The 288358-nt window shown below is 36.8% G+C and overlaps 7 protein-coding genes and 1 long non-coding RNA gene across 13 annotated transcripts; 5 read left to right on the top strand and 3 right to left on the bottom strand.

Annotated features, from left to right (window-relative positions):
* Window positions 1-10916: 10916 nt before the first annotated feature.
* Window positions 10917-11450, bottom strand: LOC121389735 (dynein light chain Tctex-type 5-B-like). Its single transcript, XM_041521386.1, has one exon. It carries the CDS (start codon window positions 11448-11450, stop codon window positions 10917-10919), a length of 534 nt encoding a protein of 177 aa, XP_041377320.1.
* Window positions 11451-29424: 17974 nt separating this feature from the next.
* On the top strand, window positions 29425-46761 carry LOC121390648 (receptor-interacting serine/threonine-protein kinase 1-like). The gene is made up of 6 exons (XM_041522511.1): window positions 29425-29499; window positions 34269-34353; window positions 35808-35898; window positions 36020-36205; window positions 41449-41523; window positions 45223-46761. Exons 2-6 carry the CDS (start codon window positions 34327-34329, stop codon window positions 45414-45416), a joined length of 573 nt encoding a protein of 190 aa, XP_041378445.1. The 5' UTR covers window positions 29425-29499; window positions 34269-34326; the 3' UTR covers window positions 45417-46761.
* Window positions 46762-56540: 9779 nt separating this feature from the next.
* LOC121390007 lies at window positions 56541-81794 on the top strand. Of its 4 annotated transcripts, none has more exons than XM_041521702.1 (6): window positions 56541-56624; window positions 59792-59918; window positions 63944-64013; window positions 70134-70349; window positions 75966-76040; window positions 78465-81794. In XM_041521702.1, the coding sequence occupies exons 2-6, from the start codon at window positions 59850-59852 to the stop codon at window positions 78656-78658; spliced, it is 624 nt and encodes a 207-aa protein (XP_041377636.1). In that variant the 5' UTR covers window positions 56541-56624; window positions 59792-59849; the 3' UTR covers window positions 78659-81794. The 4 variants fall into 4 exon arrangements, with proteins under 4 accessions (XP_041377636.1, XP_041377633.1, XP_041377634.1 ...); XM_041521699.1 differs by having other exon boundaries at window positions 70131-70349; XM_041521700.1 differs by having other exon boundaries at window positions 56560-56640; window positions 70131-70349.
* A 26665-nt stretch (window positions 81795-108459) lies between these two features.
* Window positions 108460-161957, top strand: LOC121390361 (protein kinase C iota type-like). Of its 3 annotated transcripts, none has more exons than XM_041522156.1 (19): window positions 108460-108589; window positions 113386-113459; window positions 114245-114366; window positions 120162-120251; window positions 123013-123063; window positions 126666-126751; window positions 128693-128824; window positions 129111-129198; window positions 132689-132738; window positions 136936-136950; window positions 137697-137861; window positions 138430-138527; window positions 140094-140230; window positions 148042-148127; window positions 152547-152634; window positions 156374-156499; window positions 158567-158646; window positions 159837-160042; window positions 161696-161957. In XM_041522156.1, the coding sequence occupies exons 2-19, from the start codon at window positions 113404-113406 to the stop codon at window positions 161781-161783; spliced, it is 1764 nt and encodes a 587-aa protein (XP_041378090.1). In that variant the 5' UTR covers window positions 108460-108589; window positions 113386-113403; the 3' UTR covers window positions 161784-161957. The 3 variants fall into 3 exon arrangements, with proteins under 3 accessions (XP_041378090.1, XP_041378089.1, XP_041378091.1); XM_041522155.1 differs by lacking the exon at window positions 152547-152634 and adding an exon at window positions 150995-151082; XM_041522157.1 differs by lacking the exons at window positions 136936-136950; window positions 152547-152634 and adding an exon at window positions 150995-151082.
* A 13025-nt stretch (window positions 161958-174982) lies between these two features.
* Window positions 174983-238559, bottom strand: LOC121389878 (6-phosphogluconate dehydrogenase, decarboxylating-like). Its single transcript, XM_041521538.1, has 13 exons — window positions 238335-238559; window positions 229738-229813; window positions 220106-220285; window positions 215195-215260; window positions 208625-208743; window positions 205299-205365; window positions 201966-202100; window positions 199684-199809; window positions 195879-196073; window positions 189299-189432; window positions 185958-186057; window positions 179047-179169; window positions 174983-176487 (listed from the first exon to the last, which is right to left on the bottom strand). Exons 1-13 carry the CDS (start codon window positions 238346-238348, stop codon window positions 176368-176370), a joined length of 1455 nt encoding a protein of 484 aa, XP_041377472.1. The 5' UTR covers window positions 238349-238559; the 3' UTR covers window positions 174983-176367.
* Window positions 238560-251490: 12931 nt separating this feature from the next.
* On the top strand, window positions 251491-275332 carry LOC121390079 (39S ribosomal protein L20, mitochondrial-like). Its single transcript, XM_041521789.1, has 5 exons — window positions 251491-251719; window positions 265896-266006; window positions 270090-270167; window positions 272839-272904; window positions 274792-275332. The coding sequence occupies exons 1-5, from the start codon at window positions 251633-251635 to the stop codon at window positions 274918-274920; spliced, it is 471 nt and encodes a 156-aa protein (XP_041377723.1). The 5' UTR covers window positions 251491-251632; the 3' UTR covers window positions 274921-275332.
* LOC121390080 lies at window positions 256808-261676 on the top strand. Its single transcript, XR_005960159.1, has 3 exons — window positions 256808-257509; window positions 259482-259532; window positions 261559-261676. It is a non-coding gene; the product is annotated as an uncharacterized LOC121390080 (long non-coding RNA).
* A 9313-nt stretch (window positions 275333-284645) lies between the features above and the next one.
* Window positions 284646-285239, bottom strand: LOC121389734 (KRAB-A domain-containing protein 2-like). The gene has a single exon (XM_041521385.1). It carries the CDS (start codon window positions 285237-285239, stop codon window positions 284646-284648), a length of 594 nt encoding a protein of 197 aa, XP_041377319.1.
* Window positions 285240-288358: the final 3119 nt, after the last annotated feature.

Below are 288358 nucleotides of genomic sequence, written 5' to 3'. Positions count from 1 at the left end.
TTCGAGTGCAACATTTGTAAGAAGCAGTGTCGAACTCGACATGGTCTGCGACAACACAGAGGGAAGAAGCATGGCTCTGATATCACATCGTGTCTGTCAGACTACCAGCCACCATATACGTGCACTGTCTGCAGTGAAGACCAGTACGTCTACAGCAGATACAAACAACACATGATCGCTCATGGTGTCAGCAGTCCTTTCATGTGCAAAACATGCAGCAAGACATTCCATTCTAAAAATGGCCTTGCGCTTCACTTTACAAAGGTGCATCGGTCGCGAGACATATACTAAAACCCCTAACTAAAACATTCACGACAACTACACAGTGTGTCCCGTATGGCCAGGTGGCCTAAATACAGATGTGTAATGGACAATAGGTAAATGCTCATTATAAAAACGAGTGCCTTTTGAAGCAAACTGGACAACTTATTGGAGTTACTTTCTAACTGGAAGGTAGTCACTACATGTGACAGGGATATCTTGTTACTGAAATCTAGCCGTAAGCAAGATAGACCTACGGCCTGTTGTACATCCACCCCACTTACTTTAGGCGTGGTACGATATATCTGTGAGACTTGATTTTATAAATAAACTACACTATAACGATAATGTTATTTTATTTTATTTTAAAATCACACTAGTTCAAAAGTTGTAAGTATGGTATTATTTCACACAAGAATTTGCCTTCACAACGAAAAATAAATTAACCTGCTAAACCTTTTAAATAAGTTTTGTAATGCATGTGGATAATGGAAGTGCCGATTTTGTAATTTACTTCTTGTAATCAGTGGGAGAACCTTTGCAAATTAGTATTAATAATTTACTATGTACTTATGTTAATAAGGAGGTCACACGAATACACGGATTAGCTCCACTGGTTAATAACTATTACCTGTGGATCTAACAGCAGCCCGTTGGAGCTCATGTCTGTTGACCTTTTGTTCGACCAATCAAAACCTTACTTGCAGAATTATGCAGAAAACTTTCGGAATTATGCCGAGGGTATACAAAATCATTCGGGTGAATTACGAAGTATGCCAGAAACTAATTTCAATATAAAATTTTAATGTTGAACTTTCGTTTCAAGACGCAAAAGATATGATACTATAGCCATAAAATATATTCTAGTACACAATTCAGAGTTTATTAGGCCTACTCAGACCCGTAGCCAGCATGTTTAGCGAGGGGGATCGAAATTTGATGTAGACGGTTCATCAAACGCGAGCGCCGTAGGTGCAGAGCCGTAGACGTGGGAGGGGAGGGGTGTGTGTGTGTATATATATGTGTGTGTGTGTGTGTGTGTGTGTGTGTGTGTGTGTGAGTAGAGATATATATATATATAGAGATATAGATATAGAGATAGAGAGATATAGAGAGAGAGAGAGAGAGAGAGAGAGAGAGAGAGAGAGAGAGAGAGAGAGAGAGAGAGAGAGAGAGACCGACCCCCTTGCCAAACAATGTGATGACGCCGGTTACACTCGAAAATAATATACTAACGTTTGTTGCGAAATATATGTTAACAAGTTGCATCCAAGTTGTGGTATGCATGTAAAATGGCCTGGTCACAGAGCCATGACAAAAAAAAACACCCAAAAAAACAAAAACAAAAACGGGGTATTATTCCATTCGTATCAATGTATTTATAATAAATGATACATGGCAAAAATTGTAACAAATTATAGCCTACTGGAACACATTGACTGCTAATCAGCGGTTATTGGATGGCAAACGCACAGTTAAATCGACACTTGGTCACAGATGAAATCCGCTGTTGCCACATGGTTACTCTTTCCAAATAACAGCAAGGGCTCTTTGTGTGCACTTCCCATATCCTACAAACAGGATTGCCCCCGTTTTTTAAATGTTGAAATAGGCCAACAAGTTCGCCTATTGCTTAAGCGGCAGTCTATTTGAATTGGAATTCGGCTATATGAACCACAACCGTACCAGCCGAGGACTGCGTATTTAAACTTAATGCAAAATGATTATGATTATTATTTAATCCCGTTGCCATAGAAAAGAATCAACGTTCGGCCATACAGTGTTAAAATAACTACCATTATATTAAACACCAGTAATTTAAAATGTACTAAGACCTCAAACTTTCTTTTCATACAATCTAAAGGAAACGTCCATAAAATAAATAATATGGCGGTATATTTAGGACATACCGGTACACATTTTTTTTCTTTCTTTAAAAGATACTGAACTTCGACTTACATCTCGAAATCTGGACTTGTTTTGTCGAATGCTTAACTTATTATTTTGAAATGTCGGCATATTATCTCAAGATTTTAACTTATAATGTCAAGCTCTCGACCTGTTATCAGGACTATATGCCACTGAAGGTACATGTACGTACGCTTTGACAAGAGATAAGTATACAATTCGACAATATAGTTGGAGAGCTCAAGATAATAGGTTCAGCCCTCAATATCAATATAAGTCGAGATATCAACATAAGGCCCACTTTCCATTAAGATAATCTGCGCGCAGAAACCTGCATTTTCATATCTACAATTTTAATATTTGACGTTCTCAAAGTACTTTTAAACCACAAGTAAACATCGATCGACCTTTTTTCTGCGCATGCTGAATGCACACTCGTCTTATTATCTCGAGCTCTCGACTTATTATCTTGAGCGAATTACTGATTATCTCAAGCGCTCGACTTATTATCTCGACTGCTCGACTTATATTATTTCGAGCGTTTGACTGAGTGCTAAATTTATGATGTTAAACTCTTGACTTATTATCTTTAGTGCTCGATTTCTTATCTCTAGCGTTCGACTTATTATCTTTAACTCTCGACTTCTGTATCAGTACTGTACAGCCAAAAAGAGAATTGCAAAAGAAAACGACATACATGTTGACGAGAGTTAATATATTGAGCTCTTGACATAATACATTTGTAGCAGTCAGTATTTTGTGCGTGAAGCTTGGTTCAACAAAGTTCACAACACCAGCTACGGGTTAGGGCATCATCTTTTATTCATGTAAACATAATACACAAGACACACCCTGCAAGAATTAAAAACACAAACGTTAACAATATGGTAAAAGCAATACAAATATATCCCTATCGAGGTAAAACAAACATTCAGGCATATATTAATGAAACACATTGCAAATCATAGAAAACCGTCATTAATCATTAATTATCATTCTGATGATTATGAATCATCATCCTCTTTATCCTAAATACTGTCATCACGATTATTAATCATGTTAACATACATGTATATATATATATAATAATCATTTCGTGACCACCAATTATAATCATTGATTATAGCAAAGGGGAGATAATTTATAGTAAATAGGGTTATTTAAATGATTGTAATTATAATTATTATTTGACGTAATAAAGCTTTATCATTAATGAGTTTATGAAAGAAAGGATATAAATTACAAGAGTATATTTAAAATTACAAATATATAAATATTAGACTTAACCTGTAGCTTAACATACCATATGAATTACACGTAGGCATTGTGTTGATATATTCCATAACAACTGGGGAAACCTGCATAAAAATAAATTCATAATATCAATTGTTTAGTATATGGTTTCCATATATCTATTATACATTCAGAACTAAAACATTTAAACTAATTCATTCCAAAACCAATGCTTTGGTGTAGTTCGTCATAAAAACAATTGATTAAACGTAGCTAAATTATTAACTCAGATAAGCTAACAACTAAAACAGAAACTTCACTTAAATCATAAAATATATAGTTTTGACAGCAGAAAACAAAGATGGCTGACATTCATTATGTCACGCCCTGTAATCCATAATAATTAAAAGGCAGATTTATTATTAAATATTATATGTTGAATTATTCATTAATCATTACCAGGAATAGAAAATTAGGCATTTACTATTATTATTTAAGTTTATCTTCTATAACAAATTAATACTAACCTTTAAATTAAACTTCTACTATTTCTCTCTTATCTGAACTTGTTTCTTCAAATACTAAATAATTCTGTCCTGTCTTGTCAGTCCAAAGAAAGCATGCAGATACATGTGAGTGTTAATTATCCAATGGGAGAGAAAGAGACAAGGGTCAAAGTTTAAAGATAGCTTGGGTGTTTGTATTGTAGCTATGGCTACCAAAAGAGCTCACACTGACTGCACTGATGTGGTCACGCGTGGTTGACCAGCATACACGAACATATCACAGGTACAGGGCAATACTAGAAAAAGGTGATAAAATGTTAATTATAGTGATATGTTGTTCAACCTGTAGTTGTTACAGCCTGAAAATAAACATTAATGAAATACATACTAAATACCATACTTAAAGGTACATACTCCTCTAAGAACCTGAAATTAAACATTAATTACATAAAACCTATATGCTTAAAATACACGTGTACTACACATTGATAGCTTGAGATAATAAGTTGAGAGCTTAAGATCATAAGCTACATTTGTCCATTAGTAAGGAATCTTTATATGCACACTTTCACAGACAGGAAAACAAATACCACGGTCTTTGACCAGTTGTGGTGCACTGTTTGGAACGAGGAAAAAAAAAACAATCAGTTGAATGGATCCACCAAGGTGGTTCGATCCTGCGATGCAAGTACCTCAGGCGAGCACTCAGCCGACTGAGTTAAACCCCGTCCACGCCCAGCCAAAATAGAGAATTTGCAAAAGATGAAGACATACTTGATGATGAGAGTTAGAATGTTGAGCACTCAACATAATAAAGCAATAGCTCGAGGTAATGTTTCCAGGAGCAACAAGGGATATTTTATATGCACTTTGATAGGCTTTTGATATACCAGTCATGGGACACTGGTTGGGACGGGGAAAAACATTCAGAAAATGATCCACTGAGGAGATTCGTTCCTGTAATCAAATAACTCTACCGACATCTAGATTCCGCTCCCTAGAGATAATAAGCCGAGAGTTTGAGATAGTCCGTATTTCACCTAAAGGCCGTGGTATGTGCTTCCCTGTCTGTGGATAAATGCATATATAAAAGATCCCTTGTTGCATTAGAAAAAAATGTAACGGGTTTCCTCTGATGACTACATGTCAGAATTACCACATGTTTGAAATCCAATAGCTGATGATTAATTGGTGTGTTTTAGTGGTTTTGTTAAACAAAAAACAAAAACAAACTTGTATCTCACCAAACCGATCTCGACAATCCATTAAAACATGTTTTAGTTATAAAATAAATAATTTGTGATGTAAAATTGAAGATTGATTCAATTCTTTCTTTTTTTTAAATTAAACACCTGGCTCCGTATTCATAAACGTACTTAAGTCAATGTATGATACTTATCGACATACTTAAAGTATGTATGTAAGTATCATACTTTGACTTAAGTACGTTTATGAATACGGAGCCTGGAGTATATATATAGACAGATATAGAATTTGTATGCTCCCAAATAACGTTATAAAAGGCGAAGTGTGATTGGTCGATATTTAAATTATTATTTACAGACGAAATGTCACCTGGACATGGGAGTCCACGCAATGCTGTTAGATCTACTGGTAGACCAGTAGAGCTAATTTAATTCAGATTGGTGTACCACATACCCATAAAACATTTTTCTTTTCAAAACCATTCTTGGCAGCATTTCCAAACTCACGTTTTGGTGTGGTGACGTCTTGCGATGCCATCAGTCGGTAGAATCATCACTGCTATGTAGGTTAAAACTTTAAATAAATAATGGTGTGGTTTATCACATATTAAATGAGAAGTATTTATCTTTCTGAAAATGTAAAACCTTATGGTAACTTGATTCGTCTTGTCAGGAAGACATATGGGACGTTTACGGACCACGTCTTTTGACAGTATACTGAAGTTGTAAGCACTATCTCAGCTTGAAAGAAATAGGTTTGTATACAACCGTTTTATTAGCTACATATTGTAATTCTGCATTAAGATCAGTTTTGAGAAAAATATCTCTTTCACTTTTCACTAGTGTAACTGATGGGACAAACACATGTGACTGACGAGATGCTATCCCTACAAAACCATAAAACGTTTTTGTGATGCATATGGTTTGTCAATATTCTAGTGAGCCATTTTAAAAATGAACTGAACACTATGTTTGTTTCAAAAAGTGGAATCATTATACATTTCATTTATGTGCATGATTCGTCAGTGAACTAAATTTGAAAACTTTGTGAAAATTTAACTTTACCATGGAATTACCATTTGCAAGCACACTTTTCTTACTGGCAATCTAATATTAAACATTGTTGAACGAAACGCAATATGCATTTTTATATAGGGACCCAACATTTGGTGGCCGCCAATTTTTCTTTCTAAAACAATATCCCTTGTGATGCCAAGTTTGCAATCGACTGCAACTGGTCAACTGTCTTCATCATTAAATAGAACATTTTCCGTGTCACTGACAGACAATGATACTGTATTGCTTATTCCTTAGCTGGTCATGTATAGTATACGTTGATGTAAACCAGATAAGACTGGCATATATTATTTCCATATGATAATAATAATAGGCAAAGCCCGCATATGTGTATACAAAGTACATAGTCAAATATCTAGGTATTAGTCTGACGGCACGAATATGCTGTGTCTCGGTGTTGAACAGGACAAGACAAGCAAATATTACAAAATGTAGCAGTTGTGAAGTCAATATATTCAAACAAGTATTAGGCTGACATCAGAATTGTGTTACATACAAAATGTACTTCAGGAAAATGAACACAACGCATTATAATAAGCAGTGATGTTCTCGTATTGCTTCTGTATTATCGTAATACGAGTATAGTTAGAGTAAAGAAAATACTTGTATATCTCCTCACATCCAATGAAAGAACATATTCCAGTCATACCTGATATAAACCAGCACTTGCTATATATGACCAGCTAAAGCGTATGCATCTCTGTAATATGATGTCTGTATCCTGCTTATAACTGGTTACAGCACAGTGAGCTCTTTCTAGGGCCATGGGAAACACCAATGCATAATAATGAAGAAAGTTGAACAGTTTTAATATTCAAAACCTGGGAACACAGGAAATATTGTTTTAGGAATAAAAATGGTAGCTACCAGGTTTCTTGGGCCCTGTTCAGTAACACTGACTGCGCATTGTTAAACAATATTCAGTGAGACATTGTCTATAAGAAGAGTGTCTCTGCAAAGAAATGGCCACCAGCTGAAGACACAATGCCATGCAGTCTGCACTGATACTAGTTGACATAGCGATAAACACCATACCAATGAATGAGGATTCCACCAAGTTTGATTTCGAGAAAACTCTTAATGGGTAAGGTTTACCAATCATTGGCTATTGGATGTCAAACATTTGGTAATTGTAACATATAGTCTTATGAGAGGAAACCCGCTACATTTTCCATTAGTAGCAAGGGATCTTTTATATGCACCATCACACAGCCTTTAACATACCAGTCGTGGCGCACTGGCTAGAACCAGACATAGTCCAATGAGCCCACCGACTGGGATCGAATCCCAAACCGACCGCGCATCAGGCGAGCGCTTTACCACTGGGCTACGTCCGACTAGACAGTTAAGAAAGAATCTGATGACAGTAGTATGTACTATGTATTATGTACAACACATTGAGGTCAGTTAAGAAAGAATCTGATGACAGTAGTACGTACTATGTATTATGTACAACACATTGAGGTCAGTTAAGAGAGAATCTGATGACAGTAGTATGTACTATGTATTATGTACAACACATTGAGGTCAGTTAAGAAAGAATCTGATGACAGTAGTATGTACTATGTATTATGTACAACACATTTTTTGTACTGGAGTTTTACTAAACATTCATTCATTCATTCATTCATTCATTCAAACATACACATCCACTCATTAATTCATCCATACGTGTATTTATTTAGGCTATAGTGGTTAGGTGTTTCTGGATGCTGATAGGTGTATAATTACAACAACGCTTTTTAACTGGGGAACCACTGATCAATAGTATGACATTATTTCGGTGTCTTGATCTATTATTTCATACAATTATTTACAATTTGCAGTTATATTTTATTTTAATAATTTTAAAAACTAAACTTATCAACAATCTAAATCTAACATTTGACATACAATGAATGAATGTTTAACGACACCCCAGCACGAAAAATACATCGGCTATTGGGTGTCAAACTATGGTAAATGTAAACACGATGTGATGATCATCATCAATATACAAATTCAACAGTTAAATAAAAACACAGTGTAAAGAACTGTATAAAAATACAAATATCACAGATAGATACTGACTTTTACTCAAAATTTCAATTTGTTTTTCTAAGTCATGTTACAAATATGTTTAGATTTTCAAACTATAATTACCGTCCTTTTAGTCAGCCATTAGTCAACACAATATCTGACAGTATTAGAAACAGTTTTAATGCACTCATTGAACCCATACACATCTATTTTGACACCAAGATCACATGTCTAAGTGCTGTAGTTCTGAGATATACAGTTTTTATGACGACTGGCGGTCATTTTGAAAAACGGCCGCCATCTTGTTCGCAGCAACTTTAGAAAATGTCATCTTATATTTTCATGAACTCCACATCGTAGATAATTTCAGCGACAGTGACAAATGTTACACTTCCGGCCCCGGTTACTCAAAAACAAAGGCTCTTTTTTTAGCCTCTGCTGCAGGACTATACCCCTTATTAACATTGATATGTGGGGTAAGGCTAGAGGAAATGCTTTGGAAAACGTCGACAACCAAATGATTGCAAGCTACTGTCTAAAATGCACATTTCCCCCTAACTCTGATGCCACAGAGTTTTAGTTTCATTATTCTCGAGTCCAGACATGTTGTTAACCAGTACCAACGCTACACGAAAAAACCCGACGCCCCTTACCCCACATATCAATATCAAGGGTTGGAGGTGACTCGAGCTACTTTGTCTCAGAGCTTCCTGACAAAAGTGACGCTTATCGGACAATTGACCGATCAGTGACACTTCATCCCCTATCGTTATCAGTTCCACCAATCAGCTGACTCCATACGCTGTCAACAGTTCCAGTTAAGGAGGGGACAATTAAGGCATTTGGCCTGGTATGCATATTCAACGATACATAATGCACAATGTTGCTTAATATCAACAAGTATAATCGTATAGTCAGGGGCGTAGGCTAGGGGGGTTCGGGGGTTCGGACGGACCCCCCCCCCCCCGAAGCAAATCGTCCGTTTTCAGAACTAAAACATACAGGTTATACATATGGAGTTTCTGGTGGTGCAAAAACAAAACAGAAAAAGGTCCCCTTGGTTCATATTTGATATATAGTCCGTCCCAACCTCCTGCAGAAATGTTTTGTTGTTTTTGTAAATAATTTAAATTTGGTTTGACAAACGGCTCAGAAATAAATAACTTGTAGTAAATTTCATAGTATGAAAAAAAAATGCGTTCCCTGTAGGACGCACTATAAACATATTCTGTTATTTATTACAACTGTGTTACTGTCACACACAATTCATTAAAACTGCAGGTGTGTTTGTATGTTTAAATGAAATTATGATAATTAATTTGAGGCGAGATTGCAGCTTTGAACAATTTTATTTTTAAATTGCCATGCAAAAAAAGCAAAACAATCAGGGTGGGCTACAGCTCGCTAGATTCATCTTCTATATTTAACACATGGTCAGTTATAACAAAACGCAATTTCATCAACTTAACTTTTACCTGTATCATTCTTTATTTTTAAAGCATAGGTGGGGACATTTATGATGTCAGGGGCTGACATAAATCACAGCTGAAGATTCACAAACAACTGTGGTCATCGGCCATTCTTGCTGTAACCGGAACGCGCCGGAACCGGTTTGTGGTTAGGGGATGTAACTCTGCCTATTTTTTTCTCTCGAATTTCTAATAGAGGCTATACAAACTGGGTAGCAAGTAAGGTAAATTTTATATTGCATTGGAACCTGTATCAGTGTTAAGTACATCTACCCACTGAAATTAAATACTCACTTGTTGTTTGATATCATAAGTAATGCGTGTACACAAGTAATATGTTATATACAGATTATGTTTATACTAATTAAATCTTCCATTTCTAACCATATTGTATATAGGACTATGTAGCGATTAAACTTTAAAATACTGGGGTAACAATAATAAAACAAAACAAAACAGAACAGAAACAGAAACAGAACTTTATTACGCTCAGGCCGTTACACAACGGCATATGAGGAACATGATATATAAACTGTAGTGACAAGAGGGTTTACAGGAGACAGTAGAACAATGGTATTAATACAAATGCAATACAGTAATGGAGACAATAGTATAATACAAATACAATAGAATAATAAAGGCAATAATAAAATACAATAAGAACAAAGTAATGTAATGTCACATTATTGTAATTACTACCAAAATGTGCTAGTCAGACGCGCGCACATATATATGTATACTTGGGTAGTTATAGACTGTAAATAATTATAGGCCAGTGTTCTTTTAGGGTTTACTGCATTTATCAACAATTTCTTTTATTAATTTACATAATTTCTTGAGAACACCTATTTTGCTATTCGTCATTAGTTGTTTAAATTTCAACATACTTGGTTTATTATAATAATATGGCTTAAGCAAATGTTTACGGGAGTTAGTGAAATAAGTACATGTGAATAAATAGTGAAATTCGTCTCCAATGTCATTATTGTCACATAATTTGCACGTTCGATCTTCTACTGGGGTGTTGTTCCAGCGTCCTATTTCGATTGGCAAGTAGTGATTAGATGTTCTAAATTTGAGTAATATAGCCCAAAATGTGTGTGGTAATTTAACAAGATACGTGTTAAATCACTTTACTCTTTACAACAAACTTAAAACATGCAAACAGCGGTTATTTTCTTTTCTTTTCTTATTATTTTTGTTTGTTTATTATTTATTTACAATTATAATTATGCGTTTTACTCAAAATATAACCCATAAATCATGGCAATTGCAAAAAGCGAGGAATTTGTAAATTTAACGCTGACAAAACAGTCTGTGTCTTTATTCCACAGACACCGACTTCCGAACTGCATGCCAACCTTTTCTTTTAGACCACCAATGCTAACAATGGCTACTAGCTTATAATGGCTGATAGCCAGAGCTTTAATTCTTTCCATTATAATTCCTGCGAGAGTTTGGGATAGAACAATGCACGTGCTTGGGTCATAGGTCACGTCTTTTAAGTTGTTCATAAGTACTTCCTCCGTTACTGTCTCCAATTCTTTTACTTTCAATTTCTTGTCCCTTTTCCGTGATGGATTGCCTTGTTTACTTTTGTTGCCATAGCAAACCGGTTTCTGGGGCGACAGAGGGACAGGAGAGCACAACTGTGCAACAGGAGTACTTTGACCCAGCGGCAACAATCGGTGTTTTTGATTTTTCAATCCCTGCTTTTTCTTCATCGAGTGGTAGGGTCTTCCAACCTGTTTTGTTTTATCTATAACATTCATGTTTCAGTCAGTTAATATAAGAATACTAAGCGTACTTAGTAAGTTATTTTGTCCGGGTAAACTAGAACAAAACCTAGTCAAAGCAGAATTCCTTTGTAAAACGATTCTAGTTTGCGCGTATCTTAGAATGACTGTTCATATTTTCATAACATTTACAACAAAATATGCCACCATGGAACTATCGTGTGCACTGTAACAAATTTCACCACAGTTGACGGCTAATTTCAAGAATGCAGACAAGAACAATTCACAATTTTTAGTAATCCATAATATGTCTTTTCTCTAATCCTGGATACAGATCCTATAACATCACAGAGTTGTGTGTGTACTTTGTATAGCACCCGCGATACTGTCTCTCGCGGTCACTGTTTAACCACATACACACTTGGTCAATTAAACTTTACAAAGCAACCACACGATCACTTTTTATAGCACCCGCGATACTGTCTCTTGCGGTCACTGTTTAACCACATACACACTTGGTCAATTCAACTTTACAAAGCAACCACACGATCACTTTTTAACCAGATAAGATCACAGTCACTTTTTAATCAGGTTTGTCACAACACTATCATTTTAAAAAAATAAAAAAATCCGGATAACCACATAATCACTTTGTACGCTCAAGGTCTCCACAAGCGTGTATTCATAATTGTTCGTTAAAACGGATTTCAAATCGATGAAGCGGTACAGTACTGAACTGAAGAGATGCGAGTGGTGTACGAATCTGTGACGAACTGTATCTTGCTAGTGATGACTTCCTATCAAGAATCTCTGTGGTTCCTTCAGTCCACAGCAATACAGAACACGACCTTCTACGGCCAACCTTGACGCCGTATCGCCGAGACAAGCAAACATTCAGTGAAATGTTGCTTGTACTGAATTAGCTTATCGTGTAATCTATCTGTGTAATATTAAAACGACTTACGATAGGATTATCAAAAATACATAAGCTGGTACTTAGCAAGAGCAGTCCGTACTGTTACAATTCTTTATTAGTAACTACCAGTAGCAGCAGTGACACAAACAAACAATAACAATAAAACTTCTATAATAAAAGCAATCAAGTACTTTTGCATAGATTTAAGCTATTTTACAGTATTATTTCTTTGTCTCAGTACATAAGCCGCGCTTATGTAATGTTGGCTTTGCGTTTATAGCGTTTCATTTCCATGTCAACTTTCAGCACACCAGGTCGTCCAGCTAAACGTCGCATTGTGAAACTATTACTGAATGAATATGATAAACTTTAAAATATTATAATTCTTGAAGTATATTCAAGCAAACGTTAAAGCCTCTAAAAGTGTTTATTACTGGAAGATCAACTGTTGAAGAAACAACGAGTTGTAAGATAAATGGTATCTAACGGACACGAACGTATTATTCTATTTCTTACATATTTTAACATCTTTTTCGACTAAAAGTTATTTACAGCCCTTGTACTCACTCGTCACAGACACATGATTGTTAGGTTAACTATAGTATACGTCAAAGTGTAATCGATTTCGATCGTGCTATTTTTTCGTTGGATGTATGACATTGGTGACTTGGTCATCACCTAGGAGCAGCCAGTCGTATGTCTTGAAATTATTAACACACGTACATGTGTAAACAAGTATGTGTTATCAAAGATAACGAATAATGTTCTCACCAACGGGTGTGTAAGAATAAGGCTTATCAGGCCCCTCGGGGCATTTTTATTGGTGGGTGGGGGCAATGATCAGGGTCGTTATTAATGAAGGCACGAAGTGCCATGCCCGAGCGCGTCCAGCGACCGAGACGTTTAGAGTGGTCCGGGAACATGCTCCCCCGGGAAAATTAAAAAATTGGATGATGTTAAACGCTTTATTTTTGCATCTGAATCGCAAAATTAGCCCTTTTTAAACAACAATTTTAAAACTATGTCAATGATTATTTTGCATAGTATTTTAACCCAAGAATGTTTTCATTTAGATGGTCTTAAACGCATCACTAGTTATTTAAGATACAGTTGGTTTGACGGACTAATGTTATTACACTCCGTATAGTAATGGAAATCAAATCTTTGTAGAGCTGACTGAAAGCAATGACAAATTAATGAAAAATCAAATTAAAAGTTCCATTCTTGTGGTGTCCATAATTGTGCATTCCATTCCCTTCTATGTCTTAGATATGCCTCTAAAAGTTGTTTATGTGTGTTAAATAATACTGATGACATTTTAAAATCTAATTTTATTCCAGATTAGGCTATACCGTATTGCAGGCCCGTAGGCCACTTTTTTCTTCAGTTTTTATTTCGGGACTTTAAATGTCTCAGGTAATAAGCGGAAAACACGCCAGAATCGCTATAAAGGGGGTTAATATTTTTAAATTTTTCTTATGGGGCTTTAGGTACGAAATGACTAGTAACCTGTTTGTCTCTCTCTCTCTCTCTCTCTCTCTCTCTCTCTCTCTCTCTCTCTCTCTCTCTCTCTCTCTCTCTGTTACCGGCCTCGGTGGCGTCGTGGTTAGGCCATCGGTCTACAGGCTGGTAGGTACTGGGTTCGGATCCCAGTCGAGGCATGGGATTTTTAATCCAGATACCGACTCCAAACCCTGAGTGAGTGTTCCGCAAGGCTCAATGGGTAGGTGTAAACCACTTGCACCGACCAGTGATCCATAACTGGTTCAACAAAGGCCATGGTTTGTGCTATCCTGCCTGTGGGACGCGCAAATAAAAGATCCCTTGCTGATAATCGGAAAGAGTAGCCCATGTAGTGGCGACAGCGGGTTTTCGCTCAAACTCTGTGTGGTCCTTGATCATATGTCTGACGCCATATAACCGTAAATAAAATGTGTTCAGTGCGTCGTTAAATAAAACATTTCTTTCTCTGTCTGTGTGTTTGTCTCTCTCTCTCTGTCTGTGTGTTTGTCTCTCTCTCTGTCTCTCTCAAGTGTATACTAGATTTAGATCTACGTTGGTGTAAGTTAATAATTTATTTTATTGTTAAAACTGTATTATCTAATGTTAATAGCTAAATAATATGCTGGATTACAGATTGTAGGAATACACCCAATATACATATTGTATTGATCTGAATCGGAATTTCAAAATGTATGCCTACACTTGTACTGCATTTGTCAAATTGGGTATCAAGGTTTTTTTATTTATTAAACTTGGCAACAGGTAGGTTTTTGTTTTTTAATTTATCAAAAAAAAAAAATATATATATTACCACGGCGTTGAAGGGACATACAAAGAAAAAAATAATAAAATTTAAAACGTGCGCACGAGTTACTGAAACGTGCGCACGACTTATTAAAGCGTGCGCACGAGATATTAAATCGTGCGCACGAGTTATTAAAGCGTACGCACGAGTTATTAAAGCGTGCGCACAACTTGTTATTAAAGCTAGTATTGTACGCATTTTTGGTACACATGCACGTGCAGTATTAAAAAGATGAGCGATTGAATATTCCAGCAGGTACAGAGGCTGGATGATATGGCAAGAAGGTGCGATCTCATTCGAGGATACTTCAGTCTCGGTTTCACCTATGTAGATATGACATATGTTCTTGCTAAAAATCATGGCATTGTACTTTCGGTTCGCCATTTGAAGCGATTATTAAGAGACCTTTCACTCTTTGGAGAAAAGAATACAGTCAAATCGTCCTGCCGCAATCTTTTAACAGGAACTCTCCAAGTTTGTCCATTTCTCAATGGCGTCAAAGCTTGGGCGTAATCTTTAATAACTCATATGCACGTTTTAATAACTCGTGCACACGCTTTAATAACTAGTGCGCACGCTTTAAAAAAAAAAATTCTATGTCCCTTCAACGCCGTGGTAATATATATATATAAAAAAATTAAAAAAAAAAAAATATATATATATATATATATACATATACATATACATATACATATACATATATATATATATATAGATATATATATATATATTCCGATCTTATTTACTTTTGGTAAACCGTCTAAATTTACTTTAAAAAAATTTATACTTTAAATGTAATTATAGTGCAAGACACGAGGAATGCAACATACTATTATAGGTTACATACGGGATACATTAAAGTAGGTATAATTTTATTAGTAGTAGTCATATTGTACACACTTCGCACAACACTTGCGTACCTCTGGTGTCTGCTTAAGTATCCCTCAGCGCTCGTCTGTTATCAATTAGCGCACCAACAACACTCGGCTAATACCACAATTACGGGAAAAGGCAAAAGTTATTGTGACACACAAAAGACAAAGATAATTGATGATAAGTTTTTACTGCCGTGTATGAAACGTTATAACATGGAAAGAGAAATGTCTGAAGATATGGAAACGAGCAATAGTCCATGAAAAGGGCGCACCTGTCATATGTGTAACCGGATGTTTTAAATTGCATATCACATACACTACAATTTTAAAACAGTTTACATATATTTTATTCTTTCTAACTCTAATAGTGCAAAGCTGTTTCTTATTTTGTTTCTATTGTTTTCCCGTGTCTTTGGTATTGTCAGCTTGGGTTGTGTTCACCCTCAACTCAGTGTTCAGGCCAGGTATTCGTTCAGTAGTAAGCTCATCTATTGTTTCTTTTGTTACCTGGTGTTCTCTGTCATGTCATGTCATAGGGTTTTACGTGCACATTCAGAACAAGCTGTTGTAGCGCACGCCATGACAGGAAAGGTGGGTGTAAGGGGAGAGGAGGGACCGCCTGCACTGGCAGGTGCAAGGGAGCACCAGCAGTCCGATCAAATCGGTAGCAGGCGGGTGGGGGTGGTGGTGGTGCTATGGAATTTGAATGGAGCAGTTAAATGCCAAAGAGAAAAGGGGAAAATATCCGCCCGGTCCCCCCTTCCCCTAACCCTAACCCTAACCCTAACTCCAACCCTAACCCCAACCCTAGTCCTAACCCCAGCCATAACCCCAACCCTAACCCTAACCTTAACCCTAACCCTAACCCTAACCCTAACCCTAACCCTAACCCTAACCCTAACCCTAACCCTAACCCTAACCCTAACCCTAACCCTAACCCTAACCCTCAACCCTAACTAAAAATAATAATGGAGGGGACCGGGCGGATATTATACCCAATTTTGATTGAGGGAATTTGGCGCAATTTTGAACGGTCGGTCGAAAGGTAAATGGCCGAGCTAATATAGGTTTTGATATTAGTGAATCGAGAGTAGCTCGTTAATTTTAGACGTTTACGATGCTGTGGTGTCTCCCTAGGTTGCCCATAGGGCCATTATAAAGGGCCTGACCGCTTCTGGTCGAGGCATCACCAAGTACCAAGTTATTACCAGCAGCAAGTATTGGGGGTTTGGGTGGGGGTGGCCAATATTCTTTTGTTCAGCTTCCCCCGGGTGCATTGCAATTGTGTACTCGGAACGGTATTCTTTTGTCCGGTTCCTTATTAGAGTACGTGCTGGGCCATTAAATGGGGGCGGGTGCATTGTTATCATTAGTCAATGCACTCTGTGTGTGAATCCTAGTTTTGTGTTAAGGTTGTACCTATTGTCTTACGTCCCTATTCTAGTGAGTTCAACGGTCATTCATGACCACCCATCCCCCTCCGTCCTTGTATAGCATTGAATACAATGACGGAGGGGAAGTTAAACTAGCCTAGCTATCTAATTTGAAGGGTTAAACCCTTATAAGTGTAGGTATTGGTTTAAAAAGCCTAGTGCTTGGCATACTTAACTTTATTACCAATGCAATAGACGAAACTAACGGTGGCAAGTAGCAATTGTATACATATATGCACCAATCTAGGTACTTAGTTTGAAGAATTTTTATTCCCGCCCCCTAAATATAGGATTTTAGTAGGTTTACTTGGTTACTTGGTTTGTCTTCGGGCTATCTGGATAGTTGGGTATCGGTTTTCCTGCATGTCTTTGCTTCTGGAACCCTAGTTGACTTACCTTAGTTAGCTAGGATGGAATGCATCAGTAATAATAAAAAAAGCATGGTGCGGGTGCAAAGACAAATTCGTGCAGTTTATTTACAGTTAGGTGTAGTGGGGTTCTTGATCCGTGATTGGCTGGATTGGACCAATGAGAGTGCTGCAAAAAATAGGCGATAATTAGTGGTGTCCTATCTTGGTTGATTATCTAATGATGTTGATTGGCTGGTTAATTAGCCAATTGGGTTACTGCGACTTCGATCCTGTCTTAGTGAGAAAGAAAGAAAAAAAAAAAACAAAAAAAAAACGAAAAAAAAAAAAAAAAAAAAATAATGTGTCGTTAGCGGGTGGTGTATGCCAGTTGTCAATCACGAGCTTCAGAACATGAACATATTTACAGTAGAATAATATGGTTATCGTGGTTAGGTCTGGATGGCATTGGCATATCTAGTGGTTATTAATCACTCGCTACCGTCCCGCCGTTAATCCCCAGGTTGGAGTGCCTGGTCGAGTGCTTAAGGTCGCTCTTCCATCCAAGGGATGTACAGGCGGGTGGGCCAATCGCAACGCACCTTTCCATACTGAGTGTCGAATATCGATCCGGTTCACTTCTAACACACATTGTGTATTCTTTCTTCTGTCTTAATTGACGACTGCCGCTCACGAGCGCTCCCGAGGTGCCATTCGGTGATATCCGGAGAGCCGGGTCTTGCCGTGTGCTGCCTTGGGACATCGCCTTGCGCGGCACATCTTATTATTTCCTCCATCTTAATTATATGGAATCTTTCTCTCCACTTTCTTTCTTTTCTTGCTGGCCTCTGCTAGTACGTCTATCCTTTACTGTTATCTTTACTTAAATGAATATCTATTGGGTGCTGGGGCTATTGGCTGGGTGGGTTCGGGTTCTGACCAATTACAACCCGGTCCCTTAATAAATGTCTTCTATTTGGTCCGTGCTCTTAGCCGGCCAAAAAAAAGATAATCTGGACCTAGTGTGAGAGTGGTTGCATGAATGTTTGTTTTTTCGCCGTGGCTTGGCGGCGCATACACCTGGCAGTGTCTGTGCCGCCCGCCACAGGCGGAATATATGGCTGGGTGTGAATGTGTTTTAGTTTTTAATTATTTATGGTATATTGATTATATTTTTAATTAATTGTTATAATAAATGTAGTAATTAGTTGTTAAAAACCTTCCTTTTAGCATTTTAACTTAGTACTATTTTAACTTACATGTACCCGTTTTTTTTAAAAATCAAACAGGTTTCAAACGGTATTAATTTGATCGGTCAGTATTGTATATATACAAACAAAAAAACCTGACCGGTACTCGGTGCCACCCACTTAACGAATAAGTGGTTTCTTGGGTGACACCGAGGATTATATAGCAATGACATCTGTCATCCGTGTAGGTGACGCACCCCTTCGGGTGTAGAGCTCACGAATGCTTGAGGAGAACGGCGAGGACACCTCACCCCATGAACTGGATCAACCTACATGCTAATCAACATCAACAACGACAGCATATACGTTTCACCACTACACCAGACGGCGGCTCGCGGGCTTTTTCTTCATATATCATCATTCTCATACCATTCACTTCATCTAAGTATGGCCCACCCGGTGTTGTATGGATAACCTGGGGGGGGGGGGGGCGGGATGGGGGGGATGGGGGGGGGACGCCGTGGTAGGGTGCTTATTTGGGTGCGATAGGGCGTTGGCGGTTTGGACCGATAGGGATGCCTGTTAGGAGGCCTCCCCCCCCCCCCCCGGAACGCCCCCCCAGTAGTATCAGGGCCTGTATAGCCCCATGACGCCTGTATAGCCCCATGACCTACTTTCCGTGACCTTGACCTTGATGACGTCACGGGACCTCGTCCTGTATAGCCCATGACGCCTGTATAGCCCCATGACCTACTTTCCGTGACCTTGACCTTGATGACGTCACGGGACCTCGTCCTGTATAGCCCCATGACGCCTGTATAGCCCCATGACCTACTTTCCGTGACCTTGACCTTGATGACGTCACGGGACCTCGTCCTGTATAGCCCCATGACGCCTGTATATCCCATGACCTACTTTCCGTGACCTTGACCTTGATGACGTCACGGGACCTCGTCCTGTATAGCCCCATGACGCCTGTATAGCCCCATGACCTACTTTCCGTGACCTTGACCTTGATGACGTCACGGGACCTCGTCCTGTATAGCCCCATGACGCCTGTATAGCCCCATGACCTACTTTCCGTGACCTTGACCTTGATGACGTCACGTGACCTCGTCCTACTGGCCCATTTAGACTGGTCTTGACCTTGATGACGTCACGGACTACTGTACCGTGTGCAACGTCCTACTGACCCGGCCCTGACCTACTTAGACCGGCCCCTGACCTACTTAGCCCGGCCCCGACCCGTCGTACTTAGCAACGCCCGTGCTATCCTGTCTGTGGGATCCCTTGCTACTAATGGGAAACTGTAGCGGGTTTCCTCTCTAAAACTGTCCAAAAGTATGTTTCACATCCAATAGGCAATGATTCATAAATCGAGGTGCTCTAGTGGTGTCGTTAACCTACCACATCTAAGGACTCGGCCCGACGCCAGGTAGTGTGTTTAATTTTAGCGCACTGAATGATGAATGGTTATCACTGTTTACATCCGGGAAGCGGTGGTATCCTATTTTATTGTTGGTGGCAATACTGAACTAGAAGTTACATTCTTAAAGACGTGAAATAAGAAATGATTTAAATGGTGTAAAATAGAATTCTCGCTCTACCCTATCTGATAGCGCATTCACAAGATTATTATGAACTAACCTATTTCGTCACTTCATTCCGCGCTTCGCCGCTCGCACATATAACGGTTTAAATGACAGATGTTGTTAACATGCTTTTAATAGTCAAGTGCGAACGACTTCGCGTCCATCGCTGAGGGTACGTCGTTCGTATCTCATGTGGGGAAATTATATATTTCTATTATTTTTTAAACCCAAATAATAATTTATAGTTTGTTTTTATTTTACTTATTTACTTACTTATTTATTTGTTTATTTATTTATTATGTTACGATTTTTTTTCAAGCAGCCTCTAATAACCCTGTGGGGACGGGACGTAACTCAGTGTTCTCTTGATGTGCGGTAGGTCTGGGATCGATCCCCGTCGGTGGGCCCATTGGGCTATATCCAGCCAATGCTCCACAACTGGACAACGGTATGTACTATCCTGTCTGTGGGATGGTGTAGGATCCCTTGCTGGTAATAAAAAAAAAAGTAGTCCATGCAGTGGCGACAGCGGGTTTTCTCTCAAAAATCTGCGTGGTCCTTAACCATATGTCCGTATAACCGTAAATACAATGTGTTGAGTGCGTCGTTAAATAAAACATTTCTTTCTTTCTTGTATAACCATAAATAAAATATGTTGAGTAAATAAAACATTTCCTTCCTCGTAAAATAAAGATTAATTGAACACAAATATTTTATTTTGTTTTAGCCATAGGAAAAGAAAGACATATTTGTCTCGAAGAAAGGAATGTTTGTTAAGAAGAAAGGCATATGTGTTAAGGAGAAGAAAGGAATATTTGTTAAGGAGAAGAAAGGAATATTTGTTAAGGAGAAGAAAGGAATGTGTGTGTGTGTGTGTGTGTGTGTGTGTGTGAGAAAGATCCCCAGCCCATTGCTTTGAAGAAAGAACGCGTGACTGCAACTGAACGCTCCGACCTAAACTATGATCTTTTAACTACATTTTAAACACAAGTATTTCCCTAGAGTACAAGCCTTTTTACAGGGCTTTTTTAATTACCAAATAGGTAAATACAGTGGTCGATCTAGGATCGATCCCCGTCGGTGGCCCATTAAGCTATAGCCAACTAGTGTATTATGTCTGGTATATCAAAGATCGTGGTATGTTCTGTCTTGTACACACAGCTCTTGCTACTATAAAGTAGCGGTAGTAATATCCAATCACAAATCTAGTCATAGAGTAAAAAACACAAAAAACAAACGCAATGTTTTGGTTTTTCATTTATTTCTAAATTACAAATCACTGACACATATATAAAATGGACACACACTGGGTTACATCGAGAGGCCTTAAGGGCGACATGTGAATAATATGAGTGTTCATTTCTCTTCATCATCGTCGTCCTCCTCATCGTCGGTATCGTCGTCGTCTTGTTCATCCAAATATTCGCCGATCCATGAACGATACTGATTTAATTTAGAACGAATCTGTGGTCTCACATCTTTGTCTGGATTCACAAACTGTAAACATTTTCTAGTGTTGGGACCTTTGTCAAAGTAATGCATATAGGTCAGGAAGCGAGAGTACGTGTCTTTAAATAACTTCCATTGCAATGTCTTCATGTTTCTTTCAATGGCATCTTGGGACATGTTTTTTTCTTCGTAGCGTTTCCTCTTGCTTTGGAGATAGTCACGATTGATGTCGAATACACGTTCCACCATGAGACGAATGCCTTCGTTTTCCAGGTCGGGCGACGGCTCTTCTTCTTTTTCATTTCCCTCTTCGCACGTTTTCACGTGTCGCTGCAAGTCGCTTCCGTCTTTAAAGACCAGACCACACGTATCGCAAGACTGCATTCTCTTGACTTTTTTCAGATAGGGTTCTACCTCATCATCTTCTTCGTCGTCACTTTCGTAGGCGGGTATGCCTGGTAGTTTTCTCTTGAATGCGTTTCTTTGCATGATTTGCATGTAGACCTCTTTCTTCGTCGGTGGCTGCAACTCTTCTGAGACATTCGCCGTTACGTTCGTGCTTTTATACCATTCGGACGGCCCCGTCTCTAAACCATTAGGCCGAAGACGCCAATGTTCGGGCGTGGTCGGTTTCAAGTCCACCAAGAGATGTCCGTAGGGCCTGTGGGTAGCTTCCTCAAACTGATGCATGAAATGACGAGTATTTCCAGGATACATCTGCCGTGCCAAAGTCAGAACTTGCTGCTTGTCGATGGGGTTGTTGAACAGCGCTAGATAATGGCAGTTTCTTCTCTGTGTCGGGTCCTTGCTGTGATACAAGTTCTGGTTGATGGCAATCACAGAGAGGTTTCTGTGGTGACTTCCTTCTGTGAACAGGTCGGTGATGCGAGGGTCTTTTCCAGCTGTAGACATCAAGTCGTCCAACACGATGAGATTTCTGACTCTGGGATCCAAATAACGATCCTTTTCCAAATTCTCAGGTATGCCTTGAACAAATTTCACCCGAGCAACCATTTTGATCGTATCATAGAGGGGTTGCCATCGTTTGTAGAGCCAGATGATGCGCTGGGGAGGCGGCTGGATTTGACCATCCCTCAGCAGTTTGTACAACAAAACTGTCTTTCCACACGACGTGGGTCCCGACACGATCATGGTGAAGGGATGTAACAATCTTAGGGGCTGCTGCTGCAGCGGAGCAGGAGCTATAGGAGCCCTATGAGCAGGAGCTATAGGAGCCAGAGGAGCTATATGAGCTAGAGGAGCCAGAGGAGCTATAGGAGCCAGAGCAGGAGCTATAGGAGCCAGAGGAGCCAGAGGAGCTAGAGGAGCCAGAGGAGCTAGAGGAGCCAGAGGAGCTATAGGAGCCAGAGCAGGAGCTATAGGAGCCAGAGGAGCTATAGGAGCCAGAGGAGCTATAGGAGCCAGAGCAGGAGCTATAGGAGCCAGAGGAGCAGGAGCTATAGGAGCCAGAGGAGCAGGAGCTATAGGAGCCAGGGGAGCTATATGAGCTAGAGGAGCCAGAGGAGCTATAGGAGCCAGAGCAGGAGCTATAGGAGCCAGAGGAGCTATAGGAGCCCTAGGAGCCAGAGGAGCAGGAGCCGGAACTATAGGAGCCATAGGAGCCTGGAGTTGAGCTGAATGGAAGGTCTTCCAATGACGTAGCATATTTGATGGTTTTGAAAAAGTCTTTGGACATACGGGACACGATCTTTTGTTCATGACATGTTCCGGAATAAACCAATTCTGATTCATGATGTTGATTGTTGAAGTGTTCGACGTGAACTGACGATGTTGAAACTGCCATGCCCCCTTTTATAGCCTTCTCAGAAATGCTTGTGCCGTTTCGGGGCTTTCCAACCCGTACCACTTTGTTGTTGTTGTTGTTATTTCCGTTTCAGATCGGCTTTGGCTTGCTCTACCACTTGTTGTGTTGGGGAGACCATGACGACTTTGGGTGTCGGGGACTTGTTCTGTTCCTCTTTTTCTTTTTTCCACGTGGGATCGTAGAGTTCTAGACATCGATCCACACTGTACATGATCTGACTTTCCCCACCACGTTGAATTTCGAAGTGAGGTTGAAGTTTACCGTGTGCCTGCAGTTTATAGAAACGGGTCCACTTATCCACGTCGGGTACATATAACTTGTACTGGTCTGACATGTTGCTCCTCTGAAAGTTCTACCTCAAATGACGAGTTTTCCAAAAACTATTTTACTTATATACCTTATGACGCATAAAGATATGGTACAGGAATGTTTGAATGTGTGTGTGTGATACGTATGACCAGTGTCCCTCCTCCCAAGCACAAATCTCATCGTGCGAGCTCCCAAAAATAATCGTTACCAAAATATTACCCTTTACCAGTGTTACTACCATAGGGACACGTCCAGAGACACACTCATGGACCCAGGACATAAATAAGAAAGCAAAACCTGTTATTCACGGTTTTATTCACAACATACAACATGAAAACATAGCACACAAGTGTCTAAAACATTTAATGTATGAACAGGTTGTTCACATAAGGACATCTTGGAGAGAGTCTGTAATGTTCCATCACTGGGTCGTCTGTTTTCTTCCATCGGTAGGCACGTAGTCCACAACAGTAACAGACGACGGCATCGTGATCTCCCGTGTAGAAGAAACCGGCCTTGGCAAGTTCTTTTGGTTTTTGACGTAATTGTATGGGCCACCGAGCATACGTCAGCATCCGGGCATAGAAATGTCTCATTTCGGGACGATGACAGAACACGTAACGTCTCGAATAGCAATCTTCCTCATCCCAGACAGCATCTGTTTCACAGGCAGCATCCGTCTGATCTGTGGGTTCATCCACGAGTTCGCCATCTTCAATTCTATCCCCAATTTTGCGTGTAGCATCCGCTTGATCCACACAATGAGTACTCTTCTTCTCATCTTGTTTGCTAGTCACACATTTGATTGTATGTCTTTCTGAACATTTGCAGACCAAAACGTCGTCCTCGTCGCTACTGTTGCTACTAAGACTGATCGAATATCCCGATGCCATCTTCTTCGTTCCAGATAGAGTGCAACAAGCCACAAGAATATCAGAATCATAAAACACGTCTGTTCTCTAGTAAAACGAACGTATATCTGGTCGTTTTCGGCGAGCGGATGACAATGAAACCGTATCTAGCCTTTTTATACTCTTTCGTGTCAGTCTAAGTAGGTCAGGGGCCGGTCTAAGTAGGTCAGGGGCCGGCCTAAGTAGGACGTTGCACACGGTACAGTAGTCCGTGACGTCATCAAGGTCACGGTCAGTCTAAATGGGCCAGTAGGACGAGGTCACGGTCGTGACGTCATCAAGGTCAAGGTCACGGAAAGTAGGTCATGGGGCTATACAGGCGTCATGGGGCTATACAGGACGAGGTCCCGTGACGTCATCAAGGTCAAGGTCACGGAAAGTAGGTCATGGGGCTATACAGGCGTCATGGGGCTATACAGGCCCTGATACTACTCCCCCCACCCATGGAAATCCGGACTGACCGGAATGGGCCTCCCGCCTGTTGGAGCGCCGGATTGGACAGTGGCGCTGAGTTCCCCCCTTTGCGAATCCTTTATCCTCCAGGGCTAATTTTAAATTAAAAAAATATATATATATATATATATAAATAATATTATCAATTAAACAATTATAGTATATATTTCTTTCGAACTGCCCGACTGAAAATTTATTTATATTTTTGCACCTACTAATTACATAATAAAAGAATAGAATGATATAGGTTTTTTCATTTATGGTGCTACTATATTTAATATATTATATAATATATGTTAATGATAGACCCCAAATTGTTTTAGTTTTTTTATTCTTTTTTAAGTGGTCATACCACACTATTAAAAATTACCCCCTGCATTTTTCTCACACACTCTCCCCCCCCCCCCCCCCCCCCCCCGCCCCGGAGTCGGTCACTGGCGAAGTCAGAGGCTGAATCCGGGGTGGGTGTGCCTGAACCCTAGTGGATAGGGGCACGTAAAATGAGTTGCCAGTCCAGTCCAGGCGGGTGGAAACCGGCCTCGGTGGCGCAGTGGTTAAGCCATCGGACTACAGGCTGGTAGGTACAGGGTTCGCAGCCCGGTACCGGCTCCAACCAAAGCGAGTTCTTAAGGGATCAATGGGTAGGTGTAAGGCCACTACACCCTCTTCTCTCTCACTAACCACTAACAAACTAACAATTAACCCACTGTCCTGGACAGGCAGTCCAGATAGCTGAGGTGTGTGCCCAGGACAGCGTGCTTGAACCTTAATTGGATGTAAGTACGAAAATAACTTGAAATCAATCAAATCAGGCGGGTGGTTTTGAGTAATTGTTAATTTATATTGCTAACTTTATGCCAGCTAATTTGGTTGAGTAAATGTTTTTACTTTTGTCGTTTCACCGTTCTCCCCCCGGGTTGGAATACGTGGTCTGTTCCAGTGCGTAGGGTGGATGTTCCACCAAGGGGGTCACAGATGTCACGATTCAAGCATTGTCATATCTAGCGGTTATTAAATCATTCGCTACCATCCCGCCGTTGATCCCCGGGTTGGAGTGCTTGTTTGGTCGAGTGCTTAAGGTCGCTCTTCAGTCCGAGAGATGTACAGGCGGATGGTTTTGAGTAATTGTTAATTTATTGCTGAATTTGTGCCAGCTAATTTGGCTAGGTATATGCTTTTACTTTTGTCGCTTCACCATTCTCTCCCCGGGTTGGAATACGTGGTCTGTTCGAGTGCGTAGGGTGGATGTTCCATCCAGGGAGTCACGGGTGTCACGAGTTAAGCACCTTCCCTCCGTTGGTCCCCCGGTTTGGAGTGCATGTCGGTCGAGTGCAGAAGGTCGCTCTTCTCTCCGGGAGACGTACAGGCGGGTGGTTGCGATCATTTTCTAATTTTAGTTTTTAACTTTATGACTGTCAGGAGCCCGATGGGTGTGCTACGGTTTCCCATCCTGCCTGCGATCAGTCGGGTTGGTGGTCCGCGTCGACCGAACGCTGGCAAGGCGGACAGTACGTGGCACTTATAGTTTTGGTTTGGTGGACTGGACGAATTGATATACTGCTTTAAGGTTTTATGTTTTAGATATTTATCAGGGTTAAGTAAAAAGTTAGGTGTAATTGATTTATTATGGTTGGCTTCGGTTATTGATTCTATCATTAGTTTTCTCTGGCTGTTGTGTAGCGTGCAATTCAGGAGATAGTGTTTCATGTCTTCCCGGGTGCCACACTCACAGTCAGGGGTTTTATTGGTGAAAGAGCAGCTGTTGAGCTGCGAAGATTTACCTATGCGCAATTTAGTAATTATGGTGTTCTCTGGAGTCAGAGACTTTTAAACATTCAAGCAAGACAGGTGGTTTTCAGCATTGCAAGTTTTATAGTTGATCAAGTTCTGCACGGCACAGTTATTAACAGCACAGGTAAATACAAACATATATATTAAGATATAACTATGTGTTTTAAGTAGTAAAATAGATTAGTGTATGCATATTTTATGATAAGCCTTAAATTACAACTTAGCATGTGTAAGCAGTTGATTAAACTTATTCTATAGCGAACGAGTTAAAGTAGTGTTTAATAATGTTTATAATTATATAGGGATATTTGTCTTCTAAGACGAATATTTGATTAGGTTTGATAATACAAATAAGTAAATAACTAAATCAGTTATTAATCTACTTTATTATTAAGTGTATATATGAATATATTCTATGTGTATATTTTATGTGCTCCTTTTTATAAGTGGTATTTTGTTGACAGGTTATCAATGATGTAGCACAACCAGCATCATTATTCAAACGACCTGACCCACAGTCGGTAGGTTAAATATTTACTTATATGTGATATCGTGATTCTGTGTGTTATAGAATATACAGACAGGTATTTATATAGTTTTATGACGTGCTTAGCATATGCTTATAGCAATGATGTGATAATTAAATTAACCTTTGAATTATAATTATATTTGATTTGAGTCTCTGTGAATTGAAATGTTGGTGTTAAATGTACATTAGTAATACAATATTGTAGTAATTTGTACTTGGCAAATAGCGTTATGTATGGTAAAATAATATATGTTGTAACCTGGAAAATGTAACTGATTTTATGTCCTTTTGTTATTCCAGAGTCGTTATTTGTGTTGATGTATGTTTTACATGTACATCGGAACTTCACATCCCTCCAGGTGATCCCCGAATAAACACCGTAAACCCCAGCTGAAGTCTTCTGTGATATATATAGAACTTTCGGTAACATTGGAGCCGACGTAGGGACTGGGTGTGTTCTTAACACAAAAATACAATTATAACCCAGTCGGGACCCGTAACAGTTCAACTGCCCGTGGCCCACAGCTCCGGGACGTAGCTTCACTTGAGGGGGGAGTATGTAGTAGTGTTGGTATAAAGTGATCCTACTGGCAGTAGCTTATGGGAATTTCGATATTAGCTCAGTCGGTAGAGCACTGGACTCTCGTACTGAGAGACTGTGGTTCGAATCCCCTAAGTGGAGGTTGATTTTTATCTGTTACATATGCAAACGAGCCACATCACTAAAGTGGGTCCAGAACGAAGTTTACACAGGCATTGATACAGGTCTGGCACCGTCGTCTCATTGAGGCCACAAAACGCTGGAGAAAGGGATGGTACGGGCTGTGAGGGTTGCTGGCTGTAACCTGTTTCGCAGATGCGTGGTTCTGATCCATGTGTCTTGGCGACAGGTTGTCACGGGTGGTCGGCCGCTACGGGGACAATCCCTGACCTGGTTGTTTTGTTGATATTGTTAAATTGCGATAAGTGCCATATGGTGTTTCTGTGGACGTTGAATTGACGGGCGACGCCACGCTGCGAGGTCCCAGATTATGGTGTTTTTCTGACTTCTGGACTTCTGAAGGCTGCACAGAGTGGCAATGATTTGCGACTGAATATATGGCCTTTTATGGTGAACACTGGACAGCATTTCTCCCTAATACCCCATGTTTCTTGCAAAAAGCATGCAATCGCTGCAACAACTCCTTGGTTACATTTCTTTGAGCTGTTTCATTCACATTTTCTCTGGTTTACATCCATAAATCCATTCATAAATTTATTACTCGGGTGCATGTGCAGGGGGAAGGGTATTGGAGGTCGAAACCCTTACATGCCCAAGCTTTAAAAAAAATCGAAATGTATTTTCTGGGGGAGCATGGCCCTATATAAACTTCGCTCAACAGTCTATAACCCCAACTCCGCTGAAATCCCTACACACGCGCCTTGGAAACCCGCTACATGTGTTTTTAGCAAGGGATCGTTTATATGTATCATCCCACAGACAGGATATCACATACCATGGTCTTTTATATACCCGCCGATGGGGATCGATCTAGACTGACCGCGCATTTCCAAAAAACACCTTTTTAGGTCTAAGTAATGAATAAAAATAACATATAGTCTTGAAAATTGTTACGTAAATCGAACACAGTACCCTCTTCCTCTGCCCTTAGAGCGTTACGTAATTAGTAACACACCCTTACATGTAACGCGTATGCCAACAGCTGGCCACTGTCAAAATTTCAAGACAAATCCCCCACCCACCGACCCCTGGAAAGGTGTTGTACCATACCTCTATGGATATAAATATGTTTTGGAGATATGAGACGTCCCCTCAATCAAGACAGTTAAATTTGTTCAAAAATTGCAAAATCTCACGTAGGAGCCCGTCAAAAGTGTGCCACTTTCGAAATACTGGCTTTGTTTTTGACCTGGATAAGCCAGCGTAGTGAAGTCAATGCGGAGTGCGGCGTCATATATACACCAAAAGTAGGCCTATTTTCTGTTCTGCTTAAAGAATAAAAATTATTCCGGATACTGCCGCTTTAATTCGAATCACCTCGGCCGATTACGTATTTCCTCGGTATTTACCGTTTGATCCGTGGAGCAGTGCGCGAAAGCTGGGAAATCCCAGAACAAGATTGCGTGAGATTACTAATCTTTTTTCCCACACTTTCTGTAGGTTTTTTGTGTGCAATTTATATTTAGAATGTTTGAATACTTATGTATTGTATATACAGTAATATTTTAATTGAAATAATCGATATGTTTCCGTTTGTATTGATATATAATTTCTAATAATAACCGAGACCCATCAAGATAAACGTCTCTGGCAGAGACTGGCACGATATTGTTATCAAATTATGTAACTATGTTTATCGGAGGCCCAATAAATGTCAAAATGTTAAAAACGGACTGTAGATGTTCACCTTAGTGAACTAATAATAACCTATAGTCCGTCCCATAGGGAACGCCTTTTGTTTCCATACGATGAAATTTACTACAAATTATTTTATTTCTGAGCCGATTAATTTGTATATTGCAGACAAAAATACACTTTTACTTTTCTTCATAGGTCAAGCCAAACAGAAATTATTTACAGAAAACAGGGACGGGACTAATTTAGCAAATTTGAAACAAAAACAAATACTTAGTTCCACCATTGTTTCTAGAGTATATTGTATAAATTGAATTCAACAAACTGTGTTTGCATGTGTACACACTAATATCATATTATCTGCCATATCTTTGATTCGATTTAAAGTTGTTTCACCCTGAAACCGATTCAAACCCGGTGTTATTTCGCCCTTAGTCCCGTTCACCCAGGGTTGGTTCGCCCTAAATTTCACATCGTTGACATGGACCTGCAACTTGCATGGGTAAAGTAAATACACATCTGTTACATTCACAGGGACGGCACAGACTAATGGGGGGGGGGGGGGGGGGGGGGGCACAAACTCGATTTTTTCTTTATATATAGTATATATGGAGTAGGACGAAACAAAATGTGGGACAACCACCTCCCCTCCTGGTACCCCGGTTCCTACGAGCTTGTAACTATATTTTGAATGTGTGGGTTTTTAATATCTAGATAAACCTTTAAAAATTTTATGTGTTTTATAGTTTGTTTGTTTTGTTTAACACCACTAGAGCATATTGATTTAGTAATCATCGGCTATTCAGGGGCGAATTATGGGGGGTTTCCCAGTTGCATGGAAACCCCCCTTCAGCTAAAAAAAATAACCCCACCACATAGATCTAAACTGATGTCCACGTAAAATTTATAATTTCAAATTATAAACATTTACATATTATTTCAGAAACCCACCCCACCCTTACCTAAAGCATAATCCGCCCCTGGCTATTGGATGTCAAACATTTGGTAATTTTGACATATAGTCTTAGAGATGAAACTGCTACAGTTTTCCATTGGGAAGCAAGGGATCTTTTATATGCACTATCCCACAGATAGGATAGCACATACCATGGCCTTTGCTACAACGGAATGAGAATTTGTTTTATCTAGATAGATAAATTTGCTGAATGTGGTAACATTCAGACAGTCCTAAAAATGCACAAGGTTAAATTAAGCAAATAAATTAAGATTGAACTTAACCCACTCATTACAATGGGTTAACCAGGAGGGGACATGATAACCCCCTATCTCCGATCACGCCTCTTGCCCCCTCCCCGAATCACCTTTTATATTTGGCAGTTGCCCCAAAACACGACTTGTAGACAGTGTGGGTGCTCCCCCTTATAAAATCCTGGCTACACCTTTGACTCAATATTTATAAGGGTTTTTTTTATAAATAAGCACAACAAGCAAACATATAAACATATATGTTTTGATAAAACACTGAACAGTTTTGTTTTGAAAAGTTCTGGCTTTATTCTAATCCACTAAATGTTTCAGCTTCCGAAACGTGTGACTTTACTCATATTTATCTTGATGCTCACATGGGAAACTTTGCTGCTTAATGTTCAGCCAATTTAGTGCTCATTTGAAGGGTAGAAATAATATTAATAATAAAATGTTTGCTATTTGCATAACAACAACTTCTTTATAAACATCAATACACTTTAGAACCGAGTTGTGTAAGCCCATTAAAACTGATCTGCCAAATACAATACTTTTTTTCTTAAAACATTTTGGGGGGGGGCTATTAAAAAATTGCATGTGCGGGTCAAAGTGCTGACATGACTCACCCTGGCTTCTCAAATTCAACTAGCCCTCCATTGTAATTTAAATGCACAGTCAAAAAGCAATCCCAAGTGTATACCCTCTCATCCTGGTGTTTCTAATTCCACAAAATGCATTTTTTATATTTAAAAAAAAACGCACATATTTCTGAGAAGTTTGTTTTGTTTGACACCACTAGAGCACATTTATTTATTAATCATCGGTTATTGGATGTTAAATATCTGGTTATTTTGACATGTAGTCTTAGAAAACCCACTACATTTATCCATTAGTAGCAAGGGATCTTTTATATGCACTTTACCACAAATAGGATAGCACATATATATATATAGAGGTTATTACCAGAGTGTTTTTCGGTATCGTCAATATCATATATTAGGAATAAAAATTGTATTATGCAAGCCTCTGGCGAGCATAATACATTATTTTTATTCCTAATATATGATATTGACGATACCGAAATACAGGAGAGTAATAATCTCTTTATCATATAAGGTCAAGCTTAATACAATGTGTTTTTGTAAACTGTACACACAACTTTAATTCCAGTCCGCCATTACTAGATATTCAAATGACGTAAGAATATGTGTATTTTTGAATGGAAATGACGTCAAACTCGAATGACATCATTTTGGATGTCCTTACATCAAAATAAAGTTATGGCTATTGTTTTTTGTTTTCTGCATGCTGGACAGCTTTCAGTGTCAAATTGCCATTGAAATGTTTTTATTTGATGACTATGAATGCATACGTCAATCATGGAGTGTCACCCAAGTACGTTTGCTTAAATGTCAATAAACCTAGTGCTGAGACCTCGACTAATTTACATCTAATTTGCAAAGTTATCAAATTCTTAAAGTATGTGATCTGAAAAATACCACATACTTCGATTGCACTGAAAATGTAAGATTATCATATATATATATATATATATATATATATATATATATATATATATATATATATATATATATATATATATATATATATATATATCACTGCCTTTGATATACCAGTCATGGTGCACTGGCTGGAATGAGAAATGACCCAATGAGCACACTGACGGGGATAGATTCTAGACCGACCTTGCATCAAGCGAGCGCTTTACCACTGGGCTACGTCCCACCCCATGAATGCAGGGTTGAAAATTTAAAAAAAACAATGGTCGCCAGTAGGGCCAGTTGAAAACACATTTTACTGGCCCTTCTCAAATTCAACTAGCCCTCCATTGTAATTTAAATGCACAGTAAAAATCAAGACTAGAAATTCTTTGTTGAATAATAATCATGTGCTCACCGTATATAGTCTGTTTCCTTCAAAAGGAAACCGGTAAATTGGCATGCAACTTCATAATGAATACAGTTAAAATTCATATAAAACATGTTATCAAGTTTTAAACCCATACCAACTCAATATTTTTTTTAAAAAGATAAAGAAATCCAGTATAAATAAAAATAATTCTTTACAAATTACCATTAAATTATTATGATTAAATCTCATTTTTAATACAGGGGTGAAAACAAAAGCCGAGGTATACAGCTTGACTTGCATTGTCTCTGAAGTAAAAGCAAATAATGCAATACAAAGAGAATAAAGGTAGAACTGCGCGTGCTTTAGTATATAAACCTGGTCTCGGGGTGGCAGTCCTCTTTGTGGCGATGCAAGAAGGGGTACAATCTCCAGTATCGGATTTCCTCGGGAATGGACAAAGCACGCACACGTGTGCGTTTAATTTGGATATTGTAAATGCTACATTAGTAGGCTGCTAATAAAATAAATATCAAAAGAAAAATAAATCTGTAAAATAACCCCAAACATTTTACCAAAATATACAATGTACTTAGTTATTATATTACATAGCATAACGGTGTACGTATTGTTTGTTACAGTAATATTTGGACAGTTATGTCATTATGCAAGTCTTGCTGTCAAGACTTTAGATTGGATATGTTCTTATTAAATACAAATCGCTTAATTTAAAACAATATCGACAACGACAATCAGTTAACGGAACTGTAGTAAATTGTTATTTATCGCACTCAACACATTTTATTTACAACGACAATCAGACAGAACGGATCTTTTACCTTTGGAATAAGTCCTGGGTTGTAGTAAGTGGAACAGGTAGCATTGTTGGAGTCGGTTTGTCCCATGCCTATATCCGAACCCAGTACCTACACCAGCCTGTAGACGCCACCGAGGCCGGTACGTTAGTGTGAGTTAAAACTACAAGATAGATTTTGATTTTGTCCCAGAATAATTTAAGCTAATTAAATGTGATTCCTTTTTACCATAACATTGAATAACAATTGTCAAATAGTAGCTCTACTAGATAATTATGGCGTATCCAGTCCATTCTAATAAGCCGACGACTTCTAGATTTAAAAAATACATGCAGTGTCTTCAATACATTTTGAGCTCTATTTTCAGGAGACCCGGCCCAAAGCCACAAAAGCTGAATCTGGCGCTGTTAAAATATAGAGCATGTTCTATGTCTTCTGCTGCTGTAGTTCGCGCCAACACAGAGGCGATGTGTTTTGTCACATTCGATTCAGTTTCAGTGTCTTTGTTTTTTAACTGGTACCACACTTGCCAGACCCTAATATCGATGGTCATCTGACGGACTACCTTGGTAATATTCTTAGTCGCCCATAGCCAATAAAGGTCGCCACGGGCAACCGGGCGACTGCTAATTTTCAACCCTGTGAATGTTGTAAACCCAAGCTTTTTTTTGTTCCACCAGGATAAATGAATACAAGAGTAGGACCGAGTGGGTGCAGAATGCATTTGACTACCAGCTGATGAGCTGTTGCAGTATGAATCAAAAGGTATATAATGGATGTGACATTCGCGTTGTGATTCACCAAGCACGCTTCAAACATTGCTATACAATTCTAAAAAATTAAACTGTAGATGTTATTCAAGTTCAAATTGATTAGCAACTGCCTCTAATAAGAATTTTAAGAACAGAACATTCCCCGCATAAAGACATTTCTAATCAACAGCTACATTTTGTATTAGGTGTGTATATAATGTACTTAATTGTGACAAAAGCTATTAGAATATAAAATGTGACATTTAGTCTAAAGAATGACAAAATAAACTTGTTTACATATGGGTAAGTTACTGACTAACCAATTTGAATCATTTGTAAGCATTTTCCACTGATAGGATATCAAATTCATATACAACTGCCTTTGATATACCATTTGTGGAACACATGTATGTATATGTATGCAATGACAAAAATCCTAGTGGGTCTACCAAGGGAGAAAAATCCTATGGCCCATAACACCTTTAAATACATTATTTCATTTATTATGTAATAAACTGACATCTCATATTGTTTCAAATATCATTTTCATTTAATTCTGGCAAAAATAAGCCTCCCCTCTTTGAAATATGCTTATTTGAACGGGATGCAGATGATTCGTCCTCTGGACGTTCCGTCCACAGACGAATCATCCACTAAAAATTTGTCCACTATTGAACTTCAGACGATTCGTCCACAACCAAAAATTGTTCTTGGACAATTCATCCACTATAATTTTTGTAGTTAAATTTAGAACTTCCTCGACGGGTGCAGTCTCTGTGTATTTCCCTGCACCCACCTGGCATCCTCGTCCTCTGCTGCTAATAAAGCTGGTCTGACCTACGGCACTAATGACTGCGGGTAACTAGTAGGGGTGCATAGTAGGTGGTTACAATTAAGTGCCTCTTAACAATGCCAGAAGTAACTACTGAACACTCCTCGAAGTGGTCAGACTAAGCCCACAGCTAAAAGCTGATGGGGAATGGCATGTGTGTGGCACAGATAGCTACAAGAGACAAGCACCTGTCACGGTTGGAGAGACTAGGACTGGGATGTGGAGGTGGACACTGAAAGAAGTTGAAAGATAGGAGGAATTGCCAGATTGGGAAGAAATGAGATCGAATTCAAAAAGTAGAGAAAGGAAAGAGGGCAGTGGGATAAAAAAAAAAAAAAAAAATGTTTAAACTTGGCTGGAACTTGGTAGCGAAATGGAGATAATATTGTTGTTTATTGGTTGGTTACTTCGAATGACGTCACGTTATGGCATTTTTGACATAAATGACAAAATTTTGGTTTAGTTACTAGCTTTGTTTCTAAATAGTATGTCAGAATTATAGGTGTAATTGAAGAGTAATTTGAATAACAATATGTCTTAGTTCATCAAAATAAATCTAGACATACCACCAGGGTTACATCAATGTTTTCTTGATGAACTAGGTTTGTCTTAACAGTATTTATTTCTGTTTGCAGAATCAAGGACCAGTGTACTATGTACCTAATCTGACATTCTCCATGGATTTGAAATTGGATCCTGATGATGGTAGCAAGTCTAATAATTCAGGTTGGAAATATTTTTCTCTTTCTCTTTTTAATTACCAGAAAATATAGAAAGTTATCTAGATGTCATATTTTGTCAATTGAAATTTATTATGATTATAGGATAAAATTTCTTCTTCTTCCAGGAGGCACACCAATTATTCAGAATAATCTAGAAATAAAAGATTCCATCTTACAGATAGGATACAACAATCTGGTGCATATGCACTACCATGGCATAGTGGAGCCTGACTTGTCATCAGACAGTGATGAAGAGGAAGATGATTGTGATCAAGATAGTGACCAGCGTAAGGCAGCTGATGATTTAAAACGTGAGTCAAGACAGAGGGAGGATGTGAGTCAAGACTGAGGGATGATCTAGGTCTTTATTTTCGCAGGACCAATTTTCACAATTTAATGAAAATGAGTCAATTCGTGACAATTTATTGTCGCAAATCCCCCATTTCCCCAATAAAAAAAATAAATGAAGTACTCATATTAATAGTTTTGAACCTTATGAAAAGTAAAGTTTGTTTTATTTAACGACACCACTAGAGCACATTGATTTTTTTTTATCTTATTATCAGCTATTGGACGTCAAACATATGGTCATTCTGACACTGTTTTTTACAGGAAACCCGCTGTCGCCACATAGGCTACTCTTTTATGACAGGCAGCAAGGGATCTTTTATTTGCGCTTCCCACAGGCAGGATAGCACAAACCATGGCCTTTGTTGAACCAGTTATGGATCACTGGTCGGTGCAAATGGTTTACACCTACCCATTGAGCCTTGCGGAACACTCACTCACGGTTTGGAGTCGGTATCTGGATTAAAAATCCCATGCCTCGACTGGGATCCGAACCCAGTACCTACCAGCCTGTAGACCGATGGCCTAACCACGATGCCACCGAGGCCGGTAATATGAAGACAAGACATATTGTTTACAATTTAATACTGTAAACTTACATTACAGAGTGTGCACTTTTTGGTAATCTTCAAAACTGTTACGGCTTATACAAAGACAGTGGTGTGTCCTGGTACTGTTCTATGCATGGCCAAGCACATATAAAAGATCATTTGCTGGGGTTTTTAGGCATAGCCTATGCGGTGGCAGCAGATTTCCTTCTGTGTATGGTTTTAAACAATATAATGTCTGTCTTGACTTGCAGCTCACTTCATTAATATTAGTGCTGCGAAATGTTTTCCTGGTTCCCACTTACACAAAACCTTAAAGGCGCTCTGTCACGGATGGTTAACCTAATTAATGATCTAACAAAGTATTATCTGAAAATATACACATTTGATTTGTCACTAAAAGTACTTTATTTAACCATCTACATAACTACCATAACCCACTTATTACTGATATTTTATAAAAAAAAGAAAATTGAATTATGTCGACGGTACATAATACAGGAAAAAATAACGGCTATTTGGAATGAAGAGGAATGACGTATTATTTTTTTGGTCACGTGATGGGCAACCCCCAAATAACCGCAGTGTTAAAATGATTTGCCAAGCTCGTGTAACGAGAACACTTGACCATCCTCTGTGACGTAGGGTAAATCGAAAGAAAAACAATGAAGATAAATTATAAAAAAATTATATAAACATGTACTGAATGATAATAAGTGTATACATTAATTTATTTTAGCAATAGAAGCATTTTAAACAGCGACGATCCCGACTAGTTAGGCCTTTGCATGTACAGGTAAATTTGTTGTCTGTTGTACACGGAAAAATCTAAACGCCGCATTCATTTTTCACTTTGTCAGATTTATTATTTATAAAATATGCCATAACCTCATGAGTAATTACAGCTGGTTTGGGATAGGAATTATTACATTTTTAAAGAATACTGTGAACTAGGCAGTGTTTATATACAAAGTGGCTATATATACAACGGCCGTGTACATGTATATGGTCTCCACTAACGAGGGCTGCCTATAAACAGCAAAAATGCATATAGGCGATAAATAAGTATTTGATTGATCCATATTACCAAACCACTTGGAACAGGAGGAATACATACAAACAGGGGAATGGGGGTTGAATATGAATCTAGCAGACCCTTGTGTGTACGTTTTCCATAGACACCTACTCAGTGTTTATGCTGGAAAGAAAATTTTAGGTATGGTGCTATGAAATTAAATATTTACAATGTGTTTGCAGTCGATAGGGGGTATGGGAAATAAAATGGGTTAGGTGTAGGATTAGGGTTATAAAAATTATACAGTAATAATAAAGAGTCTTTAATTTTGTCAAACGGTTAACTTAAATTTTTTAAATCTGCAATAAAATTTGGGTATGGCGCCACACCCATTTTACCCTGCTACTATATATATGAATAGCGGGGGATTGTAACTGGAAGCAGTCGGAAGGAAATGTGTTATAAATCTGTTTTCGAACCATCAATGTGCCATTATTGTTACAGATATGTATAATAAATAACTATGATTCGGTAACACTACTAACAGTTTAGCTAGTTTCGCAGATCGGTGCGGTTAGTGACTTAAATATGGTGGCATTCTCAGTATTATTATTATTATTATTATTTTAAATTATATATTAGCCACGACCTGTATTACATATAGCAGGCCGTTTAATCGTAAACAACTGGAAGCAAATTGCTAGTGCGTCACCAAACACACTCAAAGTGGTGACCCATCACTATCCGTATAGTAACGGTATAGTTGAAAAACATCTCTATAATATTTTTAAATACCTGCAGATACCGTAATGTATATATGGGAGAGGGCACAAGCCATGTTTTTACGTTCGAAAACTGCAAATTAGATGCACATTAATGAGGTTAATGAGGTAAATTTTATTGACACGACATTGTAATCAATGTACTAGTAAACAAATAGACAAAGCTTCATTTTCTAGTAACACAGGACATTGTGTGTATTCAGCAAAAATGATTGTGTCACAATGTTTTTTTGTTTGTGCAGGCACATACCCATCTCCTTGCACAAGCAATTTTTTTTTTTGATACATTTTTCAGAGAACATGTCTCGACACCTCACCGTAAACTTCGCTCGCCTCCATGTATATCCCCCTCCCCATGCTAAAATCCCTGCACACGCATCTGCAGTGGTACTTGTACGGAGTTCCGTAAAAAAAAAAAAAAAAAAAAAAAAAAAAAAAAAAAAACTAAGTAAACAACAAAATAACCCTCGCCCCCCCCTCTCCTCCCCCCCTACAAAAATTAATAAAATAAAAATAAATAATAATCGCTTGCTTAAACAAATTTAGTTTTTCTGTTTTTTTCCCCCGATAATTGTCTGTGGGAGTGTGTCACCCCTTGTAAACGTTGCTCACCTCAGTCTAGACCCCTCTTGCTAAAATTCCTGCAGACACGCCAGCAGTGGTTCTGTGTACAATAACTCCATAAAAAAATAAACCAAAAAAATCACACAGTAATGAAAAAATTTAATAATAAAAAAAAAAAAAAAAAAAAAAAAAATAATGATAATAAACAAAAATTGTGAGTTTATGTTCCAACTATTTATTATTTATTTCAGCGTATTCGCCGTTTTTTGTTGTGGTTTTTTTTTGTCAAGAAATAATATATTTTAAATTATTTTAAAGTCTCTATGCACGGTGGTTGTGCACTGTATATAAAATTCAAAGGTATTTTACATGGCTGTCGTATATATAGCCTCATCAATACTCGGTTTTGGTGTATGTTTTAATCTCCTGATAAAAGAGTTCCAATTTAAAAAAATGAAGCTGCTCACAGGTTGTCATGGGAATCCCTGAGTCGTAGTTCAATTAAATATTTTCGGTGATACAATAGCGAGGTTTGGTATTCCAAATTAATGTAATTGTCATTTATAATCCATATTTAGAGAAATAAGGCCCACTAAATCTGTGATTGAGCGCCTTTAAGAATACCCCCACTCCAAATCAAAACTATTATCCTAATAAATAACCCTCCACACACAGAAGGAAACCTGCTGCCACCACATATAGTGTGGTAGACCTGTGGCCAAAATGTAATTGGTGAATACATATTTAAATTGGCGAAAGAAATTGAAGATTGGCAAATATTTTGGCAGGCCCATAGCCAGTGGGGGGGGGGGGGGTTGGTGACTTTTTTTTCAGTATTCGTCAATTTGTAAGCCTAAACTACCCCCCATCCCTCAATATCCTGGTTATGGGCCTGTTTGGCAAACAAAAATAGGAACCCAGGGCTATAGCCCTGTTTTATTTTATATTTTTGTGTAGTTCATCAAGATACACTTTGAGAATATTACATGTAATTACCTTGAGGTATGTAATGATCCATGGAAAACATTTTGTTTATTAAATTTTGATTAGTGACATTTTGTAAATCAATTAGCACTACTATTTAACATTTAACCAAACAAGAGAGTGTAACATTTTAGAATTCTGTAACTATCTCTGAAACTAGCATATCAACTTGCAACACATTACAGAAAAAAGTGTCTCAGATCCTCGTGATTTAATTTTGTTGGGGAAGGAGGGCAACCCCTGCAATTAAGAAAATGATCAAGGCAAAAACAAGGCAGTTTTACCATTAACATGTTTCCAAATCTGGATTGTGAGTAAATCTGAATCACGAGTTTATTATTTGTTTTGTTTGCCAATGACAATTTATCGAGTACAGCGTAATCAGTCCATAGTGAGTCCGTAGTAATGTACCAGTTAAATTTTCACCTTTTAATTATATTGCATCAAAGTGTCAGAATATACTTAATGCGATATAGAATTTAAATAGTTTTCTTTAATAACGGCATAATTTCTATTAGGAAATCTGACACCAAGACCAAATTCCCCCTGTGTCCCTCCCCCTCCCAAACCCAAGTAACTCAGTAAAGTTTGTGTTTTTTGGTTTAGGCCACTCGGCACCAGAAAAGGGTAGTACATGAATATTTTGTCAATATATATGACAGAGAAAATTTTATTAAACTATTGGCAAATATGCTTATCTACAAATAATTTATCATCAGGCTGACCATAACACTTTATGTATGTTGAACATTGTACGGAAAATAAAAATGTACTATACCATAGCCACGGTTCAATAGTGAATAAGCTTTCACCCCCCTACAATCCATTGGTCCCTGCAATGCATGTGTTATGAACAGTCAACAGAGTTCAATGACCTAGTTGGAATGGGTAATTTACATGTATTTTCGACCATGCCCAATTGTGCTGAGATTCAGATACTTAGCAATATCGGTGCAGTTACTGTTTTAATATTTACTTTAATCTGTTTTCAGTTCAAAAAGTATATTTCATTTTTAACAATAATGAAAAAATACATCTTGAAAAACAATTCCGATATAGTCCACAGCAAAACAAATGTCGCAGAGAATAAAAACGTCTGCGGTAGTCGGCATTTGCAGCGTTTGGGAGGGTTAGTAGTGACAAATGTTCATGTAGTCCGTTTCAGACAGTCTGTGTGGATTATGTATATTATGTTAATTGCCATGTATAAAAAGCAACCTTGTGACATGTTTATTACCTGTAGGCCTTTGTAGCAACAGATCATAAGACTTCAGTATACCTTATAATAATTTTTCTGTTTTCCATTATTTTAGAATCAACACGAACAATAACAGAAGAAGATCTTCGAAATTTGTCACACCAAATTGGGGGATCATGGAGGAGATTTTGTAAATATGTTTACTTTTACTGTTTTTCATGTACGACTGAAAATAAATATGATATAGTCAACTGTGCTAAGCAGTTACCCAAAGTGGTTTACGGTAATAGCAAGGTGCAAGGTCACTGCTCAATACAGTGGTTTACAGTAATAATAAGGTGTGAGGTGACTGCTCAATGCAGTGGTTTACAGTAATAATAATATGCAGGGTCATTGCTCAATGCAGTGGTTTATGGTAATAGTAAGGTGCTAGGTCACTGCGTAATGAAGTGGTTTACAATAATAGTAAGGTGCGAGATCACTGCTCAATGCAGTGGTTTACAGTAATAGTAAAGTGCGAGGTCACTGCTCAATGCAGTGGTTTACAGTAATAGTAAGGTGCGAGGTCACTGCTCAATGCAGTGGTTTACAGTAATAATATGCAGGGTCACTGCTCATTGCAGTAGTTTACGGTAATAGTAAGATGCGAGGTCACTGCTCAATACAGTGGTTTACAGTAATAATAATATGCAGGGTCACTGCTCAATGCAGTGGTTTACGGTAATAGTACAGTGCGAGGTCACTGCTCAGTGCAGTGGTTTACGGTAATAGTAAGGTGCGAGGTCACTGCTCAATGCAGTGGTTTACAGTAATAATAATATGCAGGGTCACTGCTCAATGCAGTGGTTTACGGTAATAGTACAGTGCGAGGTCACTGCTCAGTGCAGTGGTTTACGGTAATAGTAAGGTGCGAGGTCACTGCTCAATGCAGTGGTTTACAGTAATAATAATATGCAGGGCCACTGCTCAGTGCAGTGGTTTATGGTAATAGTAAGGTGCTAGGTCACTGCTCAATGCAGTGGTTTACAGTAATAGTACAGTGCGAGGTCACTGCTCAGTGCAGTGGTTTACGGTAATAGTAAGGTGCGAGGTCACTGCTCAATGCAGTGGTTTACAGTAATAATAATATGCAGGGCCACTGCTCAGTGCAGTGGTTTATGGTAATAGTAAGGTGCTAGGTCACTGCTCAATACAGTGGTTTACAGTAATAATATGCAGGGTCACTGCTCATTGCAGTAGTTTACGGTAATAGTAAGATGCGAGGTCACTGCTCAATACAGTGGTCTACAGTAATAATAATATGCAGGGTCACTGCTCAATGCAGTGGTTTACGGTAATAGTACAGTGCGAGGTCACTGCTCAGTGCAGTGGTTTACGGTAATAGTAAGGTGCGAGGTCACTGCTCAATGCAGTGGTTTACAGTAATAATAATATGCAGGGCCACTGCTCAGTGCAGTGGTTTATGGTAATAGTAAGGTGCTAGGTCACTGCTCAATGCAGTGGTTTACAGTAATAAACATGTACGAGGTGACTGCTCAATGCAGTGGTTTTCGGTAATAGTAAAGTGTGAGGTGACTGCTTATTATGGTAATAGTAAGGTGCTAGGTGGTTGCTCAATACAGTGGTTTACAGTAATAATATGCAGGGTCACTGCTCAGTGCAGTGGTTTACGGTAATAGTAAGATGTGAGGTCACTGCTCAATACAGTTGTTTACAGTAATAATAATATGCAGGGTCACTGCTCAATGCAGTGGTTTACGGTAATAGTAAGGTGCGAGGTCACTGCTCAATGCAGTGGTTTACACTAATAGTAGGGTGTGAGGTCACTGCTCATTGAAGTGGTTTACAATAATAGTAAGGTGCGAGGTCACTGCTCAATGCAGTGGTTTACAGTAATAGTAAAGTACGAGGTCACTGCTCAATGCAGTGGTTTACAGTAATAGTAAGGTACGAGGTCACTGCTCAATGCAGTGGTTTACAGTAATAGTAAGGTGCGAGATCACTGCTCAATACAGTGGTTTACAGTAATAGTAAAGTACGAGGTCACTGCTCAATGCAGTGGTTTACAGTAATAGTAAGGTGCGAGATCACTGCTCAATGAAGTGGTTTACAGTAATAGTAAGGTGCGAGGTCACTGCTCAATGCAGTGGTTTACAGTAATAGTAAAGTACGAGGTCACTGCTCAATGCAGTGGTTTACAGTAATAGTAAAGTACGAGGTCACTGCTCAATGCAGTGGTTTACAGTAATAGTAAAGTACGAGGTCACTGCTCAATGCAGTGGTTTACAGTAATAGTAAGGTGCGAGGTCACTGCTCAATGAAGTGGTTTACAATAATAGTAAGGTGCGAGATCACTGCTCAGTGCAATGGTTTACAGTAATAGTAAAGTACGAGGTCACTGCTCAATGCAGTGGTTTACAATAATAGTAAGGTGCGAGATCACTGCTCAATGCAGTGGTTTGCAGTAATAAACATGTACGAGGTGACTGCTCAATGCAGTGCTTTTCGGTAATAGTAATTTCGAGTTGACTGCTTATTATGGTAATAGTAAGGTGGTTGCTCAATACAGTGGTTTATGGTAATAGTAAGGTGCGAGGTGACTGCTCAATGCAGTGGTTTATGGTAATAGTACAGTGTGAGGTGGTTGCTCAATGCAGTGGTTTACCATAATAGTAAGGTGTGAGGTGGTTGCTCAATATAGTGGTTTACATTAATAGTAAGGTGTGAGGTGACTACTCAATACAGTAGTGTATGGTAATAGTACAGTGCGAGGTCACTGCTCAATACAGTGGTTTACGGTAATAGTAAGGTGTGAGGTGGTTGCTCAGTACAGCACGACTAATTTGGGTGAAGTTAAAGGTTGTTTTTTCAATGACACCACTATAGCATATTGATATATTAATATTTGGCTATTGAATGTAAACCTTTCTACCACTGTACGTCCCGCCTCCTATTTACAATAAAATACACAACAGTTTTACATCCCTCTCCAGGAAGTGATTCTTTCTCCTCGAACCAACAGGGGATTCCTACAGGTTAACCACTCGGCTACACACCAAGTTAACACTGCTACGTGGGATTTGCCCGAAACCGACCACAAATCAGGCAAGCGCTTTACCACTGGGCTACCTCTCGCCTGTAACTGTGGAAAGGCGCATGCCATATAAACGATTCCTTGAGCACTATTAGTTTAAAAAGTATGTGTATGAAGTACCAAATGTTTGACATCCATAAGCCGATAACTAATACTAGTATATCAATTTGATCTGAGTGCAAAACATAGCCGAGTGGTATAGCGCTCACTTGATGCATGGTCGGTGTGGGATCGATACCTGTCGGTGGGCCCATTTCTTGTTCCAGCCAGTGCACCATGACTGGTATATCAAAGGCTGTGGTATGTACTACCCTGTCTGTGGAATGGTGCATATAAAAGATCCCTTGCTGCTAATCGAAAAGAGTAGCCCATGAAGTAGCGACAGCGGGTTTCCTCTCTCAATATCTGTGTGGTCCTTAACAATATGTCTGACGCCATATAACCGTAAATACAATGTGTTGAGTGCGTCGTTAAATAAAACATTTTTTTTTTCTTCTCAATTTGCTCTAGTAGTTTCTGTAAACAAAACAAACATTTTAGGTCTGTTTGTTACAAACTGTAAGTCTTAGATCATTGAACTCGGTTTATAGTTGCATCTGTTCACATACATGTATGTTTATCTCAATGCAAAGGTTTATAAAATTATTAAGTTAATTGTTTTTAATTTAGTTTATTTTTTATTTTGTGAAAAACTAAATTCTCACATATTATTATTTTTTTTATTAACTGACTTAGTTTATCTTAGGCAAGACATTAAATTCCACAGAATTCTTGCATTGTGTTGTGTTTTTTCAGTGCGCAAGTTGGGTATTGACGATGCTGACATGGACCATGAATGTGAGAACTCTCGGAGTGGGGGGACTCCAGAAGTTATCTATCGGCTACTGCTTCGGTGGAAGAAAGACAGCGTGGACCCATCAGTCTCAACTATAGCATGTGCACTGGAGGAGTCCAACTTGAAACCTTTGTTAAAAAACTTGCAGCCATGAAATGACAAGTTAAGCCACATTTTGATGACAGGGACATGCTTTCACACACTAGTGTTTGCCCTTTTGACAACTTACTCATTGAGTTGATGAAGTCAGTTTCATCATTAGCAAGTCTAATGACACTTCAAGGGCAGATACAGGATTTTGTTAGGGAGGGATGCAACGTGAAAAGGGGCATGTGAAGAATTCCATTGTGCAGTAATATGCATCATCAATATGGTTATCTCCCCCAAAATGCCCAATCAGCTAAGAACTAAAATATTCGATAGTACTACTGAATAGACAAAATTGATTATATACATTGAGTATAACAGGATTTGGAGGGCACTTCAGGTTGGGGAGGATGGAGGGATGTTCCCCTGCAGCATCCCCCCTTAGATGTGTGCCTCAGGGTTGGGTGTAGCTCGGTGACAGCACTTGTCTGAGGTGTGACAGGTTGTACATGTAGGATTGATCGCCCTCGATCAACTCCCAACAACTAGTGTATCAACTGCCATGGTGTGTACCGTCTTATCTAGGAAAAAGTACATATAGAAGATCCCTTGCTGCACATTCGGTAGTATTACACTATGTGGTGGCAGCAGGTTTTCACCCTGTCTCTCGGCTATGATGTGATTCAGTATTATGGCAATGAAACTATGAACTATCAAAATATAGATAGTGTACCTTTATTGATGAATAAATTGCAATTAATACTTGGCAGTTGGGTGAAATTGGTAACCGATATGTCAGCCACAGAAGTAACCGCTTTACTTTCACAGGAAAAACAGTGTGTGTCTGGAAGGTAAAAACTGGCTGCACCTGCTCCTCAGAGTTATTTAAGGAGAGCGCAGGTACTGTTTTGTCAGTCGGTCAATTGGCTAAATCTGGTTGAGCTGGAGACCAGACGACTTGTGTCCTGACGGAGAGTTTTACTGTATATTCCTTTGGTTTGATTCATTCCTTTGCTTTTGATTCGTATGTACAGTAGAATATCTCATTGAGTCAAATACACTGCAAAGCTTGAACCAAAAAGTAAATCCTGAGTTACACTTGCACATTGTTGACCGAATGGTTAGGTCAAACTACCTGATGGGATGAACACTTTCTCGAGCACAGACAGGTTTCGAGCCAACAGGATTCCCTTTATATAGTGTGTATCCCTTTGGTTTGATTCCTATATATATATTTCTTTGCTTTGATTCTTAACAGTTGTAATAATGCTATTATATGTGTCAGAAATGCCAAATGTTTGACATCCAATAGCCGCAGGCGGGACGTAGCCCAGTGGTAAGGCACTCGCTTGATTTGTGGTTGGTCTAGGATCGATACCCATCGGTGTGCCCATTGTGCTATTTCTCATTCCAGCCAGTGCACCACGACTGGTATATCAAAAGCTGTGGTATGTGCTATCCTGTCTGTGGGATGGTGCATATAAAAGATCCCTTGCTACCAATAAAAAAATGTATCGGGTTTGCTCTCTATGACTGTGTCAAAATGACCATATGTTTTATATCCAATAGCCGATGATTAATAAATCAATGTGGTGTCATTAAACAAAACAAACTTCCAATGGCCAATGATTAATAAATCAATGTGCTCTAGTGGTGTTGTTAAACGAAACAAACTTTAACTTTGGATGTGTGAAAGTGTTGGTGACTTTTTCATTGCCATACATGTCGGTGTGCCCATTGGGCTATTTCCCACTCCAGCCAGTGCACCACAACTGGTATATCAAAGGCTGTGGTATGTGTTATCCTGTCTTTGAGATGGTGCATATAAATGATAATCGAAAAGAGTAGTCCATGAAGTGGTGACAGCGGGTTTCCTCTCTCAGTATCTGTGTAGTCCTTAACCATATGTCCAACGCCATATAACTGTAAATAAAATGTGTTGAGTGTGTCGTTAAATAAAACATTTCCTTCCTGCCATACATGTAAGTATCATTTTATATAATATGTAAATTTGTGGGATTAAAATATTTCTATTTTGTCCATTTGTTTGTTGATTGTGTGCACTTATTATTGTGACCTGTATTCCTAGACGAGTTAATTTGTTAGGTGCTTAGACGTCACACAACCAAGTGTTGAAATGACCATTTGTTTGTTACCAAATACCTGTTGTTTACAATGTGCTGAGGTGTTGTTAAACAAATGTTCCTTTTCTTTTTCATTTGAGCAAGAGAACTCAAATTTGACTCCATGTTTTCAAACTAAATATTCCAACTTGCAAATACTAATTCACTATAATTAAAAATGGTGTTAGTAATTCAGCAAATAAACATTGAGGTATGACATGTCTTTAAGACCAAGTCATTTAAATTTCACATTCCAGGCAGTGCACCACGACTGGTATATCAAAGAACATGGGTGCGCTATCCTGTCTGGGATGGTGCATATAAAAAGAGTCCTTGCTTAAAATGTTTTTTTTAACGACACCACTACAGCCTAAGCAAACAAAAACCATGCAACCTTTCATTAATAGACCTCCCCCCTCCACCACCACGTGTTCCAAGTTACCAGGCCCCAAGTTGCTTAACTTCGGTGATCCGGTTAGAACTGGTAGTTTTAACATGGTGTGGCCATAAACATCAACTGATCAAAAATAAATGTATGCGTATGTAGTTTTCCGGAAGTCTCCATATGTCATTTTTTACCTGCCTCGGTGGCGTCGTGGCAGGCCATCGGTCTACAGGCTGGTAGGTACTGGGTTCGGATCCCAGTCGAGGCATGGGATTTTTAATCCAGATACCGACTCCAAAACCCGAGTGAGTGCTCCGCAAGGCTCAATGGGTAGGTGTAAACCACTTGCACCGACCAGTGATCCATAACTGGTTCAACAAAGGCCATGGTTTGTGCTATCCTGCCTGTGGGAAGCGCAAATAAAAGATCCCTTGCTGCCAATCGGAAGAGTAGCCCATGTAGTGGCGACAGCGGGTTTCCTCTCAAAATCTGTGTGGTCCTTAACCATATGTCTGACGCCATATAACCGTAAATAAAAATGTGTTGAGTGCGTCGTTAAATAAAACACTTCTTTCTTTCTTTCTTTCCATATGTCATTAGTTTTTGTTTCATTTGTTGACAGGCATGTTGAGGTGATGGGATTATTACGTCAGTAATTGTCGCTTGGAAACAACAATATGTATATATGTGGCACGTGTGTGTGTACATGCTCATATATGTTGTTTAAAATATGCTGAGGTGTTAAACATCCCTTTCCGTATTTCTTTAGTGCACAGTAAATGTATGTCATAACGTTGCTTGGCTTCCACAAAGACCACCTTGTTCAATCAGATTACAATGTTTGAGAATGTCATGTAATCGCAATAGTAATCGGTGATTACTTTCATGCTTACTTATAATTTACGAAATCCCTTCAATATGTTTGGCATCAACTCCAGTAACAGTGTCTGTAGTTGGAACCGACCTAGGTGGTGTCGTGGTTAAGCCATCGGACATAAGGCTAGTAGGTACCGAGTTTGCAGCCTGGTACCGGATCCCACCCAGAGCGAGTTTTAACGACTACTACACCTTTTTTTTTACCCCTCTCACTAACCACTAACCCACTATCCTGGACAGACGGCCCGACAGCTGAGGTGTGTGCTTAAACGTTAACTGGATATAAGAGCGAAAATTTAAATGAAATTTAGTCAATCAGTGTAGACAATAGAACTGACCTCCCATTGTCTGCTACTCTAATAGTAAAACTACCATTTGCCGTAAAGTGAAAAATCCTGGTTTTTAGACACTAAGACACTTTTTTTTCTTTCTATTAAAGACATTTTTGATAATTTAAATTAGAAGTACTTACATTTTATTATTTAGAATATTAATTTGAGTACAGGAGAAGTGGTTCTGGTCATCCAGCTGTTTGTAATACCCCAATATGCATTTTTCATAATTTACAAAATGCACGTTCTTCTAAGTTATGGTTATCGATACAAGTTCTAGTTATTTTTAGACGGTATTTCCCTGTTTAAACATGTATACTTTACCTTCTCTTTGTTATAACTTATCCAACTGTGTGTTGCAGATTTGTAGATTAATTAAATGGGCTGAAACATGGGTCTGCGCCTTTAAAACGGGATCATCATGATGGGAATATCAAATGAATGAACCCCAGGGGGATGAAGCCACAAATTCACATAATGCTATCTATCTTCTTTACCATTCATTATTTATTTGTATGTAGTTTTTTCAATAGTACCCGGAAAGAATGGTTACGTCCATATTATTATATACGACCAAATATATATAAATTTAGAGAACTTATGAGCAGTAAAAGAATAAGCACACTAAAAAAATTAGCTAAATTCATGAATATAATTTTTCAAGTATTTAAACGCCCATAACAACGACAATACCCAAACAACAACCAAAATTACCATACATTAACCAGTAAATGAAACTAAAGGTCAACATACAACTATACTTGATATATTTTAAATCGTATTACATTATTTTATGTCTTATTGTTATTTCATGAAAATTTAATTTGTATTATTATTATTTATTTATTTTATTTATATCTATATATTGTAATATCAATAATTATAAAGTACACAGTTGTAACTGAAATTTTCTGAATAATTATATTTACAATATACCTCTACTTTGTTACATCGCAGAATGCATCTATATTGTTAATACACATATCTCTATGATGTAATATCATGTATTTATATTATTAATACACGCACCTTTATAATGTAATGTCATGTACTGTATTTGTATTTCTATTCATATATGTACCAAGCAATGTATTCTTATTATTTGTATCCTTGTTAACCATCTTGTCAAAATCAAAATATGTATGTTCCTCTTACGCCGTTGCATAACGGCCTGAGTGTAATAAAGTTCAGTTCTGTTCTGTTCTGTTCTGTTCTGCTATAAAACCACCTGAATGAAGTGTTCTAGTAGCAATAAATAGAAGTCGTTGCATCCTGCCCCAATTTTGTGTTTCACTGATGTTTGTTGCCACCATGCCTCTGATTATCGCAGCCCTGCCATAATTAATTTCGTAAAAAAAAAAAATATATATATATATATATATATATATATATATATATATATATATATATCTATACGTATATATATATATTTTGTTTATTATTTTTTTTAAATTTTTTTTGTAACATCGTTTCATTAGCCTGCTTGTGCAAATTTGTGAAAATGTAAACATGATTAGGCCTACTGGTCAATAGGCCTACATTCGCGGTTACAGCTCTATAGTCCGAAAGTCCAATGGTCCGAAGGTTTATATACCAAACTATAATCACGAAGAATGGTAAATGAACAGTGTCAGTGGCGGATCCGGGGTGGGGGGTGGGCGGGGTGGGGGGGGACCAGGGGGACACGTTCCCCCCAATTTTTTTAAGTGCCCTCAAAATGTTCAAGTGCCCATTTATAAAAATTGTTTTGCACGTCGAGCGTGTATGCGCAAGCTTACAGATGTGTCTGTGTTACCGAGTCTCAGTGGGGTTCACCACATTGTCGAACGCGAGTAATGAGCGCCTTAAAGTTGCGTGATCAATGTTGCACAATGTTAGCCTAATAGTTTTTGCTTTAAAATTGTATAGATTTTCAAAATTACTAATGAACAATTGTATGTATTTCTGCCCTACCTAGACTAATAGAATCTATCACCGCTGTGAGGTATAAATAAGGCATATTTGTCAGAAATATATTCAAGTAGTTGGTGGTGTAACAGAACATATATATATATATATATATATATATATATATATATATATATATATATATATATATATATATATATATTTATATATTATTGAGAGAAAACACAAAACATTTGCTTCTGATCAAACTATAGTATTTATGCACCTGTGTGCCAGTCATATATCCATTTCCGGGAAAAACCATTACCACGGTCCCAGGTCATTACTCAGACATTTTGATTATTGACTTCCATGCAGGTGTGAAGGGACCTGGAACGAGGTTCGTTTGCTAAGTTAGGATGTGCCGTAGGTTGCTGGATCGAATCCCAGTTCAGACAGTAAATTTTCTAACGCTATTATTAAGATGGCAGCGAGTGGCAGGCCATGGCCGTCAAGCCTACTGCTGGGGGGGGGGGGTCGGACGAACACCCCCCTCCCCCTCCCCTCGCTGAAGCAAATGGTCCGCTTTCAGTACTAAAACATACAGGTTTATAAATATGGGGTTTCGGGTGGTGCAAAAACAAAATAGAAAAATGTCCACTTGGTTCATATTCGAACCCCCCCCCCCCCCCCCCCCCCCACCCCCCCCACCCCCACCCCCACCGGTCCAGATCACGCTACGCCCCTGGATGGTTTACCGCAATTCCTCTCCAAAACTAATTTTTTTTAGACATTTATAAGTAACTTTTGAGCAAAACTGTCAAGAACCATTTTGAGTTTGTGATCTATTATACCGGTATTAAAGGTGCTATCTCAAAGTTGCATAATGACAGCTATTGCAAATCATGTTTTTATTAAATTTTGCTTTAACATTTAAAGACTACATCTGTATCTATATGCCCATAAATGATTATAGGAAATAATTTTACCTACTACTAGAAAATACATTTTTATTGAAGAATCTTTATCACAAACAGATGCTCACATATAGCTTCTGATATAACACATTTACAGGGGCGTAGCGTGATCTGGACCTGGGGGGTGGGGGGTGGGGGTGGGGGTCGAATATGAACCAAGTGGACCTTTTTCTATTTTGTTTTTGCACTACCCGAAATTCCATATTTATAAACCTGTATGTTTTAATACTGAAAGCGGACCATTTGCTTCGGGGGGGGGGGGGGGGGTGTTCGTCCGATATGCACGACGTAAATCTCTTTTAAACAGTAAACAACCTGGTCCCTTGTTGCGAATAATGTCTAGCAGCGATTCAACTGTTGGGTAGGTGAGACACACCTCTTCATCTAGGTACCAGTCTTTGTTTATGCCGTCATTGACTGCATAACCTTTCGGCCATCTGAGATCTAAAATAACTCATCGTTTTGCCCCATGATCCTTGTCGACTGTATTTAACGGGGACACTGTTACCTTAGCCTGTAGGGGGTTCAAGCTAAATGGTCCAATTGTAGCTCCCAGTGTTAGCTCAGTCCCCAAATAACTGTTTACTTCAACTGGGTAGTTCAAGGCACCTTTATGTGTCCTGCTCTCCGATTTTGGCATTTCTGTTGAATCATACCCTATTGGGAAACCAAACTGTAATAACTCTGCAACCACAGCATCGGTATACCCTAACAACTGTTGTTGAAGGTACTGTATGTTCCAGGCACTGTAAACAGGTAAACGGCAGCCTTCAAAATTATACACACCCGAACTGAATACAGTGTTATGATTGTTAATGGCGTCTAAGGTACCGTCATGTATGTTACCTGCTGTGGTGGTAGGCCGAAAGTAAGCTTTACGAGGTTCTAATGAAACTACATGAGCAGTTTGACGTGTGACGAAACTGTTTGTATCCTGGTACCTTTACCAGCACTATGTGACGAAACTTTGCGTGCAGTGGAAACTTCACTATTCAGACGAGACGAGAATGTGGGGACACTGGCAACTTTGCCAGTGGGACGAGACGAGAATGTGGGTGCACTGGCAACTTTGCCAGTGAGACGAGACGATATTGTGGGTATACTGTCAATTTCACTAGAGCAACACAACGATACCTGTACATTGTATGTACTGTCAACTTTATCACTGTGACACGACAAGACTTTGTCATCATTCGCCAGTCAAGCCTGTTTGCTCTTGCCAGCATGTTCTTGAAAGTGTGGACAGTCTTTGCTGGTTTCTGGGTGCTCCCATGTCTGTCTCGCAGAGAGCCAGCAAGTAGCACAAAAATGTCGCACCCACATCCTTTCTAATCCTACGACAGCATAGTGCTCTTTTTTGCTGAATTCGCATGCCCCTGTTTGGTATTTCTGACAGAACCATTGTTGCTTCCGGTAATTGTTGGTACCAGGCTCCTGTCTGCTACGATTGGTGTATGTCTGTTCATCAGTTCTTGTCTTCTGATGGAACATGTGTGTATCTAAATCAATGAAAGAGCTGCTCCAATTTTTCCGTCCCCTTTCAATCTCCATCAACACTGCCCCATGAAAATCTAACATTGATTTCCATGGGAATGTACATGCATAGTACATTAAGTCCTGTAAATGTTTCATACGAAATGGCAGATCTTGTGAGTTAACAGGCATTTGCGGCAAAATTGCCATATATCCGGCAACATTTGGACATAAAACGCTCTCATTTCAGTCAGAGACCAAGCTACGTAATTTTTTGGCAATTGCCGACCACCAAAAAGTAGTCAAAGATTTCTGCTCTAATACCACAACAGTCCTATATTTGACGTCAAATGCATTTACATCGACCATTTTCGAGTTTCTTGATTAAAAAAAAAAATCAGATATTAATCACTAATACACACACTACAGAAAGAAACCCGACAGCACCCACATTCAGCTACGCTTCTGCAAACTCCGGACAGCAGAATTCTAAGTTCGCCGACCTATATCGTGACGTTGCGTCACATGATCGCCCACTCAGCCATTCCGTCTTCCAGGGGCCGTCTCGTACAATAATACGACAAGTGCCCGACAATCACCAAAAAAGTTTGTTTTGTGTAACGACACCACTAGAGCACATTGATTCATTAATCATCGGCTATAGTTCCTAATTGTGACACAAGTTATGGCTCACATATTCACTTCTAGGAAATGGTGAAGAATTAAAACAATATGTATGTTTAATAGTGCAGACCACCATGTATGGATTTCACAGTCCCGTAGGAATCGGATGCCCAAAGTGAGATAGTGATTGATTTGACTTCATTTGGGTATGAACTAAACAGAAATCTTAGGTAACAATTTTTTAGACACCTGTAAGGCCCAAAATCCAAGATGACCGCCGTCACTCATGGACAATACAGAAAATGGCATATCTCTGGAACTACTTGACCAACTTCAATGATGTTAGACTCTATTGTATGGTCTTCAAACATGCCTGATAATCTGGAATATGTTTCAGGTCGATAGTAGGTAAAGGTCATTTTTGACTCTCAGTGCAGAAATATGCCTGTGTGTATTTATGAGATTGGGAAATTTCGCACAGAAATTAAACATATCTGGCAGCAATGGATGTTCAGATCCAGTACTTCATGACCTGTTCCGCTATGCTGGCCTGATGACTGTCCACCTTGCCCAAATGAACCAGCTTGAAAATGATGACCCGATAACATGGAAGGCACTAAAGGAGGGAAACTTCTGTGTGAAAAAGTCTGACTCGCCCTTCACTGCACTGTTTGTAGATCAAGCTCTTTAGCAGAAGATCAAGGAGTTGAAAGGGGTTGGTCATCTTGTGGGCATTACACAAGATGAGGTCTCACTTGATCATGTTATCATCACACTGCCACACATCACCTCTGTTGTCAATGATTGGCTGTGTAGATTCCCCCGCTTCTCAACTGCCTCCCACTCTTCAGGTCAGCATTATCAGCTGTCTGGCGACATCGCCCTACGCTCAACGAGGAATGCACTGAAGCTGAGGGATTCCAACCAGTTCCACTCCGAAGGTAACCCCTTCATCGTGGGTACACCACTGAAGAGCATCGTGTCATCAGTGCTGATATCGGAAGCTGCGAAGGAGGACATACTCCACCAGGATGCTTGCCGGGGACGAGTATGTCCCAGTCCGGTGTCTCTACAAACCAGCACCAGTTGCCGTCTTGGAACTGATCAAATGTGGTTGCAAGAAATCTTGCAAGGGTCACTGCTCATGCAATAAGAACAACCTCCTCTGCACTGCTCTCTGCAAATGCCACAATTCCGATTGCAGCAACCTTCCTGACTACAGGATGATAGCAGATGAAGATGAAGATGATGTATGACTGTTGCAGGAGGATGAACAAGGATGACACTATCAGAAGATTGTGTACCACTGATTTAACTCACTAAGTGTTCAACATGGTATGTTCCACGATAGATGTGTTGTATATGTATGTTTAAAGAATCAAACTTTAAAAAAAAAAACATTCGCCCAAATTTAATCTTATTCAATGTGTTGTCTGTGTATCTCCCTGTAGGTGTTTCAGGACAAAATTAAATAGGTTGCCTGACATACAGTGCAGTTCACTATTGGTAATTACTTCTATTTGCTTATTTGTATTCAGATTTTGACCTTGAAGCTGAACTTCTGTATATATATATATATATATATATATATATATATATATATATATATATATATATATATATATATATATATATATATATATATATATATATATATATATATATACATGTGCCTCCTTGGTGTTTGTACGTTTGTATTCTAGTATTATGCTGTAATTTAAAAAAAATGTAACATGACCTAATTGTTATAATTTGATTTTATTGAATGTTCATATGTTGACCTTTGTTTTGACTTTACTGCATGCCTTTGACCTCCAATCGACTTGAAACCAGTCAAAAATTACCTTTACCGTGACCTTCTTGCATGACCTTGACCTACTATCGACCTGAAACATATTCCAGATTATCAGGCATGTTTGAAAACCCTACAATAGAGTCTAACATCATCGAAGTTGGTCAAGTAGTTCCAGAGATATGCCATTTTCTGTATTTTCCATGAGTGACGGTGGCCATCTTGGATTTTGGGCCTTACAGGTGTCTATAAAAATTTGTTACCTAAGATGTCTGTTTAGTTCATACCCAAATGAACTCAAATCAATGACTATCTCACTTTGGGCATCCGATTCCTACGGAAAGTACATCCCAGTCTACACTATAATGGTAAGCCTTCTGGCTGTATTTTGCCCATGCTATTTTGTAATATTGTGCATTGACCTATTGGGACATGGGCATATAGCGTAAGAGACAGCTCGAGTGAATCGGTTAATGAACCACCTGTTCGGATCGGTATTACAGCCAGATGCGGTTATATAGCAAAAAACTGAGACGGAAATGTTCTCAATTTTGGAGTGAAAATAAATGCTTATATAATGTATGTTCGCAATGGTGTATGTTGTTAATGCCAACGAGAACCCGTTCTATTTGCAATCTTCATTTGAAGTTGGGCATTTTAACATGGGTTTGAATGGCAGATGACATCTGTGTAGTGAGACCATTTATTGCGGGTCTGTATTTGTTGAGGATCAGTCTAGTAAAAGGGACTTTCCGGTTTTGGAATTTTGGTAGACTATATATATCATACTAGGTGGACGAGTATCGGTGAGCATAAGCACAGGTACCCCCAAACAAAAACCCGTAATACGAATGCTATAGTTACATATATAACGTTACTATAATATATTTGACGTTGTTGTTTGGGGATACGTGTGGTCAAAACGAACAGAAACCGAAACGTAGCTTAGGCAGGTCAGTTTCCGTGGCCATTCCCATGGCGAGTTTCGAATTCACCATTGGATAGTTTTCCAATTACGAAAGTATATTGGGACTTCCAGTTTAAAGTTATTGTCATGTAATTAAGTAATAATTATAATTTACATTTTGTGCTCATTTTGTAAAACAATTGTAAAATTAATATCTGTTTGTAACTTTTGTTTACATTTTAAACTCAAGAGCTAACATCATAGTCTATGTTTTATCCGGAAATTCAAAATATGACAAAAACCGGGTTTTTGGTATATTTACAATCAAAAAACTTTTTCCCAATCAAAAAACCGCACTAAGAAAATAATTCTACCAAACTCTTATCCAATAAGTGTTTTTTTTTACTTTGTTGACAGTTTATCAATATCATGATTTACACCAAGCACAAATATTGTCAGGCCTAAAAATGCACATCTGTCCATTTCCGCCTTGCAGTAAATGGGTGGGGGTGGGTGGTGGGGGGTGTTGATAAAATGCGGAACGGAATGGAACACCTATTAAATGTGATTTTAGAGTTTATTGATACATCAAATGTGAGTAGACCTAACAGTGCTTGGTGTAAATCAGATATGATATTGATAAACTGTCAACAAAGTAAAAAAAACCCACTTATTGGATACAATTTTGGCAGAATTATTTTCTTAGTGATGCTTTTTGATTGGGAAAAACATTTTTGTTTGTAAATATGCCAAAACCCCGATTTTTTACATATTTTGGGTAACCCCGTTTATCCTTAGGTCACACACAGTCAAGCATTCATCGAAACAAGCTTCCCACCAAAACATAGCCTTTAATGATATAATTTAATAACATTTTAAAATAGTACATTCGTGTCACTAGGTACATTAGGTAACATTTTGTTCATTATAGCATTGCGATTCATTACGCAAGTTTTCGAGATTGCTACACAATTCTAAAACATTAATCAGTAGTTGCTAATCAATTTTCAATGGACTAGAAATCTTGCTAATCAAAATTTTGAAAACAAAATGTTTCCTGTGCACATAAGTCTGCACGGCACATAAGTCTTTGCTTGTAAATATGTTACATTATGACTGAAAACAAGTGTTGGGGTATGTTTGTAAACAATCAATGTTAATTTAATTAATAAAATAATTGTCAAACCAGTACAGTACATGCTGCTTGTCTCATTTACAATGTTTTAATAATATTCATACAAAGTATATATATTAACCTACTGTAGTCTAATCATGTCAGTAGTAGCTACAATGTCACAAGAAGTCACTGCATGGTATGTAACCAACTGAGCTGATGAGCAGAATGTTACGTGATAAATTACCCATAGCAACTAGTTTACTTCAACCGAAGGTAGCCAGAAATGTTCAGCCTGCTCTAAATGCTTGCCAGATGAAGCAAAAGCATTATTATGACTGTGAAATCAAGACAATGCCAGAGTTAGATGTTGGAGATTGTGTTAGAGTTAAGTTTGGCAAACAGTCATGTCAGTGGATAAAGGCTATAGTGACAGGAAAACACTCCACGCCTCAGTCTTACCTACTGACCACAGAGGATGGAGCAGTATATCGAAGAAACCGCTGGTTTATTAGAATGTCAAATGAACATCAAACCACTAAGAAATATACAGCCAGCACCAGATCCTGAACCCATAGATGATCGACCACAGCAGTACTTTCCTTCAAACTCAAAGATGAAAACTCCAAAGGACACTATTAACCCATTGAACTCTTCTCAAAATGGTGAATCTCTATGTATATCTCGACCTGCACATGCAGTGCGACACAGTACGCATGTCAATCAACTGCCAAGTCGATACAACGATTACAATTTGTAAAGAAATTGTAATAGTGACTTAAGTTTACAAGTATTTGGACAGTTTTGCAGTGGTGCGAAGTTAATAATTGACTTTTGGAAAGTCTGCATTTTCTGTAATAATTTCTGATATTAACTGACAAAGTCTAGAATTATTCAATAGTTTCAAAACATTATTCAATGCTTTTTTGGAAAGTACTTTTTTTAACTAATTGTGCTAGCAAGAAACAATATTGACTTTAACAAAGTCAAGAATTGTGTTTAAAATGCTACTCTGTGATTTTTGGAGTATACATTTTTCTATAATAATTGCTGACAAGAAACAATAATATTGTCTTTAACACAGTCATTATGCAACTTTGACATTGTAACTTTAACAAAATTTTGAATAATATTATTTGCTCATCAATAAACTTAAAAGGAACATCACAAATCATTTGTGTGTACACAGGCAATGGGTTGATCTGTTTCATGGATGTGCTGGATTTTGCATAAATCATTTTTCAGGCCTAAACATTTTGAGTGGGTCATGGAAAGTTATGGAAAACAATTTTATTTTTCACTTTTAAAATTGTATAACAAGAGGTAATTTACATTCACATCAAAACATAATGTTATTAGATTATGACTACAGAAAAATATTTGAAAATTGTAAAATGAGTTCTGGAAAAAGGCTTTTAAAAATCATGAAAAGTAGTGAAAATTATAAAGTGTGTAAGCCTTGTATTATGACACATTTGTTTTTGTAGAACATTTTGTAGACTACTATTGAAACTTTTGAGTTTTCTCATATTTTATTTCAGTCACATGTACATTTAATTTTTATCATGTTTACCATATGGAATTGAAAATCTTGGTTACCGGTAATTGGTATTGGTTTTAATTTATTTGTTCTTACTGATGTTAATTTATTAAAGCAAAGAAGTAATGACAAAAATCTGAATGGAAGAAAGGCAATTTTGGTTTAGTGTTGTAGAACATTGTATAAGATTGTATCAGATTGTTCCAACTTTGTTTTTGAAAAAGGGAAGATGTCATATAGATAGTAGTATCCGATAATGTTGTTGGTGCCATTATATGTGTCATTTATCACAAAGACACCTTATTCGTGATTTGTATTATATTCACTACTTGTGTTTTCGTTGCAGCTCTGCTGTTAACAAAAACAACAGATCATCCTTTTATCATGCATTCATTTGTATTGTATTTTTCAGATTTAAGTGAAAATGTTTAGAGCTAAATTGATGGTTGTATAGTGTCTTGTAAAGACACATGGCACAGTCGAGGAAAATCGCAAAACGTGGACGTCAGCCATTAAGTGTGGAGCAGGTTGTCGTTGGGGTAATTACATTGTCTTAAATTATTATTGTGAGAAACATCTACAAGTATGCATTAGCAGTGAAACCAGTAAATATTGTTAATCTTGGTAAACAACCAAGCTGGTCATTGTTGTAGAAATAACTAATACATTTTCCTCCCATCACAACCAGCAACCCCAGCAATTTAGAGAATATCAGCAGCAAAAAAAAATCGATGAGAGTTAAAAACTCCATGGCATTGCTGATTGCAATCTGTGGGCAATTGCAAGGTTCACCCACTGTTCCATGACTGGTGTATCAAAGGCCATGATATGTCTTTGTGAAAGTGCACATAACAGATCCATTGCTGTACTGATGGAAAAAAAGTAGTGGTTCACATGTGAGAATTATCAAATGTTTGACATCCAATAGCCATTAATATATCAATGTTTGATGTTGTTCAAACAAACTAAGTTTTAATATCAAAAGCCATCAATACTAATGGTTTTGTCAATAATTCCATTTTGGTTTGACATAAAAGGAAACGGAAATGTGTTTTGGAAATAACACAAATGTTCTATTTATGTACGTTTGTATGTAAAAATACATTTCAAGAACTAAATAAAAACACTAATCAAGAAATAAATAAAATAGCTGTACTTACCCATAGTGAAGAATGTGGTCTGCCTCAGTGAAGAATAAAATTAAGATTTATCAAATTGGTTTAACGTTGGTTAAACTGAACTTTTAACTTTCATCTCTTAATCAATATGTCCTTAATAGTTGGAGTGATTTATGGTTGAAAAGTGTAATATAAATAATTGTTTACAGAAACAGATACAGTACTGTTATTCTCCATACGTGTGTATTACAATGAGCATTACTGAACAAAAATCAAAACAGTTCTTTCCAATATAAAACAAGTCATGGAAATAGAGACAGACATAGGGAAGTGCCATTGCTTCAAAATTTGTCCAAAAAATTACTTGCCACAGGGCAAGTGCCAATCAGATATCCAATAGTCATGTATATTTTTCCACTTGCTCATACTTCTTACGACAACCAATTCTGATACTGTACTTGATATAATAACTGTGCTCAGTAATGTAATAATCCTGAAAGTAGCTGGTTTAATTGCAGTAATAAAGAATTTTGGCAAAAGGTTACAACACTTACCCAGGAAGTACTAAATTTATATGTTTGTTATGTAGTATCCACTGTTTATTGTATTTTTGTTTGTCTTCTCTACTTGTGGGGTGGGACGTAGCCCAGTGGTAAAGTATTCGCTTGATGCGCAGTCGGTCTAGGATAGATCCCCGTCGGTGGACCCATTGGGCTATTTCTTGTTCCAGCCAGTGCTCCACAACTGGTGTAACAAAGGCCATGGTATGTACTATCCTGTCTGTGAGATGACGCATATAAAAGATCCCCAGCTGCTAATCGAAAAGAGTAGCTCATGAAGTGGTGACAGCGGGTTTCCTCTCTCAATATCTGTGTGGTCCTTAACCATATGTCTGACGACATATAACCGTAAATAAAATGTGTTGAGTGCATCGTTAAATAAAACATTTCCTTCCTTCTCTACTTGTTGACTTAAACTTTGTTTTAAACTGTGTCCATTTGTTGATTTAAACTTTGTTATTTGTTAGGCAGTGTCTACTTGTTCATCCAAATATAATTATTTTGTCAATGTGTCTTAGTGACCACTTGTTGTATGGACGTGGTCATAGGTAGGTCTAATGTAATCTAACTTCACCTTAGACATTCATTTTACATAAACATAGATTTTATTTTACATTTGCAAAGAACTGGAAAACATTAAGTATGTTCTGCTACAAGGTTTATTACATCTGTAAAATATCCTACAACTTTTATAAGAATACAGTTCATAATATTTATGCTTTGTTTGAAAATCATTAAAATGATTACATGTACGAATTCAATGGAATGTTCAAGGCAGAAATTACCGATCTCAGTCGATAGTAAAAGGGGAATAACTCTAATTTGTTATCAAACTTTTCAACACAATTTCCGCTTTGGTATGTTAACGCACTGGCAAGAGTTCCGATTGTTCCAGCATATTGGGTTAGGGTTACCGTAGTTCTCCTGAGAGCTGTGTAACTGCTCGAATGATCAGAACCCTTTCCAAAGGATTTACCGAAATTTGTAACAAAATGAAAATAAGTTTTAGGTGTTATATTAGTCATTTGCCCAATATGAAAATTCCACTTGGCACGGGTGTCGGGCGATAGGATTTTTTATCCCCTGCTATATATCCAGTTATGGTTCAAGCACGTCTGTCCCGGGCACAATATCTGACTGGGTCTGGGAAGGGGGTGGGGGGGGGGGAGGGTAGAGTTAAAAATGGGGCAGAATTTTGAAAATGGCAATTAGTAAATAAAGTTAATAGCATTAAAAAAAAAATATATATATATAAAGTTACAAGTCAAAAAATAAAAAGAATTGACTGCTTGGCCGAATATTTATATAATTTGGAGCATTTTAGAAGTACAGTCCAAAAATAAATAAGATAAGAGAGGATCGGACTATTTAATAATATTAAAAAAAAGAAAGTAATTTCGACATCAAATTTCAAATAGAGGTCTAAAAGTTTAAAGTCCGATCTATATGTTCATGTGAGTTGCCTCGTTAAAGCTGTTAGGGTGCACAGCTTGTAGGGATGAGATGGGTTGCATCCTGTCAAAAAAACTGTCAAAACTCCTAGATTGACAGTCATTAGACGTTGAAGGTGTAGTGCTGTGCTGAAATACAGATTTTGAGAAGCCGGATCTGTCTGAACGAGAGAGTATCAGACTAGGGTATAGTCCAGTTGTCATGTGTTGGTATACTGGTGCGGATGGGCCCGACTCTGGTGGATACAATATAAGATGGTATCAATATATAAGTAAAGTCTAGAAAAGAGTAGTAGGGGCCGACCCCGCTTCCTATTTCTTCTTAGAGTGTGGCGGTCAATCTTTCAGTGCTGCTAGGACAGTCTCGGACATGTAGAGACTTAACATGACGTTCTGCAGAATGGCTGTCATACGAGTCACGAAAAAACTAGTCAACGTAAGTCGGCCGGAAAAATGACCTGGAATCTCGCTAAAAAAGAATCCAACCTGGTGGTGCAGGTCAACTTGCCCCAAAACCAACTCGTCCCACACTGTTTAGTCAACTCATATCAATTAATATACCAATATTTTAAACAATAGTGTGCATTAAATATTGTTGAATATACCCAGCAGTCAGAGTCAAAAACCCTTGCCTGATCATTCCTTTAGTTTAAGGAAATAAATGACAAACTCACAAACGTCTTTAAAATAGACTTGACAGTTCATTGTAATAGATTATTATTTATCCGATATTAGGATCTTTCCAAGATAAAAGCATGAAATAAATGGTCGTAATAATGGAGTTTCATTGTAATATTAATAAATAAAATGACACCAAAGTTGTAGATGTCCATTTTTAATTTCGTCACTATTATTTATGTACAGTAAAGTTTAGGGCAAGCTGTCCAAATATTGGGTCGAGTTGATCAAACACGGGTGAGTTGGTAGGGGGGCGAGTTGACCAGCGTTCGGTGCAGGCTGTCAAAAAGAGAAGCGTTTCAGTGGTCAATCAGTTCCAATGGCCGCATACATCCAAGTAGAAACTCCATTTCGCTGACAAAAACAAAACAAAATGAAAGATTCCCAAGTTGAGCACACGAAAGCATGTGCAGTATGCACAAGTAAAACAAACACGTCTTACCGCATCAAGCTCCAGACATGGTTATTAACCCATTTTCCACAGAGTTGTGGTCCTTGAACTTAGAAGATATGAAAATTTGTTATCCAGACCTTTTTTTTGCAATGCCTGAAGATAATGAGATGAACTTTTGTGTATATAGTTTTATTATGTTCTGTTACAGATAAGTTTACCTTTCATTGCGATTTACCCATTTTTCACAGAATTATTGCTCTTAAATTTAACAGATATAGAGGCTGGTAAATTTTTATGGGAACCAGTAAATTGTTTATTTAAAATTGTATTCTATTGTATACCCACTGAGTATATATTTTGCAGGCACAAGCTACAGTGAGCAGTGCACAACAACTTGTTGCAAGAGTTACTGCACCTTGTGTACGACAAAGAGGTATTTTTACTATATGTAATTATACTTAGGTGGCCAGCTGATCTAACATACCAGTTATGTTAATTAGATATTATTCATCCTGTGACAAATGGCATGGATGACTCCTCTCTTTAGGACTTTAAATTCAATGTTTAAGTAAAGTTACCGCTTGAGCTTATAGAAAAATAACAATGGCAGAGAGACTGAAGTTTGAAATGCGAGGTAGATAATCAGATCATGAGAGAGAGACTGTGTGAGTGACGCTTTGTCTTCTGTTTTTTGAATATTACAGTACATAAATAACCTAGTGTTGGCAATTGGTTGAAATTTCATTATCTATCATGGGTTGTAATCAATTTGCACTTTTGAATATACATTTGGTTACACTATTTAAGGATTGCCTGTTTGTTTTTTTAGGTTAGTTGGGTTATGATTTTAAAAAAAGGCATACGCAAACTGTTTGAATTGACGTTGTATTTCATATAATATATAATATAATATAATGTAATGAAATACAACAAAGTTATACTCTGTATAAATTAGCAGGCTAATTAGATTGGGAATGTCTACATGTAATACAAACATTACAGGTACTCCGATCATGTGATTTTAATTCCCAAGCTTTGTATTGAATGTAAATTTTGACAGAAGCATTCAAGATATCAAGAAACTGTTTTGATGTCATTGTTAAGGTCCTGCTTTTGCAGTTGGCAATAAATGGCCATGACATTGTAATTGTGTCATGTGACATTGTTTAGGCTGCCACTGGCTTTTTATCTGCAGTACCGGACATGCATCCCTCAGTTGATGGAGTTCACTTGAAGTGTTTTGGTTGTAGAATTAAAACTCCTCATTGGACCCACTTTCTTATTGGGTTGTTTTCTTATTCCAACCAGTGCGTGCATCAAAATTGGTATATCAAAGGCCGTGATATGTGCTGTCCTGCCTGTGGGAAGTTCACATAAAAGATCCCTTGCTGATAATGATAAAATGGTTTAAGTGAACAAACAAATTATTATCTGCACAGTGTGGACGCAAAGCCATATATCTTGTGAGTAACAAAACTGGACAGTACAATTCTCCATTACTTTGTATTACCATCGTGGACGAACGACCTTGCTGGTCAGTTTTTGACCATCTTACTGTTAACATGATAGAGTTGTCACTTAATATTAAATCCCCCACCTGAATTTGCTTTTGACTGTCTGCTTGAGAGCGAGCCAGGGTTTCTGCCAGAGGGTAAAACGGGTATGGTGCCATAGTACCATACCCAAACTGCCGTACTCTAAAAAGGTAGAAAAAGGCTAATAAAAAAGCTGCTGCAAACATGGATGTTTCATAATTTGAGAAACAGATATGTAAGAGATGTGAAATCATTTCAGACAAGATTTACACCCCTTCTGAACTCGACGCAAATCCTCAATTATTTTCTTAATTAAAAAAAATGATTTTGTTGTATCTTCCAACTGCCTTATTTTATGTTCATATAAAATGCCTGAAATATAGGCAGCCACTGACGATACTGACAATTGGGATGTAGCTATATGCAACAAAAGATCTTGCACCAGCAAAGGCCACCTTTCTACCAGTTTGTAAGTGCTTCGAAAATTGGCCAAATTTTCCAAAGCCACCGTGTATGTTTTTCTCGTTGTGTCTGCTAGGGCACCGTCTATCAGACCGTCAGCTGCTGTCTTCAGATTGCCCAGAGTTGGGGTGGGACCTTGGAAGGAAGTCAAGCTGCGTTGAGTGCCAGCTGCCTGAAGTTTGCCCGCTGCGAACGAGAAAGACAATCTGAGTTTGTTGCCTGGCCCCTGACCTATGGCAGCTGACCTACTTGAATTTCTAATTGGTCATTCAAGCCTGTCGCTACCACGACACTTGCCCAAGCCGTTGCTCCGCTTCCAGCTCGTTTCTTTTTACTGCCACCCTGTGCCCTGGAACCTGGAGGTGCTTTTCGCTTTGGAGGCATCAGGCTTTAAACTTTGCCGAAGATTCCACAGGACACTTTACAATTTTTCACAAAAGTTTGTTTCACCTTTTTAGCGTGCAAAATACAGAGGTGGGACCCAAAAGGGGGACTACTCCCAATAATTTATTAACAAATAAGACAATCTAGACATTACTCTCAACTAACAAAGCCCTAGTTGGATTTAATTAAACTGGATTATCTTATACAAGATTTCAATAATATGTATTAAAGGTACCCTTTGCTTGTTTACCAATTTGAAATATTGTCTGAAGTCTATGAATCATTGCTTTTGCAAACTTGAAATGGTTTCACTGACACATCGTTTAACTTCTTTAAGTTTCTCAGGATGTAAAGTATCCAAATAACATTTCATCCAGGTTTCACCAGCAACTGTGGATCTACATGCACTATCAAGAACAACTGAATTAATTGATTCACTGACCAAAACTTGCATTTTGTCAACCTTCTTGCCTGTGAACAAAACAGCTTCTTCTACTGCATGTTCTCGTAGGAGTCAGGACAATCTTTAGCAAAATGAAAAATTGACTCACATATTATGCACTTCATTGGATGTCCATCTGCACCACATGGATTCAAAACACATCTGTTTTTCTTTGTATTAACACCTCGATTCTTTTCATCACGCTGTATGTATCTGTATTCACCACCAAAACCTCTACCTCTGTAATAGCCACCATCTTTCTGAAATCCACCACGAAACGCTCCACGACCACGCTGATTATTTTGCCTTTGTGTATAAAACACTTCATTTACCTCCGCTACATAAACAGGTTCCACTTTAGTGCCAACTCCTGAATCACTTAAGAGACTGTCTCATTTGTTTAAACAAAGATGCCACATCGCTTTAGTCGACACCAGTAAGTACAACTTGTCGATCTTTGTGACACAAATCAGCTCCAATCCAGTAACTTAAACGCTAACACACACTCGGGTAAATTCATATCAAATTGTTTTGTTTTGTTGTACCACTTTTCAAACTCCATAATGATCATCTCCATAGAAATTTCGCCAGTTCTTTTATATCTATCAAACTCTGTATACGCTTCATATGCTGCCGCAAGTTCATCTTTTAAAAAATATTTTGTCCATAAAAGTGATAAAGTCGCTACGCCATCATCTGTGCACAGTTCATCAACGCCGAGTTCGCTAAACACTTTATCACGGATTGACCCTTCACTTTCCGGTAATGATAACGCTATCGCTGAATCTTGTTTCTTCTTTTCCAAACTTGTCATAGTCTGCCACACTTTAATTTCATCCGCCCATCTGCTGTACGGTTTTGATTCACAAAACATCAATGGCATTTTGTAACTTCCTGCCGCCATATTTGTCGAAAGTTTCAGAAGCCAAAACATCAGTCCAAACACAAAAGAAAAGTACAGCATTTCACTATGCCAGAAAAGCACATTTTTCACCATGTTTCGCTGAAAAGTCACACACTTTAGTTTTCTAACACAACCACGCTCCGTTACCATGTTACATATCCGTATACGCCATCGCTAATTGTTGTCACTAGACACAAAACGCCAACACGCTCGCTCATTGTAATAACGCACAAAACTAAGTGCGCTTTATTAATAACCAATCAGAATCGTACGTGTTTTAGTCTTGACAACAATTAGTCTTGATAAGAATGATTGTAAGCATTGTAAATTAGTCTCAGTAATTACTAACGTTAACATTTATGACTTTGCTTTAATCAGTCATCATAATCTTTTGACAGAAACAGTGGTTGCAGGATGAAAAATAAAACATTTGTCTTTGGCTTCTGGTTCATCTAAATTGTAACAAATATATAAATTTCAAAAGGGAATAATAAAATGAATAACATGGACATGTTCAGAGGGGTGGGTAGGGGGTAGACCCCCATCCCAGCTCAAGAAAATTATTATTAGTTTAATATGCATATACCTGCATTTGTCCTGATGAATTTTACTTGTAGAATGCAAGAAATTGCATTTTAGGACATCAGGTTTTTACAATTTTCCACGCCACACCCTCCAGTAATTTGGGTACTTGTACCCTCAATCTCAGCCAGCCAGTCTAGACCCTCCCTTAAAATATGTCCTGCATATGGGCCTCAACAATGAGACAACAGTTTATGTTTACATGTACATCTTGGATACGTAATGATTTCTTTTTGCAATTTTCAAGTATATACTGCATCCACTTTCTTATGCCAAAGAAATCAACAGGAATATGGCACAGATTGTTAATAACTCATATTCTTTCTTTAAAATCTGGTGGTTTTTGTCCTCAACATGTTAAGTCCTGTCTCATTTTTTGTTCTTGTTTGATTTCACTTTCTCTTGCTCCGTTTTTCGCTATTCTCTGTTCATTTTTATTTCCCTCTCCTACCTCTTTCTGTCTTCATTCAAATGTGCTTGATTCTCATTCATTTTCTAGGCTGCTGTCTTGGGAGGTATTTTACTAAAAACATCAGCAACAATTTGGGATGTTTTTCAGGAATACTTGAGTGGTAAACAATTTATCAAATGAAAGGACATTTTCTATTTAAAACTATTACAGGGACAATCTCATAGTTGCATAATACATTAAAAAAAAAAAAAAAAAAATATTCTTTTCAAATGTAAAGATTATTCCTTGAATTAAATTAAATGCCCATAAAATATTACAACAAAATAACTTCATTTACTAGAAGAAGAAAAAAATATATATTATTGGAAAATTCATTTCAGGTTAATTATGTGAAATTACATTTTGAATTTGAGTTGCTTTTCCACAATGACCAAGGATTGGCTGTTGTTTTGTTGAATAACTGATGCAAACTGTTTACGTACTTTACAATTTTACCCGAGAATTAATGGAAAAACACTATAGCCCCACAGTGTAATGTTGATTTTTCTGAGTTATTATGAAAAATTATGTATAAAATAAGACTAATTTGTAATTAAATGTTAAAATAGCAAAATAAGTGACTTACACCTACATGTATAAATTTGTGTTACCTGTAATTATTATTATTAAACATTAATCCATATGGTTTACAAGAAACAGTGCCATACATATTATATTATTCCAAGCTAATGAAACATATATCTACCTCTGACATCACAAGCTATACAATATATCTAATGAAACAATGTCTACACGCCTCTGATGTCCCAAATTATACAATATTTATCAATAAGGATATGGATTGATGCTTGTGAAATTGCTATTATCAGGGTATATTTATCTGTCCAGAAATATTTTATTTGAGTGAAATGGACATCTTTACAGTAACTTCTAAGTCATGCAGGTATTTGCAGTTCCTTGAAAACAATTATTTTCAATAGTTTTACACAGATGTGATAATAAAGAAATTATAAAACTTACAAGTGCAAAGGTCAAGAAAATTATGAAACTCATTGTTAAATTTGTCATAGCACTCACTCTAGTTTGGGGATTAACACATTTCACAATCTTACATTATGCCTCGAAGAAATGATACAATGGAAAATGATATGTGCTGATGTGTTGCACCAGTTACTGACTGGGGTGTTAATCAGTTACCAACAAAAACATTTTTCTTGATGTGCCTACTTAGATTATTATGTTGCTATGTGATGTACCCATGGCACAATTAAGAGAATATATTTTTAAATCATATACGTTAGCACTGTAGGACAGTATTATAAATATTCTTCAAATGGTAACTAACGCAAAAAGGTAAGGCTATAAGTTCAAGTTTTTATTTATAAAAATCTATTCCAAATTTATTAATTTGTGTTGTTTGGGAATTACAATTAAGATCTTACAAACAAAATGCAATATTTACCTTTATCATATTCATTCAAATTTAATCACATTTAAAAAACAACAACGTTTTAGTGCACTTTTCAGGAGCAAATAGCACAAATTAAAGATGGCCACCAGGTCACATGACACAGGTTTGAAACACAACCTGAGTATTTTATGGATTATTGATTATTAACACACAATTCTATGTGAAAAATATAGGCATAACAGGATATTTATGTTTCACTCCTATGGAATAATTTTTCTTGAAATTGCCCAGTGTATGTAGGTATAAAAGTAAACTGGATATATATTATGTAGTAGGTACAGGTACATTCATATATACATGCATGCAAGCAAGCACACAATAATGAATACATAATTATATAAAATTGTATATATTTCAGCAGGTCGCACACACAAGAGTGTGACTAAACCAGTTCCTGTACACAAGAGTGTAGAAGTAAACCTGTACAATTGTACCAATGTACAAGTGGGATATCATAACATGATGTGCATACAGAATGTGCAGCGTATTAAGGAGAGCAGTATGCACATGTTATCTGACACTGACGAGGATGAGCTCACTCAGCAGGACGATGTTGAGAAGGAATCACAGTTAACTAGTAAGTCCCATGCTGCTAGTCACTACAGGTAGGAATCACAGTTAACTAGTAAGTCCCATGCTGCTAGTCACTACAGGTAGGAATCACAGTTAACTAGTAAGTCCCATGCTGCTAGTCACTACAGGTAGCATCACAGTTAACAAGTAAGTCCCATGCTGCTAGTCACTACAGGTAGCATCACAGTTAACAAGTAAGTCCCATGCTGCTAGTCACTACAGTTAGCATCACAGTTAACAAGTAAGTCCCATGCTGCTAGTCACTACAGTTAGCATCACAGTTAACAAGTAAGTCCCATGCTGCTAGTCACTACAGTTAGCATCACAGTTAACAAGTAAGTCCCATGCTGCTAGTCACTACAGTTAGCATCACAGTTAACAAGTAAGTCCCATGCTGCTAGTCACTACAGTTAGCATCACAGTTAACAAGTAAGTCCCATGCTGCTAGTCACTACAGTTAGCATGTGTGCTAACTGGCTTTCCTCTCTTACATTCTAGACCTAGAGGTAATAATAAACCAAATAACTTCCGGCTGTGTTAAAGTTTGAGATGCACCAAACTTTTGATAGAGAAGTTAACACCACAAGTCCTGTGATTGGTGATAAATGTGAGTGTCTTGGTTGTAAAGAAAAATGGGTTAATCAGGGCAAAAAATGTATGCAATTTTATTTCATCTAGTACCACTATGTCAAGTAGCCTTGTGCTTCAAACTTGTTTGGGGTACCTGTAAAAAAAAGTACTCAAATTTGTTGTGGAACTAGGGTAGTCATAGATGCTACCCGTTATCTCTTAAATTAACAGCTTCATCGATCCACAGTGAGGGGTGGCAGTATTTATATCCATAGTGTTGATGTCCATTGATACACTGCAGGTAGAAGTTTTAGCCAGATGTTACTATTGTCATCTATGGGATTTGATTTGGTAGTATACACCATATAGGTACTGTTGCAATATTAGACATCAGATGGCCTTACTTTAAAATGTAAGGCCATCCATTAAGGGATTGAAACTGGCACAATAATAACATGTGAAGGCATTGCAGGCCTTGACCGTATGCTTTTTCAGTGGTAGCCGACCGGGCTACTGGGTTATAAAATCTAGTAGCTCAAAGTAAAAATTGGTAGCCAATAACTTTAATACATTTTTTAAAAAGGAAACAAAAAAGGAAAATCATTTATGTACATTTAAACATGTTGATTTACTGTGGGGTTTTTGTTTAATCATGAGCAATGTACTGTGAAATATACACTTATGAAAACACTACATTACAGCCTTTAATGAACAATAAAGACTTTTTGTTTAAATCATTAAACAGAATCTGGGGTTATTGCCAGTTTAACATTAAATAGCAGATAAGTAGATTTTTAGATGTACATGTCCAGTGGATAAGTGAAAAATTGTACTGTTTTTTTATCGCGGATTAATAATGTTTGGGTAGGTTTAGAACCTGAAAAAAGTAATATCCAGAAATATTCAGAACTACGACATTAATATGTGACACAATATCATATGTGGCATTAAATATGCAAATGATTTATTTTATTCTTGCCAAAATATGTTTGGAAGCAAACCTACCTTCCTGAAGTCGGAAATGGACAAATGAAAATAATTTTAAGCATATGGCCTCAAAGAAGGGGTAAATGTGATATAAAAAGATAAAATAAAATCTAACAACCACCACCCAAAAACTGACTAATTCTACCTACAGTAACTTGTATGGTATGATTACAGAAACGCACAATAGTATTTAAAAAAATTATTATAGTATATAGTTTTTTTAGGCCTAAGCTTACAAAATATTACTTAAACTGTTTTCACATGTAGAACTGTCTGCTATTAAAACATACGATTCTGAAGATCGATATTGCATATTTTAATACTTAAAATGGCTGTAACTATCTTCAATAGTTGTCAATTTTGAAGAATCTTAACAAAACTTGCCTTTATTCCACAACAATACACTTGTAAATTTATGCCGTATGCCAATTATCCCAGCTAAGGGATCGCCATTATGTGACCAGGTCAGATGTTATTTTGAGCGAGGTTATCACGCAAAGCTATAGTAAACGATGAGAGAGATTTAATTAAAAATAATTTGTAAGAAAGATTAAAATTTTTAACATTGAAAATATATTTATTTAACATAATAATAGATATTAATTTTGTAAACAATAATCTGGTAATTTGCATACATGTAGGTAGCCTAGAAGGAAATAAACCATGATTGAAATAAACCATAACTTTCCAGGATTTCCGTGACCCGTATGAACCCTGTATATCTGGCCACATCAAGTACATCAAATTATTTGTATTTGTCCGCTATGTTAAAAAAAAAATCATACCACTGGCAAATATACTCCTCTATTTCACTAAATCATATTGCGCAATCGCCACCCTTGGGTCAGACGAGAAGAGAAATTAAAGTGGCAATATCCGGAATATTTTTATTATTTAAGCATATAGAAAAAAAAATCCAATTACGTTTGGTTGCATATATGACGCCGCACTCTGCATTGGTTTCACTACAAAAACAAAGCCAGTATTTTGAAAGTGGGACACTTTTGACGGGCTCATACCGATCTCGGTTTTCATTGGCTTATCACAAGTATAGAATTCCCCAACAAGAGATCACATGAGATTTCGCAATTTTTGAACAAATTTAACTGTCTTGATTGAGGGGTCGTCTCATATCTCCAAAACATATTGACATCCATAGAGGTATGGTACAACGCCTTTCCAGGGGTCGGTGGGTGGGGGATCTGCCTTGAAATTTTGACAGTGGCCAGCTGTTGGCATACGCGTTAATGTAAGGGGGTGTTACTAATTGATTGTTCGATTTACATAACATTTTTCAAGACTATATGTTACTTTTATTCATTACTTAGACCTAAAAAGGAGTTTTTTGGAAATGTGCAGTCAGTCTAGGATCGATCCCCATCGGCAGGTATATAAAAGACCATGGTATGTGATATCCTGTCTGTGGGATGGTACATATAAACGATCCCTTGCTAAAAAAAAAATGTAGCGGGTTTCCAAGGCACGTGTGCAGGGATTTCAGCGGGGTTGGGGTTATAGACTGTGTTGAGCAAAGTTTATATGGGGCCATGCTCCCCCCAAAAATACATTAAAATTTTTTTTAAGCTTGGGCAAGTAAGGGTTTTGACCTCCAATACCCTCCCCCTGCACATGCACCCGATTCCTCTCTAAGATTATATGTCAAAATTACCATATGTTAGACATCCAACAGCAGATGGAAGGATATGTTTTATTTAACGACGCACTCGACACATTTTATTTACGGTTGTATGGGGTCGGATGATTATTAAATCAATATGCTTTATCTTTGATGCCGTTAAACAACCCTCCCCCCAACTTTACCCTTTCCAAAAGAAATAATATTTATTTGAATTTGTTGATTTTAACACATAAAATTAAGAAGTGAAAACGTTAATTGTCTACTTTAGTATATTTTATTTTAAAAATATATACATGATTAATGTGTTACTAGTATACAAACTAAACTTTGAAAGTTCTACTAACACTTTATAAAATATCAATTCTGAAATAGGAAGGTATGACTGTTGATGATACGTTGTCAAGATCAAACCAGTTTTAACTAAAGACTCTAGTACCGTATCCTCAACCTAATGTTCTTCGTACAGCGCAAGATTTCGCTTTTAATTTTTTGAGACGAACCCTACAATTTGAAATCGGCAAACACACGTGTTAACTGAAACTGACAACAGGCTGTTGTTTGTGCTTTGCCGAGCAATGGCGGCACAGGTGACGAATCAAGCGTATACGTTTCATAGCAAACACACACAAGTTTTTTAAAAGTGCATTTGAGCTTGTATTTCACATTTGTCATGATGTTATAATATGGTAACCAGATAATGTAACTTTAACAGTTACAGCAACTCGTGGCAGCAGAGAAGTGCACATCAGGGATTCTAGAATTGTTACAAAATCCACTTGCCATGGGATCAGTGATTTTAAAAATGTACTAGCCATGATTAAAAATTCACTAGCCCTACTTTACTTAATACAATTTTACTAACAGTAATAATCACATATATTACCTAAAGAGGGAGTTAGCGATTAAAAACACTAAGATTGGGAGGTTTGGTTGGGGGGCAGGATATTCATATTTACAAAATAAAGACTTAAATGCAGCATTTGACAACTTTTTTTTCACTAGCCGTTGGGCATGGCAATAGTAGTTATTTACTAGCCCAACATTGATTATCACTAGCCATGGGAGTGAGGCTACCATAAACTAGAAGCCCTGGCACATGAAAGGTGGAATTTCAGACACCGATGAATTAAACATCTTGTTGATTGTGAAGTGACTGAACATGTCGAAAACATTAATAGCCCGGCAGACTACCGGATTTAGACATCTGGTAGTCCGAGTGAGAAATTGGTAGCCAAAATAACATGGGCTACCACTAAGGTTGAACCCTGATACACCTTTCTGTTGCTCAAGCTTACTTATACAAAACAAAAATTCTGATGAATGAAATGTCCACTGGTCAATAGCTAATATGAAAATGGATTTACAGTACAAAACATATTTTATTTTAAAATTTTTAATTAGAGACAAATACTGATCAATATGAAAACAGGTTAGAAACTACTATTGAACATTATGGATTTGTGTAGCAATCTCTGAAGTGAATTGCGATGTGATGTTGAACAATATGTTCCTTGCAGTAATATATTGTCTCACAGTATGAGACATTAACCAACACCGATTGGTTTTGTCTTAAATCATGGATTCATTGCTAGCGAGTGACTAGACTATGTTAACACATATCTGTTGGCCCAAGATATCAGTGGTTTTCTCTTAAATCACAGATTTGTTGCTAGGGAGTGGGAGGACTCATGTTAACATGTATCTGTTGGCCCAAGATATCAGTGGTTTTCTCTTAAATCACAGATTTGTTGCTAGGGAGTGGGAGGACTCTATGTTAACACGTATCTGTTGGCCCAGGTATCTGTTGGCCCAGGATATCAGTGGTTTTCTCTTAAATCACAGATTTGTTGCTAGGGAGTGGGAGGACTCTTATGTTAACACGTATGTGTTGTATGTGTTGGCCTAGAATATCGGTGGTTTTCTCTTAAATCACAGATTTGTTGCTAGGGAGTGGGAGGACTCTATGTTAACACATATCTGCTTGCTAGGGTTTTAGGTGTAGGGCAAGTAAAATATTCTAACCAGACAACTCAACTGAAAATGACATATTGACAAAACAATAATATACATGTATTCTTTAATTTCACTCTAAAATAGGTTTTGTTTTAATTTAGCAGATGTTTTCTTGCCTAACATTAGACATCCTAAATATAGCTAGAAGTTTTGACTGTAAACATTGGATGGGACAAGTACATTTCAGATGGGACAAGTAAAATGGATATTGAGAGTTAATAGAGCCCTGCTGGGGTGTCACAAAATTAATGGGACACATTGGGATTACAATGTATTGCAAAATGGTGGCTGGGGGTGCAAGGTAGAAATTTTAACAACCACAGTTTTGTACAATGAAACATTGTCAGTACTTACTGACAGATAAATATTAGGATGCAAAATAATGATTATCTTGTTCATCTTGTGTTACAGATTCTTTACGAACAGTGTCCGATGATGAACTCCGCAATTTGGCACAACATGTTGGTGGGAAGTGGAGACGGTTTGGTAAAAAAACACATTTTATAGCTACAGAAACATTGTGACAGCATCTAGTCCATTGACTTTAATTTCGTTTACATTTTATTGTAACATGAAATAAAAAAACCCCAGTATGTTTGTTAGTACAGCAGGTTTTTCCACCTGCCTTACATGTTTACACCTCATTACGTTTAGAAGATATAGCCACCTAATTTCCTCAAACAATCTCTTGGTTTCAAAGATAAGTAAAACCATGAATTAACACAGAATGTGTTGTAAATAAACCTTTTGCCAGGTACAGTACAATAGCTTTTGTGACGCTGCACGAGCCAGGTTTTACAAAACGGTTGTTATGACTTCTTTACAATGTTTTTGTGGAATACTGTGCTTGTGAAACTCATAATCTCCTATTATTGCTAATAATGATGTAAACCAGCACTGAGCTATGTACATATTAGTAATAATTACACGGTAAACAGCAATTAACAAAATTCTTGAACAGTGCCAATGTTACATGTAATGACAAACAGAATGACACCAGATCAGAGGAACATACATGTATCGGAATTAAAATTAGACTGACCATAAAACATCTAGATTGTATTAAGTGAAAGATATTGTGCCTATAGCCTTCCTCATCTGTCTGAGGTTCTGGTAACATAATTCAGACGTTTAAAAATAATAAAATACCAGTATTTTTTGGTTTGGCCAATCAAACATCAGGGCTCGAACTTAATGACAGCAATTGCCGTCAGTGACATATAAACTGATGTTGGTTGGGGGCATCACCGATGGCACTTTCGTGCCACCAGATAAAAATTACTGCCGTCGGTAAAGCTGCTCACTGATGGCAAAATGTATAAATGTGTATGAACATTATTATTTAGCAAGGGCGTTTGGGTCCTGGTGAATGGGCGTTTAGTTAGTATCATGCGGTGGAACTATATTTATGTGGAACTGTGTTGTTCTCACTGCATTTTGCCTCCTCACTTTCGTGTTATGCTGCTCCATTTCATGTTTGGCAGCCCTATTTGTTTTTTATTTTAGCAATGAAAACATTTTATTTTTATCATTTTTGACAATCTCCGACTGAAAAAAACAACTTATTTGGCGCCAAATTTGTCACGTAATCAGAACGGTCATTCTGTCTTTTGTATCCACTAACTCGTGTCTAATATTTTAACCTCAATTGCAGATTTAATTGGGCGTAACTGATGATTTTTACTTACTGTCATTTGTTTATTCAGCAATTCCTTATAAAATATTAGAAATTTTCTCCTATTACAATCTGATTAAAATTAGCTCTACTGGTCTACCAGTAGATCTAACAGCATTGCGTGGACTCCTATGTCCAGGTGACATTTCATCTATAAATAACAATTTAAATATCTACCAGTTACACTTCGCCTTTTATAGCGTTATTCGGGAGCATACAAATTCTAAAAATATCGGGTGAGACTATTTATTTACTTGTTGGTCTATTTCAACATTGAAAAAACAGGCGGAAAAGTGCAGTAATAAACTCTGGATTGTATACTAGTATAAACAGATTTTATAGCTATACCATCACAGGTTGGGGTTGGGGATTTTACATTGAAATTAGTTTCCGGCATACTTCGTAATTCACCCAAATCATTTCGTATACTCTCGGCATGATCCTGAATGTTTTCAAATTCTTTTCAAATCACTGGCATGATTTTTTAAGTAAGGTTTTGATTGGTCGAATGAAAGGTCACTGGACATGAGCTCCAACAGGCTGCTGTTAGATCCACATGTAATAGTGGAGCTAATTAATTTTATTTAGTTTGCTCCTATTACAGGTATTATGACATAATCCCCCAACATATACTTATTTTGACTATTTCTACTACTATTACAGACTACTACTGCTGCTACAGGTACTATGACATAATCCCCCTACATATACTTATTTTATGACTATTTCTACTACTATTACATACTACTACTGCTGCTACAGGTACTATGACATAATCCCCCAACATATACTTATTGTATGACTATTTCTACTACTATTACATACTACTACTGCTGCTACAGGTATTGATGACATAATCCCCCTACATATACTTATTGTATGACTATTTGTACTACTATTACATACTACTACTGCTGCTACAGGTACTATGACATAATCCCCCAACATATACTTATTTTATGACTATTTCTATTACTATTACATACTACTACTGCTGCTACAGGTATTGATGACATAATCCCCCTACATATATTTATTTTATGACTATTTCTACTACTATTAAATACTACTACTGCTACAGGTATTGATGACATAATCCCCCTACATATACTTATTTTATGACTATTTCTACTACTATTACATACTACTACTGCTTATACTTACTTTGTAACTGTTAAAATACAAATTAGAAGGCACACAGATTACCTTTTTTAATTCCTGTATTTACTTTTCAGTTCGCCATTTGGGAATTGAAGAGGCTGATATTGAATATGCATACAGTCAGTACAATTCCTCTGGTTTGGTAGAGACTGTCTATCAAATTTGTCTCCAGTGGAAACGAGAAAACATTCATCCATTGGTTTCAACTATAGCAGATGCACTGAAACATTCTGAATTAAAACATCTCTATGAATATTTAACTCCTTAACATCATATGTCTTTCAAATAAGTATTTCTTCATTCACTGTGTAAAGACATGTTTTTATTTGTTGTACTGGTACAGGAGAATTGAGAACAATAAAACTTGTATTTTGATATCTATCAGTAAAGAGTACATCCTCAATGATGTAATATTTATATTTGTGGTTGTGCAGGAAGGTCAAAACCAGAAGTTACTAACCATTCCGGCTTAGTTCTTCAGTAATGCCATAGTTACCATGTGTCAAGAACACCTAACATAAAGTTCCAGTTCAGCTAAGAAAGTGGAAAGACTGTTTGATAGGTAGATTCTTACCTTTGTTCTCTCACCATGATGAAGTCAGAAGGCCAGATAAAGGTATTACTTTTAAGATGGTGACAATGTCAAGTTTTTGTATTTTGATTAATTTCTCACAAAAGTCCCAGATTAATGAAACTTGCATCTATGGATTTTTATCTTGGTACAAGTTAAAAACATTTTACAGTTAAAAAACCCCACCTAGATTAATTACAAATTTTACATTACAAATTATTTATTATAATAAATAATTAAAAGTACTTGGAACAGTGTTTGGTATTTCTGTCCAAAATTCAGTTTTTTGCTTAAAATAGTAATTTATTCACATCTAATCATGTGGAATTTCTTTCTGATGGTATATATAAATATATACTGCTTGTGCATATTTATCGTGGTTCCACAATTTCAGTTTTACTAATAATGAGACGAGTAGATATTTCTGTTGATGATCATTTGAAATGTTCTGAATTGTCACACCTCCTCACAATTGACTAAAACACGATATGAAAACTCTGGCGTGTGCCGGACAGTCAAATCGTAACACCCTCTTGAGCTTTTATAGATATTAGGATAACCTGAAATAAAACATATATACAAAAGTGAATATTGAATGTGAAAAACTTTGTTTCAACAACATAGACTATTTTTAGATGATCACATATCTTTAAACATTTATCTTTTTAAGACTCATTGAAATGAACGTTTATAGATGTAACTATGAGAGACACCAAATCAGTTTATGGTAGATGAGATATTCTGTAGAATTGCTGCACCCATAACCCCTCCAAATTGACTGAATTGCTGCACCCATAACCCCTCCAAATTGTCTGAATTGCTGCACCCATAACCCCTCCAAATTGACTGAATTGCTGCACCCATAACCCCCTCCAACTTGACTGACTTTCTGCACCCATAAGCCCCTGCAAATTGACTGAATTGCTGCATCCATAACCTCTCCAAATTGGCTGAATTGCTGCACCCATAACCCCTCCAAATTGGCTGAATTGCTGCATCCATAACCCCCTCCAACTTGACTGAATTGCTGCATCCATAACCCCTCCAAATTGGCTAAATTGCAGCACCCATAACCACTCCAAATTGACTGACTTTCTCTGTATGAAAGTTGTTGATAACTAACCTGGCAGTTCTAAAGAGCTGATAAGGAGTGACCAAGTGCGTCATGGTGTTAGTGATAGTAATAGGAATTTTGAGTTCTTAATATGAAATAATTAGTTACTAGAAAAGCATCTGAATTCCAAAGTATGCTCAATTCACATGTGCTAGCTCTGCATTTTTGTGTGTGGTGTGTGTGGTGTGTGTGTGGTGGGTGTGTGTGGTGTGTGTGTGTGGTGTGTGTGTGTGTGATCAACTTCAAGCTATTTTGTTGTTTGAATTTCATTTTCATATACAGTGAAACCACTATAAATTAGACACCCAAGGACCAAGTTAAAAGTCTAGTTTTAAGTGGTTTATCCTGTTTTACAGAGGTTCCAAGTAAAACAGTTGGTAGCTACATGATTGATTATCGTTTGTACCAACAGGATTACTTGAATTACAGTTTGTAACTACAGAGGATTAAATTATTGAAAAAATTATTAGTTTGTAACTGCATAATTATTTTAATTACAATTTATAGACACATGATTACAGTTAGTAACTATAGGATTACTTGAATTAGTTTGTATCTTCAGGATTACTTGAATCAGTTTGTATCTGCAGGATTACTTGAATCGGTTTGCATCTGCAGGATTACTTGAATTAATTTGTATCTACAGGATTATTTGAATGATAGTTTGTAACTAAAGGATTATTAGTCCCCTATCGGTCCAACTGGAGGGGACTATAAGTTTCATCTCTGTCCTGTCTGTTCATCTGTTTATCTGCCTGTCTATCCTTCTGTCCCACATATAGTTTTCCGAATGTTTTTTTCACAAGGCCTTGAGATATTGAGCTAAAAGTTTGGGTATAGCTTTATCATGTACTGTTACAGATCCAGGTTTGACTTTCATGGCGATTTACCCATTTTTAACAGAGTTATGGCACTTGGAACTTTGGAGATGTGAAAATTTGTTTTCCAAACTGTTTGTTTAGAAGGCCGTGCGATATTGGGCTAACATTTTGTGTATAGGTCTATCATGTACTGTTAGTGGTCAAGTTTGACTTTCATGGCAATTTACCCATTTTTGAAGGGAGTTATAGCCCTTTATCTTAGGAGATATGAAAATTAGTTTGTTTTTTTTTTTGTTGCCTGAAGATATTGAGATGAAATTTTGTATATAGCTTTATAATAAACTTTTACAGATCAGGTTTAACTTTCTTGGTGATTGACCCACTTTTCAAAGAGTTATGGACCTTGAATTTAGGAGATAGAAAAATTATTGGGCCAGATAGGGGACATGTATCGCTTTAGCAGTACTCCAGGAATGCTTGTTTTAATTATAATTTGTAGCTAAGGATTACTTGTATTGATGTTCACCTACATGGTCACTTGAGGTAGATTAACATTTTTATCTACAGTATTACTTCAATTTGCCATATAACCGTAAATAAAATGTGTTTAGTGTGTCGTTGAATAAAAAAAAAATTCTTCCTTCCTTCAATTTGCAAACGTAAAATATAACTGTACAAAGTACAGTTTGTAGCTGCGGGATTACCTGAATGTGTGAACACTGAATGTAACTGTAGTCAATTGTAAATTCCTCAACTTGTGTGGGACATGAGCCATGGTAGTGTGTGTAAACAACGAACCATGGAATTTTGCTTCATTTGCTGATAATGTACATTGTGTTGAATAATATAATAATACATGATGTTGTATATATTGACATAAAACAAACTTTATATATGATTTTCTAGTTCTGTTGTTTTTTTGGTTGTCGTAAATGGGGTTCACACATGAAAAGTCCACGAATTATGTTAATTGGTTCAGAAGTCTTGAATAGAGGAATTAAAACAAAATTCAAGAGAAATACCACCATGTGTCATAAGTATGTTAAATAGTACATTTTTGAGGGTGTAAGTCATTGGATACTTCTCTGTGTACACATGTACCAAATGTGGCAAATACAGTACACGAACCAACAATAATGCTATTTGATCCACGCTATGTCTATTAGTATGTTTTTGATACCTTTTCATGTGCTGCCACAAGTTTTGGGGCAAGTAGTATATTGTAGTATTTACTTTATTTTTTGTGTGTCAAGTCTGTTTTCAACTTGTCCCGTGTCCATGTTGTTGTCCCCTACAGTGATTTTAAATTTCATATTAATAAATATATCTTTTCGACTTGGCAAGATGATTGGGACGGTGCGGTTGCAAACAAATTTCATTCTGTCACGCCACTCCTGGGAGAGTGGCAGTCATCCTATAGGCGGTGCAGGAAGGATGAAGTAGTCTTGTGCCGTGTCCGCATCGGCGATACATATATGACGCATTCATGTATTTTAAAGAAGGCCCCCCCCCCCCCCCCCTCCTCAGTGTAGACATTGTCAGTGTACACTGACTGCGCCACATTTTGGTGGAGTGTGATCATCTCAAGCCAACAAGAAATTATATATTTGGGAACAGAAATGTTTTAGAATCTTTTAAACTCCATCCGGAATTAATTGTAAAGTTTTAAAAACACTTCTATACAAAGTTTTAAAATATACTTACCTTGATTTATTTATTATATTGTGGTTTTACGTAAATATATAAATGTTTTCATATACTTAACATTTGTGACACCCAATAGCCGCTGTGTATTTTTGTGCTGGGGCGTCGTTAAACATCCATTCATTCGTTAAATTTGTCAATAATAATAATAATAAAATGTGCCTACAAAACTATGTTTCATTGTATGTTCATCGCCGAATCTACCAACGATCCCAACTATCGCTAATCGTTAGTCCTTTCGTCTGCGAGCTGCTTTGTTAAATAAATGTGTGTTGCCGTGATTTCCAAAATGAACATGGGTACAGGTTTTATCTGGAGCTGTTGTTGTTGCAGATGTATTCTCTCTATCACCCATTTACCTTTTTCCTCCACTAATTGTACCAATATTACCTGTAAACGTGTACCGCCGATTTGACCAACGACCCAACGATCGCGGGTTACATGTCGTTTACGAACTTTGTTATGTAAATGTGTGTTGGCGTGATTTCCAAAAGGAACATGGCTACAGGTTTTATCTGGAGCTCTTGTTGTTGCAGATGTATTCTCTCTATCACCCATTTACCTTTTCCTCCACTAATTGTACCAATATTACCTGTAAACGTGTACCGCCTATTTGACCAACGACCCAACGATCGCGGGTTACATGTCGTTTACGAACTTTGTTATGTAAATGTGTGTTGGCGTGATTTCCAAAAGGAACATGGCTACAGGTTTTATCTGGAGCTCTTGTTGCAGATGTATTCTCTCTATCACCCATTTACATTTTCCTCCACTAATTGTACCAATATTACCTGTATACGTTTACCACCGATTTGACCAACGATCGCGGGTTACATGTCGTTTACGAGCTTTGTTAACTAAATGTGTGTTGGAGTGATTTCCAAAAAGAACTTCGGTACAGGGGCTGTTTGTATTACAGTTATGTGTATATTTTCTTTTTCTAGGGCTGTCGTTGTAGATATCTCTCTACAGTTGTTTTTTTGTGTGTGTTACAATTTGATTTGGGGAAAATATTCCGGTGGGTTTTTTTTATTATTACTATTAGGGTGTTGTTGGGGTTTTTGTTTTGTTTTTTGTCAAATATATTTATATGCTAATTTTATCCATTCAATTTGATTTGGGAAAACTCCCCATAATGAAATATGCCTTTGTTTTTTCACCAGTAGCCATACATGCACACTAGTGTGTTTATACCGCCAACTTTACAAACGATCGCTGGTCTGCGATATGCTTAGTTACATAAATGTGTTTACGTGATTTGCAAAAGGAACTTAGGTTACAGGTTTTATCTGGAGCTGTTTATTTTGCATGTGTATTCTCCACTAGTTGTACCAATATCATTATACATGTATGTTTACCGCCGATTTGACCAACGATCACGAGTCATTTCGTCTGCGAGCTTCTTTTTTAATATGTAAATGTGTATGAGCGTGATTTCCAAAAGGAACTTGGATATAGGCTGTATCTAGTGCTAGTGCCGTTCTTGTTCTTGTTGCGGACCCGGTATAGTCCCCGTTAATTTGATCCATACAATTTTATTTTGGGAAAACTTCTTAAGATTTATTTCATCCACGCTAAATCTTTTATATTTTGATTTATTTTCTTCTTCTTTTTTCAGGCGTTACAGTAAGTACAAAAAATAAAAAAATAAAAGACTACGAAGAAGAATCTGGTGTATTTTGGGTATAATTCCATGTCATTCCCATTTTTATCCAACGTTATATTATTATCAATGGAATAAATGTTAATATCCGACCTAATAGTCCTCATTCTCCCTCTTTTCCAGTTACTCTGTTCAGAAGGTCGGAAATGTGACATTTTAACACCTGAAATTCAAACTTACTCAGGGAAGCAGGTTCAGACCCTGAAATACATTTATTTTCATCTCCTAGGCCATTGAACCGACACCATGCCCCCCTTTCAAATACACTCCGCGGTCATTGTTATAGACTGTATCCCTCCCCCACCCCACCCCCCCCCCAATCAAAATAAAATATTTCCACTTCAGTTTTATTATTTATAAATATGCCCCCCCCCCCCCCCCCATGATAGTACATACCCATGCCTTAGTAGCTGGAACGAGACATAATCCCACTGGCGGGGATCGACCACGATTCTAGACTCAAATGAAAGAAAGAAGTGTTTTATTTAACGACGTACTCAACACATTTTATTTACGGTTATATGGCGTCAGACATATGGTTAAGGACCACACAGCTTTTTTTAAAGAGGAAACCCGCTGTCGCCACACAGGCTACTCTTTTACGACAGGCAGCAAGGGATCTTTTATTTGCGTTTCCCACAGGCAGGATAGCACAAACTATGGCCTTTGTTGAACCAGTTATGGATCACTGGTCGGTGCAAGTGGTTTACACCTACCCATTGAGCCTTGCGGAGCACTCACTCAGGGTTTGGAGTCGGTATCTGGATTAAAAATTCCATGCCTCGACTGGGATCCGAACCCAGTACCTACCAGCCTGTAGACCGATGGCCTGCCACGACGCCACCGAGGCCGGGAGACTCAAATGAATGCGTCTGAGCAAGGCACAAGACAACTTCATCCTTCCTGCACCGGCAGTAAGAGGACTGCCACTATTCCAAGATTGGATTGACAAAATGAAGCTTGTTCGTGACCGCAGTCCGTGCAAAATCAAAGCATGATATCCCCCCCCCCCCAAAAAAAAAAAAAAAAAAAAACCAACAACAAAAAACAAAAAAAACACAACAAAAAACAACCAACCCCCTATTCGAAATCCAGTTGACAAACTTGTCTTTATGTCATAGTCTGCACATGTACATGTATACAGATGTTCATGTGTATTGTATCGCAACCAGGTGTACGTACATGTTTTCTTACCATCTCTCCATACAGACTACCAAAGCAAGTACAGAGCTACACAGCAAAAAGCCATAAAACCCTATTGCGTAATGTGTATTCAGTTCAAAGAGCGTGCATGTTCATGTAAAGTAAAACGTAATTCGACAGTATTGTTCTGCTGGCTAACGCTTGGTGCCTGTGTTAATGATTACATAGTAGGAGGGGAAGGGGAAATGCGATGGACTGAAATATGCAATACATTTAGTCTAGTCGGCCAAAAAAGAACACTAGATTAAAAGTTGGGCACAAATTTAGAGGGTTCATCAAAAATAAAAATGAAGACAATTAATGTATTTTAGAACAGTGTTCTCAAATTTTGTTCGTCAATAAGAACCAAAAGTGTTCTGAATGGCAATTTAAATATGACTTTACCTGACGGAAATTTTAAACAGTGCTTTCATAATCAGTTAGGTCTGGTCATAGGGTTTAACGTGCACATTCAGAGCAAGCTGTTTTAGGACACGCCTGTCATGGGCACAGGTGCCAGCCTCAACTGGCTCCTCCGTCCCGGACAGGAAAGGGTTGGGGTGGGTGAGAGATGGGACTGTCTGCACTGGCAGGTGTAAGAGTGCAGCCCGTCCAATCGGTAGCAGGTGGAGGTAGTTTTGGTGATATGGTAGTTGGAATATTCCTTAGGATTAAGCCAAATTGAATGTAGGAAATCTGACGCATTTTTTAACGGTCCGCCTAAATGGAAATGGGGAGCTATATATATTTTTGAACTTAGTATAGTATGCCGAGAGTAGCTCGTTACTGGGACTTAGTTGGTGTTGAGGTGTCTCCCTAGGTTGCCCATAGTGGCCCTTAAAAGGGCCAGGACCCATATTCACAAAAAAGTGTAAATTTACGTCTACGACTAGCACTTACGTCTGCCGTAGATTTACGTTTACGTGCAAGAAGCACCTTATTCTCAAAGATGGTCGTAAATGTAAACGTAACTTAGTTGGACGTAAATCTACGATTTAACACTCTCACTGGAGTAATTAATAAAAACACATTAGAAACGATGGCTACAGGGTAAATAACAAATGCGCAAAACGCAATTTTGTTTGTCGTCTGCTAACAATAACATTGCGAACAGTGAACCATGGCATTTTGGTATTGGTGGGTATTCGCGTTTTGGTACGAACTTGAGGACAGTTTTAGTAATTTCTTAAAAAGGAAAGTAACTCAGGAGAAATTGGCCGAGTCGAAAACATTCGTTCGATCACGAACAAAAATATATTAAATCCGTGGGCGTTCGCCATCGCAAACTGCTTCATTTATTGGAAATACTGCTAGTTTCCGTAAATAATAGTAAATAACGGCGATCGTGCTTGATTTATTATATGTACACAACTTACGAGCAGCGTTAGTTGCAACCTGAGGCACTCTTATATTTACGTCCAACTTTACACGTAACTTACGTTTTCGTTGTTTCGTGAATAGCTCTTCAGTCGTAGATTTACGTTTACGTGTAAAACTAGACTTGTGAATATGGGTCCTGATCTGTTCAGAAAAGGAAATATTCACTTGGTTTCACCCACACACACACATCGATTGTCACGTTCAGTAAAAATTGTAGGCATTAGGACAACTATTGTTAAAATAGCAATTGATTCAAAATTGTACGTAAAAAAATGCTAAATAAATTTAACAATAAAAGTGTACACAATATTTCAATTCAATATCTTGAGGCAACGGTTGAGTGCTCGCTTGCGATGCTTGCGTCGCAAGATCGGACCACCTCGGTGTATCCATTCACCTGATTGGGTTTTTCTCGTTCCAACTATTGCGCCACATCTGGTCAAAGGCTGTCATGTGTGGTCCTGTCTGTGGGAAAGAGTATAAAAAAATATTCCTTGCTGCATTAGAAATTTTTTTAGGGGGTTTCCTCTGATGACAACGTGGTGTTTGACATCCAATTGCCTATGATCAATGTATTCAGTGGTACTGTTAAACAATACATTTTGATGCTATTTAACAATATTAAGTACAGATAAATGTTCATAAAAGGTAAACTTTTAAGGAACACCACAGTAAAAACGAGTAATATAAACAAATATTATGTACCGGCTTCGGTGGCATCGTGGTTAGGCCATCGGTCTACAGGTTGGTGGGTACTGGGTACGGATCCCAGTCGAAGCATGGGATTTGTAATCCAGATACCGACTCCAATGGTTCAACAAAGGCCATGGTTTGTGCTATCCTGTCTGTGGGAAGCGCAAATAAAAGATCCCTTGCTGCCTATCGTAAAAGAGTAGCCTATGTGGCGCCAGCGGGTTTCCTCTTTTAAAAAAAAACCCCAGTAAGAATGACCATATGTTTGACGTCCAATAGCCGATGATAAGATGTGCTCTGGTGGTGGCGTCGTTAAATAAAACAAACAAACTTTACAAATATGCAGTAACACGAAAACAACTGCGCTTTAGCTTAGATGATAAAACGTTCGAAATTTCATGTTGGCTTTTTCTTTGACCTACAAGCCCAAGTCAAAACTAAAACAATGTCTATTTCTCAAACAGCTCGTGCGTCTTGTATCAGGGACAGTTCTAACAGATTGTCTGGGTCACCATAATGGATTATGTACTAGCCAGTGCGCTGTTCGACGATTAGTCTTCGCAATAATTATTATCTTTTGGATATAAATTAATAAATTAATTGTGCTAAATAATACTAACTACATTTTTAGGGGTGATTTTAAAAAGTCAATGCAATAATTTGAATAAACAAAATCATGGGCTCCGTTTCTTTGATGTTTGATCTCCCCGAACAGTATAGTCTAATCGTGTGTGTGTGTTGTGTGTGTGTGTGTGTGTGTGTGTGTGTGTGTGTGTGTTTGAGAGAGAGAGAGAGAGAGAGAGAGAGAGAGAGAGAGAGAGAGAGAGAGAGAGAGAGAGATCAGATGACGTCACACTGTTGCAGTATGCCACCTTCTTTGTATGTGACAATCGGTTGAATCGACCGTTGCCAAGCATGCAAATCGGGCCAGTTCAAAAAATTAATCACTGTGTAACCATTAGTTAAAGGGACATTCCTGAGTTTGCTGCATTGTAAGATGTTTCCGACTAATAAAATATTTCTACGATTAAACTTGCATATTAAATATATTTTCTTGTTTAGAATATCAGTGTCTGTATATTAAATGTGTTTCTGGTCGTCTTAATATTTGTAAGAAGCCCAAACTGGATTTTGTCTTCAAATAATTTCGTACGTACGAAAAAAAAAAATGTTTTTGGAAATGAAATGAAATTTAACCTAGTACAAATATTAGAACGATCAGAAACACATTTAATATACAGCAATTAATATATTATGCAAAACAATATATTTGATATATAATTACAATCATTAAAAAGTCTTTGTTATCGATAACATTTTAAAAAGTGCAGCAAACTCAGGAATGTCCCTTTAAGAGAAATTATTAAAACCAAATATTAAATGACTTCAAAGAACAATTGAAAAATGTATTAAAATATGACTTAGAACAGCATAATTAAAAATATATTAGGCTAAACCAGCAGTGGCGTAGGAAGCTGTCAAAAGGTCGGGGGGGGGGGGGGGGGACACACACACACACACATATATATATAAGGGGGGGGGAGTATCACTTGTGGGTAGCATAACGGTAAATAATTATTGGGTGGAGTCTTTTTTTTTTCGGGGTGAGGGTAGAAATAAACAAAAAAACAAAAGTCCCCTCCTCCGATTACATGCCACATAAATGATGTCTAGACTTTCTTCTCTTTTTTTTTTTTTTTTTTGGTTAATTCAAGATGTCTGTGGGTGCATTCTGGGATATTTAATTTCATTATTCATTATTGGGGTGGAGTTAAATTATTTAACCATTAAATGCGTTTTTGGTTAATATATCTTGATAATTTTATTTTATTCTATAAATACATAAAATATATCAGACACTACTATAACGGTCTTTCTTCTTTGTCTTCTTATTATTTGGCGTTGAACTTACTGTATTAAATACCTGAAAAAGCGAAAGAAATCCAAAGACAGTCCAAATATCATAAATTAAAAACAAAGTAAATTAAGTGTGGATGAAACCAATCTTCGTCATCTCATTTATTTTTTACTTTATTGATTGATTGATTGATTTTTCTAGGAAGATAGGACAATTTACTATCATCACTGCTGATACATGTAGATCGCAACAATAAATAAAATCCAGGTGCGGATATAAGTAGGTTTTTTTATTTTTTATTAAGGGGATAGGGGGCAATCTAAATCTGTGCCTATACTTTATAAAAGCAGAGTATACATCTAAAATTTCAGTTGCTATATGTAGTACCGTAGCGTCATCTTCCATCTTCGGTTGATACCGTGCGCATATGGTGTCGTTTTTTTTTTAAAAGTCGAGTCTTACCCATTGTCTGTCCCAGCACGAAGAATTCGCACCTCCAACCCCCCACCCCCATTAAAAAGCCCGCGTACGGGCCTGATATACTAGTATTTTCTTTATGCGATAGAACAAACTGGCCTAGCTGTGCCCCATCGCCGGCCCAATGACACCCCCCCCCCCCCCCCCCTTTTACAATTACCGGCCATCCCATATAACACGTGGAAAAGAGGGAATTAACACTCATGTACGGTGTGGTGATTTGCTTCCTTTGAGAGTCTGTGTATTCGAGACGTCTGGAGTCTGTGTATTCGAGACCTCTGGTGCTTTGCTGTAAAGCAGGCGAAACAAGGCCGTAAAAGAGAAATGTTTTGCATACATCGGATTGTAGTCAGGTTATGGGGAGCATAATTGTTTAAAACGTGTCGTTTTAGGCAGGGTTGAGGGTTAAATTACATGTTACCTAATATATCTTTTGATAATTATATTTTATTTTACATACTGAAATACACAAAATATACTAGATACTAAGTTATAAAGGTCTTATTTCATCTGCCTTATTATTTTATTTTTGAACTTACTGTATTAAACACCTGGGGGAGGGGAAGGGGGGTCCAGAAAGTGAAAATATAAAACAATAAATATAGCGTGGATGAATCCAATCTTCAGACTGCTGTTGTTTCTCCGCTCCAGCAGCTGCGAGACAAAATTTGAATAAAAATGTGTGTTTTTTGGTTGTTTTGGTTGTTTTTTTTAAAAATTGTTACAATATTCAAAACTGATAGAGAGAATACACCAGTAACAACAACAGCCCCAGATAAAACCTGTACCCATGTTCCTTTTTGAAAATACGCCAGCTCACATATTAACAAAGCAGCGCACAAACGATCGGCGATCGTTGGTCAAATCGGCGGTAAACAAGTATACAATGTTATTGATACAGCTAGTATAGAAAATGTAATAGGGGGCTAGAGATAATATACCGGGCCTATAACAACAGCACCATATAAAACCTGTATCCAAGATCCTTTAGGAAATGACAGCTAGTGAAAAGGTAAATGGGGTTAGATATAACATATTTGCAGCAACAACATCCCCATACAAAACCTCTTCCAGGCACGTGTAGCACACACCCCTCCCACTTGTGGACGAATATGTACGGTGTTTTTTGTAGTTTTTTTGTTTTTGTTTATTTTTTTTGTCCTATATATAAATAAAGGTTTTTTAAAATTGCCTTGTGTCCCTTCCCCCACTAGAGACTGAGCCCCCTCCATTACTGATTGTGCTCCAAACCCCCACACCCAGATATTGTTACCACGTGCCTGCGTACCAAAGTTCCTATCGAAAATCACTCCCAACGCATTTTTATATTAACAAAGCAGTTCGCAGACGAAACGACTAACGATCATTTGTCAAATCGGCGGTAAACATACATGTATAATGATATTGGTACAGATAGTGAAGCAAATGTAAATGGGGGCTAGAGGGAATATATCCACAATAAAAACAGCCTCAAATAAAACCTGTACCCAAATTCCTTTTGGACATCTATTAACAAAGCAGCTTGCAGACCCGCGATCGTTTGGGCCGTTGGTAAATTCAGCCGCAAACATAATGATATTGAAGGCGCGTGTGCACAGGGGTGTGCTTCAGGGTCTACCCTCCTCCCCCTTCCCGAATTTTCTTTTAAATTTTTTTTTTTTTTGCGAAGCATGACCCGACATTCCCTAAAGACATCTCTCACCAGTCTAGACACCCGTACTCAATTTTGTGCACATGCACCTGTGTACATTGTTTTGTAACCCCCACCCCCCATAAACGTAGCTCGCCAGTCTAGACCCCCCCCCCCCCGCCCTTGCTAACATTATTTCATACGCACCTGCATTGGCAAAAACAGAAAAAGAAACGAATTTTTAAAAACACCCTAAATAATAATACATGTAATAATAATACAAATAAAAGTTTTTGTTAGACGTTTGTGACAAACGTCACGTAGGCAAGCCACATGCACATTTATTTGTCGATTTCACTTCTTTTCTCTCGAAACCGCAATACCCTACAACCCTACTACAAAATTGGTATTTCACTTGTTTGACTTGAAGCTGTTAATAACAATGTGCATGGAAACATAGTCAATATAAATAATAATGAACAGTTCTACGCGTTGGATGAAGTGCAAACGTATTTCTTGTTAAAATAAAAGTTTTACAAAATTGCCGATCCGCCGATCGGCGAATGTTTGGAAACATTTTTTTTTTCCAAGACCGCCGAAACCGCCGAGCCGACCGCCGAGCCGATTGCCACTTTGGTTGGTTCGTGTACTGTATGTCGCCTCTAGTAGATAATGTTATGATAATACTATACATGTAGTTGACAAAGGTACTGGGATGTCATTAAACATTCCTTCAAGATATAAGGGGCAGGATGTACATCAGCGTTAGGGGTCACTATTGTGGCCAGTTTTACTATTGTGATAGTTAAAATACTATTGTGATAGTATCGCAGTAGTATCATGAATTCTTAAATCGCTTGATAACAGTTAATATGAATAGATATTTCGCAAAACTATTTACCTTTATCTTACTTTTCTCTACCTGTGTTGTATTTTCCTTTTGTCTATGTCTGTTTTGTTTATCTTTCAATTATCTTATTCATATTTACTTTTCCTATCTTCTATTTTCACTGTCCTGTTCTTTCTTCTTTTGTTTTGTCTGTTTATCTTCTATATAATCTTTGTTTTCTTGTCTATCTTTTTTTCTTTTCCTTATTTTCTTACCCTTTATTCTATTCTCTGTCACTTTTATTTTCTTTTAATATTGATTCTTTTGTGTACTCCTCTCTCTCTAGACGGAGATATAAGGAAATAAGATAGATAAACTGGAATGAAGAGGCAAAATACAACACAGGCAGAGAAAAGAAAACAAAAAAGAAGAAAATATAAGACCAAGAAAGACGAAATAAATAGAAAGACAGGAATATAAAGCAAAGACACACATGTATATAAAATAAAGCACACGATAAACAGACAAAAACGGAAAGAAGACAAAGAAGAATGGAAATGTAAAGAACAAAAGAGAAAAATCTGAGGGAACTGTCAGGGGCCTGCTATACTTTGCGAAGGGATGTTTCACCCCCTGTGAGAATAAGTCCCACACTATTAATGGACGATCTGATTAAACTGACGAAATGTTAACTCAAAAACAAAACGAACAGATACTGTAAGATATGTTTATTTCGATAAGGGTGTCTGGCGTACAAATTAATAGTGAATATTTAATATTGAAAGCAGAAGATGAGTTATGAGACATGTTGTCTGCCAATGCATTAGCAATGCCACGATGTGACGTGATATCCGTATCATTGACAGACAAATAATGAACTGTATTACTGGATTCTTTACCTTTGATTTTACGGATCCTATTCCAGACAGATTTCACTGATGTTTGTGAATTCAACTTGGAGACAAAATTTCTCCAAGATGATTTCTTACTCTATCTGATCTCTCTGCGAGCCTTATTCTTAGCAATACGATAGGCATCCAGGTTATCCCCAGTAGGTTCGCGTTTGAACCTCTCAAGGAACCCGTTTCGTTCTTTGAGTGCATCCTTGCATGTTTCATTAAAGCATGGTTTATTGATACGCTTTGGCACTGCCAAATTCTTAGGAATAGTTTCATCTGCAATGTCCTTCAAGATGGAAATGAACAAATACATGGGGATCATCAGCATCAGTAATGGCAAATTGTTGCAGTCGAGTGCTGCACAGATGCTGAAACTGACCCCAATTTGTCCTCACCAATTTCCACCTTTGAACCCTTTCAAGTGATAGAAGTCCATCATTCTCCAAAATAATTGGAAAGTGATCACTGCCACAAGGGTCTGGATCAACTTTCCAGGAGAAATCAACAAAAAGTGATGGACTATAAAGAGTTAAATCTATGCAAGTGAAAGATTCACTTGCAGAATGAAAATATGCATGACTTTTATCATTAAATAAAATTAAGTAATTTTTGAGAATTAAAGGTAGGGTCAACTCAAACAAGGGCCTTATGTGTTGGAAAGATGCATACCCAGACCACCAACACATACTGACATTTTAACAAATACAAAACGCGTAATTTTAGAGTTAATAAAAAAACCCATGATTATTCCTGCTAACTGGGGGCAGCCATTTTGTTTCGTTTTTGTGACGTCCGGTGGTATAGCTTGGGGTGAAGTGACGTCAGCTCCGTCCATCTCTATGCACAGTGTAAACAAACGCTCTAATTTACGACAAGGCGCTTCGCTTTCATCAACCTGACCGGTAAAACAACATAAATGATTTGATTGTATAATAAACTATTTAACTAAATATATTTCAATTTGCATCAATGGAACGAAATGAAGTTATAGTATTTTTTTTTTTTTTTTAAATCCAAAGAAAAAATGCATATTATTAGGCCTATTGGTAGGGTACGTTCGAGCAAAAACGACCACTCACGATACCCAAGTGATACTTTTCTTTTCTTTGGGACGACGTAATTGGTCAGTTTTGTGATTTTAGATGGGAAAGCCTACTTAATCAAGGGATTTACAGAATTACTTACAGTAAGTACGCAGGGCGACTGGTAATGTCCATTATGATTAAAGGGGTATCCGTGCGGTTATCACACAATACCATGTGATCTTAATATACAAGAGGCACGTCTTTTTAGTGTGTCTAGACACAGTGTCTAGGGACCGTCTAAATATACACCTGGCAATCAGGAACCACAGGTACAGGCCACGCAAAAAAAGACCAATTAACAAAGAAAACACTCCGATTATTATTTCAGTACATGGGTTAATTTATGTACAAAACATAAATACAGTTATTTCAACACTTTGACAATGGTGGTTTATTTTGTATTGAAAAATAATATATAATTGTTACTGACTTGCGATGCATTCGCAAAAATCAGGTATGTTTTGTTTCTTCATTTCGAAGACTAATTCCTGGCGTGACACGTTAGGTATTACGTAACCACCAGCTCGCCAGAGGGCGTATTCACTGGGATGATACAAAATTGCTGCGCCCGTTATATATAATAGCCGTCACATTTAACCGTTTTATTAATTAACTATACGATTATACATGTTGATATTAAGCAATAATGTGCATTACATATCGATGAATATGCACACAAGGCCAAATGCCTCAATTGTCCCCTCCTTTAAGTCGTCCATATATTATTTATCTCTAATATTTACATCCTCGCATGCCCACAAAGTGTGGTGACCATTAAAATCTCCCATAATAATAAAGGGAATAGGGAGCTGGTCAGTAATATCTTGAAGATCTCTAGGATTAAAATGAAAATGGTTTCGAGGAGGTAAATAACTGAACATAGAGTAATAGTTTTATGACCCGTGACTTTTACAGCCACCGCTTGTAAATTAGTATTTAATGTCACTATACTCTGAGGAATGTTTTCATAAACAAGAATGGAGACCCCCCCCCCCCCCCCCCCCCAGATACTCTAGTTTCAGCTTCTTGAAATTTATGGCAGAGGTTAACTCCTCTTATGGTAATATGATCAGTGTCCTTCAAGAACGTTTCCCGAAGACACACTGCAAGAGTATTATGTTTTTGAATTAAAAGACTTAATTCATCAACATTGGGCCTAAGCCCACGGCAGTTTCACTGAATGACTGAATTAGTCACCAGTAACCTAACATAACCTAACGTAACCTAAAATACTATAACGTAACATAACGTAACCTAATATAACCTAACGTAAAGTAACGCAACGTAACATAACATAAAATAAAGTAACGTAACGTAACGTACCCTAACGTAACTTAACATAATGTTATGTAACGCAACGCAACGTAATGCAACCTCGCATAGCGTAACGTAATATAAATTAACCTAACGTAGCCTAACATAACGTTATGTAACGCAACGCAACGTAGCCTAACGTAACGTAACGTAGCCTAACGTAACCTAATGTAAACTAACCTACCATAACGTAACGTAACGTAACCAAAGAATATCGAGTCTACTAAAGTATAATGTTATTAGGTTGCTCTTTACATTAATATCTACACTAAAATCTAAAATGCGTACCTTGTCACTAATAACATAGATATTTTCACCGCAAATCGTTTTCAGCCATCTTCAACTGTTTATCTCTACATAGATATTTATATCTGTGTACTGTGTTAAAAGTATGTACGGCTTGGACACCAAGAGCTTCACAATCTGAATCAGGATTATGTGGTGGTCTCGCTTCTTTAATGTTACTCAGTATTATGTCAAATACACGACTTTTTATAAACCAAATTAACGGGAAATGATCTATCAACAAACATTTATGCAATAGCAGCCTCTATTTCTGTGTCAGTTCCCAACGGACAAAACTAGTCACGTCTGACCACCAAGATGAACGTCAGGTGCTAAGCTCTTCCTAACTACAAGTCCTCAGTGACCAATATTCCTTAAAATAAGGATATGTACAGGATGCCATAACTGGTTTAACAAAGGCCATGGTTTGTGCTATCCTGCCTGTGGGAAGCGCAAATAAAAGATCCCTTGCTGCTAATCGGAAAGAGTAGCCCATGTAGTGGCGACAGCGGGTTTCCTCTCAAAATATGTGTGGTCCTTAACCATATGTCTGACGCCATATAACCGTAAATAAAATGTGTTGAGTGCGTCGTTAAATAAAACATTTCTTTCTTTCTTTCTTTCTTTCTTTCTGTACGTCTCATTAGATCACCCACAATACAGTTGTGTTGAGTTGGGAACAATACCTGTATTGCAGATATGACCATTTTTATTCTGGCCATCTTCCTCTAGTTTCACTTCGTCGAATTCCACTAAAATAATTTGTTTATGCTTATAACCATCAACCTTTCATATTATCTTATTGTGTTGCCATCCTTGTACAGGGCCGTACCTACCCTAAAATAAGTGGAGTGGCAGTAGGAAACTAATCAGGCTACAAGTATAGGATTTCTGCCAGAAGGTACAAATGGTAAAATTGCATGCGTTACCCTAAAATCTTGGAAATTAATATATATATTTTAAAGATTTTTAGAAAGATTATAGTAAGAGAACTACTCTTTAAAATGTGTAGACGTACATGTAATATAGTATCCAATTTAAAAAAGATTTCTTTACGTAGGGGGGATAATTATGATCTGTTTTGTTTTTGTTACGTACCCTCAAATTGTTTTCTGGCAAAAAGCCTGAGGTAGACACAAAAGAGCTCTTTGAACCTAAACATGGTACTTGGTTTTCGTACTTTGCAACTGCCCCATTTACCCATGCTAGCTACGGACCTGTAAATATTAATGGCCAACACAAATGAATGGACGATTGAAATTCGTGTGTACTAACAAAAGCAACCAATTTTAAAAATTACTGCGTCAGCTTCCTTCTCATTCCAGATAATATATACTTCCATTACACATTATGTGTGTCTACATAGTTGAACAATATCCATGGCACATGGTAATATGAATTAGTCCACACAAAGTTTTGATTTATGAAAACAATTATGAGTTTTAATCAAATGTAGGCTAGCCTACTTTTTCTTCATTCCAAACCGCTAAAGAATGTTTGCACACTTAGGTCCGTAAAATATTGATAATTGATATATCTTAATAATTAAATACACATTATTTATTTCAATAAAAGTTATAAATGTATAAGTGTGTGTGTGTGTGTGTGTGTGTGTGTGTGTGTGTGTGTGTGTGTGTGTGTACTGAGGAGCTATTCAACAATCAGGCCCGTAGGACAGATTTTCAAAGTGGGGGGCTAATTTTTATGGTTGTTCTATCGTCAGGTTTCCGTATTAGCATTATAAGACATTTTAAAGTCCCGAAATAAAAACTGGCGACAACAGTGCCCCCCCCCCCCCCCCCCCCCCCCCCCTCTCCCCCGGCTCCTACGGGCCTGACAATTACGTAACGCTCTTGAGACGGATGGGGTATCATAAGATGTATTCCGAAGCGTTAAAGGGAGGGTCAACTCAAACAAGAGCCGTGTGTGTTGGAAAGATGCATACCCGGACCAACAACACATACTAACACTTTAACAAATGAAAAACGCGTAATTTTAGAGTTAATATAAAACCATGATTATTCCTGCTAACTGGGAACAGCCATTTTGTTTCGTTTTTGTGACGTCCGGTGGTATAGCCTCTATTAGAAATTCGCGAGAACAAATAGGCAGAGTTACGTCCCCTAACCACTTCCGGCGCGTTCCTGTTACTTCTGGAATGGCTGATGGCTACAGTTGTTTATGAATCTTCAGCTGAGATTTATGCATGCCAATCCCTGGCATCATAAATGTCCCCACCTATGCTTTAAAAATAAAAAAATGATACAGGTAAAGATTAAGGTTTTTTTTTATAACTGACCATGTGTTAAATATAGGAGATGAATCTAGCGAGCTGTCACACACCCTGATTGTTTTGGTTTTCTTGCATGGAAATTTTTGATTTTTTGTTTCAAAGCTACAATCTCGCCTCACATAAATTATCATAATTTCATTTAAATATACAAACACACCTGCAGTTTTAATGAGTTGTGTGTGACAGTAACACAGTTGTAATAGATAATAGAAACATATTTATAGTGTGTCCCACGGGGAACGCATTTTTTTCATAAAATGGAATTTACTACAAGTTATTTATTTCTAAGCCGCTTGTTTTCTAAATTGTTATTTCCAAAAAACTTTTATTTTTATTTTTACGTCAAACCAAACTTAAATTATTTACAAAAACTACATTTTTGTAGGATGGGACGGACTATATGTAATATTCCGATCAGAACAGTCCCCTTCCCCTCGTGCTATATTATGTTTGTTTTGTTTTTTCAATGTATTTCTGGGGACGCATGACCCCACCCCTCTCCTAAAAACACCACTAGCCAGTCTAGATTTCCTCTACAAACTTTCCTGCGCATGCGCCTGTTTGACTAAATATTTCGTAATAACTGTAATAACAGCTAAATATATAATTTAACCTAAAAACATCTAGGGTAAAGTGGGGTAAAATGCCCAGGCGGGGTAAAAGGCCCACCTCCTCGGTCTCCTATACGTCCTCGTTCACTGATTCTATTTTTGGTCACCGAGAACGGCGACATCTGCCGGAAGATTCTGGAACTAACAGGTTCGCCATTGAAATCTAATTGGCATGTGAGAGGATAACTTTTTGGTTTTCGGGCCATTTCATGTAAGCATGAGCCATTTTCTTCGACGCGTCAATTGGTGTAGAGTGAGAGGGCCATCACTGTTAGTATTTGCTAAAATTCTATGGCTGTTTACCTTCAAAATGTGCTAATATTCATTCATATGTCTTTCGAATTTCTCGAGCTGCTGACATTTTTGGCCAACATGGCAATTGGGGCAAAAGGCCCATGCTGTTTGTGAGTCAAAACGCCCACAGTGGGCTTTTTGCCCCGTCACTGGGAAAAGGGTTGAATTGGCGATACATGTCTTTGGAACGAGGCAAGTTCATCATGAGCCTATTGATTTCATTTCAAATGTTGAAATCATTAGATGATCACTGCTGAAGCTCATTTTTTGGATATGATTGACGAGTTATTTCGTTTGATTTCAGGCAACTACCACTGTGCTCTGCGCCATGAACGCCGCGGGCACATATGTGCCACCTATGTTTATTTTCGCACGGAAACGCATGGCAGACACCCTGATGACCGAGGCGCCACCTGGAACAATCGGCAGGTGTACTCCCAACGGATGGACCGAGTCTAAGCATTTCATTGACTGGCTAAAACATTTCAATGCCCACGTGAAACCATCTGTTGCGGAAAAACACAATTCTCGATGGGCATTATAGCCATAAAACTCTTGCTGCCATCGACTTTGCCAGAGAGCATGGTATAGTCCTCCTAATTCTGCCTCCTCACTGCACCCATAAGATGCAACCCTTAGACGTCTCATTCTTTAAGCCCCTAAAAGTGGCTTATAACCGTGCCGCCGACAACTGGATGTTGTCGAACGCTGGCAAGAGAATCTCTCAATAATATGACGTGGCGTGCATATTTGCGGATGCTTACAACAGAATCACTACTGTGGTAAAAGCAGCAAATGGATTCCGCGCTATCGGTTTATGACCCTTCAACAATAACATATTTTCGGGTTGAGGACTTTGTAGCCGCGGAACTCACTAATTGAACCGCAACCTGCTCCAGAAAATACGGTCGATGAGACCTTCGCTCCACCAGACGTCGCTACCAATCAGTCCGCTCCATCAGACGTCGCTGCTAACCAGTCCGCTCCACCAGACGTCAACAACAATGTTCCAGTGCCTTCCACTTCCAATCAAAGTTCACTATCCAGCCCCAAGCAGACCTTGGCATCACTGTACGCCAAACCAAAATCCATCCAAAAACGTGCTCGCAAACGGAAAGCTGATAAAGCTGAGATATTGACGGCTTCACACTATAAAGACTGCTAGCATCCATCAAGCGTCCAAAAAAGTCACAAAAAGACTCCCGAATCAAAGAAAGCTCCCAAAACGAAGAAACCTAAAGACACCCGAAATGTCAACCCCTTGCCAGATGCTCATGCTGACTCTTCTGACGATGAAAACTGGCCATGCCTAGTTTGCGGAGAGCCGTTCTCCAATGGCTGCCCCGCTGGACAGTGGGTGCAGTGTATTGTGTGCCGCAAATGGTCGCATGGAGATTGCACAAAAGGCGATGCTCAATACATTTATCAGATTTATGACTCGGACAAGGACTTCTGAATTCAAATGGACCATCAAGGGGGGAGGGGGGAGGTACGCGCGCGCGCACGCACACGCACACACACACACACACACACACATATATACATATATATATATACATATATATATATATACATATATATATATATATATATATATATATATATATATATATATATATATATATCGTTGCGTGAGAGCTAAAAGGTCGTGGCAGATACGACCTAAAACGTCTTTTTTGCATATTTGGAATCGCCATCCCCAATTACATATTGTCACAAAAAAATCATAGCTGTGTCCCTAATAGCATCGCTTATACAGGATTTAAATGGTCGTAAGTGAATCACAGATACCAATTTGCACGAAAATAGACGTAACTGACACATACGACTTTCCTCCGATTTGCTTGCTGTCCATTATGTGAACACGACTGGTCGTATGTGGTAGATACACCCTTTTTAAATACAGTTCGTTATATAATTATGTCTGACATAGGTCGTATGTGCCAAATACGACCCATATGCATTATTTGTTATCGGTTTGTGATAGAAATTACAAATGTGAAGTACAACAGAGCATATATTATGTCAATACTTTTATGTGCTTGAATCCTAAAAATAATATGACTTTTGTTGTTGTAAGAGCCCGGTCTAATATGGAGAAAAAAAATTGATACTGCATGCAACGAACCATTTGGCAACAGACAAGAATCGTGCCTCTATATATAAATAGGAATTGCAGTAACATTAATGTTTGTATGGTTTGCTATTTTATGTGCACCATAATTATAATAATAAACATGTTTTGGTGAATTTTCTTGAAAAAATAAATATCTATTTTGAAGTTTTTTTAATCGAAGCAGTTTCCAATATGTAATTTGTATTTGTAAATACAATTTTAATTCATAATAATGTTGTATGTGGCATATACGACCAAAGTGCAAGCATAATTACACTGATTTTGGATGTATTTAACTGTATCAAGTTCCGTCTTTCAGCTGCCTTTGAAGATCTATAGGATTGCCCTACATGTAGGCATTACGGATTAACAATACAGCACATATAAACGCAATTGTAAGTTATCCAGGACAACGTCCAGTAACAGAAGACAGTGTAATCAGACGTAAGGTTAAAAGGCGAATAAAGTGAATGTGGCCTCAGCATAAACGATAGCAAGATCCATGAATTTTGATTAACTTTACAGTTAACGAATATGTGCAACAGAATGCTGAACGTGAACGTGACACAACACATACACACACCAAAACATCAGCACAACATAGCACGCACAACAGAAGCTGAACATGATATAAGCACACACAACATAAGCTGAACATGACATAGCACACACAACAGGACATGAACATGACATAGCTTACACAAGAGGACATGAACATGACATAGCTCACACAACAGGACCTGAACATGATATACAGCATACACAACAGAACTTGGCACATCAATGACAAGACCTGAACATATAACATAGTAAAAAGCTGAACATGAGAAAATAATCACCATAGAAAATGAACGTGACATAGCACTTGCGACAGTTTACTTGTTTGTTTTGTTTAACGACACCACTAGAGCACATTGATTAATTAATCATCGGCTGCTGGATGTCAAACATTTGGTAATTATGACTCGTAGTCATTGGAGGAAACCCGCTACATTTTTCCTAATGCAGAAAGGTATCTTTTATATGCACTTCTCCACAGACAGGATAGCACACACCAGGACCCTTATCCAGTCACTTGCGACAGAACCTGAACATGACATAGCACTCACAACAGAACCTGAACATGACATATTACACACAACAGAACCTGAAGAAGAACATGACAGAACACGCATACAACATACCAGGATCATAACGTAGCACACACAAGAGAACATGAACATGATATAGCACTCACAACAGACCCAGAAAATAATTTAGCACACACGACAGAAACCGGAGGATTGATCACTTAACATTCAATAAAACACGGAGAGAACACTGCACATAACAGTCTGGAGATATCACTGAATACACATCATACATAACCTGGAAAGATATCTGAACACAGTAAAACCTGAAGAGATCACTGAACACGACAGAACCTGGAGAGATCACTGAACACACAACAGAACCTGGGGGAAATCATTGGACATACAACAGAACCTGGAGAGATCAGTGTAAACACAATAGAACCTGGAGAGATCACTGGACACACAACAGAACCTGGAGAGATCACTGAACAGACAACAGAACCCGGAGAGATCATCAAATACACAACAGAACCCGGAGAGTACACACAACGCACAGCAGAAGCTGTAGGGGTTACTGTTCACTCAATATAACCTGGAGAGAATCCTGCATACTCAACAGGTGGACATGGTATAGTGTTCACTACTTCTGGATTTAATATTCAGTACACACCCTCATTGGAAATGTAAACCCTGTATCCTTTGAATGAGCTTCACTTGAACCCGGTGTATTCCAAACCAATAAGCTGCTAAACATAGTTTCTTCATTAAAGGATACCAGCTTCAGTTTGCTTAACTATTCTGGTTTGTCTGTTGCACTAAATAAACCAGATATTAATTTTTTGAAACTAGTGAAGTACACCCTGAGGCAGCAGAACCTGGAACTATCTGCAAAAGGACTCCCATGGCTCACAGAACACGGAAAGAACACTGCACACAACATGACATCAGCTTATCTGATGACTCATCAGGAACGAGTACTTGCCTAGAAAAAGAGATTTTGTATTGACAAGCCGTCTGATTCTGATGCACCATAATCAAACAACGAACATGGAGCACTACCACCACAGTGTTTCTGCCAAAAAGAAATGTTTGGGTATGGCTCCATGGAATTGAATGCAACCACAGTCAACAGGGGTATGAGGGGTCCTCCCTCAGAAAGAATATGGGTTACGTTTAGTGTTAGGATTAAGAAAATCATACAGTAATGATAAGAGTAATTAATTTTGTCAAAAAGTTAACTTTAAAAAACAATCTGCAGAAATATTTGGGTATGGCACTATACCTTTTTACCCTCTGACAGAAACCCTGCACCAGACTTAGTCACAGGGTAGGTCAAAGAAAACAAGGATTTCACGAGTCATAGTAGTTTCATTTTATTTATTGTATTATTATTAACAAAAGTAAAATAACTTTTTTCACGTAATATTTCGTTTAAGCGGTGATTTTATTAATACGTACTTCTACTTGTATTCCTTTTTGAATGTTTGCTTCTAAATATGTTCTATTTACAAGCTTTCTCCTTTTTAAAAATAAATATGTGATTTGCAAAACTGAAATGTTTTAGAAGTGATGGTTCTTTCAGAATAAATATTCAAATTTACTTGATATACTGTTGGTCGTAAGTGACGCATTTATTTCAATCATGAATAATTGTCGTAACTACAATTATTTAAGCAAATAACTAAAACACCTAATATGCTATAAATACCGCAAATATACAAAGAAATCGTATATATGTTCAGCTTTCATTGTCATTAAAAACAAATTCAACATCTTAAAGGGACATACCTGAGTTTGCTGCATTGTAAGATGTTTTCGATTAATAAAATATTTCTACGATTAAACTTAAATATATTTTCTTGTTTAGAATATCAGTGTCTGTATATTTAATGTGTTTCTGGTCGTCTTAATATTTGCAAAAAACAAGAAGGAACTAAATGAAATTTAACCTATTAGAACGATCAAAAACACGTTTAATACACAGCCACTAATAATTTATGCAGAAAAATATATTTGATATGTAATTACAATCGTTAAAAAGTCTCTGGTAGTCGATAACATCTTAAAAATTGCAGCAAACCCAGGAATGTCCCTTTAACTACTGATCAAGAAAAACAGTTTTCCTTCATTATCTCGGCTTTTTAAAAATGAATTTTTATGCACTTACGTCCTTCTGGCTCTCACGCGACGATATACAAGTGGCGCAGAAAGGTGCCAAAATGTGTGGGGAGGTGGCCACACTTTTATATTTACACACTTTTACACTATTATAAAGAAAAATATCTGAAAAGTGGGAGGCACATGCCTCCCTTGCCCCCTGCTTCCTACGCCAGTGAATATATATATATATATATATATATATATATATATATATATATATATATATATATATATATATATATATATATATATATATATACTGACACACAATGAAAACGCAAAACAGATATTTTTCAATATTTTGTTGTGATTAATGAAAAAAATATTTATTGGACTTAAAATAACAATTTATGAGAGGAAGCCATTGATTGGTACTTTTGTCTGGGTTTTAATCCTGGTTTTGTTCTCGTTACACATACAATAGCAGAAACACACAAAATGGTGTGAAATGCGTTTACTACATGCTCAATCATGCTGCATGCAATGCACATGAAATGCCAGTATGTGGACACATAAAAGTCACGTAACGGTGGCATATTCCTCGTCACATTAAGAATGCCACGACTCCGAGAAGAACAAAAGGAGCGAGCATTGGGCATGGTTCAATGGGGGACTTCGCAAAGCCAAGTTGCTAGGACCTTCAGAATCCATCCATCAACTATTGGACGACTTGTTGAACGTCATCAACATACCGGGAGTGTCCGTGATCGACCTCGACCTGGTCAAGGTCCCGTTACGACCCCACGCCAAGATCGGCAGATTCGACGACACCACCTCCGTGACCGGTTCAGAACTGCGACGATGACAGCAAGCAACACGATAGGACGTCATGGAAGTCCTATCCATCCGATGACGGTCATCCGTCGACGCCCGTACAACGGTAACATCATGACACCTCGACATCGTGCTGCGAGACTAGTTTGCTCTCCAGAATGGTAATCATCCGCCATCTTCCTCTCATAAATTGTTATTTTAAGTCCAATAAATATATTTTTCATTAATCACAACAAAATATTGAAAAATATCTGTTTTGTGTTTTCATTGTGTGTCAATATATATATATATATATACACACACACACACACACACACACACACACACACACTACGGAATGGTCAATGGTTGTGAATAATATTAATAATTGCAGGTAGATAGTCGATTATAACTATTAAATTACACATGAAATTGTGTCCGTTACACTATGTCCGTCTGACAATGACACTGGACTCGCTGTTTCGATTTCTTTGCGAGTCAGACAGTAGAAACCTTATCCTTTGGCGAGGAAGTGAATTTCTGTATCGTTAGTTTCATTATTAACTACTGCATAGGTCGTAGTTAATAATGCAGCTAGCGGTACAGAAAATGGCAGCTAGTCATTTAGTCAAATTAATGTACACTTCCATTGGTACACAGTGACATATACTGTTATACACAAACACATGCATATTACTTGCAAATATCAAAACTTTGTTAAGGTGCCGTTTTAACGAGTCAATCATCATTGAACCATTTTTGTTCTTGGTCCCCCCCCCCCCCCCCCCCAAGACGTGTTCGTAAGTATTTCTGTTGAGCACAAAACATATTGTACATTTTCTTTTCTGTAAAAGAAGGAGATTGCACACAATTTGACAAACAATAATAGTAATAGAAAACTTTATTAACGTCAAAAATTAAAAGAACAAGTCGACAACTACTCCACAATTCAGTAGTAACAAAGGACCTTTGTTGCAAGCGACTGGAACGTGAACGCGCCGGAAATAATTGAGTGGGTAATTGGGGCCGCTTAGCGCTATGCAAATCAAGGGCAGATAAGTATATTTGTAATAGAGGCTATAGCCTGGGGCGAAGGGACGTCAGCTCCGTCCAACTCATCTATGCACAGTGTAAACAAACGCTCTAATTTACGACAAGGCGCTTCGCTTTCACCAACCTGACTTGTAAAACAACATAAATGACTTGATAGTATAATAAACTATTTAACTAAATATATTTCAATTTGCATCAATAGAACGAAATGGAGTTATAGAATTTTTTTTCTCTTTAAACAATCCAAAGAAAAAAATGCATATTATTATGCCTATTGGTAGGGTACGTTGGAGCAAAAACGACCACTCACGATACCCAAGTGATAATTTTCTTTTCTTTGGGACTACGTAAATGGTCAGTTTTGTGATTTTAGATGGGAAAGTCTACTTAATAAAGGGTTTTACAGAATTACTTACAGTACTAAAGCAGGACGGCTGATATGAGTATTACGATTTGAGGGGTGTCTGCGCGGCTATCAAACAATACCTTGTGATCTTAATAAAAGAGGCACGTATTTTTAGTGTGTCTAGACACAGTGTCTGGAGACCGTCTAAATATACACCTGCCAATCAGGAAGCACAGGTAGGCCTACAGGCCAGGCAAAGAATAGACCAATTAACCAAGAAAACACTCCGATTATTATTTCAGTACGTGGGTTAATTTATGTACAAAATATAATACAGTTATTTAAACACTTTAACAATGGTGGTTTATTTTGTATTAAAAAATAATATATACTTGTCAGCTTACTGATGGATATTATTACAGAACATTGCGATGCATCCGCTAAAATCAGGTAGCCTATGTTTTGTTTCTTCACTTCAAAGACTAATTCCTGACGTGACACGTTAGGTATTACATAACCACCAGCTCGCCAAAGGGCATATTCACAAGAATGGTAGGCTACAAAATGGCTGTGCCCGTTATATATAATAGCCGTCACATTTAACCGTTTTATTAATTAACAATACGATTATACTTGTTAATTGATATTAAGCAATAATGTGCATTATACATCGCATACTAGGCCAAATGCCTTAATTGTCCCTTCCTTTAATATCCGATCGGAAATGTTTAAAATGTGCTATCGATAGGGTTCCTATATACGGTAGTATATATTACGGGCTCACAAAGGTTGAAGACGAAAATAGGTCACAAACGTAATCAGGTTAACGAACAATAATTAGACATTTACGTCTGTAGTAAAGTTAGCACACCTCGGAAACTTGGGGACTTTTTATATGTTAATTATTTCTAATGATATTCTGCAACTATCCTGAAAAATAAAGCTCTGTATTATTTATTTCCGGGTTAAACACTATTATTGACCTAATGTTCCTGGACTATTGAAGGAAACACATCCGGAAAACTATATGCAGACGGACGGACATACAGAAAACCTATAGTCTCCTCCGGGTGGACCGATAGGGACTAATAATGAATATGGATTCAGTATTTTTTTTTTTTTTTTTATTAATATATATATTTTAAATATTTATTTTCCCCAGTCCATTCTGACCATGTCACGGTTGGGGAGCCTTGAATTCATGGCCTTACATCAAAGTGATATAATTTATATACAAGTACATATATCTAATTTGTGGTATAATAATGTTATATAGTCATATATAACAATTTGATACATAAATGCGTTTGTAATGTTTCTATATAAATTAAAGATTGGCAAAAAACTAAACAAATTACTATAACGCATGGAATGGAAAGGACTGGGAAATATAGGAGAGAAAGAAAGAAGATATAATGGTTTAAACACATAATAATAAATTGATAAACAAACAAACAAACAAACAAACAAACAAACAAAGCAAAGCAAAGCAAATAAATAAACAAATAATATAAATAAATAAATACATGGGGGGGGGGGGGGGTAAATCTATACTAGCGCGAAACGAAAAAGACCTGGAATTCGAAACAAGCTATATTGTTATTAGGTCAGTCAAAGAGATTAAGCCATTAAAAAATTCGTAATTGCAATTCTTGTATATAATTAAGTATTTCAGTGGATTCAGTATTGAAACATAGTAGTGGAGAGTGCATATTATATGTATAATAATAACTGGGGAGTGCATATTCTTAGGAAGTGCAAATTAAATGCTACACCGGTACTTATTGACACGATCGCTGATCAGCATTCTAGTTCTCAATGAATTCCGACGGCTCAATCGAGTACTCTACGGTCTCATCAGTGCAAATCACGTGACTTCCGGTTAACCATAAACATAATTATTTTAGAACAAAACATAGTAGTATTTAGTTAGTTTTAAATTATATCTTTATGAAATTCGTGTAAAGTATACCAACTACATTTGTCACAGTGGAGGTAAGCAACTAAAATATCGTAATTTAGTTTGTAACTTTCCATTCTGTATTATTTTGTTTGTTTTAAATTAGGCCTAAACGTAGGCTAATACAGTATGGGGTTTTCCAACACCATTTTAGGGCATTTAAAACTAAACTTGAAATTTGAGTTGTTCCTTATCTTCTTAGGTTAGTGTTAGCCAAATCCCGGACGTTTTGCCCAGGCCCAGGGCCAGTGGCAGTGGTAAACAGGTAAAGCGCTCGCTTGATGCGCGGTCGCTTTAGGATCGATCCCCTTCGGTTGCCCTTTTGGGCTATTTCTTGTTCCAGCCAGTGCACCGCAACTGGTGTAACAAAGAATATAATATCTGCCCTGTCACCCCCCTTTATTAATTTTTAGTTAGGTTTAGGGGATGCAGGGCACAATATTTCATGCGAACCGTCGTTCTGTTCGCGTGTCGGTTACGCAAAATTAAATTTACGCGAACCGCAAATTGGTTACGTCGTAATCTTTAGACGTTCAGAAATTAAAACTTGCAGACTTCACAATCACAGACTGATTTTTTAGATACTTGATGCGCGGCAAACCAGTAGACAACGGTATATTGCAAGGGTTGTGACTTGTGACCAAAAGCTCAGTATAGTGTCGAGCCAAAAGTTTTAAAGAAATGTGCACGGACCGCTAAGGCGCCTAAATTATCTGGAGCTATTCTATTGCGTTTAGTGGTACTAATACACTTCCGTACTAAAGGAATATATTTAGACATACTATTGGATTACCTATAATTCTACAAAGGTTGAAAATGGTTTTAACGTAAAAAAAAATGCAAAAATGTCACAAAAGCTGAAAAATACTAACATCGAATAATGAGCTTTAAATAACAAACATTTGGAACATCACTGTAGTATAGAAGTACCATCGATAAAGTGAAAGTTGTATCGCCACTGCAAAATATCAGTGTCAAATTGTGGTCTTTCTTTTTATGTTATTATAAGATTTATTTTTATTAATCTAATCATGCACCAATGAGTAGCCTGTTTTATAGTTCAGAGGAACTGGACATTTGTTGTTTGAGTTTTTGGTGGATTTGCTGTATACTAAATTTTACATATCAGTGACAAATGGTAGCCTTTATTTGTTATTTATAAAAGAAAATTATTAGTCTAATCATGCATATGGGCATTTTTCCTCCAAATGTATCTATTTTGTTTCAGTACTGGGCTGATATTTAGTCCTTTTACAATAGTGTTAACTTCCGCAAGCTGCACAGAGGTTCTAGAATACGGTGGGCTGATGCCCGAGGACAGTGATTTTTAGATTCGGGCAACTAAAAATTACTTTTTGCGATCCCGATGGCAAGTGCTGAATAATAATAATAATAATAAATATACAATGCTACGATCGTACGAAAACAAAAGAAACGTCTACAAGTCACTTCTTTCGATTTGCAATCATTAAAGAAACTGTTTTATAAAACGTTTTCTTTTGTACTTTGTTTTAACTTTATTTGAGCTAAAAATTATGTATTTAAAATATAATTTCAACGTAACTTTGAGGTAACCGATCAGGTAATCCACAGGTTATGGAAATATAGGTAAAAACCACGTGAACCGACTTCCGGTTACCTCAGATTTCGAAATATTGTCCCCTGGGATAGGGGACCGGGCGGATATTTTTCCAGAGTAGCCCATGAAGTGGCGACAGTAGGTTTCCTCTCTCCGTATATCAGTGTGGTCCTTAACGATATGTCTGACGCCATATAACCGTAAATGTATTGAGAATAAAACATTTCCTTCCTCCTTTCCTGTCCTAAGGTCGACGACAGTCACTTTTTGCAGCCTTGTTTTGGGTTCGTACACAATAAATATAGCATATCTTACTGTAATTTAACTTGAAATCCATATTTCGTAAAAAGTAAAAAAATTTAATCACAAGATTTTCTTCAAACACCAAACACATTCAGAAGCATTAGTAATGTTCAAACAAAAAAATTTCAAGAGCAAGTTTGCATTGGAATTTTTCCAGCATTCTTAAAACGGAAACATCATGTACCAAGTGTATGGTTATTGTAAGGCGATTCAAAGTGATGTCATTGGAATACTGACGTCATTCAAATTCAAAATTAGCTATATTATTACAATGCTTTGCCACATTAAAATAAAAACTGGTCTACTAACCTTGACCCCTGTCAAATTTCTATAACAAGTGGACAACGTTGTTTACAGATTTGTATTTTGTTATTTTTTATAATTCTGGACAAAATATTAATTTTAAGTTTCAAAAGATGAAAGAAATAAAAAGTACCTTTTGTCAAATATATCATATTAAAAAATTACAGTTGGATATGTTTTATTTACTGTGTACGAAGCCAAAACAAGGGTGTGAAAATTGACTGTCGTCGACCTTAAGCATGTTTGCCCCAGTCAGTTTGTTCTCGGAACCGGTATCAGGTCGTTTCGTCCTTATCCAGATTCGCCCTGAGTCGTTTCATCCCCGGTAGGTTCGTCCTCCAAACGAGTCATTTCGCCCAAACAGTTGGGTTGTTTCACCCCTCCCTTCCCACATATATCGTCTGTTGCCCTAGCTGTTTTGGTGAGATTCCTTTTTTGGTGGTTGCATCGTATTCACAGAAATGTTCATAAAAATAAAGTTAAAACAAGCAAAGAAAGCACATTTCTTAATACCTTTTTTCTATGATTTTCAATGACTGTAGCTTGAAAGAAAACTTAATTTTAAAAACTCTTCAGGACTGTCTGTTCTCAGCTGTACTGGTATCTGGTTATTGAAGTCACATGATTGTCACAGTTTCTGCTGGTAAAACTCTCTTTAAAAAAATACAGATACTTGCCAAAAATATATGGTATATGTTTTAACATAAATATATTTCTGGATATCTGTTTAATATATATTTATTAAAACTCAGAATATAGCTTATATTTTTTAACCAAACAATTTTACCATTATAACCATTCATTTGTTCAACTTATAACATGATTACAAGACATCATAATTATTATATTCTTAACATTGGTTCTCGAGGATCCATTTTGTAATTTGCCTTAAAATATTAAAAATGTTTTTTATAAATTATTATAAGTGCATGTTTTGTGGAAAAACATACATGTTTTGATAAAATACTGAAAAAAATTGTTGTTGGAAAGTTTTTGCTGTAACCACTAAACGTATCACCCACCCACTACTTAGCAGCCAGTTTAGTGCTGTCAAGTGTAGAAATATTAACAAAAAGGTACATGTAGGTACAACAACTGTCTGTTTATAAATATTGATATGCTTTAGAACCGAATGTTTATGCTCACCAAAACTGGTCCACCCATGATGTATATTGTGTCCTTTTTTCAGCAAGAAGCTGTTCTAATGGAAATAAATAAATCATGGTAGCGAGCTATGGCTAAAGACATATTAATATGTAATATTTGCGACTCTGCTAGTGATAATTAATTTCAATGTTTGTGTCTGTATGTTATACACAAACAATTTTAATATGATTATTTGACCAAATTATGTTCGCTGGCTTTACAATGATACCACCGAGGCTGGTTTAGTAGTTATTTACTAGCCCAACATTGAATATCACTAGCCATGGGAGTGGGTCTACCATAATCTAAAAGCCCTGAGATAAAACAAATATAACCCACCATAAAAAAGAAAAGAAAAGTGGTACGGCCGCTCCTGGTTAATTATTGACCCGTTTATCAAATGTCCATTTGAAAAGAAAGAGAGAAAAAGTAATTTAACTTAATTTGATTCATTGTTTACAATTAAACTTCACTATTAACTATATGCGCTATGCACAAACAACGATGTAGAATGCTGAAGAATGTCAATTTTCAGGGCTAGCTCTGGCCAGCATAATATTTCGCCAAATTATCTATTAAACTAGAAAAACAGCAGAAACTCAGTTATTTTATAACAACATATCAATTATTACATGTAATTATTTCGCCAAATTATCTATTAAACTAGAAAAACAGCAGAAACTCAGTTATTTTGTAACAAAATATCAATTATTACATGTAATTATTTCGCCAAATTATTTATTAAACTAGAAAAACAGCAGAAACTCAGTTATTTTGTAACAACATATCAATTATTACATGTAATTATTTCGCCAAATTAACCATTCCATCCCTAGTAGTAGTACATACTGTGGAATTAAAAAAAACAAAAAAACATGGTATACCATGGTACGTTTTTTTTTTCATGGTACCCAACCCAAATGTTAGACACAGTTTGCGCAATCAACATCTGATTTGTTGTTGTCTGCTTCAGAGGCCAGTGGTTTTTAGACTCTGGACACCAGAAATATATTGGGAGTGGACGTCCTAAAACGTCGGGAGAGTGTCATTTCTTCAGACAGTTGTTAATCTCTATTGTGTAATAATTAAGAAAAAGAACGTGCTAGACTTAAAAATAAATGAAGCAGGTTTGACACTTGATTATTCTTGTATTTCAATGTAAAGGCCAATACATCAACATAAACAATTAATTTTATTATTTTAACTACAACTGGAAAGGAGGGTGGGACGTAAAATACACAATCATTATTTACCAAACAGTCTTCATTTTGAATGTTGGTAATTCGGTATTAGGACCACTCCATTATTAAGACCGATTTTAGTAAGTCACAAATGGCCACAAAAGCAGAGTTTCACTGTATATTTATTGTGTATGAAGCCAAAACAAGGGTTTGAACAGTGACTGTCTTCAGCCTTAGAGTACATGTATGTAATGCAGCTTTTAATGAGCTGAAGTGAGAGATTGCCCACTATTTCTGGGATTTTTTCTTTCTTTTTCAGGTTTCTTGTAATTTCACCATGCCTACACAGGTTGTATCTGAGGAAGCCATTCGTATGAAAGTTGGTTATAATGGGTAGGTTTCGTTTAGTCTTAACATAAATATTAAGTAAATAATGTCAACTAAACATAGTTATTCTTTTATGATACTTTGTTTGCATATTTTCTTGATATGCAAGTTAAAGGAACGGAATGTTCAAGAATTGAAGATCTATGTACTGTTGCATTTATTCAAGTTGTTGTCTGTTATTTTCAGTCATCCCCTCTTTTTGTCAGTTGAGAGCACTCCCTATAATTAGTAGTCACATGACCCTCTTGATAGTGTTGTATTTTTCATAGAATATATTCTGACAGAAATTGTATTGAACTGCATGGGGTAATTAATGGTGGTGTGTAACCTTAAAGATAGTAGTACGAGATTAAAAGTACTAATACACAGCAGATTACACACAATTTTTTTTCTTTTTCTTTTTTCTTTTTTTTAATCCAACCGCAAAATAAAACAGTGTATACCATACCATGAACAAAAATGTACATGTAATGATGTACCCGGTACACAATTTATAACCATAGAGATATATGTTCATTTTAACAGTTCAAGTCATAGGTTATGATCTGTTTTTACATAACATGATCATGCATGTACATGTACAACATAGGCTACAGTAAATTTTCCTAAGTCAAGGCTGGATGTAGAACACAATGAAAGCTACATGTCATGTGAGAATTAACATTTTTAATGGACCTTTTAATTTTGTTGCACTTTGTTATAAAAGCATGTTTTCTGTAATGAACAGAACTTTAAAGGTTATTACATGTATGTAAAATCTTAGTACTGAAATGCATTTGTTTTGTATTTAGTGACATCCTGGTAACCTCCATCAAGAATGAAGTCACATTTGAAGACTTTTCTTTGGAGATCAAAGCAATTTGCAATTTTGATGACAATCAGCCATTCACAGTGAAATGGTTAGACGAAGAAGGTATGTATGTAGAGAATACTAAAGGAGTGTCCATGACAGACAGTTTATATGATAGCGAGTTTGTTTTCAATCATATCACAAACAAAAGTGAGTGATGTGTGGTTGAAAACATCGGACATTAATCTAGCCAGCCAAATAACAAATGTTTTCATCAAAAGCAGTACTTAATAAGAATTGAAGTCACCATAATAGTTTGGACGTTCAGTGGAGGAAATACTGATCTCAGTCGATAGTAAACAGAGAATAACTAAGTTATTTTTAAACTTTTCAACACAATTTGCGTTTTGGTGTGTTAACACATTGGCAAGAGTTCCAATCATTCCAGCATTTAGGGTTAGGGTTAGTTCTCCGTAAAGAACTTGTAGCCCAGTGGTAATGCGCTCGCTTGATGTGTGGTCGGTTTGGGATCGATCCCCGTTGGTGGGCCCATTGGGCTATTTCTCACTCCATCCAGTGCACCATGGCTGGTACATCAAAGGCAGTGGTATGTGCTGTTCTGTCTATGGGATGGTGCATATAAAAGATCCCTTGCTGCTAAATGAAAAGAGTAGCCCATGAAGTGACGACAGCGGTTTCCTCCTTCAATATCTGTGTGGTCCTTAACCATATGTCTGATGTCATATAACCGTAAATAAAATTTGTTGAGTGCGTCATTAAATAAAACATTTCTTTCCTTTCTTAGAGAACACTTTCCAAAGGATTTACCGAGATTTGTAACAAAATGAAAATAAGTTTTAGATCTCACATTAGTCACTTGTCATCGGGCAGTGTTCAAGATTAACGGTATCCCGATATCCCGGGGATACCAGAATTTAATTTTGGATACCAGACTTCAAGAATCCAGTATCCCACCGGGATACCATATAATACTAAATTCTCAGGTGGGATACCAGATTTTGAAATGTTAGTATCCAACTGAGATACTGCCCCAAAATTTTAATCTCGAACACTGTCGGGCATATGCAGTTAACATAATTACTTGCCCGACATGAAAATTCCACTTGACACGGGCGATGGGATTTTTGACCCCCTGGTCATGGGAATGAATGAATGTTTAACGACATCCCATCACGAAAAATACATCGGCTATTGGGTGTCAAATTATGGTAATGCAAACAAAGTGATGATCAACATCAATATAAAAATTCAAGATTTAAACAAAAACACAGTGTAAAGAACCGTGGAAAAACACAAATATCACAGATAGATGCTGACTTTTACTCAAAATTTATTTGTGCTGTATTGGCCATTCTCAAAGAGAATGTTACACCCCTGCACCACGGTGAGGTTACAGATCATGGGAATGCACCAGACTAATACAGTCATCTCGACTTATTTGCATATTTGTTTATAGCATAATTCGGTTAATTGGTATTTTCACCCAACACAGAACTATTTGCCCTTATAACACTATAAAACATTTGGTTGATTGCATGGACTACAGACTATATATCTGTTATTTGCACATAAAAATAACTAAGATCTGTTGGGGGTGTTTTGGTGCTAAATTAATGTCACAACGTACTGAGAAAGTCTGTCAAAAGTTGGCAAAAAACCTGAAATAAATCGCTGTTTAATCTGTGGGGTTTTGTGCTCACTGTGTTACGTGTGTGGTATTTACGTGTGTGGTAAACTGACTGTAATCGAGTTACAGAGTCAACGTGTGTAGTGTCAATCACAATGAATGCTCTACTAGAAGATTTAAGAATGACGTAATTAAGTTGAATAAACCTAATACCTAATGTTTTGTTTGCAATACACTGCTGTTAATCAAAGGCCATCTCAATAAGTTAATCTGTTCATCACAAGTTTATTTCAGTCTCCGACTATTATTATTATAAGTACCGCCTGTGCTATTGTACACGTGCGCACTCAACTATTGAGGCTGTATTCGATTGACGTGGTCAGGGCAATAATTGTTTCATAATAATTATGTTATAATGAGCAGTCTAGTTAGTAATTATAGGTTTAGAGTTCAATCATCCTAGGTTCTTATGTATTTAATACATTGTAAATGTGACTGAGAAAGGGTTGTTCACTTATTCATTAGATGCAGTGTATGTGTATGTCTGTTAAATGCAAAAGAAATGATTTGTCACTTGCTGATAAATACGAAGCTGTTAAACTTTTAGACCCCCTGCACACACACTCAGGATTGTTGATTGGATTGTAAAAAAACAACCAAAACAAGAAAGAAAAACCCCAACAACATTCAAACAACTTGTTATTTATGGATCGTCTCTAAAAGTATACTACAGTGAAACCCCACTATTAACTTTTATCCACCCAGCTTTCCAACGTGAAATATGTAATTTTGTACCTACATTATTCAACCTCAAATTGTAAAAACCCAACTAATTTAACACTATTTTGATGTGTGTCATAGTTAAGAGGACATATTAGTGAGTCTAATTACCAAAATAAAATTTACAGAAGAACTTACTAATATTTAAAAAAAATATTTAAAACCTTACGATCACGATACATGATGTCATTGTTTATGACAGTTTATTTTCATTTTAAATCATCATTTTCTTCATAGTCTTTATTATCAGCTATTTTTGGCAAATACATCCTTTACAAATCTTCAGTTTTCATTAAATAATAATGTCCAACATGTTTTTAAAAAAATAAAAAAAAGAGCGAGAAATCGAATCCATGAGCGTGTTACGTCATGAATAACGTTTACACAAATTTAGACCGTTTTTTGTATTCTTTTCGATATTGCGATAACAACTTAAATATGAATACCAATCAATAAAGTATACTCAACGTGTTTGATTGTCATTCTACTATGTTCTAGCGTTCACAGACTCAGGATAGATAACTCCTGTGAATGTTGACAGCTATGTTTACGAAGACCGGTTGCATCTCGACTGCAATCGAAAATGGGAGGGAAAGAGTTAAGACCACCCATGGGACTTAATAAATATGGTCCTATTAGTGGGGTGGTCTTATTAATGGGTACTCTCGTTTTAAGTCAATTCCAAATTATATACAATTATAACAAGAAATAAGATTGTAAATATCATGTATTTGAATTATTTACAGAGAACACTAAAATAGAATTAAGAACTAGTGTGAATATGAATTTATAAATACTGAATATTATTCAAATTATATGAATAATGTGTCTATTGTCTGTTGTTAAATTTTACATGTCTAATACAGCGTTTGAAATAAGCACTTGTCCATTTGTCCTGGCAAGTAAAAATCTGCCCGGACAAACAAAATGCACCTCTATGGTTGTCCAGTGGACAAGTAAAAATGTTCCATGCAGTTTAATTTTGAGCAATCAAAAACATGAAACCATATATTTGGACAAGTGGAAATATTAACTACATGGCTATAATACACTTTGTTTATATTACTGGATGGCCAGTGGGGTTTTTTATGAATAAAGTTTGTGTTTATAAGACAGTAACAACAGGTAACAAAGGTGTTTAAAAAAAAAAAAAAATTAGGCTTCTGGCTAACGTCACACTAATTATAATTTTTATTTTTACAATTTTATTTTTGTATAAATATTTTGTTTTACATTTTTATATATCCAGTTTCATGTTTTAACTATAATAGTTCTGGTATGAAGTACCGCACTGTACTAGACTGTCTTCCATGCTTTTTGTAGTTGGATAGCTGTTACAAAGTGAAAGTCGGTACTGTCGGTTTATCGAACCCGGTTAATTGCGTATGATCAAGCTGCACTGTGGTTATGAAAATAAGTGGGTTTGACTGTTCTAGGAAAGATGTTGCTTATTAAAATGTTGTTGCACAGTGATATCTCTGACCACAGTGTAACAAAATACCATATGTAGTATGCATGTATAATATTTTATTACACACCAGTGTAAGATATTACTCATGTCATAACAATTACTCAATATCTAACTAGTGTAATATTGGCACGCACGGACTGGTGAGGTCCATTGGGCTATTTCTCGCTTAGCCAGTGCACTACGACTGGCACATCAAAGGCCATGGTATGTGCTATCCTGTCAATGGGATGGTGCATATAAAAGATCCCTTGCTGCTAATCGAAAAGAGTAGCCTATGAAGTGGCGACAGCGGGTTTCCTCCCTCAATATCTGTGGTCCTTAACCATATGTCTGATGCCATATAACTGTAAATAAAATGTGTTGAGTTTGTCGTTAAATAAAACATTTTCTTACTGGCGGGGTCATTTCTTAATCAGTATTCAAATGATGTCACTTTGCATCTTCCTGCAATAATATAAACTAGGTGCATAACGCGTCCTTGTTACGAACGCTAGAAAACATTGAGTGCAAAATTGCTGTTGAAAATGTTTTGTTCAGAGATTATTAATGTATCTAACCGTGTTTGTACAAAATAGTGTAATTTAATAGTGTACTATTACAAAATACATGTATGACCATGAATTGAAATTGCGATAAGATATGCCTTTTGTTTTTGGCCAAAACGATGTCATCGACCTGCTACTCTTTCTTTTTTAACGGCTCTATTTATAAAATATCAGCATCACATTTAGTCAGTCCCATTCACTGTCAATCTCAATCTTTGCTGATCTGATCTACAATTCAGTCTTTATTGTGAATTTCAAAACCTCATTCGCACCAAAATCTAAACTGCTGATGATGTCTCGTTGCTCACTGTGACGTCGTTTAAATTTTTGTGTGATGTAGATCACTTGCTGACCCAATTCATAGAAAAATAACCTGTAGTAGTTATCGACATCTTCTGCGTTACGGCTTGTTTGCAGTTGGTTTGTAATAAATAAAATACTAAACTAGCTGGTCAGTCATACCATTTTTAGTAAACTTGTGAACTTGCTTTTGCTTGTCAGATACCAAAACTGTTCACTCGTTTCATAAAAATGGTATGCTACTGCTAGGGAAGCTCGTTTAGTATTCTATATGTATGTAGTGTGTTTATATTTATCACAGCTCTCTCTATGTACATGTATATACCGTCATGATTTACCCATATAAAATCTATTATTTGATAAATGCAAGAAGCGTGACCCAGTGTTTGTACTTTGTAGTACTAAAAAAAAGCAAAATAACAAGTGAAATACTATTATTGAACATTCCCCTTGTAACTAGAAGTATTTAATTACTATTTACTACAAAATTAATTACTATCTACTACAAAATTAAATACACATGGAATGCAAGAAAATCGGTAAATTAAAAAATATATAAAATTATATAATAACGAGATTTTAAAATATAATGAAAATGTCTGATGTTTTTGGAATTTATCAGTTAGTCACAGATATTTTTGTAATGGTCACAAATCACAAATCATTGTGAATGTGTGTCAAATTATATGAATATGAAAATATTTTACTGCAAAAAATGCATATATTTCGTTTTTCATAGGATGACTTAATTTATATACAAGAACAAAATGTTGTGGGTGTGCATGTGGCTGCATGTTCTAAAACTCCCCTGGAAAGCCTGTTCCTTTGGAACTTGGTCAGGCAACATACATATAATATTTATGTATATTTGTTATGTGAAGAAAGATAAAAAGATGGGACTTTTCATGAATTTGTATATATGTTTTGAATATAAAATCTTATTTTTTTCTGAGCATATCACTCTAGTTTGAGATAATTTATTAGGTTATGCAAATATAATTCACATAACAAAGCAGTTGTTTACCTCGATAAAAATCACATGAAGCAAGTTCCAGTTGCCCAAAATATTGTCCCTTGGCAGATGTGCAATTATATTAGTAAGAGTTTACTTGATATGTATAAACATTTACAAATTATGTCTACATTTCACTGTATGTTGTTGTTTTGTTTTTAGGAGATCCATGCACAATTTCCTCTCAGATTGAGCTAAATGAAGCAATTCGCCTGTATGACATCAACAAAGACTCGGAAATGATGCTGCATGGTAAATTAGGTGTTAACTATGGTCGTCAGCAGGGCCATTTGAAGAAAAATCTTACTGGCCCTTCTCATATTCAACTAGCCCTCCAGTTATTAAATTGAAATTTAATTGCACCGCTGAAATAAAAACTAGAATGTTCTTTGTTGAATAATAACCACGTGCTCACCGTATATACTGTAAACAACTTTATTTTCACGAACATAAATTTTTGCGATTTGTTAAAAATAGGTAAATTTGCAAACATTTATTTTCACGAATCAAGAAACTCCTGACTAACACGTGCAACATGTGGTCTGGAATTGTCATTCCATCATTGATGTTCATGTGCGGAATGGCGTGATGCTGCAGGATCTCATCTCGATATCTGATGTCCGTCAGTGCACCTGCCACATGCACAAGAGCCGTCCTACCACCATGATGGATTCCTGCCCACACCATGACACTGCCACCACCAAAACGGTCGACTTGTTGCACACAGTTTGGAGCATAACGTTCCCCTCGAAATCTATAAACACGCGTACGTCCATCAGCACGTGACAGGAGAAAATGAGACTCATCTGAGAACAAAACAGTTCTCCAACTGGCACGTGTCCATCTCACCCTCTGCTGGCACCACTGCAGACACTCTGCTAATGACGTAGGGTCAAAACGTTATATTGCACTGGTCCTCTAGGGAAAATTCCTGTATCCCTCAGCCGGTTACGAACTGTCTGGTCAGAAATTCTGCGTAGTCCAGGGATTTGTGTCGCTGTGGTAGTTGTTGTAGTTCGATTTTGAAATGCCACACCCGGATGTATCGATCTTGAGCGGCTGTTGTTACTCTGAGACGACCTGACCTTGGCCTGTCATTAACACTTTGAGTGGTGGTGTACTGTGCCCATAAATCAGAGATGGTCTGTCTGGCGAGGCCAAAGTGCCTTGCCTCAGCTTGTTTAGTTGCCCCTGCTTGCAGTCTTCCAATGCCATTATTGCGTTATGTGTTGTTATGCGGATTGAATCACTGCTGATGTCGCCTTTTATGCCCCAACAACGGAGGGTTCGGCATGCAAAGTTACAGAACTTCATGATGCACATGCTTCTCTGAGTGTTGCGCTTTTGCGTTTCAGTACAAACGCTGACTATGGCTACGTTTATGCGAATCAAACATGTTTTCATGTTTTATAGTGTTTTTGCATCACCATTCTCTCACTTATTTGATTATCTGTACAATGTCTTTGATTCTATATGGATGGATGTATGTATGTGTGTATGTATGTATGTATGTACAATGTATGTATGTATGTATGCAGCCCTTGAAATTAGGACAAGTTTGCTACGGCAGTTAAGTGCTGCCGCAAATCAGTTTTGCAACAGCACTACAGCGGCAATTTTAAAGAAAAGATTAATGCTGTCAAAATTATTCATCTATAATCCACTGCAGTAATAATATGCTAAAAGATGACATCTCAACTTTACTTTAGTATGTTTCTGTATCGGAAGAAACCGATTTATATTAATTCAGGAGAACTTGGGCCACACTAGATTATAAATGATTTTTTTCTGGGATTTGTAATTGGACAGAGTTCAGAGAAAAATGCCTACAGATTTTTCACCACTCTCAGATTTTTCACCACTCTCAGATTTGCGATGGCAATGAAATGCTGTCACAAATTAATTTTGCGATAGCTTCTGCAACGGCATTGCCAACTGCCTCTTCGAATTTCAAGGACTGTGTATGTATGTATGTATTAGGGGTGTAACGATACAGTAGGATTGTGATACGATACGTATCACGATATTCACCTCATGATATGATAAGAATCACAATATTAAATTTACAATAAAAAAAGCTGAATTGTTGGTCTAGAAAATTATTAATGTATTAATAATAGATCACAAACAATGAAAATAAATCCAGACTTATAAAATTTGTGAGGATTGCAAAGAAAACAACCACACATACTTTACAACTGTTGAATTATTTGTTTTAAAAAATAATGTTTTTTTTTTTTTTAAATAAGACTATCCACATTTTGTGGTTTTAATTGTGCTCTTTGGGCAGTGATAATATCCCCTGCAGTAAAAAAAGCCCCACTCTTTCACTTGAAACATGTTCCTGGTATGCACAGGTTAGTTTTAGCCATTTTAGCTAGCATTGGAAATTATGTTCATTGTTGAGAGGATTACTCAAAAGGGGAATACATTCCTCTTTCTTGTAAACAGTGATTTCTTCAACCACCTGGCCACACAGTGGCTTATCAACAGGCTGGTAGGCAGAAGAAGAAAAAACGCCACACGGCAGGCTGATTTTCAAATTCATCTGCTAAGAACTCCATGCTTTGCAAAGATGACACACATCAAACAATACCGATGAAGTGCTATGTTTGAGCAAGCTATTGGCCATAAATCTGGATATCAGCCAATCAAAATTAATTTAACTTAACGCAATATACAGCTGTGTGTAGACTGGTTTCCAATAACGGTAACTGGAACGGAAACTAGGGCAAGATATGCGGTTGGTCATATTGGACTTAAATTTGACAAAATGTACATTTGTTTTAAATAAATTGATACATAAATGACAAATATTGATTTTTAAAAACTGTAAGTATCGACACAATAGTGCAAGTATCGTGAATCGTATTGTAGAGAGAAATGTCTCGACATATCGATAAATCATTACATCCCTAATGTATTATCCATCAATTGCTATATATATGTATAGATGTGTATAACATGAGACACATTATCAATTGCTATCTGTGTGTGTAACTTGCTGTTTCAGTGTTTCCCAATGTACCTGAACGACCGGGTATGCCATGTGCTGGAGAGGACCGTGAGTGTTACATGTATTGTACTTAGGTCTAATATTTGTATACTTTGTTACATAATCCTTACACAAAATTGGGCAAGCTCTAAACCAGTCTACCTTTTAGTAGTAGGCAAGTTGATTGGTATTTTAGTTCATCAGCAGAGCTTTTCTAATACCAATTTGTCCGATGTCCAACTGCTCTTCCATCCTTCAACTTTTACTTTGAAGTCTTATCTTCTAAAGATTTGTTATGAAACTTTGTACTATGATCCTCTGGGGCATCCTCCACAAACTAATAGATAGTTAGGATTTTTTTTTTTTTTTTTTTTAAACATTTAAATTGAAAATTTGAAAGACTATCTTCTTCTAGAGTTTTAATCGAATAGTTTTGAAACTTGAAGTTGGTACTATGATTCTCTGGGATAGTCTTCACAAAGTAATAGAGATAATCCTTTTTGACCTTCCCAGGATTTTTTATTTTTTCTTAAATGTTTTTAAAACCTATTTCAGTTTTGGTCTAAACTAGTATATAATATTGAGCTGTTGATATCTGTTGAACAAACATTTTAAAACACTGATATATTTAACCAAACTTTATTATTAACATTATAGTTTTAGTCCGTTGGAAATTAGAAATTCTGTAAATTGTTATTAATAGTAATGAGAGTGTCCCAAGATCTTGGGATACTCGTTGGTTAAACATGCTCTTGTGACAAAATGTTGTTCGAGTCAGATAGCAGTTGTAAACAATACTATGTCAAGACAGTTCATAGGTCTAGCAAGAGACAATTTATTTGGACAAGCATAATGTACAATGATGGTTATGAAACAGTATCATATTTTTAGCAATTCAACATTTACATGTACTTCAATAAAACAAACGAAATCAGCGGTATCGTATCACAAAACGCAATATTGTGGGTTGCGAGTGATTTTGCGAGTGCGAATAATTTGTACATGCTCATATACCACTAGAGTTTCGAGCATGTCCGTCCCGGGGCCTGTCTCTGGATAGCCAGGGGCTTGTCCCGGGACAAAAATAAAATAAGCGGACAATTTTGAAATTTACATCCAAAAATTAAATAGTGGGCCTTTAAAATTTTGATGCGCATCTCTAATATAATTAATAAAGAAAATTCTACTCATTAAATTTGGTCGCTAGATTAGATCGGGTGGTCAAAAAGAGTGATTTTGAGTGAAACAAACATACATGTACATGTAGTCTTGATAAAATAAGAGTTCCAGTTAGTAAATATTCGGAACACCGATGAGTTTCTGCTTAGTCCCGAATGCCCCACTCAGAATGCCTCTACCAACAAGTAATTTATTGATTGGCAAATAGTATTCGATACCATTTGCATTTAAAAAAAATAATAGTTTATTATTTTCTTATTTGTTTTTAAAACAAAATGGTTGCTAGTTTTACCACAAATGTGAAAGCTAGTTTGCCTTTGATTTTGGTAATTAAAATATATTAATCTTAACTTTAAAATATATTAATCAACATTATTATTTTATTAAGAGGTGTAAATTATGAAATACTTTACTAAAAACTAATTATATATGACAAAACAAACTTACGATCGATGAACAAAACCCAGGTGAAAAAAAGCGAAGAACTGATCACACGATTTCTTGTTGGTTGGTTTTCAGCAGACAATGTAAGTCAAAGTCAGTTTTAACCAGTAATGTATTATGAAAAAAAAAAAAAGAGTTAAAAAATGCCTACTTACCCACATTTGAAACTACTGGTCGGAAATGGACAAACAAAAATATTTTTAAGGATGCTCTACATGGGCCAATAGGCCTATGTTTTTTGGCTGGGTGGGGGTGGGATCAAGAAGAAAAAAAGACCAACATACAAACAGAAATTGTGTCTTAAAACACAATGTGATATTTGTAAATCAATTTTGTTACAACAAATAATATGTTTCTTAACATTACATGTAGCTACACTTTTATTTATCTTTTTGCTACTCATAAAAACATATTTTATTCTGCATGTTTCACAGTGATGATATTAAATGGTAAAACTATATGTTTGATTTTACTTTTATGAAACTTATTATGTACAGTATCTGTTTTACATGCAGCATATCACTTGCTGACACATCTTTATGACTGTTCTGTTCATCAGTCAGTTATTTTATTTAATTTGTGCATGAACAGTATTAACAAGCCTTGAAATAAACAGCCGGTCACGGTCATTGTCCGGTACAAATTTGTAACTTGTCAGTAACAATGTTGATTGCGCCAGTCACCATGTCCGAAGTTCGCATTGTAGTATAAACCGGCTGTTTTGGAGTCAAATACACTTAATTCACCAATTAAAAAAACAGAAGAAGATTACGAATGAAAAAACACAAATGTGTACCAGTGGGATTCGAACCGGTTCGCGGGGCACTTGGCAGTCCAACACGAAGTTCATCTACAGTCTGCGTACCCGTTTAGTAAGATTTTTCAGTCTCGATTTTGCGGGAACTTAGATTGTAAAAAGTGATGTCACACATATTAGTAATTGACCTTTCGTACTTAGCGTATACTTCTGTGGCGTTTTCGTTTAAAGTTTGCAATTCAAATTGCCTCGTGGTTAACAATTAAAGGATGTTGAACAAAATAACTTCAGTCTTTGCCGTAAAAGAACAGACAGGTACCGATAATAACAAATCAATTGTCCCTGTTCCCAGTATCCGCGGCGGCCAGTCGCCAATTAAATCATCCCCCAAAAATTCCCAAATGAATATCCCGCAGAGTAGTATCTGAAAATCTAGCATTGAACTAAAATGTCAAAAGGAGGATTTTGTTAAAACAAATGCCTCTTTGTGGCTACAGATTGAAGAAAACACCAAAGGCGAGGTTACACTTATGACGTGCTCGCTCTGCAAAACATTTCAAAACGAAATGCAGTATAATCACGATTTTTCTGACACATGGATCAAAGAGTCCACAAATCTGCGTGTGTCAAATGCTAAAGATCACCCGGCAACCAAAAATATAGAATATTACCACAAACAAGACACTGATGACATTGAAAAAAATGGATAAGTCTGAGTCAGATCATCGTGAATCTGAAAGTTCAACACAAAGTGATAGTGACGACAGTTTCATGGGTTTCTTAAGCCCTATCCTAACCGGCTGCGGGCGATTATTTTAAAAATCATTGATTTCCACTGCCACATCCTAACTGTACGTGTGCGACGTGACATAAATGTTGCGTCGCACGCGTGCGGTTAGGATACGGCAATTGAAATCCATGATTTCTAAAATAATCGCACATGTAGCTCGCGGCTGGTTAGGATACAGCTTTACCAGAGGAAATATATTAATGCATCATAGACTAGTAAGTACGTAACAATAATAAATGTCATCATTTTGTGACTATTGCCTTAATTGCTGCATTGGTTATTTAGTAATTAAATATATCAATTATTAAACAACATAAAACATAATTTATTTCATTTTTATTTACAATGTTTTGTGACCGGTACAATTTCTTTCATGTCAGGCACAAATTGATTGGTGCAGGACATTGTGTCAGGTACACCAAAATGTTTTATTTCAAGGCTTGTATTAATGTTAAATGTTTGTTTTGCTGTTTTCATTGACCTTGTTATCTCATTGTTTAGGTAACATGTACAGACGTGGTGCCAGGCGATGGCGAAAACTTTACCATGTGAATGGTCACATGTTCCAAGCTAAACGTTTCTCAAGGGTATATATATAAACATTAAATTTTATCATTTATTTGACATAGACATCATAAATGTTTTCTACAAGGTTCATATAAATTATGGAAATCCTGCCAAGTCGTGCATTGTGCATGGGTTATGAAAATCATGGAAAGTCAACAAAATGCATAGGTTATTGAAATTCGGGAAAGTTGTGCAATTGACAAACGTCATTTTCCAGGCATGGATAATCATGGAATTTTGATTGGGTTTTAAATGAAAATGAAAATTGAATTCTCATTAATTTTTTCCCATTTATAATTACACAAAATGAGATTGAGAATTCAGAGCAATATTATTATTATTATTATTATTATTATTATTATATTATATTCAATTTAATAATTGCAGAATTTTTTAAAATGTTATGGATGGTCTTAAACAAATTTGATAACAGTACTTAATAAATTTAAAATAATTACTAAGGTTGATGACAATCACTTTTCGCACACATTCAGGTGCATTAGTAATGTTCAAACAAAAAAATTTCAATAGCAATTTTGTAATGGGATTTTTCCAGCATTCTCAAAATGGAAATGTCATTTACCCAGTTTATGGTTATTGTAAGGAGATGCGCAAAGTAATGTCACTGGAATACTGACGCCATTCAACTTCAAAATTAGCTATGTTATTACAATGCTTTGCCACATTAAAATAATAACTGGTCTACTAACCTTGACCCCTGTCAAATTTCTATAACAAACAGACAATGCTGTTTATGGGTCGGTATTTTTTTATTTTTCATAATTCTGGACAAAATATTAATTTTAAGTTTTAAAAGATGAAAGAAATAAAAAGTACCTTTTGTCAAATATAAAAAAAATATTACCGTTTGATATGTTTTATTTATTGTGTACGAAGCCAAAACAAGAGTCCAAAAAGTGACTGTCGTCAACCTTACATGTAATTATCTTTTAAACTTTTTTTTTTTTTTAAAGCAAAGACTTCAATGACTTCTCAAAATGCTTGGGTTTAGTACTTCAAGATTATTTATACCTCTTAATATTGAACTGATATTTTTGGATTTAGAATTTTCACATACTTTCCAAGCAACTCCATTCTAATACAGATTGTGAAGAATTTGTTTTTGTTTTAACCTTTAGACTACTGAATTAATTTTTGACAAAAAAACACATTGAGAGAGTACAAGTCTATAATTTTTACTCACATTTATTCACTTAAATAATTTATAAATACACAAAATAAAGTTCATATTTGAATCGGTAAGTATTATTTTTGTGGGATTTTATAATTTTTATGATATTTTAGATGAGTTAATGTTGACTAAAATTAGGCAAAAAATATAAAAAGTCATGATTACTTACCGGCATTTGTGGCCAGCTGTCCCGTATTTATGTCTATTATTCCTGATAACAGTGGTTTTCTGACCAGAATTAATGAACTACGATTCATATCCCAATATTTGGGGATTTTTGTTGTTGATAAAACGATCAAATTTATTATCAAATTAGCTGTCACAATCAGCTATCGATCCCTGAAAATTACAGCGTTGTACCGCCACTGTTGTCAAGCGAAAATACTTGCCGAAAACTTTTCAATTCAAAATTACAAGCTACATGTATTGCCAAATGAAAATCAAAAACCTAAATATATAGGAAGCTGAGTTGTCTTCTGTTTCCTGTTATACAAGTCTTTCCTGTGAGTGTTGTGTGAAAAACGGCAGGAAATATGCATTGGGGAATGCACGGTATACAGTGGACAATATGTCAACTGGCGTGTCGTTGTGCGAGATGTGTCGGCTGCAGTAATCAGAAGGTTAAGTATGTGCTAATGCCTCTTATTATACCCCAAAATGGGATATTGTGTTTGTCAGAATTCCAGATAATGTCCCTTTGAGAAATGAAAAAGAACACTATCTAACACTGTAGGACTTGATTACAACTGTGTGCAATTCATTTTTGTAGAAAGCATTCTGTGCGCTGTGTGCTGACCGTATCTGGGGACTTGGTCGTCAGGGTTTCAAGTGTATCCAGTGTAAGCTGTTGGTTCACAAACGCTGTCACAAGCTGGTGAAGAAACCATGTGAGGGTATTGCTGTAAGTCTTTTTATCATCATCATTTATATACATTGCCATGTCTGACCTGTGACTGTAGAAAGCAGTCCTGTCTGAATCAGTGCCCCACAGCTGGTATATCAAAGGCCATGTTCGGTCAATGGAAAAGTGCATATAAAAGATCCCATGCTGTTAATGGAAACATATAGACAACGATTAATCAGTGTTCTCTGGTGGTGTCATTAAATAGAACAAACTTCAACTTTTTATGATCAGATTTGAAAACTGTTATGCTTAGTAAAAGTTGATATAACACTGTGATTTGCAGGAACCGGTAGAAGGTCCATCAGATTATGAAAGTGATGTCGGAAGTAATCAGTCACAGAATGGAGATTCTCTTATGAACAATTCTTCAGGTTAGAATATTATCTTTTAGTTTTCAACATGTTTTGTGCTAAGTACTCTCAGAGACATACACAAAAATGGCACACCAAGACATGTACACAAAAAAACCCCAAAACAACATGCACACACACATATGCATAGACACACACCAGAAGACATCTATCGGTTTGATCGTATATACATAACTGAAAACCTGTTAACCTTCTGACTACTGCAGGTGAGATATCTCGGCCAACATCACACAAGCCGACACACTATACCGCATACAGTACATTCACTCGTTCATATTAAGACTAATTTTGATAATAGCCGTTTTAGTTTTTTTTTTTTGCGTGATAAATACCTGAACGTTTTATGTTGAAAAGGTGTTTTTTGACAAGTATTTTCACTGGACAAAAAGGGCGGAAAGTGACGGTAATTTTCAGGAATTAATAGCTGATTATGACAGCTAATTTGGTAATGAATTTGACCAAATCACAACATATTGGGACATGAATTGTAGTTCATTTAAAAAAACAGTTATTGCGAATAATGGACATAAATACTGGACATCTGGCCACAAATGGCACATATAGAAACACAACATCAGAGATTTTTTGCCTAATTTTAATCAACATTAACTTATCTCAAATATAAAAATTTGAAAAACCACAAAAATAATACTTAACCGATTGAAATATGAACATTATCTTATTTTTTTTATTTTTTTTTTTAAGTGAAAACCGTTTAAAATTTGTACTGTCTCAACGTGGTTTTTGTCAAATATTAATCTAGTAGTCAGAAGGTAAACTGAACTGAACTGGGGTTGAGGAAGACATTATAGTTTGGACATTATATGTGTGTATGTGTCTCTCTCCCTAGTTGTACCTCTGATTATATTCATCAAAGTACACTGATAAACGTTTATGATAGGTGAACCAGAATTCAGCAGAATTCTTGTTTTTATATTCACCTGCTAAGGGGATCTAAAAATTACTCTCCTTGAACTAGTCTCAGGGGAGTGATGGGGAGCCAAACTGATAGCTCCCATAAATGACGAGGTCTGGGTCGGTTTAGTCTCAGTGGAGTGATGAGGAGTCAGAGTGATAGCTTCCATTAAACTTCAGAGTCTGGGTCGGTTTAGTCTCAGGAGAGTGATGGGGAGCCAGTGTGATAGCTCTCCTTAAACAGTGAGGTCTGGGTCGGTTTAGTCTCAGGAGAGATGGGGAGTCAGAGTGATAGCTCTCCTTAAACAGTGAGGTCTGGGTCGGTTTAGTCTCAGGGGAGAGATGGGGAGTCAGAGTGATAGCTCTCCTTAAACAGTGAGGTCTGGGTCGGTTTAGTCTCAGGGGAGAGATGGGGAGTCAGAGTGATAGCTCTCCTTAAACAGTGAGGTCTGGGTCGGTTTAGTCTCGGGGAGAGATGGGGAGTCAGAGTGATAGCTCTCCTTAAACAGTGAGGTCTGGGTCGGTTTAGTCTCGGGGAGAGATGGGGAGTCAGTGTGATTGCTCCCATTAAACGGCAAGGTCCGAGTTGGTTTACATTATTTGTATCATAACTCATTGTTCCATTATGTGAATTTTATTTGCATAGCCTCAAAAATACATTAAAGGGAGAGTAAACTCAAACAAGAGCCATGTGTTGGAAAGATGCATACCCGGACCACCAACACATACTGACACTTTAACAAATGAAAGACGTGTAATTTTAGAGTTAATAAAAAAACATGACTGGGGGCAGCCATTTTGTTTCGTTTGTGTGACGTCCGGTGGTATAGCTTGGGACGAAGTGACGTCAGCTCCGTCCATCTCCTCTATGCACAGTGTAAACAAACGCTCTAATTTACCACAAGGCACTTCGCTTTCATCAACATGACTTGTAAAACAACATAAATGACTTGATAGTATAATAAACTATTTAACTAAATATATTTCAGTTTGCATCAATAGAACGAAATGGAGTTATAGTATTTTTCTTTTTTTAAAAATCCAAAGAAACAAATGCATATTATTAGGCCTATTGGTATGCTACGTTCGAGCAAAAACAACCACTCACGATACCCAAGTGATAATTTTCTTTTCTTTGGGACTACGTAATTGGTCAGTTTTGCGATTTTAGATGGGAAAGTCTACTTAATCAAGGGTTTTACAGAATGACTTACAGTAGTAAAGCAGGACGATTAGAGGGGTGTCCGTGCGGTTAACACACAATACGCTTTGATCTTAATAAAATAGGCACATCTTTTTAGTGTGTCTAGACACAGTGTCTGGGGACCGTCTTAAATATACACCTGCCAGTCAGGAACCACAGGTACAGGCCACGGAAAGAAAAGACCAATTAACTAAGAAAACACTCCGATTATTATTTCAGTACGTGGGTTAATTTATGTTCAAAACATAATACAGTTATTTCAACACTTTGACAATGGTGGTTTATTTTGTATTAAAAATAATATATAATTGTTGCTGGCTTACTGGGATGGCTATTATTACAGAACATTGCGATGCATCCACAAAAATCAGGAATGTTTTGTTTCTTCATTTCGAAGACTAATTCCTGACGTGACACGTTAGGTATTACGTAACCACCAGCTCGCCAGAGGGTGTATTCACTGGGATGTTACTAAATGGCTGCTCCTGTTATATATAATAGCCGTCACATTTAAGCGTTTTATTAATTAACTATACGATTATATTTGTTGATATTAAGCAATAATGTGCATTATATATCGTTGAATATGCATACCAAGTCAAATGCCTTAATTGTCCCTTCCTTTAAACTTCTTTTTTTTTCTTATAAAGTTTGCAACTTTTAATTTTAGATGTGCAATTTTTCACCATATAACTGATTGGCAGTTCACATGAATTTAAAGATGGGTAACCGACACGCAACCAATGGTTGGCATGAAATATATTGTGCCCTAGTATACAGTGATCACGTAATGTTTGTCATATTTAATTACCAGTTACTCTCATCTGTAACAAAGTCGTTTTGGGGGTTCAGGGATCTTTACACACAACACAGCTGAAAATTGGCAGTCACCTGGTCACTCGAGGTGGCATACATTGACTAAGGGTGACTACAAATTTTCTAAACATTGTAGTTAATTGACAACCATCAGTTTAAGAGAAAAAAGATCATACTGCCCACGAAAATATAATAAAAATCATACTGCCATGAAAATGAGATGAAAATCATACTGCCACAAAAATGTGATAAAAATCATACTGCCCACGAAAATGTGATAAAAATCTTACTGCCCACGAAAATATGATATAATGACTCTAATGCTGTTTCTTTGTAATTATTACCTCCTAAATGCAGGAATTTAAGGGTTACATAAAATTAATAAGGAATATGTAAAAAATTTTTAGACTGGTCCAACTGGCCAACATGTTTTTATGTTTCAAACCTGATACCAACTGCAAGCATTTCTATTTTTTTTCACATTTCGCTGATTTCATCATTTTGTGTTGAAGTTTAATTAAGATTAATTTATGACTTAAAGTTTTTGAATTCCAGGTGCTAAGGCTGCTACTGGTCCTGCTTATAGTGTTGAATATGGCAAGGAGGTGAGTAATCAAAGATATAATCAATTAAATTATTACCGGCGTCGTGGTAGGCCATCGGTCTACAAGCTGGTAGGTACTGGGTTCGGATCCCAGTCGAGGCATAGGATTTTTAATCCAGATACCGACTCCAAACCCTAAGTGAGTGCTCCGCAAGGCTCAGTGGGTAGGTGTAAACCACTTGCACCGACCAGTGATCCATAACTGGTTCAACAAAGGCCATGGTTTGTGCTATCCTGCCTGTGGGAAGCGCAAATAAAAGATCCCTTGCTGCTAATCGGAAAGTGTAGCCCATGTAGTGGTGACAGCGGGTTTCCTCTCAAAATCTGTGTGGTCCTTAACCATATGTCTGACGCCATATAACCGTAAATAAAATGTGTTGAGTGCGTCGTTAAATAAAACATTTCTTTCTTTTTTTTCAATTAAATTATCATAATTAAGTGTGCTGGGGCGGGTGGGTGGGACTAAATCTAGCCCAGTTAGAGTGCTTGCCTGAGCTGCTTGGGTCAAAAGATCAAATCCCCTTGATGGATCCATTCTCTCATTGGATTTTTGCCCATTCCAACCATTGTCCCACAACTGGTATATCAAAGCCTAGATCACATTGAAATATAGTTCTACTTTAATAATAGTAAAACAAATTGTGATGAAAATTGTATGGATGCAATTATTGGTGACACTGAATACGTTTATAGTTGGTGAGAGGTTTAATTTGGTGGAATTTTTCATTCTGTCGGACATTTCTTACATAGAACAGATAACTTTGACAACTTATGTACCTTCCAGATATGTCCAGTACTGTTTTTATTCTTTCACAGTTCATTTAGTAAAGTTTATAACTTGCAACTTCTACTAACACTTGCAGCTGTTACAGTAAAATGTAGTGATAATGCTGAGAGATACGGTATATCAAAACATGTATATAATTAATGTAGTTACAGTATTTTTTCCATTTCTTAAAATTAAATTATATTGATATTTTATTGTTAAAGGGACAGACCCTAGTTTTTAATATTAGAGCAGTTTTGTTATATTTTAAATCAAACATTACTTAATAATATTGTTATTGTTTAGAATATCCATTTCCATACATTCAAAGTGTTATGCCACAAAATGCTTTTTTTTTCTTCATAATTCTAAAAATGCACATACTTCTGAGAAATAAATGTAATGAAGATGAGCCCTAGTCTATTTCAGCAGTTATTTCCCCTTCCAACATTCACTCCATTGTAACTTTAATGAAATGTGTTTGAGGCTTATACATTAAACACAACTTTGTGTCTATTTAGACAGGTCAAACTAGGGTATATTTTAATGTCTGATTTTCTGCATACATTGCCCTGTGTCTGACCCATGGCTTTTTGTAATCAGTCCTATCTGAGCCAGTGCTCCACAACTGGCATATATATCAAAGGTTGTGCTATGTGCTGTCCTGTATGCAGGAATCTGGACTCGTATTCACAAAAAGCACTCAAGCATTTGCAAGCACGCTAACACCACGCAACTGTTCTCTGTCGTTTCACGAAGACTGCACGTTTTAGTGGGTACGCAGTCATACTACATGTATTTTGTGGAGGTTTTTTTGCGTGATGTCCAATAGTTCCTACAAAGATCACACAAATTAGAAAAATGGCTTTATTAGATGAACATGTTCAACAAAACTTAAGAAAAAATTGTATTTTGCACAATAGATTGATACCAAAGAGTTGAATATATAAATATACATACCATGGCGGATCTAGGATTTTCGGGAAGGTGAAGAGTTAAAATTCTAACAGGAACTTCTTCAGCACATGAGATTCAACATTGTGTACATTATGAGATACAGTGGTTGGTTGACGGGGCAGGGAGTAGAAGAAGGGGGACATCCCTCGTGCAGTAATTAAGCAATATGAAGTTACACGTAAAATGTAATTTTAAAAGTGTTTCTTTTTTACTTACTTGCTTACTTACAAGTACATGTATCTGACGTGCCTTAGGCAGCCTATATCCAATTAACATTCAAACACACTGTCAATTTGGGTATATTTTAGTGGGTTTAAAAGATCTTTTGTAGAGAACGAAAGGCTTATATTACAAATGAAGGATTTTATAAATTTCCTGGCATGTTTGAAACCTGGTCAAAAGCAATAAATAATGTTTAGACATCTTTGGTTTGACCAAACTGATCAGGCATCGAAAGAAGTCAAGAACAGTCGTTCAGGTTACCACATGTAAGAAAAGTCAAGAACAGTGTTTTGTTTTCAAAAAACATTTCAACGTTAACAGTAGTTTCGTTTCCGAATGTAAACCAGGCAATGCATTCCTGACTTCGCATTTCATTTTCTGGTAAGGAATTGCATCGATGTTCGCTCACACTTGTGCAATACAAGCTATTGTAGTCATTCCACGTTAAGTAGCTTCCACTAGATGAATTTACTTCTGCGTTTCGTTTTCTCGTACGAAATTGGAGTAGGCGTGGCTTAATATTTGTCAGTTCATCGAGATATGAATGAAAAAAAGTAAGCACCTCTGGATCAATCAGATTGCCATAAAGTGTATAGATGCAAAGAAAATTTAATTATATAGTTATTAAAGAATAATTACAAGCTTCACGCTGTTATACGATTGACTTTATTCTGACGACGTCACTAAAAAGTAAATGTTATCCTTTGATAAACCTCAGAAAATGATGTCATTATGTCAAATGGGACGTCATTACGTAAATCAGGTCATAGAAATGATGTTTGAAACTGATTTATGTGTATTTTAACTTAAAAAGTTGTGTTGTTTGTAATTATAATTTTTTTTTTACTTTTTATATTTTATTATTGATGTATAACATACAGTCACAAATTTGTGACTGTTGCACATGTACATCGATAAATTCACAAAAACTAACTAACAAACAGTTCTTATTAAAATTAGTGATTTGTAGGATCTACGCAAGTGAGCATGACAATATAATTGAAATCGTTCTTACAGGTATGTTCATATAATTCTAACTCATTGAATGTGTAATTTAAAGTATAGATCGGTTGGTGCTTATAATAAAAATTCTTCTTACAGGTACAGTGTATGTTCATATAATTCTAACTAATTGAATGTGTAATCGAAAGTAGATCGGTTGTTGCAGTCTGATTATAACTGAGGAACAATGATAAAAATCCAACCGATTCTCAACACTAATAGCTGAATGACACATATGATCCATATTAACCCTTTTGTAACATGACGGCACAGTGCGCCGCTAATTACATAACATCATGGACATGATGGCGCGCCGCTCCACTATTACTGTACCTACTATAGCTGCCCCAGTCTGTTGTATAAACACCCCTAACAGAATAATGTACATACACCATGACATAATCAGTTTATTTATGATTTATTTATAGATGTACTCCTGTTATAAGTGAGGAATTTAACACAAAAAATAGCAATACAGGTCTTTTAGATCTAGACAATTTCGCTGACGAGAGTGGTGTCGGTAAGTACTGTGTCTAAAGTACACACAATATCCTAACACTGATGCCATATACCTGTAGTTATATCACATTTTGTGTAGTTTAGATTAAACTTAAATGTCAGTGACTAGTACAAATGCTACAAGAATAAATCTGATACTGCTATTTGAAAGCAGGTCACAGTCTCAGATAGGCACATCAGGTTTCTTCTTGTAGCTTATGTACTAGCCAACATCATGTAAGTTTTAGACAATAATTGAACTAAAACATGATCCAACTAATGATCTGTGGCATCAGATATATGAAGCTGTGTATTTTAGACATAGTGGGCCTACTTACCAATCCATTGGTCGAAGAAATTGACAATTTCAACAGGTTAGGCCTAGAAATTGTCCCCACCATGAAATATACACAATGAAATTATAAATTACTTATGAACTCAAATTTGTTTGCTTTACATGCTGTAGTTTAAGAAAAAACTAACTTTAGATACTTAATTTCACTCTCTTTATGAGCTATAAAGAAATTGAATTATAATAATGTGCCATAACATAAATAAAGTAACACTGCTTCATGATGTCATAAGGCTCAGTCCACGACGTTATTCGAGCACAGACAAAAAAAGGGTAATGCAATATTACTATTCCAGTATGTGTATATACTTGCTCTTTGCAAATACATGTACATGTATGTGTGTGTTGTTAAAGATTTATACAAATAAAATTTTATTTTTATTTCATTTTTCAAATTTCAGACAGTTAAAGTTGAGGTAAGTTTATTTTGTTATTATGTCATCTTCTAGAACAATTTCTGCAATTAGTCTAGCAACAATACATATTTTGGAAGGTACATGTAGACTTCTCATTCTTATACTTAATTCCATAATATTTAGTCAAGGATATTACTTATTATTCTTGGTGTGTTATTCAATGTTTTACTTTTCTGTATGTCTGTATTTGATCTAACATGGTTATGAAAGAACAAGTCTGAGAGACATAAATTTAACTGAGAGACTGGTAGGCTGACAGAGGCAGTGAGAGAAACAGAGTAAGACAGAGAGTGGGTTGGTATTTATTAAACATATTTGATCTAACATGGTTATGAAAGAACAAGTCTGCGAGACATAAATTTAACTGAGAGACTGGTAGGCTGACAGAGGCAGTGAGAGAAACAGAGTAAGACAGAGAGTGGGTTGGTATTTATTGGTAGGCTGATGGTTATGAAAGGCACAAGTCTGCGAGACATAAATTTAACTGAGAGACTGGTAGGCTGACAGAGGCAGTGAGAGAAACAGAGTAAGACAGAGAGTGGGTTGGTATTTATTAAACATGAGAGAGAATTGTGTGCTTGTATTTGCATATTAACCATGTTAAACTTTGATTATTTGCTTTGATTGCAAATTTGTAAACAGCTCATATATTGTGAACTTTCACTGATGTTAATAGTTAAATTAATGTAACTGTAGTAATGTTTTGTTTATTATTAAAAAATGTTTTTTGGTTATACTAATTGCAGCCTTCCTCAAACAGTGATGGACAGAACATAGGAATGGATGATTTTGTTCTGCTGCGTGTCATTGGCCGAGGGAGTTATGCTAAAGTTTTGCAAGTGGAACACAAAAGGACAAAACGAATCTATGCCATGAAAGTTATTAAAAAGGAGTTGGTCAATGATGATGAGGTTTGTCATAATCAATTTGCAAATTGACCTTTATGGATTAATTTATATATAGATCTGTGCTGTTGATTTTAGGTAAACATGACATATTTTTATGTTACAAGACTTGGTATTAATTTTGTGTTTTGGCTACATTAAGTAGAGGAAGTAAAGAGAATACCAGTATTTAGGATCTTCTGTGGGTAGGGACCTATGTTTTATAAAAGTGGATCATCAGTAGCACAGAAGTTAAGTTTATTGAAAATTAGTCCAAAATCTCAAATTCGGTCTACATTGATGCATTTGTCGTTAGATGCCTTTTATTTATTACCTGATCACAATTGTTTTGGAAGTGATGTATAATTCATATGCCTTTTATTTATTACCTGATCACAATTCTTTTGGAAGGGATGTATAATTCATATATCAGTCAAATGTGTTTTCATTGTAGCTGTCAGTGACTCGATATGATCAAGACATTCCCCACTGTTTGTCAAAAGGAATATACACTGACAAGTCACCATTATCATTTATTTTGATACATGTATGTCGTTGTGATTCCATCATTCTGAGGTTTTTATGGGTTTTTTAGGACATTGACTGGGTACAGACAGAGAAGCATGTATTTGAGACAGCTACTAACTATCCATTCCTTGTTGGACTGCATTCCTGTTTTCAGACTCCAAGCAGGTGACTCATTTTACTGCCATATATATTGTCATCATCCATCCGTTATCTAAAGCCTAGTTCTTGTTTCATTGAGAGGTTACGAAAGACCGGAGAGTGTTGTGCTATAGAGCCTCAGTGTGAGTGCCAGATCAAATGTGTGGACCAGTTTTATTTGTCACTTGATTTACAGATCATTTTTATAATTATAATATTGAAGGGTCCATGGGAAGAACTTATAATGTCCACTTTTTACATATTTATCGATTATTTGCTCTAACCCACATTTAGACTATATACTTTTTAACTGCAAACTACTCCAGTTATAAGACATGCTCATTACACAGCATAAGCATATTTAAAATACATATAATAGGAAATGCCACACTAGCTACAATGTCATGTACATGTATGTATATTTCAGTGACGCTAGCTATGTATATTTCAGTGACGTTACTTTTAAATAGGTCACACAGGCGAACTTTCAACAGTAATAGTTATACACCACACTTTTGCTCGAGTTAATTGTTGTTCCACTATATTGTGGCAAATTTATTGTACATAAATAGAAAGTACATGTAGTAAATAATAAAATGAAAATAATGTGGAATCATTGTGAACCAGACATCATATGCTTTTACTGTTTAATATATAGCATTCCAATAAATAATATACATTTATCATATAATATCTTACATTTTCAGTGCAATCAAAGTATGTGATATTTTTCAGATCACATACTTTAAGAATTTGATAACTTTGCAAATTAGATGTAAATTAGTCGAGGTCTCGGCACTAGGTTTATTGACATTTAAGCAAACGTACTTGGATGACACTCCATGGTTGACGTATGCATTCATAGTCATCAAATAAAAACATTCCAATGGCAATTTGACACTGAAAGCTGTCCAGCGTTCAGAAAACAAAAAACGTTAGGCATAACTTTATTTTGATGTAAGGACATCCAAAATGACGTCATTCGAGTTTGACGTCATTTCCATTAAAAAATACACCGCGCCACATATTCTTACGTCATTTGAATATCTAGTAATGGCGGACTGAAATTAAAGTTGCGTGTACAGTTTACAAAAACACGTATTAAGCTTGAGCTTATATGATAAAGAGATTATTACCCTCGTGTATTTCGGTATCGTCAATATCATATATTAGGAATAAAAATAATGTATTATGCTCGCCAGAGGCTCGCATAATACAATTTTTATTCCTAATATGTGATATTGACGATACCGAAAAACACTGGTAATAACCTCTATGTATTATGTATATCTTTGGTTGTTGTTATTTTGCAAAAATATATGTAAAACCTGGCATTTTTCACTGTTTATTGTTTGGAAAAGGGTGTTCACACACTTGAAAGTATTATTTTGAAAAAGGTGTTGATGCATTTAAAAATGAAAATATCAGAACATTTCTTATTTCCCCCCCCCCCCCCCCATTAGGTTGGTACATATATATAATGTAAAATGCTGAAGGGACCTTTTTTTTTTCCACAGCTTTTTGTTTGTTTTTGTTTTGTTTTTAATAGCCAATTTTTTAATTGCCTTTTGTATTGGTTTTTTCATGTTTCAGACTGTTTTTTGTAATTGAGTTTGTCAATGGGGGTGACTTGATGTTTCATATGCAAAGACAGAGACGATTACCTGAGGACCACGCACGGTTTTACGCTGCAGAAATATGCCTAGGATTGAATTTCCTTCACGAAAGAGGTAATCCGTTCCACAATGTTGTATTCTATCATGTATGATTTAAAGTGCCTCTGTAATGAAACACATATTTTGCTATCTTTTGGTACCTATATATCACGTTTACAATGTATATGAATCCTACCAAATTTTAAAAGATCTGAAAAGCCGTTTTTTATAGATTCGTAATAATCGATCACATTTTCAGCTGTCTCTGGAAAAAAACACTTGGAAGCTACACACCGAGTTATGTAATGACGTGTGACGTCACTCCAGGGCTAGGTAAAGACGCTTTTGAGACATTTCGGCTCTGGTGCATGTTTGGTCCCAAGCCAACACATAGGAAACCATTCAATTTCTTGTTTTGTAATACCGATATGTGAATACTGTTTGACATATTCTACGATAATAAATAATTGAGTTGTGTATGGATGTACAAAAATTACTGTGAAAGGTGTTACAGCTATAGTTTGTTTTGGTTTGATGTAAGAAGACAAGTAAAGGCATTTTGGAAATAATAAAAATACTTCTTTTTTTTGTACAACTTACAGATCACTCGGTTCAGAAATAAATAATTTGTAGTAAATTGCATTGCATGAAAAAAGGCGTTTTCTGTGGGACGGACTATAGAACATCCACAAATTACCGGACATTGTTTACATCCCGAGTTTAGCTTGGAAAAACAAATTCGTAGCCCACAGGAAAGGACTGTATAGGATAGAATCAGCAGCGATCATGTTTTGACAAAAGACTATGATAATCACTACTTTTCTTTTCACAGTATCTGTCCTCAAACAAGTGCACTCCTCCTCCTCCCCCGGCTAGTAGTCTGGTCCGAACATCCCAACAGCCAATGGGATGGCCTAAATTCTTCTACTGCATACTCCCTCTAGTTCCAGTCACGTGACTGTAACGTCCTTCTTTTTCTGTTCGCTATCGGGTCCGTATGTCTTTTCTTTGCCTCTGCTTAGGAGTCATTTTTTTGTCGGATTTGGTTTTGTATTCACGTTTTATGGTGGAATATTTTCCTCCATTGTATTCTTTGTCTTTATTGCTTCGTTTGGTGTGTTTCACTTTGTTTTTACAAGTGTTGTTTCCAAAAGTGGAATATTTTGTGTGTGCCGGATGTCAATGTATAGGCCGCCATTTTGCAAATGGCGTCTTTTTTTACCAGCTTTGTGCATTTTCATGGTTGTTTTTCTTTCTATTTCACAGAGAGAAATTCTTATCATATCAGATACTAGTTCTCAACGTCTTGTGTGATCGTGTTTACAATGCAAGAAGTTCACTGCTGGAGACGATCCACACGATTTGTATCTGGGTTGTCTGGTTCCTTGTACCGTTGATGCGAGATGTGAAAGTTGTTCAGGACTTTCTGAGGTCGAGTTCTCTGCTTACCTGAAGGTGGTGTCAGCTAGAACTAAGAAGGTTGAGGCAGCACTTCCATCGCAGACTCGGTGGCTGATGTACTTTGCTCACTTTTGCCTTTCATGCTCCAGGAGACTATGGCTTCCATGGCAGCTACTTCTAAACCGGCGGATCCGGGATCAGGGCCGGTTCTAGTCCCTTCAATTGGCGGGTCAGTTACTTCGACTCCGACTGTGGTGATTCGTGATGACGAACGTCCTGCGGCCTCCACCCATCCTTCTAAGAAGCCTACAGGTTCCGGTAGACGTTCCACGGATTCCTCGGTTCGCTGATCTTCGCACCCGTCCCGGGACAAGGCTAAGGATTCATCTTCTCACCGGAGCCGTAACCATAGCCGATCTCCATGGCCTCCCACGGGCACCACGGACCATCGTCACCGATCTTCGGCTGAAGAGGCTTCTAAAGCTTCTGATGGTTCCAGACAGGACCGTCCACGGTCCGGATCACCTGTGGCTTCCACTACTGCCGATCGGCTTGCCTGTGCGCGAGTTATGAGGGACTTCGCAGATGAAGCTCTGGCTGCTTCCGTCATAGATGATACTGATTCCGCGGACTACATGACGATGCGGGATTGCCAGGTTGCAGTCTACGACATGTTACCGTCACTTCTGCATCTGCCTTCCAAGAAGGGGCTGACACTGATGATTGCTACTGATGTTCCACTGGAAAATGTGGTTATCCGTTCCCTGGCAGCCGGTACTTTGATATCTGAGGTGGCTACTAACTTGGACTGCACCTTTAAGGAGACGGTGTCCTTCATGGCTTTTCCAAACTGGACGCACCGTATGTATCCTGTTTTCAATATGCCTTTTAAAGATGTGGTGCCATATTTGGATGAGGATGTTCATCAACTAGGGAAGACGTCATCAGTGGAACTTACTGACAAGCAGGTTCAGAGTATGGACACAGCCGAGTGACACTGTTTATATGTCTTATCCTACCTTGATGTCTTCCTTGCGGCCATCGCTACACAGGCGAAGGACGCCTGATGCTATGCTCTGTTCCAACAGTCTGTGCAGATGTTGGCCTTCCTAACTTCATCCATAATGTCTATGTAAACTATGTTGATGCAGCACCGACGTCAAGGTTATCTCAAACGCTCCAATCTGGACTTCCAACATAAGAAACAACTTCTTTCTCACCCGTGGTCTTCGTTGAAGCTGTTTGCTGAGAAGGTTTCTGATGTCATTGCAGCTAATGACAAGGACCAGCAGTCAACAGCAACAGTTAAGGCTTTGCAACTGATCTCCATTTTGGAATGGACAAAACTTAAGACTACGTTTACATCGCAGACACTGTTTAAGCGTTGGAGGGGTTCCTTTCGTGGTTAGTCAGCTTGGCGTTTTCCAGACAGACGACCATCTGGTCCACCCGCCCGGTCCCAGGGAAGCCAGCCCGACGTTGACGCCAGGCGGCTAATCTCGGACTCCTCCGACTTTCTCGACGTTCACCCGTCCCTCATTATGACTTAGACCAACGATTTGAATTTGACGCTTCTGGTGTATCCCACGCCGGTCGGAAGATCCAATGTCGGAAGTTGACTCCACCTTTATTGGCAGAATTGGGAGACTCTTTGCAAAGACCGGGTATCGCCTGCAATTGACACTTTTGCCTCGAGAACCACTCCACTCCGTGTTGCATGTCAAGGTGCTTCAAAACTGTGAACAAGCTACTGGAGAATAGCGCCCTCTGCAGAATTCCAGAGACACACCTCACACCGGGATTCTACTCAGACATCTTTCTCGTTCTAAAGAAAGATTCTCCGGACCTGCGGATGATACACAACATGGTGTAGTTCAAATGACCATTACTTGAAACCACCTCCAGCATTCAAGATGTTAACGGCTGGCTTCGCTGGATCTGAAAAATGCGTATCTTCATGTCCCGATCCATGTCGATTACCACAGATACCTGAGGTTTGTGCTACAAGGCAGCCATTACGAGTGGACAGTCCTGCCCTTTGGGATATCCATGGCTCCATGGCTGTTCACCAGTATTACCACTCCGATGTCGCATTTCCTTCATCGCAGAGATATCTCCTTCTACCTGTATCTCGACGACTGCCTGATGAAGTGTCAGAGCTAGACACGGCTTGCTGCACACGTTGCCTTCATCATGGAGTTTCTCCTGCATCTCGGTTGGGTTATCAAAATCGAGACCTCTCAGCTGGATCCCATGCAGTCACTGCAGTTCATTGGAGCCTGCCTTCGACCAGACTTGGACCTTGTTCAGGTTCCTCTCGACTGATGGACGAAGATTCAATCCATGGTTTCCAGAGCATTAACCACTCCAATGTCCTTCCATGATTGGCAGAGGCTCTTGGGTCTCCTCACATCGGCTCAAGCTTTGACACTCGAGTTGCCTCCAGCTTCGGCGGGTGCAGATGTTCCTGAATCCGTTCATTCGTTGCAACAATCCGGACTTGATCATCAGTCTTCCAGACGACCTCCGGTCCAGTCTTCAATGGTGGCAACTCCGGTCTAATGTCTTAGACGGAGTCTCTTTGTGGCCATTCCAAGCGTCCCATCATCTGTTCGTAGATGCGTCTCTAGAAGGTTGGGGATTCCATCTCAGCAAACATCGGGGCTGTGGTCTGTAGACGAAGCAGGACTTCACATCAACCTGTTGGAGCTGTTGGCTGTCTACAACGCAATCTTTCACTGGTGCCAGACATTGATAGGAGCCTCTCTCATGATGGGGGACAGACAGCATTACTGTGGCGGCTTATATCAATTGACAGGGCGGAACACACTCCACCAGTCTTCTTCAACTGACATATCGTCTTTACGAGCTGGTCGACAGGATCCCTCTGCATCTTCGTGCACGCCACATTCCAGGGGTACTCGCCGACACTGTCTCGTCCGTCGTCTCCACAATTAACGGAATGGATGCTGCATCCGGAGGAGTTTCGATGGGTGTGCGAAAACCTGTGGACACCAAACATCGACCTCTTTGCGACATGGTTCAACCACCAGTTGAGGGTTTATGTGTCTCCGGTACCAGATCCAGATGCCCTAGATCTAGACGCCTTGGCCATCAGCTGGGATCAGATGGACACTTATGCGTTTCCGCCACCAATCCTACTTCCCAAGATGCTGCAGAGATTTCAGCAGTTCCACTGTTGACTTCTGCTCATCGCACCGATGTGGCCATCCAGGATTTGGTTTCCAGACCTCGTCAGACTTGCAGATCTGAAGCCACTACCTCTGCCAGACTGGGATCATCTGTTGCTGCATCCCACATCCAGGTTACACTATCCACAACCTCGGTTGTTCCAACTGCATGCGTGGACATTATCACCAAGGGTTTGAGGAAACAAGGTTTTTTGTCTCAAACCACAGAAGTCATTTTGAAAGCTCACAGATCGTCCACTATTGTGGCTTACAACGTCCGATGGCTTTGTTTCCACCGATGGCGTGTCCGGCAGAAGATCAGACCACAGACTATTCGAGTGCCTCGTCTGGCTGATTTTTTAATGTATTTACATACATCTTCGAAGCTGAAGGGATCATTGCGGGCTACGTTTCGGTGATCACTACTGTTCGTGATGCTGCTACCAGAACAAAGTTATCAGGCATCCCTGAGATCCACAAGATGATTAAGGGATTTAAGCTTGAAGATCAAGTTCAACATTTTCGCCCACCAAAATGGGACTTGAATCTTGTGTTACGAGTGTTGTCTACCACACCATATGAGCCTATCAAGTCATCCTCTTTGCATGATTTGACATGAAAGACAGTCTTTTTGCTGGGATTCGCCACGGCTGGTCGTGTTTCTGAGATCCATGCGCTAGATGTTGCTTTGGTCCGGTTTCACAGAGATCGCAGTGTGGTTACCTTGAGGTTGCTTATGAACTTTGTAGCTAAGAATCAGCTGCCTGTCCAAGCGCCTCGTTCGTATGTGGTTCAAGCCCTCTCCTCCATTGTTGGTCCAGCAGATGTTGAGGACTTAGCTTTGTGCCCTGTCAGAGCCCTGCATCATTACATTGAGAGGTCTAGATCTTGTCGTCAACATCGCAGTAGACTTTTCCTCTCTTGTAACCAGAGTCATTTGAAGGATATTACGAAGAATACGGTGGCCACCTGGATTCATATTATTATCCTGGGTGCCTATCAGAAAGAAGTTTTGCCTGCTCCTTCCACTACTAACCTGCATGAGTTACGTGTCACTGCACTGCAACACACCTATTCAGCACATTATCACTGGTTGTTTTTGGGCGACGGACTCCATCTTTGCCAACTACTATCTGAGGGATGTCTCCATGGAAGACGAAGGATTTCATCATCTGGGTCCTGTTGTTGCTGTGCAGACTCTGGTTGGTGAATACAAGCCGTCTTCGTCGTCGTTGAAGTGTCTGTCGGATTCTGGGCTGCACACTGAGATGTCCATTGAATCGACAGGTGAGGACTGCTTAGACTTTAGTTATTTTGCACAGTTCACCCACTGGTGCCGGAACTTTTGTCTAGATAACATTTACCCTGCACTGCATGTGGTCATATGTTGTTTCTATTGGGCTAACAGTTCTTTGGTGTACCAGACAGAAAACACTTAGGGTGCTTGTTTAGTTCAATGTTTTGACGGATGCACCCATTGTGTTGTCACTTGTTAATACTAACATTTCAATACCGTGGGAGGTTACCTAACACCTGCATCCCTATAGTGGCTACGTCTTCTCACCCTGTCAGAACCAGCGTGAGATGTGGCTTATCGACTCGTTCCATCGGTTTTTGGGTGTCGTACATGCCACTGCTGACAGATGCCACCTTTCTGGTTGGTGTTACTAACATCACCTGCATTTGTCTGACACCTACTTGCACCTGACGAGGCTCAATCTAGGAGTCTTTGTCTACCAGAGAGCAATAGCACTGAGCTTCAAGAAGGCTTGTTTCATCAGGCTCACATTTACGAGGCTCTAGGAGTGTTTGTCTACCAGAGGGCAATAGCACTGAGCTTCAAGAAGGCTTGTTTCATCAGGCTCACATTTACGAGGCTCTAGGAGTGTTTGTCTACCAGAGGGCAATAGCACTGAGCTTCAAGAAGGCTTGTTTCATCAGGCTCACATTTACGAGGCTCTAGGAGTGTTTGTCTACCAGAGGGCAATAGCACTGAGCTTCAAGAAGGCTTGTTTCATCAGGCTCACATTTACGAGGCTCTAGGAGTGTTTGTCTACCAGAGAGCAATAGCACTGAGCTTCAAGAAGGCTTGTTTCATCAGGCTCACATTTACGAGGCTCTAGGAGTGTTTGTCTACCAGAGGGCAATAGCACTGAGCTTCAAGAAGGCTTGTTTCATCAGGCTCACATTTACGAGGCTCTAGGAGTGTTTGTCTACCAGAGGGCAATAGCACTGAGCTTCAAGAAGGCTTGTTTCATCAGGCTCACATTTACGAGGCTCTAGGAGTGTTTGTCTACCAGAGGGCAATAGCACTGAGCTTCAAGAAGGCTTGTTTCATAGGGCTCACATTTTGAGAAAACCATTTCATATTTGTATGGTTTGAAGTGTGTTGCACCAGTTGGATTAGACTTAGAAATGTGATGTGTTGAAAGTGCTTGATACTATGTTTGATATTTGGTGCAAATTTTAGTCTTGCATAAAATAGTAATTTTTTCACATCTACATGTAGATGTAGTCACATGAAATTTGTTTCGTGGTGTTCACCTCTACATCAAGGCCTGAAATGTTAAATTACCTGGAGAACAGTAACTGGTTATATTTCTGAATAGTTGAAGTGTTCTAAACTATCACTTACCATGCCGGTTCCATTGAATGTGCTATTACATATATAAATATTATTATTGTAAAATTCTGGCACATGCCAAATAGTCACATCAAGCCACTGTGAGGAAAACATTGTATCATGTACATGTATGTACAGAAAAAGTAAAGTTTGTTTTATTTAACGACACCACTAGAGCACATTGATTTTTTTATCTTATCATCTGCTATTGGACGTCAAACATATGGTCATTCTGACACTGTTTTTAGAGGAAACCCGCTGTCGCCACATACATGTAGGCTACTCTTTTACGACAGGCAGCAAGGGATCTTTTATTTGCACTTCCCACAGGCAGGATAGCACAAACCATGGCCTTTGTTGAACCAGTTATGGAACACTGGTCGGTGCAAGTGGTTTACACCTATCCATTGAGCTTTGCGGAGCACTCACTCAGGGTTTTGAGTCGGTATCTGGATTAAAAATCCCATGCCTCAACTGGGATTCGAACCCAGTACCTACCAGCCTGTAGACCGATGACCTAATCACGATGCCACCAAGGCCTGTATGTATGTACAGAAGTGAATATTCTAAGCTAGAAACTGTAAGTTTCGACCAGAGGTACATGTATACCACAGTGTTTTTATTGAGTGTCTTGTTTGTGTGTAACTGTATTCTTTGAATGATTATTACAGGTATTGTGTACCGTGACCTCAAGCTGGACAATGTCTTGCTGGATGGTGAAGGTCACATCAAGCTCACAGATTACGGAATGTGCAAGGTAAGTCTTTGTTTACTTCATTGCCTGAATAAATCTTCATTCTTAGTCTGATAAAAGATGTTTCACAAAATAGCTGAACACAAAGTGTATTAAATTCAGGGGTGGGTGGGGGGGGGGGGGGGGGGGGTGGAGGATAACAATTTTTACTCTATTATTAAAACCATAAAACATTTTAGTAAAGGACATAATCAAGATTGAAATAACTATTCTTTGATCATTGATCTTGTGATCATAAACTGATGATCGATCACATGATTCCATTCCCAGTACTTGTATCACTCTTTGGTGGATATATTTGGTCATATTCCACCTGTTAATGACTTGTATTCAAAGGTCATAGTGTACTCTGTCTTGTCTATGGGAAAGTGCATAAGAAGCAATCGGACACGAAGCGATAGTGAAGTAAAGGAGATCACTGTGTTTGTGCATGTATGAAGTTAGCATTAGTTATAATAATTGTAAATAACATTTTAAGTATCCGTGTTAATGGAATGGAAATAAAACTATTTGAATATTAAATATCATCTTTCATGTGCAATAATTTGATAATTACTTTAATAAATCCATATTACATGTCTGTTTGAATTAAAGTATAATTTAGATTGTTATGTTAAAGGTATATAGTATATTACATGCACTATATGACAGTCGTGCACTTGTAACTTCATTTTCTTGCTTGTATCAATGCATTTGTTGCCAGTTTCATTTTGTGTATATACAATAAACTCTATATCTTGAAGTTGTTGTTAACATTCAAGATAATAAAACATACATGTATGTATTTTCTGGAGCAAAAAAACAACAAAAAACCTTTGTATAACTTAGAATAATGGTGTTTAAAATTCGATAAATCAATTGGTTGCATCAAGTGAACAGAAAATTAGTTTTATTTAATAATAAAATATTACTGCAGATATTTTGCGTGTGGGTGATCAGGACAGTTTTCAATAAGCAGTGTTTGTTTTTCTTTTGTTGTTCTAACGATTTGTCACAGGCAAAACACTAATCAGTGAACATTCCTCATGCAGTGTTGTGATTGCAGTCCTGGCTTGACATGGATTGTACATGCTTCAAACACCTTGGTTACAGCAGATGAAAGCTGTGCAATAACTTGTCTTTGCTGATTTACCACCATCACAATTCACACCTTTAGACCACAATGTACATTTTGACATGGCACGAAAAAATATGGCAAAATCATAGAGCTAGAGTGATAGCTTCCATTAAACTTCAGGGTCTGGGTCAGTTTAGTCTCAGGGGAGAGATGGGGAGCCAGAGTGATAGCTTCCATTAAACTTCAGGGTCTGAGTCAGTTTAGTCTCAGGGGAGAGATGGGGAGCTAGAGTGATAGCTCCCATTAAACTTCAGGGTCTGGGTCAGTTTAGTCTCAGGGGAGAGATGGGGAGCTAGAGTGATAGCTCCCATTAAACTTCAGGGTCTGAGTCAGTTTAGTCTCAGGGGAGAGATGGGGAGCTAGAGTGATAGCTCCCATTAAACTTCAGGGTCTGGGTCGGTTTAGTCTCAGGGGAGAGATGGGGAGCTAGAGTGATAGCTTCCATTAAACTTCAGGGTCTGGGTCGGTTTAGTCTCAGGGGAGAGATGGGGAGCTAGAGTGATAGCTCCCATTAAACTTCAGGGTCTGGATCGGTTTAGTCTCAGGGGAGAGATGGGGAGCCAGAGTGATAGCTCTCCTTAAACAGTGAGGTCTGGGTTGGTTTAGTTTCAGGGGAGTGATGGGGAGCTAGAGTGATAGCTCCCCTTAAATTTCAGGGTCTGGGTCTGTTTAGTCTCAGGGGAGTGCAGGGGAACCAGATTGATAGCTCCCCTTAAACAGTGAGGTCTGGGTCGGTTTAGTCTCAGGAGAGTGATGGGGAGTCAGAGTGATAGCTCCCCTTAAACAGTGAGGTCTGGGTCGGTTTAGTCTCGGGGAGAGATGGGGAGTCAGAGTGATAGCTCCCCTTAAACAGTGAGGTCTGGGTCGGTTTAGTCTCAGGGGAGAGATGGGGAGTCAGAGTGATAGCTCCCCTTAAACAGTGAGGTCTGGGTCGGTTTAGTCTCAGGAGAGTGATGGGGAGTCAGAGTGATAGCTCTCCTTAAACAGTGAGGTCTGGGTCGGTTTAGTCTCAGGGAGAGATGGGGAGTCAGAGTGATAGCTCCCCTTAAACAGTGATGCCTGGGATCGGTTTAGTCTCAGGGGAGAGATGGGGAGCCAGAGTGATAGCTCCCCTTAAACAGTGAGGTCTGGGTCAGTTTAGTCTCAGGGGAGAGATGGGGAGCCAGTGTGATAGCTCCCTTTAAACGGTGAGGTCTGGGTAGGTCTAGTCTCAGGGGAGAGATGGGGAGCCAGAGTGATAGCTCCCCTTAAACAGTGAGGTCTGGGTCAGTTTAGTCTCAGGGGAGTGATGGGGAGCTAGAGTGATAGCTCCCTTTAAATTTCAGGGTCTGGGTCGGATTAGAATCATGTGAGAGATGGGGAGCCATTGTGATAGCTCCCCTTAAATTTCAGGGTCTGGGTCCGTTTAGTCTCAGGGGAGAGATGGGGAGCCAGACTGATAGCTCCCCTTAAATGGCGAGGTCTGTGTCAATTTATAAATAAATTAAAACTTACATTTTCAGGGCTTGAAATTAGGTACTTGACTTACAGCTGAGATTAACTAATAGGTGAAAAAATATGGTACTTTTAACGGAATTTGAGAATTTAAAAAACAATGTAATTTTAACACCATGGTAGGCAAGCCATAATTTTTTTTTTTTTTCTACATGCACCTGGGTTTAAACGTTGTGTACTTTAGTATAATAAGATGGCCTAGCTGTATTGACTTTGTAATAAATTATCTCGTTTTGTTCACTTTCACTTTCACTATCAGGAAGGACTTGGTGTGGGTGATACAACAGGAACATTTTGTGGCACTCCAAATTATATTGCCCCTGAAATATTGCGAGGTGAAGACTATGGTAGGTTTTTGTAACATAAGTCCAGGTTCACAGGGGAGTTGTCTTGAAAATGCCTGCCGTTTGTGGTTTGCTACCATTAACCTCTTTATGCACTATCTTATTTTATTTTTCATTTTCTTATTTTACACTTGTTGCTAACCAGGCGCTTTGATTTATTTGAAACTTATTTTCAGTTTCTGTGACCTATCATTCATCTGTGTCATAACAACATTTCATAACATGTTCACTAATACATGTATATGTTCACATCTCTAAAACTAACTCCTCACTGCAGTTCATTTCCATCTGTGTTCGGCTTTCATAATCTAAGATTACATCTGAAATCCAGACTTTTGTTTTTGGAGGAACCCAGTACTGTGATCCATAACCCAGCACACACTTCAGTTCAATTTGATTGCTATGAAATACCTTGTCCCTCAAACAGCACTTCCTCTTTAGTTAGTCTGAGGAGTGCAATTTCCCACTCCTCGGTGAATTTTCACTATTTTGGGTTTTTAAAAATGAAAGTCTGGAAATCTATTGTGCAAATTATTTTTACCCTGCACTCTTCATCCTAATTGATCTGCTAGCAAGGCATTGGCTTCGGCTAAGCTATACAAAGTATAAATAAATGTTGACTTTTAAAAAAAAAGATGTTTTGATTATTCTCCAGTACAAATGTCCATGTGTATTAGACCATATAGGCTATTTCATTTGTACCATGGAGCATTAAGTTGCATATTAAACACTATAGTGAAATATCCATGTAACATCACCAATACATGTACTTAACTTGAACTGAAGCCACTGCCTCTCATCAGCCTCCTGGTAATTCATACTAACAGCAATTAATCACTATGATTTTTTTTCAGTTTTTCAAGGTGGCTGAAAGGTCATAGGTTCATTGAACAACACAGTTCACACTGCCAGTCTTGTCACATCTCTTTATCCTAGATCATAACCAATTATGTTCACATCTCAAAACAAAATAATCAGCCCAGTATTGTGGAACCTGTCTGTTACAGCCATCCAAGGGAACCACTAAATGTAGAGAAAGGAAAGGAATGTTTGTTTAATAGTACATTTTAAACTACAACCATTTGTGTCTAACATACAGTTTTGGCCACACTTTGTAGTGTGAGAGAGTAAAATCACAAATTGTAACACAAACTACATGTATAGTGTTCGTTACACCATCATTTTTAGCCTGGGCTATATTTGATTCAGACCTACATATGTAGCATTCGCATTGACAATTTCCATGGTCTAACTTGGTACGGGTCGTTTATCTCCTTTAAGATTATAAAATTGTTGATAGTAACCAGTGAGAGGTCTTATTTCAGTTTTCCAAGATTGAGTACTTTCAAATGTTGTTAATACAACAGTATATTGTGTGGGACCCAGTGTGAACTGAACAGTCGTATCAAGGATGTGGCAGAGGTGATGGGATAAGCACATTAACATTGTTTTCCTCTCGTTCCTTAGGAAGGCTTGTTGCCAGGTGATAAAACCAACACCTTCTGTGGTACACCGAATTACATCGCTCCAGAAGTTCTTAGAGGGGAGGACTATGGTATAATATTTATCTTTATTACATAAGTACTACACATGTAATCAAACTAATTATGTATGTCATTAATTTCAACTGAGTGTTTCATTGCATATCGTTAATATTGTTAACATAATGTTAATATTGTTAATAATCTGCATGCTTTCAAAATCTGAATCAACAAAAAACTTGTACAGTGAAACCTCTCTAGACCGGACCCTGTGTAAAGTGGAATTCCCTCAAAACCTGACATTTTACAGAGTCCCTGTCTAAAGCTAGGACAGAACTTACTCTTTTGTTATAAAAGTTTGCAATGGTCAAAATGATAACAGACGAGTTAAATAAAACAATGTTCATACCTGCATAAACCTCAGTTTTGTCTTACCTTAGGCAATGCTTTAAAAGAAGTCACTTCGGATGTTTTGCTATTGTTTAAAATTAATAAAATATCTGTTAATTTTTAATCAATAAATGTAATCAGTAAATGTTTATTGAATTAAAATGCAGACATATTTTTTAAAAAGTTTGTCATAAACATGAGAAAATTCCCTCATTCAGCTACTGACTGGAAAAGCCAAACCGTAGAATGGGATTCCCCGTGTGGCCATGTATTAATTTCCTGAAGAAAAGCTCTGATTGTTATTTGATAACATTTTATGTTGATGTAATAGTCATTCACTTTAAATTATAAAAATTGAACCTGCATGATAATGTTTCATGAATGTATGAACTACAGATCCTTCTTGATACACTTCAAGCACTTCTGTGGCTCATGCTTCCAAGAACCTAAAACATCAACACATTCACGTCTTACATGAATTGCTATCCTCCCTTGGTTTCAACTGACAATTCAGCTTTAATACAGTTTTGGACCCAGACGTTTTGTCCCATTAGCCTACAGGATCCGGCCCTATTTTTGTGACACCGCAGGTCTTTACCAGTCTGTTGTATCAAACACATTTGATTATATTGGGCACAACGTTTATTGTCTCGACTGATGCAATCTAAGGCCCTGTAATTATATCATTATTTGGAAGTGTTGTTTAATGTAAGTAACGTTGTTCAGTGCTGTCTTTAGATAGCGATTCCACTGCATCTGCTCAATCAAGTACATATATGCATGGTTCATGGATATAGAAATTTGATTGTGTTCTAAAGAATGAGGACAATCAAATTGTGAAAAAGCATACAGTGAATACCACTGTTTCTTGGACTTCCTATAGTGGAAATAATTAAGATTGTGATGTTTACCAGACACAAATTTAGGTGGGTGTCCAATGGGCTTCCCCTACTTTTGGTGAAGTCATCAAATTAGTATTAAAGTGAAGAGTCTTGTTTTGGTCAACACCCCCAGAAATTTCTCTCCATTTTATTTGTCCTACTGAAATTTGTTGATCCCACCCAAATGTTTCTCAGAAGATTTGAGTAACAGTTGAGTGGTTTTAAATGGTACTGTATGCTGTCACTCTACATATTAGTTAATTTTAGGTTAGATATAGAAGTCGGTGAAGATGCATAATAATAATATATAGTTTTGCAATTAATTGAATGCAGGTAAATGTAGTAATTGGGGAAAAGGTTGAGGTCACTTTTTTAGTATGCTATATGCATGCAGTAACTAATTTTTGCTTTCATTTTATAATGTCATTTCATATTTTTTGTTTACAACTTTTCAAACAAAATTCTTATTAGTCCCCTACCAGTCCAACCGGCTATAAGTTTCATCTTCATCCTTCTGTCTGTCTGCCTGTCCGTCTTTGAGATATTGAGCTGAAATTTTTGTTTAGCTTTGTCATGTACTGTTACAGATCAAGTTTGACTTTCATGGCAGTTTATCCATTTTTGACGGAGGTATGGCCCTTGAACTTAGGACATATGAAAATTTGTTTTCCAGAGTTTTTTTCCAGAAGGCTTTGGGATATTAACCTGAAATTTTGTGTATAGCTTTATTATGTACTGTTACAGATCAAGTTTGTCTTTTATGGTGATTACCCATTTTTGACGGAGATATGGCCCTTGAACTTAGGCAATGTGAAAATTGGTTTTCCGGACTTCTTTTTAGAAGTCCTTGAGATATTGAACTGAAATTTAGTATATAGCTTTATCATGTACTGTTACAGATGAAGTTTAACTTTCATGATAATTTACCCATCTTTGACAGAGTTATGGCCTTTGAACTTAGGAGATATGAAAACAAAATTTCCGGACTTTTGTTTTGCAAAACCTTAAAATATAGAGGTAAAATTTTGTATATAGCTTTATCATGTACTGTTACTGATCAATTTTAACTTTCATGGTGATTTACCAACTTTTCACAGATGTTTGGCCTTTGAATTTAGGAGATTTGAAAAATTGTTGGGTCAGTAGGGAACGTGTATTGCTTTAGCAGTACTCTCAAAATGCTTGTTTTATTTGAATTGCTTTGTATGTGTAATACTTGTGATACTCAATTTGGATTGCTTGTCAGATTAAACCACTTGAACTGTAAACCAGGTATGATTCTTGACTGATATTGCTTGTCAGATTAAACCACTTGAACTGTAAACCAGGTATGATTCTTGACTGATATTGCTTGTCAGATTAAACCACTTGAACTGTAAACCAGGTTTGATTCTCGACTGATATTGCTTGTCAGATTAAACCACTTGAACTGTAAACCAGGTTTGATTCTCGACTGATATTGCTTGTCAGATTAAACCACTTGAACTGTAAGCTAGGTTTGATTCTCGACTAATATTGCGTGTTAGATTAAACCACTTGAACTGTAAACCAGGTATGATTCTTGACTGATATTGCTTGTCAGATTAAACCACTTGAACTGTAAACCAGGTTTGATTCTCGACTGATATTGCGTGTCAGATTAAACCACTTGAACTGTAAACCAGGTTTGATTCTCGACTGATATTGCTTGTCAGATTAAACCACTGAACTGTAAACCATTCTCGACTGATATTGCGTGTCAGATTAAACCACTTGAACTGTAAACCAGGTTTGATTCTCGACTGATATTGCTTGTCAGATTAAACCACTTGAACTGTAAGCTAGGTATGATTCTTGACTGATATTGCTTGTCAGATTAAACCACTTGAACTGTAAACCAGGTTTGATTCTCGACTGATATTGCTTGTCAGATTAAACCACTTGAACTGTAAACCAGGTATGATTCTTGACTGATATTGCTTGTCAGATTAAGCCACAGTGTGTGGTTGTAATCATTGTATACAAAAGTCACTTTAATTCAGGTAATGTATATCAAGTTGTGAAGTTGTGTAGTTAATTACAATGCAGTACTTCCACATTAACAGATTTAATGTTTTAATTTTACATTGATTGTTAGTAATTGATCTTTTACACATTAAGGTTTGTTTTTGTTGCTGGAGATACTAATTATGATTGTTTTGTCTAATCAGTACTATAATTAATCAAATAATTTACAGTGTAATCACAATAATTGCTGCTGTTTGTCATATAGAAAGTATAGTCATAATTCCACAAAAAGCTAATTCAATAATAGAGTAGCTTGTTTCATGGACCTTCATTTTGACTGTTGGTTAAGAAGTCATGTACATGTACATGTGTGTTATTTCAACGAATTTCACCAACTGTTAATAGTGGGGTTTTCTGTCTAGCATTACCCCTGGAATTAATGTGTATATTACAGCTTTACACAAACTGTCTAGTAAGAAATTAGCATAAATATTAACAATTTGACACTAATGTTTTACAAAATAATTTTGTTTACTTTTCCGCTGTTTTTGTTTAGATTTTGGAGTTGACTGGTGGGCATTGGGAGTTCTCATGTTTGAGATGCTGGCTGGCCGATCCCCATTTGACGTCGTCGGAAATGCAGAAAACCCTGATCAAAATACGGAGGATTATTTATTTCAGAGTAAGACCAGCACTGCAGACAATATTGTTTTACAAAAAGAGAAATGCATCAAAACAAACTAATTTGTAGAATTTATTTAGACTTGTGTTCACAAGAAACTACTCTTTGTTGATATTATAGTGATTTAAAAACTACAGTCTCCTTAATGAATATTTTAAAGTAGGAGTCTTATGTGACTAAGCACAAAGTTTTTATCATTTTGGGAGATAATTCACAGCCCCCTACCCCCCCCCCCCCCCCCACACACACACACACACACATGTGAAGACCATTACTAGTCCCTGTGCTTGTTGACACACAAAGTGACAGGTAAGAAAACATGCTAAAATATCCATGATACTATTATTTATGGCAGTTAACAATATTTATAAATACATTTTTTGTTACTTACATATTATTATTATTCATTGTTTATCTAAGAATTGACCGCAATTATTTTTGGTTTCATGCATGTATGAACCGAAAAAACGATGTGCACACTGTATGACTGCGTAGAGTCATACAAAATAGTTTAACAATACATAACTGAATTTATTTTGTTTAGCTTTAAATACGCCTATAGTATTGTTTGTGTAAATTTCATTGATACTTATATCGCGTAAGAATGCAAACGTTTATTCACTATTATTTGAATCAGGTGATTTTTTAAATATGTCATTTTGATAAAATACGCCATTTCCTCTAGCTAATGTGTGCATTTTCACGGATAATTTTTTGTTATATTAGAAGGAATTGTCCTATTCGTGTTTAGTTTATATTTGTGAATGTGAATGAAGGGAACGTGTCAAACATTTACACATTTGAGGGAACCGTTTAATTTTTGTCAACAGCTGTAGAACAACGCTTTCTTTTGCCACTGACCGAGTCTCATTTCATTAGCGAAGAGGTGTTTTTTTAATTATTGTCAGTTGTGTATACATGTCAACTCTGCCATAGCATTTTCCATTAATTTATCGTATTAAAAAAAGTGTATCCAAACAAATAAGTCACAAAGAATATACTTAAACTGCTGTACATTTTTCATTGGCATTTGAGTACGTTTTGTTTTGGATCCAAGTATAACCAACCTGTCACTTCATGTGTCAACAAGTAAGCTGACTTTGCTAGATGTGATTTTTCATGTTACATTTTGTTATTGCTAAATAATAAAATGCTGGGTTTAAAAAAAACTAAAAACTAAAACAATTATTAGTATATTTTGTAAAAGAGAAGTTACTTTTTCAACAACCACTAGCAGTGGGTCTGGAGTACCTCCAAAAAAATGCTTTAAAGTCGGCTGAGCACATATGTGAGTACGATATATTAACCTCCCAGACCCCCACCCCCAGCCCCACCCCCCAGCAAACACGCCTGCAATGATAATATGATCGAAAGTTCATGTAAATAGGAGTAATCATAGGTTTCTTAACATGAACTGGGCTTCCAATTCTATAAGGGTTTGTGTATGTTGGTGTGTATGTGTGTGGTTGTCACACATTTGTACTGACTGGACAGTAGCTTGAATGTCTTCTGGTCTTAGCCTGCAGGAACGGCCAATACTGAAGTTGTAAAGCAAATTAATTTTAAAAGACATGGGTGTTTTTACACTTTTTATTTGACATACTATGGGACTAGGAAGGATACATACACAATATAGAACCAGGTAAAGCACCCACAACATTTTTCTTGCCATTGACGCTGTAACATTTTCAGGGCATAATGCATGTAAATAGGGCAACCATGGCAATTGGGGTAGGTGCCATGGTGAAATTCGAATCCTGATGTAAAAATAGCAAAATGACTATAAATGACAACTGATTCGGGTTGCCTCCGAATTGTAGCCACGACTTGAAAAATCATGGTTATTCTTGAATATGCGTAGTGAGACCCTAGCGGCTTCCTGGTCATTCTAGAAATATAATCGTAACTTAATACATCATTTTGAAATTCATGAGTGTATTGTTAGTGCAGTTCACATTTTGCATTGGTAAAAATATAATATGATGGGAAGGTGAGATTGCAACTTTAACGTCAATGACACTGTGAACACAAAATGTGTCCGTAGTTAATATTCTTATTGTGTTTTAGTTATCCTGGAGAAGACCATTCGTATTCCACGATCGCTGTCTGTCAAAGCAGCATCCATCTTGAAAGGTTTTCTGAACAAGGTATGGGCAAACCAAGCAGCACGAATGTTACTGAATTTATTACCATGCAAGAATTGAGTATGTTCATGTTGCTTTTTTATTTAAGCATTTAAAACATCATTTTATTTTCTTCCCATACACATCAGTTTTGAATTTCCAAACAACACAAATTAATAAATTAGAAATAGATTTTTATGAATAAAAACAAACTTATAGCATGACCTTGTTGCGTCAGTTACCTTTTGAAGCATATTTTTAATACTGCCCACCTACCACATATTATATTTTTTCATATTCTCTTAGTTGTGCCATGGGTACAACACGTGGCAACATAATTAAGTAGGCACACCAAGAATTAAAATGTGTTGATAACTGATGTAACACCCCCAGTTAGTAACTGACGCAACACATATTAGCACATACATAATTTTCCATTGTAACATTTCTTTGAGGCATAATGTAAGATTGTGAAATGTGTTAATATCCAAACTAGAATGAGTGCTATAAAAATTTAACAGCGAGTTTCATAATTGCCTTAACTTTCGTACTTGTAAGTTTTATTATCACATTTATGTAAAACTATAGAAATCACTTGTTTTCAAGAACTGCAGATGCCTTCACGGCTTACAAGTTCAAAGACACGTCAAATACAAGTGACTTTTTGTGTTGCGTCAGTTATCCACATTTCATTTGTGATTATAGTTGCTCTGAGATTGTATGCAATGAAATATTCTTTTGACATGACTTTGGCACAACATATTTATTGCAATCAAAAAGAGACTTAAGAATTTTATTGAATACTTTTAAAGAAATAAAATATTCAAAATGTTTAAAATTGTCCGAATGTTGTGTTAGTTACCGTGGAATTGCCCGGAGCTGAGTTGGTGTTTTTATACTGGTTTAGTAAGCTAAACATTCACATTGAACTCTATTGAACACAGTTTACTAACTTGTTTAACTTGTAATTAGTAATTAAGTCACACCTTCAGATACATTTGTTCTTAACTCTGTCATGTACAGAGATACAGCCAAGAATATGTCATGGTTTGGTTATTTTGTTTTGAATCCTAAAATTTGCTTTACTGACCCAGAGCTTCTGTAATGAAGAATCTGAATTAGACATATATTCGTGTATGTATACTCTGCATGGTTAATGTACATCATCCTTTAATTGTTATTAACTGTGCTGTTTATTTGCACACAACTTTCAGTATCCCAAAGAGCGTTTGGGTTGTCACCCACAAACTGGATTTGCTGATATACAGTCCCATCCTTTCTTCCGAGTAATTGACTGGGAACTGATAGCACAGAAACAGATGACTCCTCCATACAAGCCTGTCATCAAGTCTGACCGGGATCTGGATCATTTCGACCCAGCATTTACCAATGAACCAGTTGAACTGACCCCAGATGACCCGTAAGTGTTGTGTTCAGTACAATGGAGTGGGGCTGGGGTATAGGTCAGTGGTACAGCACTTGTCACATACATAATTTTCCATTGTAACATTTCTTTGAGGCATAATGTAAGATTGTGAAATGTGTTAATGTCCAAACTAGAATGAGTGCTATAAAAATTTAACAGTGAGTTTCGGTCACAGAACCACTCCCCTTAATGGATTCATGTTTTCATCCATGCCAACCAGTGGCTCATAACTGATATATACTGGTATGTATTGTCTTAGTTATGGGGAAGTGCAATTTAGTTCCTTTCTTTCTTTACCGGTAGAAGTAGCTTATGTAGCGACAGCAGATTTCATCTCTTTTTCTCGACCAGATGTTGTATAACCATGTTAGACACCAAGTAGTCATAGATTAAATGTGCTAAACTATCATCATTCAGCTTTTTCACAATAAAAGGACCAAATCATGATTCAGTATGTTATGAAATATTGCGGCCCAACACATCACTGTTTGATTTGTGTTGTGCATATGGGTCTCCCCTAACTGTGGTGAGTATTTCAGGTCTCTCATTTCTTTCAAAATCGAACACTGTCAATTAGTGTGTCAAATTAGGATACTTTTTGTCAATATAGATTTCCATTTTAATTTTCACTGAAGTTATCCTTTTGTTATAAAAATGTGTTGAACATGTTTTATGTTAAAATGACAATGGTTTGCAGACGATTCATTTCTCTTTAAAATTGTAGTTATTTTATAAAAATTGGTTATCAGGTTCAAAAGTTATTGCAATTTATGTAAATTAAGTCTTCAAAAATTAAATGAAATTAATCATGTTACACTGAATTTTCTCACAAATACTTTATGATTTAGGAATAAAAAGTGTAATATTTTTAATGATACAAAAACTTTTAAAAAGTAAGGCAACTTGTAGGTTGGTTACAAAAAATCTATAGTGTCCATAACCATCTAATAATTTTTGACATGATAAAAGAATTCTACGTCCATTTGTGGTTTACAAGTCAGATGTATGGAGAGACTCTGCAAGGTAATAGAAATGTGAAGTAACTGAAGGATTTGAAAATAATACACAATGAATGTAGATTTGTAGTGTCTGTAACCTTTCAAAAAGCATCATAAATTTAGATACTTTACAAAAAATACCACCAGCCACGGTGGCATCGTGGTTAGGCCATCGGTCTACAGGTACTGGGTTCGGATCCCAGTCGAGGCATGGTATTTTTAATCCAGATACCGACTCCAAACCCTGAGCGAGTGCTCCGCAAGGCTCAATGGGTAGGTGTAAACCACTTGCACCGACCAGTGATCCATAACTGGCTCAAGAAAAGCCATGGTTTGTGCTATCCTGCCTGTGGGAAGCGAAAATAAAAGATCCCTTGCTGCCTGTCGTAAAAGAGTAGCCTATGTGGCGACAGCGGGTTTCCTCTAAAACAAAAAACAGTGTCAGAATGACCATATGTTTGACGTCCAATAGCCGATGATAAGATAAAAAACAGTGTCAGAATGACCATATGTTTGACGTCCAATAGCCGATGATAAGATAAAAAATCAATGTGCTCTAGCGGCGTCATTAAATAAAATAAACTTTACTTTTTATGGGTGATATTAACATAATCAGTGGATGTAACTAATTAATTCATTTATTTTGCAGAAAAGTCATAGACAAGATTGATCAGTCTGAATTTGATGGCTTCGTTTACGTGAATCCACTTCTGATGTCCATGGAGGACTGTGTGTGATACAACTAGCAATTGTTAAACAAGAAGCAAAAAAAGAAGTAACAGTGACAGACAAAGCTGATAATACCTAGTCGTAATGAAGAACATTACTCAAACATGCATTTCCAGTTGTCTGGCCACCATACTCAAGACATAACTGAATGTTTTTTTTAAATAAAGACCTCCCTGTAATAATGAGACATCTTTGCTTCATGAAACCTGTGTTTTGTATAACCTGTTGTAGAGTGGTATTCTAAAACTGATAATTATTTTGAGTGTAAAATGTGACAGGAGTACACATTTTGTCTTGCTTGATGGGTAGAATATAGAATAAACATTTGCATCATTGCTGGTGGCTCATGCTAAAAATTCATGTGTGATATAGATGTTATGTGTATAAATATTATTGCAAAATAATACATTTTCAAAGCAACAATACGCCATTTCAGGGTTACTAAAGCTGTTCTACAGGTTTGTGTAGATTATGTCCTGAGAATGTAAAATGTACTGGTCATCTTTAATTTTTTTTTTTTCACTAATGGAAGGATCCATGCATACACACTTCTCCAAGCATTCCATCTATTGCAGTAGTACATGCAGTTTAATTACTTGCTATGTATTATATACATGTATACATGCAAACATTATTTTTCATAAGAATAGGTTCGGTTGTATAAGGTTGATTATTTTATTTTATATTTTTTAAACTTTTTTTTATTATAATCATCATCATCATCATATTTGATGTTTTTTTCATTCACTTACCAGGGTTTCTGCCAGAGGGTAAAACGGGTATGGTGCCAAATTGTTTTGCAGATTTAATGTTTTTTTCATTCACTTACCAGGGTTTCTGCCAGAGGGTAAAACGGGTATGGTGCCAAATTGTTTTGCAGATTTAATTTTTTTAAGTTAACCTTTTTGAAAAATTAATAACTCTTGTATGAATTTCTTAACCTTAACCCTAAAATTCTGTCGATTGTGGTTGCATTCAACACACACGTTATAAATATTCAATTCCATAGCGCCATACCCAAAAATGTCTTTCTGGCAGAAATACTGCTTACATCAAAGTGCAATCTTTTGTCGGTCATTGTTTTACCTGACATAGTCCAAATCAAACCACATTCCACGTGGGGCTTTCCTCATATGGCAACATTAAAAATATTTCAGTAGGTAAGCACATTTATTTTATTTTTTAAAATATCACAACACAACATCTTGGAAAAGTAAATATTTGTAAATATAGGTATATAATTTGTTTAAAAAAAAAAAATTGTGTGGCATAATTTTGTATCAGTTACTCCAATGTTTTGAACTCTTGGGAGTTTAAAACTCAAAAATAGTAAAACTGCTTTAATTTAAGGATTTTATGGTAAATTGTGCCATGGTTTACAGGTATTGAATTTGGGGCCTTTTGGGTCTCATAATTAAATTATACAGTTAAGTCCCAAAATTCTGGATTTTCTGAAGCTGTGATTATTCTCAGCCTGGTTCAGTTGTGTGTCATTTGAATGTGATACATACCTTCCACTTAATTATCAGAAACACATTGTGTTTGTTAATTTTGATTCTGAATTGTTGTAAATGTAAAAATAATAGTGAAGATCTTAAAATAATTGATCAGCATTACTATTATCTATCCTATTTTAGGAATGTTTTAGAAGAGAAAACAAGAAATATTTTTAATAGAAAAACTATCGAGGTCGCCGACAGTCACTCTTCGCACCCTTGTTTTGGCTTCGTACACAATAAATATAGCGTATCTTATCGTAATTTCAATTGAAATCCATATTTCGTAAAAAGTACAATTTTTTAATAACAAGATTTTCTTCAAACTCATCCAGGTGCATTAATAATATTTGAACAAAAATTTCAATAGCAATTTTGCATTGGAATTTTTCCAGCGTTCTGAAAATGGAAACGTCATGTACCCAGTTTAGTGTTATTGTAAGGAGATGTAAAGTGACGTCATCCAAATTCATACATGTAGTTAGCTGTATTATTACAATGCTTCGCCACATTAAAATAAAAATTGGTCTACTAACCTTGACCCCTGTCAAAATTCTATAACCAGCAGACGACACTGTTTACAGGTCGGTATGTTTTTATTTTTCATAATTCTGGACAAAATATTGTTTAAATTTTAAAAGATGAAAGAAATAAAAAGTACCTTTTATTAAATATATCATATCAGAAACTTACCGTTGGATAAGTTTTATTTATTGTGTACAAAGCCAAAACAAGGGTGCAAAAATGACATGTCATTGACCTTAATTACATGTCCTTTTTTTTTTTTCTTCCATTTTACTTTGTTGCAGAACCACCAATTGCAATTTTGTTGAAATAAGTGGGTTTTTTAAGGTGGTATTTCGAATGTTGTAAATGTATGCTAATTCACTCTGGCTAGTCAAATATATTTGCAATGTACCTGTATTTTATTTTTTTACATTGCATTTTATAATGATGAAATTAAACAATCATGGTTAGTGACCAGGTTTTTGTTAATGTTGTGTTCTTTCTGAAAATCGATAAACCAAAAAACTGAATAAAGACCATTTATTGAATTAGTCAAATACAAATTATAATCATTCTATTTACAGACATTAATTTTGGTTTTACTGCAGAAGATATCTGTTTACCGTCATTGTTTCATGTGCCAATAAGATTGATTGAAACAGTAAAACCACCATTAACATCTTCTGTGGTCAAATGCAGAGGTTATCCCCTAATGAAGAACAAGCTGACATGTTGATTTCTTATTCTGGGGTGAAAATTGTATGTGTGTTAGGGGGAAACGTTTATATGTTTTAAAACAAGGTTGTGATGTCATTATTTCTTTCTTCATTCACCTCATTGTTCGGATAAATTGTCACAGCTGAGTGAATGCTGAACAAACTTCTTGAAACATTTGACAATTTACATGTATTTGTAGTATTTTTCTTGCTGCCGACAATAATAAGTATTTTAAATTGTTGTGTTGTGTTGCATCGTACTGAAATGTGGGTTCAGTTTCTGGTATGTGGTCATGGTTAAATGTTGCTGCAATCTTGTTTATTCAGTAACTACATGTACTTAAAATATTTCTAGATAAACGTTTGCTAATTATACATGTATGACATTTAACAGTCACCTTTCTTGACCTTGAAAGTAGAATGAATTGTGAAGGATTTTGTTGTGTGTTCATTCAAACCTTATCAGTGGGTTGTATCTTAAATAGCTACTTGTGTTTAGAGACATCCTTTCTAGTCTTTCAAAGCATCGATCACAGACCAAATGTTTCTACGTCCTTGACTTCAATGCATTTGACCCAGTTATTCTTCAAGCTACAGCAAATAGAACTCTTCTGGCTGGCCTAGCAACAGTTGTTTTTGCATATTTCAGACTTTAATCATATTCAAAACAGGTACCACATTCTAGAATAGGTAATAATCATCGACCATATGCTTGTAGCATTTTCACTTTCCTTGGTGAAAAATGTGAATATGGCAATTTTTTAAAATCTGGTCAAATTCATGGCTTCAGGACAGCATGTTACCATTGAGCAATAATCTGTAAATATACCAACAAGAAGAGTTGTGTTATTGGTAGGCTAGTTACATGAAAGAACAAGCTTTCAGAAAATCTCAGCTATATGATTGTGTACCTATAAACGTTTTGACTGCCCTTCACATATAATATATAGTACAAACTGATCTGTATTAAGCAGCCATCTGTCTTTAAGAGTCATCGTATGTTCTCCCAAATTGTTTAACATAGATTGCATTAAACTTCCTGCCATCATACTATTCTTCCAAATTTTATTATTATTATATTACTATCTGTCTGTACTAAGCAGCCACCTGTCTTGAGAGACCATGCTTGTTCTTTGGTCAGGGCTTGAATTAACAGCTATTAGTCGCAAATGCAACCATAATTTTACATCTGTGCCTGAATAAATTCTGCATCTGCCGAAGGCTCTTATTCCATTTTTATTTCTAATATACACACACTTGTAATAACCTCTATATATTTATAGAAGGTATTTCACAACAACAACAAAAATATATATATCAATAAATGTTTGGTGTATGCCAAACTTTCGTATGAAAACACTGCTCTGTGTGTGTATGAATATCCAGAAAGCCTGGATGTACAGAAACAAGTATTCTACGCACAAACTAACTTTTATCCAGGAATACCATACAATATTTTTAGAGGACTGTCAACCTTCAACATTAATTTTACTTGGTTTTTTAATGTACTGGTTGTAGTTGAACCTTTTTTATAAATGCATGTCTGGCTATATTATAATTTTCTTAAAATGTATGTCTGACTGATATAATTTTCTTATAATAATGTCTATCTGTGCTGTAAACAATAATCTCTTACTATGTACATGTATGCTAAAATTTTCGTGAAATGTATTTCTAGCCAAGTTATAATTTTATTTCTAGTAAATGTATGTCTAACTATGCCTTAGTTTATAAATTTACTTTAACTGTTATAATACCAACGTGTACAGTCTGTATATAATTATCAAGTCATTAAACCTTGATGTAGAGGTAGTATATTATTTGCACACAATATTTGTCAGATATGCATTGTGATATTTAATAATCTACATATCAAATAGCTTCATATATACGTGCTGTATACAGATTGCCACTTTAGGTAGAAATAAAACATTTTTATAAAGTTTTGTCTCATTTTGTTCAATGGTTTCCTAAAATGTTTCATATCTAATGATAAAAACAGATTTGCACAGATTGGCTCTGGTTTTTATATACAGTGGACTGTCTAAACAGGATTTACTTAGGATGAAATATGCCGGTTTAGACTGATTTCGTTCAGTTACGGTTCTTGCGATATAGTGATCAGAAAATACCAATGTAAATAAAAAGTCATATTCACCCAATGTTTGGACTACATGTATGTGTAAAGACATCTGAAAGCAAGGCTGAGCAATGCTTGCTTTAATGATTGGTATAAACCTTTAAGATATTTGCATTTCTGAAAAAAAGAACAATGAAAATTGAGATAAACAAAATACTATCGTCCATCGTCAGTGAGAAGTGCGACAAAACTTGAATTTTGAAAGTGGGATATTAATTAACATCCAATATGGATTCCAACATTTGACCATAATAAAAAAAATGTGTTCAAAGCAGAACACATTTAAAAACAAGCAGTGCCACAGACCAAAGTTCTTAGGAATATCTATGGCTTGGATAATGAAAAATGTGTGCGTGACGGATGTTACTTCAAAAGGAAATGGGTAAAAACCAACTAAAGTAAAGGCAGCCTTTTTATAGGAGACTACTAATTATAATGAAAAGCATCACATAATTGTGTGTGATGGATGTTACATTGTTTTCCACTGACATAAAATGAAGTTCTGTGTACAAAAAAGCAGTGCATTATCCACTGCTGTGATGATGAAGGCATTTTAATGTATGGCGACGATCATGATATGGATTTTGATTAATTTTATCTAAACTTTCACAAACTATCAATAGTATCTTATTTATTTATGTCCTGCAATAGCCTGCATTTATTCAAAAGGTAAAGTTCATCTAAAAACTGTCATGTTGAAGACAAACACAGACCTGTCTCTCCTCGACCTTCTTACGTTTTAAGGATCAGGACGTGAAAAACTGCACAATAAAACAGCAACTAACCCAGCTCCCTGTCTCTTCAAAGTCTTCTTACATTTCATAGATTGAGACAAAAAAATACACAATAAAAGTCATTCACCCAGCTCCCCGTCTCTCGCCAGCCTTCCAACGTTTTAAAGGGCAGGACGTGACAAATTACGCAATAAAACCGACATTTAACGCAGCTCCATGTTTTCCCAAAGCCATATTACGTTTTAATGGGCAGGATGTAACAAACTGCACAATAAAATAGTCATTAACAGAGTTCCCTGTTCCTCTTCAGCCTTGTTACGTTTTAAGGGTCGGGACATGTAACAAATTACAGAAAATCTTTCCTGTATGAAATTACACAATAAAACATTTATGTTATGTAAATATGATAATGTTAAATTACTTGGAGAGACTTCTGAATTACCCCCCCCCCCCTCCCATTTATTGCTTTAAAGAGGGGTTTGTTTTTCAGTGGGGCTTATATAGAAAAGGGTCTTTTGGGGGGAAAGTAATAAGAATTTTTGTTTTTAATTTTAAATTTTTTTAAATCAATTTTTTATTTTATTTTAATGGTCGTAACATTCCTTTCACATACTTCCTACCTTCCTTTCTTCTATTCAAACAATACAGCAATGACTGACACTATTTTTTAACCATAAATCACTTACCTGTATGAAGGTCTGAACCCAAGCGGTCAATGTGGTCGGCTTGCGAGTCCTTTGCTTAACAGACTCTGCTAATGAAGAAGTTGTTTGAAACGGTCAGTTTGTTCATTCATAGCCAGCCTTCCAACGTTTTAAAGGGCAAGACGTGAAAAATTACGCAATAAAATTGACATTTAATCCAGCTCCATGTTTCCCCCAAGCCATATTACGTTTTAAAGGGCAGGATGTAACAGATAAAATACAACAAAACCGTCATTAATCCAGCTCGCTGCCTCTCCCCAGCCTTTTTGCGTTTTAAGGAGCGAGACGTAAACATTGCACAATAAAAGACATTTAAACCAGCTCCCTATCTCTCCCTAGCCTTCCAACATTTTAAAGGGCAGGACGTGACAAATAACGCAATAAAACACACATCTAACAAAGCTCCAAGTTTCTTCCAAGCCATATTATGTTTTAAAGGGCAGGACGTAGCAGATTATACAACAAAACAGTCGTTAACTCGGCTCCCGGTCTCTCCCCAGCCTTTTTGCATTTTAAGGAGGGAGACGTAAACATTGCACAATAAAAGACATTTAAACCAGCTCCCTATCTCTCCCTAGCTTTCCAACGTTTTAAAGGGCAGGACGTGACGAATTACGCAATAAAACACACATCTAACAAAGCTCCAAGTTTCTTCCAAGCCTTTTTGCGTTTTAAGGAGCGAGACGTAAACATTGCACAATAAAACAGATATTTAACCCAGCTCCATGTTTCTCACAAACCATATTACGTTTTAAAGGGTAGGACGTAGCAGATTATACAACAAAACAGCCGTTAACTCAGCTCCCTGTCTCTCCCCAGCCTTCTTGCGTTCTGAGGAGCGAGACGTAAAACACTGCATAATGAAACCAACATTTAACCCAGCTCCATGTTTCTCCCAAGCCATATTACGTTTTAAAGGGCAGGACGTAATAGATTATACGACAAAACAGTCGTTAACTCAGCTCCCTGTCTCTCCCCAGCCTTCTTGCGTTTTTAGGAGCAAGATGTAAATAATTGCACAATAAAACAGTAATTTTCCCAGCTCCCTATCTCTCCCAAACCTTTTTGTGTTTTAAGGAGCGAGACATAAACATTGCACAATAAAACAGACATTTAACCCAGCTCCATGTTTCTCCCAAGCCATATTACACAACAGATTATACAACAAAACAGTCGTTAACTCAGCTCCGTCTCTCCCCAGCCTTTTTGTGTTTTAAGGAGCGAGACATAAACATTGCACAATAAAACAGATATTTAACCCAGCTCCCCATCTCTCCCCAGCCTTCCAACGTTTTAAAGGGCAGGACGTGACAAACTACGCAATAAAACTGACATCTAACAAACCTCCATGTTTCTTCCAAGCCATATTACGTTTCAAAGGGCAGGGCATTGCAGATTATACAACAAAACAGTCATTAACCCAGCTCACTGCCTCTCCCCAGCCTTTTTGCTTTTTAAGGAATGAGACATAAACATTGCACAATAAAACAAGACATTTTACCCAGCTCCATGTTTCTTCCAAGCCAATATTACGTTTTAAAGTGCAAGACGTAACATATTATACAACAAAACAGCCGTTAACTCAGCTCCCTGCCTCTCCCCAGCCTTTTTGTGTTTTAAGGAACGAGACGTAAAACACTGCACAACAAAACAGTTATTAACCCAGCTCCCTGCCTCTCCCCAGCCTTTTTGCATTCTAAGGAACGAGACGTAAAACACTGCACAACAAAACGGTCATTAACCCAGCTCCATTCCTCTCCCCAGCCTTTTTGCATTCTATGGAACGAGACGTAAAACTTTGCACAACATAACAGTCATTAACCCAGCTCCCTGTCTCTCCCCAGCCTTTTTGCATTCTAAGGAACGAGACGTAAAACATTGCACAACAAAACAGTCATTAACCCAGCTTCCTGTCTCTCCCCAGCCTTTTTGCATTTTAAGGAGCGAGACGTAAACATTGCACAACAAAACAGTCATTAACCCAGCTCCCTGTCTCTCCCCAGCCTTTTTGCATTCTAAGGAGCGAGACGTAAACATTGCACAACAAAACAGTCATTAACCCAGCTCCCTGTCTCTCCCCAGCCTTTTTGCATTCTAAGGAACGAGACGTAAAACATTGCACAACAAACCAGTCATTAACCCAGCTCCCTATCTCTCCCCAGCCTGTTTGTGTTTTAAGTAGCGAGACGTAAAAAATTACACAATAAAACAGTCATTACGTTTTAAGGGACAGGAGGTAAAACAATACACAATAAAACACTCAGTAACCCAGCTCCCTGTCTCAGATTATACAATAAAACACTCATTAACCCATATACCAGTATATCCCAAGCCTTCTTACGTTTTAAGGATCGGGACAAAACAAATTGCACAATAAAACAGTAACTGGACGCGATGAAAATGAAACAAAAATGGCTGCCCCCAGTTAGCAGGAATAATCACGTTTTTTTTTATTAACTCTAAAATTACGCATTTTTCATTTCTTAAAATGTCAGTATGCTTTGGCTTGTACAGGTATGCATCTTTCCAACTCATACAGCTCATGTTCGAGTTTACTATCTCTTTAAAATATTTCTAAATCCAAGATGACCACCATGTATAAATCCTAAATATTTACCATACACTTGACTTACATTGTACTGGAAAACATAGGGGCACAAAAATAAATCCACACTGCTCTATGGTAAAAAAAATGTAAGTCTTTCGAGTGCATTCGAATGAGCTTTTGTACCTCTTGTATCATTTAAAACCCAGTTTTGGTTTGATTGGCTCATCAGTTTTCCAAGTTGTCTGCATTTTCAGCACATTTTTTCAGGATCTGCAATCAGCCCTAGTTCATATTGTGTACCAAGTTTCATCGCATTTGACTTGGCACTTTCAGAGTAAATTGATTAATTTGTTTTCTTTCTCTCTTAAATTCAGCTTCTCAAAAACATTTCACTGGAAAGAGCCATTGCCTGCTAGGACCATTGACCCAGTTTTTCTGCTTTAAATCTCGCACATCTTCGGCTGATACCCTATCAGTTCTCAAAGTTTCAGATTTCTCCAATAAAACATTTTAAAAACATTTTCAGAAACAAGAGAGAAATAATCCATACCACAACAATAGGGCTCTGCTGCTTAACTGGCTTGGAGCCCTAAATAATCGATACAATCAAAAACCAAAAACAGAATATCATTACTAAATAAAAGTGTGTATTATGTTCAAAGTGTTTATTGTGTTCAATAACTAAATTTCAATGTTGACATTAAAACATACTTGACATGTGTATTTCATTACTGATTTTTAGTCGCACACAACATGAATGTCCATCAGAGCACCATTTCACGTCTCTGGGACAGGTACCAGCAGTTTCAATCAGCTGAAGACTGGCCCAGAAGTGGAAGACCTCGCATAACAACTGCAGCACAAGATCGCTACATCCAGGTTCTGCACTTGCGTCACCGAACTGCCACGGCAACGAACACTGCTGGACGCATACCTGGTTTGAGAAGGGTGTCTGCACAAACCATTCGGCATCGACTTCGAGAAGCTGGTTTACAGGCTAGGAGACCGTACGTTAGCCCTGTCTTGCGACGCCAACATCGACATTTACGTGTTCCCTTGTGCATGAATGTACAGGGGTGGAACTTGGAAAACTGGCGCAAGTATGGTTCAGTGACAAGACACATTTCCTTCTACAGCGACATGATGGACAACAACGTGTTTACAGATGCCGCAATGAATGTTTTGCCAACAACCGTGTCGCCCAAGTTGACAGATTCGGTAGAGGGAGTGTCATGATGTGGGGAGCCATCTCATACACTGGCAAAAGTGAATTTGTGTTCGTACAAGGCAACCGGACAGCTGTATGCTACAGGGATAAAATTCTTCGCCTTCACATACTTCCCATTTTGGATCGATAGAGAGAACTCTTTCAGCAGGACAATGCCAGGCCGCATACAGCATGTGTAACAATGGATTTCCTACAGAATGAGAACATTAATGTGCTGCCATGGCCATCAAGATCGCCAGATCTCAACCCCATTGAACATCTATAGGACGAACTGGACAGATGTGTATGGCAGCGTGACCGGGAGCCTCGATCAGATGCTTCCGCAACTGTCACATGCACTGCAAGAAGAATGGGCTAGGATTCCACGTACCTGGATTCAGAGACTCATTCAGTCTATGCCAAGGAGATGTCGCGCAGTGATTGCTGCTGCTGGTGGCCACACAAGATACTGATTTCAGTGCCCTCGTGCGACGCTGTTTGGTGACAAAAACGCCTCCACTGCCGTCATTCCTTAGCAAGAATATTGTCACATACTCATGTCAAATTTGACTGTGATATGATCATAAATAACGAAATTATGCCACTTTGTATTAAAAGAGATAATTCCATGAATATTTCGCCTATGCGTTTCTTTTTTGACAGAGTATATATTATATTATGTAATAAAATTATATATATCGGTTGGCCCTTCAAAAACCGATAACACTACTGAATATGGAATTGGCTAAAAAGTATGGGGACTGTAATTTTAATATTTTACACTCATTACTATGTGGATATTTTCCAAATTCCACATTTCGTTAAAATAGCAACAGATTCAAAATTGTAAGTAAAACAAATGTGACATGAAAAGGTGAATGAAATTTTATCTGCCTTTGTTATGGCATGGCAGTATTCACAGAGAATAAACTAAAGAAAACAATTGTGATTTTTTTTTTTTTTTTCGAAAATCTACGTCCTCGTGAAAAAAAATTGAGGGCAGTCTATGGACACACTAACCACCATTTTAAGTAAAGTAGATACAATTTCACTTAGTTTTTGGGGTTGCATCTTTTGACTTACAATAATGTATGATCATTTTGGAACTGATCGCATTGGCCCATTTCATCCCTGCTAAATGTTTTTACCAAGTGATGAGCTAGATCAGAGTTTCTGCACATGCAAGCATGCTGCTTGCCTATCAGTTCAATACGTGGGGTGTAAAACACCATATAAACAAACAGTTTGAGCAGTGCAATTTCACCCTGCTTGTCATTTAGAGCAGTGTGATTTTTCCACATTCCATGTTTTTCAAAAAACAAAGTCTGCTATAACTCCCTCCTTAATTTAAGTCCTCGCAACTTTTATGTAAATAATAAAATAAAAACCCTCCCCCCCACCAATGAGAATTAAAGTCACACATGTGTACTCGTGTCTGACAAGAAACGTGCTGATGGTAAGTTGAAATGGGTTGCACTTAAAATAGTGCTATCACTCCGGAAGTGATCTGTCCCAGGACAACTATTAGTGTAGACAATTATTTACACTTGTTAAACACGCAAGTTTTACTAATGTATTTCGACCATATATCGAAGGAAGGAACAATCTGCAGGAGCACAGAGAAATAATTATTATTCAGATACATATTCCAGTGTTAGAAGTGTATCATAAAAAATGCACCACAAAGGACAACATGACACAGAACAAAGGGTTAGGGTTTGGAAAATGTATCATTTCAATTCTTTTTTTTATATTAATATAATGAGAATGATTGGCAGTGGGCACAAATATTCAATTCTGAGAGGCCTGGATGTGAATTATATACTCTTCAAAAAAGTAGGGGAACCTGAAATATTAATGTTAATGTCAACTATTAGACATCCTAGTAAAGAACGTTCAGGTCTGTTTATCAACACACCGAAACACATTCCATAGTTGCACGTGCATCACGCAGTTGCCCCATACACGTCATATGCGTCCATGGAGTGTCATTCTCGATTTTGACCATTTCCAGGAAGGCCGCTTAATCACTGTGGAACATTATTTCTGTCAATCTTTTTTATTCTGTTGATTATACAGTTGTTATTGTTTTGTTTTTAGTCATTTTCATTGTTTGAATTTGCGATTTACTGATTAAAAAAACATCAACTTTCAAATTTCACTTCTGACCCCATTCGTCCTTCAAGATCTTTGGTGGTCATAAAACCTACTGTAATACTGAACTACCGATTGTAATGTTTGCCCAATTAATTCACTATTATCATGTAACCATTCCCCACTGCTAATATACATATACTTTACAATTTTGACAATTGTAAATTCTTATTAGAGTTCCCCTACGTATTTTGAAGAGTATATTAAAGGGTATAGAGTGTTTCTTGTGTTGTGATCTAATATCTGACGGTATGTCACATGGTCCCTTCACACACAGCAGTATACAATATCTGATGGTATGTCACATGGTTCCTTCACACACAGCAGTATACAACAACTGATGGTATGTCACATGGTTCCTTCACACACAGCAGTATACAATATCTGATGGTATGTCACATGGTCCCTTCACGCACAGCAGTATACAATATCTGATGGTATGTCACATGGTCCCTTCACACACAGCAGTATACAATATCTGATGGTATGTCACATGGTCCCTTCACACACAGCAGTATACAACATCTGATGGTATGTCACATGGTCCCTTCACACACAGCAATATACAACATCTGATGGTATGTCACATGGTCCCTTCACACACAGCAATATACAACATCTGATGGTATGTCACATGGTCCCTTCACACACAGCAATATACAACATCTGATGGTATGTCACATGGTCCCTTCACACACAGCAGTATACAACATCTGATGGTATGTCACATGGTCCCTTCACACACAGCAATATACACTGCTGAGCTACAACTGATTACACAAATTAAAGCACTATTACTACATGTGTATGTCAAACATAGGCGGGTTTCTTTATGTACAATTTATAGGAAATTAAACAAGCTTTCATTTCGTATCATGTTTATGTCCTGAGTGAAAATAATTTTCACGAGGAACATAAACATGATATGAAATGGTAGCGAGTTTAATATCCTATTTATTTCCACATAATTGATCTTAATTTATATAACTCAACTCATTTGGTTGATGTTCCTGTAAGGTTTTATTGCACCAATCGTATGACGTCGAAGTGTTACATCTCATTTACAATTCTAGTGGATTAAAAGGATTTATGGGAACATATCTTACAATAGCTACAAACTCAGGGCAGACTCTTGAATGGGAATACGTTTAAATCTTGATAAAATTCAAGCTGTAGAACTTGAATGGTCAAAACAGGACTCACAGCAATACAAGATGAATGGCACAAGACAAATAACCTCAAGTGAAAGCCATACTTAATCATGTACATTCAATTAAATTTCTATCTATGTGGATTAATCTGGATGCCAAAAATTAATAGCCAAAATTTGATCAGAAAATTTATAGCCAAAATTAAGTCGTATTTAGCTAAAGATAATAATTTTTTTAAATAGCTATACACATACAAATGATACAGTTTTCAAATTAGATTTTTCGCAAATTGGTAATGACAAATATCTGTCAAATGACAGCTTAATTAAAGCCTGCATGTCTATGTATGCATGGGTGGTGCTTATTAGTTTGTAAATAATGTCATTTCGGTAAGCGACAATGATGTCATTGTCCCTGGTCTTAACGCTGTGCATTCCCATGTCTCATTGGGTTATGTTGTAAGTAATTGTCAGATTTTATGTTATTAAAAGGTGAGTAATAAATAAAATACTACACTAAAATACTCTAATTGGACCAGTAGGTGAGTAATCATTTAAATTATAAAGGGTCAAGAATATTCTCGGATGTGGCCTAATAGTTGGTTGTATGGAGATAGCTGGGACAGGGGTGGGTGAGATGGGGACTCCCCACAAACATGCCTCTTCCCCCCCCCCCCCCCCATAACTTTAAATGTGTCAATTGTACAGTGTAGGTGCCCAGCACCACCAGCAACCCCTACCAATACAGAATCATGGCTCAGCCAATGCAACAGTGCTCGATGCAAAGTGATTCTACTGTACATTTATATATATATTTTACTTTTAATTATATCATGTACAGCATAACTTAGGTTTATGAAAAGGCATACATGTATCAAAATGTTTTAAATATAACCATAAAATAAACATAATTTTTATCAAAAATATTTTGACAAAATACCACTTCTTATGCTGAACACCATAATTAGACAATTACAGAGAAATCTGCCAAAAGGCACATACATTGTACTATGATCAACAAACATATTATTATTTAGTTGCTTTACGGTCTTCATCTACTTATAACTGTTCATATATTAAATATTTGTTGAAATAAATATTCGTAATAAAAATTATGTCATTGTCTATCAAAATATAAACCCATTTATTTCCTCTTGAACAACTAACATGTGAATGTTTGCTGATTGTTGCTCGACACTGCCTGAAAGTCTCTTACATTATGCAGAACACCAAGCTTTAGGCGGAGTAGGTTGTGGAGGATACGTTTCCGCCATGACCTGTCCAGTTGGTGTGGATGTGAGTCCCGGGATTGTTGACCATCTCATATGTGTGAGCTCCAAAATAATCACGCTGAGCCTGAAATATCACAACAAATATAAACTCACTGGTCTTTATGTGAAATATTGTGACAGATATAAACTCACTGGTCTTTATGTGAAATATCACAACAAATATCCCTGGTCTTTATCTGAAACATTGTGACAGATATAAACTCACTGGTCTTTATGTGAAATATCACAACATATATAAACTCCCTGGTCTTTATATGAAACATTGTGACAGATATAAACTCACTGGTCTTTATGTGAAATATCACGACAGATATAAACTCACTGGTCTTTATGTGAAATATCATGACATACATAAACTCACTGGTCTTTATGTGAAATATCACAACAGATATAAACTCACTGGTCTTTATGTGAAATATCACAACAGATATAAACTCCCTGGTCTTTATGTGAAATATCACAACAGATATAAACTCCCTGGTCTTTATGTGAAATATCACGACAGATATAAACTCACTGGTCTTTATGTGAAATATCATGACATACATAAACTCACTGGTCTTTATGTGAAATATCACAACAGATATAAACTCCCTGGTCTTTATGTGAAATATCACAACAGATATAAACTCCCTGGTCTTTATGTGAAATATCACAACAGATATAAACTCCCTGGTCTTTATATGAAATATCACAACAGATATAAACTCACTGGTCTTTATCTGAAACATTGTGACAGATATAAACTCACTGGTCTTTATGTGAAATATCACAACAGATATAAACTCCCTGGTCTTTATATGAAACATTGTGACAGATATAAACTCACTGGTCTTTATGTGAAATATCACAACAGATATAAACTCCCTGGTCTTTATCTGAAACACTGTGACAGATATAAACTCACTGGTCTTTATGTGAAATATCATGACATACATAAACTCACTGGTCTTTATCTGAAACAGCATGACAGATATAAACTCACTGTACTTTATGTGAAATATCACAACAGATATAAACTCACTGGGCTTTATGTGAAATATCACAACAGATATAAACTCACTGGTCTTTATGTGAAATATCACAACAGATATAAACTCCCTGGTCTTTATCTGAAACATTGTAACAGATATAAACTCACTGGTCTTTATGTGAAATATTGTGACAGATATAAACTCACTGGGCTTTATGTGAAATATCACAACAGATATAAACTCCCTGGTCTTTATATCTGAAACATTGTGACAGATATAAACTCACTGGTCTTTATGTGAAATATCATGACATATATAAGCTCACTGGTCTTTATCTGAAACATCATGACAGATATAAACTCACTGGTCTTTATGTGAAATATCACAACAGATATAAACTCACTGGGCTTTATGTGAAATATCACAACAGATATAAACTCACTGGGCTTTATGTGAAATATCACAACAGATATAAACTCACTGGTCTTTATGTGAAATATCACAACATATATAAACTCACTGGTCTTTATGTGAAATATCACAACAGATATAAACTCCCTGGTCTTTATCTGAAACACTGTGACAGATATAAACTCACTGGTCTTTATGTGAAATATCATGACATACATAAACTCACTGGTCTTTATCTGAAACAGCATGGCAGATATAAACTCACTGTACTTTATGTGAAATATCACAACAGATATAAACTCACTGGGCTTTATGTGAAATATCACAACAGATATAAACTCGCTGGTCTTTATGTGAAATATCACAACAGATATAAACTCCCTGGTCTTTATCTGAAACATTGTGACAGATATAAACTCACTGGGCTTTATGTGAAATATCACAACAGATATAAACTCCCTGGTCTTTATATCTGAAACATTGTGACAGATATAAACTCACTGGTCTTTATGTGAAATATCGTGACATATATAAGCTCACTGGTCTTTATCTGAAACATCATGACAGATATAAGCTCACTGGTCTTTATGTAAAATATCACAACAGATATAAACTCCCTGGTCTTTATATCTGAAACATTGTGACAGATATAAACTCACTGGTCTTTATGTGAAATATCATGACATATATAAGCTCACTGGTCTTTGTCTGAAACATCATGACAGATATAAGCTCACTGGTCTTTATGTGAAATATCACAACAGATGTAAACTCCCTGGTCTTTATATCTGAAACATTGTGACAGATAGAAACTCACTGGTCTTTATGTGAAATATCATGACATATATAAGCTCACTGGTCTTTATCTGAAACATCATGACAGATATAAACTCACTGGTCTTTATGTGAAATATCACAACAGATATAAACTCACTGGGCTTTATCTGAAACATTGTGACAGATATAAACTCACTGGTCTTTATCTGAAATATCACAACAGATATAAACTCACTGGTCTTTATGTGAAATATCACAACAGATATAAACTCACTGGTCTTTATGTGAAATATCACAACAAATATAAACTCACTGGTCTTTATGTGAAATATCACAACAGATATAAACTCACTGGTCTTTAATTAAGGACTCAACTAACCAAGATCAACTAATATAGGCGAAGATATACATGTATATGTATGATATTGTTAATATTACTAAAACTGAGTTGTAGAAAACACCTGTATAAGATTTGCTGGCAGTTTGGCTGTGCGGTATCCATCAAAGAAGGCAAGAGCCGTGCTGAATGCCGGGGTCGGCACGCCCAGATTCACAGCGGTGCTCACCACACGGCGCCAAGATTCCTGAAAGTTAAAACACAACAACTATTACTTTAACAACACCTCAGCACATTTTAAACTACAGCTATGTGACGTCTAAGATACAACTATTTTCGCATGCCAGGGAACCTTTTGTCTAATTTCTTACTTTTGACTGACGGGGAAAACCAGATGTGGTTACGTTAAGACTACTCCCATATACATGTATAAAGCAAAAAAGAATCTTTTATATGCTTTCCTACATACAAGACAGTCAGTGGGGTTCCTAGCTGGCTAGTGTAAAAAGTCATTTTCAATTCAAGTTCATGCAACAGTTTAATTTTTGGTATTACCTTGCAGCTTAGTGTCTCTAGAGGAAGTTTTGTCTGAGTGTACAAAAATCTGTTTGGAGAAATCCAAGATAGCCACCATTTTCAAAATGGCGGCATCAATTTCCATCAATTCAATTTCTAGGCATATCTCATGGTCCCTTTTACAAAATGTTACAAATAATGTGTCAAATCAGATGTTTATATGATCAAAGAATCTGTTTGTGGACATAAATATATGGTCTAAGAAAAGTAGTCAAAGATAACGAGCCATAAGTCTGAAAATGTGATTGGAATCAAGGGGTTTCACCTTAGCATTCTGAATACTATCATTAGACATATGAAGTAGGCAGGAATGTCAGTAAAATACTATCATTAGACATATGAAGTAGGCAGGAATGTCAGTAAAATACTATCATTAGACATATGAAGTAGGCAGGAATGTCAGTAAAATACTATCATTAGACATATGAAGTAGGCAGGAATGTCAGTAAAATACTATCATTAGACATATGAAGTAGGCAGGAATGTCAGTAAAAGGATATAAAACACTTATTTAATATTCGTTTTTATTGAAATAAACAAACTGCAAATAATTTTTTCTGTTTACTCAATACTGTCTCATAAATTGTTAGACTTTTTGAGTAAGTTTAAAATTTGAGTTAAATTCTCTTTTTATTGATTTAAAATGTACTTTTCATTTCAGAATTAACTATATCCTACTTTTGTGTTTAATGTAATCTTTACACAAGAATATTATAATAATTATATGATACAGGTACTACATGAGTATTGTAATCTTTACACAAGAATATTATAATAATTATATGATACAGGTACTACATGAGTATTGTAATCTTTACACAAGAATATTATAATAATTATATGATACAGGTACTACATGAGTATTGTAATCTTTACACAAGAATATTATAATAATTATATGATACAGGTACTACATGAGTATTGTAATCTTTACACAAGAATATTATAATATTATATGATACAGGTACTACATGAGTATTGTAATCTTTACACAAGAATATTATAATATTATATGATACAGGTACTACATGAGTATTGTAATCTTTACACAAGAATATTATAATAATTATATGATACAGGTACTACATGAGTATTGTAATCTTTACACAAGAATATTATAATAATTATATGATACAGGTACTACATGAGTATTGTAATCTTTACACAAGAATATTATAATAATTATATGATACAGGTACTACATGAGTATTGTAATCTTTACACAAGAATATTATAATATTATATGATACAGGTACTACATGAGTATTGTAATCTTTACACAAGAATATTATAATATTATATGATACAGGTACTACATGAGTATTGTTTGAGCGCTTCCTCTAAAAGAGTTGTAACTATTGGACGGTCTATCACTGATCAAGCAAGGACTAATTCTGACATACATTGTAGTCTGTCCTTCAGTTCTTCGTAAGCAAATTTATACAGTGGCAGCTCTCGACAACCTGGACCATAATCCCTCATCCAAAACGGCAACCACATCTTTCCACGGTACTGGAATTTTTATTTTTCAGTTTCCTTCATCAGATCAACCAGGATTGATCCAAGAACCTTTACTCTTTGTGATTTGACTGACGGACCCAAGTAGTAAGCACCAGTGGATCTATTCTGCCTCAATCCTACACATTTGTACCACCTGCAAGCCAGAAGCTCCTCACCCAACCTCCTGTAAAGGATGTACAGCCATTGCCAATGAGTTCAGTCAATGACGAGATGCAGCATGAATAACAAAAATGGCTGTCTGTAGTGTAGGACAGACTGTATGTGGAATCAGAATCAGATGCACTTCATCCACTGATGTGGTCTTCATTTCATGCTTCTTGATCAGATACAGTTGGACAACCACTGAAATGTATCAAACCATTTGACCACTTTTTCCTAGCAAAGCAGAAACCCCGGCAATGATACGACATGGCATGGTTTCATAGTGCAAAAGACAACTGCGTACCTCAATTCTGGACAAGTTCCCCTGCTGGTAGCTAGTTGACCAACCTCAGTATATGATATTGTAAAGATACAATGGACCTTCCCAGAAATCTTTGAAAAAGACAAGTTTGTGGTTATTTTAGGATGTCTTTATATAAAAATGGCATTGTGGGCTACAATGGGAGATCTCTTATGTGGGTCTGGACGGCCTGAAGACTTGACAGATGTAGGGATGTGAAAAACAGAGGCAGCAGCAACATCTTTTCTTAATGCATCTAATATGAAAATATGATATGCCCACCAAGTTACTGTTTTGGTCCATGACTATCTTCTCATGCAAGCTCACAAGAAGAGTGGGACCAAGCTACCCATTGAGAATTGGATTTCAGAGGCTGCTGAGGAGAATCCTACAGTACACACATGGCATCTCTTACTCAGATACTGACAACTCATTTTAATGTTCATCCGATAAAATTGAGAGAGAGAGAAAGTTCAAACTCATTGTTGATATACTCTATGAAAGCTTGCACCTCAGTTTTTCATTCTTGATCACCAGAATTATGCCTGTTGGATCGCCATCTTTATTTGAGACTTGCATAATCTTCTAGAGAGCATCCAGTTTGTTTGAGATGGGGCACTGGACAATATCAAGAAGCAGTCATCGGTGTTCATCCATACCTATTGATCCAGCACATGAACAGGCCAATAAAAGGGTTCAAGGAATTGGTGCTGTAATTGGTCTGACAGAGCAGCCAACTATGATAGAATGCTGAATCCTCATTGGTCAAGAAATTAACTGAGTAGTTGAAGAATATGCAAGCATAAATGATGATGATGGTGATGATGATAAATATCTCCCACACCATGAGGAATGGCATGTACTACAGGACTGTTTTTAGCACCATGTCATGGATCTAACAAATGCCTTGTATATGCCTTGTTAAGCAGAGGAAATCAATTTGAGGAGAACAGTAAGTACCTGGTTACCATACAGAAGGTGATTGTAGACAAATCAACTGCCACTTCTGTCTATCAAATAGAATGTATGGGACAAGAACAATATGAACACTTTAGAAAAAATGTGCTAGAATTGAATAGCATGCCTCTGACAGCACCAATTAAGCGAAACAATTTCCTTCTGTTTCAGAAAAAGAAAATCCGTAAAACGATAACAATGCAGAGCAATATTTGGCATTTCAAGCAACATATTTAACTGAAGTGGAGGAATATATATAACCTAAAAGAACAAAAAGAAGAATACAGAAGTTTTTTTAGCATGTCAGTTTAGTCATACGTGGAACATGTCTATCATACAGGAAAACTAATTTTGTAAGTATCTGACTACATGTAGCACCTATTTTTTTTGTTTTAACAGTTCATGTTTTTCATTTTAAAACTGATCATTGTTGATTTTTTTAGAATTAGACAAGATGCAAGATAGCCGCTGATTGCTCAACCTTGCAGGAAGCTCATCGCTAGCTTTCAGGAAGCTCATCGCAAGCTTGCGGGAAGCTCGTCGCAAGCATGTGGGAAGCTCATTGCAAGGTTGTAAAAAGGTTCCAAATACTAGCTTAAATTGACCAAGCTTGTGTGAAGCTTGTCGCAAGCGTGTGGGAAGCTCGTTGCAAGGTTGTAAAAAGGTTCCAAATACTGAATAACTGAACAAGCATGCAGGAAGCTCGTCGCAAGCATGCGGGAAAGCCGTCACAAGTGTGCAGGAAGATTGTCGCAAGCGTGCAGGAAGCTTGTCGCAAATGTGCAGGAAGCTTGTCACAAGCATGCGGGAAGCTTGCGAAATGCTAGTTGCAACCTTGTGGGAAGCTCGTCGCAAGCATGCGGGAAACTCAGCACAAGCTTGCGGGAAGCTCATCGCAAGCTTGCGGGAAGCTCGTTGCAAGCGTGTGGAAAGCTTGCAAAATGCTAGTCGCAAGCATGCAGGAAGCTTGTCGCAAGCGTGCGGGAAGCTTGCGAGATGCTAGTTACAAGCATGCAAGAAACTGGTGGGAAGCTTGCTGCAAGCATGCAACAAGTTGGTCGCATGGTTGTATAAAGGTTCCAAATACTAGCTCGAAACATGGTAGTTATACTACCGTGTAAAATATGCTTGTACAACCTTGTCGCAAGGTAGTTACCAGCTAGTTACCAGCTATTTAGTAAGCTTGCAAATTTTTGTTTGGGATTATAAAGAAAATGCTTATTTTTACTAATTTAGTAAATAGCTATTTATATCTCAGGCACTTTGTTGTTCATTCGCCTTGAACATGGTGAATAACTGTTGTGTGAAGCGGTTGATCTAATTATACAGTCGATCTAATTATACAGTCGTGCTAAAAAAAACATTACTTAATCTGATTTTTTTTGTTGAAATGAGCATCTTGTCTGAAGCAGGGGGGTTCAAACACCCTGACAACCCACACTGAATCTGTTACTGCTATTCTTATATGCGAAGTTTAATGAAAATCAAATGACAATTCTAATAACACAAAATTTGATTGACTAATCAAGTCCATTTGTGGGAGTAAAATGAGCATGAAGTTCCGAATGGCTGTTACAAAGGTCCACCTACCTGATAGTTCTGAATGGCTGTGACAAAGGTCCACCTACCTGACAGTGCTGAATGGCTGTCACAAAGGTCCACCTACCTGATAGTGCTGAATGGCCGTCACAAAGGTCCACCTACCTGATAGTTCTGAATGGCCGTCACTAAGGTCCACCTACTTGACAGTTCTGAATGGCCGTCACAAAGGTCCACCTACTTGACAGTTCTGAATGGCCGTCACTAAGGTCCACCTACTTGACAGTTCTGAATGGCCGTCACAAAGGTCCACCTACTTGACAGTTCTGAATGGCCGTCACAAAGGTCCACCTACTTGACAGTTCTGAATGGCCGTCACAAAGGTCCACCTACTTGACAGTTCTGAATGGCCGTCACAAAGGTCCACCTACCTGACAGTGCTGAATGGCCGTCACAAAGGTCCACCTACCTGATAGTTCTGAATGGCCGTCACAAAGGTCCACCTACTTGACAGTTCTGAATGGCCGTCACAAAGGTCCACCTACTTGATAGTTCTGAATGGCCGTCACAAAGGTCCACCTACCTGATAGTTCTGAATGGCCGTCACAAAGGTCCACCTACTTGACAGTTCTGAATGGCCGTCACAAAGGTCCACCTACTTGACAGTTCTGAATGGCCGTCACAAAGGTCCACCTACTTGACAGTTCTGAATGGCCGTCACAAAGGTCCACCTACCTGATAGTTCTGAATGGCCGTCACAAAGGTCCACCTACCTGATAGTTCTGAATGGCCGTCACAAAGGTCCACCTACCTGACAGTTCTGAATGGCCGTCACAAAGGTCCACCTACCTGATAGTTCTGAATGGCCGTCACAAAGGTCCACCTACCTGACAGTTCTGAATGGCCGTCACAAAGGTCCACCTACTTGACAGTTCTGAATGGCCGTCACAAAGGTCCACCTACCTGATAGTGCTGAATGGCCGTCACAAAGGTCCACCTACCTGATAGTTCTGAATGGCCGTCACAAAGGTCCACCTACCTGACAGTTCTGAATGGCCGTCACAAAGGTCCACCTACCTGATAGTTCTGAATGGCTGTCACAAAGGTCCACCTACCTGACAGTTCTGAATGGCCGTCACAAAGGTCCACCTACCTGACAGTTCTGAATGGCCGTCACTAAGGTCCACCTACTTGACAGTTCTGAATGGCCGTCACAAAGGTCCACCTACTTGACAGTTCTGAATGGCCGTCACAAAGGTCCACCTAACTGATAGTTCTGAATGGCTGTCACAATGGTCCACCTACCTGACAGTTCTGAATGGCTGTCACAATGGTCCACCTAACTGATAGTTCTGAATGGCTGTCACAATGGTCCACCTACCTGACAGTTCTGAATGGCTGTCACAATGGTCCACCTACCTGACAGTTCTGAATGGCTGTCACAATGGTCCACCTAACTGATAGTTCTGAATGGCTGTCACAAAGGTCCACCTACCTGAAAGTTCTGAATGGCTGTCACAATGGTCCACCTACCTGACAGTTCTGAATGGCCGTCACAATGGTCCACCTACCTGACAGTTCTGAATGGCCGTCACAATGGTCCACCTACCTGACAGTTCTGAATGGCCGTCACAATGGTCCACCTACCTGACAGTTCTGAATGGCCGTCACAATGGTCCACCTACCTGACAGTTCTGAATGGCTGTCACAAAGGTCCACCTACCTGACAGTTCTGAATGGCCGTCACAATGGTCCACCTACCTGACAGTTCTGAATGGCCGTCAAAAAGGTCAACACCTACCTGAAAGTTCTGAATGGCCGTCAAAAAGGTCAACACCTACCTGAAAGTTCTGAATGGCCGTCACAAAGATCAACACCTACCTGACAGTTCTGAATGGCCGTCAAAAAGGTCAACACCTACCTGAAAGTTCTGAATGGCCGTCACAAAGATCAACACCTACCTGACAGTTTGAATGGCCGTCACAAAGATCAACACCTACCTGACAGTTTTGAATGGCAGTTTTGAAGAAGTCGTCCAATAACAAATTGCTGAGATTGGAGTTTTTCTCAAATGCCTGTTTGATGTTTCCCAAGAACACGCTGAAACGAATGAGAAACAATCATCTTAAATTTTGGTGAGTTTTGTGCAGTGCATTAATAATAAGTGTGAGGGAGATATGGTGGATTGTACTTATTTTAGACTTTTAGTTTGGGATCACATGAGAAGAGATTTAAAATAATTTTAAATAAAGACTACTACATTTATTTAGTGGTCATTAGAAACCATTTATTGTACACCAAGTTGTTTTAATATATATTTAACAAGTGAAAGCAAGTTGTATATGCTTTTAAACAATGAGTTGTAAGATAAATTGTATTTAATGAATACAAATGTAGTACAAAATATGCTGTTGCTTACTTAAAATACCAGGTTTAAAATAAGAGTCAAACTTTTTTCTAACAGCATATAGTGTTTGTAGTTAACGTATGCATCACAGTCAAATCAGTTTCAGGTAAAGATATACCCGCTACATCTCAAAATAATAAATTTGTATTGTTGTTTTTTTGTTCATTGGATAACATATGGCACTGTTGACCTAGTCATCACCTAGGAGCAGCCAGTCGTATGTCTTTAAATTGTTATCCCATATATAAGTGTTATTAGTATGTGAACATAAATTATTAAAAATAACTAATGATGTACTCACCAATGAGAGAGTTAAAAAATAAATTATCAATCACATATTAAATGCAGAGTTAATATGTTTTTCTTATTTCACTACAGTAAAACATATGATGACAAAATAAATACAGTACGTTAAAATATTACACAATACATATTATGTAGTAGAACTGATAATGCTACTATAAAACACATTGGGTGGGGGGGGGGGGGGGGGGGGTCTGAGGGGTTTGTCCAAACCCTCCCACAAAAGCTGAGAGCCACTTTTTTCTTTTTTTAATATTGCACAAATAGTTGACTGTAACTTTTGCAACTCTCCCATAAAACAATATTTGCTTGTCTTCATCATTTAGGATACCCCTTACCAAAGCTGCATACATGATTCAGAATTTCTAACTAATCTGGCAAAAAGAAAAGAAAAAAGGAACCTACATGTAACAAACATGTTTAATTGTAGTTTCTGCTATATTGATGACCTCGTTGCATTCGATAATCACATGACAATAACAGCAGTTCACCTTCCATTGATTTATCAACCAAAGTTAGCAATAAAAGGTTAACAACAGAAAGTAATCCTGTTAGGTCAGGTCAAGTCATAGGTTTTAACATGCACATTCAGAACAAGTTGTTGTAGCACATGCATGTCATGGCGCAGCTGTCGACATTTGCCGGCTCCTCTGTCCAGGACAGGAAAAGGTTTGAATCGGGTAGGAGAGGGGGTCGCCCTTGCTGGCATGTGCAATGAAGCACAAATAGCCTGACAATGTCAGTAGCAGGCGAGGGTCGGTAGCGGGTGAGGGTCGGTAGCGGGTGAGGGTCGGTAGCGGGTGAGGGTTGGTTTTGGTGCTCTTGAATTTGCAAATGTTCCGTAGGATTATTGCCAATTAGAAAATATGTTGTGTACTTTCTTGAATGTAATTTCCATTATTTCAAAATGTTTTATGCCAACATGTAGATACCATTTTCACGATATGACGCATCAGTGACAAAAATGAAATGGGATACCATACCTTATGCAATATCTTTTGTTGAAACATTTGAGGACTACACCTTTACAGGGACTGCATGTGTTGGCAGTGATTCGTGATGATACAATTTTTAAGAACGTTTTGTTTTTTATTAATATGTTCATTATTGAAGGAACTGATCATAGTTCTGAGGTACACATATGGTACCTTTTCTGTTGCTACGGTTATAATAAGCAATTGCCGACAATATTTAACATATGCCTTGGGTCAATACCCTTAATTCCCGTAAAGGAGAGGACAATTAAGGCATTTGGCCTGGTATGCATATTCAACGATATACATGTATAATGCACATTATTGCTTAATATCAACACGTATAATCGTATAGTTAATTAATAAAACGGTTAAATGTGACGGCTATTATATATAATGGGCACAGCCATTTTGTACCATCTCAGTGAGTATGCCCTCTGGCGAGATGGTGGTTACGTAATACTTAACGCGCAACGTCGGGAATGAGCCTTAGAACTAGAGAAACACAATCTACCTGGTTTTTGCGGCATGATAAATAGTCATACATTGCAATGTTCTGTAATAATACATATCCCAGTAAGCCAGCAATGAGTATATCCAGCACTATATATATATTATTTTTCAATACAAAATAAAATACCATTGTCAAAGTAGCTACACAACAAGTCGAAACAATTAACAATGTTTTGCCCATGCATTAACCTACGTACTGAAATGATACATGGAGTGTTTTCTTAGTTAATTGGTCTATGCTGTTAGTTGCTTCTACCTGTGATTCCTGATTGGCAGGTGTGTATTTGATTGGTAACCAGATGAGCCAATTAACTGACGCTGTCTAGACACAAAAATACATACCGGTATTGTGGAATATTACCTGTCGCCACTAAAATTGTAATGGACACTGTTTATTACTGTAAATAGTTTTGTAAAACTATTGATTAAGTAGACTTTTCCATCTAAAACCACAGAACTGACCAATTACCTAGTCCCAAAGAAAAGAAAATTATCACTTGGGTATCGTGGGTTGTCGTTTTTGCTCCAATGTTGCACATCAATAGGCCTAATAGTGTAAATTTCTCCTTTGGATTATTTAACAGAGAAAAATACTGTAACCCCATTTTGTTCCATTAATGCAACTTGAAATATATTTAGTTAAATAATTTATTATATTATTACGTCATTTATGCTGTTTTACAAGTCGGGTTGATCAAAGAGAAGCGCCTTGTCGAAAATTACTGCTTTTGTTTACACTGTACATACAGGAGATGGTCAGGAGCTGACGTCACTTCGCCCCAAGCTATCCCACCGGACGTCACAAAACCGAAACAAAATGGCTGCCCCCAGTTAGCAAGAATAACCATGTTTTTTTATGAACTCTAAAATTACATTTCACCTTCTGATGATGTAGTAACACTACTGGTGATGATCTGAAATTCATTACATCTCATCTGATGATGTAGTAACACTACTGGTGATGATCTGAAATTTATTACATCTCATCTGATGATGTAGTAACACTGGTGATGATCTGTAGTTTATTACATCTACACCTGCTGATGATGTAGTAACACTACTGGCGATGATGTGAAGTTTATTACATCTCATATGATGATGTAGTAACACTACTGGCGATGATGTGAAGTTTATTACATCTCACCTTCTGATGATACAGCCTCCACGCCACATCAGAGCAATTGCACCAAAGTTCAAGGCCCATCCAAGTTCCTTTGCAGCTTCTCGCATCAGCATGAAGCCTTGTGCATACGAAACGATCTTGCTGGCGTACAGGGCCTGGAAGTTACATTCTTGTTAGTTTATACATGGCACTGTACATACAGCATACGAAACGATCTTGCTGGCGTACAGGGCCTGGAAGTTACATTCTTGTTAGTTTATACATGGCACTGTACATACAGCATACGAAACGATCTTGCTGGCGTACAGGGCCTGGAAGTTACATTCTTGTTAGTTTATACATGGCACTGTACATACAGCATACGAAATGATCTTGCTGGCGTACAGGGCCTGGAAGTTACATTCTTGTTAGTTTATACATGGCACTGTAGGCCCTACATACAGCATACGAAACGATCTTGCTGGCGTACAGGGCCTGGAAGTTACATTCTTGTTAGTTTATACATGGCACTGTAGGCCCTACATACAGCATACGAAACGATCTTGCTGGCGTACAGGGCCTGGAAGTTACATTCTTGTTAGTTTATACATGGCACTGTAGGCCCTACATACAGCATACGAAACGATCTTGCTGGCGTACAGGGCCTGGAAGTTACATTCTTGTTAGTTTATACATGGCACTGTAGGCCCTACATACAGCATACGAAACGATCTTGCTGGCGTACAGGGCCTGGAAGTTACATTCTTGTTAGTTTATACATGGCACTGTAGGCCCTACATACAGCATACAAAACGATCTTGCTGGCGTACAGGGCCTGGAAGTTACATTCTTGTTAGTTTATACATGGCATTGTACATATAGGAAACAGGACATGAAATTTACATTCTTTTGTCATTCAAGGTTGCACACCACCATTCCATTTTTCATGCAGTTCAATACAGTTTCTAAACCAAATATATAGTCTGTTAAAAATACAACAATATCCACAGGGCTATGTGACAGCTATTTTTAGGATGTACTCTCTCTTGATAACTCTCTTGCATAAAATAAACATAGGTTTTTAATGGTTTTTTAGTGACTAACACTTACATAGCCTCAATTTGTTGTTATACATGTATATGAGGCAGCAACCCACTTACACAGTTGTTATCATTTAGTAATAAAAATGACAAATAAATTCAAACATTAGGTTATTTAAATACTACAGAGGTCAACCTAGGTCAACCTACATGTAATCAACAAAGACAGATATGAACAGGCATTTCAGTTTGGGGTTTGTTTTTGTTTTTAATGATAAACACTTTTCTAAACTGGACTACAGTATGCTACTAAAACAAGTAGTGCCACAACAAATGCTGGTTTAGTGCTTTGATCTCGAGGGACTTATTATATTTGGTTTAAACAATATTTATTGCTGTTCAAAAACAGTATTTTGAAATATTTTATTGGTCAGAAAAATAAAGTCAAAAGACTGCACAACAGGCAGAGCCTATATAAGTGCTCTCCTAAACAAGGACAATAATCAATATTCATAAGGCGTATCATAAAATATTGTTTGTTTCCGGTTACCCGACCGACCCTAATTTGAACCTGCCGACCCTAAAACCTTTTTTGTTTATCCAAAAATGTTTTTTTAATATAACAACGATTTCCACGAAAACATTCCAAAACTATCATAAGCACTAATTTGGTGTCATTTAGTGGGATAACCCTACTGTGTTTTCTGATTTGCGGACGTATATCGGTGGTTTTACTGTCGCAAATTTAGTTTTATTGGCGACCCATTAGCCACGAAATGTTTTCTTCTAACAATTGATTGATGGAGTTACTTCCCTTCAAATTGAAGTTCGGTACCTTTCGTGAGATATCGGGCGAAGAGTCAGAATTTTTTTTTCATGAATATATACGATCTTTTCCGATTTACTCTACATCTAGCATAGCGAGGTACTGTTCCGATTAATAATAATAATAATAATAACTATATTTAATGATTTACTCCAGCGACAAACTGGCCGTGTAGAAATTTAGTGACCTTCTGATAAACTAGGGGAGGGAATGTTTACCGATACTGATAATCAAATCAAATAATTAAATATGTCAGCAAGATTTCGATGCGTTTCGTTATTTTTTGTAAGTGGTCACTGGTAACTTCGCGGGTTTCCGCTAAAAACGGTATCAGAATGACCATGTCTTTGACGTCCAATAGCCGATGATATTAAAAATAAAAATCAATGTGCTCTAGTGCTCCAGGTTAAATAAAACAAACTTTACTTTTCAACATTCGTTTGAGCATCCTGAGCATTTGTACTGCATTTCTATTCATTGGACCAATTGATTGCTTCAAACCAAGTGTGTACTTTAATACTGGATGCATACAGAATAAAACTAACATTGCAAATTATAAAATTGGTAAGTCTACCATTTCTTAGATACACATGTACACTAGGAAAGATAATATTCATAAAAAAATTTTAAATGTTATTGTTGGACAGATAAATATAGAACCCTTCTTTTCAGTTTTCATTAAAAGAAATTGTTATAACTTATTTACTGTTTTCTATCCAATTAAGGTTCAACCAAGTCTGTCCTGGAACAGTACAGAAATTAAGTGTTTGAGTAAACCTTCTGCCTATTATTAAACAGCAAGGGGTCTTTTGTATGTACTCTCCCAAAGATAGGTTAGCACCATGTTGCCCTAAAAATCAAAATGGCTTGCCTTTTATAAATGTATGGAAAAAAAAGCCCTTATATTTAAAACTGCACATAAAATATGCCCCCAAAACGTCACTTTACCATGCCTTACTTCATTTCTAGGGAAAACAATGTGATTAATGGTATTGTTGGTTTGCATAATGCATTTCTATACATGCAGAGGTTATTTTGGATACCGGTAGTCAACACCTTTATTTAATATCCATAAATAAAATTATTTTCCAAAATAATAAATTTTTCCTACCTACCTACCCTATATTTTTCCAGCATGTAATAGGAAACAAGTATTTTAATTTTTTGGGCCTAATGATATATAAAACATAATAACATAATGTCCAATGGCATAATGTATTTAACATAATTAATATTTATTAATATATATTAATAAACACTAGTGGTCTGGGGATTGGCCAACAGGTGTTAGCTTATATTAAGGCCCCTCCCAACATTTTACAATATGACTTTATTACAAGCAATACAAATAAAACATGAATATAACTTGTTCCAAATTTAGTAACAAAGACGGGAAATAGAAGGAAGAAAAGGTAAAGAGGTGAACAGGTTATTACCGTTAAGCATTTTATATTAGTTAGAATTAGATGTCAGAAGAGAGAGAACGAATGTGATTGGTTAATTAATCTCAAAACGTTTGCTATTTATAATGAAGTTCTGGACAGGTTAGAACATAGCATTATTTTCTAGGAGACAAAGGTTTGGGTCACCAAATAGCAAAATACTGCAATTAAGATTATGGTAATCTGCCAAACGGGTATTACAATACCACAAATTGTACTCATTATATTCAGTGTTCTCGCTGGTCCATTGTAGGGGGTATTGCACCAACTTTTCACGTTTTGCCACCTTCTTTTACGTTCAGCCACCTTTTATTTTTGTGTGCCCTCTTTATATGTCTGCAAACTACTATAATCCAATTGCGAAAGAGATTGTTCAGCATATACAGCACACCTCAAAGGTAACAAGCCTCTTGTCAAGAGTTATTCTAAGCTAGTCAGACCGTACATATACAGAACTTCACTAATGTTGTTTTCGCTTCCTATTTATTGCACAAGATCATTTTGGGTAAGAATATATACCACGAGACCATGGTGATGACCAACACTCACAGGGGCACCACGGTGATGACCAACACTCACAGGGGCACCACGGTGATGAACAACACTCACAGGGGCACCACAGTGACGAACAACACTCACAGGGGCAACACAGTGATGAACAACACTCACAAGGACACCATGGTGATGAACACTCACAGGGACACCACAGTGATGAACAACACTCACAGGGACACCAGGGTGATGAACAACACTCACAAGGACACCACAGTGATGAACAACACTCACAGGGACACCACGGTGATGAACAACACTCACAGGGACACCAGGGTGATGAACAACACTCACAGGGACACCACAGTGATGAACAACACTCACAGGGGCACCAGGGTGATGAACAACACTCACAGGGGCACCACGGTGATGACCAACACTCACAGGAGCATCACATGGATGCTCGGTGATGAACAACACTCACAGGAGCACCACGGTGATGAACAGCACTCACAGGAGCACCACGGTGATGAACAGCACTCACAGGAGCACCACAGTGATGAACACCACTCTTAGGAGCACCACGGTGATGAACAACACTCTCAGGGGCACCACAGTGATGAACAACACTCACAGGGGCACCACGGTGATGAACAACACTCTCAGGGGCACCACGGTGATGAACAATACTCACAGGGGCACTACGGTGATGAACAGCACTCACAGGGGCACCATGGTGATGAACAATACTCACAGGGGCACCACGACACTCTCAGGGGCACCACAGTGATGAACAACACTCACAGGGGCACTACGGTGATGAACAGCACTCACATATAAGTTGACAATCACTTATCTATGTGTTGTAACTCACAGTTAAGTCTACAAAATTATGACATGAAATGAAAGTTCAAAAAGAAAATCTTAACATTGTGGTGTCCTGCTATCCATCTTGATCTCTTTACAAGTGTCACTTGTGAAATGCAAATGTGGGTCCTAGGGTGAGAAATGTCACCCCTCATTTAAACAAACCACACTTCACCTCTAATTCCATTGTAGTCATAAAACTAAAATCACAAGCTGAAGTTCACAAACATCTAGGCCTTACATTCCAAAAATCTGGAGTATGGAATTTACATATAAAAAGTATTGTTGCCAAAACCAGTGAAATGATAACTGTTTCCATTCTTTTAAACATAGGCTATGTAGACGGTCACTAGGAAAAATATACAGATCATTCATTCTTCCAATTTTCGATAATGCTGATATTATTTGGGATAATTGTAGCCTTCAGCAGGTTCAATCTCTTGAAAACATTCAACTAGATGCTCTTCGTACAATTTGCGGTGATGTTCGGGGGACATCTAATCAGTTATTATATATTGAAACTGGCTTCATACCTTAATCTAAATGGTCCTAAGTTTGCACGACACGTAAATGACAACCCATCTTGTGCTTGTGGGCATCCTATTGAAGACACTGAACACTGTTTGCACGACACGTAAACGACAACCCATCTTGTGCTTGTGGGCATCCTATTGAAGACACTGAACACTGTCCTATTTATCATGTGGTTCGTAAAACCCACTTGTCTAATTATTTTTATTTCAATTGTAACATTTTATTATTTGGTGTTCCGAACCTTCTTAACCAAGAAAATACCTGCATATTCAAATTTGTTCACGACTTCATTATAAATAGTAAATGTTTTGAGACGACTTAACCATTCACTTACACCCATTAATATTGTCTGTCTGTCTGTGTCTGTGTGTGTGTCTCTCTCTCTCTCTGTCTCTCCCTCCCTCCCCCCTCTCTCTCTCTCTCCCCCTTTCTCCTTTTATTCACTTCATCTGTCTTCATTTACAAATATCAATTTATTAAATTTGTCATCTTGGCTGTATGTCTTTGTATTTGAAAAATGTAGGGAGAGGCTTTCATATAGGCTCATGCCTGTTGGCCGATCCCAAAACCGCATATTTAATGGTTAATAAATATTGTTTAAACCAATTGCAATATTTCGAGGAGTATGATTTCAGACTTTAGTCAAGAGAAAGCTGGGGATTGTGTAGATAAAGTAGAAGATTTTGTCAAAAAGCAGATTTTGTTTTAATGCATACAACTTAACACAAAATAGCAAGTTTTAATGAGGGAAATGGGTGTGGTATTTATTTTAAATCTTCACAACGATGCAATGAATTGTTAGTAAAAACTCATTACTAACATCATGTGAAGTATACCAGTTTCCAAAAGTAACTTAATGTCAAACAAAACATTTATTGATAGCACAAAAATTATCCCTTGAGTGTACTCTTTGTTACCAACAATTTAATTCACAAAAATACTAACTGACACGATTATTGTTTATATAGATAATGGTTCTTTTCGTAGACTTGCCTGGACGTGTGTTTACTGATATGACATCTGTGCATCCATGCTGTGGCTGTGTGGGACATGAGTGGGGATCAAAAGAAGACAATATGTGATAGTTGCATTATGCAGTCTAGTGAGATGTTTTACAAGTCAGAGGAGCTAGTTACTTATCAAGTTTAGTTTTATGAACACAGCCATGGTAGGTTGATTAAAAAAAATAATATGCATAGACATTTGCGATTGGTCGGAAGAAACATTATCCTGGGCACTAGAACGGAAGACTTTATAAAATAGCAGGAGTCTCCTGCGGAATCCAGGAAGTTTGGCAGGTCTGTCATTTGCCCTTTCTCCATATTTTGAGCAGTGTGTTTTTTAATACTACTGGGTTTTTCACAACTAAAGTGTGGAAATTGTATGAAAAAAAAGAAAAAAGATGCCAAAATAATGCCTACTTTTCTAATGTCTTCAATGAAAGCCTTTTTGTCGCCAGTGTACTTGGTGGTGGTGGGCCCGGCGATGTGCTGACTCGCGATGACACGCTCACTCTGCAGCGAGGACAGACACCGGGCAAACACAGCCTCCCCGATGAGCGTGACAGGAACACCGTACTCCAACGCAGCTATAGCCGTCCACTTGCCAGTTCCTTTCTGAAAACAAAATAGCACACTACAAAGCTGACTTTTTATACCCCACCTCCCATGTAATGTTTTGTAACTTGCCTGGAGAAAACAATTTGGTGACCTAGCATGTCAATCAATTTGAGCCAGTGATAAATGAAGAACCTGTCACAAATAAAAATTTGCCTGTGACCAAATGTTGAAATAATGTTAGTATATTGTCCTTTATTAATCATGTACTATTATATATAACCATATAGAACCCATCTAACAGTACACCCATGGACCAAATTGTGCCTAACGTTAAAACAAAAGTCTGTTTTCAATGGGTATTCAGCTTACAGGGGTTTGGATTGAGGTAAAAGTCTGTTTTCAATGGGTATTCAGCTTACAGGGGTTTGGATTGAGGTAAAAGTCTGTTTTCAATGGGTATTCAGCTTACAGGGGTTTGGATTGAAGTAAAAGTCTGTTTTCAATGGGTATTCAGCTTACAGGGGTTTGGATTGAGGTAAAAGTCTGTTTTCAATGGGTATTCAGCTTACAGGGGTTTGGATTGAGGTAAAAGTCTGTTTTCAATGGGTATTCAGCTTACAGGGGTTTGGATTGAGGTAAAAGTCTGTTTTCAATGGGTATTCAGCTTACAGGGGTTTGGATTGAAGTAAAAGTCTGTTTTCAATGGGTATTCAGCTTACAGGGGTTGCATTAAGATAAAAGTCTGCGTTGTATTCTCTTCACTATTAAATATAGAAAAATTAATAAAAGTGGTAAATAACAACTACAATCAAATGTGGATAAAATTACATGTATACAGTTTATAAACATTGGATTGGAGATGGTGCGTTTTGTTCATCAAACACGTTGACAGTTCGTCAGACTTTCTGACATAGTGCAATTTCATTTGGAAATGAAATACAGTTGATATCATTCCACGAAGCCAAGTTGAAAAATTAATTTGGTAAAACATACATTAAAATAAACTTTATAACTGAAAAATTAAATTCATGACTGCCCGTGGTCACTGTCATGACATGAGGCCTATGAGATGTCAACAAATTTCAATCATATTCGAAACTGAAGTAATTTTATAACAACATTTAAAGCTCCTAATAAATGAATTGAATAATGTGTTACTTCAAAACAAATATTATATATTTCTATTTAATTTCAGTGTTGAAAATTAACATGACAACCATATTCTCCAGCCGGGCCAGTTGAAGAAAAATCTTACTGGCCCTTCTCAGGTTCAACTAGCCCTTCAAATATCACCTTGAAATTAACTGCACAGCCAAAATAAAAACTAAAATGTACTTTGTTGAATAATAACAATGTGTTCACCGTATATAGTCTGTTTGTTTCAATGACAAACCGATAAATTGGTACGTAACTTCATAATGAAGAGTTAAAATTCATATAAAACATGTTATTAATTACGTTTGAACCCATACCAACTCAAATAACATTTTTTGAAAAAGAAATCCAATATAAATAAAAATATTTCTTTACAAATTATCATTAAATTATACAAATTAAATATCATTTTTAATTGGATGAAGACAAAATGCTAGAATAGCCAAGGTATGCAACTTGACTTGCATTGTCTAAGAAGTAAAAGATAATGCAGTACAACGAGACTAAAGGTAGAACTGTGCATGCTTTAATAAACTAGTCTGGGATTGGCTGTCCTCTGCAGTCATGCAAGAGAGGTGAAATATCCAGTAAAGGATTTCCTCAAGAGTGGCTGTCATCTGTGGTTATGCAAGAGAGGTGAAATATCCAGTAAAGGATTTCCTCAAGAGTGGCTGTTCTCCTATAAGCATGGAATTATCCACTATTTTGCCAAATTTCAATTTGACTGCATTGTACATGTATGGCTCTGATTATGTATTACAGTTTTGTCGTTCATATTACCTTGGATGTAGACCGATGGCCTGCCACGACGCCACCGAGGCCGGTAAATAATAAAAAGAATGAAAAGAAATGATAATAGTTATGTAGGAATAAGCCTAGGTATTTTTTTTACGTCTATTATTTTTCTTTTTTATCTTTAATTTTTTAAAAATAAAACTTCATTTAAATATTTGTATTTCAGCCAGAGGTTAATGAATGTGCACATGTTATTTATATATGTATATATGTATACACACTATAGTAACAGTAATCAATGATCATTTCCGACAAAATGTTGAGAGATGGAGATTGGTTGCGTAATTGTTTAATTAAAAATGCCACATGAATGTCAATGTCTCAACTAACACTTTCAACTGAAGTAATTGTAGGCCCACGTTTCACAAGTTATTTAAAAAAAAAAAAAAATGTTTTAATAATATGAGTCAGTAGTGCACACCTGATATGCTTGGGTCGTAGTTCATGAACCACCTTCTCGGAACCAGTGTTTTTTTCCCATCCCAACTATCCTAATCATGTTCGTTGTACATAATAATCAAATTCAAGACAAGTTGATTCCTATATATGTTTAGCTGCACGTTCATCAAACCATCTAACACTGAAAAGGTATATATATACATGTAATTGTGTGCATCAAATTATCTGAATAGTACATATTGTAATTAAAAAATCAAATGATCTGCATCACTGTATACATGTCATAATTATATTTCTATAGTATTACTCTTGAAACTTTTTAATAAACTATAACTCCATTCCTGAAAGGGAAAAGAAGTCAGACTACACTAATGAACCAAAAACCACATAAAATTAGAAGAAAACATTATTGGTTTATTGGTTAAATTTTGCAACATATGTCTTTACATTTACATGTACCAATTACTAAATTAATAAATGCTTGATTTTCACTCACCTTAGCATTTTGATGAGTGCGATTTTTCACTCGCCTAAGCATTTTAAGGTGTGCGATTTTTCACTCGCCTTTCTTTTTCAAAAGGCAAGGACTGTGAAATATGAATTTTATGTCATGTTGACTGATATCACGTTATAAGAGATAGGATACAGATTTTTTCTTTACCTTATGAAGTATGAATTGTATGAAATGTTGACTGATATCAAGTTATAAGAGATAGGAGATAGATTTGTTATTACCATATGAAGTATGTATTGTATGTCATGTTGACTGATATCAAGTTATAAGAGGTAGGAGATAGATTTGTTATTACCATATGAAGTATGAATTGTATGTCATGTTGACTGATATCAAGTTATAAGAGATAGGAGATAGATTTGTTATGTTGACTTCAAGTTATAACCATATTAAGTATGAATTGTATGTCATGTTGACTGATATCAAGTTATAAGAGATATGGGATAGATTTGTTATTACCATATGAAGTATGAATTGTATGTCATGTTGACTGATATCAAGTTATAAGAGATATGGGATAGATTTGTTATTACCATATGAAGTATGAATTGTATGTCATGTTGACTGATATCAAGTTATAAGAGATATGGGATAGATTTGTTATTACCATATGAAGTATGTATTGTATGTCATGTTGACTGATATCAAGTTATAAGAGGTAGGAGATAGATTTGTTATTACTATATGAAGTATGAATTGTATGTCATGTTGACTGATATCAAGTTATAAGAGATAGGAGATAGATTTGTTATTACCATATGAAGTATGAATTGTATGTCATGTTGACTTATGTTATTACTGTACCTGCCCAGCAGCATCACGGATCTTCTCCACAAGATGGCTCCCATCTTTGTCTTTGAAGTTCATGATGTCTCGAGTGATTTCTATGAGGAATGATTCCAATTCTCCTTTGTTCCACTCATCAAACACCTGCCAGTAAGAAATGATTACACTATATATTTGGCCAACAAGCAGAGGAAAGTTTGAGGGGCACGAAGGCAAACTTTTCCTTCAAAAGAGGGCCACGAAAGCAAGTTTCTGAGACAAAAATTATTTCACCGTATCATGGCTTATGGTCATTTCTCTTGCCATTGACATCGTAAGAATTTAGGGGGATAACGGCAAGTAAGGAGGGCACTGATGGTGCCGTGGTGAAATTCGGACCTCGTAAACTACATGTCAATGCTAAACTAGGAGTATACAGTACCATAAATAGTTGATTGCAAACTAGGGGCTTCTTGATTTAAGCAATATTTATTTCTGTTTATATTAACAGATGGGACTGGTCAACAGGCATAGCCTATATAAAGAGCTTTCCCTAAATTATACAATTGAAATATTAACTGGTCAAAATAGAAAGTACAAGATATGCATTTAGTGTTGAAGAATATAAAACTATTGTATATTTATAACCTGTCAAAGTATAAATATTTGTATATAGAACAGAGAGACAAGAAGAATAAAGGAGAAGGTGAACGGTTTTATCAGTCAAAACATTTGCTTTCAGCAATGAAATTGTGAATTGCTTTGCAGATGAGACTGTTTTCGTGTAGTGTTAACTTAATTGGGATCGACATATATTAGGGGCTTGAATATTTTACCCGGGTACTACTCAAGACCTGGCCTGGTGCTTATAAAACTTTTAGTCTACACTCAAGACTTTAATAGTTTTGTTTTTAGAAGTTTTGTTTTTGTTTAACGACACCACTAGAGCACATTGATTAATTAATCATTGGCTATTGGATGGCAAACATTTGGTAATTCTGACATATAGTCATCAGAGGAAACCCGCTACATTTTTCCTAATGCAACAATGGATATTTTATATGCACCATCCTACAGACAGGATAGCACATACCACAGCCTTTGATATACCAGTTGTGGTGCATGAGCTGGAATGGAAAATAGCCCAATGGGCCCACTGACAGAGATCGACCCAAAACCGACTGTCTGAGACAGTCATGGCAACACCATACAAAATATATGTGTATATGTGATGTCATTAAAGATTGAGTCTGGACTCTAAAATATATGTGTATATGTGATGTCATTAAAGATTGAGTCTGGACTCTGAAATATATGTGTATATGTGATGTCATTAAAGACTGAGTCTGGACTCTAAAATGTTTTATAAGCACAGGCCCTGGGCCCCATTTCACCAAGTCCTGGTATCTCGAACATTATTGACAATTTGTAATAAAAAATAATAACAGTCATGTACAACGATGTACAATGAAGGGCTTCAAAAAGCCCAGTAAATAGATTCAAGATTCAGACTATTCAAGACTGGGGCTGAGGTCAAGTGTTTACAGTACATCAATGTCCTGTTTGAGAAAATAGCAAAACATTAGCTTCATGATAAAGCATTTCTTGTTTCCTTGCTCAAAGGTCACTATGTTTTTTTTTATTGACAACTGTAGGTGTAAAGACATGTGAAGATTATGGAGAGGGTGCACTCTCAATTTTTTTCTTAATTCCTTTTGAGTGCTGGACATGTCTATGATAGATATTATATTCACAGTAGATGTAACCTGTGCTATGCATGGGAAACTTTAAATGGGGTATAGTTGTCTTACACTGGGCTTATCCACAAAAATACAACCACTGTGTAGACAGCCGCCACAATTTATTGGCCACGGCTAAATACACGACCACCGTGTATATAGCACTTCTGTATTAAGTAACAAATATGGTGACCATTAGAGTTATATTAATGGAATTCATCTTTGTATGCAATATTTAGCTCAATGTGTGTACGGTAGTCAACAGGACCGCGTAGCACAAAAAAAAGATTCTTCTTCAATGTGGAATAGAGTAAGCACAAAGAAGGCAGTTGGCAGTACAAATCAAAAGTAAACAAGTGGTCAGATCAACAGGAAACTGATAAAATGGCCTTTCATATTACATTATAGATATACATGTATATCTTGTGGTGGTTTCTAAATCTTTTAATTTTGTGAGTGGTGAATTAATTAAAAGCAACGAGCAAATGTTGTTAAATATTATAATCTTAAGCCAAGGAGATTTAAAACAGTAATTGTACAACTGTTGTATTATCTACATGGACAAAGTAATTAACATCTTACATTGGCCATTTCAGCATTGGACAGATCGAGCAAACTCTTCATCAGGTGGTATGCTTCACAGATGAGCTGCATGTCTCCATACTCAATACCATTGTGTACCATCTTCACAAAATGACCAGCTCCTTCTGGCCCCACCTGTAAAACATCCATTTATAAACATTGCAGTAACTTTGTGGAATAAAGAATCAAAACAGTTGTTGTTGTCATGACTTTGTAAAAAGAATTCCCATCACAATAATTCCACTGGCTTGTAGCAATGCCCAATGCTGTTTTGACAATATCACAATACATATATTTATTATTTATCCATGTCTCATTAAAAACTAATTTCAGAACAAAATATTTTGCCAATTTCAGTTTTCCTTTTTCACTAATTATGATTAAAAGAAATGTAATATTTTCATTTAACACAAATATTTCCTGGAAGCAAGGATTGAAACAGGAGAATAGTTTTAGCTAAAACAACTTCATTTTAAACCCGACTCCATTATTTCGAGCAGTTTTGTCTTCTGTGTTTATGAATGTCAAAAACAGTTTTGGAAGTAATTTTAAGCTGAGGTACAAATTGTGAGAACAGGATATATACCTGCAAATGGCAGCAATGTGTAAATTTCTCTGTCGTTAAGGGATACTTACATGTATCTAGCATGTTTGTATCAACATATTTACTTGGAAAGGAAAACAAAATTTAATGACAGCATAGCACAGTGTTTAGCCTTTAGGATAATGATGGTGAGATATAGCACACAAAATTAATGACAGCATAGCACAGTGTTTAGCCTTTAGGATAATGATGGTGAGATATAGCACAAGCCGATACACTATATATGACATGAAGTGCATTCACTAAATCATATTTTCACATTTTGCACATGGCACTAGCAGGAAATACTAACAAAACAAGCACTCTGAGAGTATTTATAAAGCAATACACGTACATGTCCCCAACCGGACTCAACTAATTTTCATATCTCATAAGTTCAAGGGCCATGACTCTGTAAAAAATGGGTCAATTGGCATGAAATTCAAACTTGATTTGTAACAGAACATGATAAAGCTATACACAAAATTTAGCATAATATCTTGAAGCATTGCAAAAATAAAGGTTCAGAATTTTTTTGTTTGTATTTCCACAAGTTCAAGGGCCATATAAGTCTGTCAAAAATAGGCAAATCGTCATGAATGTCAAACTTGATCTGTAATAGTACATGATAAAGCTGTACACAAAATTTTAGCTAAATAACTTGATGTTTTGGAACAGATAGGGGACTAAAAACTGGAAATAGCTTTACTGAAAATAATGGCCGATTTCCTTCTCTTTTTTTTTGTCTTTCTGTCAGAAATTTATGGACATTTTGAGTCGAAAATATGGTTTGTTATATAAATGAAAGTGAAATTTGGGCCGTCATTAGTAATTCAGCCAATCAGTGGCTGCAGAAGCAATTTGCACATTGCAATTATCGAAAAAATATTACCCCATATATTTGAACCCATATGTGTAATAATCATAAATACTGGCCAGCTGGATGCAAATGCATATAAACAAGCTAAAGCAATACAAGTCCCCTACCCGGCCCAACACATTTTCAAATCTCCTAAGTTCAAGGGCCATAACTCTTTGAAAAATGGATAAAAAACGCCATGAAAGTTAACCTTCATCTGTAACAGTATAACTGGCCTCGGTGGCGTCGTGGCAGGCCATCGGTCTACAGGCTGGTAGGTACTGGGTTCGGATCCCAGTCGAGGCATGGGATTTTTAATCCAGATACCGACTCCAAACCCTGAGTGAGTGCTCCGCAAGGCTCAATGGGTAGGTGTAAACCACTTGCACCGACCAGTGATCCATAACTGGTTCAACAAAGGCCATGGTTTGTGCTATCCTGCCTGTGGGAAGCGCAAATAAAAGATCCCTTGCTGCCTGTCATAAAACACACTATGACAACAGTCTACTTAATTAAAATAACAACCATCACCAATAGCAAAACTGAACAATGCTAAACACATGTTGCCTCCTGTTTATTCTGTAATCTTTTCACTGGAATTAATCACTGTTCAAGCAATTGTTCATACAAAATATGTATACACAAACACGTTCATGATCAGCTACATGAATAATAATCAGCTTTCACTAAAAATAGCTTAGACTGATTCTAACAACGAGAGCAATTGGGTGTGCAAACAAGTATATTTTCCACATTCTTAATGGCTGATGTATTCAAATTGAATTAATTTTCACGCTCATTCCCAATTATGACGCTGCTGGAACAAGACCTGGGTGCTTGCTCACCCCCCCCCCCGGGTTGATGATCGCCTCATACAGGAAGCTGTTTGAGTATCATGTTGCATATACCGGCTCACAGGCAACCATGACTTTGGGAGGCACAACATCAACATCAGGGATGCAGCCAAGAAACTGTTTACCAAACCGTTCAAGCCACTGGTGGGTCAAGAGGGGGAGTTTGTGTTGCACTGTGTCGTTCTTAATGACAACAAGAAGGCAGCCTGTATTACCTATCGCCACCTCAACATGATCAACCAAGCTCTCCTTATTCCTGACATGGACAACCTCTAAATCTATCACATAGTCAAGAAGATCTGAAGGGCCTATCCTGCCATCACCGTCCTACTGTCTCGACAGTTGTTCCAGCCAGTCCTTCCAAACTGGACTACAACGGAATTCCTCCACTCGCTGTAGTGTTCTCCTTTGTCAACGTTTGCCTCAAGTGAGTATGGACTACTTTGGACTTAAAAATGTTTTGGCCATCATTCAAAAACTTTGTTCATTTTTTTATAAATAGTCCGATTCCATTTATTTTTTGGCAGTCTGTCTAAATTGCTCAAATCACTTTCAAACTTGGGATGAGCACTCCAATGTTTTGTTTGGCCTCTAATAATGACCAGACATGTCATTCTCAACTTGGGACTAATTTCTTTAAAATTCTGCCCACCTCAAACTTACCCCTTCCCCTCCTGTGAAGATATACGGTATGTATCCTGTGAAGATATACGGTATGTATCCTGTGAAGATGTAGGGTATGTATCCTGTGAAGATGTATGGTATGTATCTACTGGTAAAACTGCACCAACTCACTGGTCACCACAATGTAAGCAGACACAAGATTATATTCAGTATGAGTGTCAAATAACTGAATAAAACTTCCAAGTGTTTTCTCTTTTCATTAATACTGAACCCGACATACATGTAGGTGCATTTCCTCATTTGTACAGACTAATCTGAACATCCCAACAACCAATGACTGGCTAAATCTTTGTGTCAGGAGTAACCCATATCATGCCAAAAGCTATGCTAAACTTGTTTTTAATATCTCTCACCCAATCACAGCATGGATCACCCTCCACCTTGGCAGAAATACCCTGGAAAATATCCTTGATATGAGGCCTACAAGTAGAGAGAGAAATTTTAAACTACATCTTATACTTGGTTTAAACAATATTTATTGCCATACAAAAACAGTAGGGGTCTGGAGATTGGCCAACAAGTGTTAGCCTATATTAAAGCCTCTCCCAACATTTTACAATATTCATATTTTACAAGCAATAAAAATGAAACATGATTATAACTTGCTCCAAATGTACTAACAAATGGAAATAAAAGGTAGAAAAGGTAAAGAGGATGAGTAGGTTATTACCTTTCACACTTGTACATTATTTACAATTAGATGTCAAAAGAAAGAGACAAAGAATGTAAATTGTTAGTTAATCTCAAAATGTTTGCTATTTATAATGAAGTTCTGGACAGGTTTGACATAGCATTATTTTCTACGAGACTAAGGTTTTGGTCACCAAATAGTAAAATATTACATTTAAAGGATTAATGCTTAAGCAAGGCGTTTTGACTGGTAGGCATATTCAGTGATATATAATGCACACTACTGCTTAATATCAACAAGTATAATCTTATATTTAATTAATAAAACGGTTAAATGTGACGGTTATTATATATAACGGGTGCAGCCGTTTTTGTACCATCCCAGTGAATATGCCCTCTGGCGAGCTGGTGGTTACGTAATACTTAATGTGTCACATCAGGAATTAGTCTTAGAACAGAAGAAACAAAATGTACTTTCCCCAAAACTTTTAGCAGCTCCTGAAAATGTTTCATAAAACATACATATAGACTATTTAACAAAGCTTGTAAACGGCATGTAACCCGCGATCGTCGTGATCATTGGTCAAATCGGCGGTAAACATATACAGGTAATAATGATATAGTTAGTGCAGAAAAAGGTAAATGGGTGCTAGAGAGAATACACCTGCAACAACAACAGCTCCAGATAAAACCTGTCCCCATGTTCCTTTTGGAAATGACACTAACACACATTTATTTAATAAAGCAGCTCGCAGATGAAAGGACCAGCAATTAGCGATCGTTGGGATCGTTGCTAAATTTGGCGATGAACATACAATACTTTTTAGCGACATTTTGACAAATTTAATGAAGACACACACAAAAATAATTTTAAAAAGTAAATACTACAATATACTACTTTCCCCAAAACTTTTGGCAGCTCCTGAAAAAGTATCATAAAACATACTAATAGACTTAGCATGGATCAAATAGCATATATGTAATGTCGTATTTTATTGTCCCCCCCCCCCCCCCCAAAAAAAAAGCATAACCTTTAAAAATAACTAATAACCCAGCGAACAGATTCAACCTCCCAGGCCCGTGGGAATTGAGGGTGACCGTACTCGAGGATGAAAATGAAAAAAGGTAAAAAAAAAAAAAATATGGCTTGTCCCATCTTCCCACTATGGACTCTGTGATCCCCTGCTAGAAGTTGTGCACCTTCCCCAAGATATTGTTCCTACGGGCCTGCTCCCCTCCAACAAATAAAACAACATCCAAAGCTGCCCATGACAATCGTCACGTAGGCAAAAGCAAACTTTATTATTTTTAAATATTTTATTTATTAATTTCCTGTCTTACCCACAGTATCCCCCCCCCCCCCATCCTTTTAAAAACATATACACTCCTTTTCATTGTTTATTGTAATAGTTTCCCTTCAAACGAGTTACAAGGGTTATTGGTCAATAAAAATGTATTATTTATTATTATCAGTGTAGTGTGAATGTCTTGTAAACAGGTCAATCGGGATTTAAAAAACATGTGAATTTCTTTTCTTTTTTTTAAAATTCATAAGTAGTGTAGCAGCAATTGACAACAACCGACACACAAAAAAAACGCCAGAGGCTCAAACCAAATAGCTTGTGCACGTTTGCAGTCTCTTCTGATACCGCCCATCAAGTGTCTAACAGGAAATTTTCCCCCCAAAATCGACTAGCCTAGATGCTGTCTAGCTTGATCGGAGTTGCTGTCTATAGACGCAATGATGGTTGGTTCGCGTACTGTAAGTGAATATATATGAGTAAAAATTTATAAACTTGTACCCACTCAATGTGGTTTTTGTCAAAAATGAATCCAGTAGTCTAAAGGTTAATACACTCTAAATCAGAATTTAAAATATTACCACATAGATCAAGATTTTCAACAGTTACATTTGTATATATATATACTCTTCAAAAAAAGTAGGGGAACTCTAATAAGAATTTACAATTGCCAAAATTGTAAGCTATATTAGCTGTGTGGAATGGTTATATGATAATAGTGAATTAATTGGGCAAAGATTACAAACAGTAGTTCACTATTACAGTAGTTTTATGACCACCACAGATCTTGAAGGACGATTGGGGTCAGAAGTCAAATTTGAAAGTTGACGGGTTTTTTATCAGTAAATCACAAATTCAAACAAAAATTACTGAAAACAAAACAATAATAACTGTATGATCAACAGAATGAAAAAGATTGACAGAAATAATGTTCCACAGTGATTAATGGACCTTTGTGGAAATTGTCAAAATCGAGAATGACAGTCCACACACCTGTACGGGGCAACTGCGTGTGATGAAGTGTGTTGATAAATAGACCTGAAAGTTTTTTATTAGACATGTGGTCTAATAGTTGATATAAAAATTTCAGGTTCCCATACTTTTTTTTAAGAGTATATAACGACGTCTTATCGGCAAACACTTGTATACTTGATGTAATACCACAAACAATGTCATTATTATATAATAAAAAGAAGACAGGGCCTAGAACAGAATCTTGGAGAACATCAGCTGGAACAGTTTTTTTTCACACTAAATTATATGCTTCATCAATTTTAAAAAACAAAATTCGCTTTTGTTTTTTTCAAACAATGTAAAAGAAATACAATACTGCTCTCCAGTATAAAGCCAGATTAAGACATCTGATCACACTTCATTCCCTTTACCCCAGTTTATGAACACTGTTCTAGCATATATTGTTATCCTGCAACCACCATTCTATTGACAGAATCTGATGACGGATAAAGCATCACACACATAGCTACATGTGTACATTACAAAATCGCTCATTTGACCTCTAGGTCATCATACAATGTGGCTGAAATAACAGAAATAATAGCTTTTTGCTTTAATTTTTATGGTCTGCAGGATAATGATAATAACTAGTTAATGACGTAGGATATCTGCTTTATCCTGTTCAGGCCGATTGAGAAATTTCCCATTCTTACCCTCAGAGGGTAAAGCATATATCGGACATGATTAACTAGTTATTCTGTATGTACATGTAAAGCCATGTTAAGCCAACTGACCATGCCTCCGGGCTGCCTCCAGGCATCAATGAGGGTCCATAGCGGGCACCGTCTTCCCCTCCACTGACTCCACTGCCAACAAACAGCAAGCCTTTAGCACCAAGGTCCTTTGCTCTTCTCTGAAATACATATACAGACATCACATCATACGTACCAGCTTGTCCGAGAACTACTCATTGTATTACGCATTACAAACAGGGCTGGGACGTAACCCAGAGGTAGAGAACTACTCACTGTATTACACATTACAAACAGGGCTGAGACGTAACCCAGAGGTGGAGAACTACTCACTGTATTACACATTACAAACAGGGCTGGGACGTAACCCAGAGGTGGAGAACTACTCATTGTATTACACATTACAAACAGGGCTGGGACGTAACCCAGAGGTAGAGAACTACTCACTGTATTACACATTACAAACAGGGCTGGGACGTAACCCAGAGGTAGAGAACTACTCACTGTATTACACATTACAAACAGGGCTGGGACGTAACCCAGAGGTAGAGAACTACTCACTGTATTACACATTACAAACAGGGCTGGGACGTAATGTAGAGAACTACTCACTGTATTACACATTACAAACAGGGCTACGACGTAACCCAGAGGTGGAGAACTACTCATTGTATTACACATTACAAACAGGGCTGGGACGTAACCCAGAGGTAGAGAACTACTCACTGTATTACACATTACAAACAGGGCTGGGACGTAACCCAGAGGTGGAGAACTACTCACTGTATTACACATTACAAACAGGGCTGGGACGTAATGTAGAGAACTACTCATTGTATTACACATTACAAACAGGGCTGGGACGTAACCCAGAGGTAGAGAACTACTCACTGTATTACACATTACAAACAGGGCTGGGACGTAACCCAGAGGTAGAGAACTACTCACTGTATTACACATTACAAACAGGGCTGGGACGTAACCCAGAGGTAGAGAACTACTCACTGTATTACACATTACAAACAGGGCTACGACGTAACCCAGAGGTAGAGAACTACTCACTGTATTACACATTACAAACAGGGCTGGGACGTAACCCAGAGGTAGAGAACTACTCACTGTATTACACATTACAAACAGGGCTGGGACGTAACCCAGAGGTAGAGAACTACTCACTGTATTACACATTACAAACAGGGCTGGGACGTAATGTAGAGAACTACTCACTGTATTACACATTACAAACAGGGCTGGGACGTAATGTAGAGAACTACTCATTGTATTACACATTACAAACAGGGCTGGGACGTAACCCAGAGGTGGAGAACTACTCACTGTATTACACATTACAAACAGGGCTGGGACGTAACCCAGAGGTGGAGAACTACTCACTGTATTACACATTACAAACAGGGCTGGGACGTAACCCAGAGGTAGAGAACTACTAATTGTATTACGCATTACAAACAGGGCTGGGACGTAACCCAAAGGTAGAGAACTACTCACTGTATTACGCATTACAAACAGGGCTGGGACGTAACCCAAAGGTAGAGAACTACTCACTGTATTACACATTACAAACAGGGCTACGACGTAACCCAGAGGTAGAGAACTACTCACTGTATTACACATTACAAACAGGGCTGGGACGTAATGTAGAGAACTACTCATTGTATTACACATTACAAACAGGGCTGCGACGTAACCCAGAGGTAGAGAACTACTCACTGTATTACGCATTACAAACAGGGCTGGGACGTAACCTAGAGGTGGAGAACTACTCACTGTATTACGCATTACAAACAGGGCTGGGACGTAATGTAGAGAACTACTCATTGTATTACACATTACAAACAGGGCTGCGACGTAACCCAGAGGTAGAGAACTACTCACTGTATTACGCATTACAAACAGGGCTGGGACGTAACCTAGAGGTAGAGAACTACTCACTGTATTACACATTACAAACAGGGCTGGGACGTAATGTAGAGAACTACTCATTGTATTACACATTACAAACAGGGCTGCGACGTAACCCAGAGGTGGAGAACTACTCACTGTATTACGCATTACAAACAGGGCTGGGACGTAACCTAGAGGTGGAGAACTACTCACTGTATTACGCATTACAAACAGGGCTGGGACGTAACCCAGAGGTGGAGAACTACTCACTGTATTACGCATTACAAACAGGGCTGCGACGTAACCCAGAGGTGGAGAACTACTCACTGTATTACGCATTACAAACAGGGCTGGGACGTAACGCAGATGTAGAGAACTACTCACTGTATTACCCATTACAAACAGGGCTGAGACGTAACCCAGAGGTAGAGAACTACTCACTGTATTACGCATTACAAACAGGGCTGGGACGTAACCTAGAGGTGGAGAACTACTCACTGTATTACGCATTACAAACAGGGCTGGGACGTAACCCAGAGGTAGAGAACTACTCACTGTATTACGCATTACAAACAGGGCTGGGACGTAACCCAGAGGTAGAGAACTACTCACTGTATTACGCATTACAAACAGGGCTGGGACGTAACGCAGATGTAGAGAACTACTCACTGTATTACACATTACAAACAGGGCTGAGACGTAACCCAGAGGTAGAGAACTACTCACTGTATTACGCATTACAAACAGGGCTGGGACATAACCCAGAGGTAGAGAACTACTCACTGTATTACGCATTACAAACAGGGCTGGGACGTAACCTAGAGGTGGAGAACTACTCACTGTATTACGCATTACAAACAGGGCTGGGACGTAACCCAGAGGTAGAGAACTACTCACTGTATTACACATTACAAACAGGGCTGAGACGTAACGCAGATGTAGAGAACTACTCACTGTATTACACATTACAAACAGGGCTGGGACGTAACGCAGATGTAGAGAACTACTCACTGTATTACACATTACAAACAGGGCTGAGACGTAACCCAGAGGTAGAGAACTACTCACTGTATTACGCATTACAAACAGGGCTGGGACATAACCCAGAGGTAGAGAACTACTCACTGTATTACACATTACAAACAGGGCTGGGACGTAACCCAGAGGTAAAGCGCTCCCTTGGTGCGCAGTCAGTTTGAGATCGATCCCTGTTGTTGGGCCCACTGAGCTATTGCTCGTTCCAGCCAGTGCACATTTGTATATTAAAAGACGTGGTATATCCTATCCTGATTATGGGATGGTGCATTATATAAAAGATCCCTTGCTACTAATGGAAAAATGTAGCATGTTTAAGACTATATGTCAAAATTACACCAAATGTCTGACATCCAATAGCCGATGTTTAATAAATCTATATGTTCTAGTGGTGTTGTTAAACAAAACAAACTTTTACGTTTCATTACAAACATACTTTTCATTTGTATATTAATTTTAGGACACCATTTACATTGCAATGATGTGTTACACAAAACAGAAATGTTTTAAGCAACATAACTGTTCAATTCTCTGAAGCCTGAAGTAAACTATTTAATATGAAATATATTCACAAATATCAACTTTATCATTTGATTTTCCATTACAATAAAGTGCCCCCCCCAAAAAAAAACCCTCACCCCTACATGTAGTTAGCAGTTGAAAGCAAAGTTATCAAATATGCAAATTGTATACACTTAACACATATATTTGTTTATCACGTCAAACAAAAACAATATGAAATTGTCTGCTTTTGCATTTTAAATAAAATTATTGGTTTTTCTTTTCAGAGATTTACAAAAATATGGAGAAAAATTGAGGGGTTTTCTCTTTTATAGATACATCACCTGTCCTCATCAAATGCATATTCCCCTAAGGATAGCAGTCTGGTTCGAACATCCCAACAGCCAATGGCATGGCCTAAAATTCTTCTACTGCGCATCCCAGGCCTTCCTGTCCCGGTCACATGACTGTAACTTCCTTCTTTTCCCTAAACGAATCACACAGAAAATTGGAAGCGGGGAGGCCTGGGAGGGTATAACCCTTGAGGACAGATGATGTATCTATAAAAGAGAAAACACCTCAAGTTTTCTCCATTTCTTTTCAACATCACCTGTCCTCAACACAAATGCAGCATTCAACAGAAGGTGGCGGGTTCCATACTCCGAAGATGCATTCATCTTCTCCCCATGAACCGGTAGGAATCTGACAGTGGAGGAATAGGCCAACCGTAGTAAACCCATCTTCCATGGGATGCCCGGAACAGACCATAACCGTGATGTTAGTAGCAATAGCGGTCATGGTGGCATCCGTCAGCGGAATGGAGAACAGAGACCTCAGTTGAATCTAAACCCGTGAACCAGTCATCCATCAATGAGGGTTCTGACAGGGTGGGTAAGCATAGCTACAGGGGATGCAGGTGTTAGGTAATCTCCCAAACAATTCTTGTGTTATTAAAAACATCAACAATCTTATGGGTACATCTATCAGAATATTGAACTAAACAGCCCCCTATTTTTCCTTTCTAGTAAACAGTGATCTGTTAGTTCAATTTGGGGGAAACATCTCGCCAATGTGCAGTACACAATGACTAATGCTATCCTGACAAAAGTTCTGTCACCAAGCCAGTGCATTAACTTCAGAACGGTGCAACAAACAACTGTCAAGGTGAGTCCTCAGCTGTCAATTCGTGGGACATCTTGGGGTGTAGTCCGGACTGTGACAGACATCAGTGGCGACAACGATGACCAGTGTTTACTAGAGCTTGTGCTGTGCCCACAGGACCCAGTTGATGGAATCCTTCAATGTCTTTGGTGGACACATCACGCAGATAGTAGTTGGCGAAGATCGAGTTAGTGGCCCAAAAACACCTTGTTAAGATACTGTTAATAGGTGTGTTGCAGTGCAGCGACATCGTAGTGGCAAGTGCATGGAGTTCAAAGGATCGTGGAATGGATCCAAGTAGACACAGTGTTCTTAGTGGTGTCTTTCGAATGGCTCTGGTTGCACGAGATGAACAGTTGCTTTCAATGCTATCTGAAAGGCCTTGTTCTCTTAATGTAATGCTTGAGGGCTTGAACAGGACATAAAGACAAGTCCTTCACATCATGTGGACCCACAATGGAAGAGAGTGCTTGGACAGCATATGTGCATGGCGCTTGATCAGGAATCTAGTTCTTGGCAACACGTTCATCAGGAGTCCCAGTGTGACGGAACTATCATCTCTCTTAAACCGTACCATGGCCATGTCCAGTGCATGGATCTCCGACACTCCTGCCACCATAGCAAAGCCCAGCAAGAACATCGTCTTCCTTGTCAAAACCTCTAAGGATGCCTCAGCTATGGGCTCGTAAGGTGCTTTGGACAAGGCTCTCAGAAAAAGATTCAGGTCCCATTTCGGTGGCCAAAAACGTTGAACCTGGTCTTGAAACCCTTTATCGTAGCGTGGATATCAGGAACTGCCACCAACTTGGAACCGGTGGCTGAATCACGGACAGTTGCAATGACCGAGACTTAACCAGCTATGGTAGACCCCTTGAGTTTCAAAGTGAACCAGAGATACAGCAAAAATTTGGCTAACATTCGGCTCCATAGTCTTGGAAGAGAACCCTTTTTTTTTTTTAAATCTGGGAGATAAGGAACATGCATGTAGCTGGAACAAGCGTGGATTAGGATGGTGTCGTCTCGATATGGAACGAAACAGGAGGCGATCCGAATCAGGTAGTGGTAGAGGATCTGGATCCGTCAGATGTACGAGGTTGGGATACCAAATTGAAGTGTGTCATGAACAGGTCGAAGTTTGGTGTCCAAAGCCTTTGGTACACCCACCAGAAGGCTTCTGGGTTGAGCATCCACTTTGACTTGCGGAGTGGACAGTCGGGAAAATGTACTGCCAGGACATTCAAAACCCCTGGAATGTGACGGGCTCGTAGCTGCAGCAGAATGGCATCTACCAACTCGAACAGGCAAAAGGTGAGCCGGAGCAGACTGCTGGAATGTATTTCGCACTGCCGATTGATGTATGCTGTGGCCGTCACATTGTCTGTGGTGACCATGAGAGTCATATGGATCAACTGCTGGTGCCAATGACGTACTGAATTGAAAACTGCCAGAAGCTCTTAATGTGGCGATCTGCCTCTTCTCAAGATCACAGTTCCAAAGTTGTCTGATTGTTGAGATGAGCTTTCCAACTTTACAGTGATGCATCGACGAACAGATGGTGAGTCACTTGAAACGGCTGCAAAGAGACTCCGTCTGAGACGTTCGACAGAATCTGCTACCACTGGAGACTGGACCACGGTCATTGGGAAGGCTGATCATCAATCTGGATTCAGGAAGACTTGTAGGCGACATAGCTATAGACGGCTTCTAAGTGTCATGTCTTGCACTGATGTCAGGCTTTGCCAAAAGTGGAATGTCACAAGTTTTGCCAGGACTGTGGACTGAATCTTGTCCCATCTGTCAGCGGGAACCTGTACTAGTCCCAGGGTGTGCAGTATAAGAATTTTAGGCCATCCCATTGGCTGTTAGGATGTTTGAACCAGACTACTATCCTTAGGGGAATATGCATCTGCTAAGGACAGGTGACGTTGAAAAGAAATATGTCTGCAAATATACTAATTTTTGTGAATTTGTGAAAATGTATTGCCATGAAAATAAAGCCTACTGTGAACATACTATAGTATCCCGGTACTCAGAGTTTCCACCGTCTATTATCACGTCACCTTTTTCCAACAGAGGAACCTGGACAAAACAAAACACAATGTATATGAGAGGGCAAATAACTAAACAAGACTTGGATCAAGTTAATGATGAGTCCATTTAACAATATTTCAACATCCAACATTATAACCATTTAGAAATTAACAATAATTATATCTGACAAGTTCTGCAATGACAGCTAAAGGGACAAGGCAGATTGAAGTACAGGATTAGTAAAAAGCCAGTTTTGACGATAAATTCTTTGAATAGGCTGTAAACTTCAGTCAATCGAGTCATGCCTGTGCAATTTTTGACTGGCCCAAATTTTATAGAAAAGTATTTTACTTGGCATAGGTTATTAGTTTCAATATATATGCATTTGGTTTTAAAGTATATCAATGTTTATAAATAGTCCATGGGCCAGATACCGAAACCCTCCCCCCCCCCCCCCCCCCCCCCCAGGGATTTTTGGAGACAAGTATTTTTAGATACCTCATTATATATGAATTTAATATCTGCTTGTCTGCAGCAAAAATGTCGGTGGATTAAAAAAATATCGCCATTTGAATGGGGGTACCGTTGCACATTTTGTGTCCCCAAAACACTATATTGAAAAATTAAAGTTGTCATCCATATAAATTTTTAACAGATATAAGGCCAAAATTAATGATATTCATCCTATACTAGATGTTAATAGTAACAAACCAAATAACAATGCAATATGTGGTATGAATAATGATATACTCATCGGCAAAAGTTAAGCAATACCTGAAATGCATTATTTTCTATATTTACACATATTTTGGGCTGCTTGAACCTTTTACTATTAAAAAATGCACTGTATTTAATATACTATACTCAACAAGATTAATTAAGGTCCAATAGATATTTTTGCATTTTTCTTTAAATATGGGGGAAAATACAACTTCTTCCGTTGAAAGTTGTCAGCATTGTGGCATGCTTTTGAACTTAATGTCTTAAACAACAATTTTGAGGGAACACAATAACAAAAAACATTCTGAACAAATGTCTAACAAATACTTGCCTAATGCTCATTTCAATATTTTTCATAAGTATGTGAAATACCCAGTGTTTTTTGCGTGTATAACCAGTAAAAGTTTACTGAAACATTGTATAGAAGCCATATATATGACCAAAACATGCTAAAATAATATGACAGTAACAAAGAATTATATTATAATATAACAAAGTTTACTAGCCCTTAATTAATTTTGTTGAGTATACATGTATGTGCATCAATATTATGAATATGTCTCTTTTAACTAAACACCAGTGTTAAAAATTTAAAGCATCAGTTTTGTGTACCTACCATAATTTCTTTTGCATTACATATACATGTCATCTATCTCACAAAAGTTCATCTTATACTAGTCTGTGTTTGTAATATTTTTAGATTTGCCTTTATATTTACATTGTGCTTAACTTATGCTCAGGTGTATATAATTAGTTTCTATATCAAATATTGTCTAGGAAAGTTTTGACTTCCTTTCATATTCCTTTGCATTTTCATGCAATTAAAATATGTCTGTCATGTTCATAATTTCTGGTATTCTCCTTCTCCAGAGTCTGCTCTGGTTCCTCCATCAGTATGTCCATCAGCGCTCATAGTATAATATCACTATTTCACCTCTAGTGTTCCTTCTAAAATTTCTCAGCCATATGACAGTTTGGTTGAGGAAAAGCCTGGACTGCCTGGCATGACTGATACCAAATGACAATTTGGCAATTTGTTCTCTTTATGTGCATTGTCAGAGCATTGTCAGTGAATACATACATGTAGAGTGGAGAAGGCTAATTTACACTCTACTGTAGTTCAATATTATCATCCTTGGTTTGGCAACAAACATTTCCAGATATTTCTCAAGTCATGATGTTTTTGTATGTTATTCGCACCTGCATTCCCATAGAGAAGGTATATGAAATTATCTGCTTCTTAAATATATGAACATCAATTTTTGCTGAACTTCATGAGCTAACAACATTTCAAGGAAGTCTTGGTGTTGCTTGAGAATATTCAAAACCTCCAGTTTTCCATTCTGCATAAAAGCACTGTTGGTATCATAGCCAGTAATGGCAAGCACAGCTGGAATTGCTAGTTGGTGTCTTCCCTGCATCCTTAATGATGCTGTGCACATCTATAAGATGCCTCTTGTTTCCAAGTTGAGTGTATAAACATTTTCGTATCTGGGATGGTGAACTGGCAGCAATGCATGTACAGACACTGAAGTATAATCTTTGTTTCTGCATCTTCTTGTATACTTTACAACACCCCCAGACATGGTTTGCATTTGAAACATGTACTTTGTCTCACAAATAGAACCCTCTTCCCAAGAAGCTGAGGGCAGAGTTTTCTTTTTTTCATTTAAAAGGTCTTCCAGTCTCTTAAGACCTTTGTAGGGATTTCTTGATCAAGTGTGGCTTGGACCCCTTTCACATGAGAAATTTAGTGCTAAGCCACAAATGCTGTTATTATGCTACTGTGGATTAGTTGCAAACCTTCCATCCAGTAGATATTCCCTGAAAATATGCTGTACCAATAGAGCAAATTGGAAGAGAGCAAATTGCCATGGTCTCATATGGTATTAGTCATATCACAAAGTCCAGGGTATTCCTCAACCACATAGAAATGGCTGAGAAATGTCCAAAGAAATACTGAAGCTGAATTGGATGGTTTGTGATCTAATAATTCAAGAGCTGTTGACATATTGAGGGAGGAACAAGAGCAAAGGCCCAAAGGAAAAATAAAAAATTACAGATATTGTGAACATAAGATGATAAGATGATAAGACTGAAATAGGAAAGAAAGTCAAGTGCTAGATATGCCTGATGACTATATCTGATGTCAATTATATAAACCTAGGCATAAATTAAGCAAAATTTAAATACAAATATGTTTTTAAAAATAGTACAAGCTTCTGTGAGATAGATGAATCGTAAATGTTTTAACACACATGCCGAGGAAAGGTACTTATAATTGGCTGGTACTAAGAACAGAGAGACATCTTCATAAATTTGGGAAACATTGTATATAAACTCCATATACTGAACCACATTTGAATAATGAAGCCTCAATATGTTATAGAAAAAAGCCAGGTCTATTTGTTTTTTTTAATAATAAAAGCTTCAGGCAATCCTAAGTATGTGTATACATAGAAATTAATACATTGCTTACTAGAAACTTATTTTGAGAAGTATATAATTATTCATACCTCATATTATATTGTTTTGTAATTGTTATTAACATCTACTTTATAGAATAAAAGAAAGGATGTAGAAATAGAAAATTGTAAACTTCACATATATCATATTTGGGTCACATAAAATGATTGAGAATTGGGAATGAAAGTTAAATTTTTATAGTGCTAGATATTTGCCTGATGAGAATATTCTATGTAGATATCAATTATATACACCAAAATATAAGTTAGGCATAATATAAATAGAACTGCAATTCTAAAATATTACAAAAAGCAACACAAAAAACTAGCTATTGTAAGATGAACTGTTGTGAGATAGATAAATTGTATATGTAATGCAGACTTGCCTAGAATGGTATGTAAATTCACTTTTAATGTTTGTAAGACTTGTGTGTAATATAAAAATATTCAAAATATCCATGTAAATGGTTTAGACAGCATGTACTGCACCATATTTAAGTAATGCTGCCCTCAGATATTAAATACAATACAATAATAAAAGGATCACAATGTTTTAGGTACAGTATGTATATATATACATGTACACATGTATATAGAGAATAATGTATGTCTGGAACTGTGTAACTTTTGCTGGTGAGTATACCCCCGGTACTATATCCATACCACATATATTGCATTGCTTTGTGGTTTGTTGTTATGAACATGTAATTTAGCATGAATAGCATTCATAATTTGGTCTTAAACCTATTCAAAATATGTATGCATGTTAACTTCAACATTGCCATGCAGTTTTTTCATATACTATGTTTGTAATACTCAGGACATTTCAAATTCATTGACTCACTATGCTTAGTCAGATGCCAAAAATGTATTAGTTTTTGGTGGAATACATTTACCAGTAACCCAGCTTTAAAGTAAAAGCAGTGATATAGTCCAGAATTATTTTCAAATATTTTTAAAAATTATGTGGAACATTCACCTTGATCAGAAATTTGCCCTGTTAAAAATAATTAGGGTGCCTACACTCAAACGTGCCCTACAGGCACACCCACCCAGACAACAGACAAGCTGATTTGAATATGTCTATGGATAGGCTTCAAAGATATACTCATCTTGAAAAATCCCGGGGGGGGGGGGGGGGGGGGGGGGGGGGGGGGGGGGGGGGGGGGGGGTTATAGTGGGCCCACGGTCTAAAAGAGGAAGTTAATGTTTGCTTGTTGTGCTTATTTATAAAAATGCTTTTAAATAATTTAAAATTACAAATTACATGAGGGAAAACAAAAGTTAAATACATGTGTGGAATCCAATAAAATGGAATGATTTGACATCCATGTTCAGTGCTGGAATTAAGATGCATAACGCTATTTGACTTTATTCCTTATATAGTCTCATTATCATCTAGTATAAGTGTCGGGTATTTGGGTCCGGATCAAGTTTGACCTTCAAGTAATATTAGACTTGTGGAGGCCCTAATCTAGAGGTATCACACATCTTATGATCTTTTTTCTAAAAATATATGGTTATAAACTGAAAGAAACATCTGAAGAACAACATCTCAGCTATAATATGTATATGTACATGCAGGAATTTTGTTTACGACCAATTCGTGTACTAGCCAACCAATATGACAAGTACTACTGTTTCAACACCATAACCCTACATTTGACATACATATACCGGTATACACTGAGATGATAGAAAGCAATACCAGTAACTCTATGAAATCATCGACTGGCTTCCCAGCCTTGACAAGCATCATCACTCTTCGAGGTTTCTTCAATAACTTCACCATTTCCTCCAGTGAGTGTGCACCAATTACTTTTGTACCCTTAGCTTCATTAGCTAAAAACTGGTCCACTTTTGCGACTGTTCTGTTGTATGCAACAACCTGAAAAAAACCCCAGAGCAATGGTTTAGTCAAATATTTAAAATGATAAATTCTTAAAGACTACATGTATAATTTTATGGAAATGCCCAAATGGGAACAGTAAAAGTGTATAGTTTTCGTCACAATTCGGCTGAGTGCTTTGGTAGCTCCTTGCTGCCTTAATTTATCAAGGGATTGTAATTCTTTCTTATCTACATAATATCGAGAGGCTGTCATATGCGTGCAAAGCGATAATGTGATACGTTTTGATCCCTGATAGGAAGAAGGAGAAAATGTTTTATTTAACGATGCACTCAAAACATTTTATTTACGGTTATATGGCATCAGGCATATGGTTATGGACCACACAGATATTGAGAGAGAAAACCTGCTGTCGCCACTTCATGGGCTACTCTTTTCGATTAGCAGCAAAGGATCTTTGTTACACCAGTAGTGGAGCACTGGCTGGAACGAGAAATAGCCCAATGGGTCTACCGACGGGGATCGATCCTAGACCGACCGCGCATCAAACGACCGTTTTACCACTGGGCCACGTCCCGCCCCTTGATCCCTGATAACTTCAAAATACAGCTGATAGGAACTTGCCCAGTGTGTACAGAAGCTGAATTTGGCAAACTATATTTCATATAAACTTTTACAAATCCAGAATTCAACAACTATATTCATACTTATGTGTTAGAAAGATACACAGCCAGACCACCAACACATATATGTACTGACACTTTAAGAAATAAAAAACCGTGTAATTTTAGAATTAATTTTAAAAACGTAATTATTCCTGCTAGCTGACAGCCATTTTTTCCCCAACGTCAGCTCCTACCAACTCCTATATGCACAGTGTAAACAAACGCAGTAATTTACGAAAACCTGACTTGTAAAACAACATAAATGATTTGATAATGTAATAAACTATTTAACTAAATATATTTCAATCTGTATTAACAGAACGAAATGGGGTTATATACATGTAGTATTTTTCTCTAAAATAAATCCAAGAAAAAATGCCACCCACGATAATCAAGTGATAATTTTATTTTATTTGGAACTTTGTAATTTGTCTGTTCTGATCCCTTGCTACTAATCGAAAAAGAGTAGTTCATGAAGTGGTGACAGCGGGTTTCCTCTCTCAATATCTGTGTGGTCCTTAACCATATGTTCGATGCCATATAACCATAAATAAAATGTGTTCAGTGTGTCGTTAAATAAAACATATCCTTCCTTCCTTGTTTGTTCTGTGATTTTAGATGGGACAGTCTACTTAATCAACAGTATTATATAATTATTTACAGTATAATAAACCCTGGCAATTGATAATATCCATTACCATCTTAGGGGTGACAAGTTATTTATAGGAGAATGTTTTAATTTTCTTTAGCAATATGGTCACACAGGTCCTCATCCACTTCATGCTAATAATTTAAGTGCCTACATTTTCTCCATACTATTAAACAGAGACTATAATATTAGGGCATGTCATGACACATCAGATTGGTAAAAAAAAAAAGCATCAACATGTGATGTTAAAAAAGGTGTACTGTCCCAATGTACAACTGTGCCAAATTTGGAGCTGACTAATGATGAACTTCTACCGAGTTGCTAACATTGTACAATAATACATTGAAGGTACATACATGTATACTGTATGTACTAACTGCTAGCAAGTTGTAAGGTACATAAATGTACTAACTGCTAGCGAGTTGTAAGGTACATAAATGTACTAACTGCTAGCGAGTTGTAAGGTACATAAATGTACTAACTGCTAGCGAGTTGTAAGGTACATAAATGTACTAACTGCTAGCGAGTTGTAAGGTACATAAATGTACTAACTGCTAGCGAGTTGTAAGGTACATAAATGTACTAACGAGTTGTAAGGTACATAAATGTACTAACTGAGTTGTAAGGTACATAAATGTACTAACTGCTACCGAGTTGTAAGGTACATAAATGTACTAACTGCTACCGAGTTGTAAGGTACATAAATGTACTAACTGCTACCGAGTTGTAAGGTACATAAATGTACTAACTGCTACCGAGTTGTAAGGTACATAAATGTACTAACTGCTACCGAGTTGTAAGGTACATATACATGTATGTACTAACTGCTACCGAGTTGTAAGGTACATAAATGTACTAACTGCTACCGAGTTGTAAGGTACATAAATGTACTAACTGCTACCGAGTTGTAAGGTACATAAATGTACTAACTGCTACCAAGTTGTAAGGTACATAAATGTACTAACTGCTACCGAGTTGTAAGGTACATAAATGTACTAACTGCTACAAAGTTGTAAGGTACATATATGTACTAACTGCTACCGAGTTGTAAGGTACATATATGTACTAACTGCTACCGAGCTGTAAGGTACATAAATGTACTCACTTCTACCGAGTTGTAAGGTACATATACATGTATGTACTAACTGCTACCGAGTTGTAAGGTACATATACATGTATGTACTAACTGCTACCGAGTTGTAAGGTACATATACATGTATGTACTAACTGCTACCGAGTTGTAAGATACATATACATGTATGTACTAACTGCTACCGAGTTGTAAGGTACATATATACATGTATGTACTAACTGCTACCGAGTTGTAAGGTACATATATGTACTAACTGCTACCGAGTTGTAAGTGTACATATATGTACTAACTGCTACCGAGTTGTAAGGTACATATACATGTATGTACTAACTGCTACCAAGTTGTAAGGTACATATATGTACCTACTGCTATCGAGTTGTAAGGTACATATACATGTATGTACTAACTGCTACCGAGTTGTAAGGTACATATGCATGTATGTACTAACTGCTACCGAGTTGAAAGGTACATATATGTACTAACTGCTACCGAGTTGTAAGGTACATATATGTACTAACTGCTACCGAGTTGTAAAGTACATATACATATACATGTATGTACTAACTGCTACCGAGTTGTAAGGTACATATACATGTATGTACTAACTGCTACCGAGTTGTAAGGTACATATATGTACTAACTGCTACCGAGTTGTAAGGTACATATACATGTATGTACTAACTGCTACCGAGTTGTAAGGTACATATACATGTATGTACTAACTGCTACCAAGTTGTAAGGTACATATACATGTATGTACTAATTGCTACCAAGTTGTAAGGTACATATATGTACTAACTGCTATCGAGTTGTAAGGTACATATACATGTATGTACTAACTGCTACCAAGTTGTAAGGTACATATACATGTATGTACTAACTGTTACCGAGTTGTAAGGTACATATACATGTATGTACTAACTGCTACCGAGTTGTAAGGTACATATACATGTATGTACTAACTGCTACCGAGTTGTAAGGTACATATATGTACTAACTGCTACCGAGTTGTAAGGTACATATACATGTATGTACTAACTGCTACCGAGTTGTAAGGTACATATACATGTATGTACTAACTGCTACCAAGTTGTAAGGTACATATATGTACTAACTGCTACCGAGTTGTAAGGTACATATACATGTATGTACTAACTGCTACCGAGTTGTAAGGTACACATACATGTATGTACTAACTGCTACCGAGTTGCTAACACTGTATAGTAACACATTGAAGGTACATGTATGCAGTGTTCTTGCTGCTCCATTTAAGAGGGGCGGCCCACCCCGCTATTGCATTTTGCCGCCCTCCTTTATTTTCCTGCGCCCCTCTTTATTTTCCCGCACCATACTATATTTTACAGCACCTATCTCTGCTATTTCCAAATGCACCCTTTTTTTCCACACATAAAAAACAACAATAAGTCTGCACACTGGACATCAAAGGAAACGAGCTGCGTTGTGTGTAAGAAAAAGCAACTGACGAAAAATTATGACAGTTACTGCGACATAATTTAACACTATTTTTAACAGCCTCTATTTGGCTCCATACCTGCATCCATTTGGTTATTTAATACACACAATAAAAAGTTATATTTTATTTGAGCAATGAAACCATTTTATTTTTTATGGATTCGGCAATCTTTGATTGAACCTCTCTCCCCCCCCCCCCCCCCCCCACTTATTTGGCGCCATATTTATCACATGATCAGAACAGTCATTCTGTCTTTTGTTTCCACTAACTATCGTTTGATATTTTGTCCTCAATTGCAGATATAATGGGTTTAACTGATGATTTTTACTTTCTGTCATTTCTGTCATTCTGTTTATTCAGCAATTCTTTATTATAACATAACAATTCTTAAAATATTATAAACTTTTCATTTTGGGGGGATATCACCGGTTATAAAAACAACTGAAGTGGTAGTGTTTATTATTAAAATCATTTATCTTTAAAATCATTTATCTTAGGTGCCATATAATATATACATGTATATATCACCTTTACAAAAACGAAACTACTTTTTATCAGCTGGTGATAATATTTTATCACAGTGATCGATTCATTCGATGAAGATGGAAATAACAAAAAACGTATCTGCCATTAGGGAATCACTTTACAAACATCTTTATTGTTTTTCGCATATCTTGAAATCTTTATTAAAATAATATTAAAACTTTAATTGGTTCAGCAAAACCAGAACTGCCCGTGAATGTCGGACCGACATCATCTTCGATTCAATTAAAAGACGAGTCGGCTTGTATTTTGTATAAACCTTTTTTGTAGGCAAAATAAGGAATATGTCTTTTCACAAAGTGGACCAACACACAACGATATGGTAGGCAAGCTCCCCCCACCCCCCTTTTTTTTTTTTTTTGAAGGGTGGGATGCTGTGCGGCAGCCTTCCTTTAATTTTCACCCAGCAAAAACACTGATGTATGTACTCACTGCTACCGAGTTGGTAACACTGTATACACGTATGTACTCACTGCTACCGAGTTGGTAACACTGTATACATGTACAAACTCATTGCTACCAAGTTGCTGAGTACGTACATGTACCTTCAACATATTACTATACAGTGTTAGCAACTCGGTAGCAGTACATGTACGGACTCACTGTTGAAGGTACATGTACGTACTCACTGTTGAAGGTACATGTACGTACTCACTGCTACCGAGTTGCTAATTAACACTGTATAATAATATATTGACGGTACAAGTACGTACTCACTGCTACCAAGTTGCTAACACTGTATAATAATATGTGGAAGGTACATGTATGTACTCACTGCTACCGAGTTGCTAATTAACACTGTATAATAATATGTTGACAGTACAAGTACGTACTCACTGCTACCGAGTTGCTAATTAACACTGTATAGTAATGTGGAAGGTACATGTACGTACTCACTGCTACCGAGTTGCTAACACTGTATAGTAATATGTGGAAGGTACATGTACGTACTCACTGCTACCGAGTTGCTAACACTGTATAATAATATGTGGCAGGTACATGTACGTACTCACTGCTACCGAGTTGCTAACACTGTATAGTAATATGTGGAAGGTACATGTACGTACTCACTGCTACCGAGTTGCTAACACTGTATAGTAATATGTGGAAGGTACATGTACGTACTCACTGCTACCGAGTTGCTAACACTGTATAGTAATATGTGGAAGGTACATGTACGTACTCACTGCTACCGAGTTGCTAACACTGTATAGTAATATGTGGAAGGTACATGTACGTACTCACTGCTACCGAGTTGCTAACACTGTATAGTAATATGTGGAAGGTACATGTACGTACTCACTGCTACCGAGTTGCTAACACTGTATAGTAATATGTGGAAGGTACATGTACGTACTCACTGCTACCGAGTTGCTAACACTGTATAGTAATATGTGGAAGGTACATGTACGTACTCACTGCTACCGAGTTGCTAACACTGTATAGTAATATGTGGAAGGTACATGTACGTACTCACTGCTACCGAGTTGCTAACACTGTATAGTAATATGTGGAAGGTACATGTACGTACTCACTGCTACCGAGTTGCTAACACTGTATAGTAATATGTGGAAGGTACATGTACGTACTCACTGCTACCGAGTTGCTAACACTGTATAATAATATGTGGCAGGTACATGTACGTACTCACTGCTACCGAGTTGCTAATTAACACTGTATAGTAATATGTGGAAGGTACATGTACGTACTCACTGCTACCGAGTTGCTAATTAACACTGTATAGTAATATGTGGAAGGTACATGTACGTACTCACTGCTACCGAGTTGCTAACACTGTATAATAATATGTGGCAGGTACATGTACGTACTCACTGCTACCGAGTTGCTAACACTGTATAGTAATATGTGGAAGGTACATGTACGTACTCACTGCTACCGAGTTGCTAATTAACACTGTATAATAATATGTGGAAGGTACATGTACGTACTCACTGCTACCGAGTTGCTAACACTGTATAATAATATGTGGCAGGTACATGTACGTACTCACTGCTACCGAGTTGCTAATTAACACTGTATAGTAATATGTGGAAGGTACATGTACGTACTCACTGCTACCGAGTTGCTAATTAACACTGTATAGTAATATGTGGAAGGTACATGTACGTACTCACTGCTACCGAGTTGCTAACACTGTATAATAATATGTGGCAGGTACATGTACGTACTCACACTACCGAGTTGCTAACACTGTATAGTAATATGTGGAAGGTACATGTACGTACTCACTGCTACCGAGTTGCTAATTAACACTGTATAATAATATGTGGAAGGTACATGTACGTACTCACTGCTACCGAGTTGCTAACACTGTATAATAATATGTTGACGGTACAAGTACGTACTCACTGCTACCGAGTTGCTAACACTGTATAGTAATATGTGGAAGGTACATGTACGTACTCACTGCTACCGAGTTGCTAACACTGTATAGTAATATGTGGAAGGTACATGTACGTACTCACTGCTACCGAGTTGCTAACACTGTATAGTAATATGTGGCAGGTACATGTACGTACTCACTGCTACCGAGTTGCTAACACTGTATAGTAATATGTGGAAGGTACATGTACGTACTCACTGCTATCGAGTTGCTAACACTGTATAATAATATGTGGCAGGTACATGTACGTACTCACTGCTACCGAGTTGCTAATTAACACTGTATAGTAATATGTGGAAGGTACATGTACGTACTCACTGCTACCGAGTTGCTAATTAACACTGTATAGTAATATGTTGAAGGTACATGTACGTACTCACTGCTACCGAGTTGCTAACACTGTATAATAATATGTGGAAGGTACATGTACGTACTCACTGCTACCGAGTTGCTAATTAACACTGTATAGTAATATGTGGCAGGTACATGTACGTACTCACTGCTACCGAGTTGCTAACACTGTATAATAATATGTTGACGGTACAAGTACGTACTCACTGCTACCGAGTTGCTAACACTGTATAGTAATATGTGGAAGGTACATGTACGTACTCACTGCTACCGAGTTGCTAACACTGTATAGTAATATGTGGAAGGTACATGTACGTACTCACTGCTACCGAGTTGCTAACACTGTATAGTAATATGTGGCAGGTACATGTACGTACTCACTGCTACCGAGTTGCTAACACTGTATAGTAATATGTGGAAGGTACATGTACGTACTCACTGCTACCGAGTTGCTAACACTGTATAGTAATATGTGGAAGGTACATGTACGTACTCACTGCTACCGAGTTGCTAACACTGTATAATAATATGTGGCAGGTACATGTACGTACTCACTGCTACCGAGTTGCTAACACTGTATAGTAATATGTGGAAGGTACATGTACGTACTCATTGCTACCGAGTTGCTAACACTGTATAGTAATATGTGGAAGGTACATGTACGTACTCACTGCTACCGAGTTGCTAACACTGTATAATAATATGTGGCAGGTACATGTACGTACTCACTGCTACCGAGTTGCTAATTAACACTGTATAGTAATATGTGGAAGGTACATGTACGTACTCACTGCTACCGAGTTGCTAACACTGTATATTAATATGTGGAAGGTACATGTACGTACTCACTGCTACCGAGTTGCTAACACTGTATAGTAATATGTGGAAGGTACATGTACGTACTCACTGCTACCGAGTTGCTAACACTGTATAGTAATATGTTGAAGGTACATGTACGTACTCACTGCTACCGAGTTGCTAACACTGTATAATAATATGTTGAAGGTACATGTACTCACTGCTACCGAGTTGCTAACACTGTATAATAATATGTGGAAGGTACATGTACGTACTCACTGCTACCGAGTTGCTAACACTGTATAATAATATGTGGCAGGTACATGTACGTACTCACTGCTACCGAGTTGCTAACACTGTATAGTAATATGTGGAAGGTACATGTACGTACTCACTGCTACCGAGTTGCTAATTAACACTGTATAGTAATATGTTGAAGGTACATGTACGTACTCACTGCTACCGAGTTGCTAACACTGTATAGTAATATGTGGAAGGTACATGTACGTACTCACTGCTACCGAGTTGCTAACACTGTATAGTAATATGTGGAAGGTACATGTACGTACTCACTGCTACCGAGTTGCTAACACTGTATAGTAATATGTGGCAGGTACATGTACGTACTCACTGCTACCGAGTTGCTAACACTGTATAGTAATATGTGGAAGGTACATGTACGTACTCACTGCTACCGAGTTGCTAACACTGTATAGTAATATGTGGCAGGTACATGTACGTACTCACTGCTACCGAGTACTCACTGCTACCGAGTTGCTAACACTGTATAGTAATATGTGGAAGGTACATGTACGTACTCACTGCTACCGAGTTGCTAACACTGTATAGTAATATGTGGCAGGTACATGTACGTACTCACTGCTACCGAGTTGCTAACACTGTATAGTAATATGTGGAAGGTACATGTACGTACTCACTGCTACCGAGTTGCTAACACTGTATAGTAATATGTGGAAGGTACATGTACGTACTCACTGCTACCGAGTTGCTAACACTGTATAATAATATGTGGAAGGTACATGTACGTACTCACTGCTACCGAGTTGCTAACACTGTATAGTAATATGTGGAAGGTACATGTACGTACTCACTGCTACCGAGTTGCTAACACTGTATAGTAATATGTGGAAGGTACATGTACGTACTCACTGCTACCGAGTTGCTAACACTGTATAGTAATATGTGGAAGGTACATGTACGTACTCACTGCTACCGAGTTGCTAACACTGTATAGTAATATGTTGAAGGTACATGTACGTACTCACTGCTACCGAGTTGCTAACACTGTATAATAATATGTTGAAGGTACATGTACTCACTGCTACCGAGTTGCTAACACTGTATAATAATATGTGGAAGATACATGTATGTACTCACTGCTACCGAGTTGCTAACACTGTATAGTAATATGTGGAAGGTACATGTCTGTACTCACTGCTACCGAGTTGCTAACACTGTATAGTAATATGTGGAAGGTACATGTATGTACTCACTGTGTAGCCATGGTCATTCATGTTGAGAATCAGATTCTGGCCCATCACGGCCAAACCAATAAGTGCAATGTCTCCTCTGAAAAAAACCACTCCAGGATGTTTTAAAGAATTTCCATGTACATATTAAATAAACATTCAAGAAAAAGTGCTCATGTGTGGTTTATAAACAGAACCACACATCAGTTGTTTTACCATGTTATTTATTGCACGTTTATAGTGTGCAAGAATATTATACCACGAGACTGCATAGCGGTTGAATTATATAAATCTTGCATACTATAAACGAGTGCAATAAATAACACTGCAAAACAACTGGTATGTGGTTCTGTATTTAATTATTACATACATGTACCACCTTTCTAAATTATGCTTAACAAAAGTTTCATTAAATAACACCACTTACTTCATCTGGAAAGTTTGATGAATTCTATGGAATTGACGGAGTGATGAGCACCGTGGCTAGGAACATGACGTTGTACGGGTAACACATACCGGTATTATGCATGCAAGATTTTTTATTACACCACAGTGGAAGAGATACTGATGTGATATAATTTTATTGTCTCTTCACATTGTGGAATATGCCTTTTTGATGAGGTGATCGACTGTGTCACACACTAGTATACAACTCTGCATAGATCTTTATACAAAAAGTGTGCTCTGCATGGTTCTTGTGATTCATATTTTTAAATCGGAAAAATACTTGCTGTCAATTCTTATAATTAATTTTAGCAGCATAATTTAACAAAATATATATTTTAATAACTTTGTTTAGCGTTGAATATGTTTATAATATTGTTTGTGTAAATGTCATTGATACATTTGTGGCATAGGAATTAATGTGAAGTTTCATTGATAAATTAGCTAACTGATTAGTTTCTGTGCGATTTTTGTTCATTGATATGTGGTGTAATATATAAAATACTACACTCGTTCCCATGTGAGATTGTTTAATTTATTACAGCTGGTGTGTTTTTAAAAGCAAGTGATGTACATTACATTCGTTGTAATACAAAACCGATCTCTCACGGTACAATCAAACATAAAATTATCAAATGTTTGCTGTAAATCCAGCCAACTCTGACAGAAAATCAAACTAACCATTCTACAGTCATTCTCTATATTTTGGTCAGCCTACATGTCACAATAGATAGAATGGATAACTCAATAAAATTCTATAAACTTAGGGACCTTAAAGAATGCTTCACTTCTCCCTTATCGAACAATATACTCTAATACGTCCCCCCCCCCCCCCCCCCCCCCCCGCAATGAATTTTTTTTTTTTTTTTTTCTTGGACAGCAATTAATATACTAGTAATCTCTGCAAAGTGTTTGTACATGTATACATGCATTTCAGATAGAATAACGGACAATCGTACTTGCAACTACATACAAATACATACACAAAAGTTTTTTTGGTTTGTTTTTGTTTTATTAGCCCAGAAATGTCGATAGTGTCAGGGATGGGGCCCTGAATCACTATGTTACAGATGATGTTGAATATATATAACATTAAATATATATATATAATACATAATGAGTATTGTTAGACTAAATATGTTCAGACTGAGTGTACATTTTTCCATAGAAAGAGGGAGGTAGAGATAGAAGTGAGAGAGAGAGAGAGAGAGAGAGAGAGAGAGAGAGAGAGAGAGAGAGAGAGAGAGAGAGAGAGAGAGAGAGAGAGAAAAAAAAGATAGAGATATGAAGTAAAACAGGACAGCAAGACAGTTTTAACATTAAAAAAGTATACATGCACATACACACACATACATCAGTACGCAACATAGCTTGATAACAAATGTATACATGTGATTAGTTTCCCATCAGTTGTATTATAGTTTGTTAATGTTCTGTGATACTGAGGGAAGTAGATGTTTTATTAAATTACTCTATATTACATCTGTTGCTGGAGACGAGAGGATTTAAATAATAATAATAATAAATAGTACAAAAATTATTATATTAAAGGGATATTCCTGAGCCCGCTACATTGCAAGATGTTTCCGACCAACAAAATATTTCCACGATCAAACCTACATATCAGACATACCCTCCTGCTCAGAACATCAGTGTCCGTACATCCAACGTGCTCCTGGTCGTCCCGATATTTGTCAGAAGCCCAAACTGGACCCCGTCTTCAAATAATTTTGTACGTACGAAAAAATAATATTTTAGGAAACAAAAGGAAATTTACCTAGTACAAATATTAGAATGATCAGAAACACGTCCAATATACAGCCACTAATACTCCACGCAGAAAAATACATCTGACATGCAACTACAATCGCTAAAAAATCTCCTCTAGTCGATAGCATCCTAAACACTGCAGCAAACTCAGGAATGTCCCTTTAAATATGTTCAACTAATGAATGATACAGTGACCACTTGGTAAAAAAAAAATTATTCTTACTAAAATATAAATGTTTTTCTATAGAGTATCTTTGTTTAATTTCTTTTTTAAAATGAATGATATTTAACTTAACCTTTTGCACTTTACATTTATATATGAAATACTTAGCTAGAAGTAGCAAGAGATCAAAAATATTATCTGTGTTAATGTTGTCTTTAAATCCAAATATGACTATAGTTCGAGAGACAGTTTTATGTTACATAAATGATTACAGTACTTCGATAACCAGTTTAAAAACGAATTCCAAAACTTTTGAACAAAGTTACATTCCCAAAAAAGATGTTCTATTGTTTCTTTATTTACATTACAAAAGGTACATGTTTCAGTATCAATAAGTTTTAGCTTGAAGGCAAAAATATTTGTCGTTAGTATTCTGTGTAATATCCTATATTGGAACCATCTTAATTTTACTTCTTGTGTGGTGAGAAATGGTTTCAAATAAATAATGGGCTAGATAAGATCAGTACTAAAATGATTTTGCAATTTTGCCATAGCGGTATTTGGTACATCTGAATATGTTAATGTGTAATAGTATAATTTTGATCCTTTTTTAATGGAACAAAGTTTTCTTTGGACAGGCGAATCGTCTAAAGGAATATTTGTCTCTACCTTACTAATTTTAGGTTTTTTAAGGTATACCTTGAGTGAATTAATGACTCCCTGATAATCTAAAAAAGACACATGCATGTAAGTCATAAATATAATTAAATTCAGTTAATGTAAAGAATTCTCCACGATCATTAACTAGGTCGCATATTTGAGAGATGCCTTTTTCGAGCCATTTTTGTTTTAGAAACGTTTTCCTATCGATTTTTATACGACAATTTTTTATCAGAACCAAACTTCTATAAGTTTGGTTCTGATAAAAAATCTTTAAAGTCTGTTACCTTAATAGTTGTAGAGAAATCACAAAAAGCCCCAATACAGTCCTTCCAAAACAAGTTGTTAATATTTTTATAACATCTTTGAGGGAAATCATTACCAAATACAGGAATATTACGTAGTTGGGGAAAACATACCAATAAAAGAGGTTTCCATTTTGAATCATTACTTTCCAGTTTTCGTAACCAAGTAATTTTCAAAGCTTTAACATATTTAAATATATCTATCATGCCTAGGCCTCCCTCTTTAATAGATTTACACATGGTATTTCTTTTAATTCTATCCGGCTTTTGGTTCCATACAAACTTAAATAATATTTTATTTAATTCACACATAAAATATTCAGAGGGATTAGGTAGTGTTAAAAGTAAGTAGCTGAGTTTAGATATTAATAAGGATTTTATTATAGCTGTTCTACCAAGTGGTGTGATAATTCTTCGTATCCAATTATTTATTACTTGTTTAATTTCAAACAGTTTAGAATTATAGTTAAGTTTAGTCATTTCAGCTAGATCAGTATTAAAGGTAATGCCAAGTGCTTTAAAAGTGGAAGGATTCCATTTTAAATGAAGGTTTTGTAAATATCTTTCTGCACTGTTATTTAAATGAGCCAATCCATATGACTTTTTAGTCCAGATAATTTCGCAAATATATTCAAAGTATTTATTGTCTCTTCGAAGGACTCTCTACTACCATCAAGTTTAAGATCTGTATCATCAGCGTACTGTGAAATGAGATACTCTTTATTTTGTACTGAAATTCCTTTAATTTTCTTATATTTGCCTACACTTTAAGTCCTGCCAGAATTTCTACACAAAGGAGGAATATATATGGCGATAATGGGTCCCCCTGTCTGCATCCCACGTGTATTTCAAACGATGAAGATATACTGCCATTAACTATAACACTTGATTTAATATTTTTGTAAAAAACTGATATCCAACGTTTAATATGATCCCCAAACCCAAAAAATGTGAGTCTTGTGTATAAATGACCATGAAATAAGAGTCGAACACTTTTTCAAAATCTACTCTTAGTAACATACCAGGAATATTTTGGGATTCAGTGTAGTATAAAATGTCATACAAAATCCTTATGAGATCGCCAATATATCGTTTTGACATAAATCCAGTTTGATCTTCATTGATTAAGATATCGAGGACCCTTTTTATTCGTTCAGATATACATGTGGATGCTAATTTATATACAACATTTAAGAGTGAAATAGGTCACCAGTTAGTTAGGTAACGTTTTGGTTTATCCCATTTAGGTATACAAGTTATTAGTCCTAGTTTCTGTGTTATCGATAATTCATCATTTATAAAAGCATAATTAACAGACCTCAATACTAAGTAACCTATATCTGACCAAAATGTTTTAAGAAATTCGGCAGAGAAACCGTCGACTCCTGGACTTTTATTATTCTTCATACGTCTTAGAGTGTTTGATAGTTCATCATACGTTAACATACCTTCTAAATCGTCAGCCTGCTCTTTAGTATGTTTATTTAGATCTTTTTCTGTAAGTGGCGTCTTCTTTAGAGGCATACAAGTTTTGGTAAAAACGTTTAGTTTCATTAATAATTTCATTTTTATCTGTAACTATAGAACTATCTTGTTTCTCAATCGGAGTCATTCATTTACTAATAAAATTCCTATTTTCTAAATTACAAAAATAATTATTTATTTTTTCACCTTCATTAATCCATTTAGCTCTTGATCTGATATATATATACACCGTCCATTTTCTTTTGTCGCAACTTTTCTAACTCGATTTTCTTTGAATAAATAGTTTCAAACTCCAGGTGATTGCTATTTTCTAACTCCTCTATTTCACTAATTAATTGTTTTTCATATTTATTATTTTCTTTTTTCAAATAAAATGAGTATGAAATTGTTTTCTCTCTAATTTCCATTAACAAAACTTCTAAAAATAGTTGGTCACAAATTTGAAACTCAATTTCATATAGTGGGATATCATCGATTGCATCCAAATTATAGACTAATATAGCATACTGTTTCTTAATATCTGAAATAACATTTTTGACTGTTGTTATATAATTTTTATTTTCTAAAAGTGAATTATTGAATTTCCAATAAGTATTTTGCCTTTCATGTTCAGTAAATTCAAAATTAAGACTTACAATAGAATGATCAGTTCTGTACCCACAATGTATATCGGATTTTACTACGGATGAATACAATGAATCTGATATTAAGAAAAAATCTGATCAGGGGACGAAAAGGTGTTGAAATTTTTGTGACAGAAAAGTGGTAATAATTTAAATATTAATATAATAGAAATGACAATATGCTGGTGATACCGAGACAAATACTGATTAAATAGACGAGGTTCATATTTTACATATATAAAAAACATGAGTTGCGACTTCTATTTATCCTATAACACTTCTAAAATCACATTATCAACCAAGTTAATAATCATTATGGTAAATACCAAATGGGTTTATGACATGGTTATTATGGTTAAGTTATAGAATAAATATTATTATTCTGGTGTAAATACTTTCCAAGTTATTAATCAATAAAAAGGGGTACAGTTGTTTTGGGGGGTTATCTAGTTCTGTGTCTGCACTATGGAGAGAGGTTTATCTTGAATTAGTGGGTTACCCAATATGTAGCACCGTACAAGTCTGATTAAGACTAAATAAGTAAACAAACAAAATTCAAAACAAATGTATAAATAAATAAATAATAAAAAACAAAACAAATTAAGAGCAATAATATTAATTTAAAATAATAATAATTAAAATTTTAAAACACACAGAGACTAAAATTACAAGTTTACAAAAATTGAGTTGTTTAATGCATACTTAATGCACACTTAATCCATGACTAATGTCAAGCTTCCAGTTCCTAACATCTGTCTATAGCCCGACACACTATTTCCTGTTCCACAAGACTTTGATAGTGGGATATTAACATTTGACTATAATAAAAATATGTGGGGTGGGATGGGATGATGGTGTGGTGTTGGGTGAGGTGACTGATATATTAATTCAACTTTCAACTGGGGATGCTAGTTTTCAGAGGTAGGCAGCGAAGTGCACACTTCTTACAATATTAAGCGAATTCCACTAGCTGCAATGCTGTAACCAGCTGCAATGCAGTTTCAAATTTTAACTCTTATACATGTATATTAATTTCGAATTACTTGTCCCCTTAAATATCGAGTTATCGAAGTTTGACTGTGTATATATATATATATATATACACACACACACACACACAAACTGTGGTCATGCATGTGTGTGTGTCTATATACAAACTTTGTGAAATACAAGCCCCATATTTTTTATCGTTCTAGGCTTGGTACCCTCCACTGGCGTAGGCAGGATTTTATATTGGGATTGGGGGGTACGTGGGGGGGGGGGGAGACAACCCACACTATATATATATATATACATGTGTATATATGATTTTATAAAATTTAATAGTTTAAAAAACCGTTTGATGGCGGTTGGGGTGGGGGCATGTTCCTGCGGGCCCCCTCCCTATGCCACTGCAGGGAAGGCGCATGGCTGTAACACTTTTCAAAGAGGCACTTTTGTGGGTTATATTTGTTGTATCTGTGAAAATGTCCTTCTCAACTGAATTTGAAAGAAGAGTCTGGCAACTTCGAGCCATACCACTATATTTTATATTGCCACCCCATCTCTGGTACCCTCCCCCTCAACGTTTTGAGCTCTAGTTTAGCTCGTGCTCGTCGTGGTTTCTTGTTTGCTGTATCATGCGCAATCGTAGAACATGTGCCAGTGAGGATACAGGCTTGGAACAGATATGTTTAAAAAGAAAACATAGGTGTCATAGTTATCGACCTTAAATAATTGTCGTAATCCCCAGGGATGAAGTGGTCACAGCAGATCCTATATCCCATCGTGATGGTCCTTTCCATTACACACGGGTTCTGTTTAAGAACCACTTCATGCAAACCCTGTGATTGTCGGTTTGTTTAAAGTTTGGAAAAAGTGCTGCTTTGATACATCTAAACAATAAACTATGGTTCACCATATTTTACATTTAAAAACTATCTCCAAAAGAATATTCCATCCATGCAATTCAGTTCAATAACTTCCCAGTAAAATGTCTGACAGGCTGCGAATCACACTTTCGTGTTATGCCGGTTTGTGTGTCACGGGGTCATATGACTTAGCTCTTGGAGTCGACAGGCACTTTGGCAAGCGATGGGGAAAACGCGACTTTTTATTGCAAATATATTAAAAACGGGTAAAAAAAAAAAGATATATATTTTATTGATATTTCATATATATTGTAAAAGGTATACATACATTGTAGATAGCAAACAATTGTGAATTACTTTTTTGATAAATGTGGACCTACAAAAACAATTGTGCTATCTTGTCTGTGGGATGGTGCATATAAAAGATCACTTGCTACTAATGATAAAATGTAGCACGTTTCCTCTCTAACACTATGATAAAATTACCAAATATTTGACATCCAATAGCAGATGATTAATGAATCAATGTGCTCTAGTGGTGTTGTTACACAAAACAAACTTCTTCTTTTTTGGTGATTGTCATGCACTTGTCATATTAATTTATTGTATCAGACGGCCCCTGGGAGACAGAATGGCTGAGTGGGCGATCTTGTGATGCAACGTCATGATATAGGTCGGCAAACTTAGAATTCTGCTGTCCGGAGTTTGCCGAAGCTTAGCTGAATGTAGGTGCTGTCGGGTTTCTTTCTGTAGTGTGTGTATTGGTGATTAATATCTGAATTTTTTTAATCAAGGAACTCGAAAATGGTCGATGTAAATGTATTTGACGTCAAACATAGGATTATTGTGGTATTAGAGCGGAAATCTTTAGCTTGGTCTCTGACTCTAATGCGAGCGTATTTATGTCCAAATGTCAGTCTAGCTCTATTACAGTCAGAGTACTCTGGCTAGGTGGAATCCTGCAGAGGATACATTTTCAGATAATACTTTGTTGGATCATTAAATGATTAATTAGGTCAACCATTTGTGACTGAATGCCTTTAAGTATCGTATTGTATTTATGTTTTGTCGTTAACCAAACGCAGTTTGTGGTGTTGGGGTATATAAGTTGCATTTGTAAACGTTAACATTATCGACAATAGGCTAAGTTGAATAGGAATTGAATTCCTACATTTATGGTGACGGTTCCGATTTACTAACGAAACGACATGTAGGCCTAATGGCATAAAGTCATATTAAATGCAATTAAAAACCATATATTTCATAAAAGTTAAAATTGTCATGTAACCATAATATTCGAAATTACCCATTTTTTACTTACTTAACACTTGTCATATTAATAGGTCGTGTTTGTTCTTGTCACTTTCACTCGAAGCCAGATCAAGTCAAATTTGTCAAATTTGTCAAAAGGATAGTCGCGGATGTCAAAAGCCTCTTGTTCGATCGAGACTAAAGATCTCGGAAATAAATAGCTTTGCGGAAGTTTAAGTTTAGTTGGCTATATCGTGATTCTGTGCCGTCAAATAAATATACGGGAATATTTGTATTACTTAAAATATTTCATAATGAAATGATGTAAGTTTTCATACATTATATACTGTTACAATTAAATTATGTGTGTGTACAATTTATCGATTAGTAGAACCTTTTAAAATAAATTCATTTATGTATTTTCTGTAATAAAAATGTCTCATTTTATTAGTGTTTGTTGTGCATTCATTTATCGTTTGTTATGTTAATTTTAATTTTGTTATTGTTTAAATATAATTAAAATATATAATTATATTTCATGAATTTGTATGTTGTTATGGGTTTATTAGTTCATTAAATTTTTTCTGGTTTGGCCAGTTTGTTGCTGGGCTGTAGCCTATCATTAAACATTTATTTTAATATATATACTGTTCATTCTTTTAACATTTAAATAGTTATTTGAAGTCGTCTTCTGTTTAAAAATCTTCTATACATATATTTTTTGCTTTGTAATGGGCTACCTAATTTTGCAACGGACCGTTAATTAATTACATTTGATATATACATTTATATATATATATATATATATATATATATATATATATATATATATATATATATATATATATATATATATATATACATACACTACACATACACACACACACATACACACACACACACACACACATACATACATACATATACATACATACATACATACATACATACATACATACATACATACATATACATATATATATATATACATACGTACATACATTACTTTGAACACGTCTACAAGACCAGTTTTAAATAAAACAATGGGCGAGTTACTCAGCTGTCATCACTTCAGCAACCACACATTTAATTAATACCGTCAAGGGCTTCTGAATCACACAATCGGTGTAATTTGTAATAAATCCTTTCACTGATATTTTTCTATATAACACACTGATGAAATGTTTTAAGTTTGCAGTTATCAAAATAATGTGTATCTAATTCAACTTTCTAACTGATGTTACGGAAATATCCGATGTTGACCGAATGGTTCGGTCGAACTACCCGATGGGTCGAACACTTTCTCGAGCACCGATGTGGTTCGAGCCAACGGGATTCAACTATATATACTCTTCAAAAGAAGAAACGCAAAACCACATTGTCGTAACATTTGGAGAATTGATTTAATTATTGAATGGTGAGTCCGATAATTACCAAATGTTGCAGGATTGTTCACAATTCACTCTAGTCCATTGTGAGTAAGTGATAGGACACACCACCAAGGTCAAGGTCATCTGGAGTCAATACCGGGTGTGGCCTCCGCGTGTGTTGACAACTCGGCCTGCAAGGCTGCTGCCAGCTCGGGCAGGGTCTGGGGCTGTGGTTGTCGCTGTCGGAGGCGTCGGTCCAACTCGTCCCATAGATGCTCAATTGGGTTCAAATCCGGTGATATCGATGGCCAAGGAAGGACATTAATGTTGTTGTTCTGTAGGAAAGCCGTTGTGAGACGTGCTGTGTGAGGCCTGGCGTTGTCATGTTGGAACACTGCGTTGGCGTTGGCCATAACTGGAACGATGTGTGGCCGGAGGATCTGGTCAATGTAGCCCTGTGCATTCAGGTTGCCCTGCACGTGTACCAGGTCAGTTCTGCCAGTGTGTGAGATGGCTGCCCACACCATGACACTACCCCCGCCGAATCTGTCCACTTCCTACACGCAGTTTGCCGCATAACGTTCACCACGACGCCTATACACGCGACATCTTCCATCATGACGTCGGAGCAGAAATCGGGACTCGTCACTGAACCACACCTGTCTCCATCGCAGTTGAGGCCATTGTCGATGAATCTGGCACCACTGCAGTCGGAGTCGACGGTGTTGTGGTTTTAAGATGACACCTCGAACTGGACGTCTGGCACGAATTCCTACCTCACGTAGGCGGTTCCGTACGGTCTGGTCGATATCCTGCGCAAACCTGGTATTGCTGCGGCTGTGGAGGTGGCAGTAGTCAATCGTTCCCGAAGGTGGCGTACCCGGATGTAGCGGTCCTGCCCGGGGGTAGTGACCCGTGGTCGACCGGATCTAGGGAGGTCACGTGTTGATCCATGTTGCTGGTAACGGTCCCACAGTCTGGAGATGGTGCTTGGGGACACATGGAAAGCCCTGGCAACGGCCGTTCTGGATTCGCCTGCGTCTAGTCGGCCGATGGCATTGTTTCTCTGCGGTTCACTGAGACGTGGCATGTCCTGGATTGTCAACTGTCGGCCAGATACAGAGGCCAGGCAAGCGAACACCCTGCACTTTTATACTGTCGGTGTTCATGTTGCATGTGCAGACAACGCACGTGCAGTGGTGACATGGTTTGCACGTGGCTGCGTTTTTGCGAATATTCACATTTTGGAACTTTATTGTACAGTAGCTGCGTTTTATCGAATGTAACCGTGGGAATGTGTTTGGGACATGCAATGACCTTATATTCACAAAGCATGAACCGGTAGGAAACATAAAATCGGAGTTATAACCCATTTGTACCCTTTTGCGTTTCTTTTTTTGAAGAGTATATATATATATACATAGCTTTCCACATCATATACATATAAATGAATGAATGAATGAATGTTTAACGACACCCCAGCACGAAAAATACATCGGCTATTGGGTGTCAAACTATGGTAAATGCTATATGTATATGTATATATATATATATACACACATACATACATACATACATACATACATACATACATACATACATACATACATACATACATACATATATATATATATATATATATATATATATATATATATATATACACATATATACATATACATTGGTTTCCACATCATATACATATATACGTGTGTGTTTATATATATATATATATATATATATGTGTATATATATATATATATATATATATATATATATATATAATATATATATACATATACATATACATATACATATACATATACATATACATATACATATACATATACATATACATATACATATGAATGAATGTTTAACGACACCCCAGCACGAAAAATACATTGGCTATTGGCTGTCAAACTATGGTATATGGTATATGTATATATATATATATATATATATATATATATATATATATATATATATATATATATGCTTTTAAGGTAGCTGTTTACAATAGTCAGGGGCGTACCCAGCCATTTTTTATGTGGATTCCAAATTTACAGTCGAGCACCGAAGGTGCGAGTGTTGTAGGGGGGTCTGAAACCTAGACGTCATATGGTGCACTCTGGCGACTTTGAGAACTAATTTTACTTGGAAATCGCAAGTTTTAATGCGGAAATTTGTAAAATGTCTGAACTATAGATAGCATCAGTGCATCGTCCGAGTTGCATCTCACTTTAAAATATTTTTAGCTGAGTCCGGGTATGAAAAGGAGTACATCTACATGTAGATCTACTTGTGCCTTTACTTGTGCCTTTACTTGCAAATAACTGGTTAGTACTGGGGATTGCCAGGAACACTTAGGTTAACTGACTGCCATATATAACTGAAATACTGTTGAAAAATGGCGTTAAACCCAACTCAGTCAATCAAAACCTGTGCCTTGTTAGCAACTGCACATGCATATAGATCTATGTTGTATATCTATTTAGTGGATCATTAATGTACTGGTAAATAGGAGAGTTGAGATTTTAGTCCTTAGACCTACATAAATATAATAGAACACCATAACACATCGACATGGTCATTGGTATATTTTGTATTAGGGCTCGAGGTTACAAACCATTTTTCTTATGCAACTCCGCTGAGCATAAAAAAAATAAATGGCATGGAATTTAAGACCATTTGCTCTTTAACACAAATAACTTCTACGCTCAGCATGAAACTAGTTTTGTAATCTCGGGCCCTGGTCATCTACTACTAGTAGTATCTCATCTGAAAATCGACACAGTCACGTGAATTCACTACTCAAAATTTGATGATAGCTCCACCAATACCAAAATACCAATACACAAAGTAGTTATTTGGTTACTAAGTAGCTTCTTTGATTTTTATTATTAGTTTGTCTAAGTACTCTCATATGAGGCTTGTGGGAGTACTTAGACCAAACTAATAATAAAAACCAAAGAAGCTACTTAGTGTATTATATTTTGGTATTGGCTAACCGAATCATTATTTTAAAACTTTCGCTCTATCCTGCTGGCAAAGGTTGCTATTACATTGTCAATATCAATTCGTTCGTGCCTTAGCTATGTAGCATGGCTAGGCTATGTGCATGTGTGTGAACTTGACAATGTGCCATTATTCTACAATTTGGTTATCCCTCTCCTTTTCTCTCGCGCGCACGGTTTTCCGTTGGGGGTTTTTAAGATTTTTTTTTTTTTTTTTTTAAATGATGTGGACGCCACTGCGTACTTGCGTACTTGCGTACAGGCAGGTACGCGCCTGATAGTGATACTTTCACTTTAATATAGTGCAAGACATGAAATGAAAACACACAAAATTAAGTAACACATCAAATTTTATTTGCATTTACAACGAAATAAGACACAAATAGAATTATAACGAATTAGGTTAATTTTAGCACTTAAAATGAAATCTATCCACTGAAAAATTAATACTCTACCCTTGATGTAATTCGACAAAATCACTTACCGCCTAACAAAACAATGATCTGAACTCGGACAAATGAAACCAACACTACAAAAGGCAACAATGTACGAAAAACGTGGTCTACTTGGCATAAATTTACACATTCGTGGTACCTCCTGCTACCTCAAAATAAAACTTTTGTAATTTTAGTTAATGTAGTTTACTCATGACTGCTCATATAAAACTCTTAAATAATTTATCCTTAATATAATAATAATACCTTTTCAAAGCTTAGTTATTATGTAAATTATTAAATACCAATTAAAAATATATGTACCAAATTACCACATCAAAATTAAATAGAAATAAACCAAACTATATCCCATATAATAAAAGAATTATTATTTTAAAAAAAATCATACAACCTATTTTTCGAGATAACCTAAATCCGTTTTCGCTACAGCTGTATGTGTTTTCCTTTACTGGTTTCATTCCTTTCCTTTTATTGCCAATTATTAAAAACCCCACCAATTAAACACATATTATTAGTTAAAGGTTGTAAATCAGAATCATCATTGACGGATGTTACTAAAAGAAAAAAAATTCCCAACCCCCTTTGATTTTCAACTTCGATGTTCCTTTCACTCCATTTGTAGACGGTAGCGGATTAAGTGACATTATATACTGTTTGTCATTCTATCCCGTGTGAATGAAAGGACATTTTTAACTATTATTATTATTATTATTATCATCGTTGTTTATAATGTGTGTCATTCTATCCCGTGTTTATATGTTTAACCTATTTTTAATGTATTTTCTTTTAATACGCTTGATATACATCATTAACATTGAAAGAATGAACGTTACATATTGAAAATTATGTAGTTCGTCATTCTATCCCGTGTGAATGAACGTAAATTATAAAAAAGTTGTAATTTCATCGTCCTATATACTGTTCGTCATTCTATCCCGTTTTTATAAGTTTAACATTTTAAAATGTATTTTTCAATTAATCCCCCCCCCCCCCCCCCCCCAAATGTCTAAACCCCTTTTTTAATATGATACTCTCCAAAATAAAACCTTTTTAAGACACTTGATAACATTGAAAGAATGAATGTTATACATTGAAAATTATGTAGCGAATGACACCATTATATATACTGCGTCATTCTATCCCGTGTTAATGAACGTAAATGATATGAAATGTGTAATGGCATCGTCCTATATACTGTTCGTAATTCTATCCTGTCTTTAGCCTATATGTTTAACATTTTTAAATGTATTTTTAAATTATCCCCCCCCCCCCCCCCAAAAAAAAAAAAAAAAAATTCTAAACCCCTTTTTTTAAATATAATAGTCCCCAAAGTAAAACCCTTTAAAGACCCGTTATAACATTGAAAGAATGAATGTTATATATTGAAAATTATGCAGTGAATAACACTATATACTGTTCGTCATTCTATCCCGTCTTTATATGTTTAACATTTTTCAATGTATTTTTTTTCAATTATCCCCCCCCCCCCAATTTAAAAAAAAAAAATAACAATAATAATAATAAAAAAAATGAAGAAGTCTAAACCCATTTTTAATATAATACTCCCCCCCCCCAAAAAAAAAAAAAACACAAAAAAAACACACACCCTTTTAAGACACTTGATAACATTGAAAGAATGAATGTTATATACTGAAAATTATGTAGTGAATGACACTATATACTGTTCGTCTCCTGGGTGAGGGATTGAGGGAATCCCATGACAACCTGTGAGCAGCTTCTATTACCTGTGGATCCAATCTGATTAAAATTAGTTCTACTAGTCTACCAGTAGATCTAACAGCATTGCGTGGACTCCCATGTCCAGGTAACATTTCATCTATAAATAACAATTTAAATATCGACCAATTACACGTCGTCTTTTATAGCGTTATTCGGGAACATACAAATTCTAAAAATATCGGGCGAGACAATTTATGCAATAGGAGAACTTGTTGTTCTATTTCAACATTTAAAAAAAACATGGGGGGGGGGGGGGGAGGAGTGCAGTAATAAACTCTGGATTGATATTAGTATAAACAGATTTTATGGCTATACCATCACGGCTTCTTTTTTTTTCGTCTTGAAACGAATTTTATATAACATTTTATATTGCAATTAGTTTCCGGCATACTTCGTAATTCACCCGAATCATTTCGGCATAATTCCGAATGTTGTCAATTTGTTTTCAAACCACTGGCATGATTTTCCAAGTAAGGTTTTGATTGGTCGAATGAAAGGTCAACTGGACATGAGCTCCAACGAGGTGCTGTTAAAGGAGGGGACGCATTTGGCCTGGTATGCATAGTCAACGATATATAATGCACATTATTGCTGAATATCAACAAGTATAATCGTACAGTTAAATAATAAAACAGTTAAATGTGACAGCTATTATATATAACGGGCGCAGCCATTTTTACCATCCCAGTGAATACGCCCTCTGGCAAGCTTGTGGTTACGTAATACCTAATGTGTCACGCTAACGTGTCACGTCAGGAATTAGTCTTTGAACTGAGGAAACAAAACATCCATCCCAGTAAGCCAGCAACAAGTATATGTTATATAGAGGATAATAAGGGACCGTAACAAAAGTATATTGAAGCCAGAGAGACTAAGTCACTTAGTCTGGGGGGGGGGGGGGGGGGGGGGGGGGGGGGGAGGGGGTTTACGATTTCAACATCTCCATTTAGTCTTTTTATCACTTTTGGCTTCACTTGCTTTGAACTTGAAAATCATCATACAAACACAACCCAAAAGGCTTCAAAACACTGGCCAAGGTATTTATTGTCGACCTACTGCCCATGCAAACCAGGATATCAAGGTGGCTAGGTATGTATTACAGTCAACTCTCGTTATAACGGCAATGTTGGTACCACACAGGTCTTGCCGTTGTAACGATCGTAAAGAGTTAGCTCTCTTAGTATGACAAGTGGTTTGGCAATCATGTGTAACACAAATAAATAATAAAGTAATGAAACAAACAAAACAAAAAACAAACAAACAATTGTTGTTATACATCTTGAGCGTGTTTAGGATGATTTTCTTTAATGAGAGTCACTTCTCTTTTTTCACTTATCGAAATTTGCGTGTGGCGTCGTGTCGCGGGTGGGTGTGATATTTTCTCCCAATAAACAGCGCATTAAAACATTTCACGATATATTGTATATTGTATTGTATATTGCGATCAGCCGTATACTAATCCGGTTGGTGCCAATCGTCTCTGGTCCGCTTGCGGCCCGGTTCGGCTCAGTTTGGTAGCATATCAAAATGGGAATAAAATTTACAGATTTTTTAGAGCAAGGGTCTTGCAAATTAGCAGTTATGCAGCCTTCATGTCCAACCTCTACAGACAAGGTGGACACAGTTTCTCCCCAACTCCTGATCCGTCTTTCCCAGACCATTACATGACATACATTGGTATGAAAGGTAATCCAGCTGATCCTGGAAATGTGGACAAAAACTGTCCATCAATTCGGGGTCATTGGGAAGCATGCACCTTTGGCTGCAGCTATGTGTTTTTGTCACCCGCTGACAAAGACAAACACATAAAGGTATGTCACTACCTCCAGAATAAAGCCGAAAAACGGCAATTGCAACAGCAAAAAAGAAGAGAAAAGAAGCATAAATTATCTTAAATTGCTGGAAAATATGACTTGAGAAATAGGCATATTCAGAGTGCCTTGGTTGGCCTCATATCCCTGTTTAAAAACATTGTTTCACTATGTGCATTCATGAATAAATACTGTTTGTATCTTTTATATTACTACTGTCTTCCTTTGGTCTTTTCCAAACCTTGTTCTGTAACGTCAATTTGGATGAAGCCAAAGTCAACTGCCCATTTAGCCTTTTTGAGGGGGATGGGGGGGGGGGGGGGGGAGGTCAGAATCAAGACTAAGTGACTTAGTCTCTCTGGCTTCAATATACTTTTGTTACGGTCACTAAACGAGTTACCAGTTATTATGAAATTTATGTCCCGAGAGAAATAATTTTCAGTTGTCACGAGCTTTAGCGAGTGACAAACGAAAATTATTTCATGAGGGACCTAAATTTGATAATAACTGGTACCGAGTTTGTTATTCTATTTATTACCTCAGCTATTTTTTCTCTAAAAGCCTTTATTTTCGAAGCACATGCACGAATGCCAACCTGTATAGGAACGATGTAAACCACTTTACGCACTGTTCTGAGAATTACTATAACGTTGTAATTTAATCACGTTCATAGATAATTTTAAAAAACACAAGTTTTCTTTATTCTGCTTCCAAATCTATAATGAATTGCATTAAAATGACTGTGACGGAACATGCTCTTAATTTTGTTTTCGCCTGTGGCGATATTAATTGTTTTAGAGGGCCGTGTGCAGTTCCAATATGCACTTAAGCCCAGGTGGGCACTTTGTTACGTAATACCTCTGCGCGACGGTGGTCGTGCTCTTTCCAATACACACCCAGACCAGATGCGGAGGCCATGTGGCCAGTAGTTATGTAATACCTCCGCGAGTGCGGTTTTTACGACCGTGGTTTTGGCGACTAGGCGTCAGCAAGTCTGACCATCTAAGAAAAATATGCCGGCTTGGTCGCTGTGGAAATATCACTTGATAGGGGGAGGACCGCGTTGTACCCCCAGGCGATATTCGGCTTTTATGATAAATAGCTAGGGTTTTAGAGATATCAGGGAGAAACATAGGAAGGCTTCCAGGGGGAACGTTGTCCGTCCGGACTGGTAAATATATTATTTCTGCTCTGTTGTATAACTTGATGTGATTGATGTGACTTTAAATATTTTAATACTGTATTATACCAATATTATTTAGACGGTGCTGCCGGTAATCTGACGCAGTAAACTGTAGGCTCACTGTTCTAATATATATAAAGCTTAACCAGTCATCCTATAGAACCTAGGTAAACTGTAGGTTATTGTCTTTATTGTGATAGGTACCAGTATTAATTCTGTATTACAAGGTTACTGAATGAGTAGTTAAGGGTTAATTAAAAATTAACCAGTTAGGAATAGAGTTGTAATTCCTTTATTAATTAAGTTCCCCTGGAAGCGTTTCTCAATTAACACACGTGTGTGTGTTGTGTCACGGTGAAGTGATTAGAATATTGTGTAAACTAGACACCTAGAGATTAACTAATTAAGTGATCAGTTCTGGGTTGTTATTATTTGTTGTTGTTAATTAACTACTGCGGCAGTACATTTGTCAGCGTAGGTTAATACAGATTCCAAAGTGTATTGTGTTTTTGTTGTGTTTTCTAGTGAACTAAACGTGCTATATTACACATACTTTATATAAGATCTTATCTCTGATCATACCTAGAGACGAGCCACGCGGGTATAACCGCCCGTTACAGAGAGATCTAATAGATATACAGTTAGGAGAGATATGTTGATAATCGTGTTTTATTCAGTTACGGGTATTATAGGATCCCCGTGACAATGACATTTTGTTATTAATTTAATACCAAAAACAGAGACCCGTAAAGGCAAACTCTTTAAACTACATGACATCATTTTGTGTGTTTGTCAAATCGTGATGACGTCATATTTAGTACCGACAAAGTCATTGGTTTGTAAGCCTCAAATTGTCCAATAGTATTGTTCGTTAGACCAATGCAGAATATTTCTCACTGAGAAAATATGGAAAATATTTTCCCTGTTATGAGTGACCGCTGGGGTAATAATTTTCAATACAAAATAAACCACCATTGTGAAAGTGTTGAAATAACTGTATTATGTTTTGTACATAAATTAACTCACGTACTGAAATAATAATCGGAGTGTTTTCTCGGTTAATTGGTCTTTTCTTTCCGTGGCCTGTACCTGTGGTTCCTGATTGGCAGGTGTATAGTTAGACGGTCCCCAGACACTGTGTCTAGACACACTAAAAAGACGTTCCTCTTATAAGATCACAAGGCATTGTGTGGTAGCCGCACGGATTCCCCTCCAATCGTAATGGGCATTGTCAGCCTTCTTGCTTTATTACTGTAGGTAATTCTGTAAAACCCTTGATTAAGTAGACTTTCCCATCTAAAATCACAAAATTGACCAATTACGTCGTCCCAAAGAAAAGTATCACTTGCGTATCGTGAGTGGTCGTTTTTGCTCGGACGTACCCTACCAACAGGCCTAATAAAATGACTTTTTTCTTTGAATTAAAAAAGAAAAGAAAAATAGTATAACTCCATTTCGTTCTATTGATGCAAATTGAAATATATTTAGTTAAATAATTTATTATACTATCAAGTCATGTATGTTGTTTTACAAGTCAGGTTGATGAAAGCGAAGCGTCTTGTCGTAAATTAGAGCGTTTGTTTACACTGTTCATAGAGGAGATGCACGGAGCTGACGTCACTTCGTCCCAAGCTATACCACTGGTCTTCACAAAAACGAAACAAAATGGCTGCCCCCAGTTAGTAGGAATAATCATGTTTTTTTATTAACTCTAAAATTACGCGTTTTTCATTTGTTAAAGTGTCAGTATGTGTTGGTGGTCCGGGTATGCATCTTTCCAACACATAAGACTCTTGTTTGAGTTGACCCTACCTTTAAGCAAAAATGATTGTGCCACAATGTTTTTTGTCGGTGCAGGCACATACCCATCTCCTTGCATAAGCAATTTTTTAAATACATTTTTCGGGGAACATGTCTCGACCCCTCATCCTAAACTTCGCTCGCCTCCATGTAGACCCCCCTCTCCATACTAAAATCCCTGCACACGCGTCTGCAATGGTACTGTGTACGGAGCTCCGTAACCCCTCCCCCCCCAAAAAAAAAAACCCCAACAACAACAAACAAACAACAAATTAAACAACAAAATAACCCTCGCTCCCTCCTCCTCCTCGCTTGCCCAATCCCCTGCTTCAATCTGATTAAAATTAGTTCTATTTGTCTACCTTAAAGGGACAATCAACTCAAACAAGAGCCTTGTGTTGGAAAGATGCATACCCGGACCACACTTTAACAAATGAAAAACGCGTAATTTTAGAGTTAATAAAAAACATGATTATTCCTGATAACTGGAGGCAGCCATTTTGTTTCGTGTTTTTTTTTTTTGTGACGTCCGATGGTATAGCTTGGGCCGAAGTGACGTCAGCTCCGTTTGCTTCAATAGAACGAAATGGAGTTATAGTATTTTTCTCTTTTAGAAAATCCAAAGAAAAAAATACATATTATTAGGCCTATTGGTAGGGTACGTTCGAGCAAAAACCACCACTCACGATACCCAAGTGATAATTTTCTTTTCTTTGGGACTACGTAATTGGTCAGTTTGGTGATTTTAGATGGGAAAGTCTACTTAATCAAGGGTTTTACAGAATTACTTACAGTAATAAAGTACATGGATTAATTTATGTACAATACATAATACAGTTATTTCAACACTTTGACAATGGTGGTTTATTTTATATTGAAAACTAATATATAATTGTTGCTGACTTACTGGGATGGCTATTATTACAGAACATTGCGATGCATTCGCAAAAATCAGGTATGTTTTGTTTCTTCACTTCGAAGACTAATTCCTGACGTGACACGTTAGGTATTACGTAACCACCAACTCGCCAGAGGGCGTATTCACTGAGATGGTACAAAATGGCTGCGCCCGTTATATATAATAGCCGTCACATTTAACCGTTTTATTAATTAACTATACGATTATACTTGTTGATATTAAGCAATAATGTGCATTATATATCGTTGAATATGCATACCAGGCCAAATGCCTTAATTGTCCCCTCCTTTAATACACAACATAATGTCCTGCGTTACTAGAAAATGAAACCTTGTCTATTTGTTCACTAATTGTACGTTGATTACAAATGTGTCAATAAAATTTACCTCATTGACCTCATTAATGTACATCTAATTTGTAGTTAACAAATTTCGAACGTAAAAATATGGCTTGTGCCCCCTCCCTAATATATATTATCTGCAGGTATTTAAAAATATTATAGAGAGGTTTCCAATCTAATTAAAATTATCTCCACTATTACATGTGGATCTAACAGCAGCCGGTTGGAGCTCATGTCCACCAATCAAAATCTTACTTGCAGAATCATGCCAGTGATTTGAAAATAATCGTGGTTCAATTAAAATGTTTTGGGCGATACAATAGCGAGGTTCGGTATTCCAAATTAATGTAATTGTCATTTATAATCCATATTTAAAGAAATAAGGCCCACTAAATCTGTGATTGAGTGCCTTTAATAATCCAAATATGAGCAAATGAAGAAGTGAATCCGTTCGGTAGCAAAGGCTGCGAAGCAAAGGATACTAGGTTATGCGGCGAAATTCATTGCAATACTGGTTGGAAAATAACAGACTCAACCAATCGAATCGCTGATCGGCAGTCAATGCGGATGACTGGAAAAAGTCAGTGATTGCTGGCTGCTAATTTTCTTAGTCACGTTAGTGGCTGGTAGTTTGAGCTTGGTGCCAAGATTTACTTTTTTTAAAATACAAATGTTGTAGCGTGAGCATTGAGTAAACAGTTTGGTAAATTTATAGACATCCAAAGTCAGGAAGATGGTGTTTTTAACTGTAGCTTGTATGATAAGGAGTGGGGGACCTCCTAGATACTGGAAACGTGCTATGTATAGACGTCTTGCGTGGGTACGTGATCTTGTGTTTTTCAGACGATTCGTCCCCGACCCTAAACGTATCGGCCCCTGTCAATTTCGTCACCATAACTCTTAGTCTAGCCTGGGTTATTTCTCGATTTAGCATATGTGGTAGGACTTTCCTTTGGCAGTGTCACATATAAAGAACATTATTAATACTTATAATAAATAGTTATTGTCCGAACCAAATTGTTAACAACTACGAAAAATTACTCTCCTACCTTTAATTGCCGTTGGATTTCCCCCAAAGTTTGTCCAGACAGAAATCTTGAAAAAACCACTACAATGACACAGTTTCCACATACCAGATGATAACTATGTCACCTATATCGACTTCGCTGAAAGCGCATAGGGCAAAAAGCATGTAATTTTGTGCTAGCTGCCATTTTGACTTTTTATGGAATATTCTCCAAGAGGGGTGAAAGGATAGGACTTAATCTAACAACGTCATAACATGTTATGATATAAAAGCAAACGTGATGACGTCATATTATTTATTATTATTATTATTATTTTAATGATAACACTAGAGATCATCGATTTCATATTAATTGTGTCACATACTTTGGAGGCTTTCACCCCTCTTGCAGAGTATTCCATAAACAAGCAACATGGCAGACGGCAGAAAACTGCATGTATTTTTCCCAATGCAATCTCAGCAAAGGCGATATCGGCGACATCGTTGCAGTCTCGTGTGTGGAATCTGTATATTTGTAGTGGGTTTTTTACGATTTGTGTCTGGACAAACTTTGGAGGAAATCTAACGGCAATTAAAGGTAGGAGAGTCATTTTTTGTAGTTGTTAACAATTCGGTTCGGACAATAGGATTAGTGACAGTGCCAAAGGAAAGTCCGACTCCTTCCATATTGTTTGATGTTTCTTTAGAGGCATGTTAAACTCTGTGTGTGTGTGTGTGTGTTTCTTTTCTTAGAGGGGAGGGGTTGTTGTCTTTCCACGATTTGGATGGATCATGAGTCAGTCTGGGCACCGATGATATAATCACTAATTTAATTAATATATAGAGCACTTTAGTTTTACACATATAGCCTAAACCACATCATCAATACCATCCTCAGTGGTTAGGCCATCGGTTTACAAGCTGGTAGGTAGGCCTACTGGGTTCGGATCCCAGTCGAGGCATGGGATTTTTAATCCAGATGCCGACTCCAAACCCTGAGTGAGTGCTCCGCAAGGCTCAATGGGTAGGTGTAAACCACTTGCACCGACCATTGATCCATAACTGGTTCAGCAAAGGCAGGGTTTTTGCCAGAGGGTAAAACGGGTATGGCGCCATGCCCAAATTTTATTATTTTTAAGATAACTTTTTCACAAAATTAATTACTCTATCATTAATGTATGATTTTCTTAACCCTAACCCTAAACTTAAAGTTACATTCTCTGGTCACCATATTATAACATCATGTACAAATGTAAAATACAAGCTCAAATGCCCTTTTAAAAAAGTCGTGTGTTCGCTATGAACGGATATCGTCAAAAGTATACGCTTGATTCGTTGCCTGTGCCGCCATAGCTCGGCAAAGCACAAACGACAGCCTGTTAACACGTGCGTTTGCCGATTTCAAATTGTAGGGTTCGTCTAAAAAAATTAAAAGAGAAATCTTGCACTGTAAGAAGAACGTTCGGTTGAGAATACGGTACAGAGTCTTTAGTTAAAACCAGTTTGATCTTGACAACGTATTATCGACAGTCGTACCTTCCTATTTCAGAATTGATATTTTATAAAGTGTTAGTAGAACTTTCAAAGTTTAGTTTGTATACTAGTAACACATTACAGTGTTCAAGATAAAAAAATTGGGGGCAGTATCCCAGTTGAATACTAACATTTCCAAATCTGGTATCCCACTTGAGAATTTAGTATCCCACTTAAATGAAAGTCATAAATAACATCATAACAATCTTGGACGACAATGTTCTTGTTCCCAGTCTATTGCTACACCGCAATCAAAATCGCGGAATTTGTGATATTCGCAATCAAACGGAATTGGCAAAAAGATTTGCTTCATCTATTTTTGAGTAATATTGACATAAATTAATATTTAGCAGTAATCTATAAGCGTTTCTGACATTACTAATAAACCTACCTGTATCAATTTTCTGCAGATGTGGAATAAATACCTCAAATAAAATTTGAAGTGAGAAAACATCCAATAAAGTAAACACAATAGCGACTTAGCGGTTCCCAGTCTATTGCTACGCCACTATTGCTCCAGTGTAGCATTAGACTGGGTACAAGTTGGTGGTGGTGGGGGGGGGGGGGGGGGGTATTGTTATGGCATAGCATTAGACTGGGTACGAGCTCAAAAATACTTTTACTTAACTTACCAGTAAATGACGACTTACATTGTTTTAGTGAAAACTAAAAATGCAAGATTAAAAAAACAAAAAAAACATTATATGGCATCCCGATGGGATACTGGGTTTTTGAAGTCTGGTATCCAAAATTAAAATTTGGTATCCCTGGGATATCGGGATACTGTTAATCTCGAACACTGCATTAATCATGTATATATTTTTAAAATAAAATATACTAAAGTAGACAATGAACGTTTTCACTTCTTAATTTTACGTGTTAGAATCGACAAATTCAAATAAATATTATTTCATTCGGAAAGGGTAAAGTTGGGGGTTGGGTTGTTTAACGACATCAAAGATAAAGCATATTGATTTAATAATCATCCGACCCCATACAACCGTAAATAAAATGTATTGAGTGCGTCATTAAATAAAACACATCCTATCCTTCCTTCCATCTGCTGTTGGATGTCTAACATTTGGTAATTTTGACATAATCTTAGAAAGGAATCGGGTGCATGTGCAGGGAGAGGGTATTGAGGTCGAAACCCTTACTTGCCCATGCTTAAAAAAAATGAAATGTATTTTTTGGGGGAGCATGGCCCCATATAAACTTCACTTGACACAGTCTATAACCCCAACCCTTGGAAACCCGCTACATTTTTTTTTAGCAAGGGATCGTTTATATGTACCATCCCACAGACAGGATGTCACATACCATGGTCTTTTTGTATACCCGCCGATGGGGATCGATCCTAGACTGACCGCACATTTCCAAAAAACACCTTTTTAGGTCTAAGTAATGAATAAAAATAACATATAGTCTTGAAAAATGTTACGTAGAGCGTTACGTAATTAGTAACACCCCCTTACATGTAATACATATGCCAACAGCTGGCCACTGTCAAAATTTCAAGGCAAATCCCCCACTCACCGACCCCTGGAAAGGCGTACGTTGTACCATACCTTTATGGATATAAATATGTTTTGGAGATATGAGACGACCCCTCAATCAAGACAGTTAAAAAAATTTTAAAAATTGCGAAATCTCACGTGATCTCTTGTTGGGGAATTCTATACTTGTGATAAGCCAATGAAAATCGAGATTGGTATGAGCCTATCAAAAGTGTCCCACTTTCAAAATACTGGCTTTGTTTTTGACCTGGATAAGCCAGCATAGTGAAACCAATGCGGAGTGCGGCGTCATATATGCACCAAACGTAATTGGATTTTCTGTTCTATATGCTTAAATAATAAAAATATTCCAGGGAATGTAGTTTTAACCCATTTTTATTATGGGGGATGCTCCCCATACCCCTGTTGATTGTGGTTGCATTTACTTATACGCCACTTATAAGTTACCTATATATTGGTATAAGTGAAGTATCAGTGTGTATAAGTATAAGTGAAAAAAATGGTTCATTGATACTTCACTGATACTCCACATATATTTCACCTATAAGTGGTTTATCAGTGGTATAAGTGAACTGGAATTAAGACATTTTTTGTTTGTTTCTATAAGTGAAATATAAGTGAACAATTAGTTTGGAGATAGTCCTTTTGCAAAGGAAATGATGTGTTCCAAATGAAACGAAGTCCAAAACATTTTCATGGTTATTTTTTAAAAATTCATAACTTCTCACAGGATTTATCGAATTCATTGGGAGCAGTGGCTAAACAACCAAACATACATGTAGCAGATTTAGATAGTATTTACGATAATTAAAAAAAAAAAAAAAAAAAAAAAAATGTTGGGGTGAAAGTGAGGGGGTAGTATGGGATAATTACAAGATATATTGATACATATGGTTATATATGATTAAAACAGGATCATCTTGTAATTATCCCATACTACCTCCTCACTTTCAATAGACTCCCCCAGGTGATCCCCATTAGAATGTTTATCGATCACAGTATGGATTTATTTTAGAGGGTGGGGGGCTAAAAACGAAATATTACAGGGTAGGCTACCACTCACATCTCATATATATATATATATATATATATATATATATATATATATATATATATATGCTATCTAATATAATATATATAATATATAATTTCAATAATAATATAATTATAATTTCAATTAAATAATAAAATAAATAGTTTAAAAAAAATAAAGTCAACAAAAATTGTTTTTAAAAAAAATCATAATTATTGTTAATTTGTTGTTATTATAATAATACAGACACACACACTACATATGGCAGTTGTCTCACACCCACACCACCACACTTTTTTTTTTTTTTTTTACCAGATAGTGTGAAAATAGGCACAAAAACCAAATTAAAATGAATTGATATTACTATAACAGATTGTGCCCCCCCCCCCCCCCCCCCCCCCCCCCTTCCTTTCAGGTATCATTACTTTTGGTCTATTATTTATTAAGATTGATTTTGTTTTGGGTTTTTTAATCTGAATTTTCACACACATAATAATAAAAATGTTAGTTTTTTTGTTAAATCACAAGGAAGAAAAATAAAGTAAGCTGGTGTATCACTCCCATCCCTGGTCCTCACAAATCCATTTATAGAAACTACAATCCATAGGCAAATTTTTTTTTTTTTTTTTTTTTTTTGGGGTGTGTGGGCGAATTCTTCGTGATGGGATCATCACAACAACAAAAAAATACCCACACCTTTAGGTAACGTTATCTATATTCGCTAGAAAAAATATGAGCTTTGGTATTAAAAAAAAGAAGGAAAAAAAAGGTGATGCCATACGCACCTCTCCCACCCCCCCCCCCCCCCCCCCCCCCCCCCCCCCACCCCCATGCGTACGGAACTGTGTTATGTCGCATACATAATCCGACTAGATCTGTTTTAATATGTATTTGCAAACGTAATTACTTTCATTTATAATATAATAAAGACAGTATAAAATTATGCATAACACTGGCTCTTGAAAATGTTTAGTGAAATCTTTACACAGGAATCTGTACATTTAAATTCTATTTATTTATAATTCAATTAATTGGAATCTGGATAATAATTACGTTGTGTTTTGTTATTACATTGTTTATTTCATTATATGCAGAGTAATCATTTATAATGCTTAATAGACAGAAGGCCACAAAGGCGCTAGATTAGTACATAATTATGATAATAATAATAATAATAATAATTATTATTATTATTATAAGTCTGTGTCGTCTTAAAAGACGAACGAAGGTTAAAAGCGATAATATGATTGGTCGGTTCCTAAACAGTCATACCTGGGATTTGATTGGCTTAGAGATAACAACAGGAAAAAACGCGCCATTTGCAGTTTGCCAAAATAAATTTAATAATAAATAATGACAAAACATTGTGTATTTTGCATTATGAATTGGATTTGAGATCGTTTTGATTGAGCAGAAACAATCACAGTTTATTACCGAATAATTGGCTATGGTGGAAAATGAAGAACTTCGATCAAGTTTCGGATGTCCTACTATTTTCGTCACGTTTGGAAGGAAAAAAAGGTAAACATGATTTTACTATTTTCTTACTTATTCTAGACACCTTTAATATATAGGCCTAAGTTGACATCTTTAACTGTATTTGTTCTAATATTGTATGATGTTTGATGACAATCGAACGAATGTAACGTGTTCTACATGATGCAACATTGGGTCATGACACAGAAAATTTCCAAAATGGCCGATCAAGGCATATTTTTCGGGGGCAATTTAAATACACATAGATCACATTGACATCATAAATAATACATTTAAATGCAAAATAAATATTTTAAGATGCCAAATTGATGCATTTATTACAGAAAAAGTGTTGTTATTTCACCGATGGGTACAGATTTTTACAACGATAGTAATGCTTTTTTGGGGTGATTTAGGTCACATGACCAGTTTCACGTACTCTGATAGGTCAGCAGTCTTTGTTTACAAATTAATTTAGTTTTAATTTGTTTAATTTATTTAAAGTATCACAAGTAGCAGTCATGTTTCATTTTACTTAGTAATATATATTGTTTTTGGGTACCATATGTTTCGGTCCCCAAACCAGTTCGCCCCCAGTCAGTTCACCCCCAACTATGAGGGTTCGCCCCCTCCCCTAATATTATGTTGGGTAATAAAAATGATTTTGGCTTAGGTAATTGGTTGTTTGGCAAGTCTTCCTTATCCCCCCCCCCCCCCCCCCCCCCCCCCCCCCCCCCCCCCCCCCCCCCCCCACCCCCCCCCCCCCCCCCACCACCACCAACAAATTATAAAAATATTTGTTAGAATCAATGTACGGTTAGAGATAGTTATTGATCTTTTTTTAAAGCTTATAAAACATTTTGTTTTATAATTTTAAGCAACATAATGTGTACCGGTATATTTCATAATCCTTTCTGGTGATCAGGCTTGGGATCACAAAGTCATGCATTCATGTTTTTTTCGTACATGTACAAAATTAATTATTTGAAAGTAAAATTTGGTTTGGGCTACAATAAACCTCAATTGTTTAGGGTACCAGACGTTTCTCCCCCAAATCGGATGTCAGTTCGCCCCCACAAAGGTACCAGTTCACCCCCATAAAGATTTATATGTATTAATTAATTAATTAAACTGGTGATTATGTCAAATGTGCCCGGACTGACTCAGGATCCAACCAAATTGTGGAAAGATGACAATCCCTCCCCTCTAAGAAAAGAAACACACACACACACACGCGCGCGCACACACACGGTTTAACATGCCTCTAAAGAAAAATACAGTAATTGTTTAAAAGTAACAAATAATTGGGATTTGGGGGCGAACTGGTACATGGAGGGAACAGGCCAAACTGGGGGCCAAACGTCATGGATTCATTGTCTATACAAAAAGTAAATTTGTTTTCTTTAAAGACACCACTAGAGCACATTGATTTATTAATCATTGGCTATTGGATGTCAAACAGGTAATTTTGACATATAATTTTTGAGAGGGAACATGCTAAAAATTAATTAGTAGCAATGTATTTTTATCTATGCACCATCCCACAACAGGATACCACTTACCAAGATGAAATACATACGAAATCGTGCAACAATTGCCAATCGATGCATACTTATTGTTTGCTGAGAATATATATAAAATTAAAATATTTATACCATTTATATTTTGTGTTACCTGTTTACTCCTCTGTTCACTTCACCCCCAACTGTCGGTATGGATGCCCCCAAATATTTACAACACATCTTTGTTTGCATTTTGTATTTATATTATAAAAATTGTTTCATATTACTTTGACTGGGGTATGGTATCAAGCCTTTTCGCCCCATGCCAGTTAATTTCTTTTCAAAACGCTTGTCTTCTCTTTTGAAAAAAACTCTTAAACTGACACAGGAAAATTCTTGGATAGGATATTGACATACCTTTGTGGATGGATTGGTTTGCATGAGGATGAAATGGACATTTATTTTGATTACAAGAAACACAAGTTATATATATATTTTTTATTTTATTTTTCCAGAAAAATCGTCAGCACATTCTGGTCATCATATTATGGAAATATTTGTGACTGGTATGTATTTAACAAACAATAATCTTGTTTTAAGATGCATGACTTGATGTGTAAGAGGTGGTCGTTCAATGTCATAAGCCATTATACATAATTATTCAGAAATGTTTGATTATACCAGATCACTTGGAAATTAACTTTAACATGTGTTATCAGGTTAGTAGAAAATGCAATCTCTGCATGACAGTTAGTTGGTAATTTTTAAAACATCTATTTCAGGATAATAACTTTTACACTTTCCTTAACATTAGAAATTTTTTTTTTTTTCAATTCTTCCTTGTCCGCCCATATTCTTGAGTGAGCATCTTGAATTAAACATTTTAATAATAAAAAATAACTTCCAGTTTACATTTGAACAGCATCTGACATCACATGTATGGTCACTGACAAGCATACAGGGCTTTTTCTCGTTCTAACCAGTGCACCACAACTGGACAAAGACTGTGGTATGTGCTTTCCTGTCTGTGGTAAAGTGCATATAAAAGACCCTTTGCTGCATTAGAAAAGCTGTAGCTGACTACGAGTCAGAATTACCAAATGTTTGACATCCAATAGCCGATGATTAATTAATCATTAATTAAGCGAGAAGAAACCTGCTACAATTTTCCATTAGTAGCAAGGGATCTTTTATATGCACTATCCCACAGACAGGATAGCACATACCACAGCCTTCGATATACCAGTCATGGAACAAGAAAAGCCCTAAGGGTCCATCGACAGGGATCGATCATGGGTCAACCGTGCATCAATCGAGCGCTTTACCCCTATAGCTTGAAAGGAGTTGCATGCAGTTCTATGATGTACATGTATAGAGGCACTGATTTTCCGCGATCGCGGAATCGCGGAAATACCTATCTGAAACAGAATTCCCAATTTTTTTCCAACACATTATTTAACTTTAGCGCATTTGATTAATTAAAATTTATTTTTCGAACTAGAAACTATGGACACCGACATCTGCCTGTGCTACGCTACGACACTAGTACCTTTGTATGTTACGTCAAATGTTTAATGTAGAGTATCTAGACGTTTTACCAGTCGTGTTTTCTTCGCTTATTCCCGACGATTTAACGGGGAAAAACGAACATTGTGAGCTAAAATTGTCCGATATTTACTCAAGTGAAAGATATATTATGTTATGTTTGCTTATTAATTTTTAACATTTGCGGCATTGCCATATTTCCGATCTCACAAAGGAATGCCATAATTGCATATTGTATGCCAGGCTTTGTTCAAAATAAATTATACAAGGGAAGTGGTTTATAGTGTGATCGTTTGTAATTATTTTCCCGATCATATCGTAAAGAAAACCGAAAATGTCCGAAGTCTGTCTCGTGGGGTATTCGTGGTTAAATTTAAACCAAAAATAAATACAAACTACTGACATGTTTTGCCTCATTGCATATTTATTTATTTTATACCAGCAATTAATTGCGGTGTGTGTGTGTGTGTGTGTGTGTGTGTGAAACAAACACAGAATTTGTTTAATACTGAAACGGAAAAAAAAAAAAAAAAACGGAATTTGTAACATTATGAAACGGAAAAGGGAAAAATCTGAAACGGAAAATCAGTGCCTCTACATGTAGTTGACATGTACAAACTAATACATGTAGACAAATGTATGTTTTTTTTTTTTTTTAAATTCCAGTCCAACACCCTTTATCTTTTTGTAATAGTTTATATTTTGTAGGCCTGAAAATTGGTACAGATTCTTTTGATTCAAATATATATCATGTATTTTATTTTTTGATTTCTTCATAATTAAAATTAAAGGTCAACATTGAATATTTCAAAGTCTGTTTTATCCTTGAGATTTGATTGATACCAGGTAAAAAAGTAAACTTGAAAATTTAACTGAAAATTAGTTTGTTTTCTCTTGAAATTTTGATTCCCCACACCTGAAACTTGGTATGCTATGATTCTCTAGGGTAGTCTTTTTAAAACTAACAGAAAGAACTAAATGTTTACATTAATAATAAACAATAGCTAATTACATAGCAGATCTATCCAGACTACATTTGTTTTTCAGAATCCCATCTGAATGTTGGATGACATATATCAAGATGACACTGAACAGGACATAACTGAGGAAAATGGATGTGAGATAATCCAATCTAACAGTTGGAAATAAATATATATAGTATTTATAAAATATTTGTTTGCATATACTGTTCAGATATATTAGTGAGTCAGAATGAAACATCACTTTGTTTGTTAAGACTATTGTGCTTCAATTTTTATGTTTTGTGGACAGCTAGTTTACAGATAGGGTGTGTAAGCGGTGGCATTAATACAGCAATTGCCCGAGAATATTGAAATTTGGCCTCCAAGGACAGATTGCTGCCTATTTTCATTTGTTTAATGATTAGTTCATCACCAACTGCTGGATGTAAAAAATTAAATTGATAATTAATTCTGACCCATAGTCTTCAGAGGAAGCTCTCTACATGTTTCAAAAGCAGCAAGTCATCTTTTATATGATCAGGACAGAACATACCACAGCCTTTGATATTCACTTATATTTCACTTATACTTCACTTATACAGCGTTTTTGTAAAATATCAGTGAATCACTTATACTTCACCTATACTTTACTTATACAGCAGTTTCTGTGAAGTATCAGTGAATCACTTATACTTCACTTATACAGCGTTTTTGTAAAATATCAGTGAATCACTTATACTTCACTTATATTTCACTTATAGTCTTCTTTTTTTTAAATATCAGTGAATCACTTATACTTCACTTATACAGCAATGTTTGTAAATATCAGTGAATCACTTATACTTCACTTATACTTTACTTATACAGCAGTTTCTGTTAAATATCAGTGAATCACTTATACTTCACTTATACAGCAATGTTTGTAAATATCAGTGAATCACTTATACTTCACTTATATTTCACTTATACAGCATTTTTGTAAAATATCAGTGAATCACTTATACTTCACTTATACTTTACTTATACAGCAGTTTCTGTTAAATATCAGTGAATCACTTATACTTCACTTATAAGTCACTTATATATATCTAATACTTCTGTGTTAAATATAAGCGAATGACTTACACTTCACTTATATATATGGTTAACACTTCACCTATATGTCACATATACTTTGTATAAGTGATACCTCATTTGCATACAAAATCCTAATCGTTTACTTATAAGTCACTTATACTTGAAAAGTATTAACGACTTATACTTCACTTATAAGTGAAAAATATAAGTCATTTCGGTATTAGTACCACGCTACTGTTCCTCATTATAGTAAAAACTGAATATTAATTTATAAGATTTATATAAATTTGTCTTAGGTACACAAACCACGAATGATGATGTAACATAACCTGTAAGTGTAATGCCGTAAATGTACTAATTAATTTTTTTAATTTCTTGTTAATGTTCTTAACATTTTTGATTAAAAGAGATATTTTGTAAAAATATTTATTAATCATAATAATATTTAAACTTTAAAAAGAAATATATACACACTTTTTTTCTTTTTTTTAAATTAATTTTTTTCTTTTTTTTAAAGCCAAGATCTATGGTTAACAAGTATATATGACATTATGTAGTGTTCATATAACTTATTGTAATAATGTTTACAACAACCTTGCGATTTTAGGTTAAATTGTGTGAAGTTAAAAAATCTCCTGTTTTTTGACAAAATCTCCTGCTTTTTCAACACACACGTCCTGCTTTCTCTTGACTAAAGGTTGACAGGTCTGAGGCGAACTGGTACCTTTGTGGGGGAAAACTGGTTAAGCACGTGGGGGCGAACTGACATCCTATTTGGGGGCGAACGGATTGGGGGCGAAACGTCTGGTACCAGTAATTTTTACTTTTAAATGTTCTTACATTTCCCAAACAGATATCTGTTACATGAGATGTGAATTTTATTGCAGGTTTGTAGAATATTTTGAGGAAGAATATAGCAAAAGCATAAATGTAGAGTTCAAATAGCATAATGGGTTCTTTTTTTCAATATCAATATAGGTCCATATAAGCAACTGAAAAGCTACATTTAAGCATTCTATAGTGATACTTTGTTTAAGTAGGTCTTTATACAAGTGAAACAAAATGCAAGAGAAAACAGGAAATTGCTTGAAGTGAAAAGAACTATACTTTGGGTTTGTTTTCACGTGTAGGTAAAATAAAAAATGACAATAATCATATCATGATACACTTTTATTTTACTTTATGTTAATGACTGCTTGAACCTTTAAAAATTTAACACGGAAGACAAGTTTTGCCTGTATATATGTCAAATCTATGACAGTTAATAAAGTTTAGTAGTTTTATTGTCTTGATCAGAGATTCAGAGTTGTTCATTAACACAATTGTCAGTTTCTAAGTGAATAAAATAAAACAAGTTGTGATGTATCTATATTCATCAAACTGCTTACCATATGGTTGGGGTTGGGTATGACTATAAGGTAGTGCATAACTTATTTGAGTAGATCATGATGAATCGACCGTGGACAACTTATCCTCAGAAATTGTTAAAATGTAAATGTCACCAAACTGATAATAATATTCAACAATAAAATTAATATCTGTTCATGTTTCACAGTGCTTGCTCGATGCGCGGTCGGTTTGGGATCGATCCCTGTCAGTGGGCCCATTCCCAAACAAAAATTGCAAGCTTATTAAATAGCTGTTTTGAGCTAGTATTTGGAACCTTTTTACAACCATGCGACTAGCTTGTTGCAAGCTTTTCTTGCATGCTTGCAACTAGGTTGTAGCAAGCTTGCCACATGCTTGTGAATACCTTGCAGCAAGCTTGCGCAAGCATGCAGCAAGCTTGCAAAATGAAAACATGCTTGCGGGAAGCTAGCGAGATGAAGATACACATGCAGCAAGCATGCAGCTAGCTTGCACAAGCATGCAGCAATTATTTAAGCTTGCAAAATGAAGATATGCTTGCGGGAAGCTTACAGAATTACTGTCTACCTTACGCGAGCTAAATGTTAGCTTGCAAATAGCTTGCATTGCTTGTAGAACCTTGTAACAAGGTTGTAACTACCTTGCGACAACCTTGCCGCAAGCATGCATTTTTGTTGGATTGGGCTATTTTTTGTTCCAACCAGTGCACCACAACGTATATCAAAGGCCGTGGTATGTACTACCCTGTCTGTGGGATGGTGCATATAAAAGATCCCTTGCTGCTAATCGAAAAGAGTAGCCCATGAAGTGGCGACAGCGGGTTTCATCTATCAATATCTGTGTGGTCCTTAACCATATGTTTGACACCTCATAACCTTAAATAAAATGTGTTGAGTGCATCATTAAATAGAAACATTTCCTTCCTTAAGTCATTAATTTTTTTAATATTTTTAGGAAGTTGCTTCACTCTTTCCCAACACTTCAGTTCTTTACTATTATCATATAACATTGGATCCAAGTGTTGAAAAGTAATAGGGACGTCATTGAAATAAATCCAATAGTCAAATTAAAGATAAATCTGTTTATTTTGTGCCAATGATTTTTTTCAATAATTTCAAAATTGCATGTAGCTATACATGTATATACCCCCCAAAGTCAACAATGAAGTGGAATGTTTATAAATCTATACATTAGGCTGTACATTCACTATGATGTTTATAAATCTATACATTAGGCTGTACATTCATTATGATGTTTATAAATCTATACATTAGGCTGTACATTCACTATGATGTTTATGAATCTATACATTAGGCTGTACATTCACTATGATGTAGGTTGCAGGGTTTGTAACTGGTTTGATGGGACTTTTATTTACGATAATCATGGAACATAAATTTAAATGGTTCCAACATATAGTAATAGTAATAAGTGAAGGACCTACCTGTATCATATACTAGGGCTGGCCAAGATTAAAACTTCTTTGCAAACAACCACACGCGCTGTAACCATATTTTTAGGTGGACGATAAAACTGCTTCTGAGATGAAATTAAGATAAATTAATATGTTTGAGACATGAAAGATTGTAACAAAAAGCACATTTTCTTCAATTGTACAAACACACTATAATTTGTTACTGTCAGAATTTCATACGAATCTTATTTTATTTTCAATACTTAGCTACAGGTTTTTGTTTATCAACAAATATAATTGTAGACCTTTAAAATGCACACAATGTAATAGGATGAGGTTGTGAAGGTAGGTGACAAAAACTGGTTATTGGTGTATCTTGGTTATGTCACGATATCTGCAACAAGCATTTCTAAGCATTCATTTGATATAAGCACATCAATTTTTTGCAGCTTAACCTTATAAGTTGTTGGTAGGCATGTACATGTGCACAATCAAATACAGTGTTGAGATGATATTGGGTAACCATCGTGCTCTTACTGACTCACTGATAATTTTCATTGCAGCATTACTTTGGGCGAAAACGGAACTGTTATGGTATTTCAATCAGATACGTTCGCCGAGCTTTACGCTACTCAAGTCAGGCCCGTGTCCTCAAGAAGAAACAAATGAAAAAGGTAATTAAATTTGTTTATATTATTTTAAACAATATTTATTCCATCTTTTACATAGCGGGGGATTGGTCAACAGGCATTTATAGCCTATATTAGGACCTTCCCCCACAAATATAGAACAGATACATTCATGTATAAACAAGATGACGATCAATGGTACATGTAACGCATACATGTACACAACTGATAGAAGTACATGTAATAACAACAGCTGTGGTTAAAAAAAAGTTATTTGACAAGAAACAAGTATTTGACGTAATACATACATTTATATATATATATGTCTTAAGACTTCGGGATCATTTGCCATATATGATCAAACACAATCAGAAGGTAAGCCCACAATAGGTATTATTGGACATGCACTTACATAATAAACTGGCCAAAATGTCAATTCAGTAGTTACCATTTTTGGATATGTATGTGATAATTGTTTGCATTTTATTTTGTATGAAATATTAATTGTATTCTATAACAACTTTGTATTTTAGCTGTAATATTTAACAGATCCTATCCAACACTGATTATATTAATTTACATGTAGCATGTTTTTCCTATAAACAGTTAGATATGTAGCTAGTGAGAATTTCCCCGTCACTAGAATGCTGGACTCTTACACACAGTCCTTGGTTCGATTCCCTCTGATATTCGATGTTGATTTATCCATTGCATTTGGACTGATTGTGTTCTTAACACTGGAATACAGTAATTATAACCGGTCAGACCTGTAACAGTGTGTTCATATTAATGCCTAGATGATACTATACTATAATATTATCTATTTTTGTGTTTTATTTGTGGTAGGTGGGTGAGAGTGGTATTGTACGTAGGTTAACGACTTTATCTTGTGAAGGTAAGAATGAGGAATTTTGCAAAGCTTGCTGAGTGTTATTCCCCATTCGGCCTGAACAGGATGAAGCTGATATCCGACATCATTAACTGGTTACTATCGTTATCCTGTACTCCATCAAACCATTATTCTTGTTGATTTTTGCTACATTGTGTGATTACATTAAACTTTGTAAATCAAGTGTACAGTTTTTTTGCATGTTTTTGGATATGACCTGCATAGGTACATCCAGTTATCCTGATCAGTCAATGCAAATTATAGTGGTTGTAGGATTATAAATGTTTTATCCTGCAAATACTACATATGATGACTAGATTTTAGGTGACTGATAAAAAAATATAGGTCGACCACGTGACAAAAGCCTGACTCAAGTTTTTTCAGACTAGATTTTCAATAACATACATGTACTCATTAAATCATTCATTTCAGTACAGTATATTTCATATTCTAATACAACTTTCATATAAGCTTTTTTTCCATTGGTTAATGTTCGTGATAAATCGGACGATAGATGTATGCTGTCGTGGGCAATTAACTCATCCAATATGCTGTCATTTAGCCTCATGTGTGGTGTTTTCATTAGTATATTAACACAAGATGTTTATTGTCCTGTTTTAGTTGTGGTAGGTGATAGTATTAACACAAGATGTTTGTTGTCCTGTTTTAGTTGTGGTAGGTGATATTAACACAAGATGTTTATTGTCCTGTTTTAGTTGTGGTAGGTGATAGTATTAACACAAGATGTTTATTGTCCTGTTTTAGTTGTGGTAGGTGATAGTATTAACACAAGGTGTTTATTGTCCTGTTTTAGTTGTGGTAGGTGATAGTATTAACACAAGGTGTTTATTGTCCTGTTTTAGTTGTGGTAGGTGATAGTATTAACACAAGGTGTTTATTGTCCTGTTTTAGTTGTGGTAGGTGATAGTATTAACACAAGATGTTTATTGTCCTGTTTTAGTTGTGGTAGGTGATAGTATTAACACAAGATGTTTATTGTCCTGTTTTAGTTGTGGTAGGTGATAGTATTAACACAAGAAGATGTGGTAGGTGATAGTTTATTGTCCTGTTTTAGTTGTGGTAGGTGATAGTATTAACACAAGATGTTTGTTGTCCTGTTTTAGTTGTGGTAGGTGATATTAACACAAGATGTTTATTGTCCTGTTTTAGTTGTGGTAGGTGATAGTATTAACACAAGATGTTTATTGTCCTGTTTTAGTTGTGGTAGGTGATAGTATTAACACAAGATGTTTATTGTCCTGTTTTAGTTGTGGTAGGTGATAGTATTAACACAAGATGTTTATTGTCCTGTTTTAGTTGTGGTAGGTGATAGTATTAAAGGAAGGGACAATTAAAGGGACATTCCCGAGTTTGCTTCATTGTAAAATGTTTCCGACTAATAAAATATTTCTACGATTAAACTTACATATTAAATATATTTTGTTGTTTAGAATATTAGTGTCTGTATATTCAATGTGTTTCTGGTCGTCTTAATATTTGTAAGAAGCCCAAACTGGATTTTGTTTTCAAATAATTTCGTACGTACGAAAAAATATGTTTTAGGAAATATAATGAAAATTAACCTAGTATAAATATTAGAACGATCAGAAACACGTTTAATATACAGCCACTGATATTCTAAACAAGAAAATATATTTAATATGTAAGTTTAATCGTAGAAATATTTTATTAGTCGATAACATCTTAAAACATTGCAGCAAACTCAGGAATGTCCCTTTAAGGCATTTGGCCTGTTATGCATATTCAACGATATATAATGCACATTATTGCTTAATATCAACAAGTATAATCTTATAGTTAATTAATAAAACGGTTAAATGTGACAGCTATTACGGTATATATATAACGGGCACAGCCATTTTGTATCATCCCAGTGAATACATAATACCTAACATGTCACATCAGGAATTAGTCTTCGAACTGAAGAAACAAAACATACCTGATTTTTGTGGATGCATCGCAATATTCTGTAATAGTAGTCATCCCAGTAAGCCAGCAATAATTATATATAATTTTTAATACAAAATAAACCACCATTGTCAAAGTGTTGAAATACCTGTATTATGTTTTGTACATAAATTAACCCATGTACTGAAATAATAATCGGAGTGTTTTCTTAGTTAATTGGTCTTTTCTTTCCGTGGCCTGTACCTGTGGTTCCTGATTGGCAGGTGTATATTTAGACAGTCCCCAGACACTGTGTCTAGACACACTAAAAAGACGTGCCTCTTTTATTAAGATCACAGGGTAATTGTGTGTTAACCGCACGGACACCCCTCTAATCGTAATTGATCAGCCGTCCTGTTTTATTACTGTAAGTAATTCTGTAAAACCCTTGATTAAGTAGACTGACCAAAACTGACCAATTAGGTAGTCCCAAAGAAAAGAAAATTATCACTTGGGTATCGTGAGTGGTCGTTTTCCAATAGGCATAATAATATGCATTTTTTTCTTTGGATTTTCTAAAAGAGAAAAATACTACAACTCCATTTCGTTCTATTCATGCAAATTGAAATATATTTAGTTAAATAGTTTATTATACTATCAAGTCATTTATGTTGTTTTACAAGTCAGGTTGATGAAAGGAAAGCGCCTTGTCGTAAATTAGAATGTTTGTTTACACTGGGTCTGTACATAGAGGACATGGACGGAGCTGACGTCACTTCGCCCCAATAAGCTATACAAGTATAAGCTATACCACTGGACGTCACAAAAACGAAACAAAATGGCTTCCCCCAGTTAGCAGGAATAATCATGTTTTTTTATTAACTCATTTTTTAAAGTGTCAGTATGAGTTGGTGGTCCGGGTATGCATCTTTCCAACACATAAAGCTCTTGTCTGAGTTTACTCTACCTTTAACACAAGATGTTTTAGTTGTGGTAGGTGATAGTATTAAAACAAGATGTTTATTGTTGTGTTTTAGTTGTGGTAGGTGATAGTATTAACACAAGATGTTTATTGTTGTGTTTTAGTTGTGGTAGGTGATAGTATTAATACAAGATGTTTATTGTCCTGTTTTAGTTGTGGTAGGTGATAGTATTAACACAAGATGTTTGTTGTCCTGTTTTAGTTGTGGTAGGTGATAGTATTAACACAAGATGTTTATTGTTGTGTTTTAATTGTGGTAGGTGATAGTATTAATACAAGATGTTTGTTGTCCTGTTTTAGTTGTGGTAGGTAATAGTATTAACACAAGATGTTTATTGTCCTGTTTTAGTTGTGGGAGACTAGGATCTCGGCCGCCTGTCAGGAACATGGTGTTCTGTACGACAACTTTATGACGACTCTTGCACAGGTGAGATACGAACTGTAACAACCTTCCACAATGATGCTTACATGGATGTGCCCGAGAAGAGAGAGTGTGTCTGTTATTCCTGAGATGTATTAGTGTCACTCAACATGGGTACATAGCAGCTTTATGTTGTTTGAAATAATCTCTATTATAATAGAAATATTGTACATCTTGCATCATTTGCAAAAGCCAGTTGGATTGAATTATTACATGTACAGGTATGCATGACAAATGTTTTTGCTGAAGGCAATCCATCTAATTTAAATAATGGCTTCCCTGTAGCAGACCAGCTGATTTTGAATGCAGCACAGCATGTTTAAGCTGCCAGTTAATAAAGAATCATTTTTCATTTCCCGGAGGTTCAAACAGTAACTACATGTAGTCTAAAAACAATAGGGACACAGTAATAGAGCATGTATGCACAAGCTTGAAAGATAAACAACAAACAAAAAACAACTTGCATCATGTTTTACTAGGTGTGCAACTGACCCTTGCCCCTCAGCTACATGTACAGTTCTGTAATGATGAAAATATTTGTTTAGCTTCTAAATTGCATTGTGGTATATTTAAGGTAGGTTTTGTATTACCGGTCTACTTAGATATACAAAAGTGGAGGTCCAGCGCCACCTTCCAGGATCAGATGGCCCTGATTTGACATTTATAATACATGTGTAGACAAATAGCATGCACACTAATATTCTGCAATTAAGCCAATCACCAGGGGTTTTGTTTCAGTATGTTGCACAAAATATGCATCCTTCAGTAGCCTATATTCAAAGGTAAAGTTTAAACACAATATATACAGGAAGCAAAACTAGTAGAAAATACAGATTTGCCTTGTTTGTGGGCGTGTGTATATCCATATTTAGGTCCTATGTATGTGTTCATAATTTAAGTTCAAATGATCAAGTTAACAAAGTCTGTGTGAAAGCCTGCAAATGTAGGCCTACCTACCATCATATGTCATCTTAGTCTATGAACAAATAAACAAAATACTATTTTACTGAATCTATAACAGATTTAATAGTAATTTTTACTGTACATTTTACCTGTTTGGCCATAATTAAGGTATGTAGGTAGATAGGTGAATAAAATATTAACAGACCATTAAAAAAATGGACTTGTTCCACCAAATCTTTTTCGTAATTTAAGGACAATCCAAAAATAAAAAGAGAAAGGAGAATTTTGTCTTGAAGTGGGGAAGTCAATCTTCCAGTGCTTCTAGGACAGGCTGGTGCAGGTAGAGACAAAACACGAACAACCATGGCATTCTACAAAATGGCCATCATGTGAGTCGCCGAAGCAGTTTGACTAAAAGCAGCCACAAAATGATGTTAAGTCAAGGAATCATGCTAGAAAAGAATGCAGGCTGTCGAAGGGAGAAACGCCTTTGCATTCAATCAGTCCCAATAGCCGCATTCATCCCAGTGAAAAACTCCATTTCATTGACAGAGACAACAAAATGGAGGACTCCCAAATTGAGCACAAGAAAAGTACCAGGCATACGAGTGCAGGAAATTGCGCATGGGGGTCTGTATTGTGGTGAGCAAAGATTTTAGGGGGATCGGGTTATGCTACCCTAGAAAATATATTGAAAGAAAATTTGCATGGAGCAGGAGATGGTTTTGATCCCTGACACACACCTGAGTTCATTCAATGGCAGAGGTGAAACTAAAACATATAGGAACCTAATGTTTGGACAAATACTATTAACTATATGGACAAAACCTCTTAACTATGTATGATAATATATCTGGTCGACCATGCATGGGGGTGGGGGTGCTGTAGGCCACTATAGGGTGCATTGTTCAATTGGCACTATATCAGAAAATCTTCAGTGACCCAAATAGTATGTGCATGCAAAGTGTCACAATTCTATCACAAAATGCACAATCCTGTTGTTATCTGCCTCACTATCCAATGCATGGTTACAGGTGTGCGAAAATGACAAAGTTATGAAAACTCTATTATTTTACGCAATGTCTCATCTGGGAGGGCAAAGCCAGACAAATATTGAGCAGCAACAGGTAAACCCAGGATTTGCCTGTACATCCGATAAAAACTTCCGCTTTGTTTTTACTGTTGCTTAAACACTGACATAGGTAGGATTTTTTTATTTTATTGTGGTGGTGACCACTGGCATAGCAAGACGGAGGGCCATGGCCCCCACCAACACACTTCTTTCATCCCTCCACCTTTTATATTTAACACTCCATAACATGACAATGTGGTTGCTCCCTCTCCAATGTGCACCACAATTACCACCCCCCCCCCCCCCCCACCACCACCACCACCACCCCCCAGCCGCCAAATTAACAATCCTGGCTATGCCAGTGGTAGCGGCATTCACTCAAACAAAACCCCAGCCTAGTAAATTCACAGATTATAAGATACAAGGATGCAAAGAGAAAAATGATGTGATTGAGGGACCTAGTCCCCCTCCTACCTCTGGCTACACATCTATGCTTGGGATTCTTTCCCTCATCCCAAGCAGTACTCCACTCCTTTTCTGGTATGTCAAATGCCATGGTTTGTGCTGTCCTGTGTTAACCGAGAGTTGACTGTATATATATAATTATATACTTTAGATTGTTTGTTCCATGTACAATGAAAACCGCTTAATGAGAGTTGACAGTATTATATATAATTATATACTTTTGTTTGTTTGTTTCAGTCAAATATTGCATTAAACAGAAAAGTCCTGGCCGACATTGCAATATATGAACCAAGGTCTTTTCAGGTGAGAAGTATTTTTTGTTCATAGCATGTTAAGAACACTTAAATTATACCACATTCCAGCCTCCATTAAACATTGTTTTGGTCAATAAATTCAGTTTGGCTTGATATAAAAATGGAAAAAATAGATTGGACATAACAAGAATATACTAAATTTATATGTAACTTATTAAAGTATTGGTCAAGCTATATCAAAAAAGCAGCAATACCTACATGTATCTGTAGTTTTGTTGTTGTTTTTTCATCATGCCAAACTGAAATTATTGACAAAAACAACAACAATAACTTTAAATAGAGACTGGGATGGATATAAGTCCTTGAATATTTGTTGGCACAGCAACTCATATGACATGTTTATTTACACACTAAAAAATTAACATCAAAAATATAGTATAAGTTCAGGTAAATGTTGTCAACTTACAAAGTTTCTTAAATTTACACTAGGGCTTCTAGATTATGATAGCTCCACTCCATTGGCTAGTGATATTCAATTTTGGGCTAATAAATAACTACTATTGCCATGCCCGACGGCTAGTGAAAAAAAAAAAGAAGCGTTAAATTGAAGTCAATTCAGTTTAGTCTATTTTGTAAATATGAATATCCTGCCCCCCCCCCTCTCTCCCCCCCCCCCACCACACACACACACACACACTCAACGTTAGTGTTGTTAAGCTCTATCTCCCTCTTTCAGTGACATCCAATTATTACTATTATTTAGTAAAATTGTATTACCTTAAGTAAAGTAGGGCTAGTGAGTTTTTAGTTGTGGCTAGTAAGTGTTTTAAATCACTGATCCCATGGCTAGTAGAGTGTATAAACATAATAGAAGCCCTGCTCTTTATGTAGTTTGTAAATGTGGAAACATGGATCCATAATGCTTTGAGCCAATCTTGACATCACTGGGGAAATAAAATTGCCAATCATTCCCACATGAAATCATCAATACCTCCTAGTGTGGGAAAAAGGAATAACATTTAAAAATATGTACACACTGATACATACATGTACATATAAAAACTAAAACTAAAATGTCATATTTGCCAAATACAGTGTACATATATCATGGTGGTGGTATTTGTATATCCATCTTTATCCACGAATGTAGAACAGTAAACATTATAAACAATTAAAAAATGTTGATCAGATTGGCAAACAAAATTAAATTGTGCAATACAAATAACAGGAAAAATACAAAACGGAATTAAAAACATAATTTTAATTTTAACTCCCCATATACATTGTATGTATAAAAAGTAGAAGTATTCAGTACCTTTCCCAGAAATAATAGATGACATGCTTTGGGCATTTGACAACATTGGCCAATTATTTGGAGCACTTCAGACAGATTAATAACATTGCTGATTAGGCCATTTTGACCGCTCCTGTCTCTAGATTATAACCTGTGTGGCCATTCCATTCACCTCCACCACACAGAAATAGAGATTTAAATTATTTTTAATTTTCAAGCCAACAGTTTACTTTTAAAGTTAAAGGATACAGTCAACAATAAATACATTAAATTTTGGAGATTATTTCTGTATATTTTGTCATTTGAAGTCAGTGTTTGAACTTCATGTAATTTTACACATGCCTCTTACCATGTGAACAGTGTTAGATACTGTGTGATCCAACTCCACACCAGTGTCCAGCACACTTCAGTGGAGACAGGACACTGATTGCAAACTCTCCATTCATTGTTTTAATACATTGCTAGTGTTGTCAGCAAGAACAGTGTTCTTGTTATCAACCATTTAATCTCATGACTGGCTCCATGATACACAATGTTCAGTGGATTGATACTGTTGTTTTGTAGGAGTTTATGTTAAACATTTTACACAATTGAAAATCAGTCTTGGAAGAAGTTACTTTCCACTTATGTTATATTTTTCAGAGTCTGTGTCAATTTTCCAAGATGAAATCCCGGGAAATTGGGCTCGGAGCTGCCACTCTAGAATGTCCATCTGGAATTATAACACGGGATATGCTTCTTGAAGAGAAAACAAAGAAACAATACAAATAGTTCTAAACCTTTTGAAAGAAATGCACTCATGAAGTGTGCATCAAATGTGGACATCAAAATGTGCTGTGTTACTGTAAACTAACATGAAATGGTGCTGTTGATTGGCATACAGACATTGTGTAGGAATGAATGTATGTGGGTGTGGGTAATTTTTGGCATGCTTCCATCAGTGAACTGTTCAAGCACGCCTGTTGTGGGCTCAACCTATGACTTCGCCAGACAGGGAAAAATATGAATAAATGTAAAGTAACCAGTATATACTGTGTGTGTGTGCGCTCTTGCGTGCATGTGTGTGCGCTTGTGTGCATGTGTGTGTGTTTACTTCTAATATACATACATTATATGATAAAGAAATTTGAAAGTGCTTTTTAGTGGATGTTTCATTTTCACCAGATAAAAGTTTTTGAGAAAATTCTAGTTATTGTTTAGTAGTGATAATAAAAAACAAACCCACTAGTTAGGATTGTCATAGTTCTGTTGGTGTTTCTTACAAGCATTCAGTCACTGATGTAGTGAGCTTTATTTCTCTAAATATGAATTATAAATGGAAATTACATTCATTTAGAATACCAAACATCGCTATTGTATCAATCAAAATTTTAATTGAACCACGATCGAGGGAATTCCATGACGTGTGCTTCATTTAAACATTTTGGAACTCTCTTTGTGAAAAGTCAAAATGTACGGCAAAACCCACTCGTAGTAATGAGGCTGTATATACGACAGCCCTGTAACCTACTCATGAATTTTATATAAATAACTGCCGTGTATAGAGACTTAGCAAATGAAGACCGACATGTAACGTGGTATTTTGACTCCCGTAGAAAACTGATATACTTTTCTACGGCAAAAGAGTCCGTTTTCTACAGTAAAAAAATGACTCCCTGCTGAAAAACCTGTAATACTATGACTCCCCATACGTTGTAAACTGAACCCCATAGAATGACTCCTGTTCAAATTATAGAAAATCTTCTTACTGGGATCTTTGCAAGTTTCTACTTCAGTTATTATACTTTAATTTGCAGTCAATTGTCTCTGTAACAGCCATTGAAGGACCTTAAAAGTGGACTCTATGAGCAAGATGCCCGTAAACAGTTCAAAATAGATGCAGATATTGTATGAAACTATAGAACATGCCTGATCTGTCCATTATAGGCAGGTGGTTATGTGCGATTCCAAAAGTACGTGTTCCAATCTACTCCCACCCCGTATTTTTTCCAACACGGAAGTCCAACATGCGAATTAGAACATGCTTTTTACAAGTATGATTATCAACTACTTTTTACAAGTCTTATTTTTCCATCATATATTGTTTATGCAATTAGACCCTCCTGCTCCATTGCATTTTATAAAAAACCAAAAAAAACCTCCCCAAAACAACAAAACCAAATAATACTTGTATAAAAATGTATGTGTGGATGTGGGGTGGGTGGGGTGCATGTTTGTGTGTGTGTGGGGGGAGGGGGGGTAGCAAGTGTTATCTTTCTATCATTGTATATTGTTTATGCGATTAGACCCTCATGCTCCATTAAATTTTATCAAAAAAATAAATAAAAAAATACTACTCGGTTACTTTTATGAATACATTTTATTTGAGTGGTTTGCCATCCCCTGAGTTCGACCCTGTATATAACTACCCATTAATCGTATTGCGTATGCGATTATTTTAATTGATGTCAGCATTTCAAAAGACCATGGGATATTTTAGAAATTAAACAGATGCGGTACATCTGTATCAGTTTCATTTGATGCATTTGATCTGATCCATGATTTAACTCCTCCCTCTCTCTCTCTCCTCCTGTCCCTCTTTCTCTGTTCGTTCATCCGTCCATCCGTCTCTCTCCTTCACTCTCAATACCTCCCTAATTTCCTCTCTCTTTGACTCGAACTCCCTCCACCCTGACCGTCCCTTTATCTCCTTTTTTTTCTTCTGTTAATTGGCCTAAAAACGAATCTCTGAGCATCTTTATTTCCAACTTCTCCAGGGAGATGGTGGCTTGTTTTAAATTATAACAACGTATGGAAACTTTTACAACACAACTATAATACTGTGTACTATAGAGGAGCACATACTATAATACTGTGTACTATAGAGGAGCACATACTACAGTACTGTATACTATAGAGGAGCACATACTACAGTACTGTGTACTATAGAGGAGCACTATAGAGGAGCACATACTACAATACTGTGTACTATAGAGGAGCACATACTACAGTACTGTGTACTATAGAGGAGCACATACTACAGTACTGTGTACTATAGAGGAGCACATACTACAGTACTGTGTACTATAGAGGAGCACATACTACAGTACTGTGTACTATAGAGGAGCACATACTATAGTACTGTGTACTATGGTGGAACATTACATTCAATTGTTAAAGGTCAAGTTTTATTAAAATGACCGACTGAAAGTTTCGGAGGGGAGGGGGGTGGGGGGATTTATGCAGTTTTCAACGGCCAGCTCTGTAGAATATTTACGGACTGGAGCAGTTGCAAAGATTCTGTTAATAAATTCGCATGTTCAAGTTATAAAAGTTGCTCTACTCTTGATGAAGCAACTATATGAATGTCAATAATTTGCCCCATGAGAAAATATTTGTTTGTATATCATCAAGGCTACAACTGGGCCTATTTACTCTGTCACTATTAACCTCTCTGTACTCCCCAAAACAGGTACTCACAACCATACTCTCTCTACTAGCTGCACTCAAATGGTTAACATTGATGGTGCTTGCATATGTAATAGTCAAATGGGTGCGTGTGCTGGTTATGGAATCTACTGGGGTCCTGGTCCTATAACAGAAGATGATATTACTCCTACCAATAATAGGGCAGAACTTTATGCAGCTATTGAACAAGCTACATCTGCTAACGTATCCACTCTCATCATACGGATTGACAGTGAATATGTAATTCAAGGTGCCATCAGCCTTTCACATGATTGGTCAAGATCTGACGAAATGAAGTCAAGGAAGAATAATGATTTATTGCGTAAACTTGCAGACAGGTCCAACAACATTCAAATTGAATGGCAACATGTAGATGGTCATTCGGTTGGTCAAGGTAATGGAAGCCGCAGATGCGCTAGCTAATAAAGGAGCAGCTGTGCTCAGTCACGACAACGTGAATAGATCAAATACCACCACCCCAAGTCTGTTAAACAGCCTACCCTCAACTGCATGCAGTACAAATAAATTCAGCACTCAAATTGCTAGCTAGAACGACACGGGTTGTAAAGCAACATTAAACTGTCCCCAATGCATATCGTCAAATGATGTCTATATGATAAAATGCAGTATTTGTTCCTGCTGGACCCACTATCAATCAATCTAATTAAAATTAGCTCCACTATTACATGTGGATCTAACACCAGCCAGTTGGAGCTCATGTCCACCAATCAAAACCTTACTTGCAGAATCCTGCCAGTGATTTAAAACTAACAACACTGCGTAGTCCCCAATGTCCAGGTAACATTTCGTCTGTAAATAATAATTTAAATATTGACCAATCATACTTCGCCTTTTCTAACGTTATTTGGGAGCATACAAATTCTATAATTCAATACAAATAGGATAATTCGGAATGTTTTGAAATTATTTTTAAATCACTGGCATGATTCTGCAAGTAAGGTTTTGATTGGTGGACATGAGCTCCAACTGGCTGGTGTTAGATCCACATGTAATAGTGGAGCTAATTTTAATTAGATTGCACTATCAATGTACTGAATTGCCTACTTGTCAGCTGTACAACTTTAGTAGTAATGGAAGAAAAGATCAATGTTTGACCTGCACTCACGTTCCATCTAATTTTGGTACAGCTTCCAAATATTCTATTACCGGACGTCGACCCAGAGCTTGGTGCTAACGTCCCAATCGTCGACAATAATGTTAAACTACATGTCCACGAGACGCATGTTTCATGTACTAATAGCCTACAGCTAGTACACAAATTCCATTAAGCTTTTATCCCAACTGCTCAGTGTCCCAGTCTCAAACTGCCTTACCTGTTGTTATGCAAAGTAAGCTGATTTCAAACGGACAACTCGAACAACGTTGATTCCCTATCAGAGACTGATTAATATAAACAATCAGCTGCAAAATCTGTAACTTCAAATCTGCTGTTCACGATATTGAAGGAAAGCTTCTGGATCGCTTAGGTCAGTCAAATCAAGAAAACATCAGAATGAAATTAGAACTGGCAGGTAAGGATATCATAACAGCTAACAAGGAAATCAGTGCCTCAAAGTCTCAACTGAAACCAAAATCTGCAACTATTGCATCTCTTGAATGCATAGTTTCACCATTATCCACTCAACTGGACACGTTGACACCTGAACATGTTTCTTGTCAATTTAAAGCTGAAGTGGAATAAAAAAACCGAGACTCAAACAGAAGCCTGCACGATGAACTACCATGAAATTGCAGATTAAAGAATTGTCAACTGATCTATCACTTATTAATAAGGAACATCAGTCACTGAAAAACACATTACAAAATACAGAAAGTGAAAGAGACAAGTAGGCCTACAAAGTTGAAGTTGGCAAATTATTATTAAGTCATGACGACTACCAGCATAAACTGGAGACATTACGAGATGAATTGTTTGCATGGAAATGTCAAGATCAACCAGCCTCTTTAGAATCGATAAACACCGATTTTGTAACACCAAAAAACCCCGCTTGTAGCTAGTTGTCTGCAGCCTCCAGTTGCACTATTACATCAAACAGATTTGCAGTTCTTGAGAAGCAAACAAAACTGACTACAAAAGATGCAGACAAGACTCCAATTCAGGATAACAATCAGCGTTCTGTTAAACGTAGCGGCAGTAACACACGCAGTCCAGACAGGATTGAAAATTAGCAGTCGCCCGGTCGCCCGTGGCGACATTTATTGGCTATGGGCGACTAAGAATTTTACACGGTAGTCCGTCAGTCGACCATCGATATTAGGGTCTGGCGAGTATGGTACCAGTTAAAAAACAAAGACACTGAAAGTGAATCGAATGTGACAAAAGACATCGCGTCTGTGTTGGCGCGAACTACAGCAGCAGAAGACATAGAACATGCTCTATATTTTAACAGCGCCAGATTCAGCTTCTGTGGCTTTGGGTCGGGTCTTCTAAAAAGTCGGCTTATTAGAATGGAATGGATACGCAATAATTATCTAGTAGAGCTACTATTTGACAATTGTTATTCAATGTTCTGGTAAAAAGGAATCATATTTAATTAGCTTAAATTATTCTGGGACAAAATCAAAATCTATCTTGTAGTTTTAACTCACACTAACGTTGGGCGTATGCGCATATATACAAATAACAATTACCTGTTCCATTACTACAGCCCTGGGTCCCGTTCCACGAAGCGATCTTGGCACTAAGATCACCTTAGTGCATAAGGTAGCTATGCACTTAAGGTGATCTTAGGGCTAAGATCGCTTTGTGGAACGGGGCCCAGGGCTTATTCCAAAGGTTCGTTAACTGATTGTCGTTGTCGATATTGTTTTAAATTTAAGCGATTTGTATTAAATAAGAACATATCCGATCTAAAGTCTTGAGACCAAGACTAGCATAATGACATAACTGTCCAAATATAACTGTAATAAACAATACGTACACCGTTATGCTATGTAATATAGTAACTAAGTACAGTATATTTTGGTAAAATTTTGGTGTTTTTTTTACAGATTTATTTTTCTTTTGATGTTTATTTTATTAGTGGCCTACTAATGTAGCATTTACAATATTAAATATTCAAATTAAACGCACACGTGTGCATACTTCGTCCATTCCCGAGGAAATCCGATACTGGAGATTGTACCCCTTCTTGCATCGCCACAAAGAGGACTGCCACACTGAGACTAGGTTTATATACTAAAGCACGCTTTGTATTGCATTATTTGCTTTTACTTCAGAGACAATGCAAGTCAAGCTGTATACCTCGGCTGTTCTAGCATTTTGTTTTCACCCCTGTATTAAAAATGAGATTTAATCATCATAATTTAATGGTAATTTGTAAAGAATTATTTTTATTTATACTGGATTTCTTTCTCTTTAAAAAACAGAAGAAGTTATTTGAGTTGGTATGGATTTAAAACTTGATAACATGTTTTTATATGCATTTTAACTGTATTCATTATGAAGTTACATGCCAATTCACCGGTTTCCTATATACGGTGAGCACATGATTGTTATTCAAGAAAGAATATTCTAGTCTTGATTTTGGCTATGCATTTAAATTACAATGGAGGGCTAGTTGAATTTGAGAAGGGCAAGTAAGATTTGTTTTCAACTAGCCCTGCTGGCGACCATTGTTTTTATGTTAATTTTTCAACGCTGCTGGATTAGTTAGCCTTACACCTACCTATTAAGTCATTAAACTCGCTTTGGGTGGGAACTAGTTATAGTCCTAGGATGCAAACCCAAGAATGGTAGTTCAGAAATGAACAATTATAACTTATCTTTAAACCCAATAAATAATATACTGATTTTATTTATTTTATTTTCTCTCTTAAATTTAGTCATGTTTTTTTAGTAGTGATGATGAATCGGTGTGTACCAGCTACAATACAATTCACAGAAAGAGATGAGTACCAGAGATGTCCAGAGAAGATGAGGTGTGTGTCACAAGTCACATATTATACATTATTTTCGCAGAGTTACTCTTTTTGCCGAATATTGCTAGAATATATTATTATATAGTTTGTGTTACTTTTGTGGTAGAGTATTGCATTAGAGATTGATTAGTATGAAATGTATTGTATTGGTGGTGTGTATAAGGGTGATATTGTCAACTAAGACTTATGAATGAGCACGAGAAAGTAATGTGAAAATGCACATATTTGAATGAATTGTTGGCAGAGCGATACTGGTTTTTATCTTGTGTGTTTGCAGTGAGTCGTGAGTAATTTCAATTATAGTACTTGGATTGTACTAATTAGGTTATTAATATGTTAAATAATGTTTACATGACATTAGCTTATTTAATATATATATATATATATATATATATATATATATATATATATATATATATATATATATATATTTTATTTTTTTTTTAAATGTGTTACTGAGTATAAATATACAAACATGTGTGAAATAATTTAGTATTACTGAGATTTATTTTATTGTTGCAGCGTTCATTTGTTAGTTCACTTGTTGGCTTGTATGTTTATGGAAGTCAGTCAAGTATCCAGTGGCATCCACATTTGTCAAGCAGTTGTGGAAGAAGCCCATGGTGTCTCGAAATCCTAAGGTGGACTAAGATGTGATGGAAACTGGAAATTTGATGTAACCCAGAGCCTGAAAGGTGGTGTACAGTCCAGATGGTGTGCATTCCAGAGAGGGTGTGCACTTCTGTGCATTCGGAGATGGTGTGCAATCCAGTGGGTTTGTGTATTTCAAATAGTGGAATTCCTAGGTGGAATATTCCGAAGAGAGTTGACCATGAGTCAATAAGAAAACCTGTCATGACAGGAATAATAAACCAAAACTCTCTATATTTGTGTGTGGTCAGAAATATTGTAAACATTTTGTATTACATTGTTGTTTATAATACAGTTGTCATGATGTGATGTAAACATGTCTGTTCAATATTACATTTACATAAGGATTTTAACACATGCTTATTGTCAATCTAGTAGTTAATTTTTTAACCATGTTTGTTTTCTTCAAATATATTTTTGTATGATAAGTATTAGGGCACGACAATGGCTTTTATCGTATTTAGAACCAAGCACGTTCCTAGACAGGTAGCTGAAATAGTTGAGGTGTCTGTCTATGACAGCATGTTGAGCCTCAAAGGTTTGGTCCTCTTACCACATTGTATGGAATTTCTAAAAATGCATTGTGTTCTTGTGCACATTAATTCATGAAGTATGGAAGCTTTTCATGCAATGGTGGGTTGATCAATGAATTCAGGAAACCCAATATGCAATTCCATCACTGCATGACCAAACCTTACAATATACAGAATGCAAGTACCTTTTCACAACATCCTGTAAATAACATTAATTTACATGTAACTAAAATTTAGTTCTGTAAATTACATAACCAAGAAATAAAGACAAACTATACCACCTGAATGACTTTGTTCATTGTTATGTAGAATTTCCAGTTTGACTTGATATAACAATAAAAGAAAACTGTTCTGTTTTAATGTGCAAATTTGTGAAAACGTCAATATACAAACGACGACAATACTCACACATAGTGAAGAACGTCATCTGCTCATGGACTTTGAAATTATTATTCCTCGATTTTGTTTATCCTAGACACATATAAAATGGAGGGGCTGGATGTAGCCCAGTGGTAAAGCACTCGCCTTATGTGTGGTCAGTCTACTTCGCATTTCAGCCAGTGCACCGCGACAGATATATAAAAGGCCATGGTATGCGCTATCCTGTCTGTGAGATGGTGCATATAAAAGATCCCTTGCTAATAATGAAAAATATAGCTGGTTTTCTCTCTAAGACTGTCAAAATAACCAAATGTTTGATATCCAATAGCCGATGATTAATAAATCAGTGTGCTCTAGTAGTGTTGTTAACAAAACAAACTTTCATACAAAATGGATCTTCAACTAGTAGAGAAACATTAATGAAAGAAGAATCAAATGTGAAGTTTAGTACGATAAACTAATGAAGAAAATATAATCTTAAAACTCTTATGAGCAGACAATAAAGCTGTTTTCCTGTCTGTGAGTAGTTTGGCAAAAACCAACCAGAAATGTTTCACTATACATATGTATCACTAGCATAGGAAGTGTTTGTGTGTGTGTGTGTGTGTGTGTGGGGGGGGGGGGGGTATGTGCCCTCCACTTTTCTTGATCCAGTAGCAGCAGCGATGGTTTATATATATATAGTGAATAACTTGTTAATGACATCAGATATCTGCTTAGGCCTATCCTGTGAAGGTAAAAATGGGAAATTCAACGAGGCTCTGCCGAGCGATATTTCTCATTCATCCTGAACAGGATAAAGCAGATATCCGATGTCATTAACTGGTTATTATCTTTATTCTGCAGACCATAAAAATTATGGGGAAAAGCTATTATTTCAGTTATTTCATCCACATTGTACGATGACCTATAGGTCAAATTAGCAATTTTGTAATGTATCTACGGTGTAACATGTACACAACACAGTCTTTAATGTACCAGTCCAGTTGGGGAGGGGGAGGGGGGGGGGGGGGGGGGCAAGTGAGTAGTTACTAGTCTAAAACTCCCTTTTTTTAACTTTCTATAATGCTTTCCGAAATTGTTTTTGGGAGGCAACTGCCCCCCTTTGCCCCCCTTGCCCCCCTGCTAGCTACGGCCCTGCAGTCGTGACGCACTGGTTGGAAAATTCACGGAATTACACATATTTCCTGAAATCGTTCTGACGAGAAAACCAATAGTATTTAAAGAGTAGTTTGCATCATGTCTGGCATGAAATGACAACAGCAATATGTTTCTAAATTAAAATACATTTTTATTGAAACATCATTTTAAAACGGAAAAATAGCACATATTTATATTTCAACATAGTGTATATCGGAATGTCTAGTGTCTTGTTTAGTGTTCATTTTCAGGAAGTCACATTGTCGCTGACTTGTACGGGTGCAAAAATACGCTTACTTCTTTTCACCATACGTTCAGCTTGCATATTTTGGGCTTCATTGGCTCTCTTTCACTGTATCTGAATCGCTTCTTGGCAAGAGGAGACAAGTTCTACTTGAGCGTTCACAGTAACGTCATCTTATGTAGTTGGATAGTTTTGGGAGGACTTGCCGGGTCAGGTATAGAGGAGTCAGCTGCAGTGGTCACACGATCAGCATCTTCATCAGGAACTGGCAATGCAATGGCTGCAAGTAGATCATCCTCTGACTGCAATCGATGGAGAACTTCAGGAGGGAGGCTAGATGATGACAGGCCAGTGCGAGCACCAGAACCCAACAGTGCCGCAAATAGGGAACACTTAATTCCACTGTAAAGACTGGAGTTCTTCTGAAACTGAACAAATGTGAGTCCAACAGTTGTATTATTATCTCCTAACCAACAAACAAGAATGCCCTTAATGTCACAGTTTGCTCTTTCTACGGACCCTTGGCTCTGTGGATGCTTAGGTATCCCATGGACCATCACCAACTCTGGCCACATTACTTTCAGTTCAGTGATTACATGTGCTATAAATTCCGAACCACTGTCACTTTGCAGCACAGACGGAGCACCAAGTAGGAGAAAGATGTCTAGCAGTTGAAATGCAACCTCAGCGGCACGTTTCGATGTCAAGGGGCGCAAAATACAGAACTTCGTGAGGTGATCTTGATAGACCATGATCCATTTAAAATGTCCATGGCTCATTGACTGCATGTCGATTAGATTAGGGATGGAATGCTATTATATATATATATATATATATATATATATATATATATATATATATATATTAATGTGATACTAATTTTTACAGAAAATGTTTTCTTTTAAATCTTTTTTAAAACGGGATATTTAGCAACATTAAAAAATATATACAAATATATGGCAAATATTTTTCAGGCACCACACCACCATATACATTTGGCGTGTCTTTGTTGCAAGTATTTTCAACATATTCAAAACCAATCACCCATACAAAGTACCGATTAAGGCACTACACCCTACGATTTGGCGTGTCGTTGTTGTAGCTTTAGGAATTAGTTCCTTACACACAGAGACATAAAATTCTGATATGCCTTTTGAAATCATTCTTTGATAATTACATGTAGATTTAAATAACCTATTGGTTTAAAGTTACTTGTTATATATAGTACTAACTGATAACAACCGTCCAAGTGGTATAGTGCCACTTGTATAACAGCATCACGAGGCGGCACTGTGGCATGAGGTTGCCTAAATAAAACATTTCGTGGTTGATCTATGGTCCCACTACGCAGATGTCATCTGCCATTGAAATCCATGTTAAATTGCCCAACTTCAAAAGAAGATAGCCAGTAGAATGTGTTGTCATTGACACTAACAACATACACCATTGAGAACATACATTATATAAGTATTTATTTTCACTCAAAAAATTGAGAACAGTTCCTTCTAGTATGGGTCCGAACATGGTTCATTAACCGATTCACTCTGGCTGTCTCTTCCGCTATAGGTATGACTATACCAAATGAAATCCCATAGGCGACCATGTTAACGTTTGTTTAAAAACACTATATGCAATATATAAATAAATATCAGTACTACAACCCCTACCTCAAAATATTAGGGGGTGAGTGGGGTGGTGGTGGTAACAGGTCCCTTACATTTTCGAGGCCAGTTAAACCCGCGACTTTGATATTGTTTGTGTAAACATTCTGTTATAATGTAAGATGTACTGGCTAGGATCAATTATGAATTAACATGAATACATAATAGCGTATATTGACTGCATCGTATTTAGACTCGGCAGTCGTAGTGGCTCAGTCCAAAACACAAATTAGGTGGGTGGAACTACCAGGACACTTCATCATAGTATTGGAATGACGGGACGCCCCCAAAACGCCTCTAAAGTGCCCTCAAAGGAACGGGTGGAGTTAATTGATGGATCGGTCCATAATCGACACGGTATAGTCCAATATATATAAAAATTACACCCATTCTGACTAAAGTAGACTTGCCCAGACTGTCATAAACACACCCGTCAGTGGTACTAGCAGACCCAAAACTTGAGTGAGATGTGCTCATTCTGCACGTGCAGTCCGAGAACCAACACTTAGAAATCCATCTACGTAGTAGGGCAGTACAGGGTTGTAGAGAGATGTCTGAACTTGGAGAACACGTTATATTTTTTCGGGGAGTGGGGTGGGGGTGGGGGTAGACCCAATAAAATTATTACACATATAGTAACATAAAATGTAATTATTGTATGCCTAAAGTGTGTGTGTGTGTGTGTGTGGGGGGGGGGGGGCACAAGCCCCCACCCTTTACCCGTACGATTTGTCAGCTACGCAGTATCATGTACACAACACGGTCTTTAATGTAACAGTCGTGACACATTGGCTGGAACTGGAAAAGAATAGGAGTTGATTGATTTCGATTTATCCTCGGAGCTATGTGCAATATCCTCGAAATTTTAAATAAAGTTAATCTTTGTAATAAAAGTGATATGAGGAGAGCATAATCCCAATCGGATACACCGTATATGTGGACGATAGAAAACAGGATGATATGGCCTGTTTGCTGTCCAAGTTTATGTGTATGCATGAAGAAATGAATTAACGATTTGCTGATATAAACTGTAAACTGAATCGTTTTCAATCAATGTATGAACGTGATATGTGTCGTATGATTGGTGTATTGGAGGAGAAAAATAAAGAAATTTCCTTCTACTCGTCAAAAATAAAAGAATACCAAGCCCGAGAAGATAAATTAAAATCTGATTTGTCACAAGTGAAAAATGATTTAAAACTTAAAAGTGTTGAAATAGGAGACATGCGTGAAACCATAAAAACAACAGTGGTAGCTATTGACAAACGGACATGCGCTCTAGAGGGCAAGATTGTACGGTGGCTGATTTCCTATTTTTCTAACGAATATCAAGGTCATTTTGAGGTCACTAAAGGTCACCACTATAAATCTGTTCAAGGCGCTAATTGAAATAATTTGTCACCGTATACTGTCTTTAAAATACTGGCATGTAGTATGTTAAAAAAAGAAAACCATGTAAACTACATTAAAACATCAGTAAATATTTGTTTTATTGTTGTTAGGGGCGGATATACAAATTTGAAAAAAGGAGCACTGGGGTACTACAGCTATTTAGTGGGGTATGTTAAACAGGCAAATTCTGGGGGTACAAGGGGTAATACTCTTTTTATGACATACTAGTATTTCCTGTATTGTGACAGACTGTTAGGTCAAACACTACTTGTTAGTGACTATTTTTTTAAATGTAGCAAAGGGCCATCATTAACGTACATTTGCCCATTTGGGGAGGGATTTGGGTATTACCCCCCCCCCCTTTCAAATTTCTATATCCGCCCCTAACAACAATAAAACAAATATTTACTGATGTTTTAATGTAGAGGTTTCCTTTCTTTTAACATACTACATGCCAGTATTTTAAAGACAGTATACGGTGACACATTATTTCAATTAGCGCCTTGAACAGATTTATAGTGATGACCTTTAGTGACCCCAGAATGACCTTGATATTCGTTAGAAAAAATGGCACCATATTTTTTTATGAATCTGTATACAATAATGATTATTAATATCATTGGTTCCAAAAATTAACATGAAATTCCCACGGGACCTATTTTAACTACATATGCCCTTACACTATTATAGCGAATTAACGCCGTAAATTATGGCGTTAATATGCTGTAAAATAGGGCGTTATAATGTAGTAATAGTGCATTATAACGCCGTAAGAGGGCATTATAACGCTGTAATACGACGTTATAATGCCCTATTAC

Source organism: Gigantopelta aegis, chromosome 15 (assembly GCF_016097555.1).
Source record: "Gigantopelta aegis isolate Gae_Host chromosome 15, Gae_host_genome, whole genome shotgun sequence".
Taxonomy (NCBI): domain Eukaryota; kingdom Metazoa; phylum Mollusca; class Gastropoda; order Neomphalida; family Peltospiridae; genus Gigantopelta; species Gigantopelta aegis.
Note: the sequence above shows the minus strand (reverse complement) of the source record. Positions and strands in the feature narration are given on the sequence as shown.

Coding starts and splice junctions, on each gene's coding strand:
- LOC121389735 (XM_041521386.1), bottom strand. CDS start 11,450: ATGAATGTTATAGATAAAACAAAACAGGTTGGAAGACCCTACCACTCG.
- LOC121390079 (XM_041521789.1), top strand. CDS start 251,633: ATGGTGTTTTTAACTGTAGCTTGTATGATAAGGAGTGGGGGACCTCCT. Junction 251,720..265,895: donor TGTATAGACGTCTTGCGTGG/GTACGTGATCTT, acceptor TTTTCATTGCAG/CATTACTTTGGGCGAAAACG. Junction 266,007..270,089: donor AGAAGAAACAAATGAAAAAG/GTAATTAAATTT, acceptor GTCCTGTTTTAG/TTGTGGGAGACTAGGATCTC.
- LOC121390007 (XM_041521699.1), top strand. CDS start 59,850: ATGGCACAGTCGAGGAAAATCGCAAAACGTGGACGTCAGCCATTAAGT. Junction 59,919..63,943: donor TGGAGCAGGTTGTCGTTGGG/GTAATTACATTG, acceptor TATATTTTGCAG/GCACAAGCTACAGTGAGCAG. Junction 70,350..75,965: donor GAAGGAATCACAGTTAACTA/GTAAGTCCCATG, acceptor CTTGTGTTACAG/ATTCTTTACGAACAGTGTCC.
- LOC121390648 (XM_041522511.1), top strand. CDS start 34,327: ATGAGCTGTTGCAGTATGAATCAAAAG. Junction 35,899..36,019: donor TAGCAAGTCTAATAATTCAG/GTTGGAAATATT, acceptor TTCTTCTTCCAG/GAGGCACACCAATTATTCAG. Junction 36,206..41,448: donor GGCAGCTGATGATTTAAAAC/GTGAGTCAAGAC, acceptor CCATTATTTTAG/AATCAACACGAACAATAACA.
- LOC121390361 (XM_041522156.1), top strand. CDS start 113,404: ATGCCTACACAGGTTGTATCTGAGGAAGCCATTCGTATGAAAGTTGGT. Junction 123,064..126,665: donor GCCATGTGCTGGAGAGGACC/GTGAGTGTTACA, acceptor CTCATTGTTTAG/GTAACATGTACAGACGTGGT. Junction 160,043..161,695: donor GAACTGACCCCAGATGACCC/GTAAGTGTTGTG, acceptor TTTATTTTGCAG/AAAAGTCATAGACAAGATTG.
- LOC121389878 (XM_041521538.1), bottom strand. Junction 199,810..201,965: donor CCAATGCTGAAATGGCCAAT/GTAAGATGTTAA, acceptor TCTTACTGGCAG/GTGTTTGATGAGTGGAACAA. Junction 176,488..179,046: donor TGCCAGCAAATCTTATACAG/GTGTTTTCTACA, acceptor GTGATATTTCAG/GCTCAGCGTGATTATTTTGG.
- LOC121389734 (XM_041521385.1), bottom strand. CDS start 285,239: ATGGTCTATCAAGATCACCTCACGAAGTTCTGTATTTTGCGCCCCTTG.